General features: G+C 43.5%; 1 protein-coding gene and 3 pseudogenes across 1 annotated transcript; 1 reads left to right on the top strand and 3 right to left on the bottom strand.

The window, feature by feature from the left end:
* Positions 1-44238: 44238 nt before the first annotated feature.
* On the bottom strand, positions 44239-146826 carry LOC116985123. The gene is made up of 6 exons (XM_033039587.1): positions 146612-146826; positions 145009-146524; positions 144585-144795; positions 53247-53442; positions 46469-46531; positions 44239-44440 (listed from the first exon to the last, which is right to left on the bottom strand). The coding sequence occupies exons 1-6, from the start codon at positions 146824-146826 to the stop codon at positions 44239-44241; spliced, it is 2403 nt and encodes an 800-aa protein (XP_032895478.1).
* On the bottom strand, positions 105991-106096 carry LOC116970614 (annotated as a pseudogene).
* LOC116970608 lies at positions 108345-108455 on the bottom strand (annotated as a pseudogene).
* A 46150-nt stretch (positions 146827-192976) lies between the features above and the next one.
* On the top strand, positions 192977-211591 carry LOC116985129 (annotated as a pseudogene).
* The last annotated feature ends 76767 nt before the right edge of the window (positions 211592-288358 follow it).

Here is a 288358-nt window from a genome sequence, read left to right on the forward strand (position 1 = left end):
ATCGCCCAAGGTACAGAATACAAGAAAGTAGATGAGGTGCAAATATCTACCTCATCAGGTTTCACCAGGCATTTTCATCACACAACGAGGGGAAAGGATTCATTTAAATAAAAACTACTTGAAATTTCAATAGAACATCTGGAAGATTATAAGATTATAGCCACAGAGTTAGAATAATGTCCTCTTGCAACATATTTTGTAGTCAGCCATTCCATTTAATTTTTTCACGGTTGTCTAAAAGTTGCTAATAAACTTGTCCCTTGTAAATTCAGCTTGATTGTCAGCTAATGTCTACGTCAATGATTAATGGGTTGTGTGGAAAGTAACTAGACATTACAATGTACTCCTGTGAGAAATAAAGAAAGCAACTCATCCCGTTTATCACAGGGTTTCTTCAGCTCTTGTCAGGACAGTTTGCAAGATACGTTTCATTCATTCACTGGGGATTGTGAGTCACATGCTGTATCCCTTCAATTCATCATAATTTTAAAATGGCTAGTATGACTAAATCTGTAAAATGACTTCTCAGATGAAACGCAAACTGAGTGAGTCCCCAAATAGAGGAAGATCTCAATTGGCGAAAATTTCCCTTGCCAGTAATCAACTTGTATCATCTGTCAATTAAATCATCCATCAATACTAAATATTGTTTGTGTAGAAATGAACTGTAGATTCTAGTGTAAATATACTCTTCTCAAGCTTACCCCCCAGTCTAGTTCAGTAAAAAACACTGAGCCCAGCACTGGAACACCTAAACTTTATTTTTAGATTGAACAGCAATTTCCCATATACGATACCTAAACCACCGCGGGTTCGATTATTGCCTCTACCTGGCCAAGCCCTTCTGCCTTGTGCAATTAGACACACTCCAAAAGGTCACGCAGTCCCAAGCATTCCTTCAGAAGATCGACATCGATCTAAGATGGAGCCACCTTTTATAGGTCCACGAAACTTGAGGGGCCGAACTACATAGGGGTGGTCTCTTTACAGTCCAATAAAATATGAATTACATCAATACATTATTGACAGTTCATCAAACCAATTACAGAGTCTCCCATACATTGTTTCTTGGAGAAACTTCTGGAAGGAAGCTAACTAACTGAATAATGCAACATTTACCCTGGAACTCAAAACAAACCTGCCAGTGCTTTACACTTTTACCAATCAACAAACAGCAGGATAACCGTCTTGCAACATTATTTACATTATTTACAATTATTTTGCAGTAATCCAATCAACTTAATGCATTTACAATACTTTGGAGGTCCTCTGCAAGAATCTCATTCATAATGACAATGGAAGAGATACTCATACATTTCTTATCTGCAACATTGAACTGGGACCTGGACTTCCTGGCACCAGTCAGCAGCTTGTGGCTTTTATATACAGAAACACAGACTTGACCAAAATGGCATTCCAATGCATGAATCCTCTGCTAAATTTTGGTTCTATAACTGCTCCATTTTGGCCAGGATTTACACTGGTATATACCACAGGTAGACACAAAGTGCTGCAGTAATTCAGCAGTTCAGACAACATCCTGGAGAAAAATGATAGAATAAGAATAGAATAGTTTCTTTATTGTCATTGTAACATGAACCATGTACAACGAAATGTAAAAATGTCAGCCAGTCAGTGCACCATTCAAACATTTCTAAAAGCTAACGATACATACAATGTAAAATATTTAAAAAAAGATAAACAACTAAAATAAATATGAAAATAGCACGCACAAACGGTGACGTTTCGGGTGAGGACCCTTCTTCAGCCTATCCACTAAATATTGTTTATTACCTCTTAGTTTTATTAGGCCCCTAGTACTATCTTGTGACAGCAAATTCCACTTCAAAATGTAAAATGGCGGTGCTGTAATGGCTGCGGCCCCTGCAGTTCGTCCGTCCTTTTTAAAAAATTTTGTCCCATTGAGTGTATAGTTTGTTGTGGTTTTTATATTGTTTTTAAATATGTATATGTGGGGGTTGCGGTGGGTGGGGGAAACTTTTGAATCTCTTCCCTGTACGGGAGACCCAACCTTTTCCCTGTCGTTGGGGCCTAGCACCATGAAGCGGCCTCCAGCTGGAGCGACCTGGGGGCTCCAGTCACGGAGCCTGCGGACTTACCATTGTGGCGCTGGCTGGCCTCGGAGCATGGAGAGCTGTGGTGGCGCGCGGCTGTGACCAGACTTTGGAGCTTCAGAGGCTCCAGCCGCAGGTCCGGTCGATGGTAACATCGGGAACTCGCGGGTCCCTGGTGGGAGACTGCTCTTGGGAGCTCCCACGGCGGCAGCTTCTCCCATCCCAGTTGCGGGGCTGAAAACGGCCTGGAGTGGGGCCCGTCATCGCCCGGCATGGCTTTAATGGCTGCTGGGCTCCAACGTTAAGACCCGGAGCAGGGCCCTACATCACGGGATTACCATCGCCCGCCGGGGGCTTTGACATTGGGAGAGGATGGAGAGCAGGTGAGAGACAAGATTTTTCCTTCCATCACAGTGAGGAGGAGATTCACTGTGATGGATGTCGGTGTGAATTGCGTTGGTTGTGTGTCTTGTGGAATTGTTTCTTTTTGTTGTATGGCTGCAAAAACCAAAGTTCTTCACGGAAAAATAAAGTTCATTGAATTGAATTGAAAATGAAGGTTGAGCAACTCAAACTTTTAAGCTATATATAAGTTTGAAGAAAGGTCCCGATACGAAACATCACCTATCCACATTCTTCAGGGATGCTGCCTAACCTGCTGAGTTACTCCAGCATTTTGTATATTTTTTTTGTTTTTTACTTGTTTCATTAGTTGAATTTGCCCCCATTAAAACCAAGCTTCCATTAGACAATGTCTACATTGCGAACATTTTCCATTGTAGGTGTCCATAAACATAAGGCCAAACTTTGTCATCATAATGAATTTATACTTAACTTAAACAAAAATGAAGAGCATTTAGTGCAAAGGAATAATTTCCTCATGACCTTATCCTCAGCATTTTAACGTGTGGAGTGTAAGTAGGCTAGAAATGTTGTACTGTAATAAATACACTTTTTCAACTTTTAAAACTCACACAGAATTTGTTAACAATACAAAATCTATTAAGACGTCAGAAACATTGTTAACATCTGTTAAATAAGTTTTTTTTAATTTCATTAAGTGAATAATATCTGAGGTTAAATTGCAAAATTATTCAAATTATTTCTCGAATGTTGATTCAAAATTCACTTGTTCCATTTTCAGTACCTGCCCACCTTATGTCTGGAACTAGAGGTTTCATATGTCATCTTGATCCAAGATTTCCCACAGCCATTGCAGAATTCCTGCTTATCTCAATATTACATTTAATCAATATATTTAATGGGTAAAACAGACATAAAGCTGTAAATCAGTAAATATTGCTGTTCTTTCCTTTAGTTTTTTCAGACCAAGTAACTGTAAAAATATAAAGCTAAAACTAGTTATCCTATCAACAAAACATACAACATTGTTTACACAAGATTAACAAAAAGGGCAGGCTTCAGAGTTCTTGACTGAAACTTTGCACAACTTTTTAAAATAACCTGTGCTGAAAGTGTAATATAAATTTGAGACTTATAACCTTATAAAAAGGAACAGATGATTACCCCTTACTTTTGTTTTTGCATGTCATGTTGGTGTAATAGCTACAGCAGGGAGAATATCTCAGCTTTTGTGGAGATGCCGTGTCAATGCATCAGGATCTGTCTTATAACCATATAACCATATAACAATTTACAGCACGGAAACAGGCCATCTCGACCCTTCTAGTCCGTGCCGAACACGTATTCTCCCCTAGTCCCATATACCTGCGCTCAGACCATAACCCTCCATTCCTTTCCCGTCCATATAATTACCAAATTTATTTTTAAATGATAAAAACGAACCTGCCTCCACCACCTTCACTGGAAGCTCATTCCACACAGCCACCACTCTCTGAGTAAAGAAGTTCCCCCTCATGTTACCCCTAAACTTCTGTCCCTTAATTCTCAAGTCATGTCCCCTTGTTTGAAACTTCCCTACTCTCAGTGGGAAAAGCTTATCCACGTCAACTCTGTCTATCCCTCTCATCATTTTAAAGACCTCTATCAAGTCCCCCCCTTAACCTTCTGCGCTCCAAAGAATAAAGCCCTAACTTGTTCAACCTTTCTCTGTAACTTAGATGCTGAAACCCAGGCAACATTCTACTAAATCTCCTCTGTACTCTCTCTATTTTGTTGACATCCTTCCTATAATTAGGCGACCAAAATTATACACCATACTCCAGAATTGGCCTCACCAATGCCTTGTACAATTTCAACATTACATCCCAACTTCTATACTCAATGCTCTGATTTATAAAAGCCAGCACACCAAAAGCTTTCTTTACCACCCTATCTACATGAGATTCCACTTTCAGGGAACTGTGCACAGTTATTCCCAGATCCCTCTGTTCACCAGCATTCTTCAATTCCCTACCATTTACCATGTACGCCCTATTTTGAATTGTCCTGCCAAGATGTAGCACCTCACATTTATCAGCATTAAACTCCATCTGCCATCTTTCAGCCCACTCTTCCAACTGGCATACATCTCTCTGTAGACTTTGAAAATCTACTTCATTATCCACAACCCCACCTATCTTAGTATCATCTGCATACTTACTAATCCAATTTACCACACCATCATCCAGATCATTGATGTACATGACAAACAACAGTGGACCCAACACAGATCCCTGTGGCACCCCACTAGTCACTGGCCTCCAACCTGACAAACAACCATCCACCATTACTCTCTGGCATCTCCCATTCAGCCACTGTTGAATCCATCTTGCTACTCCACCATTAATACCCAACAATTGAACCTTCCTAACCAACCTTCCATGAGGAACCTTGTCAAAGGCCTTACTGAAGTCCATATATACAACATCCACTGCTTTACCCTCATCAATTTCCCGAGTAACCTCTTCAAAAAATTCAAGAAGATTAGTCAAACATGACCTTCCAGGCACAAATCCATGTTGACTGTTCCTAATCAGACCCTGTTTATCCAGATGCTTATATATATTATCTCTAAGTATCCATTAATTTGCCCACCACTGACGTCAAACTAACAGGTTTATAATTGCTAGGTTTACTCTTAGACCCCTTTTTAAACAATGGAACAACATGCGCAGTACACCAATCCTCTGGCACTATTCCCGTTTCCAATGACATTTGAAATATTTCTGTCATAGCCCCTGCTATTTCTACACTAACTTCCCTCAATGTCGTAGGGAATATCCTGTCCGGACCTGGAGACTTATCCACTTTTATATTTCTCAAAAGTGTCAGTACTTCCTCTTCTTTGAATCGCATAGTTTCCATAGCGACTCTACTTGTTTCCCTTACCTCACATAATTGAATGTCCTTCTCCTTGGTGAATACCGATGAAAATAAATTGTTCAATATCTCCCCATCTCTTTTGGCTCTGCAGATAGCTGTCCACTCTGACTCTCTAATGGACCAATTTTATCCCTCGTTATCCTTTTGCTATTAATATTGCTGTAGAAACCCTTTGGATTTACTTTCACCTTACTTGCCAAAGCAACCTCGTATCTTCTTTTAGCTTTTCTAATTTATTTCTTAAGATTCTTTTTACATTCTTTATACTCCTCAAGCACCTCATTTACTCCATGCTGCCTATAATTATTGTAGATCTCTCTCTTTTTCCGAACCAAGTGTCCAATTCCCCTCGAAAACCATGGCTCTTTCCAATTTTTACTATTTCCTTTCAACCGAACAGGGGCATAAAGATTCTGTACCCTTAAAATGTCACCTTTAAATGTCCTCCATTTCTCTTCCACATCTTTCCCATAAAACAAACTGTCCCAATTTACTCCTTTTAACTCCTTTTAAATCCTTTCGCATCTCCTCAAAGTTAGCCTTTCTCCAATCAAAAATTTCAACCCTAGGTCCAGTTCTGACCCTCTCCATAATTATATTGAAACTAATGGTATTGTGATCACTGGTCCCGAACTGTTCCCCAACGCATACCTCTGCCACCTGACACGTCCTATTTCCTAACAGGAGGTCCAGCACTGCCTCTTCTCTAGTAGGTACCTCTATGTATTGCTGCAAAAAACTATCCTGCACACATTTTACAAACTCCAACCCATCCAGCCCATTTACAGAATGTGTTTCCCAGTCTATGTGTGGAAAATTGAAATCTCCCACAATCACTACCTTGTGCTTACTACTAATATCTGCAATCTCCTTACATATTTGCTCTTCCAATTCTCGCTCCCCATTTGGCGGTCTATAATACACCCCTATAAGTGTTGCTACCCCTTTCCCATTTCTCAGTTCCACCCAAATAGCCTCCCTAGACGAGCCCTCTAATATATCCTGCCAAAGCACTGCTGTAATATCTTCCCTGATAAGCAATGCAACACCTCCATCTCTTGCCCCTCCAATTCTATCACACCTGAAGCAACGAAATCCTGGAATATTTAGTTTCCAATCACAGCCCTCCTGCAACCATGTTTCACTGATCGCCACAACATCATACTTCCAGGTGTCAATCCAGGCTCTAAGTTCATCCACCTTTCTTACAATGCTCCTAGCATATAAATATACACATTTAAGAAACCCACCCTCTCTTATTCTCTGTTTATTGTCTTTTTCTTCTCTCTCCCCTACATTTTGGGTCAGAGTGCTACCATTCTCTGCCTCCTGCCTCACACACTGACTGCTAGCTTTCCCAATTTGAGTCCCTCCCCCCAACCATACTCGTTTAAAGTCTCCCCAGTAGCCTTTGCAAATCTTCTCGCCAGGATATTGGTCCCCCTCGAGTTCAAGTGCAACCCGTCCTTTCTGTACAGGTCGCACATTCCCCAAAAGAGGTCCCAATGATCCAGAAACTTGAATCCATACCCACTGCACCAGTCCCTCATCCACTCATTTATCCTCCACCTCGCTCCATTCCTACTCTCACTGTCGCATGGCACAGGCAGTAATCCTGATTTTGTTACCTTTGCAGTCCTTCTCCTTAACTCTCTACCTAACTCCCTAAATTCTTCTTTCAGGAACTCTTCTCTTTTTTTACTTATGTCATTGGTACCTATATGTACCACAACCTCAGGCTCCTCTCCCTCCCATTTCAAAATTTCTTGGACACGTTCAGACACATCCCTGACCCTGGCACCAGGGAGGCAAACTACCATCCGGGTCTCCTGTCTGCGTCCACAGAATCGCCTATCCGACCCCCTGACTATAGAGTCCCCTATTACAATTGCCCTCCTCTGCTTTTCCTTACCCTTCTGAGCAACAGGACCGGTCTTTGTGCCAGAGGTCCGGCCGCTGTCGCTGCCCCCAGGTAGGCTGTCTCCCCCACCCTTACTCAAACATGAGTACTTATTTTCAAGGTGTACAGCCACCGGGGTACTCACCAGTCCCTGCCTCTGCCCATTGCCCTTCCTAACTGTGACCCAGTTTTCTGTCTCCCGTGGTCTTGGAGTGACCACCTCCCTGTAACTCCTTTCTATGACCTCCTCACTCGCCCTGAGCAGACAGATGTCATTGAGTTGCTGCTCCAGGTTCCTAACACGGTCCCTTAGGGGCCCCATCTCGACGCACCTGGCGCAGATGTGGATGTCTGGAGGGCACTCAGACTCCATGACCTCCCACATCTGACATCCAGAACAGTAAACTGCCCTGGCCCTCATTCTCCCCCTTATCCGAATATAATAAAGCCTTACCCGGGATACAAGCTAATCAGCTGCTTCCTCTAGTCCGTTCGACCAATCAGAGGCTTCCACCAGCCCCCTTAATTTGAAGTGTGATCTGTGAATGGAACATTGCAGATTTTGGCTCCTCCCTCTGTAACGGCTCCTGGGCCTCTGTTGAAACAAGCCCCGCGCTGTTTTTATACTCACAGCTCCAGGTAACTCCTCCTCCCACCAACGGCTCCCCGGGCCTCTGTAGAAACAAGCCCCGTGCTGTTTTTATACTCACAGCTCCAGGTAACTCCTCCTCACACCAACGGCTCCCCGGGCCTCTGTAGAAGCAAGCCCCGCGCTGTTTTTATACTCACGGCTCCAGGTAACTCCTCCTCACAACAACGTCTCCCCGGGCCTCTGTAGAAACAAGCCCCGCGCTGTTTTTATACTCACAGCTCCAGGTAACTCCTCCTCGCACCAACGGCTCCCCGGGCCTCTGTAGAAGCAAGCCCCGCGCTGCTTTTATACTCACAGCTCCAGGTAACTCCTCCTCGCACCAACGGCTCCCCGGGCCTCTGTAAAAGCAAGCCCCACGCTGTTTTTATACTCACAGCTCCAGGTAGCTCCTCCTCGCACCAACGGCTCCTCTGGCCTCTTGGACAGGTCTCCCCACATTAAAATATGTCATGCACATGGGTCTTGGAGTGGAACCATCATGAGGACATATGATATCCACTGAAGATAATGATATAATACCTTAAAAAAAAATTCAATTCAGCTTCATGTTTCCTACTTTGTAAAATATGTTAGTAGATGTGAAAGGTGTATGTGTGGGGAAGAAAAACAGGTCTCAGATCCACAAGATCCGAATTGAAATGTTCTTTAACAACATATCACATTAACAATACATTAATTTCAGTTTGGTCTATATGAAAAAAAATCAATTTATTAACTGCAGCCAGAGTAAATAATATTATCTTAATCTAACATTCTCTTCAAGTGGACACCAGTCTTTAAGTAAGACTTATGCAGCATGTTAAACTGCACTGGGAGCATGCTTGGATATACAGCCCCTCCACCAGTTCCCTCTCCTCCCAGATAGTTTTTTTGGCTGATCTTGGAGAATATGTGAAGGAGAGACCGTTGATCGTCTGTCTTCTGTGAGTTGAAGGTAGAGACAAAATGCAGCATCTCCGGAGAGATGGTATGTGTAACGTTTCGGGTCGAGACACTTCTTCAGGCTTCTGTGAAGTAGATGTTTATTAACCAAATATCAACAGCTTACCTTGCCAATAGGTGTAATGACAAGATGGGGATTGATCATTTATTAACTAATTTCATGGTAAGAACCATCCCTCTCTTTCAGTCTGAAGAGAGCAAATCTTTTGGTGTCTTTTTTTGTCAAATTTCTGGAATAGGTTCAATGACAATTTTACTGCTCAAGATTTTGAATGTTACTTTGTTTAGAAGCATAAATGTGGTCCAGTAGCCAAGGAGTCTTCATCTTCAAATTCAACTGGATTCCTTGTAACTTGATGGATCCCTGAATCTAATCTTCTGCCACATCATAGAAGGGAGTGTACTCGTATAAGCAAACCACTCACCTCTCTTGGAGAGCTGTGGTTCCATCATGTACCTACTGACCATCTCATTCATTTTCTTTAGCATTATCTAATTTGAACACACCCTTGCTTGACGGTCAATGCATTAGAATGTAGAGTTTCAACCATGATCAGTAACATCGCCTTCATGATTCATATATATGGAACTCAAGACAAAGGCCTTGGAAATAAAATATGCTATGCTCAAAATCACCTCTTCCATCCATATATGGAAATACAGATTATTACCCTCTATCACAAAGTTGGCAAGAAATTATTACACATAATCAATAATACTGTTAAACATGTTAATCCCAGGAACACACTCAAATTCATAGTTTCTATTTTAAAGTCACGACGTCAGTCCATTTAAAAATAGACTACATGCAAACCTAAAAGTTTATAAAGAATTTCTGACTTGGAAATCAACAGAACCGATTAATTGTCCGATACCGGGGTACCGTTCCTTAACTGGGAATTGATCAAATTGCTTGCACAACTGACCAGATGCTATTATCTTTCATACTTAATATGCTATTAAAAACAAATTGGACTTCCGGTGGCGCTATGGAGAGTTAGAACATGCGTGTAAAACCTCCGCACTGAGTCGACTAAACAACTGTAGAAAAAGAACAAAATGGATCGTTAAACATACTCACCGGTGGAGGCTCAGCAGACTGGTAAGCAGACGTCATAATTACGAGACTACCGCGACTACCGTAATTACCGAAAATGTCACCCAAACGGCCGAATAAAACCGAGGAGGAAGGCCGCGGTGAAGCCTCAACCTCACCTGAAGAGCAGTCCCAAGAAGAAACGGCAATTCAAACGCCGGCTCTGCGAGACATTGGAGCGCTTCTACGCCTGGAACTTTCGATAGTGAAGCAAGAGATCTGTGACAAGATAGACTCTCGTATTGAGGAGGTAAATACCAACCTGAAAGGGGAAATTCAAAGGCTGGAATCCGACATCAGCCACAAGCTGGAATCTATTCTGGCTACCTCACTTACACACAGCAAGTCTATCCGGGAGCTGGAAATAGCAGCAGCAACAAACTCCGAAGTTACAGATAAACTGAAAGCCGAAGTAGAACGCATCTCCCGTTTGTTATACAAGGTAGCAGGAAAATGTCTAGATCTGGAGGGGCGCTCCAAGCGTCAGAACATAAGGATTGTCGGAGTAAAAGAAGGCAAGGAACATGGTCAAAATGTCCGCGAAATTACGGTGCAACTATTTAAGGACGTACTTGCCTTAGAAGAAAACCCGTACCCGGCCGGACACACAGAACTCTGAGAACCCGGCCTGACGACAATGCCCCACCGAGACATCTGATCCTGCGGGTGCATCATTGACATGTTCAGGAGGAAATCCTGCATAAAGTGGCTAAGGATAGGAATTTAATATTCAGAATCAGAATCAGAATCACATTTTATTCGCTAAGTATGTTTTGCAACATACGAGGAATTTCATTGGCCAGGTCATACAATAAAAAGCAACAAATCACTCAAAAACACATCTTAACATGAACATCCACCACAGTGACTCTTACTCATTCCTCACTGTGAAGGAAGACGAAATAAAGTTGAAGTCCTTCCTTATGTTCTTCCTCGGTCGGGGGCCTCGAAACCCTCCATTGATGGGATGGTCTTAACTGCCATAGCCGGCGGCGTTCGGTCCCTCCGCACCGAGGCGTTCGGCTCCTGCATCAGGGGAATGTCAGCAACCCCCCCGCCGGGGGATTGAACCTTGCATCGGGGCTGGTGAACCTTCGGCGGCGTTGGAGCTCCCGACTAGCCTCTCCCGAGACTGCGAGCCCTTGATGGTAAGTCCACAGTGGTCAAGGTGGGAGCGATCCCAGGCAAGGGATCCACTCAGATGTTAAGTCCGCGCCCCGCAGTGGGGCTCACGACAGTCCGAGGTGGCTTCCAGCTCCAGCGATGGTAGGCCGCAGAGCCTGGAGAATGTGATACAAAAATTGATCACATCTCTGGGAAGGTAGGAACTTGAAAAAATGTTTCCCCCGATTCCCTCCCCCCTCCCCCCACATAAAACAAACTGAAGAACATTAAAACCAACTTTTAACAAACTTAAAAATAACAAAAAGAAAGAAAAAATGAACAGACTGCCAGCAGGGCTGCCATCTCCCTGGCGCCCCGGTGGGAGGATGGCAAGTCAAGAGCCATTCTGAGGGACTTACCAGGAGTTTGATTTGGACTATTATACCCTGCCAAGCTCCGTGTTACTTATAAAGATGTTGAATCTTTCTTTACCAAACCGAACAAAGCATTACAGTTTGCTCAAGACATTGCCGGAGCCGACAGGGGATAAGTACCTGTCCATAGAGTGTATAAGATATAAGATGTTACACTCGCGATTGGGTAATACGTCAAAATAGTACTGGCTGAAAGTTATCCACTACGCGACGTATGTCAGCTAAAACCATTACTCAGCTACTTATCCATATCTTTGTATGGAACCCTAACTGTATGGGAATGCTGAGTCACTTAAAAAGAATAATAATCCTCACGTTTCTTCTGTTTAGTTTTTCTAACCCGTTCAAAGTGTGGGACTATTTTAATATCTAAAATCTTATATTAATGATAGTATTTACAATATATTGTAAGGAAGTTTACATAAATTCAATCACCGATGTGTGGCACTCATTAGCAACATTCTTGTATGTTGTTTTTTCCTTTGTTTCTCTTTTCTTTTTTTCAAACTTTGTAATAAATATCTTAATATATTGCACTAGAGTACACCTTTATTGGAAATATCTCACCCCCCCCTCCCCCCCGAGAGGGGCAAAGCGCGAGGGGCTCACTCATCCTACACTCGAAAGAAATACTTTAATCATTGTGTTGAATCATTTAATTCATCAGTGAACACATCATTTTTGATATGCAAGATAATGCAACTAGAAAAACGGGGGGAATAATCACGTCAGTTGTTGGAACATTAGGGGTATAAATGATACCAATAAAAAGGGGTAAAATACTAGCCCAGTTAAAATCTCTTAACACTGATATAATATTCCTTCAGGAGACTCACCTCAAGAACGAAGCGCATAACAGACTGAGAAGTAGGTGGATTGGGCAGTTGTATCACTTCACATTTCTTCTAAACCTAGGGGAACTGCAATCCTAATCCGCAAAGGTATTCCGTTTAAACATAAATCCACTATAGCTGACAAGGAAGGTAGGTACACTATAGAATCCGGTGAACTGTACTCAACCTCATTGACATTGGTGAACATCTTCATTTCCAAGAAAGGTTACATCCAAGTCAAGTGAACTTTTGAATACATATAAATAATACAAATATAAGGGACGATTTACATAATACAAATATAAGGGACTGAAGGATAGCCAATCCTCCAGGAAGAGAATATTCCCTCTACACAGGTGTCCATAAAGTATATACAAGAATAGACTATTTCCTGGTTTATTCCAAACTTCTGCCATATACCTACAACCCTAAATATCACAATATCATAATTTCGGATCATTGCCCTCTTACATTCTCTGTAAAACTGGAAGGCAAACCGACAGCCGTGCTGAAGATTTAACCCACAAATAATTGCAGAGGCTAGCTGTCCTAATCTAAGGAAAGACATTCTTGCCATAGAGGGAGTACAGAGAAGTTGCATCAGACTGATTCCTGGGATGGCAGGACTTTCATATGAAGAAAGACTGGATAGACTCGGCTTGTACTCGCTAGAATTTAGAAGATGAGGGGGGATCTTATATAAACTTACATAATTCTTAACGGGTTGGACAGGCTAGATGCAGGAAGATTATTCCCGATGTTGGGGAAGTCCAGAACATGGGGTCACAGTTTAAGGATAAGGGGGAAGTCTTTTAGGACCGTGATGAGAAAATCATTTTTTACACAGAGAGTGGTGAATCTGTGGAATTCTCTGCCACAGAAGGTAGTTGAGGCCAGTTCTTTGGCTATATTTAAGAGGGAGTTAGATGTGCCCTTGTGGCTAAAGGGATCGGGGGTGTGGAGAGAAGGCAGGTACAGGATACTGAGTTGGATGATCAGCCATGATCATATTGAATGGCGGTGCAGGCTCGAAGGGCCGAATGGCCTACTCCTGCACCTATTTTCTATGTTTCTATGTTGTGACTATCTGAAGGTACAGATTTAAATGTTTTTTTGAGATAAACGACACTCCTGTTGTCTCTTTCTTTGCTTTGGGAAACTTTTAAAACCTACCCTAGAGGCTGCTTCATTTCATATCAAGCCTCTCAAAATAAGAGAAATAGAGCAGGACAATTGGAGTTAGAAAAACAAATAAAACAATTAGACTTAGAAAATGCGGCTGACCCACCGACAATAAAACACAATAAGATAGCTGCACTCAAATTCAAATTAAACCAGATACTCTCTGCAAGAATTAGTAGGGCATTTCAATATACTAAACAAAAAAACTTCGAATTCGGAGATAAACCACATAAACGTTTACATGACAACTGCGCAAATTAGAGAACGACCGCACCATAAGTAAAATCAGATCAGAAAAAGGCGAACTGCTCTCACTGCCCAAAGACATCAATGAAAGAATTATACAATTTTATCATACCCTATACTCGTCACAAACATCAGCCGATTCATTGAAGATGAAGAGCTTTCTTGATAAGTGCAACCTCCCATCCCTCAATGAGACAGAACATGAGGAACTAGGTGCAGAGATAACAATAAATGAGACCATTAAATCACTGAAAAATGAAAAAACTCCTGGCCCAGACGGGCTCAATAACGAATTTTATTAAAAATTCAACGACATAATTTCCCCACGTCTACAAAGCCTATACACTCAAGCATTCAAAGAACAGACAATAGACAATAGATAATAGACAATAGATGCAGGAGTAGGCCATTCGGCCCCTCGAGCCAGCACTGCCATTCAATGTGATCATGGCTAATCATCCACAATCAATACCCCGTTCCTACCTTCTCCCCATACCCCCTGATTCCGCTCACGTTAAGAGCTCTCTCGCTCTCTCTTGAAAGCATCCAGAGAACCAGCCTCCACCGCCCTCTGAGGCAGAGAATTCCACAGACTCACAACTCTGTGTGAAAAAGTTCTTCCTCAACTCCGTTGTAAATGGATTACCCATTTAAAAACAGAAAATAAAAGCAGAAAATGCTGAAAAACTCAGCAAGCTCAGGTTGCATCTTTGGAAAGAAAAATTTCCAGTTGCTGCTTTTATTTCAGATTTCCAGAGTATTTAGGAAGAGCAATAGAAGAATCATCTTAAAGGCTTAGTGTGCCAAACTAACCATGTCATCTTGTGCTGCCATGGTAACGGAGAGATGAGTCATGTCTTATCAACAGTTAAGTGGAGGGAGAATCAAATGTTCCTGTAATCCTCCATGTGGTGTGGCATTACGCAATTCAAACTAGAATATGCCAGGTCTCTGCTGAACATGCAGATCTCAGCAGCCTAGGTAACACTGGACCACGTTCTCTGGATTCAGCAAGTACTCTTTAGACTTTAGAAATACAGTGCGGAAGCAGGCCCTTCTGCCCACCCAATCCGCGCCGACTAGCGTTAACCCGTATACTAGCACTATCCTACACACTAGGGACAATTTACAATTTTACCAAAGCCAATTAACCGACAAACCTTCATGTCTTTCGAATATGGCAGGGCACCTGGAGAAAATCCACCCGTCGCATGGAGAATGGACAAACTCAGTACAGACAGCACCCATAGCAGGATTGAACCCGGGACTCTGGCACTGCAAGGTCACAACTCTACCGCTGCACCACTGTGTCACTCCAAGGCATGGTGTCCAAGGAATAAAGTCCAGCTACACTTCACGCTGCCTTGGCTAGTCCACCAGCATAATCAAGGACGAGTCTCACCCCGGTCACTCCCTATTCTCCCCTCTCCCATCAGGCAAGAGGTGCAGAAGTTTGAACACGCACACCTCCTGATTCAGGAATAGTTTCTTCCCAGCTGTTATTAGGCAACTGAACCATCCTATCAACAATTAGTGACCTCCCATCTACTTCAATGGAGACCCTTGGACTCTTTAATCAGACTTTACTCGGCTAAATGTTATTCCCTTTATCCTGTATCCGTTCATCGAGGACGGCTTGATTGTAATCATGTATTGTCTTTTCTTTGGCAACAAAAAGCTTTATGCTGTAACACAGTACACGTGACAATAAACAAACTATCTAACTATAGTCCTAGTCTGCCCAACCTCTCCCTACAGCTCAGGCTTCAAGTCCCCTGCTCCTGGGTTCAGTGTTTTTCCGTCTTGATGCACAATGAGGGATGAAAACCTGATGCCACCTTTGTGCCGGCTGCTGCACTCCGGGTAGCATCTCCAACACAAAACATTCTTGATTCAGGTTTCACTTGAGACACTGGTCGCAATGCAGGGGGGCTGGAGGCACCATTTTTCATTAAACCCAAGTCCCTTCCACTCTGAGGTGGGGATAAACAGTAATAGTGTTAATTATCTTTGTGTCCTGGCCAATACTTAAACATTCAATCATCTGGTCATCATTGTGTTAGCTTGTGAGAGCTTGCTGTGTGGAAAGTGACTGCCATAATTTGAATACAGTAAACCCTGGTTATTACCTCTTTCCAATGGATTTTAGTTTATACATGTTTCACACAGAGAGTGGTGAATCTCTGGAATTCTCTGCCACAGAAGGTAGTTGAGGCCAGTTCATTGGCTATATTTAAGAGGGAGTTAGATGTGGCCCTTGTGGCTAAAGGGATCAGGGGTATGGAGAGAAGGCAGGTACAGGATACTGAGTTGGATGATCAGCCATGATCATATTGAATGGCCGAATGGCCTACTCCTGCACCTAATTTCTATGTTTCTATGTTTCTATAGTGGACTGTCTCCTTAAAAACACAGGCTGCCAGTTAAGGGCCTGTCCCACCTTACCTTACCAGACCTTACCACAGACCCTAGCAGAATCAATTATTATGTTTATTCCCAAAAAAGATAAAAACCTTGTAGAGCCGGGATCCTAGAGAACAATTGCCCTCTTAAATACTGATCAGAAGATCCTAGCCAAGACTTTGGCTCGTAGACTAAGCCTAGTCATTGGCAAACTAGTACACCCAGATCAAGCCGGGTTCATGCCTAAACGACACTCATTTTATAATTTGTGATGCCTGTTTAATATAATTTATTTGCAGAGAATACCAAATGAAGACCTAACAATTATCTCACTGGACGCAGAAAAGGCTTTCGACCAAGTGGAATGGCCTTATCTTTTCACAGTATTGGAAACATTCCAATTGGGCAAAAACTTCACTTCATGGGTGAAGCTTCTATATACAGAAGCTTCCCCCATGAAGCCAGATACCAGAATACTAACAAATGAAATCCTCTCACCTAAATTTCACTTATTCAGGGGTAATAGACAAGGATGCGCTCTCTCCACTATGCTATTTGCATTAGCCATAGAACCCCTTGCCAAGAGTATTAGGTCCCACCCTGGCATATATGGATACAATACTAAACATACTATTAACAAAATGTCCCTATATGCAGACAATGTACCAATGTACCAAGCCCCAAATCAGTATTCCAAATTTATTAACCACTATAGAACAATTTGGTTCCTTTTCTGGCTACAGAATCGATTGGAACAAAAGTGAAATTATGCCAATAAAAGAACAAGACAGCACCCAGCTCCAACAGATTCCCTTTAGAATCGTTACTGAAAAATTCAGATATCTCGGTGTTTACATTACCAGAAAATATTCCCTTCTGTTCAGGACAAATTTCCCTCCATTAATCACTAAACTCCATACGTATATTCAATTTTGGAAAACACTGCCTATTTCTCTTCTCGGTAGACTAAATGCCGTAAAGATGATCTTTCTCCCGCAACTTTTATACCTATTCCAGTCAATACCGATATATCTTCCCAAAATTGTTTTCAAAAAAATTGATTCCATTGTCACTAATTTCATCTGGGATTAGAAAAGCAACCAAATACACAAAATACATCTGTGTAAATCTAAAGAGAATGGAGGACTAGCCTTACCAAACTTCCATTTTTACTATTGGGCAACCAATATTAAAACTATAATTTTCTGGCTGGATGATTCATGCCATCAAGGCAAACTGGTAAAAATGTAAAGAGAAGATTGCTTGCCTTTCTGCATAGGCTCGATTGTCCTGTCTCCAATATCCCTGAACAAATCAACGTATGAGCATAATCCGATAATACATAGTACTGTTCGCGTTTGGAAATAGCTGAAGTCCAATCTCAAATTTAGAGATATGTCTCTCCTTCTTCCCATTGCAAATAATCCCTCCTTTAAACCCTCAAAAGTGTTTTTGTTCAATGGAAGAATCAAGGAATCAAGACAGTGGGAGACTTCTTTCAGAAGGGGACTCTCTCCTCCTTTCAAGAATTGCAGGAGAAATACGATCTGAACAAAAACAACTTTTTTAGATACCTCCAAGTTAGGGACTACGTGAAAACATATAGACAAGCAGACAGGTCCAGACAAACTCGATACATGTTTGAATAGATATGCAGATACCGAGAAGTTGATATCCCACATTTACAATGCCCTCCAGAGGTTGCAGGTGGTGGAAGGTAAGACCTCCCCGGTGGGATAAAACTGGGTGAAAAAAAGGTCTTACCTTCCACTACCCGCAACCTCCGGCAACCACCTTCAATTTGCATCGCAACCGGCTTCGACTAAAAAATTACCGATTTTTAAAAGGGCAACCTCAGAATGTTCTTATATTTGAAAAATATAAGGAATATAGAAACATAGAAACATAGACAATAGGTGCAGGAGTAGGCCATTCGGCCCTTCGAGCCTGCACCGCCATTCAATATGATCATGGCTGATCATCCAACTCAGTATCCTGAACCTGCCTTTTCTCCATACCCCCTGATCACTTTAGCCACAAGGGCCACATCTAACTCTTAAATATAGCCAATGAACTGGCCTCAACTACCTTCTGTGGCAGACAATTCCAGAGATTCACCACTCTCTGTGTGAAAAATGTTTTCCTCATCTCGGTCCTAAATGATTTCCCCCTTATCCTTAAACTGTGATCCCTTGTTCTGGACTTCCCCAACATCGGGAACAATCTTCCTGCATCTAGCCTGTCCAACCCCTTAAGAATTTTGTAAGTTTCTATAAGATCCCCCCCTCAATCTTCTAAATTATAGCGAGTACAAGCCGAGTCTATCCAGTCTTTCTTCATATGAAAGTCCTGACATCCCAGGAATCAGTCTGGTGAACCTTCTCTGTACTCCCTCTATGGCAAGAATGTCTTTCCTCAGATTGGTAGACCAAAATTGTACGCAATACTCCAGGTGTGGTCTCACCAAGACCCTGTACAACTGCAGTAGAACCTCCCTGCTCCTATACTCAAATCCTTTTGCTTGAATGCTAACATACCATTTGCTTTCTTCACTGCCTGCTGCATGCCTACTTTTAATGACTGATGTACCATGACACCCAGGTCTCGTTGCATCTCCCCTTTTCCTAATCGGCCCCCATTCAGATAAGTCTGCTTTCCTGTTTTTGCCGTCAAAGTGGATAACCTCACATTTATCCACATTATACTGCATCTGCCATGCATTTGCCCACTCACCCAGCCTATCCAAGTCACCTTGCAGCCTCCTAGCATCCTCCTCACAGCTAACAGTGCCCCCCAGCTTAGTGTCATCCGCAAACTTGGAGATGTTGCATTCAATTCCCTCGTCCAAATCATTAATATATATTGTAAATAGCAGGGGTCCCAGCACTGAGCCTTGCGGTACCCCACTAGTCACTTCCTGCCATTGTGAAAAGGACCCGTTTACTCCTACTCTTTGCTTCCTGTCTGCCAGTTCTCTATCCACATCAATACTGAACCCTCAATACCGTGTGCTTTAAGTTTGTATACTAATCTCTTATGTGGGACCTTGTCGAAAGCCTTCTGAAAGTCCAGATATAACACATCAAAGGTATCAAAGGTATCAAAGGTATTTGATTAGTCACATACACACTAGGTGTAGTGAAATGCTTATTGCCATTTTGCAGCACATAAAGAAAGAACAGACATAACATTAATAAGAGTTTTAGAACATAAAAAACAGTCCCCCACAATGGTTCCCATTATGAGGGAAGGCACAATGTCCAGTCCCCAACCCCAGTTCACCCATAGTCGGGCCTATTGAGGCCTCCACAGTTGCCTCTACGGAGGCCCGATGTTCCAGGCCGTTCTCGCCGGGTGATGGTGCTCCGGCGTCGGGAGAGTCCTCTCCGCGGCTTGGGAACCCTGGAACGGCCGCTTCCGTACTGGAGGCCGCGGCTTCCGAAGCCGACAAGGCCGCGCCGGTTGGAGTATCACCACTGGCGATCTCATCTAGAGAACCCAGGCTCCTGGTGTAAAGTTCGGCATTGGCCGCCTGCAGCTGGCCGCTCCGCAGACCCGCTGCTCCGCGATATTGTTCCCGGCGGTTCTTCAGCTCACCGGAGCTCCAGCGTGGCGACCCGGGCAAGGCATCGCCCGCTCCACGTTAGCGCTCCAGCGCTGTGCCGCCGCCGAAGCCGAGGTTCTGGGCGCTCTCCGACAGGAAACGCCGCTCCAGGCCCACTGGTAGGCCGCGAGTACAGGTCGAAGCTGCAGCCCGGAGAAAAGCTGCCTCTACGACCAGGTAGGGACCCTGAAAAGTAGTTTCCCCCTTCCCCCCCCCCACTCCCCACATAAAAAAAGTCTAGACCTCCAAATAAAACACTTTAACTAACTAAAAATAAAAATAAAACGATGAAAAGACAGTCAGCTGCTGGCTGGGCAGCCATACACAGGACAGCGCCACCTCTAGCACATCCACTGGTTCTCCCTTATCCACTCTACTAGTTACATCCTTGAAAAATTCTATAAGATTCGTCAGACATGATTTACCTTTCATAAATCCATGCTGACTTTGTCCAATGATTTCACCACTTTCCAAATGTGCTGCTATCCCATCTTTAATAACTGATTCTAGCAGTTTCCCCACTACCGATGTTAGACTAACTGGTCTGTAATTCCTCGTTTTCTCTCTCCCTCCATTTTTAAAAAGTGGGGTTACATTTATCTACCCTCCAATCCTCAGGAACTACTCCAGAATCTAAAGAGTTTTGAAAAATTATCACTAATGCATCCACTATTTCTGCAGCTACTTCCTTAAGTACTGTGGGATGCAGCCTAGCTGGCCCTGGGGATTTATCGGCCTTTAATCCATTCAATTTACCTAACACAACTTCCCGGCTAACCTGGATTTCACTCAGTTCCTCCATCTCATTTGACCCCCGGTCCCCTGCTATTTCCGGCAGATTATTTATGTCTTCCTTAGTGAAGACAGAACCAAAGTAGTTATTCAATTGCTCTGCCATGTCCTTGTTCCCCATGATCAATTCACCTGTTTCTGACTGCAAGGGACCTACATTTGTTTTAACTCATCTTTTTCTCTTCACATATCTATAAAACCTTTTGCAGTCAGTTTTTATGTTCCCTGCCAGTTTTCTTTCATAATCTATTTTCCCTTTCCTAATTAAGCCTTTTGTCCTCCTCTGCTGGACTCTGAATTTCTCCCAGTCCTCTGGTTGGCTGCTTTTTCTGGCTAATTTGTATGCTTCATCTTTTGTTTTGATACTATCCCTGATTTCCCTTGTTATCCATGGATGCACTACCTTCCCTGATTTATTCTTTTGCCAAACTGGAATGAACAATTGTTGCAGCTCATCCATGCAGTCTTTAAATGCCTTCCATTGCATATCCACCGTCAACCCTTTAAGAATCAATTGCCAGTCTATCTTAGCCAATTCACGTCTCATACCTTCAAAGTTACCTTTCTTTAAGTTCAGGACCCTTGTTTCTGAATTAACAATTTCACTCTCCACATCCTCCAAGCTAATGTCCTTCCTTTCTATTGCGTTAATCTCCTCTCTAACCAGAAACCCTACCCCACCTCCTTTTCCTTTCTGTCTATCCCTCCTGAATATTGAATATCCATGGATGTTCAGCTCCCAGCCTTGGTCACCCTGGAGCCATGTCTCCGTGATCCCAACTATATCATAGTCATTAATAGCTATCTGCACATTCAACTCATCCACCTTATTACGAATGCTCCTTGCATTGAGACACAAAGCCTTCAGGCTTGTTTTTACAACACTCTTACCCTTTATCCAATTATGTTGAAAAGTGGCCCTTTTGATTTTTGCCCTGGATTTGTCTGCCTGCCACTTTTACTTTTCACCTTGCTACCTATTGCTTCTACCCTCATTTGACACCCCTCTGTCTCTACACTCATATATTTAAGAAACCCTTTCCCTTTAACTCCATCCTCGAGTATCCCATTTGACACCCCACCCTCCTTATTCAGTTTAAAACCACCCGTGTAGCAGTGGCAAACCTGCCTGCCAGAATGCTGGTCCCCCACCTGTTAAGATGCAATCCGTCCCTTTTGTACAGTTCCCCCTTACTCCAAAACAGATCCCAGTGATCTAAGAATCTAAATCCCTGCCCCGTGCACCAGTTCCTCAGCCACACATTCAGGTCCCGTGTCTCCCTGTTCCTGCTCTCACCAGCACGAGCAAATGGAAGCAAACCGGAGATAACAACCCTGGAGGTCCTGCTTTTCAGCATTTTTCCGAGCTCTCTGAAGTCACGCTGCAGAATATTCATCCCCTTCTTTCCAACATCGTTTGTGCCGACATGCACTACCACTTCCGGCTGTTCACCTTCGCCCTTGAGGATTTTGTGCACTCTGTCCGTGACATCCTGGATCCTGGCACCAGGAAGGCAGCATACCATCCTCGATTCCCGTCTGTTGCCGCAGAAACCCCTGTCCGTACCTCTCACAATGGAGTCTCCCACTACAATGGCGTTGCCTGATGTTGGCCTCTTTGGTTTTGGCTCAACTGCACTTTTTGCTTCACCAGCCAGTCTGCCGCTCGGTGTAATAACGTCTTCTGACCGGACAGCTTCTAAGTGGGTGAACCTGTTCACAAGAGGTACAACACCCGGGGACGTTTGCATTCCATGCTACCCTCCATTTCTCACCGTCACCCACCTTCTCTCTTCCAGTACCTTAGGTGTAACAATCTTACTGTAGGACTTGTCGAGGAACGACTCAGTTTCTCGGACGAACCTGAGGTCATCCACTTGCTTCTCCAGTTCCCCAACACGGTCCTTCAGGAGCTTGAGCTGGATGCACTTCTCACATTTGTAGCAGCCAGAGGCACCAGCAGTGTCCTTGACCTCCCACTTACTGCAAGCATCACACTGAATCAGCTTGCCTGACATCTCCTTCTTTCGTCTCTCCCTCTCCAGCGTTTTGTGTAGCCTCCTCTCCACAGCCTCCTCGCCGAAGACTCTCGAGCCAAAGACCGACTTTTCTCACAGGGCCCTTCCCTCACAAGGCCGCTCCCTCAGAGCCGTCTTGCTTATATTGACTGATAAATTGCTTTATTTACAAACAATTTACAAACTAAATTCCTCAGTTTTCAACTGTTTTCCCCCCTCTGACTCACTTCTCTCATCCCACTTGGGCTAGAGCCAATCAGTGTTTTCTCCTGCTTATCTTTGTTGCTGTTGCTACCAAATCCACAGCAGCTCTAAATATTCAATCATTCTATGTCCATTTCCCTTTGAGGACATAGAAACATAGAAACATAGACAATAGGTGCAGGAGGAGGCCATTTGGCCCTTCGAGCCAGCACCACCATTCATTGTGATCATGGGTGATCATCCACAATCAGTAACCCATACCTGCCTTCTCCCCACACCCCTTGATTCCGCTAGCCCCAAGAGCTCCAGACTCTCCTTTAAATTCACCCAGTTAATTGGCCTCTACTGCATTCCGTGGCAGAGAATTCCACAAATTCACAACTCTCTGGGTGAAAAAGTTTTTTCTCATCAGATTTAAATGTATTAATTATTTAATTTATTCTTAGACTGTGGCCCCTGGTTCTGGACTCCCCCGACATTGGGAACATTTATCCTGCATCTCGCTTGTCCAGTGCTTTTTTAGTTCTAGATTCTCCAATAAGTGGAAACATCCTTTCCATATCCGCCATGTCAAGAGTCCTCTTGTTGTTAACATGTTCACTCAATTCCAATCTAATTCTTCCAGGGTTCAGTAGTCAATCCAATTTTGACTCAGATGATAACACATTTATTCCAGTTATTAGATGTAAATTTTTCTCGGAACTGCCTCCAACTTATTAATGCAATTTCTCAAGTAGGGAGAGCAATGCTGTACCCATTACTTTTGACGTGGTCTCACCAGTGCCTTGTATAAATGAAGCACAACTGCCCAATTTTGTATTCAATTCCCCAAGCAATGAACAAGAACATTATTTTAACTTCCCTAAATGCTCACTGTTCTGGCTAGGTTTATCTCTCACACCAGCTTTCCCTTCCTTATTAATTTGTAATCATTTTTATCTGTTTTTAATGTAAATATTCTATGATCTGCCATCTCTGCTAAGTTAAATTAATTGTCTTTAATTTTAATGATATCCTTAATTTTTATAGTTAACCATATGCCCTTGAAGTTTTGTTCAATAAAATGTATCTTTTCAGTGTCTACCACTCCATCTCAACTGATTGATCTTTTAATTTAATTTCCCAGTTTACTCATGCCTTCATCATTTCCCTTTTTTAATTAATGAAATATTCGACTAATTCTCTCCCACAAACTGAATGTAATCATGTTATGAATGATGTTTTCTTGGGACACCTTGAGCACGAGGTCATTAATTAATCTCATTCTGTTGCATTCCCAGTTCTACTATAGCCTGCACCCACCAGCCCCCTCAACACCCGACACTGGCTCAAACACTATCTCCTGGTCAGACTGACCTGACAACTCCAACCCAGTGCCACCGCCAAGACAACGGACCTTTGTGGCAAAGTTAAGACTTTAAGTTTTTATCAATTTTGGACTTGAATCACACAAAATGGTACTGGAAACATGGTGACTCTTGTGGGCTGTCTCAGTGTATTCCACCATTCCTACATTCTTGTGCTTAAGTATGATTGTGCCTATGTATAATAAGATATTTACTGAATCATATGCAAATAAGGAATTTCACTGTACCTAGGTACATGTTACTATAAAGTACCATTGAACCATAAATGGTGCAAATAATTCCAAAACATATTAATTCCTCATCTAGGCTATCTTACTTTCTCTGATTTTTTTTCAGTCTATGTGCAGACTAAAATCTCCTCTAATTATTACTGCACTTTCTGACACGATCCCTCAATGTCTTTCTTTATGCAGTGTTGTTACTGTAAGAGTACTTACACATAACTCCCACATTTGTTTCCTTCGGTTTTACTACTTGTCTGCATCCATTCCTCCTGAAACCATTTGTGTAACGCTGTAGCATAACATGGTAACATCGGATGTTTATATCTGTCGCAAATAAGCAAAAATATCTTACTATCTGCTCCTATTACATCTACAAACTGTACAATTGGTTTCATAAAAAACTGTATCAACTGGAAATTGGGACAAAAAAAGATAATTACGCCTAGAACGCATCTGTACATGGGTTAGAGAAAAGCTTGATGCATGAGATCATTGGATTTCAGTGAGGAACCCATAACTGAAAAGCAAAATACTATTGATTTTGTAAATTGAAATAATGAAGAGAAAGTGCTGGAAAGTTTGACATGATGAGAATTGTCCAGCTGTGAGTTAAGTTTGTCAAATAAAGGCAGGTTACTTTGTGAATTATTTTTTTGATTTTCCGAAATAAAGGGGATTTTTTTTTCTGATTTTAGAGTTAGTGGAAAGAACTGCTAAAATCCATGCACTTAAGTTGGTAATACTACTACAGAGGTGGCTTAAACCACAAAGGTTTAATTCCCTCCTTTTGTGTTTTTTCCCATGCTATGATTCTATGAAGTCCATTTTCTCACCCATATCATTTAATCCCCTAGTGTGTAAGAACCTGTGAACTCATTTTTGAATATATTTAATGACTGAGCATCACCAAAGCTCTTGAAAGATTTACAACTTTCTGAGGAAAGAAAATCCCTCCTTATTTGAATTTTAAATGACACTCCAACAATTGTGCACTCTCCAGGGAAAAGAGCTTCTCAAATTCCATTTTATCAATCCCTCTCAAAATCTCCAGCACACTAAAGATCAGAAGGTGCAGAGATGAAAACAAATTACTAATGTCCACTCAAGTATCAAGTGTTAGGTTTTGTACAGAATAACATTTTACTACCTAAAGGCACACCCTTTTGTGGGAGAACAAATGAAGACATTATTTGTCCTTCATGATTCATACTATTCCTCTGGTACTCTTATAGTGACATTGTTCATTCAGGTTCATTACTCCTGCTGTGATTCATCTTCATATTCATCATCCCATTGTTAATTCAGTGTATTTTATTCATGTATTGAACAGAAGTTAAAAAGACTGTCTACAGATCTTAGTACATTTGAGAAGTACATCTTTAGTACATTTGTTGTTCGAGAAAAAAATCCTTCTCAAAACGTCTTTAGTACATCTTCGATCACTAAATTGGATTTCATTTTTCAACAAAATATCATGATTCACGTAGAAATATAGAAAATAGGTGCAGAAGGAGGCCATTTGACCCTTCGAGCCTGCACCACCATTCATTGTGATCATGGTTGATCATCCACAATCCGTAACCCGTGCATGCCATCTCCCCATATCACTTGATTCTGCTAGCCCCTAGACATGTCATGGGGTGACACCTATTTGGTCGTGAGTAATCGCCCAAAGATCGTACCTATTTGTGGTCGTCGCTGGATTTTCAACATTTTTTAATTTTTTGCCGACCTGCTGTGACTGTGACGGGTTCTGGCAAGTCGCCTAAAAAATCTTGTAGGTGGGACAGGCCCTATAGTGAGTAAATACAAGATGATTAATGAATACTTTGTTTGGGGTAGTTTAGTTAATTGTCATGTGTACTGAGGTACAGTAAAAAGCTTTTGGTTGCATGCTATCCATTCAATGGAAAGACTATACATGACTACCATCAAGCCATCCTCGGTGTACATATGGAGGATAAAGGGAATAACATTCAGTGCAAGATAAAGTTCAGTAAAGTCCGATTAAAGTTAGTCTGTGAGTATCCAATGTGGTAGATGATAGGTCAAGATGGCTCTCTAGTTAATTATTGGATGGTTCAGTTGCCTGATAACAGCTAGGAAGAAAATGTCCCTGAATCTAGGTGATAGTCATTAAGGAAATCTTACTTTTCTTTGACACCAGAATGATGATGGTCTTCTTGAAGCAGGTGTGTACCTGAGAACTAACCAGGGAGAGATTAAAGATATCCATGAATACTCCCGTTAGTTAGTCTTAAAGATGCAGCAAGGAACTCTGTCTGGGCCAGGGTGGTGGAGAAGGAAGGGTTTGTCCCTTGCAGAGCCTTCTCCCACCTTTGTGTTCACCTCCCAGCTTCTCGGATGGATGACTAATGCAGGAGGTTCAGCAAAAGTTGGGACATAGGCATTTTGGGTCTCTAATATGTAATGTGCCCCATGAAATCATGAACAGCATTCAGAGGCACTCGTAAGAATGTATATATTTTTATAAAAAATAGCAGTCCATTTGATGGTTAAGGTTAAATTCAAACTCAACTTATTTTTGACTTGTCAAATGCTTCATACCATTCCCCTTTTAATGTCTAAGTCAAAGGCTTCCCCCTGCATAAATCTTGAATCAGTCATCTGAGCTATCGTTATGGTCTTTGAAGTTTTTCATAAGAGCATATGAAATAGCAGCAGGTTGAGGCTACATATCCCTACTGATCTGTTCAGTCATTTGACTACACAATGATTGGTATTGAACTTCAAATGCATTCTTCTATCCAAACCTCACGTTCTTTGATGGTCCTGGATTCAAGAATCTGTCAGTGTCTGTCTTGAAAATGAATGGATAACTTAGTTCTATGGGATAGAGACTTCAAAAAATTCACGCACTTTCAAATGAAGACATTATTTCTGGCATTTGTCCTTAATGTCCAGCCTTCATGCTTCATACTATTCTTCTGGTGCTCTCATTGTGAAGCCAATGAATGTTGGCGTCTATTAACATAGTTCAACAAATAGAAGTCCTCTATTTGTGCAAATATATTGCTTCTTGATTAGTACGGGTGTCAGAGGTTATGGGGAGAAGGCAGGAGAATGGGGTTAGGAGGGAGAGATAGATAAGCCATGATCGAATGGTGGAGTAGATTTGACTGTCCGAATGGCCTAATTCTACTCCTATCACTTATGATTTTATGACTTTATGATCACAGTTTAAGGGAAGAACTCATTGAGAATCAAGGGTGTTTAATTATTATATGTATGGACAATGGAACAATGAACTTCTTACTTTCAGCGTAACAGGCCTATAAATACAATACACAGAAATGCTATAAATAAACAAAAAAAATCAATGTATTAATAACCACAATACTAGTGCGAATGAAAAATATGAAGTCCTTAGTGCAATCAAAGATGATCCATAGATGGTCCACAGTAAAGGTTAATGTTGTGTAGTATTCAAGATCCTGATAGGTGTTGGGAAGAAGTTGTTCCTGACCTGGTGGTCACTGTTTTCAGGCTCCTATACCTTCCTCCCGATGGCAGAGGTAAAATGAGAGCATGGCGAGTGTGTTGCTGACTATATTTTTGAAGCAGCCCCTCCTATAGACTCCTTTGATGGTGGACGGTCAGTATGTGGGATGCACCACTAGGTGTTTAATTTAATTAGTTATTGTCATGTGTAGGCAGCAAAAAGCTTTTTGTTACCTGCAATCCAGTCAGTGAAAAGGCTATACATGATCACAATCAGGCTGTCCACAGTGTGCAGATATAAGATAAAAGGTATAGTGCAAGGTAAAGTCTGATTGAAGAAAGTTCAAAGGTTTCCAATAGGGTAGAACTGCTCTCCAGTTGTAGAGAGGACAGTTAATTTGCCTTGATAACAGCAAGAAATTATCTCTGAATCTGGAGGTATGCACTATCAAATCTCTGCACCTCTTACCTGATGGGAGATTGGAGAAGTGGGAATGAACAGGGTGAGACTGGTCTTTGATTATGCTGCTGGCCTTGCTGATGCAATGTCAATCAATCAATCAATCAATCAACCTTTATTGTCATCTTGCAAGCAACAGTTGTACAGTGCAAAATGAAAAGACGTTTCCCAGAGCATCGCACATGAAATTTAAAACATTTCACACATAATAACACAAAAAACAATCCAGTCCCTGATGGAACAGTATAAATAGTTAAAAGCAGGTAAAACAACAACGTTTAAATACAGTAAAACCAATCATAAAAATGTCTGGGGCAGCTGATTTGAGTGGTCAGTGCCAGTTATTAAACTGGCCAGTGTCAGTTATTAAAGTGTCCGTGCCAAGCCGCAGAATCAGGTGACTGTGAGTACAGAGTGACTGTTTAGCAGCCTCACAGCCTGTGGCAGGAAGCTGTTTAGCAGTCTTGTGGTCCGGGCTTTGATGCTGCGATATCTCTTGCCTGATGGCAGGAGATCCAGGTGTATGTGGAGGGGGTGCAGTTTGTCCTTAGCAATTCTCTGAGATTTTTTCAGACAGCGGCTCTGGAACAGTTCTTGTACCGAGGGTAGGGAGACGCCAATGATCCTCGCTGCTCCCCTCACTACCCTCTGCAGAGCCTTCCTGTCCGAGCAGTTGCAGGTGGAGTACCACGTATTTATGCAGTACGTGAGTACGGACTCCACCGTACCCCTGTAGAAAGTCCTGAGGTTGGTGGGGAGTGAGGCCTGTTTTAGTTTCCTCAGGAAGTGCAGTCGTTGATGGGCCCGTTTGACGGTCCTAGTGGTGTTCCTGAACGAGGTGAGGCTGTCTGTAATTTGCACACCGAGGAACTTTATGCTCTCCACTCTCTCCACTGTGGTGCCACTGATGTTGAGGAGTGTATGCTTTGGCTGCGCCCTCCTGAAGTCAACAACCATCTCCTTTGTTTTGTCGACATTTAATTCTAGATTATTTTTGCCGCACCAGTCCACTAGTTGTTTTACTTCCTCCCTGTACATTGTTTCATCATCTCCACTGATGAGTCCCACCACTGTTGTGTCATCCACAAATTTTATGATCTTGTTGTCCCTGAATCTGGTAGCACAGTCATGTGTGAGCAATGTGAACAACAGCGGGCTGAGCACACAGCCTTGAGGGGAGCCGGTGCTCAGCGTGATCGAGCCTGAAGTGTTCTTGCCAACACGGACTGACTGCGGTCACTCTGTCAGAAAGTCCAAGATCCAGTGACACAGGGTGGTGTTGAGGCCCAGCAGGGTTAGTTTCTCCACAAGTCTCTGTGGGATGATGGTGTTAAACGCTGAGCTGAAGTCAATGTACAGGATTCTGGCGTATGTGTTTTTGTTTTCCAGATGCGTGAGTACTGTGTGCAGCGTGGTAGAGATGGCATCCTCTGTAGAACGGTTGGGGCGATAGGCAAACTGGAGGGGGTCTAACGATGAGGGGAGGCTGGTAGTAATGTGGGGTTTCACCAGGCGTTCAAAACACTTCATTATTATTGGGGTTAGGGCGACAGGGCGGTAGTCATTTAGAGCCCATGTGAAGTGTGGATAGTCAATGGAAGGGAGGTTGCTTTGCGTGATGGACAAGGCTGAGTCCAAAACTTCCTGCAATTTCTTGAGGTCTTGGATGGAGCAAACCATGCTGTGATGCATCTGGATAAAAAGCTTTCTACGGCCCATCTATAGCAGTTGATGAGGGTTGCTATGTGCTGCTTGAACTGAATTGAAGGGTTGGTCTGCACTGTGCTGCTTGAACTGAATTGAAGCGTTGGTCTGCACTGTGCTGCTTGAACTGAATAGAACGGTTGGTCTGCACTATGCGGCTTGAACTGAGTGTCATGCACATTCCAGAAGTCCCACTCACTGCGGAAGTCCCACTCAGGGGAGAGGCCAGGCTCAACCGCGTGAGTAGATTCAAGAGAGTTTTACTGTCATATATATGTTGTGTGTGAGTGTGTGAGTTTGTGATGGTATGTGATGGATAGTATGAGTGTGTGTGTGAAGTGGTGTGTGTGTGATATGGAGGGTGTGTGAGTGTGAGATGGAGGGTATGTATGTGAGTGTGTGTGAGATGGAGGGTGTGTGTGTGTGAGATGGAGTGTGTGTGATGGAGTGTGTGTGCCTGTGAAAGGGTGTGTGTGTGTGTGTGATGGCGGGTGTGTGTGTGATGGAGGGTGTGTGTGAGCCCACGTGAGTGAGTCAACTGCCAGCCCACCAATCGTGAGTGAGTCAACTGCCAGCCCACCAGCCATGAATGAGTCAACTGCCAGCCCACCAGCCGTTAGTGAGTCGGCTGCCAGCCCACCAGCCGTGAGTGAGTCAGCTGCCAGCCCACCAGCCGTGAGTGAGTCAGCTGCCAGCCCACCAGCCGTGAGTGAGTCAGCTGCCAGCCCACCATCCATGAGTGAGTCAGCTGCCAGCCCACCAGCCATGAGTGACTGAACTGCCAGCCCACCAGGCCTGAGTAATTGAGCTGCCAGCCCAACAGACCCGAATGACTGAGCTGCCAGCCCACCAGGCCTGAGTGACTGTGCTGCCAGCCCACCAGGCCTGAGTGATTAAGCTGCCAGCCCACCAGGCCCGAGTGACTGAGCTTCCAACCCACCAGGCCCAAGTGACTGAGCCGCCAGCCCACCAGGCCCAAGTGACTGAGCTGCCAGCCCACCAGGCCCGAGTGACAGAGCTGCCAGCCCACCAGGCCCGAGTGACTGATCTGCCAGGCCAAGAATCCATTTGGCCCACAATGTCTGTAAAGGGGTGATAGCTGACACACTGTAACCTTTACTAGGAGTTTAATATAGCACATGGCACACACGTCCCAGCACTGACTGCATCCAGCCTTCAGGCGTACTGGGACCTAGTGGGAGGATCAAAGGGAGGATACTACAGTTATACTAATATGATGGGGCGTGGTTAGTGGTGATGAGGTAGCTACATTATAGGTTGCATGCATAAACCATCTACATCCTTCCCCTTACAATTTAAACAAGTTACAACAATGGCAGGTTTGTTATACAGTGCCTGCAAAGCTAAGCTAACTCTCCATATCGAGCCGGAGGTTTTACAATCCGACCCGAGCGAGTGCGCACAACACCCTCACCCTGCCCACTCGAAAGAAGAGGAGGAAGGACAGGAACAGAAATAGGAGGGGGATAGAAGGTGGGTGGCGAACCCAGCTTGGAGGGGGAACGGAGAGGCACAGGAGAGCCAGGTGAAACAGAAGGGGCAGAATGAGCAGGAGGAAGAGAAGACCTTGCAGGGGACAACAGAGCCTGGGGAGCAAAACCGGGAGGTGCAGGGGGAGGTACCCGAGGCAAACGGACCGACCGGGGCATGCAGGGAGCAGAGGGTAAGTCAGTTGAGGAAGGCTCGACACGCGATGGAGGGGTATACGGAATCGCAGGAGATGGTTTGGGCTCGTTGACCGCCAACAGGTGCTGGCGGCTGCGTCGGTATACAGTCCCCTCAAAATCCACCAGGTAGGACCGTGGCGCGCTGTCGAACCCGACAATGGTGTCAAGTCGAGAATAGCCGGTGGGCGTCTGCAAACGGACGACCTGTCCAGGCATCAGTGGCGATAGGGGGCGGCAGGATTTGTCGTGCGAGCGGCGCTGGATTTCATGCTTCTGGGCAATGCGTTGCTGGACATCAGCAGGCTGCAGGACTTTGGGCATCAGGGACTGCTGGGCGATAGGCATCGGAGGGCGAATAACTCGGGACATGAGTCGCTGGGCAGGGGATCTCATAGTACTGTCTCTGGAAATGTTCCGCAGGTTCAGGAGACCCTGATAGAAATCCCCGTTCGAGAGGCGGGATTGTTCAAGCAAGTGCTTGGCACTGCGGACCGCACGTTCAGCTAGTCCATTGCTCTGCGGGTATTCCGGGCTGCTGGTGAAATGATTAAAGTTCCACTTGGCAGCAAATGCTCGAAATTCGGCGCTAGTAAACTGGCGGCCGTTGTCTGTCTGCAGCCGAACAGGGGAGCCAAACGTGGCAAAGTGACGGCGTAGTTTGCTGATCACCATCTCGGAGGTGATGGCAGGGAGGAGGTCCACCTCGAACCAATTTGAGTAAGAGTCTACTAGCACAAGGTACTGCCTCCCACGCCAGTCGAAAATATCGGCAGCCAGTGAAGACCAGGGCATGTCAGGGGCAGGCTGTTGCAAAGGCGGCTGTCTTTGCTGATGCGGGGCAAGAGAGTTACAGTCCGGACAGGAATCCACCCTGGCCTTGATGTACTTTGCCATGCCCGGCCAGTAGTACTGTTCCTGGGCATGCGAGACAGTGGCATCTGCCCCGGGATGCCCCATGTGGGCGGCGTCGAAGTACTAACCATGCAGTGAGGCAGGGACGACCACTTTGTGTCCCTTGATAATAATGCCGTCCCGGAGGACCAACTCATCGCGGACCAAAAAATAGGGGTGGACGCTGGCAGGCAACGAAGTCCGTTTGGCGGGCCACCCGCGCTTGATGACAGCATCACTTCTGACACCATGTAAAGGATTGCTTGCTGACACACTGTAACCTTTACTAGGAGTTTAATATAGCACATGGCACACACGTCCCAGCACTGACTGCATCCAGCCTTCAGGCGTACTGGGACCTAGTGGGAGGAACAAAGGGAGGATACTACAGTTATACTAATGTGATGGGGCATGGTTAGTGGTGATGAGGTAGCTACATTATAGGTTGCATGCATAAACCATCTACAATGTCCATACTAGCCCTCTTGAAACCAGTCCCTTCAGCCCACAACACCCATACTAGCGCTCCATAACGCCCCCCCCCCCCCACTGGCCACCAATATTGGAATTGGTAGAGAGGTGGGATATTGCGTTGGGGGACCAGCCCTCCCATGTGAACATGGGACCCAACGGGTCCCACTTAGTCTAGTTTATTCTTAAGAACTTGAAGCCAACACCCATCTCTACTTCAGCACCATCAATGTATACCGGTATATGTATGCCACTTCTCTTCCCGAAGTCGATCACTATCTATTTTGCCTTGCTGACATTGAGGAAAAGGTTGTTGTCTTGTGCACCACATTATGAGGTGCTTAATCTCATTCCTGTACACATCACTATTTGATACCCGTCCCACTACACTGGTCTTGTCTGCAAATTTGTAAATTGAGTCGGATTGGTATTTGTCTGCATAGTCATGAGTGTATCAGGGGTATAGAAAGGGTGTGAGAATGCATCCTTGAGGGGCATATGTGTTGAGGATTATCATTGAGGATGATATGTCTCCGATCCTCACCGATCATGATCTGTTGGTCAGGACGTTGAGGATCCAGTTGAAGAGGTTTATTCCAAGATCCATGAGTTTACAGATGAGCTTAAATGAGATAATGGTATCATGAAAGCAGTGCTGTATTCTATGATTAGGAGTCTGACATAGGTGTCTATCTTATCCAGATGTTCCAGGGATGCATGTAGGGTCAAGGAGATGGCATCAGCAAGAGGGGGGGGTGTCTTTAAATCTCCTTGTTTCAGCCTCGCCCTTCCCTAGTTCCCTCACGGGCCGGCAGGTCCACAGGCCCACAAGTCGATTCCCTGGCCTGGTCTTGGCGTTGAACAGGCCAGGAGGTGGGTGGCTGTGTTTTGGTGGGCGACGGGTGCTTTTGAGGGTCAGGTGTCTGTCCAGATTGCCTCCCTATGGCTGGAGTCATCGTCAGTTGCTTCCTCAGATCTCGCCTCTGCCTGGCATTGTCATCGGTCAGTCTGAAAGTTCGGGCCTCTGGCCTGGCTGGCTTCCATCGGTCGATGTCGGTGCTGCACAGTACCGGAGGTCAGGTCTTTGGCCTGGTTGGGCACCGCTGCCGGGTTCCACCATGAGGTGGCTCAGGAGGTGAGGTCCATTGTCTGTGGGGTGTTGAGGTTGGGTGGTGGAGCTGACTGCTGCCTGCAGGATGGGGCATGTTCCCAGTCAGTCTCAGAGGTCCATTCGTGGGGTCTGCAGCACCATCGGGACTTTGGTCCCGTCAGCCGGAGGGTGTAGGAGGTCGATAGGCTGCAGACCTCCTCGGTTGCAATAGGCCAGAGGGGAGATTAAAGGAAGCATTATTAGTAATAAATAATAATAATAATAATAATAAATACTTTATTGATCCCCTCAGGGAAATTCAGATGTCCAGAAGCTCCCAACCAACAAACCCACAGATTCAAAACGAACGCAGACAGAAAATACATAGAATACAATGTGGACACTACCTGAGAGCAATAAATACTTAAAAAGACCAATAATTAACAGTTAAAAATTAGTAATTGCAAAATGCATCCCCCTACAGCCTAGCGGTCCGAATTATAAAATCTAATGGCTGCAGGGGTGAAGGATCTCCTCAACCGCTCCGTTCTACAGGGCAGGGAGAGGAGCCGGTTGTTGTTCCGAGTGCTCTTTTGACTCTCCAGAATTATATGGAGGGGATGCCCAGGGTTTTTCAGGATGACCTGCACCTTGTGCCTCATACGCCTCTCAAGCACCTCCATCCCAGAGTCTACTCTCCCCTCCAGCACTGAGCTAGCTCGATTAACCAGTTTGACCAGCTTCCTATTGTTTTTTGCACTAATGCCCTTAATAGTGTGTGCATGCTACCTGTGGCATGGAGCTTGTTCTTGGTCATGGGGTTGGCATTTCCAGGGAAGCATTGGTAGAGTCGATTGGAGGTTCTGGGAAATTGGTAGCCTGCAGGTCATGACGGTTCTGTTGATCGAGTCCTCACAGCTGCAAGAATCAATCTGGGTGGTATTGGGTGTCGAAGAATTGGCAGATACAGGAGAAGATTCAGACGAGCATAAGCAGGGAAGAAAATGCTATTGTTGAAGTACAGGTCTAAAAGAGTGGAGCAATTATAATGAATTATAGCAGATAATTTCTGGGACCAGCATGTAATGAATCAGCTGGCTGTGGCTCCATCTTGTATCAATCAAAGTCTACCACTCTCTGGAATCTCCTTCATTCCTGACCATTCAGGTTAGTTCTGCTGCTATGTTCCTAAAGTATTGTTGGGTAAGTAGATACATTTTGACAGATTGAGCACAATGGGAAACTGGAACAAAAGAGGGGATAAAGCCTGTGGTAAATGTTCCATGATGGAGCTGAATGGCAAGGCAGGCTTGAGGGGCCAGGTGGCTTATCGTGCTTTTGCTTTCTTGTGAGTTCTGTTGTCTTTACCAAGGAAGATTTCTAAAAAAAATTAAATGATGTGAAATGTGCTGCAGGTTAGCCAATACATGTGGAGAAAGGAAAATAGTTAACATTTCAGATGAAAGGGCATTCATCAAAGCCCTGATAATGTTTTATCATTCCTTCTTGCCTCTTTCCTTGAACTCGGCTAACATTAGTTTTTGTACAGTAAACCGGCATCAGCAGTTCTTTTCCACACATTTACTATTTACCAGTTTGTTTTACACATCTTCCAATATATATGGCCTTGAAGTCAAGCCTTGTAATTCACCATTGTATAAAACAGCTTCCATACCACATTTGCCAATATTGCTCTGACAACGAAGTCTCACATAGGTACAAATGCAGATAAAATCAGTTAAATGAATGCTAAGGTTAAGTGTTAGGGTCTCATAATCTTTAAATGCAAGCCCTTCATTTTACTATCTTTATACTTTGTCAAATTTGCTTACCTCGTCGAATAGAGAGCTCTTGTAATGACATGGAACATCTCAATATATAACATGAATAATATTTATTAGTCGGTTTCTAGCCTTAGAACTTGCATTTTGTAATTTGCATTTTCCATCAATTTGGATACCTGAGTCCTGCTCAAAGCTTAATTCTAAAAATAATTGACCATTATAAAAGCCTCCCATTTACATCATTTCAAATCATGCAGAAAATTACTTTGAGCTTCAAAAAATTAAACCATGTAATCCCATCACCTCTCACTTACGGACAGCAGGGGAACTTTTTTTAAATTTGTAAATAGAACTTTTCACAAAACCAGGAAATGCACAGTTTCTCACTGAAATGCAAAACAGACACAGCTCTCACCTGTGATTATTTCCTACTTAATAAAAGTCCAAAGGTCAAAGGTCTGTTTATTGTCACGTGTACCAATTAAGGTAGCGTGAAACACAAATTACCATACAGCCTTACTAAAAATAAGCAACAAGACACACAACTACATAAAAGTTAACATAAACATCCACCACAGTGGATTTCCCACATTCCTCACTGTGATGGAAGGCAATCAAGTCTAAGCGTCTTCCTCTTTATTTTTCTGTGGTCGGGGCAGTTGAACCATCCGCAGTCGGGGCGATCGAAGCTCCTGCAGCCGACGATCAAAGCCTCCGCGCCGGGGCAATCGAAGCCCCCACGTCGGGGCGATCAAAGCTCCCATGTCAGGGCGGTCGAAGCTCCTGCGGTTTGGAGCTCCCAAAGTCGGTCAATAACTAGGGAATGCGAGCTCCATGATGTTAAATCCACAGGCACCCATGGTTGGAGCTTCCAAGGTCGATCCGCCACAGGGATCGGCAGCTCTCGATGTTAAGTGCGCAGGCTCCCGCGGTTGTAGTTCCAGGAGTTGGTCTCCAGCAGAGGCCGCTGACACCACGATGTTAGGCTGCAACGCGGATGGAGATATGATGCGGGGAAAAATCGCGTCTCCGTCGAGGTAAGAGATTAAATAAGTTTCCCTGAACCACCCCCTCCCCACTTTCGCCTGTCTCATTCAACCTCACAAAGCTAACTGTGTGCTCTTCAACGTGTGCATGTTGCAGTCCAGTGATGTCATCACAACTTGACTGCCATTGTAATAACAGTTTAACATAGACTAAAATACAACAAAGAAGGAAGGGACGAGACAGACTGTTGGCGAGGGTGCCACCCGATAGTTTAATTCTATAACATGTAAAGAATAACTGATTTAAATTAATCAATTTTTCAAGCCGCATATTTACAAGCATCATTGTGATTGATTTTGTAGCCAGCAAACAAAAATAAAACTGTAATAAGTGCAATGAAGCATTCCAACCACTCTTTTATTAATAACAGAGAAAATTGGGTCACTTCCAAAAAGACCAACATGCTACCAAACACGAAATGTAGCTAGCAAAACACAGGCCATATGATCCCTGCATCAAAAAACGATTCGATGCAATGGACTATAGATATTAATCCTATCCACTCCTCAACAGGGAGAAGTGAAACTATTCAAACAAATTACTTAATTATCCAAGGACTGCCAACACCTGATTCTTTGCCACTTTCGCCTGTGTCATACAATCTCACAAAGCCAACTGTCTGCTCCTCAATGTGTGCATGTTGCAGTCCAGTGATGTCATCACAACTTGACTGCCATTGTAATAACAGTCGAAACAAAATGTTCAGTTTGTTTCCAGACAGATCAATGTTACGATGTTGTGGTTGAAGGAGCTTTGACTAATTGATGTAAGATCAGAAAATATCAGAAATATTCAGCAGTGACCATGCAGAAAGAAACATTGTTATTGTTTTAGGGCAATGTTGCATAGCATTTTTTGAATATTTGCAACATTTTCTGTTTCTACCCTGGATTTTCAGCATCCACCATGTTTTGCTTTTGATTATCAGATTCCAGTATGTTTACATTGTTCAGATGCACATTAATATATGATACAACCTGGTTCACCAGGGGCTGAGCTCTCTAAACCATCAAAAGCATTTCTAGGAGGCACTGCCCAACAAGGCAGCATCTATCATCAAGGATCCTCACCATCTGGCCATGCTCATTTCTGACTGCTACCATCATGCAGGAGGTATGGAAGTGAGAATCTGTTTATAAGCAGCTACTTTCTTTGAATTGACCTGAACACCTCTGGCATTACCATGGACTTGTTTTATTATGTGTGTTTTATTTAATTACTTGTGCTTTGCACTAAAGTGTTGAATGTATTTTATTTTTTAATTTTATTGGCTTTTTTAAACTTTATTGCAGAATTGTAATCATCCTTCATGCATAATTTATATTTGTGTATTTGAGTTTATGTGCCAGTGATAATATTGCACCATATGACAAACTCAACTTGACTTGACTTAAGTTACTTTCTCACACTCAATCAATTTTATAATGTGTAGGGGGAGTTTGCCTGCAAGAGGCAAGAGGCAAATACAAAATTTAGTTTAAATAAAAATGTTGTGCCAAGAAATTCTTTCATGCTCTGCATTCTGAATAGAGCTTTGGAGGCAGAATGTTCATGCTATTATGTAACAATCGCATGCCATTTTATAACAACATTTAGCATCTATCTATCTTACTGAAACACTCATCTTGTTTGTTTGTCCGTTTGTTTGCCCGGTTTGCATTTAGCGCTACATCTTTTGGCCCACCTTATTCACCATTGGCCTGTGATGTAACTTAAATGTTTCATTCAGATTGATGGTATATTTTACGTTATTGACGTTTAAAACTTTCAAAAAAATAAAACAGCACCCCACATGCCCCGCCTCCAATTGTCCCACCCCCAATTACCCCGCCCCCACTTGCCCCATCCCCTCTTGTGGTCTTTACTTGACAGGCATCACAAAGGACACCCCACGGGTCTTCAGCGCGGCCTTTGCACAATTTCAGATAGGCATCTTTGTATCCCATCACAATGGTGACTCAACAGCACCATGGGTAAGTTTCCTTCAATTTTAAATTCTGACCTTGGCTTGGGTTGGAGCCAGTATGGGGACCGGGGGCGGGGAGAGGCCATGCCGGGTACCCTCGGCCTCTCCCTCCCGCCTCAAGTACAAATTCACCGCCACCCTGCTGGATCCCCTGCTTACATCAAAATCCTGGGGAGGTGAGGAGAGAGATGGAGGATTGAGGGGGAATGGAGGAGGAGTTAGATGTGGCCCTTGTGGCTAAAGGGATCAGGGGGTATGGAGAGAAGGCAGGTACAGGATACTGAGTTGGATGATCAGCCATGATCATATTGAATGGCGGTGCAGGCTCGAAGGGCCGAATGGCCTACTCCTGCACCTATTTTCTATGTGTCTATGTTTCTATGTTTCTATGAAAGGGGTAGGAAGAGGGATGTCGAGGAACAGTTGTTGGAGTGTTGCCGTGATGGTGAGGCGCACTTGGGGAGGGTTGCAGTGACTCGCGTCACAACAGGGACAACTGGCTTCACAACGGGAACCCCTTAGCAGTGCCTGCGCAGTTGGGGGCTATGGGTGAGTGCTGGAATATTGCGTTGGGGGAACGGGACCCCACTTGATCTTACGCAAAAACAGTACATGATAGTGCTACGATTTTTTGCCACTTACTGACCATCCTCTTGTGCTGCAAGTGCAACAAGTTTTGTTTCAATCGTTGGTATATTTAAAAAGTTATTATGGTTTAAAAAAAAATTAAAAATTGCATGCACAGATTGGTGTCCTCTCCTGTCAGGAACTGCCGGGACGGGGACCCCCCTTCTTGCACCATCGCCACACTGATTGACCGCATCCGCTGTCAGTCGGTCAGCAGTGGCCGGAGATCCCAAGGCCTGTGCGCTGAGCCTTGCTCTGAGGGCACCGATGGCTGATGCTCCTCCGGTGCTCGCAAGGAGGTAGAGGTGTGGCAACCTCGCAATCCTGGGGTAAGGTGGGAGAATGGGCGGATTGAGGGAGAGGAGGGGGTAGGGAGGGAGAGGGGGGAAAGTGGTTGAGGTGAGGAGGGAGACTAGGGGGATTGAGGGAGTGGAGGGGGTAGTGAGGGAGAGGGTGGGGAAAGTGGGGGAGGTGAGGAGAGAGTGAGGGAGGAGCGGGGATAGAGGGATAGGAGGGGGGTAGGGAGTTATGGAGATAGGGAGAGAGTGACTGGGGGCAGGGGTTAGGAGAGGTGAGTGAGGGATTGGGGGATGGGGAGGAGGAGAGAGGAAAGAAGAGGAAGGAGGTGATGAGGGAGAGTGGGGGAGGAGGGGAAATAGAGGGAGAGGAGGGGGAGTTGGGGGGGAGGTAGGGACTATGGAATAGACGAAGAGCAGGGCAGTGGAGGAAGTGAGGAGGAATAGCGGGGGGATAAGGGGAGGTGAGGAGTGGGGGATGTGGGGGATAGAGGGATAGGAAGGGGGTAGTGAGGGGAGAGGAGTTATCGAAGGAGGGAGGGAGTGACTAAGGGTAGGGGGAAGAAGAGGGAGGGATTGGGGGAAGGAAAGAAGAGGGTGGGTGAAGTGGAGGGGGAGAGATTGCTGGGGATGAGGGGAAATGAGCTGCGCCTGCGCAGTTGGGGCTATCGGTGAGTGGTGGAATATTGCGTTGGGGGAACGGGGATAAACTATGGGTGATGTTTCAGATCAGAACCCTTCTAATCAGATACACTTTGTGTATATCTTCGCTATGAACTAGCATCTGTAGTTTTTCCAACACGAGTTTCACTGTCATTTTTTTTTTGTTTATTGTCCTCAAATCAGTCAAAAATGCAAAATTTGTACTTTCCTCAAGAATGAAGGACAGCCTTCTTTTCACCAATCATGAAATCATATTTATTCTTTGTTGACCAAATAATCATCTGGTGATTATTGTGTGATTTCATGAAATGTTTTGAATCTCAACTATTGCACATTCAATTATTAAAGAATGAAGTTCAAGTTCAAGTTCAAGTGAGTTTATTGTCATGTGTCCCTGATAGGACAACACAATTCTTGCTTTGCTCCAGCACACAGAACATAGTACGCATTTACTACAAGATTGTCAAGCTTGAAATTATCCTTGCACAATGTGGGCACTGCTTGAAAAAAATCCAGGATTTTGTTATTTTATGAAAGGTAGGTAGTTATGAGCGTAAGTGTAATGAAGAGGTACAGCTTTCTTTAGCCAATATATTTAAATTGCAGCTTTATTGTTCTTTAAATTACTAGGTATATTAGAAACAATGGTTGAGTTCTTCGTGATGTGACTTTTACAAGACATTTCTAAAACCATTGTAACCTTATCTTACAATTACAGATGATGTTGTAGGCATGTTATTTTGTCACTTTAATGATTTGGCTTGCTACAGTGAAATCAATACAATAAGTTGGTGATCCTCAAACATGCTGACAATTGCTGTTGTTTGTCTTGGTTGGTGTGATCATTTTCAGTACGATGGAATTTTGCTTTGTGTATTGTAGTAGGTGGTTAGATCAGGTAATATCTTAAAATTACTGTCTCTTTGCCAGTAATACAGGTTTAAATTCAAGTGTCAGTTGTGGGCCATGGAGTTAGAAACGTCGACGTGTAATTCCCAATCCAGACAAATGAGCATAAAATCAAAGCTGAACTACTCAGTGATTTTTCTTTTAGAGTTAAACTGAGTCTTTTAGAGTTAAACTTATTAAACTGAGACCTTCTCTATTCTCTCCAGGTGTTGCCTGACTCACTGAGCTAGAGATGCTGACTGGATTTTTGTGCAAGACATCAATGTCACTGCATATTCTTCATTTCTGTCTTCTTTTAATTATGACTGTTTGACATATTATCCCCAATTCATGGTGATAATGGAGCAAATATGCAGAATTCAACTTGCCACTTCATTGGGTGGGTGGATGACGCTGGGAAAGTGCCAGAGATGCTGAGGTGAATAGCAAATATTGGTACCTGTAATCATGTATTTTCTTTCTGCTGACTGGATAGCTTGCAACAAAAGCTTTTCACTGTACCTCGGTACACGTGACAATAAATTAAACTACCCAATCATGGGTAGTTCTGATAAAAATCTGATAAAACCCTATAATTTCACTACATTGTGCAATATACAAATGAAAATGGTCAAGGATGGACTTAATTTTTAGACTTTTACAATATCATATGCGGTGGGCAACTTTGCAAAATATAGTCTAATAATCAAGTTCGGCGGCATGGTGGCACCGCGGTTGAGTTGCTACCTAACAGCGTTTCCAGCATCAGAGACCGGGGTTCGATCCCGACTACCGGTGCAGTCAGTACGGGGTTTGTAAGCTCTCCCTGTGACTGCGTGAGTTTTATCTGGAGATCTTCAGTTTCCTCCCACACTCCAAAGACGTACAGGTATGTAGGTGTAAATTGTCCCTAATGTGTGTAGGGTAATGTTAATGTGTGGGGATTGCTGATCGGTAGAGATTCGGTGGGCCGAAGAGCCTGTTTCCGTGCTGTATCTCTAAATTAAAATAAACTAAAATTGAGCTTATGTAAACCCTGGATGGAGTTTACATTGGGAAATTCTGATGTACAGGCTTGTGCTCAATAGTAATGTTTTTAGACACACTCATCTTGTCGGGGAACAGAAGAGTACCTCATCAGTTTAAGATTACATTTTGAAAAATGTACTGCAGTTATTTATTGCACCACCTCATCCTCTGTCACTGTTGATCTTAAAATACTCCAGGCTCTATGATGACATGATATTTAATGACTAACTATTTAAATATTTCAAAGTGATGATGGGTCAGCCTCTATTTCAAATGTTCAGCTATTGAATTTTCTAATTCAAGAACATTTGCTATGATGTACTGGAAAACTGTGTAATGTCTTTCCAAAGATGTTTGAAGAAACTACAATGTAGGAAGGAGGAGTAGACTATTTAAAATCTTAAGCCTTCTCAGCCATTCAATGATATTATGTTGATTAGTGATATGACTACATAACAGAGCTATACCATGGGAAATTAATTGTGAGAATACCGTAAAAGACTTGGGGGACACAGTAACATATACGGGATGGATTTTGAATCAAACTCTTTCGAACACTGCTGGCGGACAAGAGGTGAGTAGAACTCTTTCTTTGCCTGTTTAGAAATCTCAGTTATAACTTCTATTTGCATCTGGGTAATGTCCATACTGTGAGTTGTTCCATGGCACATTGATCCTGTCAAAGGAGCAGGGGGTGCAGAACCTGGTTTTGGTGGACAGGTTATGGGAAGGAGACAAAAGCAGTTCACATTATAACATCTCATTGATGCCCGAGGGACCACTCATCTCCACAGCTGATGCTTTCATGCACACCTGCATTAAACATAATGATGCACTACAAACAATGCGCATGTAATCTTTGATGATGTGTTGAAATATTAAGAAGAAACTGCTAAATTGAATAAAGATACAAAGGCTTAACAAAAATGTATTTGCAAATGCGTTATTGCCTAAAAGGAACATGCAATTATTTGATACACTATAGGCTTACTTGGTGCCATTGCTCCTCTGTGGCTGATTGTAATTAACAACTTTATCTGCATGATTTCATCTGCACCGATACTGGGATGGAGCACAGACTTGAGCTATTTGTCTCCATTTCCTTAAATTGCCAATAGTTCAGTTTAATCCCACTACAATTCCAGCAGCCTTGAATATGCTCTTTCAGCAGACTGCCTCCCTTGATGTCACAAGGGAAGATTAAGCAGAGATATTTAAGAAGATGAAAAAAAAGTACAACTTCATATTCTCACAATTTCTATTCAGAGGAGCTGAGATTGAGTTGAATTGGCAGAAAATTTGTAAATTATTCCATACCTTTCAAAGCCAGTTGGGGTTAGATAATATCCTAATGGACTGTAGAGTATCACATGAAAATTATGAAGAAGAACAGGAGAAAATCAATTTATTAAACAATGAGAATTATTTTACCTATGTAAATTGCTATGAAATGTGATGCTACATTATGCTTAGTAAACACATTATGATAATTAATCAATAATGTGCATTTAGTTAGCTATAGTAATTGAGGGATGAATATTAGACAGGATTCTGGGATTAGTTATTCTGCCCTTTTCTGAAAGGAAGCCTAATAATCTATGTATCTATGTATCTATGAATCCTTCCGAATACTCACTAATTGGCAAACAACAAAATTTAATCACAGCAATGCTGATCACGGGAGAGCAGTTATAACTGCCTGAGAAAATAAAGGACCCCAGCAGCCCTTCCAGAAGAAGCTGAGGTTCACATTGCAACTCTTCAAACCTTGTCAACTGCATTTGGTGCCCCCACATTTGGTGTGGCCTCATTTACAACGGCGAGACCAAGCTAGACCAAGACAAGGCGATAACTGCACTGAACACTTGTGCTCGGTCATAAGCCTGCTGGATCTCCTGTTTGCTTACTGTTTTAATTCTCCATTCTGTTCCCATCCCAACCATACTGTCCTGGCCCTCCTCCAATGCTGGGATGAGGCCACACTCAAACTGAAGAAATAACACCTCATAGCCCCTGTAAATGATTGATGTGACACAGGTCTAGATGTTGTCATCTTTAATCATAACACATAGTATAGCAGTACAGCAGGTTGTTAGTTCATCACTACCGCTTCCAAGACTACTCAATGTACGAAGTGGGTGTTAATATAAAGTATACAGTAAGGTGGGGTTAATGATGCTACTCTACTATGATTGGTTCACATTCAATGACCAATCTACAACCCAACCCAATGGTAAGAACACAATAATTCTTCAATTTTAACTAATACCCCCCACTACCCTCTCAATGTTTCCTGTACCTGACCCAGTGTGCACCTAGTTCTTTCACTTTCTCCCAAACTTCCCAGACACTCTACTTACTTCTCTTCCATCATACACTCATCTCTCATCCTTGAGTTTTATCATTTCCTTTTTTATCTCCATTATTTTCCCTCCATGTTGCCCCCTTCCACCTGTATTCCTCCCTCTGGTTTTACATTTCACTCCCCTCCTCTTATCTGACAACCTTTTGTCTCATTTTAACCTCTAGGCTTTTTGTCACACACTCTACCCATCTCCCAAGCAAACCCCTTCAACTGTATCAACCAATCAATTCCCAGCATTTGTCCCACCCCTATCTATTTTCCAGCTTTCTTCCCGCTCCTCCCATTACAATTAGTCTGAAGAAGGGTCCTAAAATGAAATGCCACCTGTCCATTGCCTCCACAGCTGCTGCCTGACATGCTGAGTCCCTCCAGCACCTGTCCAAGTCCTTTTGCATACCTCTGGTTTCTCAACACTACCTGACCCTCCCCTCCCCTTAACTTCATATCATCCACAAGTTTGGCCACAAAGCCATCAATTCCATCATCTAGATTATTAAAACGCAATGTGAAAAGTATCGGACCAAACACCGGCCCCTGTGGAACACCACTGCAAGTATTGCAAGTAATGCAGCAATCCCTCATTAAGATGATAGGACTTGATCCAATGACCTTCACAGTCAGAAATAAGAGTGTTTCTATTATATAAACAGATCTGCACATTTATTTTCCTTCAGAAAGTCTGTCCTTTCAGAACATTTGTGAGCATATTAAATTTCTGTCCTCTTGTTGCCAGGCAATTAAAGTGATCTATCACATCTCTAACCATTTATAATCATAAAAACTTCCATCACCCAGCAAATCTCAGCCAATATTTTGCATTTTATATTCCTGCTGCATGTTGTACCATTTGACTAGGATATAGAAGCATCTATAGGATCTAACAGGATATATCAAATTATAGGTAGTTAATGTCATATCATTGAGTAGAGTATCACAGAGTACCCAATGTTCTTCCTTTATATAAAGCCCCTGTCTCACGGTGCGAGTCCAACCACGAGTGATCCCGAGTTTAAAACAAATCAAACTCATGGTAATCACTTAGAATTAACATAGCGGGAACGTCGGAAATCGTGGACCTAACTTAGCGACTCGTAACGCTAACTGCAGGTACTCGGGAAACTTCTTAACTCGTGAAAATCTTTCAACATGATGAAAGATTTCCACGAGTCAAATTTACTTTTGAAGTAAAAATGTTCAACTTTTAAACTCGTTGAAAGAACATAGTAGCCCGTGAGTTTACCGTAGTGACTCGTGAGTCTACCGTGGGCACTCTTTAACTCAGCGGGACAGGCAGCATCTCTGGAGAGAAGGAATGTGTGATGGGATGAAGTTTCCAAAATTATGCTGCGTCTTTGTGTTACTCCAGCACTGAGTGTTCACTTTTTGTCAACCAGCATCTGCCCTTTCTTGTGTATGACATTATTTGTATCCGTGGCAGTTGATTGTCGCTCCCTTCAGTTTCCCAGGAGGTCGGGACGGGACTGGAGTTTGGAGGGAAAGGTTGGGGAGGGGGAGGTGGGGGGGAGGGGATGGGAATGGGCGGGGCTTGGTTGGCGGCACCCCATGGTGTGGCAGAGCCGGTGTGCCCGCTGACTCCTATCCCACCCTCCCCCCCGGTCCGGGACCACGCTGGGAGAGAGCCCCCGAGCACCTGCCCGGGGGCGACTGGCACTGACCTGCTGCCATCGCCAACGTGAAGATCGTGCGAAACCCCCGCGTCCGGTTCAATGGGCGGGGAGCTGGAGAGGGGAGGGAAGGGGTCACACACATGGCACGGAAGCAGAGAGGTGGGGGTGGGGGTGGCGACAGACAGGGCCAACAATGAGATGGAGAAAGACAGAAACGCCAACGTGCAAAGGAGTGCAACAATAGAGCATGATCTCTCTCACGTTATGGCAAGTGATTGTCGCCTGCCCGCTGTTTCTTTTTTTTAATTTAAAAAAAATATATTTTTATTAGAAATAGACATATTATAACGTATAGTTACATATTATAGTAAAAAGGCTTTTCATATACATCAGTCATACATTATTAAAATTTTCAATTATCAATTACTTCTGCTTCTAGTGTTTTTATTTTTTATAGAAAGAGAGAGAAAGAGAGGGTAGAAAGTTACAAATTAAAAAAAACAGAAAAACAGAGGAGGTGGAATGGGTTACCTGTAATACGCCAATGGAGATAGGTTCATAGATTATAAAGTATAGCTTTTCATCTGATCCTGAGTTCAAGTTTCAGTTGGGTCCTCGTGCTGTGCCAATCTATCCCTTCAGATAGTTAATGAATGGAGCCCAGATTTTATCGAAAATATCTTGTTTGTCCATTAAGACAAGTCTAATTCTTTCTAAGTATAGGGTCTCCGACATTTCCGTAATCCACATATTAATTGTGGGGGTTGTAGGGCCTTTCCAAAATTTTAATATTAATTTTTTCCCGATTATTATACTGTAGTCGAGGAAATTTATTTGGTTTGTTGTGAGTGTTAAACTTTGTTCTGATATTCCAAGTATTATTAATTTTGTGTTTGGGTCCAGTTTTGTATTAATAACTTCTGAAGTTATTTCAAAAATATCAGTCCAGAAATGTTTAAGTTTTATACAGTTTGCAAACGTATGTGTTAAATTAGCCTCTAGATGTAGACATTTATCACAAATAGGAGAGATTTGTGGGAAGATTCTATTTAGTTTTATTTTAGAGTAGTCTATGTAAGACCTTGAATTGTATTAAAGTATGTCTGGCATTTAATGAACATTGATGTATTTGTTGTAAACTTTCGTCCCACATATCTTTCGTTATAGGGTGACCTATTTCATTTTCCCATTTGTATCTATATGGTTCGGTCGGTGGGACCTCATTGTTTAGTAGGGTGTTATAAATATAAGCTATTAGTTTTTCAGTATTAGGATGTTTGTTCAAACATTCATCAAGAATTTGTGATTCCCTACTCTTGAAGACTTGTGTATTAGATTTAACATAATCTCTAATTTGTAGATATCTGAAGAAATTATTTGAGTGCAGTCCATAATTCTGTTGTAACTCTTGATATGAAAGAAAAGTGCCTTTTCCATAAAGATGTCCAATATTTTTGATTCCATAATTTTTCCATTGTGTGAAACCTTTGTCCATAAAGGATGATATGAATGAAGGATTATTTACAATAGGAAGGCATAGTGGTATATTATTAAATTTTAAATCTTTTTTAATTTGTTTCCTAATTCGTATTCCACTATGTATTATGGGGTTTTCTTTATAGGTTTTTTTGTGCAGTTTTGTGGGGGCAAATATGATCGGACCTATTTCAAAAGGTAGACAGTCTTCCTTTTCCATCATTAACCAATCTGGTTGTCGATCCATTTCTTCCAGCCAGAAATTCATGTTTTTAATATGGACTGCCCAAAAATAAAATAAGAAATTTGGCAAAGCCAAACCTCCATTTATCTTTGACTTACATAAATGTTTTTTACTTATTCTATGATTCTTATAATCCCAGACAAAACTTGTAACAATGGAGTCGACTTTTTTGAAAAAAGTTTTTGGAATATATATCGGAATTAATTGAAATAGGTACAGCAGTTGCGGTAAAAAAATCATTTTTATAGCATTAATTCTCCCAAGCATAGAAATGGGGAGTGTTTTCCAGTATTGAATATTCTTATGTAGTTTATTCAGTAAGGGTGGGAAATTTAGTTTAGATAAAGAGGTATATGTCTTAGTTACATAGATTACTAAGTATTTAAATTTATCTTTAACTATTTTAAAAGGGGATTGTTGTATTGTATGTAAATTGAATTTTGTTATTGGCATGATTTCACTTTTATTCCAATTAATTCTATATCCCGAAAACTGACCAAATTGAGTTATTAGATTTAATAAGTTTGGAATACTAGTTTCTAACTTTGTAATATATATTAGTACATCATCTGCATATAAGGAAATGTTATTCCTTGTGTCTCTAGTATTGTATCCATATATTCCTGGATGGTTTCTAATGATTTCTGCTAGGGGTTCGATTGCAAGAGCAAATAATAGTGGGGATAGTGAACATCCTTGTCTACAGCCTCTAGAGAGATTACATTTAGTTGATAACATTTTGTTTGTTAATATTCTGGCTGTTGGATTAGAATATAACAATTTAACCCATGTACAGTACTTCTCTCCTAGTTGAAATTTTTCCATCACCGAAAATAAATATGGCCATTCTACCTGGTCAAATGCTTTTTCAGCATCTAACGAAATAATTGCTAGATCTGCATTAGGAATTCTATTGGAGTATATAATATTAAATAATCTTCTCAGATTATAAAATGAATAACGTTTTGGGATAAACCCTGTTTGGTCGGGATGTATTAATTTACTGATCACTAAGCTCAATCTATTAGATAAAATTTTAGTTAATATTTTCTGATCAGTATTTAAGAGGGCTATAGCTCTGTATGAACCTGGGTCTTCAAGATCGTTGTCCGTTTTTGGTATGAGTATGACTGTAGATTCATTTAGAGTTTCTGGGAGTTTCTGTTGAGTGTAGGTGTATTTGTACATTGTCTGTAGGCGTGGGGAAAGCAAATCATAATTTTTTTAATAAAATTCAGAATTTAGACCTGCAGCCTTTCCGTTTTTTAAAGATTTGATTGACTCTTCGATGTCTTTTATCGTAATTTCAGCCCCTAGTAATTCTCTCTCTTTCTGATCTAGACCCGCAAACTTACAATTCTGTAAAAATGTTTCCATTCCCGTTGGTTGTTCTGTTATTTTAGATGAATACAATTTTTGGTAGTATTGTAGAAATCTATCATTAATATCTTTAGGCAGTGTTAATGTTTCTCCCTTGTCTGTTCTAATTTTGTATATTGTTTTTTCCCCATCCAATTTGCGAAGTTGACGCGCTAATAGTTTTTGTGGTTTGTCACCAAATTCAAAATTTAATTGTTTTGTATGTTGATAAAGTTTTATAACTTGGTCTGAATATATCTTGTTTAATTTATATATCAGTACTGCAATTTTATTGTGTTTTATCGTGGATGGTGCTACTGCATTTTCTGTGTCTAATTGCTTTATTTCCATTTCCAGTTTCTGTTGTTTGGCCCTATTCTCTTTATTAAAAAATGATTGGGAAGAAATTAAGGCTCCTCGTAAAAATGCTTTAAATGTTTCCCAAAGAAGGGAAGCAGAGATTTCAAGGCTATCGTTAGCCTCAAAAAACATTTTAATCAGTTTTATTAGGTATTCATTACATAACTTATCTTTTAAGATTTGGGGATTAAATCTCCATTGTGACTGTGTCTCTACCATTCCGTTTAGTTTGATCATAAATGTTAGTGGAGCGTGGTCTGAGATTATGATGTTATGATATTGCGAGTTATAGGTAAATGGGATAAGTTTTGAATCTACTAAAAAATAGTCTATCCTTGAGTAAGTTTTATGTACTGGTGAATAAAATGAATATTCTCGGCCCGATGGATTTTCAATTCTCCAAACGTCCTTAATATTAGTAGTATTAATGTATGAGTTTAAAAATTCACTTGATCGAGATTTTAGTTTTCTTTGAGTTGATGATCTATCCAAACAAGCATCCAATGTACAATTTAAATCTCCACCGATTATTAAGTTTTGTTGTGTACCTTCCGGGATATTGTTAAGAATTCTCTTAAAAAACAGAGAGCTATCAAAATTTGGTCCATACACATTGAGGAGAGTCACCTTTTTTAAGTATAACTCCACTATCATTGCAATATATCTGCCTTCAGTGTCTTCTATCGTTGATATATGTTTAAAGGGTATACCTTTATGAATTAATATTGCAACACCTCTAGATTTATGTGAGAATGAAGAGTGGTACGCTTTAGCAATCCATTTTGCTTTCAATCTGTGTTGTGCTTCCTTTTTAAGATGTGTCTCCTGGAGAAATATTATATCTGTTTTCAATGATTTTAAATGAGCTAACACTTTGCCTCTCTTGATAGGTTCATTAATTCCCTTAACATTCCAACTACAGAATTTAATTCCCTCACCCCCAATTTTTATATTCATGTCTTGCATCTTGTGATTAAGTGGTAGAGCAGATGATTCAGCACACTCAACCCTACCTTATACTCGAACATCAGGTAGATGAATTTTAGGTTACGTCTGTTTTCCATCCGAACATATCTCCTTAAGTAAAATATGCAATTCCATTCCAAATACAAAATATAATATGATATAAAATAAAAAAAGTGATAGCAAATTGGATTAGTAAAGTGTGGAAAGTAAAAAGAAAAAGCAACTACAACTACAATTAGTGCAGTTAGTGATAGCCACCCTAATGTGGCTAAGCATCTATGGACTTCCGTAGCTTTTGGTTAATAAAAATACTAGCTCCGTACTTTCCTTGAAAGGAAAGTTTCCAATTCGATGCAAACAATTTGCGGGGGGGAAAGAAATAATGATTATATTCCATTAATGATATAATTAGTAGTCTCAAATTGAAATGTTAGTTTTGTATAATATAAACATTTATAAAAGAATAATCAAAAACAAAAACATCAGAGAGAGAGCCACCATACATTTTTCATTGTCAAATATCTGAATCACACTTTACTTATGTTTCATACTTTTAGTTAATTCTTAAATAATCTAAATAATCTAATTATCAATAATTAGTGTTAGTTAGTATTCATGATTATTAATAGTTGTTAGAAGTTAGTACTAAAATGTAAGTATTATATATCCGTTGCAGGATATTTACCCAAATCTTATTGCGAATTTTAGGCAACTCTTAAATATAATAGTTTAAAGTTTAGAGTTTAGAGTTCCATATCTTCTCTGCGAGATAGCAGTATCCAGGTAGGTGTTGAATGTTGAATATTTTTCAATCTTCGATCTTGTCCTCGATGTTCTTGGCAAATTCAAATGCTTCTGTGTGCTTGATGAAGAAGTGTTCCTTATTTTCGTAACTAACTCTTAGTGTTTTGGGGTATAACAGTCCATATCTCAAATTCTTTATGTTCTTCAGTATTCTTCTTGTTTCTGTGAACAATGCTCTTTTCTTAGCAACTTCCGCAGGATAATCTCTGAATACGCTAATCTTGTCTCCTTCATATACAAGATTTCTGCTTTTGACAATTTTCCTCATCATGTCATCCAATACACAGTCATATTGGAACTTTACTATCATTATTCATGGAGGGTCGCCCACCTTTGGGGGACGTCTCGGCACTCTGTGCGCTCGGGCATGTAATGGTGCCTGGTCCAGGTTCAAAATTTTCAGTACATCTGCAGCAAATTCACGGGGGTCACGAGTCCCCTCTCTGCCTTTCTGGATGCCCACGATTCTTAAGTTCTGACGCCTCTGTCGTCCCTCCAAGTCTGTACATTTTTCGGTTATTTGACGCAATAAATTTGATAGGCGTTGGTTCTCAGTGATGAGTTGTTTTGTAGTTGCGGTGCTTGTCTCAGCAAATTCCTCAAGTTCTTTTACAATCTTGTGGTGTTGGTTTAATGTCTGGAAGATAGGTTCAAGTTTAGAATCAAATCTGGATTCCATCATATTCAGTTTTTCATTTACTTCTTCAACATTTTGAGTCAAATTTCTTTCCATATCTAATTTCCAGTTTTCAAGGACTTTGTGTACAATCTCTGTAACATCTTCTTTAATTTGTTCTTTAATTTCTTTTTTAAAAGATGTCAGCTCTTCTTTAAAGTTCTGTCTAAGATTTTTAAGTTCCTCCGTAAGGAACGTTTTTAATTCTTCCATCTCGGTCTTTTTCTTCTTCTTTGAGATGTCTTCTCGGGATGCTGTTAAACCTGAGGTCGAGGCTTCAGTTGGGCCTACCTCTTTAGTCTTGCCGGTTTTTGTCTTGTGGGGGGGAGTATCCCAGGGACAGGGAGACACAGCGGCTTTTGAGTGGAGGGCAATCACTACCAAAGAGCGATTGCCCACACAGTCAGCACACCTCTCCTGCACTTGTCTCCCGTACTAAATCACCCCAACCCCCCCCCCCCCCATTCCCCTCCCCTCCCCCCTCCCACCCTGCCCCCCCGCCCATTCCCCTTCCCCCCCTCGCCCATTCCCCTCCCCTCCCATTCCCCTCACCTCCCTCCCACCCCCCCGCCCACCCCCACCCCACCTTTCCCTCCCAACTCCAGTCCTGTCTCGACCCCCTGGGAAACTGAAGGGAGCGACAATCAACTGCCACGGATACAAATAACGTCAAACACAAGAAAGGGCAGATGCTGGTTGACAAAAAGTGAACACACAGTGCTGGAGTAACACAAAGACACAGTAGAATTTTGGAAACATTATCCCGTCACCCATTCCTTCTCTCCAGAGATGCTGCCTGTCCTGCTGAGTGACCATACTGAGGGAATTCCCACGTATATGAAGCAGAGAGAAATGTGAGTTCTACATGGCTCTGCCCGACTTTTGAGAATGGATTTGGTGGTTTGTACCAACTCCCCCTCCCTGCCCACCCACCCACCCACCAAGCCAGCCAGTCGGACCCCTCCTCGTTACAGTGGCGGAAGCGACATTTCCAAGAGAATGGGGCAGAGAGCTGGGGCAGGGCTGGGATGGGAGCAGGACAGATGATGTGCACCAAAGGAACAAACAAGTTGATGGCTGCAAGTGGCTGGTGGCAGAGGTCCTGTGCCCCGGCGAGGTAGACCGCTCTTCCCCCTGCTAATGCACACACAGAAAGAGAGAGATGAGAGCAGAGAATGATCCAAGCCTAACCCAAGAGCCTTGTCACCCCAGACAGATTAATGATGCCTGCGCATATCCCCCCCCCCTCTCCCTCCCCACCCCAACCTCCCTCCACCTCAACTCACGCCTGGACACCAAAGCAGCTCAGGTGGCAAACCCTGAGCTCCGTCTCCCAACAATCTGCTGTGCAACTGATGTGAAAGAACAGTGGTTGCAGCCGGCCGGCACCCGGCATGGACTTCTCACACCCTCACACACAAAAAGTGTGTGCGAATAAGCAAAAACAAGGAATAAAACCAAAGCCCGGCTTGAAAGTCAACTAAAAATATATTCCGCTTAGAACGAGCAGTCGCGGAGACATCCGTCCACATCCAAAGATTTCATCTCCCGTCTCCCCGCAGTGTGTAGACCTGGCAGCAAATGTAATTAAAATATAGCAAACCTCCGCCCGCAGGTCTAACTAGGTGATGCTTGTTTCAAACAAATCATAAGTATAACTGCTGGCACTGAACGGTGCGCATTTTCCCTTTGTAGGTCATGTCAATAGATGCGGCCATGCTGAATTCTATCTTTAACTCAAAGCCGCAGGATGGAGCTGTGTTCTTTAACACTGTTGCTTTGCCGCCACCGCCTCCTTGCTGCATAATGGCAGCGAGTGCGGGGCCGAGATCCTGCCTAGTTTTTTAAAGTTCTGAAATTGAATAACTGTCAATACTGAATCAGATTATACTTACTGTATGAGATGCTGTCCAGCTCCTCTTTTTGATACTTAAAACAGACCTTCATTCACGGTTGGCTCAAGAGTAACTCGGGAGAGGAACTTGGTAACTCGGGAGAGGAACTTAGAACATTACAGAAATGGGAAGTAAACGACAAACTTAGACACACACATGGGAACTCTAAACTCATGAACATAAACTTGGAATCTCGTAGACAACCACGAGTGTGATTTTTTCTTTCACTCGGGATCACTCGTGGGTGGACTCGCACCGTGAGACAGGGCCTTAAGAGTAGATATAATCCAGGGAATGAGAGGCCGGTGAGCCTCATATCAGTGGTAGGGGATCCATTGGAGAGGAGCTTTAGGACAGGATTTACTCCCATTTGGAATGAGTTAAGTAGGAATAGTCAGCATAGCTTTGTACATGGCAGTTCATAAGTGACAGGAGAAGACTTAGGCCATTCGGCCGATCAAGTCTACTCCGCCAATCAATCATCACTGAGCTATCTCTCACTCCTTACCCCATTCACGTGCCTTCTCCCCATAACCCCTGATACCCCTGTCTTATCTTATAACTTGGCTGATTTTCTGTAGGGGATGCCAAAGGTGATTGATGAGGGTAGGGTGCTTGATTTTGGAGAATTTTAGATAGACACATGGATATGCAGGGAATGGATGGATATGTATTATCTGCAGGCAAATAAGAGTTTGTCTTGACCGTATTCAGCATAGAAATTGTGGGCTAAAGGGTCTATGTTCTATATTCTATATTTACCTTGGGCAAGTGAATTTAAATCTTAACAACTACAGCAGAAATTATTCTCTGTGTGCCAAATATTCTTTGCATTTATCTGCATAATCATCCTTTTGGAGTTCATTTTTATTGCAGTAATATTACATGTCATTAAAATTACTTATCTCAGCAAGAAACAGTTTAAGCTTGGTATTTATTTGGTTAATCAGAAATTATTATTTATACATTATCTAATGATATCTCATTATTCATGCACATTCACCAGTTCATACATCTCAGTAGGGTTCTCTGCATCAAACTTTAAATTAATATTTCTGTACTCTCTGGACTTTTTACTTTATTGAGAGGTTACATTGTGCTGCTTGTCATTGCAAACACACACAAAAACTGTGCATAGTTGATGTGTGTTTCAAGTTGAGATGTAATTGGTTCAAATACTTCTGCTTGGGTAGTGAAGTAATTTTTTAAAGACTATTGAATATCAAATACCTCATTATATCCTATTATTTGCAAAACATTTTGAAATTATCTTATGATCTCTGCAAAATGCAAACAAAAGCTTGCTTTCATGCAATACAAAATCTCTCGCACCACACATAAAACATTTCACCCCATTTTGAATGAGCTGAATTGTTGTGAAGGAAAGACAGCTAGAAATATTAGAGCTCATATTGTTCACAGTAAATATTGTTACTTGGATATAAACACCTGAAAAGCATATAATTTTTGTGAAGCCTGTACGGTAAACCCTCATTATAGCGGACCATGGGGAGGGGGGAATGGTGTCCGTTATTGCCTATTGTCCACTATAACTGATTAAGGCATTACTGAGAGATAGTTTAAGTCGTAGAAAGAAGGAACTGCAGATGCTGGTGCTTGTTACACAAAAAGACACAAAGTGCTGGAGTAACTTGGCAGATAAGGCAGCATCGCTGGAGAACATGGATAGGTGCAGGCCGGCAGTTGTGTCAGCAAATCTTCTCTGCACTCTTTCCAGCTTCATTACATCCTTCCAATCACAAGGTGATTACAACTAAATACTCCACCAAGATGAAATACAAACCAGTTCTTAAACTACCCCAAGCATATATAGCACATACTTTTCTTTTGTTAGGATATAAAATTGTAATTAACCAAACTATTTATATATATGAAATTAGACAATATTTTAACCATTTACCCCAATAGATAGTAATGAATTAAATGCATCATGAATTCACTTGATTACTTGGTCTACGAAGACAAAATAAACTGCAGATGGTGGAATCTTGAGCAAAACACAAAGTGCTGGAGCAATTCAGCGGCTTAGGCAATGTCAATGCAGGGAATGGACAGGTGCTGTTTTGCGTCTGGACCCTGCTTCAAACCCAGATGTTGCCCAACCCCTGAGCTTTTCCAAGACTTTAATTTATTTGTCTCTTTGCTCACTGAACACATGAGAAAAAACAGCAGAGTGTCGCTGGCCCTTCAATCTTGAACTACATTCAGTGTGATCATGACTGATCTACACCAGGCTTCAACTATTTGTCTATGCCAGATCATTACTTGCATCATTCAAAAGTAAACCTACTTCCACTTTGAATCCTTCAAATGATCTGGCCTTCACATCCATGAAGGTGAAGAAATCCATATATTCATCACTCACTTTAAGAAAAAAATGTACTTGTATCTCGGTCTCCATATCATGAAAATCTGTCTCTTTGTTTGAGACTATCCCACTGGTGGAAACATCTGTACATCCATCCCGTTCTGTCACACCCCTTAAAATCTTATGTATTTCAATAAAATCATCCCTAATGCCTCTTGATTCCAAAGAATCTCGACTCCAAAGCCTAAAGTACACAGGACAGTCCTTTTGACTCAGGTATTAAGCTGATGAATCAATTTTGGACTGCTTCCAAAGCTAATGCATCCTTTGTTAAGTTAGGGGACCAAAATCATGCACAATATCACCATCACCCTAAACAATTGTAACAAACTGATGTTTAATCTGTAAAGTGCATTTGAAATCTCTGAACTATTCACTCCAGGCAGACCTCGTACACATTTAGCCTCACATCCTGCACTGGAATTATTGTCTCATCTTAATTGGTCTTCTTAACTTTGATGTCGATGGCGCCTTGTACCGATGGAGCCGCCAACACTTGTTGTCTGTGAAGGAACCACGTCCTCCACCAGCCGATCCTTTCGCTCCACCTTTATTGTTCCAGCCGTCTGCTGCCGTGGCCACCACTAGTCCCAGCATGTCCCGTTCTCCACCACGACTGGCAGCTATGACTAACAACAATGCTACCTCTCCTGCATACTCTCCCTATCGGTCACCACAAGTGTCCCCTGCTGCTTTCTCACTTCCGGGTTCACTGCCTCCCTCTCCCACTAACTTTTCTGGCGAGGAGGGAGAGGGGTTGGTCCGTACGTGTTCGGGCCGTATTAGTAGACCGCCTGACAGATACGGCCTGAATGCATACGGTCCAATCCCATCCCACTTCTGACACCATGTAAATAAGCAAGCTGCACAATGTGGAGTTCAAAGTCATCTTTAATCTGTACACATAGTATAGCGGTACAGCAGGTTGTTAGTTGTTCATTCATTGTCACCGCTTCCAAGACTGAGCAGTGTAGGAAGTGGGTGTTAGTATAAAGCATTCAGCAAGGTGGGGTTAGTGATGCTATTTCTACTATGATTGGTTCACATGCAATAACCAATCTACAGCAGGAAAGGGGTACTGATTGGAGATTGAATGGCGGTGCTGGCTCGAAGGGCCGAATGGCCTATTCCTGCACCTATTGTCTATTGTCTATTGTCTATTGTCTTAGAATGAACTCGTACCGTGGGACAGGGCTTTAAGGGGTAGGCCATTTAAGACTGAGATGAGGAAAAACGTTTTTATCCAGAGTTGTGTATCTGTGGAATTATCTGCCACAGAGGGCAGTGGAGGCCAATTCACTGGATGTTTTCAAGATAAATTAGATATACGCTCTTAGAGCAATTGGAATCAAGGGATTTGGGGAGAAAGCAGGATCAGGGTCCTGATTTTGGATGATCAGCATGATCATATTGCAGGCCAAAGGGCCCAATGGCCTACTCCTGCACCTATTTTCTACACGTCTATGTTGCTATGAGACCTGGGACTAATTCACCTTTTGACCAGCATGCAAATGGTGGGCCAAATGTCCTCCATACATTTGTATAATTCTAAGGAAAAAGCCAAAAGGGGAATAACAGCAAATTTCTTCCCCAATAGACAGCTGTAAACCAGATTGAATTTTATTACAGTGCTGCAGTTTTATAATCTACATTATGCATGCTGTTTATTCAAGATTTATTTCATTAACCAAAACCAAATTCCCCAGCTGCTGGGGTGGGATTTGAAGTCCTGTCTCCAGTTTTTGGATAAATAGTTTAATGACAAAGCTACTGGCCTACTGTGTCTAATAAATAATGCAGCAAACATATTAAATTATTGCAAATCTTAATTATACAGAGATTCAACAAAGAAATGTTTACTGTAACTTCCGTTGTATACATAGGCAAAGAGTTTTCACCTAATAAGCTCTGTTGATAAACTAGCAGAGTTACCATACCCAGGAGGCAACCAAAGATGTTCTATTTTGATTGTAGCTGTCAGCTTTCATTCCCCATGTGCACTCAGCTAAGCTGCAAAGCCTGGAAAGTACAGCTTGCATGATTCTTAATTCATCTGTTAATCAGGTCATTAGGCTAAAAGAAAGTTAGTGAATCGAAAAATATGAGGAATTAAATTAATGAATGGAACAAAAGGCCTACCTCTGAACAGTGGGAGCTTTATTGCACTGAGCCTTTAATATGACTGCAGTAACCTTCCAATTTTGTCTCTGTATTTAATCATTTCCATACACAGGAGTTTTTCTGTATTAGGTCTCAGGCTTGATTCAGAGCTATATGGCCTCAAATTATCTCAATATGATGCCTGTTCTTTGGGGGCTTTAGGTGCAGAATTAATTCCTAGAGATTGTATCATTGGGGTGAGTTGTGCTATTTATCCCAAAGGGACAGGAAGTAATGAATGAAATACCTGCACACTATTTGAAGTCTGCAGCTTAGGTGAATTAGAGCATCATTTAGTGTGTAGTATTGATTCGATGCCAATCTGTCAAGCTAGACCTGAGTAATGCAGCTAAATACATATGATGTGCAGATAAATAGGTTTTAGGATTTAGCACAGGAATGACATGATCTAATTTCTCCCAAAAATTATGTTTTTACAGATATTCTGACAAAGTCTGAATCCTTGATGAAGTGGTAGAGTGGAAGGAAGGATTTTACAAATGTATGGCTCCCTGATGTGGGTTATTTGATGAGGACTACATCAAGATAAAGGGGACAAGAATATGAGATAGTGAGCAAGACAACCTGATGGAATGGGGAGAAGAAAGAGGAGAAGAAAGGTGCGCCACACATGAAACGCTGCCACTGTATTTCAGTGAGGACTAACGCAGTGAGAAAATCTTGCTTCAGGTAAAAGGTGTAACTAAAATACTTCTCATTCTGCAGCTACAATTGGTCAGGTCATAGTTGCCATCAGCTTGTACATTGCTGGCTCTTTCATTCCATCAGCAGGAGTCAATTGCAACATTTTGCTGCTGACGGACTATGAAAGTCACACATAGTCTCTGCTCCATAAGTGTGTGTTAACCTCTTTCTCGTTGAGGGAGAGCCCCAGGCGCTGCCAGGGGCGGAGGTGTGCTGCTTGCACATTGCCAGTGGCACATGGTGCCAGTGCGTGTTACCCTTCTGGGAGTAGAGGAAAGTGAGAGATGCAGACCTGCGCCAAGTTCAGCAGTGAGCTGTGGACTGATCATGTGATTGGAGCAGTATTAGACCATTCGGCCCATCAAGTCTACTCCGCCATTCAATCATGGCTGATCTATCTCTCCCTCCTAATACCATTCTCCTGCCTTCTCCCCATATCCTCTGAAACCTGTACTAATCAAGAATCCATCAATTTCTGCCTTAAATATATCCACTGATTTGGCCTCCATAGCTTTCTCTGGAAAATACTTCCACAGATTCATCACTTTCTGACTAAAGAGACATGATTTTGGCTAGTGCCACCAATCAAGAGAAAGACAAGGGAGGTACAATCTGATCTGTGGGAAATTTTAACTAGTACTAACCTCCATAATTTATTTGTTCTGTACCATGTTTCACTCGGATAATATGTAAGCTCTGTGCCTGAATACACGTTTTAAAACACTACTTCTGGACTGTGACCTGGGGAATTATTGAGAATTTGATGATCCAACAAACCTGCTCACAGAACATTTGCTTACCATGTGAATTCACAGACACTATGTTGTATGATGACAAAGTGCACATCCATGGTGCATGGTGCATCTGATGTACAGAGGGCTTAGATCAAAAATATCTGACCTTGTTTCCTATTTTCAAATTATTTTTTATTGTATTCATTTTTTGTATTACTACTAGACAGCATAGTGGTCACGTTACGGCAGTTAGTCAATATATCTTTGAATGTGAAATGTGTTTTTTTCTCCTGAATGAGCTGTAAAGGGCCTGTCCCACGAGCATGCGACCTGCATGCGGCAAGCGCGACTAAACCGGAAGCGGCGGCCGCGCATACGGTGTCAAGACGCTGCATACTGCGTCGAGACGCTGCGCACGCCCGTCGAGGCGGTGCGAACGGCGTCGAGGCGGCTGCAGGCCGGCAGGCCGTTGCCGCGCGGAATTTTTGAACACGGTCAGTTTTTCGGAGCCCAGCGCGATGTCGGGACCAGCTCCGCACAACTCCATACGGCTCCGGCGATCAAAGTGGGACCGGCCCCGTGAGGCCATACGGCTCAAGCGACTACGTTAGGTCGCGCTTGCCGCATGGAGTCGCATGCTCTTGGGACAGGCCCTTTTAAACTTATGCATTATGACTGGCTCTCAATAAAATTCTCAATGCATTGTGCAGTCATTGTGCAGTTGAACCAAGAACTGGATTTCCCAAACGAAATTATATACTAAACAAGACTAAGTGGAACCCGTTGGGTCCTATGTTCACACGGGAGGGCTGGTCCCACGACGCAATATTCCACCTCTCCACCAATTCCAATGTTGGTGGTCAGTGGGGGGCTTTCTGGAGTGCTGGTATGGGTTCTTGGGGTGGCAGCTCAGTCCTTCAAGCCGGATCTGCTGGCAGCTCACTCACGGCTGGTGGGCTGGCAGTTGACTCAAGACTATTCCTTGAAATTCCATTTCAAGCAGGGTGCAAGGCCACCAAATTCAAATCCATGTTCCTACCATTTCAAGCAGGGTGCAAGGCCACCAAATTCAAGTGCAGTTTCTTACCACTTTGAGCAGGGTGCAAGGCCACCAAATTCAAGTGCAGTTTCCAACCACTACAAGCAGGGTGCAAGGTCAACAAATTCAGTGCAGTTTCATACCACTTCAAGCAGGATGCAAGACCGCTAAATTCAAGTGCAGTTTCATTCCACTTCAAGCAGGGTGCAAGGCCACCAAATTCAAACGCAGCTTCATACCATGTCACGCAGGGTGAAACCAACATAAAATCACACAAAACACCAAACCCACAGTTCAGTAGACATTCAGTATGTTCAGTTGATTCACAGCTCAGACAGAGTCATGACCTCTCCCTCCCCAATCATGCAGAGACTGAACCACACCCACACTTCCGGGTGTTATAACCCCTCCCCCTCCCGCCAGAAAAGTTGGCTTTCAGGGCGTGATTGACAGGAGAGAGATTCTCAACAATTTTTAAACACTAATAACACTTTTATTTTTCATTGATGGGAATAATTCTCTGCACCTGCTCAGCGGAGGGGGGACTGAGTAAGATGGCCAAAAATCACAGCCGTAAGTGGTAGCGTTTTATCTAAAATCAATATACAGTGCAAACAGGAAGAAAGTGCATTTGTAGTAAATAGTGCAACTTCAAGCCAAAGCACCCAAGCCACTATTTGCAGTTAGTAGTGCCTTTCAACCTCATGCCAAAGCACCCAAGCCATCATTTGCAGTAAGTAGTGCCTTTCAACTTCAAGCCAAAGCACCCAAGCCACCATTTCAAGACGTGACCCTTGGCTTCATCCACTGAGTGAGGCACACCACTTCCTGGATTTATTATCCCTCCCCCTCCCTCCAGCAGGTGCAGCAGAGAGAATGGTGATTTTTTTAAACGTCAAGACAAAGCTCCCAAACCACCATTTGCAGTAAGTTGTGCCTTTCAACTTCAAGCCAAAGCACGCAAGCCACCATTTGCAGTAAGTAGTGCCTTTCAACCTCAAGCCAAAGCACCCAAACCACCATTTGCAGTAAGTAGTGCCTTTCAACCTCATGCCAAAGCACCCAAGCCACCATTTGCAGTAAGTAGTGCCTTTCAACTCTAAACCAAAACTCCCAAGCCACCCTTTGCAGTAAGTAGTGCCTTTCAACTTCAAGCCAAAGCACCCAAACAACCATTTGCAGGCAGTGCCTTTTTACTTCAAACAAACCATTTTTTAATTTTCAAACCACATTAAGGGTACTCACAGTTGTGTAAACATTTGTTCAATGTTATTCAGAGCTCAGAGAGAATTGACCCTTGGCTTCATCCATCTTGAAGAGACTGAGTGAGGCACACCACTTCCTGGATTTATAATCCCTCCCCCTCCCCCCAGCAGGTGCAGCAGAGAGAATGGTGATTTTTTAAAACTTCAAGCCAAAGCTCCCAAACCACCATTTGCAGTAAATAGTGCCTTTCAACTTTAAACCAAAGCACCCACGCCACCGTTTGCAGTAAGTAGTGCCTTTCAACTTCAAGCCAAAGAACCCAAGCCACAATTTGCAGTAAGTAGTGCCTTTCAACTTCAAGCAAAACACCCAAGCCACCATTTGCAGTTAGTAGTGCCTTTCAACTTCAAGTCAAAGCTCCCAAGCCACCATTTGCAGTAAGTAGTGCCTTTCAACTTTAAACCAAAGCTCCCAAGCCACCATTTGCAGTAAGTAGTGACTTTCAACTTCAAGTCAAAGCTCCCAAGCCACCATTTGCAGTAAGTAGTGCCTTTCATCTTCAAGCCAAAGCACCCAAACAACCATTTGCAGGCAGTGCCTTTTTACTTCAAACAAACCATATTTTCATTTTCAAACCACATTAAGGGTACTCACAGTTGTGTATACATTTGTTCAGTATTATTCAGAGCTCAGAGAGACGTGACCCTTGGTTTCATTCATCTGGCGGACACTGAGTGAGGCACACCACTTCCTGTTTTTATAGTCCCTCCCCCTCCCTCCAGCAGGTGCAGCAGAGAGAATGGTGATTTATTCTAAACTTCAAGCCAAAGCTCCCAAGCCACCATTTGCAGTAAGTAGTGCCTTTCAATTTTAAACCAAAGCTCCCAAGCCACCATTTGCAGTAAATAGTGCATTTCAACTTCAGGCCAAAGCACCCAAGCCACCATTTGCAGTAAGTAGTGCCTTTCAACTTCATGCCACCATTTGCAGTAACTAGTGCCTTTCAACTTCAAGTAAAACACCCCAGCCCCCATTTGCAGTAAGTTGTGCCATTCAACTTCAAGCCAAAGCTCCCAAGCCACCATTTGCAGTAAGTAGTGCCTTTCAACTTCAAACCAACTCACCCAAACAACCATTTGCAGGCAGTGCCTTTTTACTTCAAACAAACCATTTTTATCATTTTCAAACTACATTATGGGTACTCACAGTTGTGTAGACATTTGTTCAGTGTTATTCAGAGCTCAGAGAGACGTGACCCTTGGCTTCATCCATTTTGAAGAGACTGAGTGAGGCACACCACTTCCTGGTTTTATAGTCCCCTTCCCCTTCCTCCAGTAGGTACAGCAGAGAGAATGGTGATTTTTTTAAAACTTCAAGCCAAAGCTCCCAAGCCACCATTTGCAGTAAGTAGTACCTTTCAACTTTAAACCAAAGCTCCCAAGCCACCATTTGCAGTAAATAGTTAATTTCAACTTCAAGCCAAAGCACTCAAGCCACTATTTGCAGTAAGTAGTGCCCTTCAACTTCATGCCACCATTTGCAGTAAGTCGTGCCTTTCAACTTCAAGCCAAAGCACCCAAGCCACCATTTGCAGGAAGAAGTGCCTTTCAACTTCAAGCCAAATAACCCAAGCCATCATTTGCAGTAAGTAGTACCTTTCAACTTCAAACCAAAGCACGCAAGCCACCATTTGCAGTAAGTAGTGCCTTTCAACCTCAAGCCAAATCACCCAAACCACCATTTGCAGTAAGTAGTGCCTTTCAACCTCATGCCAAAGCACCCAATCCACCATTTGCAGTAAGTGGTGCCTTTCAACTTCAAACCAAAGCTCCCAAGCCACCCTTTGCAGTAAGTAGTGCCTTTCAACTTCAAGCCAAAGCAGCCAAACGACCATTTGCAGGCAGTGCCTTTTTACTTCAAACAAACCATTTTTTAATTTTCAAACCACATTAAGGGTACTCACAGTTGTGTAAACATTTGTTCAATGTTATTCAGAGCTCAGAGAGAAGTGACCCTTGGCTTCATCCATCTTGAAGAGACTGAGTGAGGCACACCACTTCCTGGTTTTATAGTGGCTCCCCCTCCCTCCAGCAGGTGAGGCAGAGAGAATGGTGATTTTTTTTAAACTTCAAGCTAAAGCTCCCAACCACCATTTGGAGTAAGTAGTGCCTTTCAACTTCAAACTACCATTTGCAGAAAGTAGTGCCTTTCAACTTTAAGCCAAAGCAACCCAAGCCACCGTTTGCAGTAAATAGTGCCTTTCAACTTCAAGCCAAAGCACCCAAGTCACCATTTGCAGTAAGTAGTGCATTTCAACTTCAAGCCAAAGAACCCAAGCCACCATTCGCAGTAAGTAGTACCTTTCATTGTCATGCCATCATTTGCAGTAAGTAGTGCCTTTCAACTTCAAGCCAAAGCACCCACGCCACCATTTACTGTTAGTGCCTTTCAACTTCAGGCCAAAGCACCCAAGCCACCATGTGCAGTAAGTAATGCCTTTCAACTTCAAGCAAAACACCCAAGCCACGATTTGCAGTAAGTAGTGCCTTTCAACTTCAAGCCAAAGCTCCCAAGCCACCATTTGCAGTAAGTAGTGCCTTTCAACTTTCAACCAAAGCTCCCAAGGCACCATTTGCAGTAAGTAGTGCCTTTCAACTTCAAGCCAAAGAACCCAAGCCACCATTTGCAATTAGTGCCTTTCAACTTCATGCCACCATTTGCAGTAAGTATTGCCTTTCAACTTCAAGCCAAAGCACTCAAGCCACCATTTGCAGTTAGTGCCTTTCAACTTCAAGCCAAAGCACCCAAGCCACCATCTGCAGTAAGTAGTGCCTTTCAACTTCAAGGAAAACACCAAACCACCATTTGCAGTAAGTAGTGCCTTTCAACTTCAAGCCAAAGCTCCCAAGCCACCATTTGCAGTAAGTAGTGCCTTTCAACTTTAAACCAAAACACCCAAGCCACCATTTGCAGTAAGTCGTGCCTTTCAACTTCAAGCCAAAGCACCCAAGCCACCATTTGCAGGAAGAAGTGCCTTTCAACTTCAAGCCAAATAACCCAAGCCATCATTTGCAGTAAGTGGTACCTTTCAACCTCAAACCAAAGCACGCAAGCCACCATTTGCAGTAAGTAGTGCCTTTCAACCTCAAGCCAAAGCACCCAAACCACCATTTGCAGTAAGTAGTGCCTTTCAACCTCATGCCAAAGCACCCAAGCCACCATTTGCAGTAAGTGGTGCCTTTTAACTTCAAACCAAAGCTCCCAAGCCACCCTTTGCAGTAAGTAGTGCCTTTCAACTTCAAGCCAAAGCAGCCAAACAACCATTTGCAGGCAGTGCCTTTTTACTTCAAACAAACCATTTTTTAGTTTTCAAACCACATTAAGGGTACTCACAGTTGTGTAAACATGTGTTCAATGTTATTCAGAGCTCAGAGAGAAGTGACCCTTGGCTTCATCCATCTTGAAGAGACTGAGTGAGGCACACCACTTCCTGGTTTTATAGTCGCACCCCCTCCCTCCAGCAGGTGCAGCAGAGAGAATGGTGATTTTTTTTAAACTTCAAGCTAAAGCTCCCAACCACCATTTGGAGTAAGTAGTGCCTTTCAACTTCAAACCACCATTTGCAGTAAGTTGTGCCTTTCAACTTCAAGCCAAAGCAACCCAAGCCACCGTTTGCAGTAAATAGTGCCTTTCAACTTCAAGCCAAAGCACCCAAGCCACCATTTGCAGTAAGTAGTGCATTTCAACTTCAAGCCAAAGAACCCAAGCCACCATTCGCAGTAAGTAGTACCTTTCATTGTCATGCCACCATTTGCAGTAAGTAGTGCCTTTCAACTTCAAGCCAAAGCACCCAAGCCACCATTTGCTGTTAGTGCCTTTCAACATCAGGCCAAAGCACCCAAGCCACCATGTGCAGTAAGTAATGCCTTTCAACTTTAAGCAAAACACCCAAGCCACGATTTGCAGTAAGTAGTGCCTTTCAACTTCAAGCCAAAGCTCCCAAGCCACCATTTGCATTAAGTAGTGCCTTTCAACTTTAAACCAAAGCTCCATACCACCATTTGCAGTAAGTAGTCCCTTTCAACTTCAAGCCAAAGAACCCAAGCCACCATTTGCATTAAGTAGTGCCTTTCAACTTCATGCCACAATTTGCAGTAAGTATTGCCTTTCAACTTCAAGCCAAAGCACTCAAGCCACCATTTGCAGTTAGTGCCTTTCAACTTCAAGCCAAAGCACCCAAGCCACCATATGCAGTAAGTAGTGCCTTCAACTTCAAGGAAAACACCAAACGACCATTTGCAGTAAGTAGTGCCTTTCAACTTCAAGCCAAAGCTCCCAAGCCACCATTTGCAGTAAGTAGTGCCTTTCAACTTTAAACCAAAGCACCCAAGCCACCATTTGCAGTAAGTAGTGCCTTTCAACTTCAAGTCAAAGCTCCCAAGCCACCATTTGCAGTAAGTAGTGCCTTTCAACTTCAAGCCAAAGCACCCAAATAACCATTTGCAAGCAATGCCTTTTTACTTCAAATAAACCATATTTTCATTTTCAAGCTACATTAAGGGTACTCACAGTTTTGTATACATTTGTTCAGTGTTATTCAGAGCTCAGAGAGACGTGACCCTTGGCTTCAATCATCTGGCAGACACTGAGTGAGGCACACCACTTCTTGGTTTTATAGTCCCTCCCCCTCCCTCCAGCAGGTCCAGCAGAGAGAATGGTGATTTATTTTAAACTTCAAGCCAAAGCTACCAAGCCACCATTTGCAGTAAGTAGTGCCTTTCAACGTTAAACCAAAGCTCCCAATCCACCATTTGCAGTAAATAGTGCATTTCAACTTCAAGCCGAAGAACCCAAGCCACCATTTGCATTAAGTAGTGCCATTCAACCTCATGCCACCATTTGCAGTAAGTAGTGCCTTTCAACTTCAAGTAAAACACCCAAGCCACCATTTGCAGTAAGTAGTGCCTTTCATCTTCAAGCCAAAGCTCCCGAGCTACCATTTGCAGTAAGTAGTGCCTTTCAACTTTAAACCATATCTCCCAAGCCACCATTTGCAGTAAGTAGTGCCTTTCAACTTCAAGCCAAAGCACCCAAACAACCATTTGTAGGCAGTGCCTTTTTACTTCAAACAAACCATATTTTCATTTCCAAACCACATTAAGGGTACTCACAGTTGTGTAGACATTTGTTCAGAGTTATTCAGAGCTTAGAGGGGCGTGTCCCTTGGCTTCATCCATCTTGCAGAGAGTGAGTGAGGCACACCACTTCCTGGTTTTATAGTACCTCCCCCTCCCTCCATCAGGGGCAGCAGAGAGAATGGTGATTTAAAAAAAAACCATTAATATCTCTCTGATTTGTCATCGATAGGGAAATTCCTCTGCACCCCTAAGGCTGAGGGGGGCTCTGAGCGAGGTGGCCAAAAATGACGGCCGTAGGTGGCGGCGTTCTGTCGGAAATCGCAGCACAGTGGGCCAAAAGCGGTCAAGATCAGAGATTTAGTAATATAGATACTCTATGTCCAATTGTTTTAATTGTATAGGGAAGGTTTACAGGTTAAGATGAATACGAGCCAACTTAGATGAGTCATCTTGGTTTGTGAGTTGGGCCGGAGGGGCCGTTTCTGTGCTTTATAACTCTAATTGCTTTAATCCCGTTAACATTCCACTTCAATTATTTCTTAATTTCATTACATCTATTCCTTATCATCTTTGGCATTCAGCTCAAGTGAATGGTGACAGTCATCCAATAGCTCAATTCGGTGGTCTTCATTTGGGAGTCCAGTCACTGGACACTGAAACTGCCATTGCTTGATCTTGTCCTGAACTCATCCATTTGACCACATATAATTTCCACCAGGGGTCACTAGATTGCAACTATCATCAGCAAACCTGTACTGATTTTTCTCCTGTCTCATTCAAGGACACCAAGAATAAGGGAAGTCACGGTGGCGCAGCGGTAGAATTGCTGCCTTACAGTGAATGCAGCTCCGGAGACTCGGATTCGATCCCGATTATGGATGCTGTCTGTACGGAGTTTGTACGTTCTCCCCGTGACCTGCGTTGGTTTTCTCTGAGATCTTCGGTTTCCTCCCACATTCCAAAGACGTACAGGCTTGTAGGCTAATTGGCTTGGTAAATGTAAAAATTGTCCCTAGCGGGTGTAGGATAGTGTTAACGTGCAGGGATCGCTGGTCGGCACGGACCCGATGGGCCGAAGGCCCTGTTTCCATGCTGCACTAAAACTAAAACTAAAACTAATAATTGAACCATTGCCAGATTGGCTTTGATGATATCAGGTAACTCACTACTGACCAGGAGGCTTATACAAGATCCTTCCAATGCTTTTATATACTGACATACAAGGAGAGCATTCCGTTCAATGTCTCCATTTTTGTTGTTTCATTCTTCCTTTTGATTATTCAATGAGTTTTCACCTTAAAGGATACAATGGCATCTTTACTTCTTTCTGAGACTTTTCCTTGACATTTGACATTTCTACTACATCCTATACTTGTATGTTTTTGTTATCACACTGCTCAGTTCTTCAATACATGCTACAGAATCTGACTAATCAAAGGCAGTACATATTGTTGTGAACATGATGTGTGGCAGACTACATCTTACTAAAATAATTTGGAAAAAAGTTACCCTTATGAATGGACAGGGAGTAGAAATTGAAACAATTTAGAGGGTAATTTGAAGGTATCTCCATGTCTTCTGCATGGAACAAAAGTGTCCAGAGCAAAAGCATGATACTGTGTGTGCAGGAAATTGAAACAACATTTGAAAGGCCTTTGGAATAATCAGATTAGTGGAGAGACAGTTAAAGCCCTATCCCAAGGTGCGAGTTCATTCCAAGAGCTCTCCCGAGTTTAAAAAAAATCAAACTCGTGGTAAGCATGGAGAATGAACGTTGCGGGTACGTCGGAGCTCGGGGGCATCGCTTAGCGCTAACGGCAGGTACTCAGGAAGACTCGCTAACGGCAGGTAAGCACGGGAAGACTCGTTAAGATTTTTCAACATGATGAAAAATGTCCACGAGAGCCCCGAGTACCGATGAGTGGCCATTACCGTAAATCTCCGAGTTCGAATCAGGGCAATCTTGGGAGAACTCTTGGAATGAACTCGTACCATGGGACAGGGCTTTTAGTGTTTCAGGCCAAAGTGAGTTCAATTAAACTGCAAAATATCAGAGATGCAATGAATTTAAATAGCTGGAGGAAGGAAAGAACAAGGGAAGGTCTGTGAAAGTGTCAAAATCAGGTGAGATTGGTGGCAAATGCGATGATGGCAAAAATTAAAATAAATGGTAATGAGAACAGAATTCATTGATGGGTCTGGTTGCAACAGTGGAATATAATTGTACTTTGAAATTAATAGCAGTGGTTATGTTCAGAAATCTTTCATCTCAATGTTGAGACCAGAGGTTGGTAAGGTGCCCCTTCACATAATCAAAGGCTGTCCCTCTTTATAAAGTTTTTTTTAACACTCCACAACAGCTCCCTAAATGGTTGAGTATTATCAGAACTCAAGATCATTCAAGGCATTATTTAACATAATAAAGACAAGCCGTAACAAAGATAATAACAATTATGAGGCAAGCATTCCCTTCAACCACATTCTATTTTTCAATGCCCAGATTTAAGAAAAATTGAAGTGTTTTGAAACCAACAAGCTTATAAGCAAGGTTTCTGTTGTGGTCCTAATGTGGTGGAATGATGCAGCCCCAAAGAAATATGGAGCAAGATATTCTCTCCTGCATCAGCTCAAGATATAACTATCATCTGTTTGCATAGGGAACTATTAATTGAGAGTAAACAGATTATAATTTACATTCTATAATTTGTTGAGATAAATAAATCCTTGTTTGTATTCTCTGGATGCATGGAGGCATCTGTATATTATACTTCATTTCCAAAATTTGGTTCTATTGAATTCAATGACACTGAATTTCAGCAGCAAAGTATCATGAGCATGTAGCATTTTTCTATCATGTACTTAGTGCTACTAATCCATGGATCAATCTGAAACTGTGTGGAGAAGCTACACCATTTAACATCCATCCTTTTGGGATGATGTTCTAATTGTTTATTCATGGAGGTATTTGTTTTCCCCACAAGGTCACTAATCAGTGGGTCTCCAAAGACATTAATAATTGCTTATCACAATTCAACAACTTGAAGGTTTGAGAATAAATACACATGATAATGTGCCAATTATTGTTCAGCATAGTATTTTCTGCAATTATTTGTGCACAGGTTGAAAGCTTTGGTTCTATTGTAAATATTTCATATAACAACTCACTATCATTAACACACATGTATCTATTAAATTCCTGCTTTCCTTCATAAAGATTTCTCCTCTCCCCTTGTGGGTAATAGTAAGATTAAACGAGAACTTACCAGTTTGAAGTTTGATCTGTATTTTATGAGGAGTTACGATGAGGGATTACGTGAAGAACCCCGCCACGACGCATGCGTGTCATTCTTCAAAGCAGCGGTGTGAAATCACAGATAACTGTAATGACTAAACATAGTAAGATTAGAGAAGAGATAGCAGTTAAGTATATGATCAAGGGTGGGAGTGGAGGGCACGTAATCCCTCATGGTAACTCCTCATAAAATACAGATCAAACTTCAAACTGGTAAGTTCTCGTTTAATCTTACTATTTTACTTCGGAGTCACGTGAGTGACTACGTGAAGATTTTAAAGCCCTGTGATTTCATGCTGTGGAAACGAGTCCATGCATCACGTCTACCTTGATGACTGTAGGAGGAATTGTGTTAACATAACTTGGACATGAATTCGACATTGAAATCATAAAATTTATAACCCCTTTTTATGGGTTTAAATTAATTTACAGAACTTAAAATTGTTTCTGCAAACGTTCCAGGTTTCATTACTGGTTTATTGTAAAATAATTGGAATGTTTTTCCCCCCCAAACCATCCTGCTGCCTTGAGGATTTGGTCCATTGGGACATCCAACTGTATCGCTGCCGATGTAGCTGCAGCCCTGGTGGAATGAGATTTAAAATATTAATATCCACCCCAGCCTGTGTTAGCACCTGTTTCAGCCATCTTGAGATGGTCTAGACCGTCACTCTTTTGTGTGGTTGCTAGTGGTTGACCAAAAAGTGCCTTCTCATTGCCTCTTAGGATTTTCGTTTTCTGCATGTATAACGACAGATGTCTTACTATACACAGACGGTCATCTGTTGGGTATGACCTAAATTGTATATTGAGGCCTGCTGATCCCTGTCTGTTCTGCTTACTAACTCATAGATATGAAACGTAATATTTTCTGTTGAGGAAGTCATGTTGTCCAGTCTTAGTTTATGCAGTGACTGTACCTTTTGTGCCGTGACCAATGCCATTAGCATGACTGTTTTTAATGTCAGTCTGTGTTGGGACAGAGCTGTTGCTGGAGACCAATTCCTGAGCATCTTCAGGATAATAATTACATCCCATATTTGGGAGTACCTGGTTCTTGGGGGATTAGTATTAAAATTCCCCTCATAAGTTTTGTTACCAGTGGGTGAGTCCCAACAGAGTAACGCTCTGTCCCCTGCCATAGGTAAGTCGATAGGGCATTTCTGGCACAGTTGATGGCACTGTAACTGAGCCCCTCATCATAGTGGAGGCCTGCCAGATATTCCAGAACAGATGGGATGTTCATGTCTCTGTAGGTGATGTTGTTTTTATGGCAGTGCATCGCCCACTTCCTGATATAGACCAGATACTGTTTTTTGGTTGACTGTCTTTGGGCCGCCGAGATCATGTTCACTGTTCGGTTCGTCAGTCCCAGTTGTAGTAGAGGTGTTTTTATAACTCTACAAATTAATAAGTTCAAATGTTTATGGCATGGGTGGCTATCCCTTGTTACGGGATGTAGCAATAAATCTGGTCTATGTGGGTTGGTGATACATGGTTCTAATACCATGTTTAATACCACTGGGAACCATGGATGAGTAGGCCAATCCGGTACTACCAATACCAGACGCAGAGTCTTGTTGTATTTTCCTTAATACCCGATTGATGAGGCAGAAAGGAGGGAATGCGTAAATAAACAATTCCCCCCCCCCCCCAGAAGCGAAAATGCATCTGTCGCCGCTGCCCCAGGGTCTGGTTCCCATGAAACATAATTTGATAACTGGTGGTTAAGTCTGGATGCGAATAGATCGATATCTGGTGTTCCATATTTTGCTGTAATATCAGCAAAAACTTTTTTATTCAACATCCTCGGTGTTTTTATTAAATTTGCGTGACCTGGTGTCTGCCACTAAATTTAGTCTTCCTGGTAGGTAAGTGGCTGATATCCAAATATCTCTCAGGATACACCATTGCCAAATTGTATTAGCCAGATTGTCACATGATGTCGATTTGTTTCCACCCATGTGGTTAATGTATGCTACCACAGTGGTATTGTCTATCTGTAGTCTAACATGCTGGTGATATGACCCAGTACAATATGACTTTAGGCCATGTAATGCACCCAATATTTCCAGGTAGTTTATGCCCAGTGTGAGTAATAATGATGCCTCCTGAGCAGTCCATCTACCTCCACAGCTGCTGATGGTATTGGTGGCTCCCCACCCTAGTGCACTGGCATCAGTTTGTAGTACCATGGAAGGGTTACTGACAATGATTGGATTGGAACAAAGCCAGATGTTATCTATCCACCAAATAGTCCATAGTAGTGGAAGGCGTTAGTTTAGATTTAACTGGATGGATAATAAATCCCAGTTTTTCAAATAACTGTTTTGTGGCTGTCACAGTTTGTTTGGCCAATTCCAAAGTTTTGCCCACAATGAGTATGTCATCAAAATATGCCATGACCATGTGTTTACGTTTCCATAGAGACGCTAGGGCTGGTTTCAAAATTTTTGTGAACAGCCTGGGGCTGATGATAACCCATTTGGCAGTGCTTTATACTGCCAGTGTTGTCCCATCCAGTTGAATTTTAAGTAACATCTGTGGTCACCTCGTATAGGCACTGAATAGTAAGCATCTTTTAAATCAATGCTTGCCATGAAGTAACCTTTGGAAATTAATTGTTTAGCAGTAACTAAGGTATCCATTTTGTCAGATCTATGATGATGCGACAACCACCATCTTTTTTGTTTTTGATAAATATATTGGACACGAATTCTAATGGTTCGTGTTGAGTTTTCTCAATTACACCTTTTATGTAAAGCCGCTCCAGTTCAGCTTGCGCTTTTGATTTTTCTTTATCAGAAGGCACGAACATTCGGTTCAGTATATGTTGAACTGGAGGGCTGTACTTGTGTATAAACTCTATTGTATATCCCTGGATACTGCTTAAGATGTAAGTATTGGTTGTTAACATGCTCCATGCCTTCAGAAAAGAGTGTAATCTCCACCCAACCTTCATGCTCCCTGTATTTTGTAGTGAACCAGACCCACCTACCTCCATAGTTACCAGTGGCAGGTTTACTTCTTTGTAGGTTCTTCGCTGCTGTTGTTGCGCTGGTGTCTGGATTTTCAGTTTGGTTGGCGTTGGAGGTCCCCGCATCTTCCAAGAAGGCCGGCCTGGGCCACGGCCTAAAAAAAAGACTCATGTTTTGAGTACCGGGCCTTCCAGCTTTCACCAGTTCTGCTGGTGGGTGCGTAGGGTGCTGTCTTTGGCTGTAGTGGGTCCCAGTAGTTTCTCTTGTTCCTGCACTACTTGCACATTTGTCTTCCCTTCTGCGGACCCCTCTTCCAGGTCAGCCCAGAACTGACCCGCAGTGCTCCCCTCTGATGAGGTAGAAGCACTGTGCAGCCCTTCAAGAGGTACTGCTGTGGGTTTATCATAGGGCCCACAGTGACCCAACTCCATCTCCCGGAGTCTGTCACGTTGGAGCAAATGCTCCAACACACCGCTCCATCCGGCTCCAGCGTTCTCGGGCGCTGGCCGCCTGCGGTTGTTTCAAAGTCGGACTCCTCTGAGTCCACGACCTTGTTTGTTTTTGTGTCTAGCCTTACCGCCCGGCCGCGTGGATCTGGCCGGTGCGGAGGCAACATCGGGCACAGCTGATCCCACTATCGGTGATCCGAGTGCCGCTGGCTGCTGCTGGCTGCCCGCTGCTCCGCGGTCCTCCTTCACCAACTTTCCTTACTGCCCTTCCGTGGAGTGGATCTGGCCGGTGCGGAGGCGACATCGGGCACAGCTGATCCCATCTAGCCCACCAGCTTTGACGCAGCCCGTTGGTTTCTCCACCTGTAATCAGCATGGTAAAAACACAAAAAGACCGCAGCTCTTACCTGCAGGTCCAAGTTTAAATTGTCGTTACGGGGGAACGTCGTTACACCCCGTCTCCTGCCGTTTTTGACTTGTCCAAAAAGTCGACGGCCCCATTCTGAATAGTCTCCCGCCCGGCCGTGGTGTTCTGGCCGGCGCGGGACCAAAGGTCGGCACAGCTGATCCCTTACGGGGCTTGTGCCTTCAGCTGCTGCTGGCTCCCGCAACTTTGCGGTCCTCCCCAGCCAGCTTCCCTCGCAGCATTTGTGGACACTATTTTGTCCAGCTTCCCCCCCCTGTGAAAAAACAGCGCGGGGAACAAAACTACCGCAGAATAAATTTCTTACCTGCAGGTCGCGGTTTCAAACTTACCACTGCGGGGGACACTCCACCCCGCCTGTCTTTTCGCAAGTGTGAAGCGATATGACACGCATGCGTCGTGGCGGGGTTCTTCACGCAGTCACTCACGTGACTCCGAAGTAAAATTGCATATAATAAGCTCTTATGATATAATACAATTCATTTGTTGTCATTGAGGTTCAAACGAAATTTGATCTTATTTCATTCTAAATGATTCATTGGTTTATTCTTCTCATACTTATCTTGATTTTTTATATTTTTGCAGATCCCTGTTTTATTAACTTTAATTTCCATGGTTCACTTTAGTAGTTTCATCTTTTACTTTGCTGTGTGCCATTTTTTTTAGTTTTAAGTCTAGTTTTAATTGTTTTAATAGCACATGGAATGTTACATGTTGTTAACATTTTTACTTGATGGGAAGTCATCATGTGTTGTATTTAAAGATTCCACTCCTGAACCCTCTACAGGTGCACAACCTTTTATCCGAAAGTCTTGGGACCAGACACTTTTCGTAATTCAGAATTTGTCGGTCTTCGGAATGGAAATTTTTTAGCGTAGATTTTAATGGCTGGCGCAGTGGTAGAGTGCTCGGCTCATATCCGCAAGGTCGCGAGTTTGCGCCTTGATCCTGGCAGTTACTCGATCGCGAGTTTGAGTCTTCAATGTCGTTTTTTCTTGCAGAATAAATGTTTGTATGAAATACAGTGTAGGAGAAGTGTACTGACTGTGTGGGCAGAACTTTGGAAGTGATTGCCCACCAGTCTAAAAAGCCGCTGTGTCTCCCTGTCCCTGGGATAGCAGGGGGCGATCAAACAACACAATACCCCCCTCCCCCTCCAACTCCAGAGGAATCCGCTCCCCGATGGGCCGCTACCAAAGATCATAGAGGAGCTCCTCTATGATCTTTGGCCGCTACAGCGACAAGTGGCAGTTCGCCCACAGCCCGAGCTGCGCCCCCTCATCCGCAACCCCAAGAACAAGACGTACCTTGCACACCATCAGCTTCTGCCCCTACGTGTTCCTCTGGAGTTGGAGCGGGGCTGGGCTGGAGTTGCTGCTGGCTGTGGGTCTCTGGGATCTCCGTGCTTGCAGTGGGCCTGGGGGTCGGTGGGCGGCGGTGGGAGCTGTGGATCTACGGACCTACCTCCGTGGAGCTAGCCAGCTTCGGAGCGTGGAGAGTTGCGGGGGCGAGCTGCTGCGACCCGACTCCGGTGGATGGTGACACCGGGAGCTCGCGGGTCTCCGGTGGGAGACCGGCAGCGGCGACTTCTCCCGCCCGAATTACGGGGTTGAGAGCAAACATCATAGAGGTTGAGAGTGACCTGGAGGGGTGCCTTACAACGCCCGGCGCGGCTGTAAATTGCCGCGGACTTGCTAGCGCCCGCCGGGGGCTCCAACATCAAGACCGGGGCAGGGCCCTACATCTCCCGGCGTGGCTTTGAGTGGCCGCTCCCCGATGGGCCCCTACGACGCCCCGAGCTGCGCCCCGTCATCCGCAACCCAGGTTCCTCTGTAGTTGGAGTGGTGCTGGGCTGGGCTGCTGTTGGCTGTGGGTCTCTGGGATCTCCGTGCTTGCGGTGGGCCTGGTGGTCAGTGTCCAATTGGTCCTGACACGGTCCTGCGAAATCGCCGACGTGAAGACAGTGCAAAGCCCCCGCGCCGGTGCAATGGGCGGGGAGCTGGAGAGGGGAGGGAAGGGGTCACACACATGGCCGGGAAGCAGAGGGGTGGGTGTAGGTGGGGTGATACTGAAGGGAGCGACAATCTGCTGCTGCCTGCCCCGCTGAGTTAAAAAGTTCCCACGCAAGACTCACGAAACACTGTATATCGTGAGTCTACCGTGGGAACTTTTTAATTCAGCGGGCAGGCAGCAGCATATTGTCAATTATTAACCCTCCCGCGCAATATACCCTCATCTTCTCTTTTATGAATGGGGATTTAGTTCCCCTTTCTTCGAGGACCGACCGGAGGTTCCGCTGTCACCTCTGCGGGCCGCCCTCGGTGAACGTTTTCAAGGACCTTTCTTCAAGGACCGAAAAAATGGCCGCTATTCGGAGGTTTTCGTTATTTGGATCTTCGGATAAAAGGTTGTGCACCTGTATTTATTCCAATCAACAATTTTGCGCCAGAATGTTATTTGCCTGCCTGTATTTCAACTCATTGAAGATCACTACCCAAATAATTAGTTCTCTATTATTGAATAGAACCTAATTATTTTGTTAATGTTTCCCAATTGATTCTCTTTTGCAATTGGCTGTCTGCTCCTCTTCATTTCCGCAAAGTAAATTAAGAACTGTTAAATACTTTAATTGACATACTGGCTTAAACAATGGAGACCAAAGAACAGTCTGAGAAAGGGTCTCGATCCTAAAGGCCCTGTCCCACTTATGTGTCCTTGGCATGCAAATTTCGAGACCTCGTCATTGCGTTGAGGCGCACGGGCATCACATGGCCGGTCCCACTGAGAAGCGCGGAGGGGTATGGAGTTTTGCGCAGTATCGCGCGGCGCTGTGGGATTTTGTACCGAACAAAATCTTCGCGCGCCACTGGCCTGTCGCGTAACTGATGGCCAAAGTGGGACAGGCCCAAGACCCTGGCACGACACAACGTCTCATATCCAACAGCAGCAGAAGCAGGCAAGCGATCATTGAACTCAGCCTGGGGCTCACGGCACATTGCGGATCCGGATCCGCCCCCACTCCTACTACCACAGCGGGGCCAAGAAAATTGAAGATAGACACATAATGCTGGAGTAACTCAGCGGGACCGGCAGCATCTCTGGAGAGAAGGAATGGATGACGTTTCGGGTCAAGACCCTTCTTTCAGACTGAAGAAGGGTCTCGACCTGAAACATCATCCACTGCTTCTCTCCAGAGATGCTGCTGGTCCCGCTGAGTTACTCCTGCATTTTGTGTCCATCTTCAAATGACGTCACGCACTCCAGACAGCTGTGCGGGTGCATGAAGATGCGTGCGACCTTCGCGGGACCGTCGCGCCTCAACGCGACCATGAGGTCGCGTAATTAGTGTGCCAAGGACACGTAAGTGGGACAGGGGCTTAAATGTCACATTTCCTTTCTCCGGAAAGTGAAATATTTCCAAATTTATTGACAATGACAAAAGGAGGAGAGATTATGATTTGTGAGAAGGATGCAAAGAGGCTAAGACATGTTGAATGCGTGGGCAAATATTTAACAATGTAGCATAATGAGGATCAATCGTGATGTTATTCACTTCAGAAGGGGAGATGGACAGGTCGAGTATTAATTAAATGGAGATTGATTAGGAAATGTTGACAGATTGTTAAATTCTAATGTGTGCTTATAGTTTGCCTATACACCGGGTACAGAAATCAAATATTTAAGTGCAGCAAGCAGTTAAGAAAACCAATTATATTTTTCCGCTCATTGCAAGAGATTTGAGTACTAAGGATGTCAATCTATAATAATCAAGGCTTTAGTTTAATTAATTTAGAGATACAGCGTGGAATCAGGCCCTTCGGCCCACCGGGTCCGTGCCGACCAGCGACCCCCCGCACATTAACACTATCCTACACCCACTAGGGACAATTTTTACATTTACCAAGCCAATTAACCTACACACCTATACTTCTTTGGAGTGTGGGAGGAAACCGAAGATCACAGAGAAAACCAACGCAGGTCACGGGGAGAACGTACAAACTTTGTGCAGACATTCGGTGTGAGGCAGCAACTCTACCGCTGCACCACCATGGCCGCCCTACTTCATTACTCTTTGATGAGATCACACCCAGAGTGTAGTGTGTCATCTTGCGCTCCTAATCTAAGATTCACAACAGGTGAATGGGAAGGGAAAAACCAGATCTGCCGGTCACCCAATGCAATATTCCACCTCTCCACCAATTCCAATATTGCTGGCCAGTGGGGGGGGGGGGGGGGGCTTTCTGTTGTGCTAGTATGAGTGTTGTGGGCCGAAGGGTCTGGTTTCCAGAGGGCTACTATGGACATTGTGGGCCGAATGGATTCTTGGGCTGGCAATGCGGCCTGGCAGTACAGTCACTCAGACCTGGCAGGCTGGCAGCTGAGAAACTGCCAGAAATTGTGCCCAAAACAGTTGACAGACTCTGTGAGAGAGAAGGGGGAGAGGGTGGACTGAATGGATTATTTGGCTGGCAGTTCAGTCCGTCATGGCTTGTTGGCTGGCAGTTCAGTCCGTCATGGCTTGTTGGCTGGCAGTTCACTTACTCAGGGCTGGTGGGCTGGCAGGCTGGCAGTGTAGTCATCATGGCTGGTGGGCTGGCATTTCAGTCACTTACAGCTGGTGGGCTGGCAGTTCACTCACTCACGGCTGGTGGGCTGGCAGTTGACTTCCTCATGGCTGGTGGCCTGGCAGTGCAGTCACTCACGGCTGGTGGGCTGGCAGTGCAGTCACTCACGGCTGGTGGGCTGGCAGTTCAGTCACTTACAGCAGGTGGGCTGGCAGTTCACTTACTCACAGCTGGTGGGCTGGCAGTGCAGTCACTCATGGCTGCTGGGCTGGCAGTTCAGTCACTTACATCTGGTGGGCTGGCAGTTCACTTACTCAGGGCTGGTGGACTGGCAGGCTGGCAGTGCAGTCACTTACAGCTGGTGGGCTGGCCGTTCACTTAATCACGGCTCGTGGGCTGGCAGTGCAGTCACTCACGCCTGGTACACTGGCAGTTCACTCAGTCACCCCACCTCCCTTTATCCCCCCACTCTGCTCCTTGCCATTCCCCTCTCCCCCCCCCACTCAATCAGTCCATCTCCCCACAGCCTCCCCCCATGCACTCTTAGTGGCTCTCCCACAGAGCAACCAATCGTGCCTATTAGGTTCCCATTGTGATGAAGAACACGCAGGCATGAAAAGTGGAAAAAGGATTCATTAAAATTTAAAATGTGAATGACTCTTAAAATATAAGATGAATTTAAATGTTAAAGATGAGGATTATTAAGTTATTTCTTGTTGTGTCTCTTGTTGTGTTCTGCTGCTCACTGCCTCTTGATGGATATTTGTTGTTGATAAAAAAAGAGACAATTTTATTATAGAGAGATTGGCGGTTGTAATTTGTTGTAATTCTTAATCCTCTGGACTCACTGAAAAATCTGTGCAAAACTTGTTTTTGTGGCGGGGGCTGTCGGGGTGGGGTGGGGGGTGGCAAATGTCCTGCAGCCGAGGGAGGGGGACGGCTTCAGGCGGGGGTTCTCGTGGGCTGATGAGGGAGGTGGTGTCCTGCAGCGGGGGATGGGGTGGCTTCAGGAGGGGGGAAATCCTATACCCAGGCAGAGGGCAGCGTCTTGAGGTGGGGATGCCAGTCGGGGGGGGGTGGGGGGGGGAGTGGTGATCGACCCACTCATGGCCACTGGACTCATTCACTGCCTTGGGACTATCATGGTCTCAGGACTGACTGACTGACTCATTCATGACCTCTGGACTGACAGACTGAATCACGGCTTGTGGACAGACTGACTTATGCCTGACTTCTAGAGTCAGGTCCAACTTTTGTAAACTGAAAACTGTAACATCCACATTGAGGAACAGTTTCTTCCTGACAGCCATCAGGCTATAAAACATAACGAATAAGCTCTGAACTACGAAATACTATATTATTTGTTCTATTTGTTATTTGTTGATCAGACACACACCCTCCACCTCACACAGACACTCACACGCAGACTCTCACACACCCATACACAGACACAGACTCACACACACACACACACGCACACATACACACAGACTCTCAGACACACACACACATACACACACACACAGACTCACACACAGACTCACACACAGACTCACACACACTCACAGACTCACTCACAGACTCACTCACAGACTCATTCACACACACACACTCACACACACACTCACCACGAATACAAAAATGCCAAGTAACTTCAGAACGTGGTAAACATACAATGTGTAAACCGAATGATTCAAATGTTTAAAGCCTCCTGTTGAGGCTGCTGCTGCTGAAACAAAAATGTGCTTTAAATAACGTCCAACAAACACACTCACCATAGACAGAGCAGTCAGCTCTCTTGAATTATTCAACAACGTCTTCACTATGTATTCTTCAGTCTGCGCCATCTTGCCGGAAATGACGTAATCGGCGCCTTCTTACCACTAAGCGGAAGTCACGGAATGAGCACCGATTTTGCAATTAAACACTGTCCTGATCTAATAAAACGTTTATTCACACTTTATCCATCCGAAAACTGTTGCAACGATTTTAAAAGGCAAGGCAAACAATTTGGCAGCCACCTTACAACCAATCCATTTTCTGAACACAAACCTTTTTAAAAGGCAAGGCAAACAATTTGGCAGCCACTTTACAACCAATCCATTTTCTGAAAACAAACCTTTTTAAAAGGCAAGGCAAACAATTTGATAGCCACTTTGCAATCAATCCATTTTCTGAAAACAAACTTTTTAAAAGCCAAGGCAAACAATTCAGCAACCACTTTACAACCACACCGAGGGCTCATCAGCGAGTAGACGTGCGTTCAGTGTTATTGGCAGCTCAGAGAGCCGTGACCCTCTCGCTTCCTCTGTCTTGCAGAGACTGAGTGAAGGACGACATTTCCGGGTTTTATAGTCCCTCCCCCGCTGCCGGCAGCAGGGGCAGCAGAGAGAATGGCGATTATTTTTTTTAAACATAAATAACTATGATTTTTCATTGATGGGAAAAACCCTACGGCCCAGTCCGGCAGAGGGGGACTGAGCGAGGTGGCCAAAAATGACGGCCGTAAGTGGCGGCGTTCTCTCGGAAATCACGTAACAGAAAGTCGAAAGCGGTCAAGATCTTAGTTTAGTAATATATATATACCTCAATTTTAAAATGTTACTGCTTCCCTCTGGGAAGCTGACATGTGAATCATGTGAGCATCACTTTGGGAGGTTAGAAGTTCAAATGTCAGCAGCACATGGTTCTTTGCATACTTGGATATGAAAGCTTCATGCTGAACACATAGGCTAAGGTTAACACACCCAACAGCATACAGCAATAGATCAACGGTCCAATGGTCCAATGGCACTTTATTGTTGCATTCATTTGGGTACAGTTAAATTCATTTTCTTGCATGCAGTTCAGTAAAAATTGTACAATACATTGGCACAACCATACTTAAGTACAATATTAACAATAGTAGATTGCACTGAGACAGTGCCGAAGAGTTCCAGTGCCATTTTGTATGATTCAAGCCAAATGCAGTCTTGCCATAAAACCATGTTGGTCTAGTGGTAGTACTGGGTGGCAGTTGCAGTGGTCAGCTTGTCCAGGTAATGTTGTTGATATCCGCCACTAATGATCCACCACTCTGTGGCACTGTAGGCCGCGTCCGCTCCGCGTTCTGGGCTTCTTGGAGCCGCGACTGATCCAGGTTTCTGCAGGACCTGCAGTAGCTCACTCCACCAACACCTCAATCCAGACACACAACCCACAAGCATGCCATCCCTCACCTCACACGGCCATCGCTTAGCCTCTCTGCCCTCTGAAAGCACTTCCAAGGGCTTGGGATAGAATGCTGAAAATAATTTCCTAGTAAATTTGGAGGATTTTGCAGAAACACATTATTCCCATTTGATGAATGGACTGCCTGCAGATATTTGCTCTCTACTGTAACAATTTCAGCTATCAACCAGAATTGCTGACAAAATGAATGGAAGAAATTAGATAACAAATTTATTGAATAGAACCAATAAGGAATCCGCTGCACAATTGGAAACTGCATTCCAATTACAAATGGAATTTGGCAAATGTGGGAAGGAATTGGCAAATGCAACTTTCTCATGAATTAATGTGAATTCTATACACTAGATCTCTGTGTAAGTCAGGGGACATAATTGATGACATGAGATTACATCAATGACTAGAAGGCGTATGTTTAAGGTGAGAGGTGCAAGTCTTAAAGGAGATGTGTGAGGCAAGTTTTTTTTACTGAGGGTAAAATAACATGCAACCAGGATTAGTGTGAAGGCAGTGGATGTGCTGATTAATGTGATAATGATGTTTAAGAGGCATTAAGATAGACACGCGAAAGGACGGATATGGATCACATGCATGCAAAAGAGATTAGTTTATCTTGGCAGCATGTTGGGCATAGATATAATGGACCAAACAGCATATTCCTGTGCTGCACTGTTCTCTGTTCTTGTTCTGTGGAACTACATTGTACTCCACAAGATATGGCCAAACGCCGAGGCTGATGCAGAAATTCAGAAGCAAATCACATGGACTGTTGGACTGGAGAAACACATAATTCTTCATAACATGGAATTAAGAAGAATTAAAAATAAGAATTTCTTATTCACTGAAACCTTAAACTTTTTTAAAAGTAGTTTAATTTTTTTCTTCAATTTTAAATGTTCCATACAAAGTCTTCCTCTTTCCCACTGAAATCTCTGTATAGCTTTTCTTTACATCTGTGCTTTTCTAATTCTGAATTTATGACTATCCCCGATCGTAATTTGCTGTCAGTGTTTGGCTTCAGCTGGTCGGGTTCCAACATTTAGAACTTCCTCAATTTCTGTCCTTCTTATGAGATGCTCTTTAAAATGCACCCTTTGTTCAGGTTTTGGTCACTTGTCCAAACATCTCCACAAGCAGCTCAGGGTCACATATTTTGAATAACACTCTGAGGATGTTTTGCTATATTAAGCGTGCCAGATAAATGAAACAATTATTACTTAATTGTGGCCGTTAGAATGTTGATATCCTTGAATATTCTAAAACACTGTTATTAACTTTCACAAATTTAAACCACCTTTTCCTTTTTAATTATAATTGACAGGCATTCTAATGTTTTTAATTCTGGCTTAACCCAACTATATTGCAACAGTGTCTTCAGTCTCAGATCTAGAGAATAGCCTTCTCCCTGTTTATCCATGTAAATCCTTCCCCCACTGGTGAAACCATTCTCTCCAAATGACCATTACACACATGTAATTTGTAAGTGGAGGCAGCCTCCAGCTGTGAGATCAATGGATAATGTCAAAGGACAGAAGAGTGTGCAGTGTGGTCTCAGCAGGAGTTTCTGGTGCCATGAGCAGTTATTTTGTTGAGGTCTTTACTGTGAGCTGCTTTGACAAGTTGATAATAATTAATATTTAAGTGGGCAATTAACTGTATGCAAAATACATATAGTTAGCTGACCACTGACATAGTCCCAAGCCTATAGTCCCAATTCAGTTGTGTTATTTACTTGTGCAGAATGATACATTTTTTGCCACAAACTTTTGAAACTTAGTGGAATTTAGCTTTATGTAGATCTTTTGTTAAGGTGCAGTGTTATATCATTGGGGGGAAACAAATTAAAGATAAAACTTAGATGAAAGTTTAATTCTTGTGAGAGTTAGACATTCTTACATATTAGAACTGAATGTGTGCATATCTCATTTAAGCACGCATAGTGCACTGACCTCTTATATGTGCTTAGATCATACAACATTGACCAGTAAAGCATAGGAACAGGCCCTTTGGCCCACAATGTCTGTGCTGAGCATGATGCCAAGCCAAGCTCATAATCTATATCCCTCCATTCCCTGCATATCCATTTGCCTATATAAAAGCCACTTAAATGGCACTTTCATATCGGTCTTCACCACCACTCTTGGCAGTACATTCCAGGTACCCATAAGTATCTATGTAAACAAATTGCCCCACACATCTCCTTTAAACTTTGCCCCGCTAACCTTAAAACTATGCCCTTGAGTTTTTTTTCTATTTCCACCTTGGGTAAATAGGTTTTGACTGTCTACCCTATCATTGTTTCTCATCTATATTACTAAAAGTCTGTTCTTGACCGGTTTTGGCGATCTGTGCTGCGATTTCCGAGATAACGCCGCCACCTATGGCCGTCATTTTTGGCCACCTCACTCAGAGCCCTCCTCCGCTGCATGTGTGCCAAGGATTTTTCCAGTCGATGAAAAATGACAGATATTAATGATTTTACAAAATTCCCCATTCTCTCTGCTGCCCCAGCTGGCGGCAGGGGGATGGACTATAAAACCAGGAAGTGGTGTGCCTCAATTAGTCTGCAAGCTGGAGGAAGGTAAAGTGTCATGTTTCTCTGAGCTGTGAATAACACTGAACACATGTTCACACAACTTTGAGTAAGTGCCCTTAATGTGGTTTGAAAATGAAAATATGGTTAAAGTAAAAAAGCACTGCCTGCAAATGGTTGCTTGGGGGGTTTGGGTTGAAATAAAAAGGCACTCTCTCTCCTCCCCCTCTCCTCTCCCCCCTCTCCTCTCCCCCCCTCTCCTCTCCCTCCCCTCTCCTCTCCCCCCTCTCCTCCCCAACTCTCCTCTCCCCCCCTCTCCTCTCCCCCTCTCCTCTCCCCCCTCTCCTCTCCCCCCTCTCCTCTCCCCCTCTCCTCTCACCCCCCTCTCCTCTCCCCCGCTCTCCCCTCCCCCCCACTCCTCTCCCCCGCTCTCCCCTCCCCCGCTCTCCTCTCCCCCCTCTCCTCCCCCCTCTCCTCCCCCCTCTCCTCTCCCCCTCTCCTCTCCCCCCTCCTCTCCCCCCCTCCTCTCTCCCCCTCTCCTCTCCCCTCCTCCTCTACCCCCTCCTCTCCTCTCCACTCCCCCCCTCTCTCTCTCCCCTCTTTTTCTCCCCCTCCTCCCCTCCATCCCCTCCCCCACCATCCCTCCCCTAAATCCCCCTCCCCTCCACACAACCCTACCCCCTTCCCTCCACCCCCCTCCCCCTCCATGCTCCCCACCTCTTCCCCTCCCCTCACCTCACCCCCTCTCTGCAAACCCCCTCACTCCCCCCTCTCCTCTCTCCCCCACCTCTCCTCTCCCTCTCCTCCCCCCCTCTCCTCCCCCCTCTCCTCTCCCCTCTCCTCTCCCCCCTCCTCTCCCCCCCCCATCTCCTCTCTCCCCCCTCTCCTCTCCCCTCCTCCCCTCACCTCTCCCCTCCGCTCCGCCTCTCCTCTCCCCCTCTCCTTCCCCCTCCTCTCGCCAGTCTCTATCTCCATCCCTCTCCTCCTCTCCTCTCCCCCCTCTCCTCTCGCCCCCTCCTCTCCCCCCTCGCTCTCGCTCTCCACCTTCCCGCCCCCTCTCTTTCTTCTCCCCTCTTTTCCTCCCACCTCCTCCCCGCCATCCCCTCCCCCACCATCCTCCCCTAAACCCCCCTCCCTCCACACGCCCTTACCCCCCCTTCCCTCCACCCGCCCGGCTCCCCACCTCTCCCCTCCCTCACCTCTCCCCCTCCCCTCACCTCTCCCCCCTCTCTCACCCTCTCTCTCTCCTCCCCTCCACCCCCGCCTTTCCCCTCTCACCCACCCTCCCTCTTCTCCTCCTCATCACCCCCTCTCCCTCTTGCCCCTCTCTCTGTGTCTCTGCCCCTTCTCTCTCTGCCCTCACGCCCCCACCCCTCCCCCCTCTCTAGATGTGATTGCAAGTTGGGGGCTATGCATCAGTAGATAGGGTGGTTATGGGGTAAAAGGAGCAAATTAATAATGTTAATATAATATCAAGGGGGGTAATTAGCGGGAGTGCGGGGGGGGGGGGGATAGTTAGTGTGTGTGATGCTGCATGCCACCTCCCCCCCCCACAACCGCACGTTGGGGGAACAGACCCAACGGGTCTGCACTTGGTCTAATTATTTAATATATTTCTATCAAGCCTCCCCTCAGCCTCTGCCTCTCCAGGAAAAAAATAATACAAGCTTGTCCAACCTCTCCTTATAACTAATAGTCTCCAATTCAGTCTCCAACATTGTGGCAAACCTCTTCGCTCCAAAACCTCCACATCCTTCCTATAACAGAATGACCAGGACTGCACATAATACACCAACTCTGGCCTAACCAATGTTCTATAAAGCTACAACATGATTTCCTGACTCTTATACTCAATACACTGACCGATGCACACTGTAAGCCTATTATTCTATCTACTTTTGCTGCTACTTTCAAGGATCAATGGATTTTTACCGAAGATCTTTCTTTATATCAATGGTGTTAAGGGTCTTGCGATTGACTGTATATTTTCTTTTTTAAAGCCCCCAAAGTGCAACACCTAACACTTGCTTAGATTAAACTTCATTTCTTCTTACTTTCTTAGTTTAACAGCATAAATGTGAGCCACTGTGTAACAATGTGTAAATATTTGTACTTGATTCAGAATCTTCTCCTTTGCAACAAAAATCTGATATAATTTTTACAACTTTGTGGATATCTTCTTCGCAGTAGAGAAACTGAGGAGAATCGTAATTGAGGCGTAAAAATATGACAAGAAGCTGGGATCAGTGAACAGGAAGGATCCAATCTTCCGTAGCACAAAATCTAATAAGTAGGTGACATAGATTTAAAGATAATACTATAGGTAGTGATGGTGAAATTAGAGTGGATTTCAACATATAAAATGATACCCAAAATATGGTGGGAGTGTGGTGGAGGCATGAATTCTCCTCACATTTTGAAATGTGTATCAACTGAGTGTGAACTGTAATGTCACAACTAAATGTTGAGACGCAGACTTTAAACCAATCAACTTTTTTTAAATTTGAATGCATCCTGTGCTTCTAACTTATGATTAATTATAACCTATTATTTTATTAAATGCTAATATGTAATTTTTAACTCTCCCACATCCACTCAAATGGAAACATCCTCTCCACAACCACTCTATCCAAACTTTTCACTATTCTGTATGTTTCAATGATATCCCGCCTCATTCTTCTAAACTCCAGAAAATATAGGCCCAGTGTCATCAAACACTCATCATATGTTAACTTACTAATTCCTGGGATCATTCGTGTAAACCTTCTCTGGACCCTGTCCAAAGCCAGCACATAATTTCTCCGATATAGTACCCAAAATTGGTCATAATATTACAAATGCGGCCTGACCAGGTGAAGTATCGCGACAATGGGGCCTCGGCGGTGGTGAAGCCTCGCGCCGGCAATGCCTAGTTGTTTGACCCACGGTCGATGGTCGTTGACAGCATGGAGGACCACCGTGAGGGGGGAGGGGAAGAACAATGGAGGATCGCTGTGGGGGGACCATCATGAGGGGGCAAAAGGAGGAGCCGGCGTGCTTTGTAACTTTGTCAGCGCCATAGGTGGCTGCTATTTGTATACATTTTGTTTGCAAACAAAGAATCTCTCTGTGCCTAGTCACAAGTGACAATAAAGTATTCCTATTCCTAATCCTAGAGTTACATCCCTGTTTTTGTATACCCATCCAGGCTCAGTCAGCGCAAACCTCTGCAACTGGATCCTTGACCTCCTGACCAACAGACCACAATCAGTGAGGATAAGTAACAAATCATCCTCTGCGAAAATCCTCAACAGGTGCTCCACAAGGATGTATTTTCAGCCCCCTTCTTTACTTCTTATACACGCACAACTTTGCTGTGCTGCCAAATACAAATGCAACTCAATTTACAAATTTGCAGACAACGCGCCTGTAGTGGGCTGGATATAAAATAATGACAAGGAAGGAGATTGAGAAGCTTGGAACCTGGTGTCTAGAGAACAACCTTTCCCTCAATGTAAGCAAGGCAAAGGAGATTGTGATCGACTTCAGGAAGAGAACCATACCAGGATCTATATACAGCGCAGAAGTAGAGATGGTTGAAAGCTTCAAGTTCCTAGGAGTAGATATCACCAGCAACTTTCATGGACTAGCCATATTAAAGCAATGGCCAAGAAAGCACATCAATGCCGCTACTTCCTCAGGAGGCTTAGGAGGTTTGACATGTCCCCACCACCTCTCACCAATTTGTAACAGATGCGCTGCAGAAAGCATTTTATTGTCATGCATCACAGCTCCATCCAAGACTGCAGGAAATTGCAGAGAATTGTGGATGTGGCACAGACCATCACAGAAACCAAGCTCCCTTCCATTGACTCTATCTATGCTTTTTTTGTTGCCTCGGCAAGGCCATCAGCATAATCAAGCACAAGCCTCACCCTGGACACTCCATCTACTCCGATCAGGCAAAAGGCACAGAAGTGTGAAAATGCATCACTCCAGATTCAGGGACAGTTTCTTCCCAACTTTAATCAAGCAACTGAACCATCCTTTCACCAAGTAGAGAGCAGTCCTGACAAGCTACCTCATTGGAGACCCTCGTTTACCTTGAATTGGATGTTATTGGACTTTATCTTGCACTGAACATTATTCCCTTTATCCTGTATACGCACACAGTGGATGGCTTGATTTTAATCATGTCTAATCTTTCCGCTACAAGTGGAATCAGTCACAGCCAAAGTTATTTGGTTACTTTGTCCCCCTATGACATATTGATCTGAGTCACAACAATCTTCTGGCATAAGTTATTTTAAGGTTGTTTAACAATATCTTTTGAATTGAATTTTACCTTAAAATAAAATTACCTGAAGATTTATTTAGGCAAGCTTGTAGTTCAGGAACCTATAGCCCAAAAATCTATTTTGGAAGTGTTGATTGAGGAATGTGATTGAAATTATAATTTCTTTTAGCACACTCAACATGGTGTCGGGGTGGGAAATTTCAACCTTTGCGTGGTCCGCCCTGTTTCGACAAATGCAATCAACCTGGTGTGCACAATCAAATCAGATCAAATAGAAGAAGTTGTCCTACAACTTTAGGCTGTGCACGCCATACGCAAGAAGAAGAAGAACATGGTGTTGTGAGATAGTTTGCAATCACCGGAGGCAGGAAACAAGGACTTCTGTTTGGTTTCTCCCTTGAAGGGCGGTTAGAGTGCAGCAGTTACTCAGTTGTGCACTGGAATGACACCCTAATTTTTTGAGTTTGAGTCTCTAATGTGGAACCGGAACTAAGCTTACTGATTCAGAAATCAAAGAGCCACAAACTGACCCTTGACTAACCTAAAAGGATAGTGGTCCTTCTTCAATCAATAAAATATCTGATCAATGTTACAACATTACTTGTGGACACATTAGCTTTCGCATTTCTCAAACACTTACAGTGACTGTAATTCACTATAGCATTGTGGCACCCATAAAAATAAATTAAAGGTGCAATATAAATTCAAGCCTTCCTTTATCTTTAAGGCAACTGAAGTCATAGATAAATAATTTGAAGCACTTTCACAAATTGCTTTGAAGGCATAAGAATGCAACAAGGGAATATGATCTACGGCCCGGGATCCCTCGTGGGGGACCTGGGGGAAGAAGAAGCCATCACTGCCGGCCCGCGGCCAACTTCTACCGCGGGCGCGGTGGCGACTTCCCATCACCCCTGGAGGGAAGCTTCGACCGCCGGCCCTGCGGTCTGCGGTGTTTCTGGCTGCGGCGCGGCGGGAACTTTAAACTTTAAATCTTCGACCGCCGGCCTGCGGCCTACACCAACTTAAAGCCGCGGTCTCTGGTGGGGAAGAGCCAACTCTGGACTTACCTGGACTTGTACCTTGTCCTTTTACCATCTGGACGCCCGCAGCAACGGCTGCGGAGGGTTGAGGTCCCGACCACGGGGGGAAATGGAGGAGGACTGGCCAAATTGTGTGCCTTCCACCACAGTGATGAATGCTGTGTTGAATGTTTGTGTTAAATTTTTATTGTGTTTTTGTGTGTGTTCTTTATCATTGTACCGCTGCTGACATATTCATTTCACTTGCACTTATGTGCAATGTGACAAATAAACCGTATTGTATTGTATTGATCACTGTAAATGACAACAGCTTTCATCGTGTACACACATCGAAGGTCGTAAAAGAGAAAGCGGGTAAGACTGAAGAACGCTATGCAGAGGTGTTCGACGGTAAACTAGGAGAGCTGCCTGGTGAAGCACATCTGCAGATTGACGAGGAAGTGCAACCCACAGTCTTACCGCCACAACGTAGGGTCTCCGTTGTCGTTGGGACCTAGCACCGTGGAGCGGCCTCCAACCTGAACGACCCGGGGGCTCGGGAGACTGCGGAGCTGCGGACTACTCACCATCGTGGGGCTGGCCGGCCTCGGAGCGTGGGGAGCGGTGGTGACTCGCTGCTGCGACTCGACTCCTGGGGCTCGGAGGCTCCAGCAACGCAGCCGCAGGTCCGGTGGACTGGGACATCGGGAGCTCGCGGGTCCGGGGGGAGAGAGAGCGCTTCCCGGAGCTCCCGCAACACGACTTCTCCAGCTCGTGTCGTGGAGTTGGAACGACCCGGAGCGGGGCCATACATCGCCCGGCGCAGCTTCATGGCCGTGGGACATTCCAGCGCCCGCCGGGGGCTCCAACATTGTGACTTTTAGACCGGGAGCGGGGCCGTAAATCGCCCGGCACGGCCTAAAATGGCCGTGGGACTTAGCATCGCCCGCCTGGGGCTTGGATATCGGGAGAGAAATGGAGAACAGGAGAGAGAAAAATACTTTGCCTTCCATCACAGTGGGTTCACTGTGATGGATGTTTGTGTGAATTAAATTGTGTGTATGTCGGTAGGAAATTGTCTTTGTTTGTATGGCTGTGGAAACGGAATTTCGTTTGAGCCTCACTGAGGCTCAAATGACAATAAATGGTATTGTATTGTATTGTATTGTATTGTATTGTATTGTATTGTATTGTATTGTATTGTATTGTATTGTATTGTATTGTATTGTATTGTATTGTATTGTATTGTATTGAAACACACCTGCAGATTGACGAGGAAGTGCAACCCACAGTCTTACCGCCACGACGTTAACGTCATGCGATAAAGCAGAAGGTGAAGACGGAGCTAGGGTGCATGGTAAAGCTTTCTGGCAGGTGAAACTTGATGACGAATCGTGCAATCTGACGATATTCAACACACCTTTCGGGCGTTACCGGTGACGTTGATTGCCATTAAGTGTATCGTCTGAAATCTTCCAGTGAAGATTACATCAAGCGCTCGAAGAGCTACCTGGAGTGATCTGCGTTGCAGGTGACATCCTTATCTATGGTAAGGGAGAGGTGATGGAAGATGTGGCCATCGACCATGACACGAAGCTCGAGCATTTGCTTCAGTGATGTGTACAGCAACACATCAAACTTAACAAGGACAAGTCTGTTTTCAGAGCAACTGAGATACCCTTTTTAGGACATGTGATTACTGGCACAGGAATGCAACCCAACCCAAAAATGATCACAGATGTGGTCAATATGCCGGCACCTTCAGATGTACAGGGTGTGCAGAGGCTAGTTGGATTTGCCAACTACCTGAGCCATTTTTACTCAGTCTTTGAGCCCATCAGACAGCTGACGAGACCAGACATAGCATGGGAGTGGTCTGCTGAGCAGGACAAAGCAATGTCCAAAATCAGACAGATGGTACCTTAGCGTACTACAATCCCAAGGAGGAGCTGACGATTCAGTGTGATGCGAGCATCAAGGGACTGGGGGCAACCTTGCTCCAAAAAGGACGTCCCATCGCATATGCAAGCAGAGCAATAACTGACACCGAATCGTGATATGCCTCGATTGAGAAGGAGATGCTCGCCATGGTATTTGCGTTTCCATCAGAATACATTTGGTCATTTCACCAGTGTGATCAGCTGGTGAAACAACCAAATGATGTGTGTCGCACCTATGAGGTGAACCAGCAAAAAGAGATTAAGATAATGAGAAGGAAATGAAATTTTACTTTAGTAAAACTTTAGTAAAATGTACTCACTTGGATAGATATATACATTGTACAGCTGTACGTTTTTCTCTTTTGGAAAAAGAGGGGATGTTATGATATGTGTAATATGCCATTGATGACTTAATAAAGTTAATAATGTTCCAGGCATGTGCAGGAGTCGTACTTACTGGAAAAGCTTGTCCTTGAACACCCGCCACAAGCCCTCTCCCTACCCTGGCTCCAGGATGCTCGACCCCCCCTGCCCCTCCGACAGCCCCCACCTCAAGTCCTACCCCTCCCCCGGCTCCAGGACGTTCGCCCCCACCCCCTCCTGACTGCCCCCGACAACCCCCGCCTCAAGCCCTCCCCATCCCCCCCTGGCTCCAAGTTGATTGCCCGCCCCCTGACAGCCCCCACCACAAGCCCTCCCTCTCCCCCGGGCTCCAGGACGGTCACCCCCCCCCCCCCCGCCTTCCCCCCGACAACCCCCTCCCCCTCCCCCAGCTCCAGGATAGCTCCCCCCCCCGATTTTCCCCGCCAGCCCCCGCTTCAAGATCTCCCACTCCCCCAGCTCCAGAATGGTCACCCTCTCCCGCCAGCCCCGCCTCAAGCCCCCGCCTCAAGCTCCCCCCCCTCCCCAGCTCCAGGACGCTCGCACCCCCTGACCGGCCGCGACAGCCCCCGCCTTAAGTTCTCCCCCAGCTCCAGGATGGTCGCACCCCCCTCCCCCGACAGCCCTGCCTCAAGCCCTCCCCCTCCCCAGCTCCAGGACACTCGCATCCCCGCCCCTCACTCGACAGACCCCGCCTCAAATACATTTCATTGCCGCCATGCTGGTGAAAACAGGGCTGGAACTGGTTTACATCGAGATCCTGGGGAGGTCAGGAGGGATATGGGGGATTTGAGGGTGAGGAAGGACAGTGGGAGAGGAGGAGGGATAGGGGATAGGGAGAGAGAGGTTGAGGAAAGTGGGGGAGGTGAGGAGGGACAGTGGGAGAGGAGGAGGGATAGAGGGATAGGAGAGGGTAGGGAGGGGAGAGTGGTTATGGAGGGAGGTAGTGGCTAAAGGTAGGGGAAAAGAGAGCAAGGGAGAGGTGAGGGAGGGAGTGGGGTAGGGGAGGAGGACAGGGGAAAGAAGAGGGAGGTTGAAGAGGAGGGAGTGCTGGGGTGTGAGGGAGAATGGAGAAGGCAGGGTAGGAAGAGGGATGGCGAGGCACAGTTGCGGGAGGGTTGTCATGATGGCGAGGCACAGTTGGGGAGGGTTGGTGTAACTCGAGTCACAATGGGGATCTCTGCCGTCACAACGGGAACCCGTCAGTCGCGCCTGCGCAGTTGGGGGCTATGGATGAGTGGTGGAATATTGCATTGGGAGAATAGGACCCAAGGGGTTCCATTTAGTCTAGTGATTGTATAAATTTAAAGGATCACCCATTTAGAAGTGAGGTGAACTTTTTATCTTCTCTCAAGGTCATGAGCTTTTGAAACTCTTCCTCAAATGTTTGGAGAAGCAAGTTATTTGAATCTATTTAAGGCAAAGTTGAAAAGATAATTAAAATGGATAGATCGGAGTCTCCTCTGGATTCATCAGTTACCTAGAGGACACAGGGCTGGGAAGCCGGATGTGTATAAATGGATGCTTAATGATTAGAATTCAATCTTGTACCAAAGCACCTGTTTTAATGTTGCATGAAACTATATATTAGGAACAAGCCATCCCAAGGGTTGGCAGAAGAATAAGATTGAGTGTAGCCCTCCATTAATTGGAAATGTTAGAACATTTTTTTTTGCATGATTACTTACATTCAAGGAAGGACACACTATATCTATGTATTGCACCCTGTACTCTGTATCTTTCCCTTTTCTTTATCTATTGTACAAGTTTGATTTGATTTTCTTTATGTGTGGTATTATCTGATCTGAGTGGATAGCATGCAAAACAAAGCTTTTAATTGTACCTCGGTACAGGTTGCAATAATAAACGTAAACCTAAGTTGAATATAATGCAGGAGTACAATTCAGAACTGGTTAACAAATCCAGAAAACATAATGATTCAGTCAATATGACCTGTATTGAATAGATTTCTATTCAATCCAAAGTCAGTTGACTAATTGGCATTGTGCTGCAAAGTTAGTCAACTGACTTTGGATTTAATTATTGTCAAATAGTATGTCAAGCTTCTCTGCTATTTATTTATTTAATAACAAGATACATTGCACCAATTATTGTGATATAGACTGACTGTGCAGCATCCTTAATGTTAAAGTATTTCTAATTTGGTAATAGGTTTTGCCTTTATCATAGGATCATTCACTTATACATTTGTAATATATTAACACAATTTGATTCTTTGATTAACATGTGCTTAAACTAATCAGTATGTTGAATTTCTCCAGCAAATTCCAGACCTTGTAACTGAATTAAATGCGCTTGTGATTGTGGTATAATATCCTGGTCCTTCAGAATAAATCTATTCCAATGTCCCTTTGTGCAGCTGTTCATTTCACACCCTATTTGATGCTTATCAAGGCTGTAAACTATATATTCTATCCATCATATGGAATGCTTATTTGTACTTCCTCAACATTGCCCAATATAATATTATATTGTTCCCATTGCTGCCATCCCATCATTGATAATTTTATTACTTCAATTTCTATACCAGGCTCTCATTCTCGTCCTACACAAAATCCAATTCACACAAGCCACTGACCCATGTCTTATCTTCATTGAGTACAGCTCTCATATCAGTCTTGTCATTGAAACCAACATTAAATCTTTATCCCTCAATGCACAGTGTAGAAGCTTGATGCCACCTGTAGTGGTTGCAGAAGATAATACATTCAAGTGGAGACAAAATCCATACCAGAGTGTTAAGTAAATGAAATAAAGTAAGCCTTGAATTTACTAGGCACCTTTCAACCCCTTCAGGATGTTCAAAAGTTCGCTAAAGTCAATTGCACTGGAGGAAATACTGCAGTCATTTTTCTGCACAATGGCTGCAATCATTTTCAGATTTCTCACTAAACCAGAATAAAAAAAGAGTTAGTGGTGGAAATCAGAAGATGAGATAACATCTGTGGAAGGAAATCGACAGACAATATTTCAGGTCGGTCCATTCTCGTGTTTAAATAGGGGTCCCAATCTAAAACATCATCCATTTCTCTCTACAGATGCTGCTTGATCCATTGAGATCCTTCAGCAGTTTTGTTTTTGGATCTGCAGTGTCTTGTGTCACTCAGAAGCCAATTATTCAATTTTGAAATATTATTTGAGGGATGTATAATGTTCAGAGACTGGGAATGTCTCTTTGGCTCTTATGTGAAATACTGCCATGGGATCTTTTATCTCAGCTTCAACAGCCTATAGGGGCTTTCCACTGCAGCACCCTAATCCGCTGGTTAAGAAGCGTGTCTTCGACCTTCAAGCTTAAGGGCACTCGCCTGGAAAACATCGAGCTGGATCGACCGCGCACACACACACACACACACACACACACACACACACACACACACACACACACACACACACACACACACACACACACACACACACACACACACACACACACACACACACCGCAAAGTCGAGGGCAAACGTCTAAACTCGCAGATTAGGTCGCCGCAGTGGGACAGCCCCTTAAAGCCCCAGCGTGACCGCGCTTTTGCGGTTGCAGCACCTAAATTGTGGAATAGCATCCCGCTCCTCATCAGAACTGCCCCCAGCATCGACTCCTTTAAGACACGACCCAAAATCTATTTCAACTACCTGGCATTTTTGAGCCCCTCTGAGAGGGCACTGTAAACACTTATGTATGTATTGTTATGTATTTGGATGATCAGCCATGATCATATTGAATGGCGGTGCAGGCTCGAAGGGCCGAATGGCCTACTCGTACACCTAGTTTCTATGTTTCTATGTTAGGTCTGTCTACCGTTGTATGTATCAAATTAGTACCTGCACTGATGTAAAGCACTTTGGGCAATTTGAGTTGTTTTTAAATGTGCTATAAATGTATTATTATTATTATTATTATTATTATTAAAGGGCCTGTCCCACTGCGGCGACCTAATTTGCAGTTTAGAAGAGTTAATACATCCCTCTGAGGTGTAATATTCTAAACATTGACAATGCTGTGAAAGATAATCATCCACCTCAACTGAGTGTCCCTTCATCCTGCGAATATACTCATTAGTTTGAGATTTCCTTCTGGAGAAATATGCTCAAAGCATCTATCTTAAGAATCTACTCAAAATCTTTTCTTTTGGTTAATAGTTAATTTTAGGTCTGGAGATATAGCGTGGAGACAAGGCCTACAGCCGGCAGAATCTGTGGTGATCAATATTCATCCAAACAATAGACAATAGACAATAGACAATAGGTGCAGGAGTAGGCCATCCGGCCCTTCGAGCCAGCACAGCCATTCAATGTGATCATGGCTGTTCACCCACAATCAGTACCCCGTTCCTGCCTTCTCCCCATATCACCTGACTCCACTATCTTCAAGAGCCCTTTCTAGCTCTCTCCTGAAAGTATCCAGAGAACCTGCCTCTACTGCCCTCTGAGGCAGGGAATCCCACAAACTCACAATTCTCTGTGCAAAACAGTGTATCATCATCTCCGTTCTAAATGGCTTACCCCTTATTCTTAAACTGTGGCCCCTGGTTCTGGACTCCCCCAACATCGGAAACATGTTTCCTGCCTCTAACGTGTCCAAACCCTTAATAATCTTATGTTTCAATAAGATCCAGCCTCTTCCTGCTAAATTCCAGAGTATACAAGCCCAGCCGCTCCATTCTCTCAGCATATGACAGTCCCGCCATTCCAGGAACTAACCTTGTGGACCTACGCTGCACTCCCTCAATAGCAAGAATGTCCTTCCTCAAATTTCCTGACCAAAACTACACACAATACTCCAGGTGTGATCTCACAAGGGCCCTGTACCAACTGCAGAAGAACGTCTTTGCTTCTATATTCAACTCCTCTTGTATGAAGGCCAACATGCCATTCGCTTTCTTCACTGCCTGCTGTACCTGCATGCTTACTTTCATTGACTGATGAACAAGGACCCGCAGATCTCATTGTGCTTCCCCTTTTCCAACTTGACACGGTTTAGTTAATAATCTGCCTTCCTGTTTTTGCTACCAAAGTGGATAACCTCACATTTATCCACATTAAACTGCATCTACCATGCATTGCCCACTCACCCAACCTGTCCAAGTCATCCTGCATTCTTATAGCAACCTTCTCACAGTTCACACTGCCACCCAGATTTGTGTCATCTGCAAATTTGCTAATGTTACTTGTAATCCCTTCATCTCAATCATTAATGTAAATTGTAAATAGCTGTGGTCTCAGCACCGAGTCTTGCAGTACCCTACTAGTCACTGCCTGCCATTCTGAAAGGGACCCGCTAATCCCTATTCTTTGTTTCCTGTCTGCCAACCAATCTCCTATGTGGGACCTTATCAAATGCATTCTGAAAGTCCAGATGCACCACATTCACTGGCTCTCCCTTGTCCATTATCCTGGCTACATCCCCAAAAATTTCCAGAAGATTAGTCAAGCATGATTTCCCCTTCGTAAATCCATGCTGACTCGGACCGATCCTGTTACTGCTAACCAAATGTACCGCTATTTCATCTTTTATGATTGAACCTGGCATCTTTCCCACCACCAATGTCAGGGTAACTGGTCTATAATTCCCGGTTTTCTCTCTCCCACCTTTCTTAAAAAGTGGGATAACATTAGCTACCCTGCAATCCATGGGAACTGATCCTGAATCTATAGAACATTGGAAAATAATCACCAATGCATCCCCGATTTCTAGAGCCACTTCCTTAAGTACCCTGGGATGCAGAACATCAGGCCCTATGGATTTATCAGCCTTGAGTCCCATCAGTCTATCCAACACCATTTCCTGCCTAATGTGGATTTCCTTCAGTTCCTCCGTCACCCCAGATCCTCTGGCCACTACTATATCAGGAAGAAGGTTTGTGTCCTCCTTAGTGAAGACGGATCCAAAGTACCTATTCGACTCATCTGCCATTTCCTTGTTCCCCATAATAAATTCACCCTTTTCAGTCTTCAAGGGTCCAACTTTGGTCTTAAAATTAATCCTCCTTTATATTCTTGGCTAGCTTACCTTCGTACCTCATCTTTTCTCCCCGTATTGCCTTTTTAGTTATCTTCTGTTGCTCTTTAAAAGTTACCAAATCCTCTGGCTACCTGCTCATCTTTGCTATGTTGTACTTCTTCTCTTTTATTTTCATACTGTCCCTGACTTCCCTTGTCATCCACGGCCTCCCCTTACACCCCTTGGAATCTTTCTTCCCCTTTGGAAAGAACTGATCCTGCACCTTCTGTATTATTCCCAGAAATGCCTGCCATTGTTTTTCCACTGTTATCCCTGCTAGGGTATCTTTCCAGTCAACTTTGGCCATCTCCACCCTCATGGCTCCATAATCCCCTTTGTTCAACTGTATTACTGACACCTCCGATTTACTCCATATAACCATATAACCATATAACAATTACAGCACGGAAACACCTCCGATTTACCCTTCTCCCTCTCAAATTGTAGATTAAAACTTATCATATTATGGTCACTACCTCCTAATGGCTCCCGAACCTCAAGTTCCCTTATCAAATCCGGTTCATTACACAACACTAATCCAGAATTGCCTTCTCCCTGGTAGGCTCCAGTACAAGCTGCTCTAAGAATCCATTACGGAGGCACTCCACAAACTCCCTTTCTTGGGGTCCAGTACCAACCTGATTTTCCCAATCTACCTGCATGTTGAAATCTCCCATAACAACCGTAGCATTACTTTTACAACATGGCAATTTCAACTCTTGATTCAACGTGCACCCTATATCCAGGCTACTATTTGGGGGCCTGTAGATAAGTCCCATTAGGGTCTTTTGACCCTTACAATTCCTTAGTTCTATCCATACTGACTCCACATCTCCGTTTCAATGACACCCCTTGCAAGGGACTAAATTTCATTCCTCACCAACAGAGCTACACCACCCCCTTTGCCCATCTGTCTGTCTTTTCGATAGGACGTATACCCTTGAATATTCAGTTACCAGCCCTGGCCCTCTTGCAGCCATGCCTCTATAATTCCCACAACATCATACTTGCCAATTTCTAACTGAGCCTCAAGCTAGATCTGTGTTATTTAATTTATGCATCCGACGCACTAGAGATAATTTACAGAAGCCAATTGACCTACAAATCTGTACATCAATGAAATGTGGGATGAAACCGGAACACCTAGAGAAAACCAAAGCCATCACTGGGAGAATGTACAAACTCTATACAGACGACACCCGTAGTCAGGATCGAACCTGGGTCCCTGGTGCTGTTAGGCCTCAACTCTACTGCTGTATCACTGTGCCGTCACTAATCAGCGTGTCATACCTTGCTAACTCATCGAATCTTCAATACTGTACCTTTAAGACAAATATATCCCCTTTAATTAGGAAGAGTTAAACTATAAGTATTTCCTGGGTGCCACACAGGTATGTGATAATACATTTCTGTGCTTAATATTTGAGGGATTAGGGAGCATAAATTTTTTCATGTATATAAAACCACATAAGCAAATAAGAGCAGCATCCTTGGGATGACTTGTTCCTGTCATTCAATATTATTTATGGTTATTACGCTCCAATCCTTAATTCCCTGATGTATCAAACGTTTCTTCATCTCATCTTTGAATAGCTTCAATGGTCTCGCCTTAAACCCTTGGAATTCCAGAGATTCCATATTGACCATATGCACCTAAAGTCAACATATATGGTAAGTGGATCCTCGCTGGGTTGGTGGAGCCTCGTGCGGTTGGTGGAGGCTCCCGGATCAATGAAGCTTGTCTAGGTCAACGGAGCCTTGCGACCGACGGAGCCTCATGAGTCGACCTACAGTCGGCGGTGCGGCGATCGATGAGGCCGGCAGCGGTTGAGGATGGGCCACGTATGATGCCGACTGCAGGACTCATCGCTGGGAACAAAGGAGGATCCGGTGTGTGGGGACTGCTGGGAAGGCGGTGGGGGGAGAACAAAAGTGGACCTGGTGATCGGGAACAGCATGGAGGGAGGGTGGGAGGGGGTGGGGCGAAGAACAAATGAGGACCCGCTGCAGGATACCATGTAACTTTGTCAGCAACCTCTACGTGGTGACTATTTGTTTAGGTATGAAAAACAAAGAATTTCACTGTGACTTGTTACATGTGACAATAAACTATTCATTCATTCATTCATCATTCATGTATTCAAAGTATTGGCTCTTGAGCTATGCCATAAACATTGTCTAATTCTACATAATCTTTTACTTATGATTGCAGCATTCAAATTACATATAATTCCAATAATAGATTTAGTTCAGTGAAACATTCCAATCCCAGAATTACAGGTACATTGAGGAAAGGGAATCAGCGATGTTTATTAAAATACTTGACTTTCAAGGATTTGGGCATGGTACCATCAATCATGATGTAGATACATGTACTGTTCTCAAGTAGACGCTAAAGCCCCTGTCCCACTTTCACGACCTAATTGGCGACCTCTGCCGAGTTTGCCCTTGACTCATACTCGCAGCATGGTCGCCATGAGGTTGTAGGAGGTCGTTGGAGGTCTTCGTAACTCTTCCTCATGCTTGTAAGTGGTCTCCACGTACTTGTGGCCTCTGATAGGTCACAGCGCTTTTTCCAGCCTGATAAAAAATGTCCACGAGTAAAAAAAAGGTCGTCATGGAAAAAATTGATACTTTTTACTCGTAGGTAGGTTGTAGGTCATGATGGTAGTCGTAGGTAGCCGTAGGTCATTAACTGGACCAAGAAACAAAATGCAAACAGCTCATAATTGTATCATGTGATCATTTTCCACTCTTAGCTAGTCGTAGTTGGCCTTAGGTGTGGAAGACTGAGGTCGAGGGTGGTCGTAGGAAGCCATAGACTTCTAAACTCATGGATTAGGTCATCCAAGTGGTACAGGCCATTAATACATATCTCTCTTGGATGAACAAAATGATGATGGTGAAACAAACGGTGCTACCTGCATATCCGAATGAAGGCTGAAAGAAAGGGAAATTCATGCAGAATGCAGCCAAGAGAAAAGAGCACACGGAAGACAAAAATATATATTTAGTGGAAATTGCACTGAATTTATATTTTGTTTGCTAGTAGACAAACAGACTAACTATCAGAAGTAATAGATTGTGATAAAACCTTCCCGAATCAGGAATAATTTGGATAATAGACAAATGCATGTCATAAATGAGCCCCACGTTAATATATGATCAGCATTATGGCAAAGGAAAAGATTATACAATTAATTATTGGATTTGATATTGTTGCGGACATGTGCTGTTGTTGTGCACCATCCACATAAGCAAAAGAATGCGTTATTGCTAAAGATAGATGGGCATCATGCTGAGAAATTCAACTAGCCTTGATTATGGAGGAATGATGAGGAAAATAATGAAAAACAGCAAAGACAATCTATCATCATTAAATCAGTGGGAACAGAAGCTGAAATGAATTACAGAAAGCATAAAAATCATTGTTGATCTATACAATGTTGCATTTCAGTTGTGAACAAAACATAATAGGATGGATTATGAAGAATGAAGAATCATTGGTCACAATAAAAGCAAACATCACTGAAATTCCATTTTGCAACATCAAAGGTTACATTTTCAGCAAGAGAGTTTGTAATGGTAAACCTTGACTTCTGAGAATAGTATAAAATATGTTATTTCAAGTTGACAGACAGTTTTATATCCATCTCATACCTATATCAATTTTAACATTGTTTTATGATACTTATTTTAGATAGTCTAATTGCATTTTAGATAGATTTAGATAGAATCCAACACTTCAGGTTGGAACGTCTGAAGATGAACATTGAAGAATGGTCCTGACCCAAAACATCGCCTATTGGTGTTGCAATCAGTTGTTAACTTTAGGTTTATTATGGTCATGTGAACCAAAGTACAATGAACAACTTTCCTTTGCATGCTATCCTAAAGCCCATGTCCCACTTAGGAAACCTGAATGGAAACCTCTGGTGACCTTGCGCCCCACCCAAGGTTTCCATGAGTCGCCAGAGGTTTTGGTCACTTGCCTGGAAAGCCTCGACAAAAGCGTGAGCTGCATCTACTGACCAAAGATCCTACAGGATCTATGCTACCAACCGCACACACACACGCAAACACATCGTGAAGGTGCGGGCCAGGGACAGCGGAGGAGCGCTGTCTGCACGATGAAGAGGAAGGTAAACGGCTTCCACAGAGCACGGTAAGTCCTTTAGAGAGTGCGGGTCCTCGACAAGTCCTACAGTAAGATTGTTATACCTAAGGTACTGGAAGAGAGAAGGTGGGAGACAGTGAGAAAGGGAGAGAAGCATGGAATGCAAACGTCCCCGGGTGTTGTACCTCTTGTGAACAGGTTCACCCACTTAGAAGTTGTCGGGACAGAAGACGTTTTTACACTGAGCGGCGAACTGGCTTGCGATGCGAATAGGGCTGTTGAGCCAAAACCAAAAAGGCCAAAGTCAGGCAACGCCATTGTAGTGGGAGATTCCATTGTGAGAGGTACGGACAGGGGTTTCTGCGGCAACAGACGGGATTCAAGGATGGTGTGCTGCCTTCCTGGTGCCAGGATCCAGGATGTCACGGACAGAGTGCAGAAAATCCTCAAGGTCGAAGGTGAACAGCCGGAAGTGGTAGTGCATGTCGGCACAAACGATGTCGGAAAGAAGGGGATGAATATTCTGCAGCGTGACTTTAGAGAGTCCAGTTCCTCGTGCTGGCGAGAGCAGGAACAGGGAGATACGGGACCTGAATGTGTGGCTGAGGAACTGGTGCACGGGGCAGGGATTTAGATTCTTAGATCACTGGGATCTGTTTTGGAGTAAGAGGGAACTGTACAAAAGGGACGGATTGCATCTTAACAGGTGGGGGACCAGCATTCTGGCAGGCAGGTTTGCCACTGCTACACGGGTGGTTTTAAACTGAATAAGGGGGGTGGGGTGTCAAATGGGATACTCGAGAATGGAGTTAAAGGGAAAGGGTTTCTTAAATGTGTGAGCGTAGAGACAGAGGGGTGTAAAATGAGGGGAGAAGCAATAAGTAGCAAGGTGAAAAGTAAAAGTGGCAGGCAGATAAATCCAGGGCAAAAATCAAAAAGGGCCAGTTTTCAGCATAATTGTATAAGGCTTTGTGTCTCAATGCAAGGAGCATTCGTAATAAGGTGGATGAGTTGAATGTGCAGATAGCTATTAATGACTATGATATAGTTGGGATCACGGAGACATGGCTCCAGGGTGACCAAGGCTGGGAGCTGAACATCCAGGGATATTCAATATTCAGGAGGGATAGACAGAAAGGGAAAGGAGGTGAGGTAGCGTTGCTGGTTAGAGAGCAGATTAACACAATAGAAAGGAAGGACATTAGCTTGGAGGATGTGGAATCGATATGGGTAGAGCTGCGAAACACTTAGGGGCAGAAAACGCTAGTGGGAGTTGTGTACAGGCCACCTAACGGTAGTAGTGGAGTTAGGGATGGCATCATACAGGAAATTAGAAATGGGTGCAACAAAGGTAAAACAGTTATAATAGTAAGATTAAACGAGAACTTACCAGTTTGAAGTTTGATCTGTATTTTATGAGGAGTTACGATGAGGGATTACGTGAAGAACCCGTCCAGCACGCATGCGCGACATACTTCAAAGCAGCGGTGTGAAATCACAGTAATTGAAATAAATATAGTAAAGAAAAGGAGAGCTTAGATACCAGTTTGATCTCTATTAATGAGGGTGGGAGCGGAGGGCACGTAATCCCTCATCGTTACTCCTCATAAAATACAGATCAAACTTCAAACTGGTAAGTTCTAGTTTAATCTTACTATTTTACTTCGGAGTCACGTGAGTGACTACGTGAAGATTTTAAAGCTCTGTGATTTCAAACCGTGTAACAGTTCATACTTCACTCGCTGCCGCAGTCATTCGAGGGAGGAAGTATGTTATCGTAATCAACCATGAATCTGTTTGTAAAACAATAATGGTGTTATTAACAATAACAAGACCAAAATGCTCCCCCGGGCTTAAATTATATATTTTTTGCAGATTCTAATACTTTTTCTGCAAACGATACAGGTTCTGCCAGCAGCTTGTTATAAAAGTTTGGAACGTATGCTCCCTAGACCACCCCGCTGTAGCCAGGATGTGGTCCATTGGCACGTCCATCCTCTTAGTCACTGATGTGGATGCTGCCCTGGTGGAGTAAGATTTATACACGTTAGTATGTACTCCAGCAACTCCCAGTACCTGCTTGAGCCACTTAAGATAGTTTGGCTCGTCACCCGACCATAAGGTTTCTTGTGGCTGACCCATAAGGCTTTCTCTCTCCCTTGAGGATTACTTATTGTGTTGATGTAGTTCAATAAGTGGGTCATGACACATAACCCTGGTTCAGGTGGGTATGCCCGGAATTCCATGACTAGACCTGATGTTCCTGGTCTGCTCTGTTTGACCAGCCCCTAATGGTAAATGTAACACGGTCTAGTGTTATAACCATATTGTCCAATCGTAGTAGATGGAGGAACTGGACCCTTTGTGCTGAGACAAGGCCATCAGCATGACCGTCTTCAGGGTGGGCTGTTCCAGGGTGAGGGACCTGGCTGGTGACCATCCCCTAAGGTATGTCAGGTCCACACTGACATCCCAGATTTGGGTGTACCTAGGTCTGGGGGATTAGAGTTGAATATGCCTCTCCTGAATTTGATCACCAGCGGGTGGTACCCTATGGCCTGTTGTCCTGGTGCCCGAGTTAAGTAGGCTGACAGAGCACTTCTGGCTGTGTTGATGGTGCAGTAGCTGAGTCCTTCATTGTGGTGAAGACCTGCCAGGAACTCCAGTACAGGTTTTGTTGTAGTTGAATATGTAGTTCCTGTATTTGAATAGTATCTTCCCACTTCTTGATGTTCACCAAGTATACTCCCTAGTGGATATGCGATGGGATGCTATCATCGTGTCGATAGTGCTGTTTGACAATCCAGGCCCAGCAGTGGTCTTCCCAATTCTGCAACCCAGGCCCAGTAATGGTCTTTTCACATCTGCAACCCAGTAGTTTAATTTATCGTGGCATGGGTGGCTTATGTCTGAAACTGGGTGAGTTGATAAGTCTGGGCTATTGGGAAATCATTAGGGTTTTGATGACCATGTCGAGGACCACTGGGAACCATGACTGTGGGTTTGCGTAGTACCCGACTGATGAGGCCGTAGTACCTGACTGATGAGGTAGAAAAAAAGGGGGGAGAACATAGAGATTAGATTCCCCCCCCCCCCCCCCCAGTTCAGCGGGAATGTATTCATTGCCGCTGCCTCAAAGTTTGGTTTCATGCGACATACATTGGTATTTTTTTAGTGGGAGGGTAGACCCCTTTGGGGTGCATGCTGAACTGGTAATATATGGTCCCTAGACAAGGGACGTATCAGATATTAAACTGATAAGAACAGATACTACACTTGATCTGTTCCCTGATTCAATTGAAATACAGGGAAATTGATATCTGTTGTTCGATATTGCTTTGTAATTTCAGCAAATACTTTGGTTTAATATGTCTGTTTACAGTATTTAGCTCACCTGGTAGGTAAGTTTGCTGATGGTCGAATATGTTTGACCACATACGGTTACCAATTATTAAATAAATTGTCACATGATATCGATTTATTCTGCCCAAGTGGTTGGTGTATGCCACCGCTGTGATGTTGTTAATTATAAACAAACATGCAAAATGGTGCACTACTGAATAATATGCTTTTACCAATAGAACGTACTCAATATTTCCAACTAGGTTTTACGCCCAGTGTTAATAGTAGGTATGTTGCAAAGCCTACCTGAAGCGTCGTTGAAAATCTGCCGCTGCGGGTGTGCGCGATTTTGGCGCCGTTTAGAGGGGGCGGGTTTAAAACGCGATTTTCTCTAGGCTGTTCAAATCGAAGATGTTCAGCCTAGTTAATTATTAACGAAAAATCGCTGGAAGACCCCGTCGCAAAAGCTATTATTAGGTTTAAAGGCCTTGAATAATAGTTATAGTAGTTTAAAAATCAATCTCTAAACCCGTGACCGCCAGCAACCGCAGGGTCTCATAAAGCAAACCACAGAAGGTAGGCTGTATATTTTTACATTAAAAAGGGCTTCTAAAGATCCCTTTATACAAAGTTTAATATTGCGAGTAGCTCATTTTGGGCCCATTATATCGCGCAGTATTTTTCTGGGCATTTGGGGGCACAAATCTACCGCAATGTGAACGTTCTAAACCAGCGCGTTCCACAGGGACCCACTGGAAAGCTGATTTAAATGGGCATTTATTTACAGCAATTGAACACTGAATTCCTTCCATTTGGCCTATAAATTAATGTAAATGAGATTTAAAAATCATGTTTTATTGTGAATTATTTATGAATATTATTTGGACATTTAGGCTATTTAAAATTGTTAATCATTTATTAAGAAATGGATAGATGTTTAGATCTAGTAATTGAAGTCTGAAATTAGCTACAATTAGGTAACTAACTAATTTTATGCTTTAATTTCAGGTCATCCAAGTAAGATTATTTTATATTTGTTTCAGAATGCTTCAATCTATGATAACTGAAAATTTCATTCAGTTCTCTTAATTTTTAAGAAAGTTATGGGCTTTTGACTGTTCACGATCACAGCTATTTTGTTATGTCCATAGAAAATCAATAGGGAACAAGATGCTCATTTCCGAGTATGAAAATGGCCATAACTTTTTAAATACTTGAGATATGAAAGTGAATTAGGTGTCAAATTAAACTTATTTTTATGCTTTATCTGATGGGATAAATTACAGACTTGATTTTTAAAATCTCAAAATTTTGTAACATTGCTATTAATAGTGATGACAACTCCAGATTAGTCCATTTGCCACCATGTTCTGGGTATGGGTATTTAGTTTAAACATTAGCACCTTAGCTCTAATGGAAAGGTTCAAGTTAAGTAGCTGGTAATGCTGCTACTAACTCCCAATTACTCTAGCTACTTGTTGAATGGTTGGTTTATTGATAACATTAATTGTTACAGGTTGTGTCATACGCTGACTCTCCTTATGGCAATGTTATAGATGAGTGGGTAGAGTTAATTGAATACCAGATAGTCAATAGTTGTGAATGGTGTCAACGTAGATCTATTTGGATTGTATGACAGGCTCAGGCTAAATAAGTTTTAGTAGCTAATGCTGCTGATTAGCTATTCACATGGATTTGTCTGTCGTTAATATCATAGAGACATGCCATGACGATATGTTCCTTAATAGTGTCAGGGCTGGTTTGAATATCTGGGAACAGTTTTGGCTTATATTAGGCATTGTCAATAATTTATACTGCCATAGTACCCCATCCAGGTAAATTGGTATCTCTGAAATTTTATGAATGGGTACTGAATAGTATGCATCTTTTAATTTGATGTCTACCATAAAGTATCCTCGGATATCCATGGTTAGCAGTTACAATTTTCCATAAGTGTGTAACCTGGTGAAAATACTCAAGTGGTAAAGTCAATGATGGTGCGACATTCACCATTTTTGTTTTTTTGGTACCAAAGGTTCATATTAGGCTTCTTATGACCCCTTATATATCAATGATGGTGCGACATTCACCATCTTGGGTTTGTTGGTACCAAAGGTTCATATTAGGCTTCCTTATGACCCTTAGTATATCTTCTCCAGTTAGCTAGTCCCTCATGTTCTTTTTTCGTGGGAGGGTAGACCCCTTTGGGGTGCATGCTGAACTGGTAATATATGGTCCCTAGACAAGGGATGTATCAGATATTAAACTGAGAACAGATACCGCACTTGATCTTAGCCAAAAGGCCGAGAAGTGATGGGTTTCTTAATTCAAATTTTATCCTTGAATACTTTTGGTATATAACTACCAAGTGTGATAGTTCTTCATGTTCCCAACCCAGGTGTGATTTCCCCCCCCCCCTGTTAGTACAAACCCATCACCTTTAATGTGATGGTAGGAACCATACTTATCTGTCTTCACGGGTGTCACCCCACCCATTTTTCCAACCTGTCCAAAGGTATTGAGTGATCAACAGTGTCGAATGCAGCACTGAGGTCTAATAGCATTAATATTGAAACTTTGCCAGAGTCTGTGTTAAGACGGATGTCGTTTACAACTTTAATAAGGGCGGTCTCGGTGCTATGAAGAGGTCGAAATCCTGACTGGAAGTTGTCGTAGCAGCCAGTTGAAGCCAGGAAGTGATTAAGTTGCTGGAGGACAACTTTCTCAATGATTTTACTTATGAAAGATAGGTTTGATATTGGTCTATAGTTGTTAATAATAGAGGCATCTAGGCTCCGCTTTTTTAAAAGAGGTTTAATAACTGCGGTTTTAAAGGCTTTTGGGAAATTGCCTGATTGAAGAGAGCTGTTAACTATTTGCAGTATGTCTATTGCTAGGCAGTCAAAAACATTCTTAAAGATGTTGGTAGGTAAAGCATCAAGGCAGCAGGTGGATGGCCTTAGTTGTGTCACCGTTTCCACAAGAGTTTTAGAGTCTATGACATTAAAGCAAAATCATTGCCACATTACCTTTGCCTAAATAGGGTGGTGATCCAACATTTTTATTTGAAGCGGTGATATTGATGGCACGTCTGATGCCTTCAATTTTTTCTGTATAAAATAATGCAAACTCATTGCATTTCTGCGTGGAATGGAGTTCAGGTGGTATTTGTGTTGGGGGGTTGGTCAGTCTGTCAACAGTTGCAAATAGGGTTTTTGCCTTATTAGTGTTGTTGTTAATGATATTGGAGAAAAATGTTTCTCTAGCACTTTTTAAGTCTAAATTGTAGGCTCTCTTTATAGATGTCATGGTGAATGTGAACAACAACAATTGTTCATCCCAGTTTGGCAAAAAAATAAATCAGGGAAGGTAGTGCATCCGTGGATAACAAGGGAAATCAGGGATAGTATCAAAACAAAAGATGAAGCGTACAAATTAGCCAGAAAAAGCAGCCTACCAGAGGACTGGGAGAAGGACAAAGGGCTTAATTAGGAAAGGGAAAATAGATTATGAAAGAAAACTGGCAGGGAACATAAAAACTGACTGCAAAAGCTTTTATAGGTATGTGAAGAGAAAAAGATTAGTTAAAACAAATGTAGGTCCCTTGCAGTCAGAAACAGGTGAATTGATCATGGGGAACAAGGACATGGCAGACCAATTGAATAACTACTTTGGTTCTGTCTTCACTAAGGAAGACAGAAATAATATGCTGGAAATAGCAGGGAACCAGGGGTCAAATGAGATGGAGGAACTGAGTGAAATCCAGGTTAGCCGGGAAGTGGTGTTAGGTAAATTGAATGGATTAAAGACCGATAAATCCCAGGGCCAGATAGGCTGCATCCCAGAGTACTTAAGGAAGTAGCCCCAGAAATAGTGGACGCATTAGTGATAATTTTTCAAAACTCTTTAGATTCTGGAGTAGTTCCTGAGGATTGGAGGGTAGCTAATGTAACCCCACTTTTTAAAAAGGGACGGAGAGAGAATACGGGGAATTACAGTTAGTCTAACGTCGGTAGTGGGGAAACTGCTAGAATCAGTTTTTAAAAATGGGATAGGAGCACATTTGGAAAGCGGTGAAATCATTGGACAAAGTCAGCATGGATTTATGAAAGGTAAATCATGTCTGACGAATCTTATAGAATTTTTCGAGGATGTAACTAGTAGAGTGGATAAGGGAGAACCAGTGGAAGTGTTATATCTGGACTTTCAGAAGGCTTTCGACAAGGTCCCACATAAGAGATTAGTATACAAACTTATAGCACACAGTATTGGTGGTTCAGTATTGATGTGGATAGAGAACTGGCTGGCAGACAGGAAGCAAAGAGTAGGAGTAAACGGGTCCTTTTCACAATGGCAGGCAGTGATTAGTGGGGTACCGCAAGGCTCAGTGCTGTGACCCCAGCTATTTACAATATATATTAATGATTTGGACGAGGGAATTGAATGCAACATCTCCAAGTTTGCAGATGACACGAAGCTGTGGGGCAGTGTTAGCTGTGAGGAGGATGCTCGCAGGCTGCAAGGTGACTTCGATAGGCTGGGTGAGTGGGCAAATGCATGGCAGATGCAGTATAATGTGGATAAATGTGAGGTTATCCACTTTGGTGGCAAAAACAGGAAAGTAGGCCATTATCTGAATGTTGGCCGATTAGGAAAAGGGGAGATGCAACAAGACCTGGGTGTCATGGTACACCAGTCATTAAAAGTAGGCATGCAGGTGCAGCAGGCAGTGAAGAAGGCGAATGCTATGTTAGCATTCATAGCAAAAGGATTTGAGTATAGGAGCAGGGAGGTTCTACTGCAGTTGTACAGATGGCACAATGGGCTAAGTGTTCGGCTGGCAACCGGAAGGTAGCTGGTTCGAATCCCGCTTGGAATGCATACTGTCGTTGTGTCCTTGGGCAAGACACTTCACCCACCTTTGGCCTGTGTGTGTCCTTGGGCAAGACACTTCACCCACCTTTGCCTGTGTGTGTGAATGTAATTATGTGAAGCACTTTGGGGTCAATGCAAGTTGACTAAAAATGTGCTATATAAATAAAGACATTTAATTTACAGGGTCTTGGTGAGATCACACCTGGAGTATTGCGTACAGTTTTGGTCTCCTAATCTGAGGAAATACATTCTTGCCATAGAGGGAGTACAGAGAAGGTTCACCAGACTGATTCGCTGGATATCAGGACTTTCATATATGAAGAAAGACTGGATAGACTCGGTTTGTACTCGCTAGAATTTAGAAAATTGAGGGGGGATCTTATAGAAACTTACAAAATTCTTTAGGGGTTGGACAGGCTAGATGCAGGAAGATTGTTCCCGATGTTGGAGAAGTCCAGAACAAGGGGTCACAGTTTAAGGATAAGGGGGAAATCTTTTAGGACCGAGATGAGGAAAACATTTTTCACACAGAGAGTGGTGAATCTCTGGAATTCTCTGCCACAGAAGGTAGTTGAGGTCAGTTCATTGGCTATATTTAAGAGGGAGTTAAATGTGGCCTTTGTGGCTAAAGGGATCGGGGGTATGGAGAGAAGGCAGGTACAGGATACTGAGTTGGATGATCAGCCATGATCATATTGAATGGCAGTGCAGGCTCGAAGGGCCGAATGGCCTACTCCTGCACCTATTTTCTATGTTTCTATGTTTCTATGGGAGGGAGGGAGGGAGAGACGGGGAGAGAAGGACAGAGAAGGACAGAGAAGGGGAGAGAGAAGGGGAGAGAGAAGGGGGGAGAGAAGAGGAGAGAAGGGGAGAGAAGGGGAGAGAAGGGGAAAGAAGGGGTGGGGAGAAGGAATGGAGACAGTTTTAAGAAGTTTAATAAAGTTAGCGGGCTTCCCGCGGATCTTCTAGGTCCTGAAAACCAAACATCCTACAGTATCTTTGCTGAAAACTCCAATGAGCCAATCAAAATGGCTGGTCAGCGAAGGAGATGGCCTTCGACTGCCAGTAAGTAAATAGAAACCCCACTACACTGGCTTCGACCAAACGGCAACCTATTTTTAGTCAAGGCCGGTTTTGGTTTTTTAGAAATGATTGCAGGAACATAGAAGAAGCCTCGACTACGCGGAAACCACTTTCCACCATTAGGGAGAGTGACCAAAACCTCCGGAACCTCCAGGAACCTCACACAAACCTTGGGTGGGGCACAGGGTCACCAGAGGTTTCCGTTCAGGTTTCCTAAGTGGGACAGGGGCATAACAATTCAGATATACCATACATAAATACAATTAAGTCAACCTCAAGTACACTAGAGAGTACAAAGGAAAGATACAGAGAACATATCCGTGTTCTCCAGAAATACTGTCTGACCTGAGTTATTCCAGAATTGCGTGTTTTTTTTTGTAAACCAGTATCCTTATGCCGCCTCTGACTAATTGCAACCTTATGTTTGGCACCTTGATGTTTGGTGGTGAAGTTGAATCAATGTTGATAGTAATTAAAGATCTAACCTTCAAAGATAGTTTAAATATTTAAAAAAAAGATGTGTCATGTAATGCGTATGTGATACATCAGTTGGAGCTGAGTAGTATTCAAGATAGGAACTAGCAGCTTCCCACCATCTGACAGCATCACATATTTTCCTGGCTTATTAACAATCTTATTTTTGATTGATTGCATTGATTGATTGATTGAAAGATATAACATGGAAACAGGCCCTTTGGTCCACTAGGTCCTGCTGACCATTCATCATCTGTTTACACTGGTCCCATTATCCCACTTTCAAATCCACTTCCTCCACACTAGGGGCAAATTGCAGAGGTCAATTAACTAACAAACCAGCACGTCTTTGGTATGTGGGAGGAAACCGGAGCACCCGGAGGAAACACACATGATAAGAAGGGGAATGTCCAAACCCCACACAGGTCAGGATAGGAGCCAGGGCTCTGATGCTGTGAGGCAGCAGCTCCACCACTGGAGCCCCACTGTGTCACATTATTTACTTATTTGTCTGATTTGTTTTATCTTCCATGTTGGAGGAAATTGTGGACTTGATTTATATCCTGAATCTGGCTTTCACGTGGACCCCGGCCACCATCTTAATCATAGTTCAGATCAGGACAACATACAAATAAATCTTCTAGAGCTGTGGTGAATTTCTCAAACATTTTTTTTTTCTGGGCCTTAACAGAACATATTGGAAAATGGATTTTACATTTTTTGAAATAATTTATCAGTGATCAATGTTGGTTTGTAATCTTTTATCCTTGTTTTCATTTTGTTTGGGTTATCTGTATCCTTCTGTTCTTTGTTAATTAGATAACCTGAAAAACAATTCTCCTGTTTCTCTGATAAATGGGTGCAAAAGGATGGGACTGCTGTGCATCTGGTAGGTTTCAATCCTGATCTCAGGTACTGACTCAGTGGAGTTTGCCTGTTCTCCATGTGACCATGTGAGATTTCTATGGGTGCTCTGATTTCCCTCCACAACTCGAAGATGTGCATTTGTACGTTAATTGCCTTGCGTAAATTACCCTAGTGTGCGTCGCAGCGGCCTCTGCAGTCCGTCTGTCTTTTTGTTATTTTTTGTCCCGTTTTAATGTAGTTTTTATTTTTTTTTGATGGCGTATGTGTGTGTGTATGTGTGTGTGGGGGGGGCGGGGGGCGGGGGGTGGGGGGGGGGAAACTTTTAAAATCTTTCCCCTGCACGGAGAACCCGACCTTTTCCCTGTCGGGTCTCCGTTGTCATTGGGGCTGCAACGTGGAGCGGCCTCCAGCAGGAACGACCTGGGGCTCCAGTCGCGGAGCTGCGGACCTACTCACCATCACGGAGCTGGCCGAGTTCGGAGCAGGTGGAGCTGTGGTGGCGCGCTGCTGCGACCCGACCCTCGGAGATTCTGAGGCTCCAACCGCAGGTCTGGTGGACAGTAATATCGGGAGCCCGCGGGTCCCTGCTGGGAGACAGCTTTTCGGGGCTTCCGCAACGGCGACTTCTCCCGCCCGAGTCGCGGGGTCGAGGAGTACCTGGAGCGGGGCCTTGCATCGCCCGGCGCGGCGTTAATGGCCGCGGGACAATTGCCATCGCCCGCCGGGGGCTTTGACTCTGACATCGGGAGGGGAATGGGGAGTGCAGGGGAGAGATAAGTTTTTTTGCCTTCCATCACAGCGAGGAGGAGATGCGCTGTAATGGATGTCTGTGTAAATTGTGTTGTGTCTTGGGTCTTTTTTTCTTGTGTGTATGACTGCAGAAAAAAAATTTCATTTGAGCCTCTATGAGGTTCAAGTGACAAATAAATTGTATTGTATTGTATTGTATTGTATAATCAGTGGATGCATAAATGGAATAACATAGAACGTGTGAACAGGTGATCGCTGGCTGCTGTGGACTCAGTGGGCTCTCTAACCTCTCTTATGCTGCTGCACCCGCTGAGTTTCTCCAGCAATTTTGTGTACCTTCTCTTATCTAATGATCGTTTTATTGCCCTCAACCTGGTTTATAACCTCCCTTGTTTCCCTTTATTCCAGTTAGCTATTTCTTGTTATCTAAACACCTCTGAAATCTTTTTATTGCCTCCCCTAACATGACCTTTGGGATATCTTCAGTATGTTGGCTCCTTTACCCATCACTTATGTAAGGTCTTGGGTTAAATATGCCAGAAACGTGCCCAACTTTCTTAAAGTTTCCAGCATTTCTTACATTATCTCAATTCTGCTCCTAAGCACAATTTGTTTATTTATATCACCTGGCAGTAACAACATCTTTGACAAAAAATATCTGGCTTGAACATTCGAGGTGTTACCAAAGAAAGAAAAAAGTATTCAGCCAGATGACCAAAGGTGTGTCCAAGAGGTGGCTTTAACAGCAAATGTGAATATATACATTACTAGACACAGTGGGACCCATTGGGTCCCAGCCTCACACGGGAGGGCTGGTCACCCAACACAATATTCCACCTCTTCACCAATTCCTATATTGCTGGCCAGTGGGGGAGGGGCTTTATGCTGTGCTAGTATGGGTGTTGTGGGCCGAACGGTCTGGTTTCCAGAGGGCTAGTATGGACATTGTGGGCCAAATGGATTATTGGGCTGACAGCTCAGTCAATGAGGCCTGACAGTACAATCACTCAGATCTGGCAGGCTGGCAGCTGAGAAACTGCCAGAAATTGTGCCCAAAACAGGTGACAGACTCTGAGAGACTCTGAATGGATTACTGGGCTGGCAGTTCAGTGAGTCATGGCTGGTTGGCTGGCAGTTCAATTAGGGCTGGTGGGCTGGCAGGCTGGCAGTGCAGTCAATCACGGTTGGTACGCTGGCAGTGCAGTCACTCACGGCTGGTGGGCTGGCAGCGCAGTCACTCACAGCTGGTGGGCTGGCAGTGCAGTCACTCACGGTTCCGATTGTGATGAAGAACACGCAGGCATGAAATTTTAAAATGTGAATGACTTAAAATATAAGAACAATTTAAAAGTTAAAGATGAGAATTATTAAGTTCTTTCTTGTTGTGTCTCTTGTTGTGTTCTGCTGCTCACTGCCTCTTGATGGCTATTTGCTGTTGATAAAAAAAAGAGACGATTTTAATATAGAGAGATTGAGCGGTTGTAATTTGTTGTAATTCTCAATCCTCTGGGCTCACTGAAGAATTTGTGCAAAACATTGTTTTGTGGCGAGGGCTGTCAGCGTGGGGTCGGGGGTGGCAAATGTCCTGCAGCTGAGGGAGGGGGAAGGCTTCAGGCGGGGGCTCTCATGGGCTGATGAGGGAGGGGTGTCCTGCAGCGGGGGATGGGGGCGGCTTCAGGAGGAGTAGCATCCTATAACCAGGCGGAGGGCAGCGTCTTGAGGTGTGGATGCCATTGGGTGGGGGGGCAGGGGGCGGTGAGCGACCCACTCATGGCCTCTGGACTCACTGCCTTGGGACTAACTCATGGTCTCTGTACAGACTCACTCACTCATGGTCTCTGCACTGACAGACTGAATCACGGCTTGTGGACTGACTGACTTATGCCCGACTTCTGGAGTCACGTCCGACTTTTGTAAACTGAAAACTGTAACATCCAGATTGAGGAACAGCTTCTTCCTGACAGCCATCAGGCTATTAAACATAACGAATAAGCTGTGAACTACGAAATACTACATTATTTGTACTATTTGTTATTTGTTGATCACACACACACCCTCCACTTTACACAGACACTCACACACACAGACGCTCTCACTCTCACACACACACACACACACACACACACACACACACACACACACACACACACACACACACACACACACACACACACACACACACACACACACACACACACACACACACTCACACACTGACTCTCACACACACTCACACACACACTCACACACAACCAATATTTAAAGGCCAATTAACTTCAGAACGTGGTATAAATACAGTGTGTAAACCGAATGATTCAAATGTTTGAAGCTCCTGTAGAGGCTGCTGCTGAAACAAAAATGTGCTTTAAATAACGTCCAACAAACACACTCACAATAGACAGAGCTGTCAGCTCTCTTGAATTATTCAACAACGTCTTCATAGGCCTTCTGCTGTCAGCGCCATCTTGCCACGAACCGGAAATGACGCAGTCAGCGCTATCTTGACACTAATCGGAAATGACGTGATCGGCGCCATCTTGCCACTAAGTGGAAGTCACGGAATGTGCGCCAATTTTGCAATTAAACACAGTCCTGATCTAATAAAATGTTTATTCTCGTTTTATCCATCCGAAAACTGTTGCAACGATTTAAAAAGGCAAGGCAAACAATTTGGCAGCCACTTTACAATCAATCAATTTTCTGAACACAAACGTTTTTAAAAGGCAAGGCAAACAATTTGGCAGCCACTTTACAACCAATCAATTTTCTGAACAAATTTTTTAAAAGGGAAGGTAAACAATTTGGCAGCCACTTTACAACCAATCCATTTTCTGAAAACAAACCTTTTAAAAGGCAAGGCAAACAATTTGGCAACCACTTTACAACCACATCGATGGGACTCACCATCGAGTAGACGTGCGTTTAGTGTTATTTGCAGCTCAGAGAGCTGTGACCCTCTCACTTCCTCCCTCTCGTAGAGTGAGGGACAACACTTCCGTGTTTTGTAGTCCCTCCCCCCAGCCGCCAGTGGGGGCAGCAAATAGAATGGCGAATTTTGTTAAAACATTAATAATGCTCTGATTTTTCATCTATGGGGAAAATCCTGTGGTCCAGTCCAGCGGAGGGGTACTCTGAGCGAGGTGGCCAAAAATGATGGCCGTAAGTGGCGGCGATCTCTCGGAAATCATGAAACAGAAAGTCAAAGGGAAGGGAAAATGGCGCTCCTGAGAGGGCGACGTCGCGGAGCTCTCAGAGTCAACCTGCTTTTTTTTTGTCTGTCTCTTGTTATTTTGTGCCATACTACGGTAACAGCATGGTCAGCAAACGGTGTCTATGACCAGGCGACCCTACTACGGCTGAGAGAGTGCAGTCCTTTTGAACATTTAGACCCGAGCACGTTTAACCCCTACCCTGAGCTAATACGCTACGGCGACTCGACGCTAGGCCGACACCCGGACAACGACAGGCCCACGCGGAGACGCGGCAGACGGGGAGGGGCCGAACGACGACTCCGGCGCTTGGTTAGCAATGGAATGCTAGCCCTCCCGGTCATACTGTTTGCTAACGTCCAGTCTCTGGTAAATAAGATGGATGAGCTCCATGCTCGGATCTCCACGCAGAGGTACTTACAGGACTGCTCCATGCTGTGCTTCTGTGAAACATGGCTGGGGGAAAGGACACCCGATGAGGCGATAACACCAGACGGCTACACGGCCTTCAGGGAGGACCGGAGCGCAGTGGACAGCGGCAAGACCCGCGGCGGAGGAATGGCCGTCCTCGTCAAACAAACCTGGTGTACCGACTGTAAGCTTATTTCTAAATCTTGCTCTGAGAATGTGGAGTATCTAACTGTGAAGCTACGGCCGTTTTACCTACCCAGAGAACTGCAATGTATTATTGTGAGTGTTGTGTATATTCCCCCTTCCGCCAAAGAAGAGGCTGCACTCAGGGAGCTACACGACATGATCAATGAGCATGAAAACAAATATCCTGATGCTGCTATTATTATTCTGGGAGACTTTAATCATTGCAACCTCAAGAAAAACATACCAAAACTGTATCAGTTTGTGACTTTCCCAACTAGAGGAAATAAGGTACTGGACCACTGCTACAGTAATATCAGAAATGCTTTTATAGCTGAACCAATACCCCACTTCGGCAAGTCTGACCACCTGGCAATTCGGCTCAAGCCCACCTACACCAAGAGGCTTAAGGCACAGCCAGTCACAGTCAGAACTGTTAACACCTGGACGGACAGTGCACAGGCTAGCCTGCAGGGATGTTTAGAGGCTACAGACTGGAACATCTTTAAGGTGGCCACAGATGACATTCATGAATACACAGAGGCTGTGAGTGACTACATCAGCTGGTGCACATCTATATGTGCCCCTCCCAGAACTGTGCGTGTGTTTCCAAACCAGAAACCTTGGTTCAATGGAAACATAAAACAGAAGATCAGGAAAAAGCAGGAAGCTTTTAAGTCAGGAGATCAAAGGGAGTACAAGAAAGCCCGGTACGAGCTACAGAAGTCCATCAGAGCTGCAAAGAGGGCTTATTCCCAAAAACTTGAAAGCTTTTACCTAAGTAACAATACACGCAGTATGTGGCAGGGAATCCAAGCAGTCACAAACTACAAGAAAACAGTACCAACCACAGCCCCCCAGGATGTCACCCTCCCAGACAGCCTTAATACCTTCTACACCAGGTTTGACAGACTGAACACAGACACCCCCTCAAAAGCCCCCTGCAACCACACGGACACTGTTTTTCAGGTGACACCCATACAGGTCCTGAAAGCTCTGAGGCAGGTGAACCCCCACAAGGCTGTGGGACCAGATGGTGTCCCTCCTAAAGTTCTGAAGGCCTGTGCAGAACAACTCACTGGAGTGTATGTAGACATCTTCAATCTGTCTTTAAACCAAGCAGTGGTCCCCCGTATTTTTAAATTTTCCACCATTGTACCAGTTCCAAAAAAAACAAACCCATCCACCCTGAATGACTTCAGGCCAGTGGCACTCACGCCAGTTGCCATGAAGTGTCTAGAAAAACTGGTTCTCACACATATCAATCACATGGTCCCGGGCACGATCGACCCCCTCCAGTTCGCCTACCGCCCCAACCGCTCAGTGGACGACGCAGTGGCCATTGCTTTACACCACATCCTGCAACACCTGGACAGCAGAGGAACATACGTCAGAACGCTGTTCCTGGATTACAGCTCGGCTTTTAACACCATTCGCCCGGGCAGGCTGACTGAGAAGCTGACAGACCTCGGCGTCCCGACTCCCACCTGCAACTGGATCTTGGATTTCCTGACTGAAAGACCACAGGTGGTGAGGATGGGAAGGAGGGTGTCTGCAGAGCTCACCGTCAGCACAGGATCACCACAAGGCTGCTGTCTCAGTCCGAAACTTTTCACCCTGTACACACATGACTGTGTCTCCACCCAGGAAAATACCATCATTATTAGGTATGCGGATGATACCACCATCCTGGGCCTCATCAAGGGGGGGGGGGGGGCAATCAGGCTACAGGAGTCTGGTGAACGACATTCTTGCCTATGGTGAGGTGAACGACCTAAGCCTCAACACAGACAAGACAAGAGAAATAATAATGGACTTCAGAAAAAATCCACCCCCCCTGCAGCCCCTTATCATCAAGGGGACTGTGGTGGAGAGGGCTGACAGTTACAGATACCTGGGATTACAAGTAACATCAGATCTGAATTGGACTTTGAACACTGCAGCCACAGTGAAAAAAGCCCAGCAGAGACTGTACTTCATCAGGCTGCTCAGAAAAGCTGGTCTGCACTGTCGCCCTCTCACCCAGGTCTACAAAGGACTGATAGAGAGCATCCTCACCACAGGCATCATGGTGTGGTATGGAAACACCACACAGACAGAGAGGAAGGCTCTGCAAAGAATCATAAAGACTGCAGAAAGGATTATCAGAACGGAACTCCCCTCCATGGACACAATCTACACACAGCGCTGTCAAAAAAGAGCAGAGAGAATCATCAGAGACACACTACATCCAGCTCACTCCCTGCTCAAACACAAAAACTGCACATACAACCTCAGGCACAGACGAGCAGACAGCATCGCCACAAACAGAACACGCTTTTTTAAGAGCTTCTTCCCTGCAACAGTGAGACTCTTGGCCAAAACAAAATGAACTGATGTCCTGATATAGGGTTTGTGCAATTTACAATGCTCGCTCTCACTTTCCCCTTTATATAGGGTTTTAGGCACTTTCTTTTTTTATTTCTAGAGTAGTACATGTTTTTATAGATTATGTGTCTTCTGTGTGTCTTTTTAATTTTTGATTTGACTTGACTTGACTCTCTGAACAACCGCACAAGAGTTCCTATGTGTGTAAGCACAAATGGCAAATAAAGTTTTTGACCTTTGACCAAAAGCGATCAAGATCTTAGTTTTAGTAATATAGATTAAGCCAAGAGGGCGGCACAGTGGTGCAGCGGTATAGTTGCTTCCCCAGAGACCTGTGTTCAATCTGGGTGTCAGGGGTTATGGGAAGAAGACAGGAGAATGGGGTTAGGAGGGAGAGATAGATCAGACATGATTGAATGGTGAAGTAGAGTTAACGGGCCGAATGGCCTAAATCTGTTCCTATGAACTGATGATCCTGACTTTGGGTGCACTCTGTATGGAGTTTGTATATTCTCCCTATGACCGTTTGTTTTTTTTCCGAATGCTCTGGTTTCCTCCCACACTCCAAAGTACAGGTTTGTTGGTTAATTGGTTTTGGTAAGTTGTAAAATTGTCCCTCGTGAATGTAGGTTAGTGTGCAGGGTGATTGCTGGTTGGCTGATCGGTGGGCCGAAGGGCCTGTTTCCATACTGTATCTCTAAAGAGTAAAGATTCACTGGGTTATTTGGTGCAAATTAACTGAAACCATGCATTTCAGCTTCTCCAAATCCTGAGGGTTTTTTTTAATGTAATTTGCTCCATAATTAGCACAGTAAAATTGCTTGTTCCAGTGGTGATCAAAAAATCCTATGTCCATATTAAGCCAAATCTACAGAATTTTTGCACCAGATATGTCCACAATCAGTCATTGTCCCATATCTCAACATGCCATTCGGGTAGCTATGGAACTTTTACTCAATTTTCTAATCTACTGGTTGTGTACTTTGCTAGAATAAATGGCCACACCCGGAGAACCCAGGTGAATCTGATGACAACACACCAGTTCCATTTAAACAAATAGAATCAATTAACAGTGAAGGAAATAAAGATTTTTTAATTGGTTTGAATATTTTAATTAAATAGAATTTTAAGCTTTAAATGTACGATTTTGCCCTCATCTATCCATTTCAAAAATATAATTAGTTTAACAATTAAAATATTGATACACCCTCAGTGATTGCGAAAGTCAAAGACAATTTCAAACATTTTATTTAACTGTAGGCTTTACAGCTGGTGAATCAGGGTTGGGAGTGTGATTCTCACTGGTGTCAACAATGTTCTTGTCACTGAAGCCAGCTACTTGTGCTGGAAAAGGCCCTGATCATCCTTTGACAACTCACCGCTGTGAAAGATTGTTTCAACTGTTCCTAAACCTCATTGGTAATTGGATACATTTAAAAATAGCTTGATAAAAAGTCAAATAATTAATTATACGATCAACTAACTTTAAAGCACATCTAAAAATTATATCATTTCAATGAAGGGAATTGTAGAATAAATACATTTCATAAACAACCAGCAAAAAGTCAAAAATGCTCACATTTTATGACAATACAATGTTCCTTGTCAGCTGGAATTGTTTGAAATAAATCTTAAAAATCATTAAATTATGTAAATATATTTACATCTCCGATAATTAAAGTTAAAGCCAATGCCTGTTTTAACCAGCAAATTTGGGGAGAAATAAGAGAAGTATTACAGTTATTCCCAAGAAGACTTTATTGCATAATATCTAAAGCAGAGAATGTTATCAAAAGAGCTATTGATCTCTACCGATAGAAAACATATGTGGTGTTCTGCTGTACGTTCCACACTAAACTTGGAAAACATTGAAGTGTAATCTTGAAGCCATAAGATAAAGTTGATTAGTTTGAATATCTGATGAAAGGAATTGTCATATCATTGTTTTCTTTGAGCACTTATTCAGAGACTAGCTATACTCAGGACAGTACAATGGCTTCACTTAGAAAAAAAAATTAAAAGCCTTAAACATCTGGTCCTGAGAAAAAGTCTTCAACATGTCAGGATTTGATCATGGAAGTCAGTGATGTGTGCACAATGTTTATCGACTTACCAGCACGGGCATTGTTCCCCTCCTCGATCATTAAGCATTGATATAAATTAATTTATGATATATTTGTTTTGCATGTGTGACTGAATGTTCTGTACACATGTGATGAGTGTCAAGTATTTCCTTTACTGTGTTTTAGTTAGTATCAGAGGATTCCATATATGATAGTGCATGATAGTTGTAGGTACGATATGGTGATTATAGAAAAATAAAATTGGACTCAACGCCAAATATATTTTTAACAATTCAATTTGAAATCTTGGCATGAGTTGTTCATGCCATGTGCATTAAATCCCTCAGATATAATTAAATGCCAAAAATAATTGGAATATCAAAGTTTGAAAAATTGAATGGAATCCAGAATTATCTTTTGAGAAAAGTGCTCCAGGGAAATAGAGCTTCATTTCTATTTCTATGATTTGTACAAGAGACGAATATTCATGATTTTGTAGTTGTTAATGATTGCACTCAACAGAATAATAAAGCACACACAATGGTTGTGTTGTTCAGATGTAACCCAGCACAAAGGATGTAATGACGCTGAAAGTGCTGTTTTACACGTGAAATTGGAAGCCTATTTTTCTTCATTTTGAAACCAATGTCTCCTGGTGATATTAGCAATTCAATTGTGGCCTTTGCAGAGTTCTTGGACAGAATTATCTATCCATCCTTATCCAGATATACATTGACAAGTTGTCTTGCTTTTTCCCCCATGACAGATACGAATGAGAGCTTGTTAACCTTTTTTTTGCTCTGCTGTTTTCTGCTCCTCTATTTGCTCAATGGCTTCACGTAGAAAACTTATATTTTTTAAAAGTCTTAAACATCTGCTCCTGAGAAAAATTATTCAACATGTCAGGATTTGATCAAGGAAGTCAGTGATGTGTGCACAAGGTTTATGGACTTACCAGTAAGGGCATTGTTCCCCTCCTCGATCATTAAGCATTGTTAAAAATTCATTTATGATACATTTGTTTTGCATGCTTGACTAAATCTGCTGTACACATGTGATGAGTGTCAAGTATTTCCTTTACTGTGTTTTAGTTAGTACCAGAGGATTCCATATATGATAGTGCATGATAGTTGTAGGTAGGATATGGTGATTATAGAAAGAAAATTGGTCTCAACGCCAAATATATTTTTAACAATTCAATTTGAAATCTTGGCATGAGTTGTTCATGCCATGTGCATTAAATCCCTCAGATATAATTAAATTCCAAAAATAATTGTAATATCAAAGTTTGAAAAATTGAATTGAATCCAGAATTATCTTTTGTGAAAAGTGCTCCAGGGAAATAGAGCTTCATTTCTATTTCTATGATTTACACAAGAGACGAATATTCGTGATTTTGTAGTTGTTAATAATTGCACTCACAGAATAATAAAGCACACACAATGGTTGTGTTGTTCAGATGAAACCCAGCACAAAGGATGTAATGACGTTGAAAGTGCTGTTTTACAAGTGAAATGGGAAGCCTATTTTTCTTCATTTCAAAGCCAACGTTCTCCTGATGATATTAGCAATTCAATTGTGGCCTTTGCAGAATTGTTGGACAGAATTATCTATCCGTCCTCATCCATATGTACATTGACAAGTTGTCTTGCTTTTTCCCCCATGACAGATAAGAATGGGAGCTTACTGACCTTTTTTTTTGCTCTGCTGTTTTCTGCTCCTCTCTTTCCTGAAGGCATTGATTATTTCCTAAGAAGTCGGTGCACTGACGTTAATGATCTAATACATCATCGTAGCGATCATTTATAGAGGCCCAATTCTAACCAAAAATTTGTCTTCAGGCATTAACACTGATAGTTGCATAGTCGATAAAAGATTCTTACTCCTGCTACCCCCACACCGATGGTTCTAAAATATGCATTGCTTTTAAAGCATTAGTTGATGTGACTTTTTGGCATTTACAGTTTAAGGCAGGATGACCTCTAAACAATCTAAAGTAAAAGTGTGTATGAAAGAACTGCAGATGCTGGTTAAAATTGAAGGTAGACACAAAATGCTGAAATAACTCAGCGAGACAGCAGCACCTTGGGAGAGAAGGAATGGGTGATATTTCGGATCGAGACCCTTCTTCAGTCGGTCAAATTGCCTCTCCCACTGAGTAATGGGCCTGTCCCACTTAGGCGACATTTTAGGCAACTGCGGGAGACTATGCGGTCGCCACATGGTCGCCACATGTTCCTGGTGGTTGCCGGGGAGTTGCCTTCATGGTTGTGAGGAGTTATCGCATTCTCGGAATTAGTTGCAGCCTCATTATGGTCGCCGTGAATTTTTCAACATGTTGAAAAATAAGCGGCGACTAGAATGAAGCCGCCATGGAGAATAACGAGAATTTTCAAGCCGTAGATGAGTCACCAGGAGGTCCTAATGGGTTGCCAGGAGGTTGAAGGTTCTTGGAGGTTGTAGGTTGTAGCCGGTGCGGGCCGGTGAATTTCATTGGCTCATTGGGAAAAAAAAGGTGAGCAGTAGTTTTCAGAACCAAGACTAACCGACTGGTAATGTTAAATGTCCGCCCAGCTTCACAGCGGTGTATCTCTGGCTTCTTAAAAGTTGTCTCCACTCCTTCTCCCCCCTTCTCCCCCCTCTCCCCCGCTCTTTTAAAGGACTTTCCGTACATTGTGCATTAGCCGTCTTTTTACAGCACCAACCTTCCTGTTTGTCGCGGTGTCTGTTTCACCTTGGCTTTGCACCGTGTGAATTATTTAGACAGCTCCCCCTGCTTTCCCTGTCCGCCGCCTGCATAACGGGCAAGTGAAGGAAGCAATGTGTGTGTGTGTGTTCCACTCTGACAGTCACCGTTCCAGTTGCTGGTTTTCAGGCGACTGCCGGCTACTTGACAGTCACCGGCAGTCGCCTGAAAAATCGCCTAAGTGGGACAGGTGCATAACTCCAGCATTTTGTGTCTACTTTCAATGTAAAGCACAACATATCTGCACTCAGCAATTCCCCAGGATGCTCCTTAAACAAGCATTAGGCTCCTCAACATTTGGAATAATATCCGCTGAGGGCAAGCCACACAACTTAACATTTTTAATATTTATAGCACAAGTAAGGGTTTCGACCCGAAACGTTGCCTATTACCTTCGCTCCACAGATGCTGCTGCACCTGCTGAGTTTCTCCAGCATTTTTGTGTACCTTTAAGTTTCATTGAAGCCTCTTCCCATTCATAATTATCTGGGTCATTTTTATTCTATTAATTTAACAACAAGCCCTGCATTCCATCGTACATTTCACATTAATTTTGTAGTATTGTCTTTACACTATAGTAAACACATTTTAATATAATTATTTTTTTGTGGTTTATAATGGTGTCTATTGAGTGTTGTGTTTACATGCCTATTATACTGCTGCAAGGAAGAATGTAATTGTTCCTTTCCAGAACATAGAGCAATAAAACACTCTTGACTTGACTATTAGAATTCCAAGGCACTAGAGTTTGTGGACATTCCACCAAGTCCTAAGGATATGTCAAAGGTGATACTGAAATGAAATGTGTTATATATTGGATCAGCTCATTTCAAAATGTAATTTATTTATGAATGGCTTCAAATAGCAATAGTGTCTTTGTTGTCAGTTTACTGCATTACATTTTCTGTTATTTGAGTCTTGGAAGGAGCCTCTGACAGTCCTTGCTTCAGAGATGCTCAAAATATTGACATGAATTGTCTCTTAGCCTGTGGTACTTTACATTGATTACAGTCTCTCGATCTCATCAGATGGCTCAAAATATTAATTATTGATGCCAGCAGTTAAGCTTTGAGATATAATTTTCGATATTTGATCCATCACTATTTCAAAATGAGTCACTGATTGCATACACTCATGCATTTTAGGAGTAAAAAGATATGAAGAGAAAAGTTGTGTCATTTATTATCTGGCCCTGAAGTACCCTTGACAATTTTTGTTTTACTTTCCAATGCAATCTTGTTGTCAGTACTGACATAGTTCAATTAAAACACCCTTTTTATTTTGCAGAAACCAGTATAAAGAAAGCATGTGCATAGTATTTTAGTGGTTATGTTAATAATCTAGAAGCTTGCATATTGATCTCTGGATACAAATCCTAATCCCATTAAACAAACTGGGGGTTATAAATTAACTTAATTAACCTCTTTAAATTCCACAAATCTATCAGTATTATCAGTGAATTAGACTGTGATTTTGCTGAATGGATGTAAATTAAAACTGATTGTGTTCATTGTTTATGGCATTTGGTGAAAGAGAACCTGTGGTGTTTAACCCAAAGTCTATATCATCCACAAACCAAATAAGTGTGCCTTGGAGACTGTTTTAGAAACAGGAAACTGAGGTAAACAGTTACATAGTGTCCTGAAAGTGGAGACATGGGTAGATAAGGGAGAGAATAAGGCTTTGGCATGCCTACCTTCATCGGCTAGGGTATTCAGTGCAGTAGTGATATCATGATACTACTGTACTAAAAATTTTGGTGAGATTATACGTGTGCAGTTCTGGTTGTCCAGATTTGGGGAGGATATCATTAAGCTAGAAAAGGTGCAAGACATATTCACAAGAATGTTTTTGGAGTTAGAGAACTTCAGTTATATGGAGAGGCAGGATAGGTTGTGACTTTTTACACTGGATGTAGGAAGCTGATGGGTGAATTTATGGAGGTATGTAAAATTATGAGAGACATTAATAAGTTGAATGGTCACAGTCTTTTTCCAAGGTTACAGGAGTCCAGAGCCAAAGGGCATAGGTTTGTGAGAGGGCTTGATTTAAAAAGGAATCTGTGGTAACTTCTTTACACAGAGGGCAGTGATTGCATGGGACACGTTTCCGGAGAAAGCTATAAAGGCGGGTAGAAATTGCAATGTTTTAAATTTAGATAGGTTTAGCGAGAGATGGGCCAAAAATAGACAAATGGGACGAGTTCAGGTAGACAACTTGGTCACCATGGATATATTGGCTGAAAAAACGTAATTCCATGCTGTATATAAATAGCCTTGTAAGCCATTATATTTAAGCACTGCAAGGGATGGGCCTAATGATAACCACATGTTTTACAGTAATATAAAAATAGTTATTGGTATTGGAGTACAACAGTTGTGAATTAATAATCATGGAAACCCAGGATATAGTTTGTGACCTGAGCTTTAATATAGGAAATGTCTATTGAATTCCATTATGGCAGCAAATTTTAATTATTTTCAAATTTAACCTTTATAGATATATCAACGGTTTCATTGATAAAGTGGTTTAAAGACCATTAGAGAAGAAAATGATATTCTTATCTGGTCAGGATGCATGTGATTCTTGCCCTAGGTTTTAGTGTGCTCTAGATAATCTCGAAAGTTGCTCAGTCAAATTAATCAGGCACAAAGGGAAGCTCAGTTGTGGTGGATGCAGGAGAACAATGGTGCCTCTAAGTGGGCCAGGGCATTACCTCCCGCACCCCCAGTGGCACTCCAAGTGTTCCTGGGTCGGCTGTGGGTTGCGCCCAGGGCACGGAGCCTGAACATGGCTGCAGGAGGTTCGGTTCGGTGCGTTCCTGGCTTGATGTGTCCAGATTGAGCCGTTGGTGGAGTAAGGCACTGCAGGACCTGCAGTAGGCTGGGACTTGATTAGATCAGGCACTGCTCAAAATGGCCACGCACATGGATCGGGCCTGGAAAGGCACAGTGCGGCAAAGCAGTGGTGGAGGCCATCAATGCCATCGCCTGGCCAGGCCGACCCTGCAACTCCAACCTAGTGCCGCAGTCAGGTCAACATGAGCTGACTATCAAGTTAAGACTCTACATTTTTAACAACCTTGGACTTGAATCATTCAAAATGGTGCCTGAAATATGGTGACGTGAACTTTCTCAATGTAATCTACTATTTTGAAGAGTGGTCTGGACCTGAAATGTTATCAATCCTTGTTCTCCAGAGATGCTGCCTGACCTGCTGAGCTACTCCAGCACTATGTGTATTTTCCTACTATTCCTACACTCTTGTATGCAAGTAAGTATGATTGTGCCTATGTATTTACTGAACTATAAGCAAAAAATGAATGTTACTGTGTCTAGGTACATGAAATAATAAAGTACCATTGAACCGGTTACAGAAATTGTCTTCCTATTAATTTTTATTCCAATTTGTACATAGATACCTTTGGCAAGAGGAGTATTTGTTGCCCTTGAGAAAATGTTGGTTCTCCTATATGTGCCTAATGGATATGGACCATAAGTGCTGTGTTTTCAATTGGCACCATTTCAAACAAATAAATAGTATTTTGTGCTTACCCTGAGTCTGTTCAGTTGTTGAGTTGCCTTCATTATGTTTCAAAGGAATAAACACAGCTTTACTGCTTCCATTTTCAAAGCAAACATCCCTTTGTGAGCATCTTATTCAACAGAGGCTGAGGGGATGAAAGTCACTTTTGTCCATATGGTAAAAAAAATATATAAATTAAAATGAAAATGCAAGAGACTGCAAGTATTGGAATCTTGATAAAAACACAAAGTACTGGAGGAATTCAGTTGGTCAGGCAGCATGCGTGCAGGAAATGGACATGTGATATTTCGGGATTGGATTCTTCTTTAGATTGCATTAAAATCAAGCAGCTTCAATCCATGTCACAGAGCCTATTGACTGCCAGAACATTACTTCCCTCAGAAAAGATGTGGAAACATAATCTGTCAAAAGCTCTGCATGATAGGATATAATGGACTTTATACGGCCGAGATGAAATAGATAACTGTATTAAAGAGGTTTAAAGAAAAGCTGATGAATGGAATGTGGGTGAAACCACCTTTAAATTGAATGGCAGACCATGTGCAAAATGCGGCTCTTCAGATTGTTTCTTTTGGTTCCTTCATATCTGATTAATGCCATTTGCCAAATTATATTTGAGCAATAAGGTGTTATTGGTGTGCATGACTGTGGATATTATCTCCTGAAGTGGGTTTAATACAGCACTGAACTTGATTCTCTTGCTTTAGACTCAGTCTGTGGATTCAAACACACTCATTTTTTGAGCATAAAGAAATCCAGGCTGATTCTTCTGTTGTCCAGTTCTTGGGGCATGCTACATTGTCAGATGCTTCCTTTTGGACAAAAGATTTTTATTCCTTGTTCAACATTGCTGAAACATATTAACTCTCCATCATTCCAAATGTTTGTGGGAGCTTGCTGTCTACTTACCTCCCACAACAGGACTACATTTCAGAAGAACATCAATTAAAAATTATTTGAAACATTATAAAATTCATGTGAAGGTACAAAGGAACGCAGGACTTGTTGTTAAATTAAATCAATAAAAATGATCCAGATAATTATGAATGAGAAGAGGCGTCAATGAAACTTAGTTGTGCTATCGATATTAAAAATGTTAAGTTGTGTGGCATGCCCTCAGCGATTATTATTCCAAATGTTGACGAGCCTAATGCTTGTTTAAGGAGCATCCTGGGGAATATCTGAGTGCAGATATGCTCTACTTCACATTGTTTAGAGGTCATCCTACCTTAAACTGTGGATGTCAAAAAGTCACAGCAGCTAAGGCTTTAAAAGCAATGCATATTTTACAACCATCAGTGTGAGGCAGCAGGAGTAAGAATAATTTATCAACTGTACAACCCCCCACTGTTGAAAAAACATTCAATTTTAACCACTGTCAGAGAGACAAGTCACTCAGTGCCAATGTTCCTCAAACTATCAGTATTAATGCATGCAAACCAATTTTGGGTTGGAATTGGGCCTTTATATTTGCTCTTTCACCACTGAAATCCATCATTCCTTTTAAGTGCAACACAGGTAGATATGGTGGAAAAGCAGGCATACGTGCCTTTGTCATTGTGTTTAATAGTTGATCATCATCGTTGAAAACATTAGCAACATAGTGGTGCTGGTTTTCGATGGGAATGGTGATGGATGCACCACACATCTCTGTCCTCCAGTTCCTGTGGACTTCCACCACTGGAAGTACATGATTTTGGCGTGTGTGCTTTGTCATCATTCCTTAAAATGCTCTGTTATCGTAAATTCTACTGAAGTGCAGATGGCCGTTGGCTCTCCAGAAGCTCATTCGCCCTTTGACAGGTCTTGTTTTTGGCCTGCTGGGCGTCCACAGCCCCCTCCTCACCTGGCAACCCAGGTGGGGAAGACTGTTCAGTTGATGACTTTCCAACCATGGAGCAAGTAGCATGGGATAACATGATACCCGTGGCGGGGGGAGCTCCCCCCGACCTCAAAGTTGAGAGATCATGTTACCACAGTATAAATCTTTGGATAGCTCATGTTTAGAGTATTACTAGACTAAGTGGGACCCGTTGGGTCCCATGTTCACACGGGAGGGCTGGTCCCCCAACACAATATTCCACCTCTCCACCAATTCCAATATTGATGGCCAGTGGGGGGGGGGGGGGTTTCCTGGAGCACTAGTATGGGTGTGATGGGCTGAAGGGACTGGTTCATAGCCGTAAGTCATAGTGTATTTGCTAAAATCAATATAAAGTGCGAACAGGAAGTGGTCTAGTTTAGACTTTTAATTATATAGATTTGCAAACCAACCACAATTTCATTTTCAAACCAACCATGTTTTTATTTTCAAACCATCCACATTTTCATTTTCAAACCAACCACATTTTCATTTTAAACCAACCACATTTTCAAACCTACCACATTTTCAAATTCCTGGAAATCCTTGCATTGTGGCTTCTTAGCGTAGAGAAGGGGCATTTGGATGAGAACTGAAAAGCTTGAATCCATATTTAAAGAGCATGTGGAAGCTCATAGGAAGTCAAAGGTTTTGGATAGAAGGCAGGAGAATGGGGTTGCATGGGAAATATAGATCAGCCATGATCTAATGGTGGAACAGACTTGATGGGCCAAACGGCCTAATTTTGCTCCTAGGGCAGATGGTCTAACATAAACTGCTTGCCCCATTACAGGAAGGATGTGCAAGCTTTGGTGGGGTACAGGGGAGGTTTACCACAATGATGCCTGGATTTGGGGATATTAGTTACAAGGAGAGTTTGGACTTGGATTGTTTCCTCTGGAATGCCGAACATTGCAGGGAGACCTGTCAGCAGTATATGAAAATATGAAAGGCATAGATAGGGTAGACAGTCAGAACCCTTTTCCCAGAATTGAAACTATCAAATACCAGATGGCATAGCTTTAAGGTGAGGGGGGCAAAGTTGAACAGAGTTGTCCAGGGCGTTTTTACACAGAGGATGGTGAATTCCTGGAGTGCGCTGCCAACGACGTTGGTGGAGGCAGAAACATTAGTGGCATTTAAGAGACTTTTGATAAGGACATGGATATGCAGATAATTGAGAGACATGGATAATGTGCAGATAACAGTTGTGGTGTCAAATGGGATAGTAAAGGACGGAGTTAAAGGTAAAGGGTGTTAATGACCCCAGAATTAACAGGAAAGAAAGCTCACAAAGGGATAGGAGAGTATGGCCAAATGTAATAACAATCAATGTGGAAGGTGAGATGCGTAAGGAATTAAAAGTATTGTATTTGAATGCACGAAGTATAAGAAGTAAAGTAGATGAGCTTGAAGCTCAGTTAGAGGTTGGTAGAGATGACATTGTAGGGACTACTGAGACGTGGCTGCAGGAGGATCGGGCCTGGGAACTTAATATTCAGGGTTATACATCCTATAGAAAGGACAGGCAGGTGGGCAGAGAAAGGGGGGGGGGGTAGCTCTGCTGGTAAGGGATGGAATTCAGTCCCTTGCAAGGGAAGACATAGGGACTGAGGAGGTAGAGTCACTGTGGATTGAGTTGAGGAATTAAAGAGGCAAGAAGACACTAATTGGTGTTATCTACAGACCCCCGAATAGATATAGGGTGTAAGTTGGAGCAGGAGTTAAACCTGGCATGTAACAGGACCCCAAGAAAGAGAGTTTGTAGAGTGCCTCCGAGATGGATTCTTAGAGCAGCTTCTAATGGAACCGACCAGAGAAAAGGCAATTCTGGATTTGGTGTTGTCCAATGAACCAGATTTGATAAGAGAACTCGAGGTAAAGGAACCGCCTGGAGGTAATGATCATAATATGATTAGTTTTAATCTGCAATTTGAGAAGGAGAAGGTTAAATCGGAAGTGGCAGTGATGCAGTTGAACAAAGGGGACTATGAAGGCATGAGAGGGGAGCTGGCCAAGGTAGACTGGAAAGGGATCCTAGCAGGAATGACAGTGGAAAAGTAATGGCAGGTGTTTCTGGGCATAATCCGGAAGAAGCAGGATCATTTCATTCCAAAAAGGAAGAAAGATTCTAAGGGTAGTAGGAGGCAACCGTGGCTGACAAGAGAAGTTAGGGATAGAATAAAACTAAAAGAAAAGATGTATAACACAGAAAGAGTAGCCAGGAACCAGAGGATTGTGAAACTTTCATAGGAAAACAGAAGGAAACAAAATGGGCAATACGGGCTGAAAAGATGAAGTACGAAGGAAAGCTGGCCAGGAATATAAAGAAGGACAGTAAAAGCTTCTTTTGATATGTTAAGGGAAAAAGAGTAGCAAAGTCAAATGTGGGTCACTTGAAGGCAGACACGGGTGAAATTATTATGGGCAACAAGGAAATAGCAGAAGAGTTGAATAGGTACTTCGGATCTGTCTTCACTAAGGAAGACACAAACAATCACCCAGAAGTACTGGAGGACAGAGGATCTAAGGGGGTCGAGGAACTGAAAGTAATTTTCATTAGGTGAGAGATAGTATTGGGTAGGCTAATGGGACTGAAGGATGATAAATATATTTAAGAGGGAGTTAGATGTGGCCCTTGTGGCTAAAGGGATCAGGGGGTATGGAGAGAAGGCAGGTATAGGATACTGAGTTAGATGATCAGCCATGATCATATTGAATGGCGGTGCAGGTTCGAAGGGCCGAATGGCCTACTCCTGCACCTATTTTCTATGTTTCTATGTTTCTAAATCCCCGGGGCACAATGGACTGCATCCCAGGGTCCTCAGGGAGTTGGCTCTAGAAATAGTGGACGCATTGGTGATCATTTTCCAATGTTCAATAGATTCAGGATCAGTTTTTGTGGATTGGAGGCTAGCATATGTTATCCCAGTTTTCATGAAAGGAGCGAGCGAGAAAATGTGGAATTACAGACCCGTTAGCCTGAATTTAGTGGTGGGAAAGATGCTGGAGTTAATTATTAAAGAGGTAATAATTGGGCATTTGGATAGCAGTAAAATGATTAGTCCTAGTCAGCATGGATTTATGACTAATCTTCTGGTATTTTTTTGAGGATGTGACAAGTAAAATGGATGAAGGGGAGCCAGTGGATGTAGTGTATCTAGACTTTTAGAAAACCTTTGATAAGGTCCCGCACGGGAGACTGGTGACTAAAATTAGAGCACATGGTATTGGGGGTAGGGTGTTGACGTGGATAGAAAATTGGTTGGCAGACAGGAAGCAAAGTGTAGGTGTGAATGGGTCCTTTTCAGAATGGCAGGCAGTGGCGAGATGAGTGCCGCAAGGCTCGGTGTTGGGGCCGCAACTGTTTACCATATATATTAATGATTTGGAAGAGGGAATTAGGAGCAACACTAGCAAGTTTCCGGATGACACAAAGCTGGGTGGCTGTGTGAATGGTGAAGAGGATGTTAGGAGGTTGTAGGGTGACCTGGACAGGTTAAGTGAGTGGGCAGTTGCATGGCAGATGCAGTATAATATAGATAAATATGAGGTTATCCACTTTGGTGGCAAAAACAAGGGGCAGATTATTATCTCAATGGGGTTAGGTAATGTAAGGGGGAGGTACAGCGAGACCTGGGTGTCCTTGTACACCGGTCACTGAACATTGGCTTACAGGTACAGCAGGCAGTGAAGAAAGTGAATGGAATGTTGGCCTTCATAACAAGAGGATTTCAGTATAGGAGTAGAGAGGTTCTTCTGCAGTTGTATAGGGCTCTGGAAAGACCACATCTGGAGTATTGCGTACAGTTTTGGTCTCAGAATTGAGGAAGGACATTCTTGTGATTGAGGCAGTGCAGCGTATGTTCACAAGATTGATTCTTGGGATGGCGGGACTGTCATATGAGGAAAGATTGAAAAGACTAGGCTTGTATTCACTGGAGTTTAGAAGGATGAGGGGGAAACATAGAAACATAGAAACATAGAAAGTAGGTGCGAGAGTAGACCACCAGGTCCGTCGAGCCCGCACCGCCATTCGCTCATGGCTGAACACTAAACAGACACACTTACCCACAAACAGTAGACACAAGACACAGAACACAAGACACTACCCTCCCCTTTATACCGCTATCACCCCTCTCCACCCCAAAAACCTCGTGATCTCCTGGGGGAGGCAAAAAACCGGATAAAAACCCAGGTCCAATTCGGGAAAAAAATCCGGGAAATTCCTCTCCGACCCCAATCTAGGCGATCGACACTTGTCCAGGAGATCACTCAGGTCTTACTATACTAACCATACCTAGGTCCATATCCCTGCCCTCTCCCCGTAGCCCCTTATCCCCTTGGCAGCTAAAAAACCATCTATTTTAGTCTTAAATATATTTAAAGTTTCTGCTTCCACTGCTCCCTGGGGCAGTGAATTCCATAAATTAACCACCCTCTGGGTGAAGAAGTTCTTCCTCATCTCAGTTTTAAAAGAGCCCCCCCTTATTCTGCAACTATGTCCCCTAGTTCTAGTTTCCCCGATCATTGGGAACATCCTCGGTGCATCCACCCGATCAAGGCCCCTCACGATCTTATATGTTTCAATGAGATCGCCTCTCATTCTTCTAAACTCCAAAGAGTAGAGTTCCAGCCTACTTAACCTTTCCTCATATGTCAATCCCCTCATTGCAGGAATTAATCTTGTAAACCTTCGCTGCACTGCCTCCAGGGCTAGTACATCCTTTCTTAAGTATGGACCCCAGAACTGTACACAGTATTCCAAATGTGGTCTCACTAATACTGTGTACAGCTGCAGCAAGACCTCCGTGTTTTTATACTCAATCCCCCTAGCAATAAAGGCCAAAACTCCATTGGCCTTCCTGATTGCTTGCTGCACCTGCATACTAACTTTTAGTGATTCTTATAGAAACATATAAAATTATAAAAGGACTGGACAAGCTAGATGCAGGAAAAATGATCCCAATGTTGGGCGAGTCCAGAACCAGGGGCCACATTCTTAAAATAAAGGGGAGGTCATTTAAGACTGAGGTAAGAAAAAACGTTTTCATCCAGAGAGTTGTGAAGTTGTGGAATTCCCTGCCACAGAGGGCACTGGAGGCCAAATCACTGGATGGATTTAAGAGGGAGTTAGATCGAGCTCTAGGGGCTAGTGGAATATGAGGAGAAGGCAGGCATGGGTTATTGATAGGGGACGATCAGCCATGATCACAATGAATGGCTGTGCTGGCTTGAACGGCTGAATGGCCTCCTCCTGCACCTATTTTCTATGTTTCTATGTTTCTATGTTTGGCACAGACATTCTGGGTCGAAGGGTTAGCTCCTGTGCTGTGCTGTTCTATGTTCTATGTTCTACAAATAATGAAGGATCCCACCACTTCATAATTAGCCAGGTGGATGTCCCGCCAAGCACCACCTGCCTCATCTGGGGTGGAGTTTGCAGATCCTATGTTGGCCGCATCAGGACTTAAGGACTGGGGTGAAACTAAGTTATCCTCTATCTTGAGGATTCACCTAAATAGAAGCTGACGAGGAATTCAGCTATAACTCTAAACATCTGAGGTCAGTTTGCCATCTTCTCTGTTCTTTAAATTGGTTCTGTGATCAGTTACAAATGTTATATTCACCAGAGCCTTGGTAAATGCTTAATTACTGCAGGGTTCAAGTTAAGATTTAGGCTAAATAGGTATATGGGAGAAAAGCCTACTATACATACATTATTGTTCTTTAAATGTCTGGCATTGCCTGATACAATTCAAAATATTGCATAGGTTATACTACTCAAAGACCAAATTAAATAAGATTATTCCAACTGTCTCCCCTATCTGTGATAAATGTCACCTCCATGAAGCTACCTTAACCCATTCCTTTGTAGCCTGTATAAAAACACAACATTTCTGGATGGGAATATTCGATATCATCTCTAAAACACTCAAAATTCAATTGGAGTCCGATGCAAAAGTAATAATATTAGGAATGTCAGAGGGTTGCTCTACGTTAACGACATTCCAAAGACGTTTCCTTGACTACGGCTTAATAACCGTAAAAAAACTTATACTTAATTTCTGGAAAAAGACGCCAGTTCGCACAGTGAAGTTGTGGATCACAGAAATGACCGAGACACTACATTTAGAAAAAATAAGGCTTGTTTTGGCTGATAAATCAGACCAATTTTCCAAAACATGGTCTCCTTTCATTGAATTTCTTATAAATAGAATGGTTGAACACAAATTTAAAACCGATGCTTGGGTTGAGTGAGCGGGGGTAGGGAAGGATAGTGGGACATATCTCTGTTTTTCTTTTCTCTTCTTTTTTTTCTCTCACTTTTTTGTCAGTTCAGAGGTTTTTTCTTTTCTCTTGTTTGTATCTTTCTTCTTTTTCTTCATTCTTTCCTTTTTTCCCCCAATTCATTTATCAGTTTATAAAATGTTAAAAATGAAGCTGTACGAAAATTATATAATTGTTATGCCGATTGCTTTGTTCTTGTACAATTGCTTCTAATAAAAATAAACATTAAAAAAAAAGGATTTAGGCAAATTATTATCACATGTGCTGAGCTACAGTGAGACTCTTTGTTTTGCAAACTATTCAATCAAGTCAGATGATCCTATATATAAATACAATCAAGCTATTTACAATAGCTAGAGCAAAGGGGACGATACAGAGTACAGAATATAGTTCTCAGCATTGCAGTGCAACAGTTCCAAAGACAAAGGCCAATGTCCTTAATGGGATAAAGGTGAATCGGACAGTACCCTAACTTATGGAAGGATCATTCAGAAGCTTGGAGGAAGTTGTTCCTGAGTCCGGTTGGTGAGTGAATTCAAGCTTCTGTATCTTCTGCTCAAAGGGAGCATGGAGAAGAAGGAATGGCCAGGTCGAGGCAAGTCTTTACTGAGGCTGCATGAAGTTAGAAGGACTCAGTGGTGGGAGTCTGGTTTGAGCGATAGACTGGACTACAACTATCTGCAATTTATTGTAGTTTTGGGTGGAGCACGCTGTGATGCAACCCAACAGAATACTTTCTGTAGCGCATCAGTAGAAATGTGTAAGAGTTACTGGAGACATTCCGGCATTTCCTGTCTCCTGAGGAACTGCAGGCATGGTGTACCTTCTTAGCTGTCACATCTATGTAGTTGGTCCATGACTGATCGTTGGCAATATTTCTGCCAAGAAACTTGAAGCTCAACCATTGCAGGGAGCAAGTACTAAGTTTTTAAAAGAGATGCTAGCTAAAGCCTCATCTGCCTTCTTAGATAAATGCAATAAGATCTTCACAGACTAGCAAGAAATTTAGTTCTGATCTCCTGCCAATTACACTCTTCAAAAAACTTACAAATACAGATCATCTGGTCATTGTCACACTGTTGCTTGTGGGCAATTGTGTGACTAAATTGTCTCGCATATTTTCTGCATTAAGGGCCTGTCCCACTTATGGGTTTTATTTCAGCGACTGCCGGCAAATGTCATAGTCGTAGCAGGTCGCCGAAAAAAAGGAGAGGGAGGGAGGGAGAGAGGGAGGGAGAGGGAGGGGGAGGGGGAAGAGGGAGGGGAGGGAAGGAGAGAGGGAGGAGGGAGGGAGAGGGGGAGAGGGGGAGAGGGGGAGAGGGGGAGAGGGGGAGAGGGAGAGAGGGGGAGAGGGGGAATTGTCGGGGTAAGCGTGAGAGACATCTATCCTACTTCAGAATTCCAAAAGTGAAGAGAACTGAAGGTAAAGAGAAGCGAGAGCTGAAGGGACAACAACAGCTAAAGTGGTTGGTGAACATTGGCCGCTCAGATATCAAATTGGGAAATATTGGGATTTATTGCGTTTGCTCATAGCATTTCATCAACAGTAAGGCATTATGTATGTTTTTTTTTTAATTCATTTCGTATCTAAAAAGTTTCAGAAGTGATAAATCTGGCTGTAAAATTTTAAAATCGCCCATGGTTCTGAAGTGGGTTTTTACATGCAAAAAGAAAACGCTTCTGAAGCTAAATTTATCATTAAAAAAATCTCTAGACTTACGTGGGGTGTGTGGAAAAGTAAGATTTCTATCATTATGCTATAGAGATGTATATTTTGGCAAATAATAAAATGTTCTGACAGCTTAAACACCCACTCCCTTTCAATAGGATATTGTCAATTTGCTGAGGTTGATTATGTCCAATTAACAGCTAACACTTATGCCATTCATAGAAACATAGAAAATAGGTGCAGGAAGAGGACATTCAGCCCTTTGAGCCAGCATCGCCATTCATTGTGATCGTGGCTGATCGTCCCCTATCAATAACCCGTGCATGCCTTCTCCCCATATCCCTTGACTCCACTAGCCCCTAGACCTCTAACTAACTCTCTCTTAAATCCATTCAGTGACTTAGCCTCCACTGCCCTCTGTGGCAGGGAATTCCATAAATTCACAACTCTCTGGGTGAAAACATTTTTTCTCACCTCAGTCTTAAATGACCTCCCCTTTATTCTAAGACTGTGGCCCCTGGTTCTGGACTTGCCCAACATTGGGAACTTTTTTCCTGTATCTAGCTTGTCCAGTCATTTATAATTTTATATGTTTCTATAAGAACCCCCTCATCCTTCTAAACTCCAGTGAATACAAGCCTAGTCTTTTCAATCTTTCCTCGTATGACAGTCCCACCATCCCAGGGATCAATCTCGTGAACCTACGCTGCACTGCCTCAATCACAAGGATGTCCTTCCTCAAATTTAGAGACCAAAACTGTACACAATACTCCAGATGTGGTCTCACCGGAGCCCTATACAACTGCATAAGAACCTATACTGAAATCCTCTTGTTATGAAGGCCAACATTCCATTAGCTTTCTTCACTGCCTGCTCTACCTGTAAACCAACTTTCAGTGACCAGTGTACAAGGACGCTCAGGTCTCGCTGCAACTCCCCCTTACATAACCTAACCCCATTGAGATAATAATCTGCCCCCTTGTTTTTGTCGCCAAAGTGGATAACCTCACATTTATCTATATTAAACTGCATCTGCTACTCATCTGCCCACTCACTCAAACTGTCAAACCTCATAACATCCTCTTCACAGTTCACACTGCCACCCAGCTTTGTCATGCACAAACTTGCTAGTGTTGCTCCTAATTCCCTCTTCCAAATCATTAATATCTATGGTAAACAGTTGCAGCCCCAACATCGAGCCTTGCGGCACTCCACTCGCCACCACCTGCCATTCTGAAAATAACCCGTTCAATCCTACTCTTTGCTTCCGGTCTGCCAACCAATTTTCTATCCATGTGAACACCCTACCCCCAATACGATGTGCTCTAATTTTAGTCACCAGTCTCCCGTGCGGGACCTTATCAAAGGTTTTATGAACGTTTAGATACACTAAATCCACTGGCACCCCTTCATACATTTTACTTGTCACATCCTCAAAAAATTCCAGAAGATTAGTCAAGCATGATTTCACTTTCATAAATCCATGCTGACTTGGACTAATCCTTTTACTGCTATCCAAATGCCCCATTATTATCCCTTTAATAATTGACTCCAGCATCTTTCCCACCACCGAAGTCAGGCTAACTGATCTGAAATTCCCCGTTTTCTCTCTCGCTCCTTTCTTGAAAAGTGGGATAACATTAGCAATCCTCCAATCCACAGAAACTGATCCTGAATCTATTGAACATTGGAAAATGATCACCAATGCGGCCACTTTTTCTAGAGCCACCTCCCTATGGGCCCTGGGATGCAGACCATCAGGTCCAGGGGATTTATCATCCTTCAGTCCCATTAGCCTACCCAATACTATTTCTCGCCTAATGAAAATTTATTTCAGTTCCTCTACCCCCTTAGATCCTCTGTCCTCCAGTACATCTGGGAGATTGTTTGAGGGATAAAGTAAGAAAAGGAACACAATAGCTGGTGTCAAAAATAATAAGAACTAAAGAGAACTAAACTGGCACTAAGGGAAGAAGAAATTAATTTATTGCGCAGGAGGTACAGGCGTAGGGATAGGAGTCATAGAGCCATTGTAAATATGATCAATAACTGTTATTAAGTTTGTGCCTGCAGGACAGTATAACCTATAATGCCACTATCTGGGCAGTGAGGTAAAGAGTATGTGAACCCTTGAGAATGGGCAGAAGACACACCTCAGGTAGGATGTGTGGTTATTATCTCCATCCAGGTAGCTCCCCATAGACAAAGATCAAAAACAAAGAAGAAATGATACTGTCCTGTCCCTTTAAGATACATCTGGGAGAGGCCAACAAATAAAGAAGGCTGCTCCTCGGTATTCCTTCTCCTTTGAAACTAACATGGAGAAAGAAGTAGAAGAAGATACCTACCCTAGTGCCCAACTTTAACATACCATATAGTTGACACCAGTGAAGGGAAAAGAAAAAAAAACACCAAGATTTTCTAAAAAATACAGACAACCTCTGAAGACCATTGGGGTATGCTCCAATTTGAAGAATTTAATTTAGAAATTTGAAAATGAGTAATCCTCTGTGGTTCAGGGGCAAAATACTCATTTTGCGCCTAATTTTAGTTATAAAAAATAAATTGATTTGAAAAGGACTTATGGGATATAGTCTTTGGAGAATTGATTGTTGACTTGGCATTCTTCTCTTGTCTCACCCATAGGAGGATAATCAAAGATGGGACGAGACTATTCAGTGGCTATCAAGAAAGGGACATACTCTAGCGGATATCAGAAGGGAAGAAATACCCTGGGAACATAAGGTGGTGGTATAGAATGGTGAGGTAGACTGGAAATTTATATAATGAGTTCCCCTCGAAAGGTCAATACTAACCATCCAGAAAGAGTTACTTAGTGGTAAGAAGAAACTAGTTATAAGAAAGAACCCCTATTGACTGAGAGCCTATTCAAAATACTAAGGAAGAGGTACTGGAGGAGAAGTCTTATTGCATTAGAAGGCGGAAGAAGGGAATGGGTATATGTATCAGAGTCGATGTTTTTGACCGGTGGATCTAAATTTGTCTAACCCTTGATAGTAAAGTGGCTTTTATTATCAAGGTGGAAAGAAATTGTCCCTAGATTCGGCATTCTTAATTGGCTTTATAATAAAATTGACAACATATGGACTTGATTGATTAAATTTGAACAGCTGAGAATTCCACAGGAATTGGATGATATTGTGTTATCGACCACAAGCTGTGGAATGAGAAGGATGAGACGGACCCTGAAACTCAAAATATTAAATTGAAGGATGAGACTGAATTTGGTTGAATTTAAACATTTTTCGTGGTTTGCTTTAAATAAGAGTCACGCCTGTGGGGAAATCTGGACTGAACCCAGCTGACATTTATATGAGAAGCCATCATCAGATATATATTGAAGAGCTCTCTCCAACGCGCTCTTGATAACATCCAGAGAATTAACCTCCACTGCCTTCTGAGGCAGAGAATTCCACAGATTCACAACTCTCTGGGTGAAAACGTTTTTCCTCATTATTCTTATTACTTTCCCCTTATTCTTAAATTATGGCCCTTGGTTCTGGACTCCCTCAACATCGGGAACATGTTTCCTGCATCTAGCGTGTCCAATCCCATAATAATCTTACATGTTTCAATAAGATTCCCTCTCATCCTTCAAAATTTGTGTAAACAAGCCCAGTCACTCCTTTCTTTCAGCATATGATAGTCCCACCATCCTGGGAATTAACCCCAATAGCAAGAATGTCCTTCCTCAAATTTGGAGACCAAAACTGCACACAATAGTCCAGTTGCGGTCTCACTAGGGCCCTATACAATGGCAGAAGGACCTCTTTGCTCCTATACTCAACTCCTCTTTTTATGAAGGCCAACATGCCATTAGGTTTATTCACTGCCTGCTGTACCTGCATGCTTACTTTCATGGGTATGGAAAATGGCATAGAGGCAAATCAAATCTGCCATGATCTTACTAAAAGGTGGTGCTGGAATAAAGGAATAAATTACCTTATCTGTGTCTATTTTTTGTCTTTTTGCTGCATTTAAGTCGCACTGTTGATTGTATTTTCAGAGTTAATGACTGAGGAGAGATTCTTTGTCAACGAGAGTGAATTAGCAAGCACGCAACTCACTTAAAATTGCTGAATTAGCACCTCGTTCTACTGATGTGGAATTGACTATGCCAGAGTAATGAGCATCTGTAACACCTTGCAAGCAATTTCCTTCATCATTGCACCACCATTTCTTTTAAATCAATATAATGGACATCACAAGAAATGGCTTGGTTTAAATGTAATTGGGTTAATTTTAATTGTATTTTAACAAGCTAATTAGAAAAAAATAAATGAGGTACTCTTTCTCATTAATGCAAGTGTTGTCCATCAACTTATCAAAAACATCTTCGATCATTCAATAAATTAACTGGGCATTTCAAAGGTTATTAAAGTTAAACATTTTGCCAGCATAAAAGACAGAGGTGATAGCGAGAATAGACTTATTCTGTAGCATTGATATCCCAGGCTTTGATTCTAAGATACATAGACTGAAGATGCTCAGTTTTTAAATGCATGGTGGACAATCATTTGATTTTATTGTAGTGGCCTGGTCAAGGTCAGGAAAAGGCCAGACGCCAGGCGGATTCAAAAGAAGCTTTTTATTCCAACTGTCAGAGTACACACACAACACCCTCGAGAGAACCCCTGACAGCATAGTCGGGAAACCCCGTGGCAGACCAACGCCCCTGTCCCTCAATCGGCGAGGGGATGATCCAAGGAGTGGCCTACCCCCCAGGGGCCGCCACAGGACCCCCCGAAGTACCCGAGGTACGAAACGGACAGGAGGGCGTACACGGCAGCCAGCCCGGGTGCACACAACGCTCGGCCCCGGAACAGGTGACTGATCAACAAGTGCGGGGGACGAAGTAGCCAGAGGAGGAGGTACCCTAGACAGAGGCCGCCCTCGCTTACGGGGCCACGCTACCAGCGCCGGCCGATCAATATCAATACGTGCTGGCTTCAACCGCGCAACTGAAACGGTCTCACGCCGACCCCCCATGTCCAGGACGAAAGTCGATGAGCCATGTTCCAAGACCCGGAAGGGACCTTCGTACGGCCGCTGTAGAGGAGTTCGATGTGCATCCCTGCGCAGAAAAACAAACTGGCAGTCCTCCAGAGCAGAGGGAACATGCGGACGGAAGGACCCATGACAAGACGTGGGCACCGGCGCCAGCTTGCCCACCGTCTGCCGCAGACGTTGCAGAGCGTCCGAAGGTTGCTCCACCTGGCCACGTGCCGGCGGGATGAACTCCCCAGGCACCGTTAACGGAGACCCATACACCAACTCGGCGGAGGAGGCGGCCAAGTCCTCCTTGGGTGCAGTGCTTATCCCCAGCAAAACCCACGGTAGAGTGTTTACCCAGTCTGGGTCAGTGAGCCAAGCCCTCAGGGCACCCTTAAGCTGTCGGTGAAACCGCTCCACTAGGTCGTTCGACTGCGGGTGGTACGCCATCGTGTGGTGCAGACGAACACCAGGAGGCGTGCCATGGCCGACCACAGCTCTGACATGAACTGAGGCCCCCGGTCGGAAGTTATGTCCAGTGGAACAATGAACCGGGCGATCCAGTGCGCCAACAATGCTCGAGAACAGGGGGTTGTTGCAGAATTCTGTAGCGGAATGGCTTCAGGCCACCGCGTGAAGCGGTCCACAACGGTGAATAGATACGTCATGCCCTGGGATGACGGCAGCGGCCCCAGGATGTCCACGTGAATGTGGTCGAAACGTTTGTGAGGAATGGGGAACTCCTGCAACGGCACGTGTACGTTTCGTTGCACCTTGGCGGTCTGGCACAGGATGCAAGTGCGCGCCCAATGTCCAACCTCCTTCCGCAGCCCGTGCCACATAAAGCGGGAGGCTACCAGGGCCGTTGTCGCCCTGACGGAGGGATGCGCAAGTCCATGGAGCATCTCAAACACCCTGCTCCGCCAGGCGATGGGGACGATGGGTCACAGAACTCCAGAGGAGACATCGCACAGCAGCGTGGTACCCCCAGGACCACAGACATCGTCCTCCAACTGCAGGCCCGAAACCGACGTACGATAGGCGACCATCTCCTTGTCGACAAGCTGAGCGGCTGCCAGGGCGAAATAATTGATCCCCTCACCGACTTGGAGAACCATGTGGACTGCAGGTCTTGATAAGGCATCGGCCACCCTGTTGAATTTGCCCTCAACAAACCGGATGGAGGTGGTGTACTCGGACACATACGCCAACTGCCTCTGCTGCCGGGCAGACCACGGGTCTGATACCTTGGCAAACGCGAAGGTTAGCGGCTTGTGGTCCGTGAATGCAGTAAATGGTCTCCCCTCCAGAAAATAGCGGAAATGACGTACGGCGAGATACAGGACAGTGAGCTCACGGTCGAAGGCGCTGTAATGACTCTGAGGACCACTGAGATGCCTGCTGAAGAAGGCAAGTGGCCGCCAGCAACCCTCAACGAGCTGCTCCAACACTGCCCCAACCGCAACCTCAGAAGCATCCACCGTCAAGGCGGTCGTGGCGTCCTCTCGTGGGTGGACGAGCATTGTGGCCTCAGCCAGTGCCTGCTTAGCCCTCTCGAATGCCGCTGTTGCTTCCATGGACCAATCAACCTCCCTGCGATGACCAGCAATCAGGTGGAAAAGCGGACGCATGATTGCAGCCGCTGACGGCAGGAAGCGGTGATAGAAGGTGACCATCCCCACAAATTCCTGCAGGCCCCTAACTGTGGTCGGACGGGGGAACCTGCGGATAGCGTCCACCCTGGTCGGCAGAGGCACCACCCCTTGTGCAGTCACGCGGTGGCCGAGGGAGTCGATAGCCGTCACCCCGAAACGGCACTTGGACGCGTTGATGGCCAAACCGAAATCGCTGAGGCGCTGACACAGTTGACGGAGGTGGATGCAGTGCTCCTGTCGCGAGCGACTGTCCACCAGACTGTCGTCCAGGTACACAAAGACAAAGTCCAATCCGCGGCACACGCAGTCCATAAGCCGCTGAAAGGCCTGCGCGGCGTTCTTCAACCCAAACGGCATCCTCACAAATTTGAATAGACCAAATGGTGTAATAATGGCCGTCTTCGGCATGTCGTCGGGGCGGACCGGAATTTGATTGTACCCTCGCACGAGGTCCACCTTGGAGAATACGGATGCTCCGGCCAGATGGGCATTGAAGTCATGAATGTGCGGGACCGGATACCTGTCGGCGACGGTCGCATCATTCAGGCGACGGTAATCCCCACACGGGCGCCAGCCCCCGTTCTTCTTAGGGACCATGTGGAGCGGTGAGGCCCATGGGCTATCGGAAGGACGCACGATGCCCATCGCCTCCATCTGGCGGAACTCCTCCCGAACTAGACGGAGCTTGTCTGGGGCGAGACGACATGCCCGGGCGTGCACAGGCGGGCCAGTAGTGGGGATATGGTGCTCCACCCCGTGCTTGGGGGTGGAGGAGCGGAAGTGGGGTTCGAGAATGCCGGGAAAATCTGCCAGGGGGCCATCAGGGCGTGCTACAGGATCACCAGTACGGAGGAAGACCGGCTCCAGCGTGACAGAGTGCATCAGGCGCCACCGCTTGACATCCACGAGCAGTGAATGGGCTCGAAGGAAGTCGGCGCCCAGCAGCGGCTGGGAAACGTCTGCAATGACGAACCTCCACGAAAACGAGTTGCGGCCAAAGTTGAGGGGGATGGTGCGAAACCCGTAGGTTCGAATAGCACTCCCGTTCGCCGCGGTGAGGAGGGGGCCTTGTTTGCCTGCACGGATGTCGGCGATGGAGGGAGGCAGAACACTCAATTCCACACCAGTGTCGACGAGGAAACGTCCCCCACTGCGGCGATCCCAAGCGAAAACGCGATGAATTGTGCCGGCCGCCAAAGGAATCACTGACGACCGGCCCTTTAGTTTCCCGAGAACGAACAGGGTGGGCGACAAAGCCTGGCTGCAGTTCCCCAGCGGCGATGGTAATAGCACCAACCAGCTTTGCTGGCGTCTGGATGAACTGCAGGCGAATTAGGCTGGTTTGAGCGCCAGCGACCTCTACTGGCATTGGTTCGAACTGCAGGCTGGCCGTGCTGGAAGGACGTGCCTGCTGTGTAATGCGCAACGGCCGCCAGATTTTGCCGCGGGGGCCGACTGGGAGCAGCGGAGGCGGTGGATAGCGGTCCCGACCTGCTCCAAGTCTCCAAACGCCTCTGGATGGACGTCCACTGCTTCCAGGTTGTGATGGTGAGAATTCCACAGCTCATCGGCATGTTCACCCAGCGCCTGCATGTCGGTAAACGGATCCCTGGCGAGCTGCATGCGAATGTAGTTCCCCCTCCTCCATCTGTGGATGAGGAAGTCGAGGATCCAATTGGAGAGGGATGCGCTGAGACCCAGTTCGGTGAGCTTGGTAAACAGTTTTTAAAAAAATCAAAAATAAATTATTTAATTACGATCATGATACAAAACCAAACGGTGGTAACACACCCACCACTATAGTGCAAAACCACCAAATTATCTAGACACTTCATTTTCCAACAACTATGTTACACTCCTTACACTATGTTACACTCCTATATTAAATAACTATTATACAACCTTCCTGTTCATTGCGGTGTGTGTCTGTATTACATTGACATTGTACCATGTGAATTTCACTCAGACAGCGCTCCCCCCGCTTGCCCTGTCCCCCGCCTGCATAATGGGCTGGTGAAGGAAGCGATGTGTGTGAGTGTGTGTGTTCCACTCTGACAGTCGACGTTCCAGTTGCCGGTTTTTCAGGTGACTGCCGGCAACTTGACAGTCACCAGTAATCGCCTGAACAATCGCCGAAGTGGGCAGGCCCATTGGTGCTCGAGACTCCCACCCCACTGTGCGGCGGTTGCCTCTGCCCCTCCCATTGGTGTCTCCTCCACCTCAGTCCGAACCCTGGGGCCAGTGGCAGAGGGGCCTTCCCCAGATGTACCCAGAGAGTCAACACCATTGATGGAGGAGGCGTCTATCCCTCCACCAGTTGGGCTCAGAGGGGACTCTGGTGCCCAAACTCAGGGAGTCCCTCTGAAGCCAGGTCTTGAGGGAGAGAACGGCTGGTTTCCCCTACCCCCTCCACACCTACAGTCTCTAACTCCAGAGATGTGCTTTACACCTAGTCGTGGGTGGGTTGCTCCTGGGCTTCCTTGGATGCATGATGCGGGACTCCCTCCCAAACAGGAATCTCCCTCTGCTCCATATCACCCGAGTGGTCCACATCGCCACCCTCCCCAGAATTCCCTCCAGAGCATGGGACCAGGGCCCGAACCAGAGGGCGGGAGTCTTCCTTCACCACAGTACTCCCCTCCCCACTGGAGGATTCCCGTTTGTCCCCCTTCCGCTCCTCCCCAAAGAGAATCCCCCTTCACTTTTTTAAAGGGGGAGAGCTCACTCTCTGGGGTCACCTGAGCAACCTTCATCTGCGGGTTCCCCCTCCTCCAGCCCAATCCCCTCTGCCCTCGGTTGGAATATGGGGCTTGCGGACTCTCTAATGGGAGGTGACGGGATGGGTGGAACGTTCTTCGGCTCTGCGGGTATTATTCCCCAGGTGTTTCATTTTCTTTGCCGTCTTGCCCCTCTTCTTCTGATCCTCCCCACCCCCACCAGCGCTCTGCGCAACCCCAGGGTTCCCTGACACAACTACAGGGAGGATGGGAGCAGTGGGGGGAGGATGGTTAGTGGCACCGGAGGCAAAGGCCTCTGCCCGGGATTTGGGGCAATTCCTCCGAATATGCCCCACTTTCTTACAGGCATGGCACCTTGGGCGCTCCGTTATCCAGAAGACGGCAAAATCACGCCCATCCTGCTGGACACAGAAGAGCCTGTTGACTTCCTCCTCGCAGTCCAGCAACATTGTCAGCTGGCGCTGGAGGGAAAGAATGTGCCGCAGCTCCTTCCTGCGGATCCCCTGGGATATCGGGGTAATGTCTGTGAGGACTTTCCCCAGGGTGTGAAGGTGGGGACAGGAGGGCCTCATTTGTGATGCAGGGCGGACGTTGGACAGGACCACCCGCTGCGGGGTGGTCGCCAAGGGCTCGACCTGCAGGAATGTTCCCCCCACTGAGATCCCTTTACTCATGGCCCGCATTCACGCCCTCAACGGACTTGAGGAAGAACACGGCTTCCCAAACAACCTGCCCATGTTCAGGTCACCTGCGGGCTTGGCCACCACAGCCACAGCAGTTGCGCAGTCCTCCATGTTCATCTGGGGGGACAAGTAGTACCTTATAACATGCTCGAAAAGCAGGTTCCTGATGGGGAACGGGGCCCTAAGAGGAGCAACCGATGCAGCTGAAGCAGCCACCTTTGCATAGCTCCCAGAAGGCCCTGATCCCCCAGAACACTGACCCTGCATGGTATCAGGTGCTACAATTTAAACGTAACACTTAAGGGTCTGTCCCACTGTACGAGGTAATTTAAGAGTTCTCCCAAGTTTTCCCCTGATTCAAACTCGGAGAATGTCCGTAGCGGGTCTGTAGGAGTTTGTGGATGTCTTGTAGCAGCTCGTATGAGTAAAAAGTAACAACACAGTGTTTAAAAAATGTCACACGTTTTCCGGATTTCCCGAGTACCTACCGTTACTCGTACGAGCCGCTACGAGACATCCAGGAACTCCTACGGACCCGCTACGGACATTCTCCGAGTTTGAATCAGGAGAAAACTCAGGAGAACTCTTGAATTACCTCATACAGTGGGACAGGCCCTTTACACATGCCAGACGGACACACATTCCTAATGGCACAAGGCCAAGTCAACACACAAAACAATATGCAACAGTTCGAGGGAGGGGGGCAAGTAGTGTTGCCTCGAAAGTCGATAATGGCGGCTCCCAATAGAAAATAGACAATAGGCTTGGAGTAGGGCATTCGGCCCCTCGAGCCAGCACTGCCATTCAATGTGATCATGGCTGATCATCCACAATCAGTAACCTGTTCCTGCCTTCTCCCCATATCCCTTGACTCTGCTATCTTTGAGCTCTGTCTAGCTCTCTCTTGAAAGCATGGAGAACCAGCTTCCACCGCCCTCTGAGGCAGAGAATTCCACACTCACAACTATGTGAAAACGTTTTTCCTCATCTCCGTTCTAAGTGGCTTACCCCTTATTCTTACACGGTTCCCATGAAAAACTGATGCATCACCACCTCTTTGCCCGGCTTCCCTGGTGAGCTGGTGAGCTGCTGAATTTTGCAGGCAATCCCATCTGGTCTTCGCTGCTCCTGCAGCAACAAAAGGGATTTGCTTGCATTCTTCGTTGTTGGAGGCCTATCTCCGCTGGTCTTGCTGAGAGAAAGGTGGCTTCATCAGCTCCAGGTTCCAATTATGCAGAAGGGTGTTGAGAAGGTGCAGAAAAAACTCCCACACCGTACGAAAGTCAGACCGGCCCTATCAGCATTGACAAGGCAGTAAGGGACGTTGTTCCGGACGCAGGTGTAAAGGTCCAGAAACTCCCCCTTTTGGTGTGCCACAGTTTCCTGGCAAGTTGCCACCCACAGTAGTGGGAGCTGCTCAGTTTGTTGATAATACTGCTCGGAGCCCCAAAACACGCAGAAACTTTTAAAACAGATTTCTGCAGCGTCGCAGTGATATTTAATGTACCACTGTACCCCCTCCAAATTCCAAAAAGAGATAATTAAGCTCACTAGTTTTTGTGTGTGGACAGGATCGGCACAACACTGCACCTCCTCGAGTACCCAGCTTGGTATTGAACGCCAAGCTGTAGTCTAATAATTGCGTTATCATCAAGATTATAGGCATGTTTTTTTTGTGTATTGATTCATAAGATATAGACATTACGGATGAGGTCTGTGATTATTGGCAACCCATAATTGTCCTTGTGCTGAAAGATCTCTTAGTTATTTTCAAGGGCAACCATGTGATGTGAATCTGGAGTCACATGTAAACCGGAATGAGTAAGGATACCCACTTATTTTGCTGGAGGGTAAACATGAATCAGTTCCTTTTATACAAGCCCAACCATTTTAAGACATAATTTCAAATGTTAGCTTTTTATTGCATTTTATTTATTAGCTGCATGTAAATTCCCCTGTTATCATAGTATCATTTTAAATTCAAGTATTTTATATGAAGCTAATGAAGTAACCATTGTCTTATTTTCTACATAAATATGACAGACTAAATATTCAAGAAGATCTCTTAATCCTTTTGGACTCAATTAGAAGTCTTTGGGCTCAATTAGAAGTCTTTGGGTTGAAGTCCCACTTTCAAGTATAAGCAGTCACATCAGTGCAATGCAGAAGGATAATTTATTATTGAAGATACTAGCTTGTGGACAACATATTTCATCAATAGACTTTTGCAAATGTATATAAATAAATCCTTTCACAATGTTTTAATCAAGAGCAGAGGCATTCATTCATGCATACTGGCCAATATTTCAGTCTTAGCTAACATTACTAAAACATATCTTGCCAGGCTACTGTTTGTGAAAGTTGTGTGCAAGTTAGCTGCTGTGTTTCATAATTTAAAACTGTGATTAAACTTTAGAAAAAATGGCTGCATGTTAAAAAATAATGTACTTGGTAGGTTGTAAAATGCTTTGGGGAAATCCTGAGGGATTAGAACTGTTATTTAAAATCAAATCTCTCATATTTCTTGCTTCAGCAAAATTCAATAGCTAAATGGATATAAGCAACTTTAACAATGAGGGATTAGCAATGATGTGTACTCAATATCTGTCACTGAAGCCTAGAAGCGAAAGTTGGTTACACTCCAGGATATAGCTGTGCAAACTGCCCATTATTTTAGTGAGAGTGTTAAAATTAAATAAGATGAAGTTGCATTGATACATCTGTTTTTTTTTTAATAGTGCATATGTTCCATCTTTATTTTTACTTTAAGAGTAAGAAATAAATTAGAACTGAGAGGATTTAGAGGAAGAGTGCATCAAAAATGTAATAAATTAGTACATGTGTTTTTCAAAATTTGTATTTGAAAGACATGCCTTTCGTGAGACCTGCTGAAGCAAGAGTGGACACAGCAGAGGTCAATATTAATGATGACAGATGCAAAATCATTACTACTGGAAGGAAAGCCAGTGATGCAAGACCAATGATGCATTAACTATCCACAGTGGGAGATCCTTTTAAATGGTTTGATTCTGTATTTGAGTCCCAAGTGTTTTTTTTTAGTTTGTTTACACTTTGAGTATTGCCAACATGGTTGTAATTGTCTTTCCACTTGAGTCAGTTACACAAAAGCTCCTCAGAACCACTTGCTGATCACCATTTAATGATCCTCTAAAAGAAACACTAGAGGGTTGCTCTGCTTCTTCTGCCAGCTTACTTCAATTTCAGAGGCTCAAGTCCTCGAAGTGCTTGCAGGATTTTGGGGAAGCAACAGGGAACAAAAATATTGGATTGATAATTGTCTCGGGGACATTTCCTCGAAAAACAAATAAATTTCCCAATTTGTTTAAGAAGGAACTGCAGATGCTGGAAAATTCGAAGGTACACAGAAATGCTGGAGAAACTCAGCGGGTGCAGCAGCATCTATGGAGCAAAGGATATCGCCTTTGTGTTTGTTTGTGTTTTTTGTAAATTTACTCTTAAGCAATGCTCTTTCTGAGAGATTCTGTATACATATTTTAAGGTAGAGGAAAATTGAGTCTGAAATGAGTTTTGTTGAGGTTGACGTTGTTTTTTTATGTTAAGACGTTAGATAAATGAACATTTACACCACGCTTTAATAGATTTGTTCAAGTCCACTGGGTTCATGGAACGATTGATCTGCTGTGCCCTTTTTGTTTTTGCCAACCTGTGGTGAATATCCTTCTCACAGATTCTGCAGCTATTCTTTTATTACCTGGCTTATCATCTCAAGACCCACTGATCAAAAGAATGATTCTGCCACTTCCTATACTCTACATTGGAACAATTATCATGCTGGGAAATATCAGCATTTTGCTCACTGGTTCAATTTCAGTGCTTTAATGGGCTATTTGGTATTGTTTTAAGTAAGTGCCCGACAAAAATCATTGATTTATCTGTTGACTTATTGTTGTCTTATGCACATGATATAAATGGAATTTCACAAATGTGGATGTTAACAAAAAACACCAATGAGAGATTTTGGTTAACATTTCACTATTGCATGCAGATTGATTGTCAAGAACCAACAAAATTGCAACATGTTGTAAATCAGAACCTTTATGTGATGTAATCAATGTATACAATAATTTTCAACAAACTGAGTTTAATATAAATAATTGTCCAAATAGTAAGATCTAGAAAATAATAAATGACAAGGTGTTGATCGTTTGGGGGGATTTTCTCGTAAAAAAATGTTCAAGGGTACGAGCATTGGTAATGAAAAACCTTAATGGGCATTCTTAGATTGAAATGGAAGACAAGAAATTCTGCTTTTACCCTGACATCTATATTGCAAATAATATAAGAAAGAAAACAATGGCAGGTGATGCAGATTCAGATTCAGATCCAGATTCAGATTCAACTTTAATTGTCATTGTCCGTGTACAGTACAGAGACAACGAAATGCATTTAGCATCTCCCTGGAAGAGCGACATAGCATATGATTTGAATAAATATTTACATAAGCATATATACGGATATAGTGTTTTTCCTGTGGGAGGAGTGTCCGGGGGGGTGATTGGCAGTCACCGAGGTACGTTGTTGAGTAGAGTGACAGCCGCCGGGAAGAAGCTGTTCCTGGACCTGCTGGTCCGGCAACGGAGAGACCTGTAGCGCCTCCCGGATGGTAGGAGGGTAAACAGTCCATGGTTGGGGTGAGAGCAGTCCTTGGCGATGCTGAGCGCCATCCGCAGACAACGCTTGCTTTGGACAGACTCAATGGAGGGGAGCGAGGAACCGGTGATGCATTGGGCAATTTTCACCACCCTCTGCAATGCCTTCCGGTCGGAGACAGAGCAGTTGCCATATCATACTGTGATACAGTTGGTAAGGATGCTCTCGATGGTGCAGCGGTTGAAGTTCACCAGGATCTGAGGAGACAGATGGACCTTCTTCAGTCTCCTCAGGAAGAAGAGACGCTGGTGAGCCTTCTTGATCAGAGTTGAGGTATTGTGGGTCCAAGAGAGGTCATCGGAGATGTTAACCCCCAGAAACCTGAAGCTAGAAACACGTTCCACCTCCGTCCCGTTAATGTGGATGGGGGTGTGCGTGCCGCCCCTGGACTTCCTGAAGTCTACAATGAGCTCCTTGGTCTTCTTGGAGTTAAGGGCCAGGTTGTTGTCAGCGCACCATGCTGCTAAGTGCTGGACCTCCTCCCTGTAGGCCGACTCATCGTTGTTGCTGATGAGGCCAATCACCGTTGTATCATCTGCATACTTGATGATGGTGTTAGTACCATGTACAGGTGTGCAGTCATAGGTGAAGAGGGAGTGGAGGAGGGGGCTCAGCACCCAGCCCTGTGGAACACCGGTGTTCAGGGTGAGGGTTGAAGAGGTGTGCTTGTCTAACCTAACAGACTGTGGTCTGTTGGTTAGAAAGTCCAGTATCCAGTTGCAGAGGGAGGGATCGATGCCCAGGTTACCGAGTTTGGTGATCAGTTTAGAGGGTATAATGGTGTTGAATGCTGAGCTGTAATCGATGACAGCATTCTTACGTAAGTGTCTCTGTTGTCGAGGTGGGAGAGGGCGGAGTGAAGTGCCGTTGAGATGGCATCCTCCGTACTCCTGTTCTTGCGGTAGGCAAACTGATAGGGATCCAGTGTGGGGGATAGGCAGCTTTTTAGGTGTGCCAGGACCAGCCTCTCGAAGCACTTGGTGATGATGGGGGTAAGTGCAACTGGGCGGAAGTCATTGAGGCTTGCCGCAGTGGGGTGTTTTGGCACTGGCACGATGGAGGTGGTTTTAAGGCACGTGGGGACAACTGCTTGGGCAAGTGACAGGTTGAAGATGTCAGTCCAGACGTCTGTCAGCTGCGCAGCACAGGCCCTGAGCACGCGCCCGGGAATGCCGTCAGGGCCAGCAGCCTTACGTGCATTAGTCCTACTCAGTGCCACGTATACGTCGTAGGGGGTGAGTGTGAGGGGTTGGTGATCAGCAGGTAGCACAGCCTTGATGGTTGTCTCTAGATTGTCCCTGTCGAAGCGGCCATAGAAGTGATTAAGCTCCTCAAGGAAGGAGGCGTCGCTGGGTGTGGGGGTGGTGTTGGAGGGTCTGTAGTCCGTGATGGCCTGGATGCCTTGCCACATGCGTCGGGGGTCGGAGTTGTTGTTGAAGTGCTCCTCAATCCTGAGCTTATGGCAGTGCTTGGCCTTCTTGATGCCCCTCTTCAGGTTAGCCCTGGATGAGCTGTAGGCTCGAGCATCGCCTGACCTGAAAGCGGTGCCCCGTGCGTTCAGCAGTAGCCTGACCTCGCTGTTCATCCATGGCTTCTGATTCGGGAATATGGTCGCCTGTTTGAGGGAGGTGACACTATTGATGGTGGAGTTTATAAAGTCCAGAATAGAGGATGTGTAGGAATCAATGTCCGTGTGAGAGTCAAGGGTGGCCTGGGCTGCAAACGCCTTCCAGTCAGTGTTTCCATAACACTGCTCAAGTGTGAAGTCCGCTTCCTCTGACCAGACTTTAACTGTCCTCACAGTTGGTTTAACCCGTCTGATGAGTGGGGAGTACTTAGGGAGCAGGAACAATTCCACATGCCATATTTAACATAACTTTCAAGAGGCAAACACAGTTTTGCAACGGTGCCATGGCATGTGTTAACCATGAGTGTTTTTAATAGTTGACCCACTTTTCAATTAATTGCAGTTGAGAGATATTACTGACACACAGTCCAATTAGTTAAATGGTCTCGGATTGTCAGCAGTTTTAGAAAATACGATTTTATATCTTTCAACATTGGGAATCTGTGAACACTGTGAGATGTGACTCTTAAAATGTTCCATGCTCTCTTGATGTATTTATAATCTGGTCTCCACTGCTCACTCAAATGCTATAAAATGTTCTCATTGTTTTTCTACAGGTGTCAATCTGTACATCATGTTCTCATCACTTTTGACACTGTTATTATTTACTTTTTCCCAAGTGTAAGGGATGTTGATTTGACTGCAATTTGTGGATAAATAGTATAGTTACTGAAGGTGTAACGGAGTCATTATCAGGCAGTTCTTCCGCTGAAACACTTGCTATTCCTGGAGAAAGCATTACGCAAAGGTTCGACATTCCTGCCAGCATCAACAAGATGCCTTCACCAGTCACATTTTTTCCTCCCCACCTCTTTTTCTTTCTGCAGAGATCACTTCTTCTGTTGCTCCTTTGCTATTCATCCCACTCCCCCACCTCCCAAAACGCCTTCCCCTGCAACTGCAGCAGGTGCGCACATGTCCCCAGACCTCACCCTCACTTCCATTCAGGAACTCCAACTGCTCTTCCATGTGAGATACAGATTTACAAGCACCTTGGCATGTCATAAATACAATGCTAGGGTTGTTATGGAAGATTTCAACATGCCGGTAGACTGGGAAAATCATGTTGGTACTGGACCCCAAGAAAGGGAGTTTGTGGAGTGCCTCTGTGATGGATTCTTAGAGCAGCTTGTACTGGAGCCTACCAGGGAGAAGGCAATTCTGAATTTAATGTTGTGTAATGAATCGGATTTGATAAAGGAATGAGCTTAAGGAGCCATTAGGATGTAGTGACCATAATATGGTAAGTTTTAATCTACAGTTGGAGAGGGAGAATGGTAAATCTGAGGTGTCAGTGTTACAGTTGAACAAAGGGGCATATGGAGCAATGAGGGAGGAGCTGGCCAAAGTTGACTGGAAAGATACCCTAGCAAGGATGACAGGGGAACAACAACGGCACGTATTTCTGGGAATAATACAGAAGGTGCAGGGTCAGTTCATTCCAAAGAGGAAGACAGATTCCAAGGGGAGTAAGGGGCGACCGTGGCTGACAAAGGACGACGGGAGCAGTATAAAAATAAAAGGGAAGTACAACGCAGCAAAGATGAGCAGGAAGCAAGAGGATTGGGTAATGTTTAAAGAGCAACAGAAGATAACTAAAAAGGCAATACAGGGCGAAAAGATGAGGAACAAAGGCAAGCTAGCCAAGAATATAAAGCAGGATAGTAAAAGCTTCTTTAAGTATGTGAAGAGGAAAAAAATTGGCAAGACCAAAGTTGGACACTTGAAGACTGAAAAAGGTGAATTTATAATGGGGGAACAAGGAAATGGCAGATGAGTTGAACAGGTACTTTGGATCCATCTTCACTAAGGAGGACACAAACAATCTTCCTGATGAACTAGTGGCCAGCGGATCTGGGGTGACGGAGGAACTGAAGGAAATCCACATTAGGCAGGAAATGGTGCTGGGAGGACTGATGGGACTGAAGGCTGATAAATTCCCAGGGCCTGATGGTCTGCATCCCAGGGTACTTAAGGAAGTGGCTCTAGAAATCGTGGATGCATTGGTGGTCATTTCAAATGTTCTATATATCAGGATCAGTTCCTGTGAATTGGAGGGTAGCAAATGTTATCCCACTTTTTAAGAAAGGCGGGAGAGAGAAAACAGGGAATTATCGACCAGTCAGCCTGACATCGATGGTGGGGAAGATGCTGGATTCAATTATAAAAGATGAAATAGCGGCACATTTGGATAGCAGTAACAGGATCAGTCCGAATCAGCATGGATTTACAATGGGGAAATCATACTTGACTAATCTTCTGGAATTTTTTGAGGATGTAACTAGAAAAATGGACAAGGGAGAGCCAGTGGATGTCGTGTACCTGGAGTTTCAGAAAGCATTTGATAAGTTCCCACATAGGAGATTAGTGGGCAAAATTTGGGCACATGGTATTGGGGGTAGAAATGGATGGACATGGATAGAAAATTGGTTGGCAGACTGGAAACAAAGGGTAGGGATTAATGGTTCCCTTTTTAGAATGGCAGTCAGTGACAAGTGGGGTACCGCAAGGCTCGGTGCTGGGACCGCAGCTATTTACAATATACATCATTGATTTAGATGAAGGGATTCAAAGTAACATTAGCAAATTAGCAGATGACACAAAGCTGGGTGGCAGTGTGAGGAGGGTGCTATGAGAATGCAGGGTGACTTGGACAGGTTGGGGGAGTGGGCAGATGCATGGTAGATGCAGTTTAATGTGGATACATTTGAGGTTATCCACTTTGGTAGCAAAAACAGGAAGGCAGAGTATTATCTAAATGGTGTCAAATTGGGAAAGGGGGAAGTACAACAGGGTCTGGGGTCCTTGTTCATCAGTCAATGAAAGTAAGCATGCAGGTACAGCTTGCAGGGAAGAAAGCGAATGGCATGTTGGCCTTCACAACACGAGGAGTTGAGTATAGGAGCAAAGAGGTCCTTCTGCAGTTGTACAAGGCCCTAGTGAGACCATACCTGGAGTATTGTGAGCAGTTTTGGTCCCCTAATTTGAAGAAGGACATTCTTGCTATTGAGTAAACCTATTAGGTTTACAAGGTTAATTCCCGGGATTGCAGGACTGTCATATGCTGAGAAAATGGAGCGGCTGGGCTTGTATAGTTGGGAATTCAGAAGGACGAGAGGGGATCTTATTGCAATAAAATTATTAAGGGTTTGGACACGCTAGAGGCAGGAAACATGTTCCCGATATTGGGGGAGTCCAGAACCAGGGGGCCACAGTTTAAGAATATGGGTAAACCATTTACAACGGAGATGAGAAAACACTTTTTCTCCCAGAGAGTTGTGAGTCTGTGGAATTCTCTGCCTCTGAGGGCGGTGGAGGCCGGTTCTGTGCATAATTTCAAGAGAGAGCTAGATGGGGCTCTTAAAGTTAGCGGAGTCAGGGGATATGGGGAGAAGGCAGGAATGGGGAACTGATTGGGTATGATCAGCCATGATCACATTGAATGGTGGTGCTGGCTCGAAGGGCCAAATGGCCTACTCATGCACCTATTGTCTATTGTCCCCTGTATCTAATGCACTTGTTGCACTCAGTGTCAGTGAGACCAAGCATAGGCTAGGTGACTGGTCCACTGACCTTTTGTTTTGTTGAGGCTTACAGTTGCAAATCACTTCAATTCCACTCCTTATTTCCACACAGACATGTATGTCATCAGCCTTCTCAATGGCCCGAATGAGGCTGTATACAAGCTAGAAGAGCAACTCATGTTGCCCTTGCGTAGCCTACAACCCTATGGCATAATCATTGGACTCCCCATTTACGGGTTAAACTCTCACCCACTTTCCTTCTGACCTATGCAGGGTCTCTCATGTGCAGCTTTCCCCCACTCCCCCATCACAAACTTCATTTTCCCCACTTCCACCTACCGATCACCCCAACCCTCCCTAATCTGGTCCCATATTTCCCCCCCCCGGTCGGTTTCCATCTGCCACCATTCCTCCCTCTGATTCTACATTTCATTCCCCATCTTTCTTTTATATCAGATTCCACCATCTACAGCCCTTTATATTCTTCACATGACCTCCACCCTAGGTTAATATCTCTATCCATCACTGCCCCACCTGACTTATCTGCGACTATCTCACCTATCATTTATTATCTTTGGCAAGCTGGTGATGGTTATTCTCATGAAATGCAGCTACCCATTTGTGGGAGTTACAGGATTTAGTCCCAGCGGTATTGAAGGTAGGACAATATATTTCTAAATTTGTATAGTGTGTGTCATGAAGAGAGATGGAAATAATCATCTCCGGCAGCAGAAAGTTACTTAGGCATTTTTAATCCTCGGTGCCATCTATTTCTGCTCCAGAGCTTGGTTTGGGAACGGCACTACCCAAGATGGCAACAAATTGCAGAATTGTAGATGTGTGTATGTAGCCCTGTCCGTCACACAGACCAGACTCTGCACATCAACTCCACTAACACTTCAGAGTGCTTTTGGAAAGCAGCCAACAGAATTAAGGACCTTTTTCACCCCAGTCATTCTCTCTTCTCTCACATTGGGCGGAAGATACCAAAGCTCGAAAGTATGTACCACCTGACTAAGGAACAGTTTATTTCGCTCTGTTATCAGATTAATCATAATCATAATTATAATCATACTTTATTAGCCAAGTATGCCATGTAACATACGAGAAATTTGATATGCCATACAGTCATAATAATAAAAAGCAACAAAACGCACAAAATACATTTTTAACATAAACATCCACCACAGTGACTCCTCCACATTCCTCAACCGTGTACGGGTTGGCGGCGCGACCGACGTCGCAGCGGCCTCTGCAGTCCGTCTGTCTCTTTTTATTTTATTGTCCTGTTGAGTGTACAGTTTGTGGTGGGTTTTTGACTGTGTATGTGTGGGGGTGGGGGGGTGGGTGGGGGAAACTTTTAGATCTCTTCCCTGTACGGGGACCCGACCTTTTCCCTGTCGGGTCTCCATTGCCGTTGGGGCCTAGCACCGTGGAGCGGCCTCCAACCGGAACGACAGCTCAAGTTACTGAGCCTGCGGAGCTGCGGACCTACCATTGTGGAGCTGGCCGGCTTAGGAGCTTGGAGAGCTGCGGTGGTGCGCGGCTGCGACCCGACTCCAGTGGATGGCGACACCGGGAGCTCGCGGGTCCCCGGTGGGAGACCGCTTTGTGGGGCACCGGCAACGGCGACTTCTCCCGCTCGAATTGCGGGGTTGAGAGTGACCTGGAGCGGGGCCTTACATCGCCCGGCGCGGCTTTAAATGGCCACGGACTTGCTAGCACCCGCCGGGGGCTCCGACATCGGGACCCGGAGCAGGGCTTTGCATCGCCCAGCGTGGCTTTAAGTGGCCGTGGGACTTGCTAGCGCCCGCCGGGGGCTTTGACTTTGACTTTGGGAGAGGAATGGAGAGCAGGGGAGAGACAAGACTTTGCCTTCCATCACAGTGAGGAGGAGATTCACTGTGATGGATGTTTGTGTAAATTGTGTTGGTGTGTGTCTTGGTTCTTTTCTTGTATGTCTGCAGAAACCAAATTTCGTTTGAACTTCATGTGAGGTTCAAATGACAAATAAACGGTATTGTATTGTATTGATGAAGGTGCAAAAAAGCAAAATCTCTTCCCATCTTTGCCCTCCGATGGTCGGGGGCCTCTAACCTTCCGTTTTTTGGGACGATCTTACTCTTGTAGCCGGCGGCGGTCCTCCTCGTCGGGGCGATCAAGCTCCTGCTTCAGGGGGGAATCTCAGCTCCCCGCCGCGGGGCGATCTAACTCGGGTCGGGGCTAGTGGAACGTCGAGCGGTTTTGGAGCTTCCCGACTCGGTCTCTCCCGAGACTGCAAGCTCCTCGATGTTAAAGTCCACAGGCTGCAGTTGGAACATCGATACCAGACAAGGAATCAGCTCCAATGGTAAGTCCACGCCCCGCAGTGAGGCTCATAGTTAGTCTCAAGCAAGGTCTCCAGCTTCACGATGTTAGGCCGCAGAGCGACCGGAGATATGACCCGGAAAACAATCACATCTCCGGCAAGGTAAGAGATTGAAAAAAGTTTCCTTCGACCCTCCCGTTCACCTCCCACGTAAAACAAACCGGAGAACATTAACACAATTTTTTTAAATACACTTATAATAACAAATAAAAGACGAAAAGTTCAGACAGACTGTAGGCGAGGCTGCCATCGAAGCGCCACCCGGTGGTAATCGGTCTTGAATGGTCTTCTCATACAGAATGGTCTCCCATAAATTAGAGTGCAGACCCAATCTTCCAACTAATCCAATTGCGCACATTGACATTTTCTCTGTAACTGTAATGTTACAATGCTGCAAAACTATATTCTGCATCCTAGTACTTTTCTCTTTGCACTACCTGTTTTATTTGTGTATGGCTTGATTCTATTTATGTCGTATTATGTGAATTAATTGAATAGCTTCGAAAAAATTGTTTTTAACTGCATCTCAGCACACATGACGATAATAAACTAATACTAATACTTAAACATAGTAAAGTTCTGATGGTACACCTGAATTCATTGAACAAAAAGAGTATAATCAATTGATTGAGAACCTGGGTTCTTTACTTAAGAGCTATATTAGGCTTTTGCATTTCTTGATTAGTACAGATGTCAGAGGTTATGGGGAGAAGGCAGGAGAAGGGCGTTCGGAGGGAGAGATAGATCAGCCATGATAGAATGGCCGACTTGATGGGCCGAGTGGCCTAATTCTAGTCCTATCCCTTATGCCTCCTGTATTCTCCATCTCGGCTGTTCACATTGACTGGTCATCAAGGTAAATATTTCTGTCCCATCTGTAATGCTTTCTAAGCTGCGAATAGACGGACAGAATGGTTTCAGAGCCTGCAAAATAGCTGAACCAAATATCTGAACAAACTAGACAAAAATATATTGATCATGTCACAGATTGTTGTGGGAACAGATCAAATATATAATGCCAGGTTTTGGAATGAATGAGATGCCAAATCCTAATTGCATCATCTTCTTCTCAAGGGCAAATATAACATGGAACATAGAACAGTAAAGTACAGGAGCTGACCCTTCAGCCCACAATGTCCATGATGACCTTAATGCTGATTTTACGTAAACCCACCTAGCTGTGCGTGATCCATATCCCTCTATCCCATGTCTATTAAATGTTGCTTTTATATGGTTCCACCACCTCGGGTTGCAGTGAGTTTAGGCATCTACTATTCTCTGTATTCTTGGTTTTTGCTTGTGTATTTTTTTGTTAAAATTCTTGTGTAAAAGCAAAAATTTGCCTCATAAATCTTCTTAAAACTTTTCTCCTCCCCCATAAATCTATACCCTTTAGTATTTATCATTTCCACTCTTGGAAAAATACTTTGGCTGCCTACTTATCTGTGCCTCTCAGAATTTTATATACTTTTATCAGGTCCCCTTTTAACCTCTGATGTTCTAGAGAAAACAGTCCAAGTTTCTGCAACCTCTCATAGCTAATACTCTCTAATCCACATAACATCCTGGGTAATCCTTTAACAGCCTTCCCAAAGAATCCACTTTGTTTCTGTAATGTGCCAACCACAACTGCAATAAATGGGCAACAAATGAGGGATCTTGTGAGTGATGTAAAAATCCAGATTTGTTTTCCCCCTTAAATTTGTTGTCCCTTAAGTATGTGATTAAAAAAAAAGAGAACCAACCACTCACTCACCTAATAAACATTGCATATATTTGCAACTGGAAGGAACACCAGATGTTACTTGGTTGTTTCTGAAATGTGGTTCCATTCTGTTAAGTAGAACAGTATTTTGAAACCGGAGGAGATGTTATAGTCCAGGCTACATACAGTGCTTGGTGGTAATGAGTGGCATTGGATTTCAAGACAAATTTATTTCTTAAGTATCGAGGGGCAAATCAAAAGCTCATGATGTCAAACATCATGAAACATGTCCTGAACTTGATCATCAAAGGATGAGCCGAAGTCTTCTGGATGCCCATTATTGTGGTTAAACTGTGACACTCTAACTGAAATCTTCATTTAGAGTGATCAATTTTCCAGGGTAGCCTGCATAGAGTACTGCAGTGTGTGATACTAAAATCATATGCAAGAGGGGAAATCACTGTCTTTGTTTTCCAGAGGTTTATAATGATCTGACATATTGAGTACAAAATTCAGTAAAATTAATTCAAATTTAATTCAGTTAATTGAATACTAAAATCGAACTGGTTTGCGAAAGTAAAACGGGCATTAGTAATTTCAAGGTGGATATTGGCTTTTCCTTGCTTCGTGTAGTCATCAAATCATGGAGGTATACAGAATGAAAATAGGTCCTTTGGCCAAATTTGACCATGCAACCAAGTTGCCTGAGAGCTAGTCACACTTGCCTGTCACCTATTTCACTCTGAACTGTTCCTATATATGTTTCTATCTCTGTATTTTTAAATGTCATACATGTACCCGCCTCTACTACTTCCTCTGGCAGCTCATTCTGTGTATGCACCACCCTCTGTGGGGGAGAAAGTTACTCTTTGAGTCCATTTTAAATCTTTCACCTCTAACCTTAAATTTGCATTCTCTAGTTTTACATTTCTGCAAGATGGAGACTGTATAGCCTCTATATGACACTCATGGTTTGACTTACCTCTGTAAGGTCACCCTCTGCTTCCTATGCTCAAGAGAATAAAGACACAGCCTATCCAGCCTCTCTTTATAATTATCTTAGTGCATACTTGTAAATCATTTTTTTACTCTTTCGAGTTTAATGACTGGAACTGCATGCAGTACTCCAAAGGCTCGACCAGCCCCGACGCGAGGTTTGATCGCCCGGTGCGGGGGAGGTGACATCCCCCCGATGCGGGAGCTGAATGCCTCGACATGGAGGGCCCGAACGCCGCCGGCTATGGGAATCAAGACTGTCCCGTCAACGGAGAGACTTGAACTTTATTTCACCTTCCAGTACAGTGAGGAATGTGTAGGAGTCACTGTGGTGAATGTTCATGTTAAAATGTGTTTTAGAGTCTGTTGCTTTCAATTGTATGACTGACCTGGCCAGTGAAATTCCTCGTATGTTGCAAAACATACTTGGCGAATAAAATCTGATTCTGATTCTGATATGATGTCCCAACACCTGCAGTCAATATCCTGATCAACAAAGACAAGTGCTCTAAACACCTTCTTCACCACCCTTTTAGCCTGTGTCATCATCTTCATGGAAGTATGAACCTGCACTCCTTGGTATCTCTGTTCTACAACACGTCCCAGGGCCCTACTAATTATAGTGCAAGTCCCGTGCCAGTTTGTCCTACGAAATGCAACACTTCATATTTATCTGATTAAGATCCCATTGATATCATAGATAACCAGCTTCACTGTCCACAATGTCACCAATTTCAGTGTGAACTCCATACTAACTAATAGCCCTGTCCCATGGTACGAGTTCATTCCAAGAGCTCTCCCGAGTTTAAAAAAAATCAAACTCGTGGTAAGCATGGAGAATGAATGTAGCGGGTACGTCGGAGCTCAGGGACGTCTCTTAGCGGCTTGTAACGCTAACGGCAGGTACTCGGGAAGACTCGCTAATGGCAGGTAAGCACGGGAAGACTCATGAAGATTTTTCAACGTTGAAAAATGTCCACGAGAGCCCCGAGTACCGACGAGTGGCCATTACCATAAATCTCCGAGTTCGAATCAGGGCAAACTCAGGAGAGCTCTTGGAATGAACTCGTACCATGGGACAGGGCTTTAACCATGTAATTTCCATTTGCATCCAAATAGATAATGAAGAACAATGGACCCAACACCAATTCCTGTATTGTATACTACCTGTTTCAATCTTCCAGTCTGAAAAACTATCCTCTGCCACCATCCACTGTTTCTATCTTCAATTCAATGTTGTAAGCAATTGGCTAGCTTGCGCTGGATCCCACACGATCTAACCTTGCACAGTCTACCATGCAGTATTTTGTCAAAGGACTCCAAATCCATATAAATGTAACTGACTCTGAAATGGTCCAACAAGCTACAATTCAAGAGGATTCAAGTGTGCCCACTGGTGCCCACCAGAACAACATTCTCCCTGACTCTCTCCACACATACCCATATCCTGTGAATTGATGCATTCTTAAAAAGCAAAAAGCAAATCTCACGGCAACTCATGCAGAATAGGCCTAAATTAATTTCAATTTGGAAACAGACTTTATTGCAATGCTCCCTTTTTTGTTGACAATGTGTAAAGGAATACAGCAAAGTGGACACTCCTGCTAATAGATATCATGGCATGCACAGTAAAAATGAATTAATTTAGAATTGTTCCACTTTATTTTGAAAAAGCATGTTATTCTTCTTTAAGCGTGGCTAATAGGTCTCCTGATAGTACAGCTCTCTCAGATAAGAGGGTTATTATCATTTATTCTGACCTACAATAACAAAGTTATCTTTGAAATTCCTGACTGATGTGAAAATCGATACAGATTGCTGGTTACCAATAATTCAGGGTATGTAGAAAAGCTGCCATGTAAACAGGATAGTCTTAATTCAATAGGCCAGCATTAATGATCATTGATGATAGACAAATTGCGAGCTCCCCATATAGTTAATCTGATCATCTAAAAAAAATTGTATTTACAGCTTGGTTAGACACAAACATATTTTGTAGCTGTGTATAGTTGCCAAATCTTTTAAGTGTGAATGCCAAACTGTGGATCAGTGATGAAGAATCACAATCAAGGTTAACTGCAAATACATTTGCCAAAAAAAAGAACAAAAATAAAATCTTTCAATGCACTGCTTAAAAAAAAAGAATACAGCGGCATTTATTTATGGTACAGTATAATTCAATTGTGCTTGCACCGTGTGGATTTTTATTATAGCTATCGATTGGATTTGTAATTTTAGCAGAAGTAATGTTATAATATTGTGATTAATAAATACTTGAAGCTTAGTTAATCTATGCATTAACATTGAAGCAAAGTCAGCATGTTGCAGACTGTCTGTTAATTTTGGAAACAGATGCGAAGGATGAGACCGTAAGTCATTGTTGTCTGATCAAGACAACATAACAATATCATTTACCACGTGGATAGGCCACATGGGCATGACTTGTCAGCTCTTTTATTGATTGCTATTCACGCAGTAGCCATCCCCTGGTAGGGCACACATTCGAATTGCAACTCAGATTTAAAGTTTTAGGACAGCAACATTTTAAAAAGGTTTTACATGCAAAAACATTGGGATGCATTCTGATGTACGAATCATCTTGACCCGAGGACAGGGGAAGCAGCTGAATCTTTAAACACATGGTGTTCCTTCAATTTATAATAACCTCCAAAATCATAAATGACTAATTTCTGCTCTCGATTCCTATAAATTGTTTGTCAAAATTCCCCCTGTTTCATATTTGCATTTATACCTCTGCTCTTACATCTTGCTATAAAATAGTATTACACTAACATATTCCATGTTCTATCAGCAATATTTGCTGCATTTTCTTTAGGATGCACATGGGACAATCTCTTTGAATTCAAAAGATTTAGGTTAGAGATGGGTGGGGAGAAATCACATAAGATCTTCCTGTTAAATGTTTGTGCATATGAATATTAAGTAATAAATATGCTGAGACTGCACAACTGGGTAACATTATGAATGAATGACTATATCCTGTTATTATGAATGCTGCATTGCTATTCTCTGGAGCACTCACTGTAGAGTCAGGCCAACTATCTCCTGCAACAGCCATTCCACTCCACCAACTATTAATCGCAAACATAGAAACATAGAAATTAGGTGCAGGAGTAGGCCATTCGGCCCTTCGAGCCTGCACCGCCATTCAATATGATCATGGCTGATCATCCAACTCAGTATCCCGTACCTGCCTTCTCTCCATACCCTCTGATCCCCTTAGCCACAAGGGCCACATCTAACTCCCTCTTAAATATAGCCAATGCTGTGACCCCTTGTCCTGGACTTCCCCAACATCGGGAGCAATCTTCCTGCATCTAGCCTGTCCAACCCCTTAAGAATTTTATAAGTTTCTATAAGATCCCCTCACAATCTCATAAATTCTAGAGAGTATAAACCAAGTCTATCCAGTCTTTCTTCATAAGACAGTCCTGACATCCCAGGAATCAGTCTGGTGAACCTTCTCTGTACTCCCTCTAGGGCAATAATGCCCTTCCTCAGATTTGGAGACCAAAACTGTACGCAATACTCCAGGTGTGGTCTCACCAAGACCCTGTACAACTGCAATAGAACCTTCCTGCTCCTATACTCAAATCCTTTTGCTATGAAAGCTAACATACCATTCGCTTTCTTCACTGCCTGCTGCACCTGCATGCCTACTTTCAATGACTGGTGTACCATGACACCCAGGTCTCGCTGCATCTCCCCTTTTCCTAGTCGGCCACCATTTAGATAATAGACTGCTTTCCTGTTTTTGCCACCAAAATGGATAACCTCTTATTTATCCACATTATACTGCATCTGCCAAACATTTGCCCACTCACCCAGCCTATCCAAGTCACCTTGCAGTCTCCTAGCATCCTCCTCACAGCTAACACTGCCCCCCAGCTTAGTGTCATCCGCAATCTTGGAGATATTGCCTTCAATTCCCTCATCCAGATCATTAATATATATTGTAAATAGCTGGGGTCCCAGCACTGAGCCTTGCGGTACCCCACTAGTCACTGCCTGCCATTGTGAAAAGGACCCGTTTACTCCTACTCTTTGCTTCCTGTTTGCCAGTCAGTTCTCTATCCACATCAATACTGAACCCCCAATGCCGTGTGCTTTAAGTTTGTATACTAATCTCTTATGTGGGACCTTGTCGAAAGCCTTCTGGAAGTCCAGATACACCACATCCACTGGTTCTCCCCTATCCACGCTACTAGTTACATCCTCGAAAAATTCTATAAGATTTGTCAGACATGATTTACCTTTTGTAAATCCATGCTGACTTTGTCCAATGATTTCACCACTTTCCAAATGTGCTGCTATCCCATCTTTAATAACTGACTCTAGTAGTTTCCCCACTACCGATGTTAGACTAAGTGGTCTGTAATTCCCCGTTTTCTCTCTCCCTCCCTTCTTAAAAAGTGGGGTTACGTTTGCTATCTGCCAATCCTCAGGAACTACTCCAGAATCTAAAGAGTTTTGAAAGATTATTACTAATGCATCCACTATTTCTGGAGCTACTTCCTTAAGTACTCTGGGATGCAGCCTATCTGGCCCTTGGGATTTATCGGCCTTTAATCCATTCAATTTACCCAACACCACTTCCCGGCTAACCTGGATTTCACTCAATTCCTCCAACTCCTTTGACCCGCGGTCCCCTGCTATTTCCGGCAGATTATTTATGTCTCCCTTAGTGAAGACGGAACCAAAGTAGTTATTCAATTGGTCCGCCATATCCTTGTTCCCCATGATCAACACCTGTTTCTGACTGCAAGGGACCTACATTTGTTTTAACTAATCTCTTTCTTTTCACATATCTATAAAAACTTTTGCAGTCAGTTTTTATGTTCCCTGCCAGTTTTCTTTCATAATCTATTTTTCCTTTCCTAATTAAGCGCTTTGTCCTCCTCTGCTGGTCTCTGAATTTCTCCCAGTCCTCCGGTATGCTGCTTTTTCTGGCTAATTTGTACGCATCATCCTTCACTGATACTATCCCTGATTTCCCATGTTATCCACGGATGTATTACCTTCCCTGATTTATTCTTTTGCCAAACTGGGATGAACAATTTTTGTAGTTCATCCATGCAGTCTTTAAATGTCTTCCATTGCATATCCACCGTCAAGCCTTTTAGAATTAATTGCCAGTCAATCTTGGCCAATTCACGTCTTATACCCTCAAAGTTACCTTTCTTTAAGCTCAGAACCATTGTTTCTGAATTAACAATGTCACTCTCCATCCTAATGAACTCAACCATATTATGGTCACTCTTGCCCAAGGGGGCACGTACAACAAGACTGCTAACTAACCCTTCCTCATTACTCAATACCCAGTCTAAAATAGCCTGCTCTCTCGTTGGTTCCTCTACATGTTGATTTAGATAACTATCCCGCATACATTCCAAGAAATCCTCTTCCTCAGCACCCCTGCCAATTTGATTCACCCAATCTATATGTAGATTGAAGTCACCCTTTATAACGGTTTTGCCTTTGTCGCACGCATTTCTAATTTCCTGTTTGATACCATCTCCAACTTCACTACTACTGTTAGGTGGCCTGTACACAACACCCACCAGGGTTTTCTGCCCCTTAGTGTTTCGCAGCTCTACCCATACCGATTCCACATCCTCCAAACTAATGTCCTTCCTTTCCATTGCGTTAATCTCCTCTCTAATCAGCAATGCTACCGCACCTCCTTTTCCTTTCTCTCTATCCCGCCTGAATATTGAATATCCCTGGATGTTCAGCTCCCAGCCTTGGTCACCCTGGAGCCATGTCTCTGTGATCCCAACTATATCATAGTCATAAATAGCTATCTGCACATTCAACTCATCCACCTTATTACGAATGCTCCTTGCATTGAGACACAAAGCCTTCAGGCTTGTTTTTACAACACTCTTACCCGTTATACTATTATGCTGAAAAGTGGCCCTTTTTGATTTTTGCCCTGGATTTGCCGGCCTGCCACTTTTACTTTTCAACTTGCTACCTATTGCTTCTACCCTCATTTTACACCCCTCTGTCTCTACGCTCACACATTTAAGAAACCCTTTCCCTTTAACTCCATCCTCCACTATCCCATTCGACACCCCACCCCCCTTATTCTGTTTAAAACCACCCGTGTAGCAGTGGCAAACCTGCCTGCCAGAATGCTGGTCCCCCACCTGTTAAGATGCAATCCGTCCCTTTTGTACAATTCCCCCTTACCCCAAAACAGATCCCAGTGATCTAAGAATCTAAAACCCTGCCCCGTGCACCAGTTCCTCACCCACACGTTCAGGTCCCATATCTCTCTGTTCCTGCTCTCGCCAGCACGAGGAACTGGAAGCAAACCGGAGATAACAACCCTGGAGGTCCTGCTTTTCAGCATTTTTCCAAGCTCTCTAAAGCCACGCTGCAGAATATTCATCCCCTTTTTTCCGACATCGTTTGTGCCGACATGCACTACCACTTCCGGATGTTCACCTTCGCCCTTGAGGATTTTCTGCACTCTGTCCGTGACATCCTGGATCCAGGCACCAGGAAGGCAGCACACCATCCTCGCATCCCGTCTGTTGCCGCAGAAACCCCTGTCCGTACCTCTCACAATGGAGTCTCCCACTACAATGTCGTTGCCTGCCTTAGGCCTTTTTGGTTTTGGTTCAACAGCCCTATTTGCATCACAAGCCAGTCCGCCGCCCAGTGTAAACACCTCTTCTGTCCCGACAGCTTCTAAATGGGTGAACCTGTTCACAAGAGGTACAACACCCGGGGTCATTGGCATTCCATGCTTCCCTCCCGTTCTCACTGTCTCCCACCTTCTCTCTTCCAGTACCTTAGGTGTAACAATCGTACTGTAGGACTTGTCGAGGAACAACTCTGTTTCTCGGACGAACCGGAGGTCATCCACTTGCTTCTCCAGTTCCCCAACACGGCCCTTCAGGAGCTCTACCTGGATGCACTTCTCACATTTGTAGCAGCCAGAGGCACCAGCAGTGTCCTTGACCTCCCACATACTGCAAGCATCGCACTGAATCAGCTTACCTGACATCTCCTTCTTTCGTCTCTCCCTCTGCAGTGTTTTGCGTAGTCTCCTCTCCTCAGCCTCCTCGAAGACTCTCGAGCCAAAGACTCACATTTTACTCACAGGGCACTTCCCTCGCAAGGCCGCTCACTCACTGCCACTCGCTAAGAGCCGTCTTGCTTAAATTGACTTATAAATTGACTGATTTACCAATTTACAAATCAAATTGCTCAGTTTTCAACTGTTTTCCCAGCACTGACTCACTTCTCTCCTCCCACTTTGGCTAGAGCCAATCAGTCGTATCTCTTGCTAAACTCCTGCTGCTGTTGCTCCCAAATCTACAGCAGTTCTGAGCAAAGTCTGCCTGCCTGTCCTTGGCCTCTACTTTAACTGTTTTTCACTTCTCTCCTCCCACTTGGGCTAGAGCCAATCAGTCGTATCTCTTGCTAACTCCTGCTGCTGTTGCTCCCAAATCTACAGCAGTTCTGAGCAAAGTCTGCCTGTCCTTGGCCTCTACTTTAACTGTTTTTCACTTCTCTCCTCCCACTTGGGCTAGAGCCAATCAGTCGTATCTCTTGCTAAACTCCTGCTGCTGTTGCTCCCAAATCTACAGCAGTTCTGAGCCAATTAGACCAAACATATGTTGAAATTGAGACAGTAGGGTCTTCTTGTGTGTGTTCATCCATCAGTAAGGTTACAAAGGCATGGATGTTATATTCAAAGAAAATGTCATTTCTGAAAGTTTAGTAGATTCTAACTACAGACATTACATACAATTATTTTATCCTAGTTCAGTTAGGCACCAGAGCCTGCATTATATTTTGATTAGACCGTAATGGATCTGTATCAAGGTGGATAGTGATTAGGGGGCAGCATAGTGGCACAGCAGTAGATTTGTTTCCTTACAGCGCAAGAGACCTGGGTTTGACCCTGCCGATGGCTGCTGTCTGTGACCAGCATGGGATTTCCCCCACACTCCAAAGAAGTACAGGTTGGCAGTCTAATTGGCTTGGTAAAATTGCAAATTGTCTCTAGTATGTGTAGGATAGTGTTAGTGTGCGGGGATCGCTGGTTAGCGTGGACACGGTGGTCTGAAATGTCTGTTTCCATGTTGTGTCTCTACACCAAACTAAACTAAACTAAAGTGCTAGAGTAACTCATTAGGTCAGGCAGGATTCTGGAGGACAGGGATAGGCAGAGATAGTTTTGGGTCAGGACCTTTTCCAGTCCTGACCTGAAATTTCACCTATCTACATCCTCCAGAGATGCTCCCTGACCTGCTGAGGTACGTTAGCAGTTTGTGTCTTTTTTGTTGTAAACCAGCATCTGCAAGTCCTTGCGCCTAATTGTAGTGACAGGGAATTAAAAGCTTAAGATTGGAAGCAATTAGAATATACAGATTTCTAAAACATGCAAATATTAATGTCATATTTTGTATTGATATTGCTTGATTGCGCTGAAACTCAGTTGCAGCAAATTCTTTTGATGTGTTGAAATGTCTGAATAATACAGTAACCTAGACCAGGTGTGTACCCGTTGGGCCCAGTCCCCCATGACAATATTCCACCACTGACCCATAGCCCACAACTACACAGGCACGGCTGAGGGGTTGCCATTGTGTTGCCATAGAACCCCGTTGTGACACGAGCCACGGCAACCCTCCCCCAACTGCACCTCGCCTTTCCTCTTCCTACCCCTATGCTCCTCCATTCCCCCTCATCCCAGTCACTCCTTCCCTTCCTCTTCACCCCCTCTTCTTTCCCCTCTCATCCTCCCCTCCCCAACTCCCTCCCTCACCTCTCCTTTCCTGTACTCTCAGTCAGTCCCTCCCTCCCTCCATACCCCCATCTCCCTCTATCTTCCTACTCTCCCAGTCCCCCTCCACTGCCCTCCTTCCCCTCTCCCCCACTGCCCTCTGATCCTCTATCCCCACTCTCTGCCTACTCCACTCCCCCCTCCTAACCTCCATCTCCCTGCTCATAACTCCTCACCTCCCCCCTATTCCATACCCCCATCCTCCACTTCCTTTCTGGGTCCTCTCCCTCTTCCCTCCCTCCCTACTTTCACCTATCTACTCCTCCTCAGATGCCTCCCTTACCTGCTGAGTACGTTAGCAGTTTGTGTCTTTTTGTTGTAAACCAGCATCTGCAAGTCCTTGCGCCTAATTGTAGTGACAGGGAATTAAAAGCTTAAGATTGGAAGCAATTAGAATATACAGATTTCTAAAACATGCAAATATTAATGTCATATTTTGTATTGATATTGCTTGATTGCGCTGAAACTCAGTTGCAGCAAATTCTTTTGATGTGTTGAAATGTCTGAATAATACAGTAACCTAGACCAGGTGTGGACCCGTTGGGCCCAGTCCCCCATGACAATATTCCACCACTGACCCATAGCCCACAACTACACAGGCACGGCTGAGGGGTTGCCATTGTGTTGCCAGAGAACCCCGTTGTGACACGAGCCACGGCAACCCTCCCCAACTGCACCTCGCCTTTCCTCTTCCTACCCCTATGCTCCTCCATTCCCCCTCATCCCAGTCACTCCTTCCCTTCGTCTTCACCCCCTCTTCTTTCCCCTCTCATCCTCCCCTCCCCAACTCCCTCCCTCACCTCTCCTTTCCTGTACTCTCAGTCAGTCCCTCCCTCCCTCCATACCCCCATCTCCCTCTATCTCCCTACACTCCCACTCCTCACCTCCCCTATCCCACTCCCCCACTCTCCCTCCACTGCCCTCCTCATCCTCTATCCCCCACTCTCTACCTACCCCACTCCCCCCTCCTCTCCCTCCATCTCCCTGCTCATAACTCCTCACCTCCCCCCTATCCCATACCCCCACTCCTCACCTTCCCTACTGTCCTCCTCTCCCTCTATCCCCCACTCCCTATCTCTCCCACTCCCCCCCCTTCTCTCCCTCTATCCTCTCCTTGCTCACTCTTCCTCCTCTTACCTCACTTGCCTCTCCCTCTCCACACCTTATCTCCTCCTCTCCCTCTATCCCCCTGCTCCCCCAATCCTCAGCTCCCCACTATCCCACCCTCCACAATTAAAAAAATAATGATGTTTTTTTGAGAGAGAGAGAGAGAGAGAGAGAGAGAGAGAGAGAGAGAGAGAGAGAGAGAGAGAGAGAGAGGAGAGAGAGAGAGAGCAGAGAGAGCAGAGCAGCTGCTCGAGACGAGATAGCTATCGAGATATATCTCGCTCTCTCTCTCTCGCTCTCTCTCTCTCTCTCGTCGCTCTCTCTCTCTCTCTCTTACTCTCTCTCTCTCTCTCTCGCTCTCTCTCTCTCTCTCTCTCTCTCTCCCTCTCTCTCTCTCTCTCTCTCTCTCTCTCTCTCTCTCTCTCTCTCTCTCTCTCTCTCTCTCTCTCTCTCTCTCTCTCTCTCTCTCGCTCTCTCTCGCTCTCTCTCTCTCTCTCTCTCTCTCTCTCTCTCTCTCTCTCTCTCTCTCTCTCTCTCTCTCTCTCTCTCTTCTCTCTCTCTCTCTCTCTCTCTCTCTCTCTCTCTCTCCTCTAGCTCGAGAGAGAGATAAATACACATCCAAGATCAGTTTTTATGCATAGAGATATGATTTGATATGATAATATAGATAACAAGATTGATCATTTAGTCTGCCATGTGAACTTGAGTTCAGCTTGTGTTAATGATGTGATGGTCTCTAGTGAGCCACAAGCCTCATATAAAATGGCTCTAGGTAGTCAATTCAATTTGAAATAGAAGCAAGGCTAGGGCACAAAAGTGACCTTGGTTCAATATATCAATACCAAGTTGGCAACTTTGCTCACAGAAGATACAAAAACCACATAGGTTGCATGAGCAAAAATAACTCTCATTAATATTGCTCATACAATGCCCTCGAGATATTTTAAAGTACTACCTAGCCAGGAAATTACTTCATTGAAGAATTATGTCTAAACCAGCTGCCAGAGGCTAGCTGTCCATGCGTGCTTCTGACCTAAATAATGCATTGAAACTTGCCTCCATGAAGCACCCATTAACTTGCTCATGAGTTCCATCATAGTCCTTAATGGTGAGATCCTGAGTAAAATAAAACTAACATTAGGGAATGGAAACTGATGAGGGGTTAGGAGGACATGCTCAACTTGTCTAGTGTTTAAAATATTTATGGATGTCCTCTATTCATAAACATTCAAACATGTTCTAAGACTATAAACATTTGATGGAATAAAGTTTCAAAATATATAAATAATAAAAATTTACACAACTGCCAGAGGAAGTGGTAGAGGTGCAATAACAAGTAGAAGGCTTTTGTACAGGCACATGGATAGAAAATGCTTAGAGGAACATGAGCCAGGAGAAGGCAAATGGCAGTAGCATGGAATGGGCATCTTGGTTGGCATGGACAAGTTGGGTCAAACAGCCTACTTCTATGTACTTCAAGTACAGTATTACTATGACTATGACTCATGCATTCTAGAAAATGTAGTTAAACCAATACCATGATCTCTCATATTTGTTTTGCATTGAAATGAAGGAATTGGCTGTTCCAATGTGATGCAATTCCATTCCAGTACAGCTTCAAAGGGCAGATTTCCTAGTAGAGTTATCAGGTAAATGCAGCACACAATTATTAACCATAGAACATCACAGCACTGGAATGGGCCCTCCAGCCACAATGTTTGTGCCATGGCAGGATGCCAAGTTAAACTGATACTATGTGCCTGTACATGATCCACGTCCCTCTATTCCTTGCACTTCCACCTTCCTATCTAAAATACTTTTAAACTCCACTCTCATGTCTGCCCACAACACCACTCCTGGCAATGCTTTACACTATTCTCTGTGTAAAGAACTTGCCCCACACATCATCACTATCTATCTATCTATCTATCTATCTATCTATCTATCTATCTATCTATCTATCTATCTATCTATCTATCTATCTATCTATCTATCTATCTATCTGTCTGTCTGTCTGTCTGTCTGTCTGTCTGTCTGTCTGTCTGTCTGTCTGTCTGTCTGTCTGTCTGTCTATCTATCTATCTATCTATCTATCTATCTATCTATCTATCATTTATTTGGCACCTTACTCGCCATTCTCCTGTCCTGCAAGTGCACCAAGATTTGTACCGATCGGTGAAATATAACAAAACTTATTGGTCTTCTCTCCTGACATTCGCCAGGATGTCAACACCCCTTCCGGCACCCGCTGTCAATTACCGGCGGCGAGGAGAATAAAGCTGAAGGAGCAGAGTGTGGGCAGGGGCTGTGTTCCACGGATGAGGGCTGTGTTCCACGAGCGGGGGCTGTGTGCCACGAGCGGGGGCTGTGTTCCACGAGCGGGGGCTGTGTGCCACGAGCGGGGGCTGTGTTTCTCGGGCGGTGTCTGTGTCCTGCAAGCAGCGGCGGTGGCGACCACCACCACGATGAGCCAGGAGGAACTGGTGCACGGGGCAGGGATTTAGATTCTTAGATCATTGGGATCTGTTTTGGAGTAAGGGGAACTGTAGAAAAGGGACGGATTGCATCTTAACAGGTGGGGCACCAGCATTCTGGCAGGCAGGTTTGCCACTGCTACACGGGTGGTTTTAAACTGAATAAGTGGGGTGTGGTGTCAAATGGGATAGACAAGGATGGAGTTAAAGGGAAAGGGTTTCTTAAATGTGTGAGCAGAGAGACAGAGGGGTGTAAAATGAGGGTAGAAGCAATAGGTAGCAAGGTGAAAAGTAAAAGTGGCAGGCAGACAAATCCAGGGCTAAAATCAAAAAAGGCCACTTTTCAACATAATTGTATAAGGGGTTATGCCCCTGTCCCGCTTAGGAAACCTGAACGGAAACCTCTGGTTACTTTGTGCCTCACCCAAAGTTTCCGTGCGGTTCCCGGAGGTTGCAGGTGGTTGCCGGAGGTTGCAGGTAGTGGCAGCAGGTAGGGAGACTGACAAAAATCTCCGGAAGCCTCCGCAATATAAAAGAAGGACATTAGCTTGGAGGATGTGGAATCAATATGGGTAGAGCTGCGAAACACTAAGGGGCAGAAAACGCTAGTGGGAGTTGTTTACAGGCCACCTAACAGTAGTAGTGGAGTTGGGGATGGCATCAAACAGGAAATTAGAAATGCGTGCAACAAAGGTAAAACAGTTATAATGGGTGACTTCAATCTACATATAGTTTGGGTGAATCAAATTGGCAGGGGTGCTGAGGAAGATTTCTTGGAATGTATGCGGGATAGTTTTCTAAACCAACATGTAGAGGAACCAATGAGAGAGCAGGCTATTCTAGACTGGGTATTGAGTAATGAGGAAGGGTTAGTAAGCAGTCTTGTTGTGCGTGGCCCATTGGGCAAGAGTGACCATAATATGGTTGAATTCTTCATTAGGATGGAGAGTGACATAATTAATTCAGAAACAAGGGTTCTGAACTTAAAGAAAGGTAACTTTGAGTATGAAACGTGAATTGGCCAAGATAGACTGGCAATTGATTTTTAAAGAGTTGACGGTGGATATGCAATGGAAGGCATTTAAAGACTGCATGGATGAACTACAACAATTGTTCATCCCAGTTTGGCAAAATAATACATCAGGGAAGGTAGTGCATCTGTGGATAACAAGGGAAATCAAGGATAGTATCAAAACAAAAGATGAAGCATAAAAATTAGCCAGTAAAAGCAGCCTACCAGAGGAATTGGGAGAAATTCAGTGTCCAGCAGAGGAGGACAAAGGGCTTAATTAGGAAAGGGAAAATAGATTATGAAAGAAAACTGGCAGGGAACATAAAAACTGACTGCAAAAGTTTTTATAGATATGTGAAAAGAAAGAGATTAGTTAAAACAAATGTAGGTCCCTTGCAGTCAGAAACAGGTGAGTTGATCATGGGGAACAAGGATATGGCGGACCAATTGAATAACTACTTTGGTTCCGTCTTCACTAAGGAAGACATAAATAATCTGCCGGAAATAGCAGGGGACCAGGGATCAAATGAGATGGAGGAACTGAGTGAAATCCAGGTTAGCCAGGAAGTGGTTTTAGGTAAATTGAATGGATTAAAGGCCGATAAATCCCCAGGGCCAGATAGGCTGCATCCCAGAGTACATAAGGAAGTATCCCCAGAAATAGTGTTTTCATTAGTGATAATTTTTGAAAACTCTTTAGATTCTGGAGTAGTTCCTGAGGATTGGAGGGGAGCTAATGTAACCCCACTTTTTAAAAAAGGAGGGAGATTGAAAACGGGGAATTACAGACCAGTTAGTCTAACATCGGTAGTGTGGAAACTGCTAGAGTCAGTTATTAAAGATGGGATAGCAGCACATTTGGAAAGTGGTGAAATTATTGGACAAAGTCAGCATGCATTTATGAAAGGTAAATCATTTCTGACGAATCTTATAGAATTTTTCGAGGATGTAACTAGTAGAGTGGATAAGGGAGAACCAGTGGATGTGTTATATCTGGACTTTCAAAAGGCTTTCGACAAGGTCCCACATAAGAGATTAGTATACAAACTTAAAGCACATGGTATTGGGGGTTCAGTATTGATGTGGATAGAGAACTGGCTGGCAGACAGGAAGCAAAGAGTAGGAGTAAACGGGTCCATTTCCAATGGCAGGCAGTGACTAGTGAAGTACCGCAAGGCTCAGTGCTGGGACCCCAGCTATTTAAAATATATATTAAAGATTTGGACGAGGGAATTCAATGCAACATCTCCAAGTTTGCGGATGACACGAAGCTGGGGGGCAGAGTTAGCTGTGAGGAGGATGCTAGGAGGCTGCAAGGTGACTTGGATAGGCTGGATGAGTGGGTAAATGCATGGCAGATGCAGTATAATGTGGATAAATGTGAGGTTATCCACTTTGGGGGCAAAAACAGGAAAGTAGACTGTTATCTGAATGGTGGCCGATTAGTAAAAGGGGAGATGCAAAGAGTCCTGGGTGTCATGGTACACCAGTCATTGAAAGTAGGCATGCAGGTGAAGCAGGCACAGAAGAAAGCGAATGATACGTTAGCATTAATAGCAAAAGGATTTGAGTATAGGAGCAGGGAGGTTCTACTGCAGTTGTACAGGGTCTTTGTGAGACCACACCTGGAGTATTGCATACAGTTTTGGTCCCCTAATCTGAGGAAAGACATTCGTGCCATAGAGGGAGTACAGAGGTTCACCGGACTGATTCCTGGGGTGTCAGGACTTTCATATGAATAAAGACTGGATAGACTCGGCTAGTACTCGCTAGAATTTAAAATATTGAGGGGGGATCTTATAGAAACTTGCAAAATTCTTAAGGTGTTGGACAGGCTAGATGCAGGAAGATTGTTCCCGATGTTGGGGAAGTCCAGAACAAGGGGTCACAGTTTAAGGATAAGGGGGAAATCTTTTAGGACCGAGATGAGAAAAACATTTTTCACACAGAGAGTGGTGAATCTCTGGAATTCTCTGCCACAGAAGGTAGTTGAGGTCAGTTCATTGGCTATATTTAAGAGGATGTTAGATGTGGCCCTTGTGGCTAAAGGAATCAGGGGGTATGGAGATAAGGCAGGTACAGGATACTGTGTTGGATGATCAGCCATGATCATATTGAAAGGTGGTGCAGGCTCGAAGGGCCAAATGGCCTACTCCTGCACCTATTTTCTATGTTTCTATGTTTTTATGGGCCATGGAGTGGGGTGAGAGGCGAGTCCGGGAGCCATTGAATGTGTCCGGACCCGGGGCCAGGAGCCGCAGAGTGTGGTAGTAGCTGGGAACGGGAGCCGCTGAGTGAACACACCACCCCACCAACATACCACTCCCTCCCACTGTGCCCAACCCCCCCCCCCCCAAATCCTCCCACCCCACATCCACAGAGCTAGGCCACGCCAGCAGCAGTGACAGGGGTTGGCAGGGGTATGCCACGGCAGTGGTATGCCACGGGCAGCACTCCCCCCCTTCCGGCCCATCTCAGTCCCCGCCTAAAGTCGTCCCCCTCCCCTGGCTACAGAATGCTCCCTGCTGGCCCCCACCTGAAGTTGTCCCCTTACCCAGCTGCAGTCCATTCGACCCTCAACACACATACTAGCCCAGCAAGTCCAATCTGCCAACTTCTTACTAGCCCTCCGTAAACCATCACTCTGGCCCACAACTCCTGTGCTAGCCAAAGAAAAGTCCCTTTGGCCCACAAAGTCCAACTAGCCTTTCAAAAGCCGCACCCCTCCCCCCTCCCCCGTCCGCCATCCCCGGCTGTAGGATGCTGCCCCCCCCACGGCCCTCGACAGCCCCCATCTGAAGCCATCCCCCTCTCCCGCTGCAGGACGCTCTCCCTCAACCCCCGGCTCGAGCCGTCCCACTCCCCCGGCTGCAGGATGCTCTCTCCCTCACTGGACCCTGACAGCCCACGCCTGAAGCCGTCCCCCGCCCCGGCTGCTGGAAGCACCTCCTCCCACTGGCCCTCACCTGAAGCCGGTAGGGAGTGTCAGCGGTAAGCCATGGCAGCGATAGGCAGTGGCAGGCTGCGGCAGGCAGCAGTAGGAAGTGGCAGCGCTAGGTGATGGCAGTGGCAGTGGCAGTGGTAGGCCCCCATCATGCATCACCTGAAGCCATCCCTCTCCTCCGGCCGCAGGACGCTTCCCCCCTCCTTCCAGCAGCCCCCGGCTGAACCCATCCCCATCCCCCGGCTGTAGGGCTCTACCCCCCACCGGCCCTCGACAGCCCCCGTCTGAAGTTGCTCCCCTCCGCCGGCTGCAGGACACTCCCCCCCCCCCCACCTTCACCAGGCCTCGACAGCCCCCGCCAGAAACCGTCTCCCTTCCCCGGCTGCAGGGCACTCTCTATAAAGTTCTATAAAGTTCAGTTTTGCTGTGTAATTTGGATATCATCAAGGAGGAGTGGCTACCAAGTTGGGGAATTGCTCATTTGTGGATCCAACTATAATTTGGTAGTACCTACATGTTTGTAGTAAACTCCGGTCACTGTTAATTCCCGCACAACATCCCCAAAATAGGAATGAGATGAAAAAAGAACTGTAATGGATATTTGTTTTTATATTTGCTTCATTTATATTGTGCCTTTCACCACAGCCAAAGAGATTTTATAGAGAAGGATTATATTTTGAAAATAGTTACTATTGTTGTCTGTGAAAGTGACAAACCATATGTACGCAGCACATAGTAATGGAATGATGAGAAGGCCATCTTTTATTTAGATAAAGAATTGAGGGATATATGTTGGCAAGGTCACTGGGAATTATTAGTGGTGCTTCTTCATATTGTGAAGCAGAATGGTTTTTATCTGTCCAAACTGGTAGCTAGGCAACATAATTAAACATTGTAAGATGGCGTTGTATACAATACGCTGCTCACTCTGTACTTTTTCAGATGTACACAAGTTCAAATGTCAGTTTTGGGCTTGGTGATTGTTACGGCCGCCAAAATCAAATACCTCAAAGGCCAATAACATAATACAAAACCAGGTTCAAATGGAAAAATTATTTATTTTTCACTAACAAAAAGAACTAAACCTGGATCAAACAAACAAAGAGGGGTCGGATGGGCTAGCAAACAAAGGATAAAGGGTGTTCTGGCCGGCCACTCAATGGGCCGTCAGACCAGAGACTCTAAACCTGCCTCAGTGTGAAAATAAACCTGAAACAAAACCACAAAAACAATAATGCCAGTCCCATCCTTCCCAAGCAAAATAAGTTAATACAGAATGAAGAGTTACATAAAGAACGCTATGCAATCAAACAAACTAAACCAACACCAGACTGCTGCCACCAGTCTGAGGGGGGAGAGAGAGACAGAGAGAGAGACTGCCAGTGCACATGGTCTTTTTAAGCCGAGGCTCCGTCATCAGGCTCACGTGATGCAGCTTGGGCCAGGAGCCTCCAATCAGGTACAGGAGCAGCCAGGCAGCAGGAGGTACTAATGGAAATCAGAGAAACAGGTTAGTACATAATTAACACCAGCAGAGGGAGCGCATAACAGTGTTCATAACCTTTTAAGATCCTTACATTTTTTACTTTGTACCTTAAAGTTAAAAATCTGTAGATTTATTTTCCTCTTTCCTTTTTTTGTCTCTAAATTTCTCCATCCATAAAATCTCTCAGTCCAGCCTTCTCATTTGAACTCTTACTTTTCTCGTAGCTATCTCTTGTGAGAGCGATAACTGACCAGGGCCCCTGTCTCTGGATGATCTTCACCAAGTTCCACTGTAAATGTGGTGGATAAATGGTGACTGCATGATTAGTTATACTGATCAGAGATACAGCCTGAGGACAGAAACTTCAGCCCACTTAGACCATACCAACCATTGATCACCCGTTAACAGAATTCTACATTATTTCGCTTTCACATCCACTCCTCAAACATTAGGGGAGATGTACAGATTCCAAATAATCTACAGAACATCTTTGGCATGTGGTAGGAAACCAGAGTTCGCTGAGGAAACCCACAGTCACAAGGAGAACATGCAAACTCCACAGAGACAGGATCAAGCCTCGGTATCTGGAGCTGTGAGGCAGCAGCTCTACCAGTCATGCCATTCTGCCACCCTATTGATTGTATTTATGTACAGTATTATCTGATCTGTGAGCTTAAAAAAACAAAGCTTTTCACTCTCCCTCGGTGTACATGACAATAATAAATGTAAACCTAAACTGTGTGTTGACAATTGTCAAGGAGGATGTTTCATCATTTATCCTTAGTGATTGTGGTCTATGGGTCAGGAAGTCAAGAATTTAGTTGCAGATGGGTTTGCCGAGTCATACATCCATAAATTTGGAGATGAGTTTGGGTGCAATTATGGCGTGAAATGCAGAGCTATAGTTAATAAATGGGAGTCTGATGTTGGTGACCTTGTTATCCAAATGCTCCAGGAATGAGTGCAGAGCCAAGAATTATGAACAAATACACAAGTGTAGTTTATACAAATAGTCTGAAAGATTAGGTTAAAGGGCCTGTCCCACTTGGCGATTTTTTTAGGCAACTGTCATAGATGTAGCAGGTCACCGAAAAACCGTCGACAGGACTAATGAGCCAATCGCACTTAGGCGATTTATATGCAACTATGACAATGGAATTCACCGAATTCACCGAAGTCAGCACCAGCGACAAACTACGTCACCTGGCAACAACCTATGTGACCTGGCGACAACTTGCGTCATCCTGGTGACAACTTACGTAATCCTGGCGACATGACAAACTACGACAGCACCTACGTCAGGAGAAGGCAAGCTACGATAAGCCCACGGGCGCCGACTGTCGCCGAAAAGTTTTGAACATTTCAAAATCCAGCGGCGACCAGAAAAACGCTCCGACTCTTTGGGCGAATGAGGAGAGTACTCACAACTATACAGGCAACACCCCGGCGACACCCCGGCGACCGTGTGGTGACAGCCTAGTCGCCTGCAGTCGCTTAAAAAATCACCTAAGTGGGACAGGCCTTTTACATCAAGAAAGGAAAGATTCAATTGGTAAATAATTATTGTGCTCTCTTGTGAAAGCCCTTTACATCTATTGATGTATATTTGCTTTGCCTCAATGTGTTCTGAGGACATTGACAAGTGTTAGATGAGGTTTAAGGGAAATATGGAATTCATATCCAAGAAGAGTGTTTGACGCTAATTATCTGTTGACTGAGGTGAATTGTAGTTAATAGTGGAGGTCCCTACTCTACCTAATAGATGAATGGTACAGAAAAAAAAAAGTTTCAATACTGCATGTTCTCTGTAAAAAAAAATGATTACAAAAAATGGTTGCGAAAAGTTGCAGCAGGATCTTGATCGATAGGCCAGATGGACTGAGGAATGGTTGATGGTATTTAATTCAGAGAAATGTGAGGTGTTGCATTTTGGGATGTCTAATATGGGCAGGACCTACACAGTGAATGGTAGGGCTCTGGCTGGTGTTGTAGAGCACACAGATCTAGGAGTACAGGTGCTTGGTTCCTGGAAGGTCAAGTTGCAGGTAGATAAGGTGGTCAAAAATGCTATTGGGCCATTGGCCTTCAATAGTCAGAGTATTGAGTGTAGAAGGTAGACAAAAGTGCTGGAGAAACTCAGCGGGTGCGGCAGCATCTATGGAGCGAAGGAAATAGGCAACGTTTCGGGCCGAAACCCTTCTTCAGACCCGAAACGTTGCCTATTTCCTTCGCTCCTTAGATGCTGCCGCACCCGCTGAGTTTCTCCAGCACCTTTGTCTACCTTCGATTTGCCAGCATTTGCAGTTACTTCTTGAATATTGAGTATAGAAGTTGGGAGGTCATGTTGCGGTAGTATAAGATGGCGGTGAGACTGCATTTAGTGTATTGTGTTCAGTCTGGGCACCATGTTATAGGGAATATGTTGTCAAGCTGGAAAGGGTACAGAGAAGATATACGAGGATGTAGCCAGGATTATAGGGTCTGAGCTATGGGGGGAGGTTGAGTAGGCTGAGACTCTATTCCCCAGAGTGCAGGAGAATGAAAGGTAATGTTATGGAGGTGTATAAAATCATGAGAGGAATAGATCAGGTAGATGCACAGAGTCTCTTGCCCAGAGTAGATGAATCGAGGACCAAGGTTTAAGGTGACTTACTTACTTACTTACAGCTTATTATGCCTCCTGGCATGTAGGGCAGCAATGAAGGTCCTCCACCTAGTGTTGATTCCTTCAGTTGCTGTTTCCGTAACATTTTTTTTTAACGAGACAGCAACCCCCAACCTGGAGGACCAGTGGATCGCTCTTCTTCTCGACTCTACCCTTCGACCTTTCCAGCATGGGAAACCCCAACAGGAGACGAATCTCCCGCTGGCATTGCGCTAGGGGTCACTGAGACACACAAGCTCCCCAACCATGACAAGGTTGCAATCCAACGGGGAGGTTTAAGGTGATGGGGAAAAGATTTAATAGGAATCTGAGGGGTAACTTTTTTACACAAAGGTTGGTGAATGTATGGAACAAGCTGCCAGAGGAGATAGTTGCAGCTGGGACTATCCCAATGTTTATGAAATAGTTAGACAGGTACTTTGTTAGGGAAGGTTTGGAGAGAAATGGACCAAATGCAGGCAGGTGGGACTAGTGTAGATGGAACATATTGGCCAGTGTGGGCAAGTGGGAAGTAGGGCCTGTTTCCACACTATGACCCTTTGACTCTAAATGTTTATGCCAACAACTAATTGTGTTCAGAAACTTTTTACTATCTTTGTTAACATACTTTGTGGCTAAATTTGCAGATATGTCAGTAAGTAATTTGTGTTGGTTGAGAATATTAACATTTATTCTATCTGCACAGCTATTTCATAAATAACTGTGCTGCTACAGTATCTATTACTGTGGATGATCTATATTACATGAATTCAAAGAAAAGCTTAATGCGAAGGCTTGTTACCAAATCAGTGGGCAGATTAGAATTTTCATTTTTTTACTTGCTGAGTGTACACTTTGTCATCATGAAGCCTAACAGACCTTATTATGTTTCAAAAAAGAAGGAGCCTATAAAGCTATTAGTTCTTTACATTATTCATGCTCAGAAAATTAAACAATTTCCTTTTGGCAGAATTTATACTGGGGCCTCTGACTAAAGACCTAAGCAATGAAATGTCACATAAAAGTATCTTTATGTATCAGCAACTTGCAGCCATAATCATCTGCAGATTTCATGTTTCATAAGGTCAAGGGCTACACATGTATTACTGCTGTTCAAATTAAAGTCTGTGAACAAAGAGGTCACCTTGTTATTCCACTTACATGTACTCTGATACATATCCGGGAGGTTGTTCATTAGATTAGATTATTTGTTGTTGACAATTTATGTTAACTCTTCAGATTTCAGATTGCCATGGGTTCACCCTTCCCAATATTTGTAACGTCAACCAACCTTCTAAAACACTGCAATCTTTTAATTCTGCTAATTTTTCAACATATTGAAAAATTAGCGCGACCAGAATGCCATTACGACTTGATGCGAGTCTGAGGGCACTACTTCTGTTCCTTGCACACACGTTTTGAACTAGCACACAAAGAAAATTTATGTGTGCGCAAAAGGATTTCCACGGGTTTAGAAATTCGGGAAATAAAATCTCCGCTATAAAATTTCTCCGCTATGAATGCTAGCAGAGAAATTTTAAAGCGGATAATTTTTTTCCGAATTTCTAAATCCGCGGCCTGATCCAACACGGGGGACAGCTGCTGCCCGCTCTGGCATCAGGGAAATCCGGTCTGTGTCATCCAGTCCGTGGGCGCCGAATATGCCCCAGCACTTTATCTGGGGGATGGCCAGGGCCACGCTCCTCAAAGATGGTGATGCTGCTGGCAGGAACCCAACGGTAAATGGATGAGCAGGGAGAGGGAGATGGGGAGGGAGGGGATGAGGAAAGGGAGAGAGGGGTGGAGAGAGAATGGGGAAAAGGAAGGAGAGAGGGGGAGGAGAGAGGGGGAGGAGAGAGGAGGTGGGGAAGGAGAGAGGGAGGAGGAGAGAGGGAGGAGGAGAGAGGGAGGAGGAGAGAGGAGGGGGAGGAGAGAGGGGGAGAAGAGAGGGGAGGATAGGGGAGGATAGGGGGAGGGGAGAGAGGTGGAGGGGGAGGACTTCGTACAGTGTTAAAATAAATAATTGTTTCATTTGAAAAACAAAAACATTCAAGAGTCATATGTCAAAGACACAACAGTCTATCTATATAATTAAAACTCAGATCTTGACCACTTATTGTTTGCACTGCATATTGATTTTAGAAATAACGCTATGACTTATGGCTGTGATTTTTGGCCAACTTACTCAGAGTCCCCCTCCGATGCACACGACAAAAGGATTTTTCCCATCGAAAAATAAAAGACTTATTAATGTTTTAAAAATATTGAGATTCTCTCTCCTGTCAATTATGCCATGAAGTCCATGCCCCTTCCGGTGGGAGTGGGGAGGAACTATAAAACCCGGAAGTGTGGACTGCCGCAGTCTCTGCAAGATGGGGGAAGCGAGAGGTCAAAACACTCAGACTGAGCTGTGAACAACACTGGACATATGTCTACTAAATTGTTAGTCATCTTACTGACCTGTGAGTGCCCGTAATGTAGTTTGAAAATGTAGTTTGAAAATGCAAAAGTGGTTTGGTTTAGAAATGCAAACATGGTTTGGTTTGAAAATGCAAACGTGGGTTGTTTTGAAAATGCAAAAGTGGGTTGTTTTGAAAATGCAAAGGTGGTGTAGGCTTGAAAATGCAAGTGGTGTTGCCTTGAAATTGCAAAAGTGGTGTTGGTTTGAAAATGCAAATGTGGTGTTGCATAGAAAATGCATAAGTGGTGTTGCCTTGAAATGCAAAAGTGGTGTTGCCTTGAAAATGCAAAAGTGGTGTTGCCTTGAAAATGCAAAAGTGGTGTTGCCTTGAAAATGCAAAAGTGGTGTTGCCTTGAAAATACAAAAGTGGTGTTGCCTTTGCCTTATTGAAAAGAGGTGCTGCCTTTGCCTTATTGAAAAGTGGTGTTGTCTTTGCCTTATTGAAAAGTGGTGTTGTTTTCTATATAATTAATAGTCTGATCTTAACCACTTCCTGTTTGTTATTCGTGTTTAATAAATGTTGAGATTTTCTCTCGTCAATCACCACATGAAGGCCACACCCCTTCTGGTGGGATGGGGAGGGGCCATAAACCCAGAAGTGTGGGGCGTGGCTCAGTCTCTGCAAATGGGGGAGGGAGAGGTCACGACTCTCTGTCTTTGGTGGCCTTGCACCCTGCATGAAATCGTATGAAACTGCACTTGAATTTGGTGGCCTTGAACCCTACCTGAAATGGTAGGAAATTGCATTTGAATTTGGTGGCCTTGCACCCTGCTTGACATGGTAGGAAACTGCACTTGAATTTGGTGGCCTTGCACCCTGCTTGAAAAGGTAGGAAAATGCACATGAGTTGGGTGGCCTTGCATCCTGCTTGAAATGGTAAGAAACTGCACTTGAGTTTGGTGGCCTTGCACCCTGCATGAAACAGCATGAAACTGCACTTGAATTTGGTGGCCTCGCACCCAGCTTGTAGTGGCATGAAACTGCATTTGAATTTGGTGGGCTTGCACCCTCCTTGAAGTGGCATGAAACTGCACTTGAATTTGGCGGCCTTGCACCCTGCTTGAAGTGGAATGAAACTGCACTTGAATTTGGTGGCCTTGCACCCTGCTTGTAGTGGCATGAAACTGCATTTGAATTTGGTGGGCTTGCACCCTCCTTGAAGTGGCATGAAACTGCACTTGAATTTGGCGGCCTTGCACCCTGCTTGAAGTGGAATGAAACTGCACTTGAATTTGGTGGCCTTGCACCCTGCTTGAAGTGGCAGGAAACTGCACTTGAATTTGGTGGCCTTGCACCCTGCTTGAAGTGGCAGGAAACTGCACTTGAATTTGGTGGCCCTTCACCCTGCTGGAAATGGTATGAAACTGCACTTGAATTTGGTGGCCTTGTACCCTGCTTGAAGTGGCATGAAACTGCAATTGATTTTGGTGGCCTTGCACCCTGCGTGAACTGGCATGAAAATGGACTTGAATTTGGTGGCCTTGCACCCTGCTTGATGTGGAATAAAACTGCACTTGAATTTGGTGGCCTTGCACCATGCTTGAAGTGGCATGAAACTGCACTTGAATTTTGTGGCCTTGCACCCAGCTTGAACTGGCATGAAACTGCACTTGAATTTGGTGGCCTTGCACCCTGCTTGGAGTGTCATGAAACTGCACTTGAATTTGGTGGCCTTGCAACCTGCTTGTAGTGGAAGGAACTGCATTTGAATTTGGTGGCCTTGCACCTTGCTTGAAGTGGCAGGAAAATACACTTGAATTTGGTGGTCTTGAACCCTGGTTGAAGTGGTAGGAAACTGCACTTGAATTTGGTGGCCTTGCACCCTGCTTGAAGTAGTAGGAAACTGCACTTGAATTTGGTTCCCTTGCACCCTACTTGAAATGGAATTTCAAGGAATAGCCGTGTCAACTGCCAGCCCACCAGCTGTGAGTGAGTGAGCTGCCAACAAAACAGGCTTGAGTGACTGAGCCACCAGCCCAATAATCCATTTGTCCCACAATGTCCATACAAGCCCTCTGGAAACCAGTCCCTTCAGCCCCCAACACCCATACTAGCGCTCCAGAAAGCCCCCCCGTCTCCCACTGGCCACCAATATTGGAATTGGTGGTGAGGTGGAATATTGTATTGGGGGACCAGCCCTCCCGTGTGAAGCTGGGACCCAACGGGTCATACTTAGTCAAGTACATAACTGAAATTCTGATCTTGTGCTCTTCCGGTTTGTGTGGTTTTTCTATTTGCACAAAAATGGTACGCGATAGCACTACAATTTTTTGTCATCTCACTCACTGTTCTCACTCAAGTTTTATTCCGATTGGCAGTATGTTGTAAAAGTTAATGAGGTTTAAAAATCATAAAATCTGCGCGTGCGCATATTGGTCTCCTCTCCTGCCTGTCAATACCACGTGGATTGGTCTTTTCCCCTGTCACTCACTGGGATGGTCTGCCCCTTCCTGTGCGGTTGTGTCTTTACTGGAGCTGAGGATGGCCTGCGGAGGTTTCCATATGGACACAATTTTCGGAGGGACCGGAAGTTGCCCGGCCCGGCGCGGATTCGGAGATGTCGTCAAACGGAAGGCAGAGAGTCTCATCCCGGCGGAGCAGAGCGTTCAGATCCCACTGTGAGTCCCAAATGCACTGCCATCGCAACACACCGCAGATACTGCCCCTTCCTCTCTGGTCCCCCTCGCTGGCTCCTGCCCCCCCGCCTCGGTGATACCCCCTTCTCCCCTGCAGGGGGTATCACCCCATCTTTTCTCTGACCTCTCCCCCCCCCCCCCACACGCCAGTGCGGCCATACCTGCTGGTGCTTCCGGGCCGATCCGGGGCCTGGCTCTAAGGGTGCCGACGGCCGATGCTCCTCCGGAGCACGTTTACAAAGATCCATTTCAAATTCTGTAGCTGGCTTATAGAGTTTTTATTTTGTTTTACGATGTCAAATTCAAAGGATGCAAAGGGTGTAAAGCGCAAAAGAACTGCAGGCTGGTTTAAAGTTGAATGGCTCAAGAAAATAGTATAAACTAGCCGTGGGCATGGCGTCCAGCCTGGGATCTCTCGTTGGGGATCCTTGGAGGAGAAGAGCTTCGACCGCCGGCCCGCGGCCTACAACATCTTGAAACCGCGGTCTGCACTGCCATGGACCGGGCGCGCCATGGACCATGGTGTGGTGGATGTTTGTGTTACATTTTTTATTGTGTATTGTGTGTTCTTTTTGTTTATACCTCTGCTGGCAAGTAAATTTCACTGCACTCTATTGTGTATGTGATGAATAAATCTGATTGATATGATTGATTTCATTGATTGATTGATTGATTGATTGATTGATTGATTGATTGATTGATTGATTGATTGATTGATCATGTGGCAACCGCATAGTCGCCTGTATTCACCTAAAAAGTCACCTAAGTGGTACAGGCCCATTAAGCTGCTTTTTGTAAGCTGTTGCTTTAAACAAAGAAAACACAAAGCACTGGAGGTCAGCGGGGGAGCAACTTTCTGACCTGCTCTCCAACATTTTGTGTCTTGCACAAGAGACTAACATGCACAGTTTATATTGTCTCCACTTTAAACAGGCGGCTTTTAATCTCTATATTTATAAAACTCTGATCTTGGTTACGTATTTATTTGTGTGATGGTCGTGTGCGTTTCACATCTCTTTGAAAACACAATGCGCTAGCTGTGACATTTTTACATATTCCAATAGAGATTTACGCCATGATGTCAAAAATCGCCTTATCTGAAAATTTCATGCATTAATTCTCGAGTTATAAATGTTCACAAATCTCAAATAACAGAAAATAAACGAGATGGTCTTGCTGATGACGTCACAATACATATGACTGTATTTATGGATATGGCTATATTTAAGAGGGAGTTGGATGTGGCCCTTGCGGCTAAAGGTATCAGGGGGTATGGAGAGAAGGCAGGTACAGGATACTGAGTTGGATGATCAGCCATGATCATATTGAATCTGCCAGATTCAGGGACAATAAGATCATAACATTCGCGGATGACACAACAGTGGTGGGACTCATCAGCGGGGATGACGAATCAATGTACAGGGAGGAAGTAAAACAACTAGTGGACTGGTGCGGCAAAAATAATCTAGAATTAAATGTCGACAAAACGAAGGAGATGGTTGTCGACTTCAGGAGGGCGCAGCCAAAGCATACACCCCTCAACATCAGTGGCACCACAGTGGAGAGAGTGGAGAGCATAAAGTTCCTCGGTGTGCAAATTACAAACGGCCTCACCTGGTCCAGGAACACCACTGGGACCGTCAAATGGGCCCATCAGCGACTGCACTTCCTGAGGAAACTAAAACAGGCCTCACTCCCCACCAACATCCTCAGGACTTTCTGCAGGGGTACGGTGGATTCTGTACTCACGTACTGCATAAATACGTGGTACTCCACCTGCAACTGCTCGGACAGGAAGGCTCTGCAGAGGGTAGTGAGGGGAGCAGAGAGGATCATTGGCGTCTCCCTACCCTCGGTACAAGAACTGTTCCAGACCTGCTGTCTGAAAAAAGCTCAGAGAATTGCTAAGGACAAACTGCACCCCCTCCACATACACCTGGATCTCCTGCCATCAGGCAAGAGATATCGCAGTATCAAAGCCCGGAATACAAGACTGCTAAACAGCTTCCTGCCACAGGCTGTGAGGCTGCTAAACAGTCACTCTGTACTCAGTCACTTGATTCTGCGGCTGGCACGGACACTTTAATAACTGGCACTGGCCACTCAAATCAGCTGCCCCGGACATTTATATGATTGGTTTATTGTATTTTAACGTTGTGTTTTACCTGCTTTTAACTATTTATACTGTTCCATCAGGGACTGGATTGTTTTTAGTGTTATTATGTGTGAAATGTTTTAAATTTCATGTGCGATGCTCCGCTATTCCCTGGGAAACGTCTTTTCATTTTGCACTGTACAACTGCTGCTTGCAAGATGACAATAAAGGTTGATTGATTGATTGATTGATTGATTGATTGATTGAATGGCGGTGCAGGCTTGAAGGGCCGAATGACCTACTCCTGCTCCTATTTTCTATGTTTCTATGACTGCCTGCCTCGGCTCGCGATTGTGAGTAACGTCACCCCTGTTATGTCAGCTGTACTTCTTGGCTTCTTAACTTTCATTTCTTTAAATTTGTCACCGCGTTTTTAAACTGCTGCTCAGGTCATGCTGCCCACTCCGCTGGGCTCCTTGAAGTTCTTGAACATGGCAGCAGCGGTCGTTATCGCCTCGCGGGTGCGGGGCAGCTCGGTGGGAAGGTAGGCCATGGCGGCCATTACGCCCTCTGGGAGAGGCCGTCTATGGAGACCTGTGATTCCTCCGTCAATTGCAGGGACTCAGGGAATCGTGACGCCTTTCCTTCGCTGGTGATCCCGGTCCCACCTGGCGATCTCTGGCCATCACAGGGACGACCTCCTCTCCGTTCTATCCGCCCGATCATCAGTCAGGTGGGTGAGCTTCCCCTTGCGGACGCTACGATCGGCCGGCCCTCCGCTGCTTTTGACCGTCCTCAGATCACTCCGAGCTTTCTTCTTTTTCAGTCCGCAGTCACTCATTCTTCTTCTTCTTCTTGCATGGAGAGTGGTCCCGCCCGTTCAGCGTCCGCGCCTGTCCACATCCACCCACAGCCTCCCTCAGGTCGACGATCGCCTGCCACCTCGCTCAGGGTCCTTGGCTCGATGCCTGCCCATGGCCTCGCTCAGATCCATGCCCGCCCGCAACCTCGCTCGGGCCCGGCGCATGGTCGGGAGGCTGCTGTCTAAGACGTGGGTAAGTGCTGCCTCTAACCCCTTCCCCTCCCTCTCTACCCCCTCCACCTCCCTCTCTACCCCCTCACCCTCCCTCTCTACCCCTACCTCTATACCCCTCTGTAATGTTCTCTGTAAGGCCCCGTTGTGACTAGCACAATGAATACACGTCTGCCATCTTGTAAGTAAGATTTAATCTGCAATGACTGAAACTTCCAGAAGGTCACTTGACCTCAGTCACGAGGCACAGGTACATTTGCCAGCTTCTGTTTTGGCCTCAAGGGGCACTGGCATTTACATTATATATTACATTACATATACATCACACATTTGATTCTGATACATTCAATGATAGTACATTACAAACACTTCACATCTCCCCCTTCACTTTAATTACATCACATCTCCTCCTTCACTTTAATTACATCACATCTCCCCCTAATATCCACATCAGGATTTACACTAGACTCAATTAAGAGTGCTGCTGTTTTTCACTTTAACCTCAAACTCTAGAAACTCTAACAAAGGGCCTGTCTCGTTGCCTTTTGCTGCGACTGGGAGACTGGCTCCTGCTTCTCACTGCATCTAGGCACATCGTGTCTTCTGGGGACTTGCCCCTTCTTGGAGACTATTTCTGGCTGACCGTCGTCCTTGAACTGCACCAGCAGTCGCTGAATTTCTTCCCTCATTGTCAAATGCTGGAAGAGCCAGAGGCGCCGCTCCCTCTCCCGGTCGTCCGCGTGGAGACGCTTCCTCGGCTGAACATCGCGGCGACTCTCGGCTCTTCCAACATTTGACAATGAAGGAAGAAATTCAGCGACTGCTGGTGCAGTTCAAGGATGAGGGTGGGGCGGTCCTGGGGTCACCTTTCGATGTCCCCATTGACATAACACCAGACAAACTGCAGCTTGTGTGCAATGTTCTGCTGCCCAAGGATGATCCATTGCCTTTGGCTTTTTACGTGAATGAGTCTGAAATAGCCACCTCGCTGGAGAAGAAACTGCAAGATCACCAAGTGGAGGCAGAAAAGATTATTGACATAATTTATCAGCCCCTAGCAGTGTTTCGAGTCCGGGTAGTGATACGATGCACACGTTCTTTGGAAGGACATACTGAAGCTGTCATTTCTGTGGCTTTTAGACCCTCCATAAGGTATCCAGCAAGTGGATCAGGAGACACCACGCTGTGGTTCTGGGATCTGACGACAGAAACTCCACATTTTGCAGCCAAAGATTACAAGCACTGGTTATTGAGCATAGCTTGGTCTCCTGATGGCAAGAAGCTGGCATCTGTGTGCAAGAACAGTCAGATATTCATATGGGATCCCAGAACAGGGAAACAAATCGGGAAGGTTTTGACTGGACATTCCAAGTGGATCACGTATCTCTGCTGGAAGCCACTACATGTGAATCCGCAGTGTCATTACCTGGCTGGTGCATAAATGGATGGCAGTATTCGGATATGGGGCACACTGCTGGGACGTTGTGATTAAATCCTGACTAGCCATACTCAGTCAGTAACCTGTGTAAAATGGGGGTGGTGACAGTCTCCTCTACTCTTCATCACAAGCCAGGACCATAAAGGTGTGGCGGGTCATGTGTAGAACGCTGCAGAGCCATGCACATTGGGTAAATACAATGGCACTCAGTACAGACTATGTCCTGCGAACTGAAGCTTTTGAACCAGCTGAAGCAACCATCGTTCACCGGGACAGGAATGACACTTTGGAAGAACTGAAGCACAAAGCTTTACAAAGATACGAGCAAACAAGGGGGCAGGGGCAGGAGCGGCTGGTTTCAGGCTCTCTACTCCCTCCCCTCCCTTTCTGTCCCCCTCACCCTCTCCCTCTCTATCCGGCCCTCTTCTCTAGCTGCACCTGTGCAGTTGGGGGTTATGCATGAGTGGATAGGACAGGGAATAGGGTAAATGATTGAATTAATAATTGTGTGTGTGGGGGGTCTGGTTACTGTGTGTGTGATGCCGAAGGCCCCCCCCCTCTCCTCCCTCCCCCGCAACCGCGTGATGAGGGGACGGGACCCAACAGGTCCCACTTGGTCTAGTCAATTATAAAATGTTCTTAATAGGTTAGTTAGCTTTCAATATTCCAGTATAACTCTTTAGGATATCCTACCATGTTAAATTAGTCATGATAGATTACTCTCATAGTAAATCGTGTTAACATTGCACCAATGCATCCTATCACCTAAACATCCAACTCTTTTCTTTTATCTCTGCTTTAAACAAGCAGTTTGTTATCAATTCTAAAATGGTCTTAATAGCATAGTTAGCTTTTTAACATTCAGGTATGTTAAAATACCCATCTTAGAATTCCATCATAGTAGATTGTACACTCTATATATACTCTATATATACTCTATACATCATATCACTTATACATCTCACTCCCACATCCTTCACACTGAATGGTAAGAGAAGGTGGCACTACAGGTAGGTAGGGTGTGAAGAAAGCTTTTGGCATGCCTGCCTTCATCAATTAAGGCTTTGAGGATAGAGGTTGAGATGTTATGTTTATGTCACAATACATGGGTGAGGCTGCACTTAGGGTATTGTGTTCAGTTTTGGGCATCATGCCATAGGCAAAAATGCTACTAAGCTGCAAAGGGTGCAGAGAAGATTTACAAGGACGCTGCCATGACTCCAGGTCCTGGGCTATAAGAAGAGGTTGGGCAGGTTAGGCATTTATCCCCTGGAGCATAGGAGGCTAAATGGGTAATCTTATGGAGGTGTATAAATCATGAGGGGAATAAATAGAGTTAATAAACAAAGGTTTTTTTTCCCCTGGGCAGGAGAATCACAAATTAAAGGGCATAGGTTTAAGGGGTGAGGGAAAAGATTCACTAGAAATCTGTGGAGCAACTTTTTAATTCAGAGGTTGGTGGGTATATGGGAAAAGCTGCTAGGGGAAGTAATTGAGGCAGACACAATAGTAATATTTAAAAGATATTTGGACAGATACTTGGCCAAGAAAGATTTTAAGAGATACAGGCCAAGTTCAGGCAATTGGGACCAACTTAGATTGGTCAGGTTGGTCAGCATGAACAAGTTGGGCTGAAGGGCCTGTTTCTATGCTGTATGACTAGGAATCTCTATGATTCTCGAGGAATGAAATACCAAACAGGACAATGCTTTACATGTCAGGCAACAGATAATGTTCCAAACTGCCAATCAAACCACAAGAAGAGGCCCTCCAAAGATGGCTTCTTCCACTGTAGGGCCGAATGGCCTACTCCTGCAAATATTTTCTATGTTTCTATGTTTTTATGTAGTTATTTATTTTTACATTTACATCATTACATAAATGGTTCAGAAATGTCCACGGTATTATTTAATGCTGAAGTCAGGAAGTTGTTGATGGAGCTGCCCAGCTCTGCTATTAGGATCAAGAACAAATAAATTGCATGTAATTACTGTAATTTTGAATTGATTGAATAATGTTCTATCAATCAAGCCTTTGAACCACAATACTTTGAGTAAATAAAACTGATATTCTGCATTTCATTAATGTGTAACTAACCTCCACTCACTGCAATCTCCTGCAATTATTTATTACATTTTTATCTGAGGGAATTGTTACATTTTTGGTTTACTTTAGTTTAGAGAAATAGCATGGAAACAGACTCTTTACCCCACCAAAGATAGATTAAAAAATAAACTGGAATAACTCAGTAGGACAGGCAGCATCTCGAGAGAAGGGATGGGTGACGTTTCAGGATGAGATCCTTCTTGAGACTGGGAACAGAACAATAATCCAATCACACTAGTTCAATGGTATCCTACATCCGCATGCCCTCCCTGGACAATCGAGGCAATTTTACAAAGGACAATTAACCTACAAACCCAAGAAATTTATTGTAATTTCTATCATGTTCTGCCAGTCTTTAAGTAGACTGTTTACTGAGTAAAATTAATTTATTAGTTGTGCATTAGCTTGAAAATCTGAGCCCTGATCTCAAAACCGCTATGGTCATGTTCCTTCATATTTATATGTAATCTCTTCCGCCATTTCTCCTGATATCTCTTAATTTGGACATAGCACTCCACTTCTTGAACATATTGAATATCATTGCCTTAAATTTAACTCATGGCTTTATATTCAGCTGTTTAGTTTAGTTATAAAGGATCGAAACAGGGCCTTTGGCCCATCGAATCCATGCTGAGCCTCAATCACCCGCTCACACTGGTTATTTGTTATCCCACTTGCTCATACACTCCATAAACACTGGGGGAAATTTACAAAGGGCCAATTAACCTAAAAACCCACATGTCTTTGGGATGGGGGAGGAAAGCAGAGCACTCAGAGGAAACTCAAATAGTCAGAGGGAGACCGTGCAAATTTCACACAGACACCACCCGAGGTCAGGATTGAACCCGTCACTGGTGGTGCGAGGCAGAGGCTCTACTATTGCTCTACTAGCTGTGCCATTGTGCTGCCCGCAAACAGATATCTTTACAACAGAGTATCGGAAGGATATAATAATAGCAAAATATTTTTTGCAGAAAGAATAGGATAGAAAGATTCAAACCTAAGTCACTGAGTCAGCATAGTTTTGTGAAGGGAAGATCTTGCCTGACGAATCTGCTGGAGTTCTTGAGGAAGTTAATAGCAGAACAGACAGAGGGGGGGCTGTAGATGTTGTTTAGCTAGATTTTTAGAAAGCCTTTGATAAGTTGTTGCACGTCAGGCTGCGAGGGAAAATGAAAGGCTATGGTATTAAAGGGAAGATACTAGCATGGATAGTGGGATGGCTGAATGGCAGAAGGCAAAGAGTTGCAATAAAAGGCACTTTTGCAAATCCATTGCACGTGATCCCAACCCCTCCATTCCCTGCATGTTCATGTGCCTATCTAAAAGTTTCTTAAACAGCACAATCGTATCTGCTTCCAACATCACCTCTGGCAGTGTTTCCATGTATCTACAACCTCAGTGTAAAAAACTTGCCCCACACATCTCCTTTCAAATTTTCTCCCTTTCACCTTAAAGGTATATTATTTAGTATTTGATCTGGGAAAAATATTATTATAAATATAAATAGTCTACCCTATTTAAGCCTTTCATAATATTATATACTATTAGGTCTCCCCTCAACATAAATATGAGGTTATCCACTTTGGTGACAAGAACAGGAAGGCTGATTATTATCTGAATGGTGTCAGATTAGGATGGCAGGACTGACATATGACGAAAGAATGGGTCGACTGGGCTTGTAATCCCTGGAATTTAGAAGGACGAGAGGGGATCTTATAGAAACATATAAAATTCTTAGAGGATTGGACAGGGTAGATGCAGGAAAAATGTTCCCGATGTTGGGGGAGTCCAGAAACTGGGGTCAAAGTTTACGAATAAGGGGTTAAGAGGTAGGCCATTTTGGACTCCGATGAGGAAAAACGTTTTCACCCAGACAGTTGTGAATCTGTGGAATTCTCTGCCACAGAAGACAGTGGAGGCCAATTCACTGGATGGTTTCAAGAGAGAGTTAGATTTAACTCTTAGGGCTAAGGGAATCACGGGATATGGGGCAAAAGCCGGAACGGGGTATTGATTTTGTATGATCAGCCATGATCATATTGAATGGCGGTGCTGGCTTGAAGAGTCGAATGGCATACTCCTGCACCTATTTTCTATGTTTCTAACTCCTGGCACAAATTAAAAAACAATCTAATTTTGTCTAATCTCTCTTTATAGCTAATATTCTCTAATCCAGGCAGTTATCTGGTTTGCGCCTTTTGCAAAGAACAGGCATCTTCCTGTAATGGTGTGGCCAGAGACGCACACATTACTTCTAATACAGCACAACGAAGGATTTTAAAATCTGCATATGACTTCCTAATTTTTATACTCAATGTCCAGATGGATAAAAGCAAGCATAACGTACACCTTATTTAGCAAGCATACCATACACCTTATCCATATGATTAAAACTCAAATCTTGACCACTTCCTGTTTGCACTGCATATTGATTTTGAAAAGAATGCCACCACTTACGGCTGTGATTTTTGCCCATTTACTCAGAAGGGCAAGAGGTTTACTCAGAAGGGCAAGACCATTACTGCGCAGGACAAGAGGTTTTTTCCTTTCGATCAAAAATAAAAGACTTATTAATGTTTTTTAAATATTGTGATTCTCTCTCCTGTCAATCACGCCATGAAGGCCAAGCCCCTTCCGGTGGGTGAGGAGGGACTATAAAACTCGGAAGTGTGGACAGCCTCGGTCTCTGCAAGATGGGGGAGCGAGAGGTCACATCCTCTACATGTCTACTAAACTGTGAGTGGTTTTACTGACCTGTGAGTGCCCTTAATGTAGTTTCAAAATGTAGTTTGAAAATGCAAAAGTGGTTTGGTTTGAAAATGCAAAAGTGGTTTGGTTTGAAAATGCAAAAGTGGGTTGGATTGAAAATGCAAAAGTGGGTTGGATTGAAAATGCAAAAGTGGTGTTGGTTTGAAAATGCAAAAGTGGTGTTGGTTTGAAAATGCAAGTGGTGTTGCATTGAAAATGCAAAGGTGGTGTGGCCTTGAAAATGCAAAAGTGGTGTTGCCTTGAAAATGCAAAAGTGGTGTTGCCTATGCCTTATTGAAAAGTGGTGTTGCCTTTGCCTTATTGAAAAGTAGTGTTGCCTTTGCCTTATTGAAAAGTGGTGTTGCCTTTGCCTTATTGAAAAGTGGTGTTGCCTTCTATATAATTAAAAGTCTAATCTTGACCACTTATTGTTTGCGCTCTATATTGATTTTAGAAAAAAAACGCTACTATGTACGAGTGTGATTTTTGGCCATCTTACTCAGAGTCCCCCTCCGCTCATGAGTTGCCGAGGATTTTTCCTATCAATGAAAATAAAAGAGTTATTAGTGTTTAAAATATTTGGTATTCTCTCTCCTGTCAATCTTGACATGAAGGCCATGCCCCTTCCGGTGGGAGGGGACAGGGACTATAAAACCTGGAAGTGTGGGCGTGGCTCAGTCTCTGCAAGATGGGGGAGGGAGAGGTCATGACTCTCTGTCTTTGGTGGCCTTCCCCCCAGTTTGAAATGGTAGGAAACTGCATTTGAATTTGTTGACCTTGCACCCTGCCATGAAATGGTAGGAAACTGCACTTGAATTTGGTGGCCTTGCACTCTGCTTGAAATGGTAGGAAACTGCACTTGAATTTGGTGGCCTCGCATCCTACTTGAAATGGTATGAAACTGCACTTGAATTTGGTGGCCTTGTACCCTGCTTGAAGTGGTATGAAACTGCACTTGAATTTGGTGGCCTTACACCTTGCTTGAAGTGGTATGAAACTGCACTTGAATTTGGCGGCCTTGCACCCTGCTTGAAGTGGTAGGAAACTGCACTTGAATTTGGTGTCCTGGCACCCTGCTTGAAATGGAATTTCAAGGAATAGCCGTGAGTCAACTGCCAGCCACCAGCCATGAGTGAGTGAGCTGCCGGTACAACAGGCTTGAGTGACTGAGCCGCCAGCCCAAGAATCCATTTGTCGCACAATGTCCATACTAGCCTCCCCCCCTCCCCCCGCACTGGCCACCAATATTGGAATTGGTGGAGAGGAGGAATATTGCGTTATTACGTTGGGGGACCAGCCCTCCGGTGTGAAGCTGCTAGTCTATCTACTAAATTTAGTCTAGTCTATTTACTAAAATTACTGCTTTCAGGATGCATTGGATTTGTATCCCTCGGTACATCAATGCTGTTGAGGGCGCTGCCATTAATTGTATACTTTCCCCCTACACTTGCCCTCCAAAATTGTAACAACTCTTACTTGCTGGGATATAAAATCATCTCCCATTTCTCTGCCCCTATGTGTTACTGATCTATATCCTGGTTTATCCTGTGACAACCATCTTCACTGTGTATGACTCCACCACTTTGTGTCAGCACATTAATTAATTAATTAATTTATTGTCATTATTATGTCATGGTTCCTACTGGAAACAGCTCATTTTAAAACCATAAAGTTAAAATCAGAGAGCACAAACACCTTCTTGGCAGGCACTTTGTCTCATAATAATGCAGTTAATCAAGAATATTTGAGCCAAGAGTGTTTCATTGTCACATGTCCTAAACAAATGAAAAACAAAGTCCCACAGAGTCACAGAGTCATACAGTGTGGAAACAGACTCATCAGCCCAAATTCCCCATGCCAACCAACATGTCCCATCTACACTAGCCCCACCTGCCTGTGTTTGGCCCATATCCCTCTAAACCTGTCCAATATTAGTTCAAAACAAAACAAGTGTACACAACATTTGACGGTCTTCAGTTTTTAGTAACAAGGCCTAACTGCTGAATGCATAGCTGATTTTGTTTCCATGGCCCTTGCAAATTATTGAGATTTGCATACACTCTACGAAAAGGAATATAATTGTATATTGTTGGCTTGTGATTATCAGTACAATGCCTGAGTGATTCTCGCCACATGTCAAAACCTACAGAAATCAGTTCTGGCATGATTCCTGCTAGTTAGCTCCTCCCTTGTACTGCCACAGTACTCCTTAAGAGTCAAGGGTGCTTAATTGTCATATGCACTGATAATGGAACAAAAACATTCTTGAAGATTCTTACTCCTGAAGAACATTATGGCGAAGCAAAGGAGAACTGCCATCAGGATCTCAACTCCTTCATTTCTCAACTTGAGTGTTACACCCAATTCATGGTATCACTTCATTGGTTTGCCTTCAAGTTTGGAAGAAGATAATTCATACCTGTTTAATAGCTCACAAAAATATTAAACAATGTTCAGTCGACCCTCCAAAAAATCATTCAGATTCAGGATTTATTACTTCGCTCAAAATTAGTCTGTGTTTTGGAAGGTCACTTTACATATTATCAGATTGAAGGGACATCAAGATAATAGATGATGAGGAGGTCCTGTCATCTCTCCCAGAGGATGCACAAAATCCTAGGACTGTGGCGTCAGCCTATACACGGGCCACTTATGCTCAAACCCTCATCAGGAGGTATGAGGGCGGGCACGTGACGTCATGGGCTAGAGGGAGTGTCCTGGTACTTTAGGTCATCTCACCTCGAGACCTTAAGGTAGTCAACAGGTAGCTGAGCCCGAGTGAACAACCTCGCTCAGCTACAGCAACATTGTTATTATAGTTAGTGCACCAACCTAACGTGTCACCACTGAATAAACGACTCTTTGAACCAGCCTGATGTCTCACCTTTATTCACCAAGTTTGGTGCCGCTACAGGACACTATTTTGAAAGGGAGAGGGGAGTTATACTGGCAAATGGGTGAATACTCATCACTTGCTCAGTACTGATTAATTTTAACCACCAATTGGCTAAATTGTGGCATAGTGGCACAGTTGTATATTTGCTGCATTACAGCGCCAGAGACCTGGGTTCGATACTGACTATGGATGCTATCTGTACATTTGTGACCGCATGGCTTTTCCCCAAAGACGTACAGGTTTGCAGGTTATTTGGCTTGATATCAATGTAAATTGTCCCAAGTGTGTAGGACAGTGTTTGTATATTGGGTGATCGCTGGTCAGCATGGACTCAGTGGGCCGAAGGCCTTTTTCCCAACTGTCTCTAAAATCTAAGGTCTAAACCTAAATCATCTTCACTTTCCAGTTCATCAGAGATCTTTGTGTCTGCATGTCAAAACTTAGCAGTGAGATACAAGCTACAGGGTCAGATAGCAGCACTTTAAGGTAACCAGTTACTCTTTAAGCCTTTATTCTGCTTATTTAAATCTATTTTGGGTTTGACTTTTTTTAAATGTTTTTATCAGGGACATGAAAAAGAATAGTTCAAACATTTCACGGCAGATAGGAAGTAGAACTCGCAGTGCACCACACGAGACCCAATTGCTTAGCTAAGGGCCTGTGCCACTGAGGTGACATTTTAGGTGAGTGCAGGAGGCTCTGTGCTCACTTCATGAGCGCTACATTGTCGCCACATGTTCGCTGGTGGTCTCCGGTGAGTCTACCTTCATGGTTGCGAGGAGTTCCCGCATTCTGGGAATTAGTCGCGGCCTCAGTATGGTCGCAGCTAATTTTTCAACATGTTGAAAAATTTTCTGCATCCAAAAATTGGTCGCCATGGAGAAAATCAATACTTTTGTAGTCGTACATGCAGTGGTAGTGGGGTCGCCATGGAGTTGTAGATAGTCGATGTAGCCATTGGTAGTTTTAGTTAATCTCCTTTGCTGACTGGGCATTTTCATTGGCTTACTGGGGTAAAAAAAACATAAGCACGAGTTTTCAGAACCAAGGAAAACCGACCAGTAATGATAAAAAACTTCACAGCTGTGTATCTCTGACTTATTAAATATAACATATAACATATAACAATTACAGCACGGAAACAGGCCATCTCGGCCCTACAAGTCCGTGCCGAACAACTTTTTTCCCTTAGTCCCACCTGCCTGCACTCATACCATAACCCTCCATTCCCTTCTCATCCATATGCCTATCCAATTTATTTTTAAATCATACCAACGAACCTGCCGCCACCACTTCCACTGGAAGCTCATTCCACACTGCTACCACTCTCTGAATAAAGAAGTTCCCCCTCATGTTACCCCTAAACTTTTGTCCCTTAATTCTGAAGTCATGTCCTCTTGTTTGAATCTTCCCTATTCTCAAAGGGAAAAGCTTGTCCACATCAACTCTGTCTATCCATCTCATCATTTTAAAGACCTCTATCAAGTCCCCCCTTAACCTTCTGCGCTCCAGAGAATAAAGACCTAACTTATTCAACCTATCTCTGTAACTTAGTTGTTGAAACCCAGGCAACATTCTAGTAAATCTCCTCTGTACTCTCTCTATTTTGTTGACATCCTTCCTAAAATTGGGCGACCAAAAATGTACACCATACTCCAGATTTGGTCTCACCAATGCCTTGTACAATTTTAACATTACATCCCAGCTTCTATACTCAATGCTCTGATTTATAAAGGCTAGCATACCAAAAGCTTTCTTTACCACCCTATCTATATGAGATTCCACCTTCAAGGAACTATGCACGGTTATTCCCAGATCCCTCTGTTCAAATGTATTCTTCAATTCCCTACCATTTACCATGTACGTCCTATTTTGATTTGTCCTGCCAAGGTGTAGCACCTCACATTTATCAGCATTAAACTCCATCTGCCATCTTTCAGCACATATTTCCAAATGGCCTATATCACTCTGTAGACTTTGGAAATCCTCTTCATTATCCACAACACCCCCTATCTTGGTATCATCTGCATACTTACTAATCCAATTTACCACCCCTTCATTCAGATCATTGATGTACATGACAAACAACAAAGGACCCAACACAGATCCCTGAGGCACCCCACTAGTCACCTGCCTCCAACCCGACAAACAACCATCCACCATTACCCTCTGGCTTCTCCCATTCAGCCACTGTTGAATCCATCTTGCTTTTCCTGCATTTATACCCAACAGTTGAACCTTCTTAACCAACCTTCCATGAGGAACCTTGTCAAAGGCCTTACTAAAGTCCATATAGACAACATCCACTGCTTTACCCTCGTCAATTTCCCTAGTAACCTCTTCAAAAAATTCAAGAAGATTAGTCAAACCTGGCCCTCATCTTTGCGATGTGTTTGTGTGTGTTCCACTCTTGACACTCGTCGTTCCACTTCCCGGTTTTTCAGCGAATGCCACGAGCGTGACTCTCGCCGGCAGTCCGCTGAAAAATCGCCTAAGTGGGGCTGGCCCTTTAATCTTCCAGATCAGAACAAGTTTGTACTTGGTAAAAATAGTTTAGTTTAGTTTAGTTTAGCGATACAGCAAGGAAACAGGCCTTTCCACCCACAGATTTAGCACCGACCAGCGATCCCTGCACACTTACACTATTCTACACACACTAGAGACAATTTACGATTAAACCCAGCCAATTAACCTACAAACCTGTATCTTTGGAGTGTGGGAGGAAACCATAGATTCCGGAGAAAACCCATGCAAGTCACGGAGGGAACGTACAAACTCTATAGAGACTTGCACCACTGGTCAGGATCGAACCTGGGTCTCTGGCGCTGTAAGGCAGCAACTCTACAACTGCGCCACAGTGCCACCCTAGTACTAGAACAGGTTGGTACAAAGGCAGCATGCTCAGGCAGAGGGCAAGATCCAGTACAATCATTCCATCGACATTTGTGGGACCTTTCTGTCTACTTATTGACTGCCATGTTTTCTATAATATTTATTGTGTGGAAATGTCTCAAAAGTGTTTGACTGCAAAGCTTTTTGGGGCATCGTGAAGAAAACATAAAACATTCAACAGAATAGTAAAATTGTTATTATTTTAAATAGAGGCAATATCAAAAACCTTTTTAAAAAGCAGTTTGCAAAAAGAGCATCCTAAAGTAGGTAGAGAAGGAGAGAATTTGAGAGGTTTAGCCCTTAAGGCAGCAGCGAGAGGTATGGTTGGGAACACAGAAATGATTCAAATCAAGGATATTTAGGGGGTCAGACAGGAGGGGCACTGATATCCTCAAAAGTTGTTAGTCTGAAGGGCGTTGTAGAGGGACATGGAAGGTGGGCGGATCATGGACAGATTTGCATTGAAGTGTGAACATTTGTAATCAGTGTGTTGCTAAATTGAAAGGGACTACAGATCAAAAGCTCTGGGATATAGTGGGGCCTAGGATTTAATATGAGCAGCAGAATTTTGGATCAGCTCGAGTGATGGAAGATGGGAAGATGGTCAGGAATGTGTGGGACTAATCAAGTCCAAGGCAAGTAAGGAAAGGATGAGGCTTTTTAGCAGCATAGTTAGATAACATTACAGAGGTGGAAACGTTGTTTGTGATAATACAGATATGAGCCTGCATGCTGAACATTTGGTGTCAAATACTCCACCAAAATTACAAACAATGTTTCTATCTCACACATTAAAAGCTGTAGTAACTCAGCGGGACAGGCAGCAACTCTGGAGAGAAGGAATGGGTGACATTTTGTGTCGAGAATCTTCTTCACCCATTCGGACTCGACCTGAAATGTCACCCATTCCTTCTCTACAGAGATGCTGCCAGTCTCGCTGAGTTACTTCAGCTTTTTATGTCCATCTTCAGTATAACCCAGCATCTGCAGTTCCTTCCTACATATTTCTATCTCAGACCTTTACTTCTTTACATAGAAAGTTTCCCGATACCAGTCCCCAAGCCACATTTTGTTAGTTTGAGGATGTCGTGTGTCAGATCAAAGCGGGGAGAAGCTTCCCTTTCTTGATACGGGATACTGAGTTGGATGATCAGCCATGATCATATTGAATGGCGGTGCAGGCTCGAAGGGCCGAATGGCCTACTCCTGCACCTAATTTCTATGTTTCTATGTTGATAATCAGTGGACCTACACATTGTCCTTCCCTTTCAACTCACTGGCAAAAATCTTAAAACACTAATTCTCATTTTCATTCTCATTTTCACGAGAGGTTTTATTTTCTTTATCTTGAGGTCCTTATTTACAAATACATGCATATTAATAGGCTTAGTAGAAGGCTGCTTTGAATATAAGCATCATTCCTTGCCACTTAATATAGAGGAACTAAAGTTAAATTTGACCAAATAACATATTGATTATTAACCCTTGCTTATGTTTTGTCTTCACAAATCTTATCTGATCAATGTGTCATTCTACGAGCTAGGATGGAATATTTGCGAACTTCCAAAATCAGTTCTTTCATCACTGCTATGCATATACAGTGCACTATTTGTCTCACAACATGAATCCCTTCATCCATTTATTGAAAGAAAAAACTTGCATTTAAATAGCATATTAAATAGCATTATGTCCGTTTTTAGATATTTCAGCACCTTTGGAAACATTAGTGTAATTTTGAAATGCATTGAATGTTGTGATTTAGAAAACGTGAGGGACAATTCATGTACATAAAAAATCTACTTACAGTGATGTGATAATGATGCAATAATCTGTCATATAAATAATAATTGAGATTAAAAACATTGGTAAGGATGTTGGGAATGGTCTTGATCGTTAAAATGTTGACAGAAGGAAACAGAAGGGGTCTTGGGTATCTAACTGCATCTGAAAAAACACCACCTCTGACAGTGCCTTGTTTGTTCAGTACTAAAACTGAGCATCAGAATCAATTTGTTTGTGAACCTGCAGACTTCCAACTCAGGCACAAGTTTCATAAAAGGTATTCTCTTTGTTGTGGAACCCTATGCCAGATTTGTGACAGTGTAAATGTACATTTATCATCCTTCCCATACATTTCTTCTTTTCAATACACTTGAGAAAATTGTTTCTTACTTTCCAAGTGGAATTTTCTGCAACATCTTAGGCCGTACCTCAGGGCTAAGAATTCTACTTTATTATTGTGGATATTGAGGTTAATGTGGAACCTAGAGGCATTCCCAGACGAGGCACTCGTCTTAGAATTCCCAGCTCTCCCACAGAATTAGAATTCCCAGCTCTCCAACAGCCTTCTGTCTCCACCTTCTTCCCCCATCCCCCCACCCCTACATCAGTCTGAAGAAGGGTCTCGACCCGAAACGTCACCTATTCCATCGCTCCATAGATGCTGCCTCTCCTGATGAGTTTCTCCAGCATTTCTGTTTACCCCAGATGAGGCACTGACAGGCACATCATTTTTGAGATAGCACCACCTTTACAGCATTTGTGCTGGCCTTCTGCGTACCGCTGATGAAGAAATTCTTGATTAGTACTGGTGTCAGGGGTTATGGGGAGAAGGCAGGAGAATGGGGCTAAGAGGAAAAGATAGTTCAGCCATGATTGAATGGGGGAGTACAATTAATGGGTCAAATGGCTTAATTCAGCTCTATAACTTATGAATTTATGAATGGGATTGCCAATACAATTCTGATGCTCGTTCTCTATCTTGTGCAGTCATGGGCCAGAGATTCTCATGAGTCAGATGGGATATTACATTTATTTCAGTGGATTCCTCTGTGCTGGTAATCTCATGACATGATGGAGCTTGGAATATTCTTCAGGAGTCTGATGGTAGGGATGTGAAGGATGTGGCCTGCCCATCTGAATTAATTGGGTGTAATTAGAATTTCAATGAGGGGTTGTTTATCCTGCATTTGGGAGATTTTGCAGAGATTATATTGGTGTAGTCCATGTCTTAGAAGTGTGTAGGAGGGCGAGTATTACTGCTACTTGTTAGACAATGAACCATCATGGGAATACAACCACTGTAATAAAATTTTACTGAGAGTTTTCCATTTACACTTTGATTAATATCTAGCCTACTTTATAATCAATTGCTGCACACGTTGTAAAACAAAATCCACTAGGTTGTGGGACTCTCCATCAATTATTTTAGAATGCAGGTATGTTAAAATATTCTTCAAAAAAGATCATTTAGAATTAGGAAGGAAATGAATTATCTATTCGCATATTGAAAATAAAACTGTATAAGAGAGCAATTACCTTCTGGCTGTAACTCTCTTGGTGTCACTTGCTTCACTTGCTGAATGATCAGCCATCCATGCACTGCCTTCCATCTGACATGGAATTACTTGTCACTTTCTACCTGATGTATGGCTGCAATTGTCTGCAGGACGGCCCTCCTAATTTCTGAAGCTAATATTCATTCACAATTCGTTCAATTCATAACATTGAAATTGCTCATTCCATTCTGGTTCAGTTTCATCTTCACAGAGCTGACCAGACATGCCCTGAATGAGTGGGTGTACTCCCTTTGTGTGCATGGATGTTTTAATGGACAAATAAAGATAGGGTGGCACAATGTTATCCTCCTGCATTAGTAATTTTAAAGTGTACATTAATGATCTACGGACAAAGCGGCATAGTGGCGCAGCGGTAGAGTTGCTGCCTTACAATGCCAGAAACCCGGGTTTGATCCTGGCTATGGGTGCTGTCCGTATGGAGTTTGTTTGTTCTCCCTGTGAGAGCATGGGTTTCCTCTGGGTGATCTGGTTTACTCCCATATTCCAAAGACGTGCTTGTTTGCAGGTTAATTGGCTACTATAAATTGTCCCTCGTGTGTAGTCAAAACTGGAATTAGTGTACGGGTGAACTTTGGTCAGCTCAGACTCAGTGGAATGGAGGACTTGTTTTCATGATGTATCTCTAAACTAAAGATTAGTTTGAATACCATCCATTATGACAGTGGGTAATTTAATATAGTTCCAGTTAATTAAAAGACAATTCCAAACTTAATACTTGTAATGATTGCTATGTAATAATGACATTAAAAAAAAAAAGTTTTACTAACTCATGTCTCAAACTCCGTCCACATGGGTACCAAGGGTTGGAATGTAGTGATGATGCAAGACCCGTAGTTAAACAGTGAACTGGACCAGTCTCTACTAACAGACTAAAGAAGGTTCCTGACCAAAGCATTGCCTGTCCTTGTTCTCCAGGAACGTTGACTGATCTGCTGAGTTAACCCAGCACTTGTGGATTATTTTTCTATTCACAGTTTTCAGAAGAGTGAGGTGGTTTCATTTGAAGCATAAGTTGCCATTATAGGGATAGATGCTGAGGGGTAGTTAATCCCCGTATTGGAAAATCTAGGACCAAGGACCATAGTCACAGGACAATGTTTAGGATGGAGATGAGGTTCATCACTCAGCAGTGAAACGTTGAAATTATTTACCCCCTGAGGGTGATGTATTATCAAGTCTTAGACATATATGTCAGGTCAGGAAAGGGGAAATATGGGGTAAGCAGATAGGATGGGAAAGTGCGCTGGTCAAGATTCAACCTTAATCTTATTGAATGTCAGGGAAGATTTGAGGAACCATTTTCCCTACTTCTTATCCCTTTTATAAAAAGCTTCTTATGCTTTTATGTGGTAGCTTGTGCCCTCATACAGCAAGAACAGGATGATATTTAATGCAGAAATGATACCTAAATGTCCTCGGGACAGATGATGTTCTTCTCCAACAAGAGGCACACTCATAACCCTTCTTTGATATTCAGTTCCATTACCATTGCCCCATCAACATCCTGAGGGTCACCAATGACCAAAAATTAATCGAACCAGCTCCATAAATACTTGGCCTAAAAGAACGTCGGAATTTGGGATCATACAGTGAATACCTCACCTCTTGTCCTGACTGAGTTGTTTTTCTCCATAATCTATAAGACAGAAATAGGAAGTGCCAGAATATTTCTGGTTGCCTGGAAGACTCTTAGCACAAACATTGATTAAACTTGACACTATCCAGATGAAAGCAGCCTATCGATTGGCACCCCACACACCACATTAAGGCTCAGAAATTGCTTTATTAATTTTAATTTTAATAACATTATTTTACATCACTGTCTGTTGTGCTAATGTTTTAGAAGTCTCATGAATGGAACAATTTATAAGTCTGTGGTTCCCTAAATAGCATTGTAGGTTTCTCTGCTTAACATTGCACAGTGCTGATTTCACTTTCATTGCTGCCGGCATTAAGCCAACAAGCTGCTACCATGCCAGCCAGACATTAAAGGGATATATCACGAGATAAGCTGGGCTTGTCTACTAACTAAGAGTTGCTCCTTAATGAATGAATGAAAGTGCAATTGTAAATGTTGAACAAAGTATGTTTTCATGTGGTCAACAGATCCCGGACAGAGTGATTAATAGCAGTCGCATAGGAACATTTTTTTTGTTTGAAGGTCCCATGAAGATTCTCCATGGTGTTCTTTCAAACCATTCAACATTCAGTGTTGGAAATGTATTTTGTTATTTCATTGTCACACGATTAAAACTGCCAAATGTAGTAATCCACGCATCGTGAAAGAACAATCTTTAATGGCAAATACAGTCTTTAAACACAGGCGCTTAAATGAGAGTTCAAGCAAAGTCCCTGCTGTTGCTGTGGGACACACCCGTTGACTGATGACGTTCTTCACACCCAACTCCCGCCAAACTCAGCCACGTGACTGTCCCTACTCTACTGACGAGGGTTTGCTGTATCAACCACCAGATGGCGCCACACAAATAATATTATTGGAGTCACATCACATGAACTGGAGTAGCTTAAGATGGCAATGGTCTTCTCCAGAACTACTGGGAGTTGGCATTAACAGCTGCTCTTGCGCATGACACCACAAAGACAAATAATAGCCAGAAGCTTCGCAACAGGGAGAAAAGCAAGGAAAATTGCATGACAATCAAAGTCAATATAACTGCATATTTTGAGCAGAGCAATATGTAAAACTTTTATTTTAACACAGTCAACAAGTCTTCCTGATATTACAACATGCAATTTAATATTAACATACATTCCCTGTCAAATAAATACGTATGAATGAGGAATAAGCCTCTTGAGAATATTTATTTTATTGGGAAGGACCCTAGCTCTTGACAGCTCTTGAAAATTGCAGTGAAAAACTAAAAGCAACACTTAGTTATTACATATCACCTAGCTTTTAGCATCTTCCCACTTACATTACTTCACCCCAAACTGTAACTCACAGAAATCTTGTTGATTCCTTTGGTCAATGACCATCATTGTTTCCTGATCAAATACATTCGAACTTGCCTCCCTTGACCTTTGGAGGCTAAGATCTCAGTGCTCCATTAATTCATGCCTCTGAAGGATACTAATTCTAACCACTCCCTTACTGCCATCCTTTGCCTTTAGCAGTTTATATCCTAAACTCTGAAACTTTTACTCCAAGTCTCTCTTCCTTTAAGGTATTATTTAAAACTTACAGTAGCTTTTTGTTCAAGGTGACCTGAGATCTTGGTGGTTTCATTTGATAACTATTCTGGGAAGCAGCTTGCAATTTTTGTTTTACTTCATTAAAGGCACTATGTAAATATAGGGAAATGTTTTTGTAAACCATGTGGATCATAAAGCAGGTCATAGATTAATGGAATTTATGATTCAGGTCCATTCGAGGTACTTTTGCATAACCTGCCATAGCTTTGCAATTGGCTTGATACTCACCTTGTCCCTGTCAGCAGTGAGGATCTCAGAATCAGAATCAGAATCAGAATACATTTATTAGCCAAGTATGTATGCAAGGAATTTGACGGTGCATATTCCACCGCCTCTTGATTTCCCCACTGCCTCCGCTTTGCTCTGTGTAGTTGAGAGCTAGCCAGTTGCAGTGCATTGTCCGGGGTCGACTCACACAGCCATGTCTCAGTGAACACAGGGCAGCAGATCAAGATAAGTCATTTTTGTTTGGCACAGGAGTTGCAGTTCGTCCACTGCGAGGAATATACTTGGGAGTGCTGTGCGTAATCCCCGTTGCCGGAGTTGACGAGTGCCCCAGAGCGCTCTCCCAGGGTCCTCCCATGTCTCACAGCCTTGGACATAACCACAGCCCCGTCGACAAGTATATCCAAATAATCCAGCGAGTGAGAGAAATCCGGAACAATGTTTGGAGAAACTGAATGTTTGATGTTAATGAGATTCTCTCTCATGAAAGTAATCTTTGTGGGATTTCCATAGATGACACAAATGAACAAACACAGAACAAACAGTAAGGAGCATTACACCATGGCAGCCATCCTCAGTGGCATCTTAGTTCTAATCTCATGGGTTGCTATGGTCTAAAGATATTTGTTAGAAGCATCATCTTTCCTGGTTCAGTGACCCCAATACTCCAGCATTTCCTCTTTTGCTTTTGTGATAACAGCAATATGGGCCCCACCCTAGTGTACCACTCATGGTTCTAGTGCCTAAAAGGTGAGAAACTGTTTCCCTGACAACTTATTAAGAGAGCAGACTTTAGCAACACTGAAACAGGGGATGAATGGAGGATGGAAAAAAAAACTGATGAAAGTGCCGTGAATGCTTGAAGAGCAACAAAACTTTTCAATGTAGAATGGATCAAAATGTATTGAGGACACACTAAAGAATTAAATATGCAGATAAAGACAGCAAGGGACAGATTGCTCTCAGCAGGATGTTATTATTCCATTTTTTATACCTATTTCATCATTTAATATTGATGTGAAATGACCGATACGTTCCATTATCTGGTTGGGTTTAATCATTAGTTGACATTTTGCCAACGTCAAATAACATTTGCATTTATTGATGTGTGTAACTTAATTCGATCAAAGTTATAAATTCATGCTCCTGGCATGGAATTTTACACCCTTGATCAGAATATTTGAAATTTGGATAGAGGATGCTCTGTTCATTAGCAGCAGATTCTGTAGGGTGTGCTGAGCATTGTGGCTGAAATAAAACAGCATGTTCTGAAAGTGCAACTCTCTGTCCAGCCTTGTGAATTCATAAAATCCATTATAGTTCAAATAGGATGTGGCACGTGCGAAATTTGGAAGATGATTGTGCCTACTTTGGAGCAACTTTGGTCACTGATGGGCAAAATCAGCAAGGGAATGGTAACAAGATTGCCGTATCTGTCTGATCATGAGTTGCTTTGTCTCTCTCGATGTATACTTTAGCATTCTTCCCATGCATAGCGATGGTATGAATCAATTTCTCGGTCTATAACTTCTAATTTGTGAAGCTCTTCGATATCAAACTGAACAGATGCCTTCTGCTCCCTGCTGCGTGATCATTGCTTAAAATTGCTGTTTGAGCAAAGAAGAACTGTTGCAGAGTACTGGGAAAAATGCCGTAATGTGCATGCATGCCGTTAGAGGCATTAGGGCATAGTGCCATAGGGATTAGATTTTAAGCAAAGATGCCCCGAGAGCTGTTATTGCATTCAGATAAGACATTTATTGGAGACATGGTGAAGAATATAAGAAGCCACACTGACCTTGTATTTTTAGCAGTCGTTCGATTGACCATTTACAGAAAATCGCCGACCATCTGCATTCTGAAGGAATGGGAACAGTAGATGTCTGCCATCCGACTAACAGGCAGACAGTGCTTGCATCTCATTCTGAGTACAATCAACCCACAATCAGTAGTCAAAGGGAGTGTCAATGCCAGGGGGTTGCATGAACAGCTGTTTCTCAGCTCTGACAAACTTGCCAGATTTCTGAATTTGTATATCACTTGCGATCTGGCAGGTAAAGTGAGCAGGCAAGAAAAATTAGCAGATGGGGTATAACGTTGGAAATATGAAAACAACCAATTTGAACGAAGATGAGAGAATCATTTTCGTACATGAAGATGCGATGAATAAATAGTACAAAGCAGGATTTGTATGTCCTAATACATTTATCAGATAGAGTTTGTATCCAAAGGTGGCTGAATATGATTCTGTCAAATTATAGGAATGAGGACATATTTTTTGTGCGCAAATCAGATTTGCAATGTTTTAGAACAAAGAACATTGAAAAGTTCAGTGCAGAAATTGGCCCTTTGGCCGACAATTCCTGTGTTGACTTGATGCCAAGATGCTTTTCTGACCATTTGCAGCTCAAGTGCAGGCCATTGGATATTTGGAATTGACATTTGCTGATGCAAAACACTTTCTTGCACATAAAGAAAGACACAATATGTTGGAGCAACTCGGCGGGTCAATTGCCCCAGCATTTGTGTGTCTATCATTGGTGTGAACCATCAACTGCAGTTCCTTCCTACGCACTTACCTGCACATGTCATTTTTCCAACAATGTTCACACAGGTGATGATACCATCATCATATGTAATGCTGAAATCAGCCTTGTGGTTGGATTTCCCACAGCATGTTGTGAAGTAAAGGTGAATTAAAATTTCCTGAGTTATGTCCCATTCATCTTGGTGCAGATCTGCTTTCACAGGTGTAAACTCTTGGTAAACCATCAGACCCTGAACATGTTCTGAAATTGTGAGCAATTCAACTGGCCACAGTCTTCACCAGCATCTTCAACCTCTCATCTCCACATTATTCTGCCCCATCTGTTTCAAATAAACCTTCATCATTCTGGTCCCCCAGAAAAATAAAGTGACCTGTCTCAATGACGGGTGCCCAGTAGCTCTGACATCGACCATAATGAAGTGCATTCAAAGACTGGTATGGCCCAGGATGCCATTCATAGATTACTTCTCAGCCTTCAGCACCATAACATCAAATCAGTTCCTCCCTAAATGCCTGGATGAGGCTGCATGCTCAGCCCCCACTCTTTACCCATGACTATATAGTCGGACACAGTTCTAACTCCATCTTCAAATTCGCTGACGACATCACCATCGTTAGACAAATTACAGAGAGCGATGAGTCAGAATATAGGAGGGAGATCCATCGAAGTGTGCTAGAATAACAACCGTGCTATCAATGTCAGAGAAACTGATTCTTTGCTAAGGAAGAGGAAGTCTGAGGATCCACAAACCTGTCTTCATCGATGGGACAGTGGTGGAGAGAGACAAAAACTTCAAATTCCTGGGCGTGCGTAGCTCTGAAGAGCTGTCCTGGACCATGCACTTTGATGCAATCATCAAGAAAGCCCAACAACGCATCCACTTCCACAGAAGGCTGAGGAGATTTGGTATGTCAACGAATACTTTTGCACTCCTACAGGTGTACAATAGAGAGCATATTGACTGGTTGCGAAATGGCCTGATTTGGAACAAAGAAGATTGCAAAAGTGGTGAATGCTGCCCAGTCCATCACGTATACTGATCTCACCACCATTGAAGGGATCTACAGGAGTCGCTGCCTCAAAAAGACAGTCAGCATCATCAGAGACCCACAGCACCCTGGCCAAACTCCCATTTTACTCCTGCTATTGGGAAGAAGATATAGACGCCTGAAAACAGTAACATACAGGTTCAGGAGCAGTTTATTCCCTACAAACATCAGGCCATTAAACACCTCCAAATAAAGCCTGCACTACATAGATTTGAGGCATTGTTTTTGTCTTTGGACTATTTAGCTAATATATATTAATACTGAATTTTTTGTTGTTTATTATGGTACCAACGGATTACTATGTTTACATATCCGTTGTATTGCTGCAAGTAAAGGGACTGTCCCACTGCGGCGACCTAATCTGCGAGTTTAGAAGAGTTTGCCCTCGACTCAAACTCGCAGCATAGTTGACACGTGGTACTAGGAGGTCCTGAGGTCACTGGAACTCTCCTTCATGCTCGAGGGAAGTTCCCACATACTCGCAGCCTCAGTTTGCTCGAGGAACATTTTTCAGCACGTTGAAAAACTTTCCGTGAGAAAAATTGGCCGGCATGTTTCTTTTGAACTCGTAGTGCAGTGGAGTGACGTCGCTATCTAGTTGCAGGCAGTCGAGGGCAGCCATAGGCAATCTCCTTCACTGACCGGGCATTTTAATTGGCTCATTGGAGTTTTCAGAACCAAGGAAAACCGACCGGTAAAGTTAAATGCCCTCTAAACTTTATTAAAAGTTGTCTGGCTTCTTAAAAGTGTCTCCACTCCTTCCCCCCCCCCTCTTCCCCCCCCCTCTTCCCCCCCCCCCCTTTTCCCCCCCTCTTTTCCCCCCCTCTTTTCCCCCCCCTCTTTTCCCCCCCTCTTTTCCCCCCCTCTTTTCCCCCCCTCTTTCCCCCCCCCTCTTCCCCCCCTCTTCCCCCCCCTCTTCCCCCCCCTCTCCCCCCCCCCTCTTCTCCCCCCCCTCTTCTCCCCCCCCCTCTTCCCCCCCCCCTCTCCCCCCCCCCTCTTCCCCCCCCCTCTTCCCCCCCCCTCTTCCCCCCCCCTCTTCCCCCCCCCTCTTCCCCCCCCTCTTCCCCCCCCTCTTCCCCCCCCTCTCCCCCCCCTCTTTCCCCCCCCTCTTCCCCCCCTCTTCCCCCCCCCTCTTCCCCCCCCTCTTCCCCCCCCTCTTCCCCCCCCTCTTCCCCCCCCCTCTTCCCCCCCCCTCTTCCCCCCCCCTCTTCCCCCCCCCTCTTCCCCCCCCCTCTTCCCCCCCCCTCTTCCCCCCCCCTCTTCCCCCCCCCTCTTCCCCCCCCCTCTTCCCCCCCCCTCTTCCCCCCCCCTCTTCCCCCCCCTTTTCCCCCCCTCTTCCCCCCCCTCTTCCCCCCCCCCTTTTCCCCCCCCTCTTTCCCCCCCCCTCTTCCCCCCCCTCTTCTTCCCCCCCCCCCTCTTCCCCCCCCCCCTCTTCCCCCCCCCCTCTTCCCCCCCCTCTTTCCCCCCCCCTCTTCCCCCCCCCTCTTCCCCCCCCTCTTCCCCCCCCCTCTTCCCCCCCCTCTTCCCCCCCCCTCTTCCCCCCCCCCTCTTCCCCCCCCCCCTCTTCCCCCCCTCCTCCCCCCCTTCTTCCGTACACTGTGCAGCCGTATTTTATCTTTCTGTTCATCGCGGGTGTGAATTTCAGACAGCGCTCCCCCGCTTTCCCTGGCCCCCGTCTTTGCGATGTATTTGTGTGTGTGTGTGTGTGCGGTCGGTCGATCCAGCTCGCGGTTTCATCGCTGACAGTCGATGCAGCTCGCGGATTTTCAGGCTAGTGCATTCGAGCTTGAAGGTTGAAGACAGTCGCTGAAAGGTCGTGTCAGTGGGACAGGCCTTAAGAATGTCATTGTCCTGTTTTGGGACATATGACATTGAAACTCTCTTGACACTCTTGACTTGGGGGCCTTAATTTGCAATTGGTCCTTGGAATTCTTGACCAGCAGACTTCAATCAATTTAGAATAGGTCATAATATTTCCTATACCCTGACCCTCATCAATGGTGCTCCACATGGCTGTGCCTCAGCCCCTTGTTCTGTTCCCTATACTGCATGACTGAGTGGCCAAGTACAGTGCCAATTTAATCTTTAAAGTGGGTGATGATACCATGTTTGTTGCTTGCATCTCCAACTGATGAGACAAAGCACAGGAAAGGGATGGGAAACCTTACATCACGGTGGCAGAACAATAATCCTTCCCTTAATATCAACAAGATGAAAGAGTTGGTTGTTTACCTAGGGAAGTGAAGGGGTGAACACAAGTCTCTGCTCAACAATGCAGCTACTGGAAAGATGGTGGACAGTTTCAGGTTTCCAGGCATCCATATCTCCAGCAAACTAATCTGGTCCATTCACCCTGATGTGACGAGCAAGAAAGCGCATCAGCACCTTTAATTTATAAGGTTTCAGAGAAGATTCAACATATCCACAAGGATTTTCTCAAACTTCTACAGATAGCTATTGGGAATGTTCTGAAGGGATGCATCTTGGCCTCAAATGACAGCTGCTCCACCCTTTAACTCTTTAATCTGCAGAGAATATTGAACACAAGGCACTCCATCATGTGCTCGTCACTTCCTTCCATCCAATCCATCTTCACGGTGTATTGTAACAGGAAGGCTGCAAGTTGTGTCAAGGATGCCTGTCACCCTGCTCATTCTCTTTCCGCTCTTCTACTGCAGGAAGATACAGAAGCTTGATTGCTTGGATAGCTTCTTTGTCAATGCTATCTGACATCTGAACCAGTCAACTCTTTCATACCTGCTTCACAGATGTGCTGTCACGTACTCTCATTCAAAAATAATTCTTGTTTGATTTTTTTCTGTTATTATACTTTAATATTCTTTTGCAGCATGGTCGACACGAGGTCCTAGGATGTCTTTTGAACTCTCCTTCATGCCCGAGAGCAGTCCCCACATACTCGAGGCCTCAGCTAGGTTGCGCCGTATTTTTCAACATGCTGAAAAATGCCTGCGAGTAAAAAAAGGTCGCCATGGAAAAAAATTGATATTATTTTTACTCGTAAGTTTAGTCGAGGTAGGTTGTAATGGGTCGGCATGTTATTCGTAGGTAATCGAGGGTAGTCGAAGGTAATCAAAGGTGGTCGAAGGTAGTCATAGATAGTCTTCAACATAGTCGAAGGGAGGTCGAAGGGGATCGAAGGAGGTCGTCTTCACTCTTTTCCTGAAGCTAGTCGAAGCTAGTCGAAGCTAGTATTCAACATAGTCGAAGGAGGTAGAAGGAGGTCTTCCACATTGTCGAAGGAGGTCTTCAGTATGACACTTTTTCAAACTCTCCTAAACTCTTCTAAATTCACCAATTAGGTCGCTGCAATGGGACAGGCCCTTTAGGTCGCGGTGTATTTTTCAGGAAACTGAAAAATGCCTGCGGGTAAAAAAAGGTCGCCATGGAAAAAAATCGATATTTTTTTCCTCATAGGTTTAGTCGAGGTAGGTCGTAGTAGGTCTTAATGCTATCATAGATAATCAAAGGCAATCAAAGGTAATCGAAGGTAGTCGAAGGTAATGCCCGTTGAGAAAAAAAATGTAAGTAAACCAACCGGTAATGTTAAATGCCCGCTAAACTTTATTAAAAGTTGTCTGGCTTCTTAAAAGTGTCTCCACTCCTTTCCCCCCCTTCTCTCCCCTTCTCTCCCCTTCTCTCCCCTTCTTTCCCCTTCTCTTCCTTCTCTCCCCTTCTCTCCCACTCTCTCCCCTTCTCTTCCCCCCCCCACCTCCGTGCTCTCTAAAGGACTTACCGTAACTGTGCCAGCCGTCTTTTACCTTCCTGTTCAACGCGGGTGTGAATTTCAGACAGCACTCCCCGCTTTCCATAGCCCCCGCCTTTGCAATGTGTATGTGTATTTGTATGTGTGTGTGCAGATGGTCGATCCAGCTTGCAGTTTCATCGCTGACGGTCGATCCAACTCGAAGTTTTTCAGGCGAGTGCCCTCGAGCTTGAAGGTCGAAGACAGTCGCTGAAAAGTTTCGTTAATGGGACAGGCCCTTCAGTGTTTAATAGATGCAATCACAGCACACATATATTCTCCTGATTCTAAAGAGCCAATAACCCATTTCTCATACTGGCAGGAGGTCATTTGCTGCATGGCACTTGATCAGCTGAGTAGACACTTTATTTATCTTCCATGAAGAGAGTACTGAAGTCACCGACTCATTTCTCAGTATAATTTGTCTTCTAGAAATATCCAAGGCAATCTTTCAACGGATAAGAAGGGATCTAAACAATGCCAATGATTCTTTTAAATCTGTTTTAACAATTAAGCAGTTTTTATAGACCTCCCATTTAAAAATCAGACATTAAAAAGAGCATCCATTTAGTCCATCAAAATAAAAAAACAACAATCTCCAGCAATGGAAAAGTATCTATTGATGTGTAGATGTACTAATGGGCCTGTCCCACTTAGGCAATTTTTCAGCGGACTTCTGGCGACTGTCAAGTTGCCGGCAGTCGCCTGTAAAACCGCCAACTGGAACGGCGACTGTCAGAGTGGAACACACACACACACTCAAACACATCACTTCCTTCATCAACCCATTATGTAGGCGGGGGACACGGCAAGCGGGGGGAGCGCTGTCTAAAAAATTCACATGGTGCAAAGCCAACGTGAAACAGACACACACCACGATGAACAGGAAGGTTGCCGCTGTAAAAAGACGGCTAAAGCACGGTGTACGGTAAGTCCTTTAAAAGAGGGGGGAGAGGGGGGGAGATGGGGGGAGAGGGGGGAGAGGGGGAGAGGGGGGAGAGGGGGAGAGGGGGAGAAGGGGGGAGAAGAGGGGAGAAGGAGTGGAGACAACGTTTATGAAGCTAGATATACACGGCTGTGAAGCTCGGCGGACATTTTATTTCGGAGTCACGTGAGTGACTACGTGAAGAACCCCGCCAGGACGCATGCGTGTCATATCGCTACATGCATTGCAACAAGTCACAGCAAGGGGGAACGACGTTCCCCTAGCGGCAAAATTTGAAAGCCGGGAACAGCAGGTAAGGAGACTCTGCGTTCCAGAATTTGAAAGTCGGGAACAGCAGGTAAGAAGACTCTGCGTTCCTTCCACTTACCTTTTAGGTGGAGACATGGACCGGATCCATGAAGGCTGCGGGAGAGCTGGCGGGGGAGAACCGCGGAGTTGCGGACAGCCAGCAGAAACAGCAGCAGCCGACGGCACGGGAATCTTCTCAATTGGAGTCAGCTGTGCCCGACTTCGCTCCCACTACGGCGAAATCCACTTCTCGGCCGGGCGGGAAAGCGAAGAGAAAGACCACACAAAGGCCGGACTCAGATGAGTCGGACTTTGAGGAGCCGCGAGCGGCCAGTGCCCGTGAGCACCGGGGCCGGTTTGAGCGGACGGGGCAGTACGAGCAGCCGGAAGCGGCTAGTGCCCGAGAGCACTGGAGCCGGTTTGACCGGCTGCATGACGAGGAGCAGCCGCGAGCGGCCAGTGCCCATGAACACGGGGGCCGGTTAGAGCGGTTGCTCCAGGAGATCCTCCAAAGTGGCAAACTCCGGGAGAGGGAGGCTAGCCACAGTGGGCACCCAATAAGCCCCACAGCGGTACCCCTTGCGGGGCTGCATAGTGTCTCCTCCTCGTCAGAAGAGAACACGGAGGATCTGTTCTGGGTAGACTCTGAACGGGTCACAGAAGCACATACCCCCAGTAGCCCTGGGGTGAAATAAGGCATGCTGGATATGGTGAACCAATTCTTCCAGCCAGACCTAACCGGGGAAGACCTGGAGCCCAAAATTGCAGCTAGTGTGGACTATTTGTCTAGTAACAAACTACAGACACAGGCTATGTCTGAAGCCATTGCACGGCATTTACCCCCAGGTAACTGCAAGGCATTGCAAGTGCCTAGTGTTAACCAGTGTATCTGGAGACATATGGGGACAGGTATCCGCAATACTGATCTCAAAATCCAAAACGTGCTCAAGGTATTGACGGCGGGAAGTCAATAACGGCAGCAGACGGGGTGGTGCGACGTTCACCCATAGCGACAATTTTAACCTGGACCTGCAGGTAAGAGCTGCGGTCTTTTTATGTTTTTACCATGCTGATTGCAGGTGGAGAAACCAATGGGCTGCGACAAAGCTGGTGGGCTAGATGGGATCAGCTGTGCCCGATGTCGCCTCCACACCGGCCATATCCACTCCACGGAAGGGCAGTAAGGACCGCAGAGCAGCGGGCAGCCAGCAGCAGCCAGCGGCACTTGGATCACCGATAGTGGGATCAGCTGTGCCCGATGTCGCCTCCGCACCGGCCAGATCCACGCGGCCGGGCGGTAAGGCTAGACACAAAACAAACAAGGTCGTGGACTCAGAGGAGTCCGACTTTGAACAACCGCGGGCGGCCAGCGCCCGAGAGCGCTGGAGCGGGATGGAACGGTGTATGGAGCTTTGCTCCAACGTGACAGACTCGGGGAGATGGAGTCGGGTCACTGTGGGCCCTATGATCAACTCACAGCAGTACCTCTTGAAGGGCTGCACAGTGCTTCTACCTCATCAGAGGGGAGCACTGCGGGTCAGTTCTGGGCTGACCTGGAAGAGGGGTCCGCAGAAGGAAAGACAAGTGTGCAGGGGGTGCAGGAACAAGAGAACCTGTGGGGACCTCCAACGCCAACGCCAACCAAACCGAAAACCCAGACCCAGCGCGACAACAGCAGCGAAGAACCTACAAAAAGTAAACCTGCCACTGGTAACTATGGAGGTAGGTGGGTCTGGTTCCCTACAATATACAGGGAGCATGGAGATTGGGTGGAGATTACACTCTTTTCTGAATGCATGGAGCATGATAACAACCGATACTTACATCTAAAGCAGTATCCAGGGATATACAATAGAGTTTATACACAAGTACAGCCCTCCAGTTCAACATATACTGAACCGAATGTTTGTGCCTTCTGATAAAGGAAAATCAAAAGTGCAAGCTGAACTGAAGCGGCTTTACATAAAAGGTGTAATTGAGAAAACTCAACACGAACCATTAGAATTCGTGTCCAATATATTTATCAAAAACAAAAAAGATGATGGTTATCGCATCATCATAGACCTGACAAAATAGATACCTTTGTTACTGCTTAACAATTAATTTCCAAAGGTTACTTCAATGGCCAGCATCGATTTAAAAGATGCTTACTATTCAGTCCCTATATGAGGTGACCACAGATGTTACTTAAAATTCAACTGGATGGGCAACCTTGGCAGTATAAAGCACTGCCAAATGGGTTCTCATCAGCCCCAGGCTGTTTCACAAAAATTTTGAAACCAGCCCTAGCGTTTCTACAGAAACGTACACACATGGTCATGGCATATTTTGATGACATACTCACTGTGGGCAAAACTTTGGAATTGGCCAAACAAACTGTCACAGCCACAAAAAAGTTATTTGGAAAACTGGGATTCATTTTTCATCCAGTTAAATCTAAACTAACGCCTTTCCACTACTATGGACTATCTGGGGTTTCACCATTGACTCAGTTCACACGCCAGTGACTCTGCCTAAGGGAAAGGCTAGAGATTTAATAGAGGCTTGCAATAACATCACTGACATCAGCAAACCATCCATCAGATTGGTTGCAAAAGTAATTGGCATAATGATGGCTGCCTTTCCAGCCACACAATTTGGACCTCTACATTACCAAAACTTACAGAGAGCAAAATACAAGCACTCTAAATTATGCAGGTCACTTTGACAGATATGTGAAACTACCAATCAAGCTAAAATGGAACTAAAATGGTGGATAGATAACATCTGGCTTTATTCCAATCCAATCATTGTCAGTAACCCTTCCATGGTACTACAAACTGATGCCAGTGCACTTGGGTGGGGAGCCACCAATACCAATACCACCGTGGTAGCATACATTGACCACAGGGTGGTAACAAATCGACATCATGTGACAATCTGGCTATACAATTTGGCAATGGTGTATCCAGAGAGATATTTGGATATCAGCCACTTACCTACCAGGAAGACTAAATTCAGTGGCAGACACCAGGTCAGGCAAATTTAATGAAAACACCAAATGGATGTTGAATAAAATAGTATTTGCTGATATCACAGCAAATATGGAACACCAGATATCGATTTATTTGCATCCAGACATAACCACCAGTTATCAAATTATGTTTCATGGGAACCAGACCCTGGGGCAGCGGCGACAGATGCATTTTCGCTGCATTGGGGGGGGGGGGGGGGGGGGGGAATTGTTTATTTACGCATTCCCTCCTTTTTCCTGCCTCATCAGTCGGGTATTAAGGAAATACAACAAGACTCTGCATCTGATATTGGTAGTACCCAATTGGCCTACACAACCATGGTTCCCAGTGGTATCAAACATGGTATCAGAGACATGAACATCCCGTCTGTTCGGGAATATCTGGCAGGCCTCCACTATGATGAGGGGCTCAGTTACAGTGCCATCAACTGCGCCAGAAGTCCCCTATCGACTTACCTATGGCAGGGGACAGAGCATTACACAGTTGGGACTCACCCACTGTTACAAAACTTATGAGGGGAATTTTTAATACTATCCCCAAGAACCAGATACTCCCTAATATGGGATGTAAGAATAATCCTGAAGATGCTCAGGAATTGGTCTCCAGCAACAGTTCTGTCCCTACACAGACTGACATTAAAACAGTCATGCTAATGGTATTGGTCACAGCACAGAGGATACAGTCACTGCAAAAACTAGACTGGACAACATGACTTCCTCAACAGAAAATATTACGTTTCATATTTATGAGTTAGTAAGCAGAACGGAAAGGGATCAGCAGGCCTCAATACACAATCAGGTCATACCCAACAGATGACCGTCTGTGTATAGTAAGACATCTGTCGTTATACATGGAGAAAACGAATATCCTAAGAGGCAATGAAAGGCACATTTTGGTCAGCCACTAGCAACCACACCAAGAGTGACGGTCCAGACCATCTCAAGATGGCTGAAACAGGTGCTAACACAGGCTGGGGTGGATACTATTATTTTAAAATCTCTTTCCCCCAGGGCTGCAGCTACATCGGCAGCAATACAGTTGGATGTACCAATGGACCAAATCCTCAAGGCAGCAGGATGGTCTGGAGGGGAAAACATTCCAATTATTTTATAATAAACCAGTAATGAAACCTGGAACGTTTGCAGAAACAATTTTAAGTTCTGTAAATTAATTTAAACCCATGAAAAGGGGTTATAAATTTGTGTTAACAAATTTTATGATTTCAACGTCGAATTCATGTCCAAATTATGTTAACACAATTCCTCCCACAGTCAAGGCAGACGTGATGCATGGACTTGTTTCCATGGCATGAAATCACAGAGCTTTAAAATCTTCACGTAGTCACTCACGTGACTCCGAAATAAAATAGTAAGATTAAACGAGAACTTACCAGTTTGAAGTTTGATCTGTATTTTATGAGGAGTTACGATGAGGGATTATGTGCCCTCCGCTCCCACCCTGATCATATACTTAACTGGTATCTCTTCTCTAATCTTACTATGTTTAGTCATTACAGTTACCTGTGATTTCACACCGCTGCTTTGAAGAATGACATGCATGCGTCCTGGCGGGGTTCTTCATGTATTCCCTCATCGTAACTCCTCATAAAATACAGATCAAACTTCAAACTGGTAAGTTCTCGTTTAATCTTACTATTAAACATTACCGGTCGGTTATCCTTAGTTCTGAAAACTACTGCTTACCTTTTTTTACCTCAATGAGCCAATGAAATTCACTGGTCAGCACCGGCTACAATCAACGAGAACCTCCAAGAACCATCAACCTTCTTGCAACCCATTAGGACCTCCTGGAGACTCACCTATGGCTCGAGAATTCTATCTATACTCCATGGCGGCTTCATTCTAGTCACCGCTAATTTTTCAATATGTTGAAAAATTCACGGAGACCATAAAGGCGACTCCCCAGCAAACACCCGCGAACATGTGGCGAACATGTGGCAACTGCAAAGTCTCCTGCAGTCACCTAAACAGTCACCTAAGTGGGACAGGCCCATTAGGGCCTCAGTTTAATTGCACAAGTCCTTTCTCATGATTCCTTCTCATTCTTCCCTGCCTTGTGATCTTTTGTCACTTGAGTTTTGTTACCGCCTCCCCCCTTCACCATTGCTGCCACACACCCTCCACTCCACCCTAGTGCTCATAAAATTCATCTCTTCTAAGAACCTACCCATACCACTGTTACTTTCTTTATTTACTGATAATGCCAGACACTCTCTCCATTTTACAATCCTTCAAACCATAGTCAGCCCTTGGTTCCCTTTCTGCTTTCTAACTACTGCCTTAACTTCATAAAGAACAATAACTTCTATTTATCTTCCACTATTAACACAGCAAAACATCAGAAGACGCTTCACAGGAGATATTAGGCCAGATGATGAAAGCTTTTAAGGAGTACTTTAAGGAAGGTATTTGATCAAGAGGCAGACAATATAGCAAGGGGCACATACATTGTGCTGAGATCTTTTGAATGCATTGTTGCCATCATATCCGATACCCCTTTGGCTCTTTGGAATATTAGTCACGTACTCTCATTCACCCAGAGTTTTTATTTCCTTACTGCTGTCTCATCTTCTAACATCTATTCTCCCCAAATCAGATTTTTCTTCGGCTCACTATTGACCATTCTTCATAATTGAATTCTCTAAAGTATAATAAATAAGAAAAATAAATATCAGAATATAACCTGCAAAGTTAACTGCATTTATTTCTTGTCACAGACAATGAGTACTTCCAATATTTTCTATTCTCATCTTGCAACAAATTATGATAGGGTAGGAACTTGAGTTTAATCTAGAATCGTTTTGCTCAAGGGTCCAGCATCTGCAGTTGCTTGTGTATTTTTTTTTATCAATCTGCACATATACGTTCCAAGAAACAATAATATAACTGATAGAAGAATATGTGTCAGATGTTTGGTTGAGGCATAAATAATGGTTGGAATATTGCCCATCCAAACTTTTCTTTGGAATTCATTCACTCAGAATGTTGTGCAGATTATTTGTATATGAGTACATTTAAAGCTGATAGATAAATTGATTGATAGATTTTTAGGCAATGAAGCAATCAAGGGGTTTATGGTTCTGTGGGTAAATCAGTTATGCAGAAAATTCCTATAGCAACGATACAATCATAATTACAATGCAGATTTTCAAGAAATTCTAGTCGAAAGTTCTGGTGGGATCTCTGAGTCCGTAACAATGTCATACGTTACTTGGGAAGTAACTGCATATGCTGGTTTACACCGAAGGTAGACACAGAAATGCTGGAGTAACGTGACACAAAACGTCACCTATTCCTATTTTCCAGAGATGCTGCCTTAATAGGTGAGTTACTCCAGCTTTTTGTGCCTATCATACATTGCTTATACTGTATATGTTTTAGCAACAATAAATCTGCAGCAAAGACAGCAATGGGTTATGTGAAAGCAAAATTGAATGTGGAAACAAAGCAGAAATTTATTGAATAGAGGAATGGCCGACAGTCTGAAGTAACCCACCCCTGCTCTTGTTTCTTCTGTTCTTATATTGTATTTCATTGTCCCAATTGAATAAGCACGTTGAAACCAGGAAAGTCAATGGAAAATCTCAGTTTGAACAAATGAGAAGAAAAATATTGTCACTTCCTTTATCTTCCCACAACTAGAATTGGGGGGGAATTCCAAGATATTTGTTGGATAAGCCAAAATAGGGACCATTTATCAGAAAGGAATGGTTTGGAAGCATTTTGGAATAGACTGAGTGATTTTTCTTAACCAAATCAATAAATGTGTCTTTAATTAAAAGATTGCAGTTCCAACCAATGAGCAATTAAATTATCTATTTTTGGATTATATTAATTCTTGCCAGTGGAATGAGAGATGTCAAGTGTTAGAATGTACAAATCTTTAAACAAAGTTATAGTTTGTAAAGTCATACAGAATTTTTGGATGCACATTCAATGAGACTAGAGGGCAGATCCACAGAATAAAAGGACGAACCCTTAGAATGGAGATGATGAGGAATTTGTTTAACCAGAGGGTGGTGAATCTGTGGACTTCATTGCCACAGAAAGCTGTGGAGGCCGAGTCAATGGGTATTTTTAAAGCTGAGATTGACGGGTTCTTGATTAGTAGGGGTGTCAAGGGTTACTGGGAGAAGGCAGGAGAATGGGTTTGAGAGGGAAAAATAGATCAGCCATGATTGGCCAAATGGCCAAATTCTGCTCCTATGCCTTATGCTTTTATGGAGACTCACTTGCTGCTGTGACAGGAATTGTCAAGCAATTATTCTTTTGCTTCTATCATTGGAATCATAATCTTAAAGTACTTCATCTTGGATTAACTGAACTCATTCTTTGATATCACATACCCAGTAGTCTTTTGTTCGTTTGAATGATTTATGCATTGCCAAGCAGAAATACATAACTTATAATGGCACTAATACAAACTCACGCAGAGCCTATGGCCTAGCATTTCTTGAAAATGTACAATGTAATTATGATTGCCCTTGTGCTTGAGAAATTTCCTGCGTAGTTGATATATTCCAGGATTTATGCAGCAACAGTACTATGTGTGAATTTCTTCAGTTTCTTCAAAGAGATAATGGACTAAACCTTTAGCAAGATCTGTACAAGATTTAGAACAATTGCTATAAGGTTTGGTTTCAGAAGTTATTGGCTGTTTAATTGTGGATAGTGCTGGAGTCTGGGCTCCTTTGTCAATTAACTGACTTTCCCAGAGAGGCAGGCAAAGAAAGATTTTGCAATGGTCTTGTGATAATGACAAAATATTGATTAGACAAAAAAAGCACTTCTGAAATGTTTAAGAAAGAACTGCAAGTGCTGGAAAAATCAAAGGTAGACAAAAATGCTGGAGGAACTCAACGGGTGAGGCAGCATCTATGGAGAGAAGAAATAGGTGACGTTTCGGGTCTAACACCCTTCTTCAGACTGAGGAAGGGTCTTGATCCGAAACATCGCCTATTTCTTCTCTCCATAGATGCTGCCTCACCCGCTGAGTTCCTCCAGCATTTTTGTCTACTTCTGAAATGTTGGTCAATGGTAATACTGAAGGAAATACTCACAGCCTGACATCAGGCTGCAAAGACTGGGCCCTTCTACACCCACTCCTCCCCATTCACCACTTCACACATTTAAAGCAAGACTCCAGTCTGGAAAGATGGGACCCTTTCCCACCCACCCCTCTCCAATCACCACTTCACACCCAATTACCCACACCCTCTGTGCTGAACAACATCACTTCTACATCATCAACAATAAAAATAGAGGAGGTGGAGATGCTTTTCAGATGAAAGAAATGCCAGAAATCTCCAGGACCGGACAATGTTTCCCCCTCTACTCTCAAGCTCTGTGCCGAACAACTGGCACCGGTCTACACAGACATTTTTAACCAGTCCCTGCCTGCTTCAGATTCTCCACTATTGTCCCTGTACCCAAAAAGGCAAGGATTACTGGTCTAAATGACTACAAGCCTGTCGCACTGACCTCTGTACTCATGAAGACCCTTGAAAGGCTTGTGCTGGCCAAGCTGAAAAATAGCACAAACCCCCTGCTGGACCCTCTGCAGTTTGCATATCGGGTCAATAGATCTGTGGATGAAGCAGTCAACCTGGGCCTGCACATCATCCTCCAGCACCTAGACCACCAGGGGACCTATGCGAGGATTTTGTATGGTGATATTAGCTCTGCATTCATCACCATTTTGCCAGAGCTACTACACTACAAACTTTCTGAGTTGACTGTGCCTGAACCCTCTATCAGTGGATCACCAGTTTCCTGATAGACAGAAAGCAGCATGTGAGGCTGGGAAAGCAAATCTCTGACCCGCAAACCATCAGCATAGGAGCACCGCAAGGCTGCGTACTCTCCCCTCTCCTCTACTCTCTCTACACCAACGACTGCACCTCCACAGACACCTCTGTCAAGCTTCTCTAGTCTGCGGACGACACAACCCTGATTGGACTGATCCAGGATGGGGAGCAATCTGCCTACAGACAGGAAGTGTCACAGCTGGTGTCCTGGTGCCATCGCAACAACCTGGAGCTCAATGCTCTTAAGACAGTGGAATTGATTGTAGACTTTAGGAGAGCTCCCCCTCCCCTTAACAACAACACAGTCACATCCGTGGCGTCACTTAAGTTCCTGTGAACCATCACCTCCAAGGACCTTAAGTTGGGGGCTACCATCGACTCCACAGTCAAAAAGGCACAACAGAGGATGTACTTCCTACGGCAGCTGAGAAAGCACAATCTGCCACAGGCAATGACGGTCTAATTCTATACAGTCATCACAGAGTCTGTCCTCACCTTCTCCATCATGGTCTGGTTTGGCTCAGCCATCAAGCATAACACCCGGAGGCTGCAGCAAATCGTCCGATCAGCTGAGAAGGTTATTGGCTGCAACCTGCCCTCCATTGACGAACTGTACACTGCTAGGGCCAGGAAGTGAGTGGGCAAGATCATCTCTGACCCTGGCCACAAACTCTTTGAATTACTTCCCTCTGGAAGGCGACTCCAGACTGTCAAAGCTGCCACAGCCAGACATAAAAACAGCTTTTTTCCATGAATAGTAGCTCTACTCAATAGCCAAAAATTTGCTCTGGTATTTTGTTTGATTCACATGTTTGACCAATGGTGTTTTATTATTAATGATTAGTGTTTTATGTGTCATTCGTAACTGTCACTGTTTGTCATATTGTCACTTGAGGGCGGAGCACTAAGGCAAATTCCTTGTATGTGAATACTTGGTCAATACATGTATTCATTCATTCATTCATTCATTCATTCATTCACTCATTCAAATACTATAGTCTGTTAACCTGTGCTCCACAGGTCCTATAGGCAGAACAGAAGTAAATGACTTGATAATCTGCTCAATGACTTGCCTAACATTTAAAAAAATATATAAACAAGAAACCAGGCAATTATTTTGTCTGAAGAAGGGTTTCGGCCCGAAACTTTGCCTATTTCCTTCGCTCCATAGATGCTGCACCCGCTAAGTTTCTCCAGCATTTTTGTGTACCAGGCAATTATTTTGCTCTCTTCAGGTAGTGGCATTAGTTAAGGGCCTATTATTTACTCAAGGGTCTTCAATTTATTGGATAAGCCAAAAATAGAGACTTCAACGGTCTTCGATTTTCATTTGAAAGCTGCAGACTGAAATGTCAGCAGAGATGAAAAACTCAAGTTAAATGGTCTGAGATCTGAAGTCAAGACATGCTGAAGAGGAAAAAATATTGCCAGACCTGAAACTATAAAATATAAATTGCAATAAATAAACATATATCATTTGGAAATTAATGCAGATTAAAAGATTATACTGGAATATCCTGCTATGTGTCAGTAAAATTAAGATATGCGAACAGTGAATTTTATTACAATGAATGTGGTCAATATTTGTGTGATTTATTTATTGATAACCAAAACCCCCAAAATTGCTAGAAATCTGAAATAAAAACAGAAAGTACTGGAAGTAGTGGCAACTAAAGGTTAATCTGTGGAGTGATAAACAATGTTAACATTTCAGGTCAATAACACCTTCTTCAGAAATGGTGGTTAAAATAAAGGAAATGTGCTTTAAGTGCTATGTTTTCACTTGTTTACACTGAGATGAAATTGTAGACATGGCCTTAACCATTTAATGAGCAGTAGTCAGCAAACAAAACCTCTGCCTTCAATTTCATAGCCCCAGCCTGCACTAAGGGCAAGGTTGAATGGTTTTCTGGGTTTGCAGGCATGTCTACATCAAAACATTTTGATTCTATCAATGTCTAGCAATGTCTTTCAGGGCGGGACAGTGGCGCAGCGGTAGAGTTGCTGACTTACAGCGCCAGAGACACAAATTCGATCCCAACTACATGTGCTGTCTGTACCATGTTTTACGTTCTCCCCGTGACCATTTTTTTTTTTTTGTTTCCTTCCACACTCCAGACATGCAGATTTGTAGGTTAATTGGCTTGGTAAAAGTGTAAATTGCCCGGATTGTGTATTGGATAGGGTTAATGTGTGGAGATCACTGGTTGGTACGGACTCGGTGGGCCGAAGAAACTGTTTCCATGCTGTATCTCTAAACTAAACCTAAGACACTGGAGATTTAACGTAACAATTCTTTACAAAGCATGATATTTTGGGTGCAGCCTGGGTGAGGGTGTCTGATGTTGAAAGACCCGAAACACCCAATGACCCCAGTTTACATCACTGATGATGTGTTCAGGAGCATCTATCGATGTATTTGTATCAAAATACAAAGCATGATATTTTGCCAATCTTTATTTATCACACTTTCTAACCGAAGGCAGTATTATACTGTATTAAAGTGCTGGGCAACATCAACACATCCAAAGTCTTTCCAACTCACCATGTACGAAAGGGCTAAGGAGCTAGAAGGTCTGTTACAAAGAACCAACTCTAATGCTTTACAGGGAAACAAAAGGGTCAAAGGCTGAGACACCAGGTCATGAGATTGTGATCAGTAATTATGAGTTTTATGCCAGTTATTACACTGATAGCAAGTAAGTACCTCAGATATGTTGGCGCACATTCCCTTTGGCACATAAACCACTGCAAAGTTTGGATAAATTTATATGCAATTGTGATTTAAGAAATTTGCTATCAATTTAATATTAGTTGAATAATATAAGGTGATTTAGTTTAGTTTAGTTTAGAGATACAGCACGGAAACAGGCCCTCAGCCCACCGAATCCCCACCGACCAGTGATCCTCGCACATTACTACCCTACACATATTAGGGACAATTTATATTTATACTGAGCCAATTTACCTACAAACCTGCACAACTTTGGAGTGTGGGAGGAAACCGAAGATCTCAGAGAAAACCCACAGGGTCACGGGGAGAACGTAGAACTCCGTACAGACAGCACCCGTAGTCGGGATCGAACCTGTGTTTGAAAGTGCTGTAAGGCAGCAAATCTATCACTGTGCCACCCAGTAGTTAGAATATTAATAACTGTGTTGAAAGATTAAATTCTTACATAGAGTTTCAGTCTTTCAGTCAAAAACCTTCAGCACTTGTATGTAGGAGGGAAGCCAACAAAATCTCGCCTCGGGCTGTTAGATTCAACAGTGACAGTTTTGCAAATAAAACAGTATCTGGAGATACAATTATCCAGAGAAAGTTTGGCCTTACAGGCATTCTAACCTAATATCCTTGATAGTATTACATTTTCCTTGTTAGATGTAAGCCGTCTGGATTAATATACATCCATGTGCTTAAATCTAAGAGAGCAGTAAATTAAAATGCAGACACCTCATACAATTTATTTAGTGAAATGCAAGAACATACAGATGAGTTGGATATGTGAAAGCTAAATCTGTTATTTGCTGTAAGTGGATTTGGGATTAAACTTTGCCCTATGATTACAATACGAGCAGCATGTCAACCATGCCATTGTATTCAATGATGCAAGGTTAAAAGAGGGCATTGACTGTGTTAAATACTGATGTTGGGGCCTCATTAGACTGCACTGCAGCACCAGATAATCACAGCACCCATGCTAACACCCTCATCAAAATGGAACCTATTCAATTCACCTATCAAAATGTGCATGCATGTAGTAGTCTCTGTTTTAGACAGAATTATTGCAATACAATGGGACATTTGCCACATCAAGTCCCTGGTGTCTGCTTGTAGAGCAGTTTCATTCAGCAGCAACTGTTGCTTTTTGCCCGATAATCCCACAAACTAAAAATAGATACAAAAAGCTGGAATCACTCAGTGGGTCAGATAGCATCTCTGGAGAAAATAAATACGTGACATTTTGGGTCGAGACCCTTCTTCTCCACCTGAAACTTCACCTATTCCTTTATTCCAGAGATGCTTTCTAACCCGCTGAGGTACTCCAGCTTTTTGTATCTATTTTCTGTTTAACCCAGCAAATGCAGTTCCTTTCTACACAAATCCCACAAACTAATTTCCCTCAAATCAATCACCTTTTAATATTTCTGATTGATAACTTGTTTCCATCACCCTTTCAAGCAATGGATTTTAGATCATACGCACTCTTTCAATAAAATGAAAAAAACATATTTCTTCAGCCACTAAATATTTAGCCCATCACTTTGAATGTAGTTCCTTTGGCCATTTACTAGTAGGCCAAGCTTACTATTTACTCAGATAACAAGTCAACACTGATCCACTGATCAACAAGTCACCTCTTTAGGTTCAATACATTCTTATCCTATAGACTGTAGTGGGTCTTGGTGGTTCAGTGATGGGAGCAGATTCAATAAAAGTCATGAATATTAATGTTGTAGAATTTGGGGTGGGGGGGGGGGGGAAGGTTTGTAGGGACTCAAGTAAATAGAACATTAATTTTGCAGAATTTCAGAGGTATGGTTTGGCATTAAGGAAATAGAGGGGAAAGAAATAAGAATTATATTCCAAAACAAGACAGTGTCTCTGGAGATTCTGATTCAAAGCGATACATGCAACTGGGCTCACAGTAATGCCTGACTGACTTTTTTTATCTGTCAGTTGTTGGATCTCTTTTAAACCTTTATGGAAATCTTAAATTCAGATACATTTTTCTCTCCAATTAGTACTGCTTGAAGAGCTTGACTCCACCACCAAATCAATTGAACTGCTGCAGCAACTCCAGAAGTATAACTGCTGCAGTTATTAATTTATAACTCTTGAGAGTTTCCGGATTTTCCATGAAGTAGAAAAGTTAAAAATCAAAAACTTAATACTGAGAACTAATAAGACGGATTTATAATGCTACTTCATTTATGATTTGATGCTGAAATATTTTCAAGGAATTATTCTTTGGTATGATTATAATGTCTTTGCAATGAAGTAATACAGCAGGCATTGAAAAAAAAGTAATCTATGCCTCTTATAGTCTTGTGCTTGTTTTATTTTCAATCTTTCAGCAAATAGGCTGAAAACATCCGTTATTCATTTATATATTCTGATCTCTCATGAAAGCATGAGGAACCTATCTCCTGACATTTACTCCTGAATGCTTTGAATAAATTGAAACCTTGAGGGTTACAAACAGCTGGATGACTATATTGTTCCGTTGGATGACTATATTGTTCCCCTCTCTTTCTCTCCCGTGCCCCACTTCCCCACCATGCTGTGTTCCCATTTCTCCCACCATCTCCCAAAGCATTTCTTCCATTCACCCTGCCCCTTTCCCCTCCTTTGTACACTCATCACTAGAGCCAGGATTTTGCCATGAATGCCATAAGTGCCTTTTCATGCCTTTTTTGATGATTTCACCAGGATAATGCCTTTTTCACGATCGAGTGCTTAAATCAGCCTTTTTTTCCCGTTTTGCTCAAAGGTCGTGCTATTTTCTCTAGTTGTACCGTGATTTCTTGGATCTTGGAAACTTTATTATCATTCAGACCTTTCGGTCAGAATGAAAATTTTTTGCCTCGCAGTCATACATATAATAAAGTAACAAAACACACAATAAACACAAATTTAACATCCACCACAGTGAGTTCACCAGACACCGTGCTTCGCGAATGGGCCCGGTTCAATCTCCGCGTCCGGGGTGGTCAAAGCTGCCGCCTTCCAGTCCAGTGGAAGAAGCTGTTGCCACGGGAGCTCCAGAAAAACAGGTCACCTGCGAGCTGCGAGCTCCCGATGATGTCGTCTACTGGGCCCGCGACCGAACCTCCGAAGACGGGTTGCGGCCGCCGTCAATTTCAATGATGTTTTCTATGTTAACACATTAATATTAATGTTATTATTAACGTGTTAACATAGTATAACTTACAAGAAAATTTCCACCACCGGGGCAAAACCGAGGGCGCCACCGTTGGTCATTCATTCGTTCATGCCGCTGCCCGCTGGTTCAGCCTTCCCCAAGATCTATTTAAGAAAGAACTGCAGATACTGGAAAAATCGTAGGTAGACAAAAAATGCTGCAGAAACTCAGCAGGTCAGGCAGCATCTATGGAGAGAAGGAATAGGCGACATGTCTGGTTGAGACCCTTCTTCAGACTTCAAAAAGAAAGGAAGAGGCAGAGACAGTAAGACAAGAAGGAGAGCTGGAAAGGATGAGGGGGAGGAGGGAGAAGACAAGGGCTATCTAAAATTAGAGAAGTCAATGTTGATATCGCTGGGTTTTGCAGACTGCACAAGTGAAATACCAATGCTTGTCTCCTCACTACATTTACTGCTGGCTCCAGTCGCAAATCTGAGTTTGAGTGGTCTGTGCAAGGCATTCATTGATGCTGGAATTCCATTTGGAAATTGGAAAACAAATCTCTCAGAGTTTTTTTAGAGAAATACACAGAGGAACATATACCAAGCGTCATAATTACGGAAAAATTATGTTGACATCAACTTCAACATTGTTGTGCAGAAAATTAGATTTGAAATTGCATGCAACATAATATGGATCACAATAGACGAAACAACCGATGTTGTGAGGAGATATGTTGCCAATGTGGTCATCGGTACACTGGAGGCAGGTCAACCATCAAAGGAGTATTTGTTGACATTGGAAGTATTGGAGAAGTCAAACAGCTCAACTATTACTCAGTTGTTTACATCTTCACTTGCTGATCTTTGGCCAGAAGATATAAAACACGAGAATGTTCTTCTGTTTGTGACTGATGCAGCTCCGAACATGAAATAAGCTGCTCGTGCTCTTAAAGTTTTATTCCCCCAAAATGTTACATTTGACATGCTTGGCTCAAGGACTTCATAGAATTGTCAAGCACATACATAGTTTGTTTCCAAATGTCGATCGCCTAGTTTCCAATGTCAAGAAAATCTTCCTCAAAGCATGTTCAAGGAAATGGCACCCGAGATTCCGCTACCTCCTCAGCCCGTTTTGGCGAGGTGGGGTACATGGCTCTCTGCTGTACTCTATTATGCTGCAAATTTCGAAAAAATAAAATAATTTGTCAACTGTTTTGAAGAAGAATTTGCTGCAGTTAGGATCGTCAGTGAAATCATGCAGAAAAAGTTCCTCCACCGCGATCTTGTGTTTATTGCTTCCAATTTTGCAAACTTCCCACAAGCTATCACTTCCCTTGAGAAATGTGGCAAAACATTAGTGAATAACTTGCAGGTTTTCAACAAAGTAACTGACGATATCTGTATAATTCCTGACGATGTATGTAAAGATATACAAGGAAAATGTGAGAGAGTGATTTTAGCTAACAAAGATCTTGAAGAAATACAAAACATAGCTAATGTTCTCAAAGGTAGTTGTAATGCACAAGATATCGACATGAATATAGAGTCTGTAGCTTGTTTTGGGTATGCACCAGTGATCTCAGCTGAGGTAGAAATACGTTTTTCACAACTGAAGCATATTCTGTCTGAGAGGCAGCATAATTTAACATCAGATAATTTGAAAAAATTGCTTGTAATTATGTGCAACCAGGCAACTTTGGTCATTTAATGTAGAATACCTTTCTATTATCATTATAAACCATATTTTGGGGGTGGAAATACATGCCTTTTTATGTCAATAAGTGCCTTTTTCATGCCTTTTTTGCAATTTTATTATGCCTTTATGCCTGCCTATTTCAGAGTTTTTTAGCGCCTAAACATCCTGGCTCTACTCATCACCCATCCCTTTCCCCATTTCAATTTTCTCCCCCATTTCCCTTCCCCCTATTTTCTTCCACCACATCCCTCCTTCAGCTTTGCAATTTGCCCCTCCTCTCCTCTCCTCATCTGACACCCTTTTGACACCTCTTCATCTCCAACCTTTGTCACTTATTCCACCCATTTATCAATCAATCACCTGAATCCCCCTATCACTTGCCAGGCTTTGTCATGCCCCCACCTCTCTTTTCCAGCGTTCTCCTCTATACTCCGATCAGTCTGATGAAGGATCCCAACCCAAAACGTTGTCTGTTCATTCCCTCCCCAGATACTGTCTGATGCTGAGTTCTCTCAGCACTTTATGTCATGTATTCTGACAAGTGGATGCTTATTCATTACCTAAATAACTCCTAATATTGGTAAATGTGATAGATTTGGTTACATTTCTTTGCATCAAAGGTAGCATGTGCTCGTTCCTTATTAATGGTAGGTCAACGATTTGGGGGTACAAAGTAGTATTACAAATATTGTCCTGCATGTTATAAAGCTTCACATTCGTAAATTCCTTTTCATATTCTCAGAATACCACAATGTTTCAAAAGTCAGAAAATACTTCAGAAATGTATTACACCGTGTAAGAAAAGTAGTTGATTTGCAAATAGCAAGATCCCTCAGCAGCAACATAAGTATAGGCAGACAATCTGTTTTCCTGAGGTTGGCTGAATGATAACCTGATGGTTAAGATACCAGGGAGAGGTCCTAGCTCTATTTAATATTGCCACCAGAGGGGGCTCGCTGTTTAGTTCATTGATTGAAAGTCTCACTTGAAAGACAACACTGAAGCATTTGAAATGCCAGCCTGAATCTTGTGTTCAAGTCATTGAAATGGCCCAGATTATTTGTGCCCCATTATCAATTACCAACACCCTCTACTTGAAATGGTGAGGAGATCTCTTAATACTTTGCCAATATACAGATAACATGGGTTTCAACATCCACATCCCTAACATCTTCCAGATATAGACTTTCATAGTTCCAACATGGCATATAAATCCTGTGAATATTCTGAATAAAAAAGTAAGAAACCTAATGAGGAAATGCAACAAAATCAATGTGAAATGGCTTCATTGTCAATATGACCCAAACAAAGAAAAAATGAGGATTATAATTAGATTAACCTTCCTTCTCAAAAGGTCTGGTGTATTGACAGAATTTTGTCAAGGGAAAACAAACATGTTAAAACATGAAACAATTATGAGCTTATGAACATGCTTCAAATAACTAAATGACACAGGAAACTAACATATCATTGGATTTCTGTTATTAATTAATGCAAAGTGATTTTTGTATTCTTTTATGGTGCTGAATTGTGAAAAAAATATCATACCATTTTGTTTCTAGTGAGAAGGTCGAAAATGGTAGCAGAATCCCATGCTATCATCCATAATTGTCACTTTGACTTGCTTTTGACTATTGAATTGTTAGCCCAACCAACATCGGATCCCAATGTTTTTCCAAATTAAGTTTATTCTAATGACTTCAGTCACTCATATTCTTCCATCCAAACCTTAAGATAATATTTGATTTAACCGTTGACTGTTAATTCAATTATAACAATCTTGCTGCCAGTTAGGAGGTTTGGATTTCAACTTCCATTCCTTAAACTTCATCCCAAACGTTTATTCCCTCACACCTGTGTTGCACCATCACAGTGTCACTTTTCAAGCCACATTAAACTGAGGACTGTTTACTCTCTTGGGTGGATTCTGAGGATCTGATTGCTCTGCTTCAAAGGACAGGGAAGTTATTTGTCCAGATGCTTCTATTTTATCTTTCAAACAACATCAGTATAACAGATAATATGACATCATATTTGTTTGAGGGAAATTGCTCTGTGCAAATTGCCTCTTGCAGTGATTACTTTTCATACATTCCTGGTTTTGCTTGAGATATTTTAATATACTTGGTCTGCAAAGAATGTTCATTCTTATATTTAGAATTATGAATCAAACTAACAACTTATGCAAGAAAATCACCTTTCTATGACTTTTGTAAAAGGGAAGTTTACCTTTCATCTTTTGAATGTTCTCATGTTGAATTTATGGACAGTTAAATATCTGAAATAACATTTACATCTTAGTTATGATATGGGCTGAATGGATTGGATGGATCTTGTATGAAGCAAACTAATATGATGTTGTTGGTGTAAATGGTGGTGGAGAAGCAAATGGGAAAACATATGATTTTTTTTGACTAAAAATTGCTGAATTATTCAATCATTTAATTTTTGGAATTGCGGAAGGTCTAAAATCATACTGGCTAATTGACAAGAGTATCATTTTCTAGTACATGTGAAATTATAAAGTTGAGTGCAATGCCATTGATGAATAACATAAATATCAAATAAGGAGACAAATGAAAAGACTTAATCAATTGTACAGGAAGAAATTGACAGGCTCAGACAAACCACTTAGATGAAGGACGTTTCATGACAGACATTATAATCGAGCATTTACAGCAAACACACAATCTTAATAAAATTGTTTCAAGTTCAGCAATGAACATCATCTACACTGAGATAAAAGAAACATTTTTATTTGTACAGCCCTTCCATGACTGCAGGATGTTTCAAATTGCTTTACAACCAAAGTACTTTTAAAGTATTCCCACTATTATAATATAGAAAAAATGACAGGCAATTTGTGTTCAGCAATCTCCCGATAATGATCAGTTGATTTATTTTTATGATGTTGATGGAGAGATAAATACTGACCATTAGGATATCCTGCTCCTATTGAAATATTTAATGGTCACCGAGAGGTTAGATAGGAGCTTGGAATTACATCCAACAGCACAGCAATGCATTAGTAAAAACAATGTATAGAGATGCCACACGCTGTTACAAGTATGTGCTTGAATAATGTGTCCTACCTAGTATCGTGATCAAGAAGAGAGGCACCAAGAAAAGTAAATTGAGTTTTACGGAGATGATATCAGGATTGAAAGGTAATACCCAACAGGAACGAACGGAACTCTTTTTTTAAAATATTTTATTTTATTAGAAGTAAGTACAATCATATGGCACCAAAGTGCCTAATATATATTTTCATAATACATTTTATGTACAGCTTCTTATTTTTTTTGTTATATTAAAGAAAGATTAGAATAAGAAAAATAAATTAGATAGTAAAGGATAGAAAAGCGTGAGATATATAGTGTGTGAAGAAAAAGAAAAAAGACGAATGAGTGAAGAAAGTTGAGAAAAAGAAAATAGAAAAAAGAGAATAAGACATAAAAAAGAAAGAAAAAAAAGGTAAGGAGATCATTGTTTATAATCTTGACCAACCCTTGTCCAGTCCTAAAACCGTTAGTTTTTACAATTGTGTTGCACCATATGATTCCAAAAAGACGACAAATGGAGACCAACTCGTTATGAATTGGTCTGATTTATCCATTAGGAGGAATCGCATTTCCTCAAGATGTGCGGTGTCCAACATACTTGCAATCCGCATTTTAAGCGTTGGTATTGATGTATTTTTCCAAAGTTTAAGTATTATTTTTTTTGCTATTATTAAACCATAGTTACAAAATAAATTTTGAGATGTGTTCAATTTATTCCCATCATCCATTACTCCAAATATAATCATTTCAGTATTAGGTTCCATTCTTATCTTGAATAATTTTGTAAATATTTCGAAAATATCACTGCAAAATCTATAAAGTTTTATGCAGGAAACTAAGGAGTGTGTTATAGTTGCGTTTTGGGATAGACATTTATCACAAATGGGGGCTATATTTGGATAAAATTTGTTCAATCTTGTTTTTGAATAATATAATCTATGTGAAATTTTAAATTGAATTAGATTATGTCTTACATTAATCGAACATTTGTGAATATATATCAAGTACTTTTCCCATGTAACCTTCGTAATTTTTATCATTAGTTTCCCGTTCCCACTCTTCTCTAAGTACCTCTGTCGATGGTAGGTCTATATTTAGAATACTATTATATAAATATGATATTAATTTTTGTGAGTCAACTTCAATATTTATTGCTTCTTCCAATAATTCAGGAGTTATTTTTTGATATCCTTGCATATATTTTTTCATAAAATCGCAATTCTGAAGATATTTAACATATTGGTTGTTTTTCAGTTTAAATTTTATTTGTAATTGTTGGAATGATAGTAGGTTTCCCATTTCGTACATATCCCCGATCCTTCTAATTCCGAGACTTTCCCATTGGTTATATGTTTTATCAATAAGAGATGGTTTAAATAAAGGGTTATTCGCCATTGGCATTAACAATGATAAATTTCTTAATTTTAAAGATAATTTTATTTGTTTCCAAATTCTTATTGTACCATATATAATTGGGTTCTTCTTATATATTGTGTTATTCAGTTTTTTCGGGGAGAAGAGGATCGTTTCTATATTACAAGGATGACAATCCTCTTTCTCCATTTTTATCCATTCTGTCTGTTGGGTAGAACTATCCAGCCAATAAATTATATTCTTAATATGCACTGCCCAGTAATAATGCATAAAATTCGGAAGTGAAAGTCCCCCGGCCTCTTTTGGTTTACATAAGTGTTTTTTTGTAATTCTATGTGATCTATAGTCCCAAATAAAATTAGTAATATTAGAGTCTAATTATTTAAAAAAATATTTTGGTATATATACCGGTATAGACTGAAATAGGTATAGTAATTGTGGTAGGAAGATCATTTTTATTGCATTTATTCTACCATAATGATAAAGGAAGTGTTTTCCAAAATTTAATCAGCGTATTAAGTTTATTTAATAAAGGTATAAAATTAGCGTTTAATAATGCTTTATATTTTCTAGTAATCTGAATACCCAAGTATTTAAATTTTTATGTTGCGATTTTAAAGGGGAACTTCAATAAGTGTGTAGGTTCTTGAGGTTTTAATGTCATGATTTCACTTTTATTCCAGCTTATTCTATATCCAGAAAAAGACCCGAATTCCTCTATTAAATTTAATACATTTGGTACGCTCGTTTGTGACTTTGTAATATATAAAAGTATATCGTCTGCATATAATGAGATTTTATTCTTTGATTCCCTAGTATTATAGCCCTGAATATTCGGATGAATTCTTATACTTTCAGCCAGAGGTTCTATCATAAGGGCAAATAGCACATCCCTGCCTATTACCCCTTGATAGTTGAAATTTTTGAGATAACATGTTGTTAGTTAAAATTCTTGCCATCAGTTTATCATACAATAATTTTACCCATGTTATAAAATTCTCTCCCATATTAAATTTTTGCAGTACTTTATATGTATTGCCACTCTACCTGATCAAATGCTTTCTCTGCATCCAAATAAATAATTGATATATCTTCTTCCTCTACTTTATGCGAGTACATTATATTAAACAGGCGTCTCAAATTATTAAATGAGTATCTTTTGGGTATAAACCCCGTTTGATCAGGGTTTATCAATTTACTAATATATTTGCTTAATCTTCTTGCTAAAGTCTTTGCTAAGATTTTCTGGTGTGTATTTAAAAGTGATATAGCTCTGTATGAGCCCGGATCTTCTAAATCTTTATCTTTTTTTGGAATAAGCGTAATAGTTGATTCTGTTAGTGTTTCAGGTAGTTTGTTTTCTTTAAAAGCGTGGGAGTATAAATTAAATAAATAACGGGTCGTTATCTCATGGAACTCTTACTATTAAAAAAATGAAAGACTAGGATGAAATGAAAAGGATATTTTATTTATCAAGAAGCTCAATATAAGAAACTTAAAGAATATGATTTTGGTACTATTGTTCACTAGGGTGGTGAATTAAAGATTCCTTATAAATCTAATCAGAATGCAAGGAAAAGTTTGTGAACTGCAAATCCTTTAGTATGTGGAACTCACTGCAACATTAAAACATTAATACAATTCGGATCAATACTTTAAAGAAGTACGAGAATGTATGACGAAGAAAGGAATTGAACAATCTATCTCTAGATTAAATGAGGTAGGATGAAAGGATGTCTCATGTGAGATTGAACATTGGCTTTGCCCAATTGAGCTGAAAGGCCTGCATCTGTAAATGCTATGCAATGGGTATCTGTCAAAAACATTTAGAAAGGCAGAAAATGCATAGCTACAATTTAGCACCTTCGTGATAAAACTATTATCAACATTCGAAACAAAAACATGGTGAGTCCAAGATAAATATGGTTTTATTTTTGAGGCACGTGGCAACATTGCAATCATTCAACTAAATTATATAACTGGACAACAATGTTGTATTCGGTTTATCCCTGCATCCACCCCTACACTCTGAAACACACCAACACTCTGAAACATCCCAACACTCTGAAACACACTAAAGTCTGAACCATCCCTACACTCTGAAACACCTCTACACTCTAACGCACCCCTACACTCTGAAATACCCCGACACTCTTTCAAACTACATTTTCAAACCACATTAAGGGCACTGACAGGTCAGTAAAACCACTCACAGTTTAGTAGACATGTGTTCAGTGTTATTCACTGCTCAGACTGAGAATTGCGACCTCTCGCTCCCCCATCTTGCAGAGAACTGAGGGACCTCCACACTTTCGGGTTTTATAATTCCTCTGGAAGGGGCGTGGCCTTCAGGAGAGAGAATCTTAACATTTTTTAAACACTAATAAATCTTTTATTTTTAATCGATGGGAAAAATCCTTGTCCTGCTCAGCGGAGGGGGCCTCTTAGTAAGATGGCCAAAAATTACAGCCGTAAGTGGCAGTGTTTTTTTCTAAAATCAATATACAGAGCACCAGGAAGTGGTCAAGATGAGACTTTTAATAATATAGATGTACAAGATAAGACTGTCATTTTCAGATCGCTATTTTGATCTAATACTTTTGTGTGTAAATGATTGACGTCACAACGGGGACCCAATGGGTCCATGGGTCATCTGGTAATAAATAAAATGAGTCCAAAAATCAGATTTTTGTGTGAGGCCAGAGTAAGGCACAGGTATCCAAACTATCACAGAGCTATGTTTTCCCAAGATGCCACCACACTCGAGTTACTCCAGCTCTTTTTTGTCTGCTGCAGTTCATTTTTTCATTATCTGAACTCTCATTCTTTTCAACAGCAACCTGAATTCAGTGACATGATGTTAGCAAATACAAGTACAAACCTAGTGTCCAGCCATCCCAGCATGAGTCAGGTAAGGTTCTGATGGGAGCATTACCTGGACAGGCAATAATTGTCTGTCTTCAAAAGCTGTTTCTTTTTAAAATTATACCAAAAAAAACATAAACTGACCAGAAGAGTCCCCAGTGAACTCTTCCTTAAACACACATGCACAATATTAATGACAGGACAGCTGAATTTCCTCCAGTATGCTTCGGAGAAAAGATTTTTATTTTGTGGCACTTTATTATAAAGAAATATTAACATTTGTTTTGGAAATAATATTTTGTCATAGTCATACACCAATCCCACATGCCTGTGATTGCCCATATCCCTCTAAACCCATCCTATCCATGTACTGTTCAAAAGTTTCTTAACATTGCGATAGTACCTACATCAACTACCTCCTCCATGCACCCATCACCCTTTATGTAAAAATTACCCCTCAGGTAACTATTGAATAAAAGTGACAGGCAGACAAATCCAAAGCAAAAATCAAAAAGGGCCACTTTTCAACATAATTGTATAAGGGGTAAGAGTGTTGTTAGAAAACAAGCCTGAAGGCTTTGTGTCTCAATGCAAGGAGCATTCGTAATAAGGTGGATGAGTTGAATGTGCAGATAGTTATTAATGAATATGATATAGTTGGGATCACGGAGACATGGCTCCAGGGTGACCAAGCCTGGGAGCTGAACATCCAGGGATATTCAATATTCAGGAGGGATAGACAGAAAGGAAAAGGAGGTGGGGTAGCGTTGCAGGTTAGAGAGGAGATTAACGCAATAGAAAGGAAGGACATTAGCTTGGAGGATGTGGAATCGATATGGGTAGAGCAGCGAAACACTAAGGGGCAGAAAATGCTAGTGGGAGTTGTGTACAGGCCACCAAACAATAGTAGTGGAGTTGGGGATTGCATCAAACAGGAAATTAGAAATACGTGCAACGAAGGTAAAACAGTTATAATGGGTGACTTCAATCTCCATGTAGATTGGGGGGATCAAATTGGCTGGGGTGCTGAGGAAGAGGATTTCTTGGAATGTATGCGGGATAGTTTTCTAAACCAACATGTAGAGGAACCAACGAGAGAGCAGGCTATTCTAGACTGGGTATTGAGTAATGAGGAAGGGTTAGTTAGCAATCTTGTTGTGCGTGGCCCCTTGGGCAAGAATGACCATAATATGGTTGAGTTCTTCATTAGGATGGAGAGTGACATTATTAATTCAGAAACAAGGGTCCTGAATTTAAAGAAAGGTGACTTTGAGGGTATGAGATGTGAATTGGCCAAGATAGACTGGCAATTGATTCTTAAAGGGTTGATGGTGGATATGCAATGGAAGGCATTTAAAGACTGCATGGATGAACTACAACAATTGTTCATCCCAGTTTGGCAAAATAATAAATCAGGGAAGGTAGTGCATCAGTGGATAACAAGGGAAATCAGGGATAGTATCAAAACAAAAGATGAAGCATACAAATTAGCCAGAAAAAGCAGCCTACCAGGGGACTGGGAGAAATTCAGTCCAGCAGAGGAGGACAAAGGGCTTAATTAGGAAAGGGAAAATAGATTATGAAAGAAAACTGGCAGGGAACATAAAAACTGACTGCAAAAGTGATTCTAGATATGTGAAGAGGAAAAGATTAGTTAAAACAAATGTAGGTCCTTTGCAGTCAAAAACAGGCGAATTGATCATGGGGAACAAGGACATGGCAGACCAATTGAATAACTACTTTGGTTCTGTCTTCACTAAGGAAGACATAAATAATCTGCCGGAAATAGCAAGGGACCGGGGGTCAAATGAGAGGGAGGAACTCAGTGAAATCCAGGTTAGCCGGGAAGTGGTGTTAGGCAAATTGAATGGATTAAAGGCCGATAAATCCGCAGGGCCAGATAAGTTGCATCCCAGAATACTTAAGGTAGTAGCCCCAGAAATAGTGAATGCATTAGTGATAATTTTTCAAAACTCTTTAGATTCTGGAGTAGTTCCTGAGGATTGGAGGGTAGCTAATGTAACCCCACTTTTTAAAAAGGGAGTGAGAGAGAAAATGGGGAATTACAGACCAGTTAGTCTAACATCGGTAGTGGGGAAAATGCTGGAGTCAGTTATTAAGGATGGGATAGCAGCACATTTGGAAAGTGGTGAATTCATTGGTCAAAGTCAGCATGGATTTATGAAAGGTAAATCATGTCTGACGAATCTTATAGAATTTTTCGAGGATGTAACTAGTAGAGTGGATAAGGGAGAACCAGTGGATGTGTTATATCTGGACTTTCAGAAGGCTTTCAACAAGGTCCCACATAAGAGATTAGTGTGCAAACTTAATGCACACTGTATTGGGGGTTCAGTATTGATGTGGACAGAGAACTGGCTGGCAGACAGGAAGCAAAAAGTAGGAGTAAACGGGTCCTTTTCAGAATGGCAGGCAGTGACTAGTGGGGTACCGCAAGGCTCAGTGCTGGGACCCCAGCTCTTTACAATATATATTTATGATCTGGATGAGGGAATTGAATGTAACATCTCCAAGTTTGCGATGACACGAAGCTGGGTGGCAGTGTTAGCTGTGAGTAGGATGCTAGGAGGCTGCAAGGTGACTTTGATAGGTTGGGTGAGTGGGAAAATGCATGGCAGATGCAGTATAATGTGGATAAATGAGAGGTTATCCATCTGGTGGCAAAAACAGGAAAGTAGACTATTATCTGAATGGTGGCCGATTAGGAAAAGGGGAGATGCAACGAGACCTGGGTGTCATGGTACACCAGTCATTGAAAGTAAGCATGCAGGTGCAGCAGGCAGTGAAGAAAGCGAATGGTATGTTAGCATTCATAGCAAAAGGATTTGAGTATAGGAGCAGGGAGGTTCTACTGCAATTGTACAGGGTCTTGGTGAGACCACACCTGGAGTATTGCATACAGTTTTGGTCTCCTAATCTGAGGAAAGACATTCTTGCCATAGAGGGAGTACAGAGAAGGTTCACCAGACTGATTACTGGGATGTCAGGACTTTCATATGAAGAAAGACTGGATAGTCTCGGCTTGTACTCGCTAGAATTTAGAAGATTGAGGGGGGATCTTATAGAGACTTACAAAATTCTTAAGGGGTTGGACAGGCTAGATGCAGGAAGATTATTCCCGATGTTGGGGAAGTCCAGATCAAGGGGTCACGGTTTAAGGATAAGAGGGAAGTCTTTTAGGACCGAGATGAGAAAATCATTTTTTGACACAGAGAGTGGTGAATCTCTGGAATTCTCTGCCACAGAAGGTAGTTGAGGCCAGTCCATTGGCTGTATTTAAGAGGGAGATAGATGTGGCCCTTGTGGCTAAAGGGATCTGGGGTATGGAGAGAAGGCAGGTATGGGATACTGAGTTGGATGATCAGCCATGATCATATTGAATGGCAGTGCAGGCTCGAAGGGCCAAATGGCCTACTCCTGCACCTATTTTCTATGTTTCTATGTTTCAATGAAGGCAAATGTGCGGAAAGCCATTTTGACCACCCTATCTATATGTGATGCCACTTTCAAGGAACTATTTACCTGCACTCCTCGAGCCATCTGCTCTCCAACAATCCCCAGATCCCTGTCATTCACTGTGCAGGTTCTGCTCATGTTAGACTTCCCAAAATGCAACACCTCATATTTCTCTGTATTAAGTTCCATCAACCATTGCTCAGCCCACCTGGCCAACTGATCAAGATCCTGCTGCAATTTTTGACAACCATCTTCACTATCTACAATACCACCCACTTTTATGTCATCTGAAATCTTGCTAATCCTGCTTTATACGCTCTCATTCAAATCATTGATGTAGATGACAAACAGCAATAGGCACAACACCAAACCACAAGGCACAGACCTCCAGTCCAAAAGGCAACCTGCCACAATCACCATCTGCTTCTTTCCATTAAGCCAATTTTCTATTAATTCAGCTATCTCTCTTAGGATCCTTTGGTAGGTTTAAATAATTTGTGGAAATTCTGAGAGATACGGTATTTGCAATTAGCCCATGAATAAAATATAATGGTGGCCATAGCAATTGATTAACATGCTATTATATTTATGGATAGAACACATTTGGAAAAACATGCAAATGAAAGATTTGCAAAGATTAGAAATCAGGTGAACTGAATGCCTTGGAGCAAAGTGACTTCCACTTGATATACAGAGCGTTCACTCATATGGTTGAAATATTGATCTATTTCCTATATGCCAAGCAAATAATTATGTCATATATAATGATATATGAATACAATGCAGAATACTACAGAGGGAACACTGTTACTCACTAGACTGACAATGTTATGTTTGATACATGATCCTAGAGGATAACCTTGTAGCACCATGATTTCCGGTGCACTTTGAGAAATAGCCTTTGTGGTCTCAATGCCATCACCAGGATATTGGATTTACTGAAGTAAAGGAAACTGTGCCATGATACTGACTATATGAGAAAAAGAAAGCAATCTAGGCTTTTTTTCCACTGGGATTTTATTTTTAACTTCTATTTCACATTTAACTCATTGTTACTTTCTGTATGATACTTTATTTTACTTCCACCTAATATGATACAGCAAGATATGTACCATTTAAAGAGATAGCATTTCCAAATGTTGGATTTAAAATTTAATGAGGGCCTATTTCTAAAGAAGCTTTTAAAATACCTTCACTATAAAATATGAGCATAGAGTTCATGACTGAAGTATTGTCATGGACAATTTGTTGACTATTTGAAAACAGCCTACCATTTTTGTTTTTTAAGAATGACAATTTTGATTTGTCAGTAGTTTAGTTTATCTGTTGGACTAATTTTCCTTTTATTCACCATGAAAAAAAATGTAGAATATATTTGCCCAACTAATAGCTGCAGAACATTGAGCATAATGTAAAGTCTGACAATCCAATGTTCTAAACGTACATTGCATTGTTGGAGAAGCCATCTTTCAGATGCAACATTACACTGAATACCTCTTACCATATAACCATATAACCATATAACAATTACAGCACGGAAACAGGCCATCTCGGCCCTTCTAGTCCGTGCCAAACACTTACTCTCACCTAGTCCCATCTACCTGCACTCAGACCGTAACCCTCCATTCCTTTCCCGTCCATATACCTATCCAATTTATTGTTAAATGATAAAATCGAACCTGCCTCCATCACTTCCACTGGAAGCTCATTCCACACAGCTACCACTCTCTGAGTAAAGAAGTTCCCCCTTATGTTACCCCTAAAATGTTGTCCCTCAATTCTCAAATCATGTCCTCTTGTTTGACTCTTCCCTACTCTCAATGGAAAAAAGCTTATCCAACTCTGTATATACTGTGCCTCTCATAATTTTAAAGACGATAGAGGTCTTTATTGATAAAGTCCCCCCTTAACCTTCTGCACTCCAAAGAATAAAGACCTATCTTGTTCAACCTTTCTCTGTAACTTAGGTGCTGAAACCCAGGCAACATTCTAGTAAATCTCCTCTGTACTCTCTCTATTTTGTTGACATCTTTCCTATAATTTAGCGACCAAAATTGTACACCATACTCCAGAATTGGCCTCACCAATGCCTTGTACAATTTTAACATTACATCCCAACTTCTATACTCAATGCTCTGATTTATAAAGGCCAGCACACCAAAAGCTTCCTTTACCACCCTATCCACACCATCTACCTTCAGGGAACTATGCAGTTATTCCTAGATCCCTCTGTTCAACTGCATTCCTCAATTCGCTACCATTTACCATGTACGTCCTATTTTGATTTGTCCTGCCAAGATGTAGCACCTCACACTTATCAGCATTAACCTCCATCTGCCATCTTTCAGCCCACTCTTCCAAAGGGCCCAAATCTCTGTAGATTTTGACAATCTACTTCATTATCCACAACACCACCTATCTTAGTATCATCTGCATACTTACTAATCCAATTTACCACACCATCATCCAGATCATTGATGTATATGACAAAGAACAGTGGACCCAACACAGATCCCTGAGGCGCCCCACTAGTCACCGGCCTCTAACCTGACAAAGAGTTATCTCCCATTCAGCCACTGTTGAATCCATCCTGCTACACCACTATTAATACTCAACAATTGAACCTTCTTAACCAACCATCCATGTGGAACCTTGTCAAAGGCCTTACTGAAGTCCATATAGACAACATCCACCACTTTACCCTCATCAATTTCCCTTGTAACCTCTTCAAAAAATTCAAGAAGATCAGTCAACATGACCTTCCAGGCACAAATCCATGTTGACTGTTCCTAATCAGACCCTGTTTATCCAGATGATTATATATATTATCTCTAATAGCGCTTTCTCACGGGGCGACTTGACGCAAGAGTTAACCAGAGTTGAACATCGTGGGAACCCCGTGCGATAACCGTATGGCATTCGTGGACCACCGTGGACCACCGTGGCGCTAACGGCAGGTACTCGTGTAACTTGGTGACTCGGGAGAAAATTCAAGCAAGTTTGAATTTCTCCAAGAGTGACTTGTACACTTGTGGTTGAAGATTGCAACATTATATGCACGTAGTGGCCAGTGCGATATCCGTATTAACTCTTGCGTTTACCGTGGGAACTCCTGCGAACGGTGAACCCGGAAGCTGGACAGAGGGGACAGAAGGCGAGATGATCTTAGTGCGGGAGACAAGTGTAGGAGAGGTGTACTGACTGTGTGGGCAGAACTTTGGAAGTGATTGCCCACCATTCTCAAAAACCGCTGTGTCTCCCTGTCCCCCCAACTCCAGAGGAATCCGCGCCCCCTCATCCGCAACCCGGGTTCCTCTGGAGTTGGAGCGGGGCTGGGCTAGAGTTGCTGCTGGCTGTGAGTCTCTGGGATCTCCGTGCTTGCAGTTGGTGTCCCGTTGGTCCTAACGTCTCCAGCCACCCCCCTGGACAGGAGCTGAGACTGTGAACTGTACCGCCCTTGCCCCCTCCCTCTGCAACTGCAAACAACCCCACAGTTCCCAGTCTCAGCTCCTGTACGGGGGGGTGGCCAGAGACGTCACAGCCCGAGCTGCGCCCCCTCATCCGCAACCCCTAGAACAAGACGTACCTTGCACACCATCAGCTTCTGTCCCTACGGGGAGCGTGTTCCTCTGGAGTTGGAACGGGGCTGCGCTGCTGCTGGCTGTGGGTCTCTGGGAGCTCAGTGCTTGCAGTGGGCCTGGGGGTCGGTGTCCCGTAGGTCCTGACGTCTCCGGTGACTGGCACTGACCTGCTGGCATCGCCGACGTGAAGACAGTGCAAAGCCCCCGCACCGGTGCAATGGGCGGGGAGCTGAAGAGGGGAGGGAAGGGGTCACACAGATGGCCGGGAAGCAGAGGGGTGTAGGTGGGGTGAAACTGAAGGGAGTTAAAAAGTTCCCACGCAAGACTCACGATACACTGTATATCGTGACCGTGGGAACTTTTTAACTCAGTGGGCAGGCAACAGCAGATTGTCAATTATAACCCTCCCGCGCAATTACCTTCTCTTTTATGAATGGGGATTCACAATGTTCATTCAAGATTTAACGGGAAAGCTCGGGAGACGGACAAGTCACTCGCACAAATAACAGAAATGTTGAGTACCCGTGGGAACTCTTTATCTACCCCCCGTTATATCATGTGATATCGTGCTAGACCACGACCACTTCACTCTGGTTACATCTTGCGTCAAGTCGCCCCGTGAGAAAGCGCTTTAAGTATCCTTTCCATTAATTTGCCCACCACTGAAGTCAAACTAACAGGTCTATAATTGCTAGGTTTACTCTTAGAACCCTTTTTAAACAATGGAACAGGTAGGCTTACCCTCAGGTAGGCATAGAATTATCCTACATCACTCTTTTAAAGAAGAGGAAAATCATACAGTTTAACCAAATAACATCATCAAATTAATTTATTTGATATTTATTACACTGCTGCTCCCTTGCTTTGTTGAAATTGGCTGCCATATTTTTTTATGTTTAAACCAATTAACATGCAGTCAATGAAGCGTTTCTGAAGTGTCTTAAGAGGCTTTGATGTCATCAGAGAAGTTACACAAATGCACATCTTTATTTATATCTTTATTTATATCCTCAGCAAAACCAACAGATATTGCATCTGAAAAAAAAATTAAGTGTTTTGTTTTGGAGATACAGCGTACAGGCGTACAGTTTTGTTTTGGAGATATAGCGTACAGAAGAAACAGTCCCTTCGATCCACCGAGTCTGCATCGACCAGCGATCCCCCACACTTGCACTATCCTGCGCACAATATTTTACGTTAATGCCAAGCCAAGTAACCTACAAACTTGTGCACCTTTCGAGTGTGGGAAGAAACCAAAGATCTCGGAGAAAACCCATGTGGTCATGGGGAGAACGTCCAAACTCCGTACAGACAAGCACCTGTAGTCAGGATCGAACCCTGGGCTACTGGCGCTGTAAGCACTGTAAGACAGCAACCCTACTGCTGCGCCCTAAGAGGTATTTAGACAGATATTTAAATAGGCTTGGCATAGGATGATACAGTCCACATGCAGCCAAATGAGATGGGTCTAGATGGACATAAAGGTCTACATAAACACGTTGGATCAAAGGACCTAATTCTCTGCTGTATTATCGTCCGATTCCAAAAAGCACAGACTTCCTGCTGCTATGCAGGGTTTCATCACTTCAGCTATTTTAACTTTCCCCTTCAATTTGTCCTTTCATATAAGCCAGTCCAACTGTGGTAATTGGGATTCATGTTCAAGCATCCAAAGGTCAAATTTGTGGTACAATGAACATTAAGCTTCTGTAGGTAGATTTGAGGCAATTACTATAAGGTCACAGCTTCCAGTGTTTAGCTCCATTGGGGGTTAACATACCGCTGCTGTAGTCCAAGTGGTTTGATCAGAGGGGAATGGAACATTTCAAGCCTTCAGTTCACCAAATGGAAAAGTCAGTTGACAATTACTTGCCGATAGCATTAATTTTATGAAGCCATTAGACTTGTAGGAAACCTAGAATGAGAATGAAACTTCTTTGGGAATGTATTACATGAAGTAATAGATTAATTCCAAGCTGGAATATCTAGACTTGCTGCTTCACCAACTGATTCCTGAGTAACACTGTCAGTTAAATTTAAAATGCCACATCATTCCCTGGTTCGGTTCTCCAGGGCCTTATACTTGTCTGTAATCTCCTCAAGTCCTAGTCTTTTAGACATTCTTGCACCATTAATTGTTTCCCGAAACTCTGGAATTACCTCCCTAAACCTCTCCAAATAGTTCATAATTGATAGGATCAGAATTAGGCCATTCAGCCCATCAATGTTCTACATTGCCATTCAATCATGGCTGATCTATCTCTCCCTCTCAACCCCAATCTCCTGCCTTCTCACCGTAACTCTTGACACCCATACTAATGAAGAATCTATCTATCTCTGCCATAAAAAATATCCACTGACCTGCCCTCCACAGCCTTCAGTGGCAATTAATTCCACAGATTCACCACCCTCTGACAAAATAAATTCCTCCTCAATTCCTTTCTAAAGAAACATCCTTTTATTCTGCGGCTATGACCTCTGGTCCTAGACTCTCCTACTATTTGAAACCTCCTCTATACATCCATTTTATCCAAGCCTTCTCCTTTAAGAATATTCCTTTTCCTTTAAGAATTTCCATAAAGTCATTTTTTTCTGTCATTTGGTACATAATCTCCTTGTGCAGCGAAGCATTGAATGTTGTTTGTCTACGATCCCATGAGGGATCTTGTGACCTTTAACTCTATTTGCTTTGCTCCAGAAGCAAAAGTTGTTGTTGAGCGGCTTTGCATTAATAGGCCTAGAAATGCTTAGTGTGGTGGATCATTTGCATAATTTTCAAAGAATTGGCATTTTGCAAGCATTGAGGCGATTCCTATTTTGATTATTTATTCAAATCTATCATGTTCCGAAAATCTCATTGTGCCTAATTATCTCTACGTTGTGCTTCCGTGAAACTCCCTGCAAGGGAAAGTTTATGTTCACCTGATCAGAGACATGATTTTAGTCCCTGTAGAATCCACTCACTTCAGACCAGGGTTACAATGTAAATTAACCACAAATACTTTACCCTTCAGATGGTAGACAGCATTAATCAACACAAGATATTGTTGTTGGGAAGTTTGTTAAAAGTTTTGTTTTAAAGTTCTTCGGTCTGTTTTATGTGGAGGGAAGGGGGAGGGGATTGGGGGATTTTTTTTTCAAGACCTTACCTTCCTGGAGATGTGATTATTTTTCGGATCACATTCTCCGGGCTCTGCGGCCTACCATCCGTGGAGCTGAAAGCCTCCTCGGACTGTCGTGAGCCCCACCATGGGGCGTGGACTTAACATCGGAGCTGATCCCTTGCCTGGGATCGCTCCCACCGCGATCACCGCGGAATTAACATCAAGGACTCGCAGTCTCGGGTGAGGCCGAGTCGGGAGCTCCAACGTCGCGGAAGGTTCACCAGTCCCGACGCGAGGTTCGATCGACCGGCGTGGGGGAGCTGACATCCCCCCCAATGCGGGAGAAGATCGCCTCGAACACCGCCGGCTACGGGAGTTACTATCATCCCGTCAACGGGGGCTCGACGCCTATGAATGAGGAAGAACTAAGGGAAGGACTTGAACATTATTTCGCCTTCCATCACAGTGAGGAATGTGTAGGAGTCACTGTGGTGGAAGTTCATGTTAAAATGTGTATTTGAAGTCATCTGTTACTTTTAATTGTATGACTGACCTGGCCAATGAAATTCCTCGTATGTTGCAAAACATACTTGGCGAATAAAGTGTGATTCTGATTCTGATTCTGATAACATAATGGAATCAATATAATGTTTAACACAAAATAATTAACCAAATATTATTCATGAACATAAGAATCAGAAGCAGGGGAAGGCCACTTGTTCTCTTGAACTTGCTCCAACATTTAATAAGATAGTGGCTGATCTGATTGCAACCTCTTTCACACAGGCATATGTGGTATACCTGTACATATATGTAAATAACTTATGCAGGCATGTGTTGCAATGACATAATGATCTGTTTAACAAGAGTGTATGTGGTTACTTTTCTCAGACTTCAATAAGGAGTTTGCACATGACCTGAATCTCCTGATGTCTCCCACTGTTTGTTTATGCAGTTGTTAGCAACTCTGCAAGAGTGGTTCACAGACCACTGCACTTTTTTCTCCTCACACCTCATAGGTGGAGGGGCAGGTAGTGTGGCGAAAACTGGGACTCTGCAGAATGACGTGAACAGGTAGCGAGAGTGGGCAGAGAAGTGGCAGATGGAATATAGTGTAGCAAAATATGGAGTCATGCATTTTGGTAGTAGAAATAAAGGCATAGATTATTTTCTAATTGGAGAGAGAATTCAGATATTAGTGGTGCAAATGGACTTGGGAGCGCTAGTGCAGGATTCCCAAAAAGTTAATTTGCAAGTCAAATTGATAGTAACGAAGGCAAATGCAATGCTAGCATTTATTTTGAGAATTCATAAACAGGGATGTAATGCTTAGGATTCATAAGGCATTGGTCAGACCGCATTGGGGGTACTGTGAGCAATTTTGGGCTCCATATCTGAAGAAGGATGTGCTGGCGCTAGAAAGCGTCCAGAGAAAGTTTACAAGAATGATCCTAGGAATGATTATGTTAACATATAATGTGTGTTTGATGGCGCTGGGCCTCTACTCTCTGGAGTTTGGAAGAATGAGGGGGGACCTCATTGAAACTTACCGAATAGTGAAAGGCCTGGATAGAGTGGATGTGGAATGGATGTTTTCACTATTAGAAAAGTCTAGGACAAAAGGTCATAGCCGCAGAATAAAATTTCCTTTCTTTCGGAAGGAAATGAGGAGGAATTTCTTTAGTCAGAGGGTGGTGAATCTGTGGAATTAATTGCCACAGAAGACTATGGAGGCCAAGTCAATTGATACTTTTAAGGCAGAGATAGATAGATTCGTGATTAAGTCAGGTGCCAGGGGTTATGGGGAGAAGGCAGGAGAATGGGGTTAAGAGGGAAAGGTAGAACAGCCATGATTGAATGGTGGTGTAGACGATGGGCCAAGTGGCATAATTCTGCTCCTATGAACTTATGAACCTCACCCCACTCATCTCTAACACACCAGAATTCTAAAGTGGATAGCAAAGAGAAACATATCACATATCATAAAACATTGCAATTCTCTTTGAAAGGGTGGCAAAGTGGTGCAGTGGTGGAGTTGCTGCATTATAGCGCCAGAGACCCGGGTTCAATCATAACTCTGGATGCTGTCTGTATGGTGTTTGCACATTCTCCCTGTGACTGCATGGGATATCTCTGGGTGCTCCGCAAATCCATCACCATTTGAAATAACAAAGTAATGCTAAGATTCAGAGTAATGGTCAGAATGTATGTTGTTGCATTGAAATGATTTATTGAGACATGCAACTATTGTGAATTCCCAAACTCTGCAGTGTGAAGTCGTTTGTTTCTTGGCTGAAACAAATGAGTCAGTTCAAGTCGTTAATCACACAGCTTGATATGGCATGCAAAATTGGAACTCCCCTGGAAATGGCAGCAAAAATTGTCAAGGTATTTTAGCCATCCCCAGCATAAATATGCTTGTAGCTTTTGATATAAATCAGCCATTATTTCCGTCCCAATCCCCCATCCGCCAAAAATTCAGCATTACCTGTGTATAAGTGCGATGTTTTTTTTGTTACACAGACAATGATAGCCATTCACTGTAGACTACAGAGCCTTGTATATACAGTGCATTCAGAAAATATTCAGACCCATTCACTTTTTCCCACATTTTGTTACGTTACAGCTTTATTTTAAAATGTATTAAATTTGTTCGTTTTATCATTTACACACAATATCCCAGAATGAAGAAGCAAAAACAGGTGTTTAGAAATATTTGCAAAGTAATTAAAAATAAATAACTGAAATATAACTTTTACATAAGTATCAGACCCTTTCCCATGACACTCAAAATTGAGCTTAGGTTCATCCTGTTTCCATTGATTATCCTTGAGAAGTTTCTCCAACTTGATCGGAGTCCACCAGTGGTAAATTAAATTTATTGGACATGATTTGAACAGACACACACCTGGCTGTATAAGGTCCCACAGTTGAAAGTGCATGTCAGAGCAAAAACCAAGCCATGAAGATGAAGGAATTGTGCGTAGACCTCCGAGACAGGATTGTGTCGAGACACAGATCTGGGGATGGGTATAAAACAATTTCTGCAGCATTGCAGTTCCCGAAGAGCACAGTGGCCTCCGTCATTCTTAAATGGAAGAACTTTGGAACGACCAGGACTCTTCATAGTGCTGACCGCCTGGCCAAACTGAGCAATCGGGGGAGAAGGGCCTTGGTCAGGGAGGTGACCCAGAAATCGATGGTCACTCTGACAGAGCTCCAGAATTCCTCTGTGGAGATGGGAGAACCTTCCAGAAGGACAACTATATCGGCAGCACTCCATCAATCAGGCCTTTATTGTAGAGTGGCCAAACGGAAGCCACTCCTTAGTAAAAGGCACATGACAGCCCGCTTGGAAAGGCATGAGAAACAAGATCCTCTGGTCTGATGAAATCAAGATTGAACTCTTTGGCCTGAATGCAAAGCATCATGTCTGGAGAAAACCAGGCATTGCTCATCACCTGGCCAATACCATCCCTAAAGTGAAGCATGGTGGTGGCAACATCATGCTGTGGGGATATTTTTCAGCGGCACGAACTGGGAGACTAGTCAGGATTGAGGGAAACATGAATGGAGCAAAGTACAGAGAGATCCTTGTTGAGAACCTGCACCAGAGTGTTCTGGACCTCAGACTGGGTTGGAGGTTCACCTTCCAACAGGACAACGACCCAAAGCACACAGCCAAGACAATGCAGGAGTGGCTTTGTGACAAGTCTGTGAATGTCCTTGAGTGGCCCAGCTAGAGCCCAGACATGAACCCAATCAAACATCTCTGGAGGGACATGAAAATAGCTGTGCATCGATGCTCCCCATCCAACCTAACAGAGCTTGAGAGGATCTGCAGAGAAGAATAGGAGAAATTACCCAAATACAGGTGAGCCAAGCTTGTAGCACCATACCAAAGAAGACTTGAGGCTGTAACCGTTGCCAAAGGTGCCTCAACAAAGTATTAAGTAAAGGGTTTGAATACTTAGGTAAATGTGATATTTCATTTATTTTTTTTAATTACTTTGCAAAAATTTCTAAATACTGTTTTTGCTTTTTTTATTATGTGTAGATTGATGATAAAAAAAAATGAATTTAATCAATTTTAAAATAAGGCGTAACAAAATTTGGAAAAAGTGAAGGGGTCTGAATGCACTGTATGTCAGCAGTAATGGCATGCGTTGTGCCAGCATGAAAATCCAATCCTAAAATAACTGGCCAAAGATTTCAAGAAGACGATTGTAAAACAGAAAAATACAGAGACTGTTGAAGACTGAAGTCAATTTACATAGAGCAGCAACATGGTTATGTAGCATCCAATTTACTGTTGGATGTTATAATTTTGTATTTTTATCACAATTTCTGTTTTGCGATTTTTATAGTTCAGGGCACTACAAGATTTATCAACTGCTTTAAACTGTCACTTTCAATGATTTGCAGACCCCTGAAGCACAGACTGAAATCCCTCTATTTAAGGACGTTTAAAACCACACAGTTTTTCCTTTGTTCTTCCAGTAGACAGGATTTGAAGACAAAATCCACATCTAATTATTGCTACTATAATCACCTTGTACAGACAAACATTGGTTGAAGGATAAAAATTGAAATTACATGAGTGTGATTTTATGTATGATGTATGGAAATATTTAAGGAACGTGAAATGACCACCCAGATTACTCCGAATGACTGGACACTATTGCATATCATGGATCAGAAGTTAAGCACTTCTCAGGATTAAGCTTTATGGATGGTACAAATGGTTAGTTTGCAAGCTATACCACTGAGCCAACAACTATACCAAAGAGGATTCCTGTTGTCGATATGAATAAGTTGATTGGTTAGTAATAATATCCAATCTTGGATCATGGACAACAACTATGATGTTATATTACTACAGGTTATACTCTACAACTTGATCTATACTCAACGAAGACCCACTCAAAAATGTGCTCTTGTTCCATGTTCACTACCATATTCCACATCCAATTTTGAACCTCTGAAGTGACTTCAACTTTCCAAAGATCCTGATTACATAAGGACATTATTGGGGTGGGAGTGAGCTACTGAGTGCCACTTAATGTGGAGCAGTTTGCATCTTAGGTATGAGTGAAGCTGAAACATGACCATATGCTATTGCAAAGTGCAACTCTGTCAATTATATTGATAGGACTGGAGTCACCTGTGGTCCAATTAATCATGCTAAACTTACTGATCTATTAAGACGTCATTTATTAGGAATGAAGAAATATATCCACCAGGAAAATAATAGATTGGGTAGATGCACAGAGTTTCTTGTCCTGAGCAGGGGAATCGAGAACCAGAGGACATTGGTTTAATATGAGGGGGGAAAGATTTAATAGAAACCTGATGGGTAACTTTTTCACACAGAGGGTGGTGAGTGTATGGAACGAGCTGCTGGAGGAGGAAGTTGAGGCAAAAATGAAACATTTGGATGGGTGGGACATGTGCAAATGGGACATGTTGGTCGGTGTGGGCAAGTTGGGCCGATGGGCCTGTTTCTACACTGTATGACACCATGACTCTATGTGAACATACACAATACGTAAATGTGACAAATTATTGAAATGAACTTGCTCCAACTTCATTGTGTGGTTTGGGAGTTGCATTGACTTTGCATTATGCTGCAGATCATCTGAATTGAGTGATCCATTATTTATCTCAATCTATTGATTTCCATGGGAATTGTTTTCACCAGCAATGTATGATGGGCAGCTAATTAGCTATCCTCTCATAGTTCTGAAGCCATGTATCCATTATGTCTTCTGAAGTTAAGAAGCTTCCTTGTAATACCTAAATTAAACAGGACATCGATCACTGATGGCACATACTATATATATGCTTGAGAGTTTGGGAAATGCCAGCCACAAAGGAAACTACAATACTTTGAGGAAATAAAGGCAATCATTCTACTCTTTTAATATGGGTTCTAGGTTTTATTATGAATTTTACTTCGGAGTCACGTTAGTGACTACATGAAGAACCCCGCCAGGACGCATGCGTGGATATCGCTTTCACGCTTGTGAAACTACAGGCGGGGTGGAGCGTTCCCCCCCTACTCTGCGGTAGTTTTTTTGTTCCCCGCGCTGTTTTTACACAGGGGGGGGGGAAGCTGGACAAAATAGTGTCCACAAGTGCTGCGAGTGAAGCTGGCTGGGGAGGACCGTGAAGTTGCGGGAGCCAGCAGCAGCTGAAGGCACAAGCCCCGTAAGTGGGATCAGCTGGGCCGACTTTTGGTCCCGTGTCGGCCAGAACACCACGGCCGGGCGGGAGACTATTCAAAATGGGGCCGTCGACTTTGACAAGTCGAAACGGCAGGAGGAGGGATGGAACGACGTTCCCCCGTAGCGACAGTTTAAACCTGGGCCTGCAGGTAAGTGAAACTGCGGTCTTTATTCTTCCTATACTGTTTCACAGGTGGGGAAACATGGAGAGCTGTGCAAACAACGGCAGGCGGCACAGGAATCACCCATAAGGGAAAAGCTGTGCCCGACTTCGCGCCCGCACCGGCCAGATTAAACACTATGGCTGGGCGGGAGACTATACAGAACGGAGCCGTTGGCTTTGACAAGTCAAAACGGCAGGAGGAGTGGTGGAAGGACGTTCCCCCATAACGGCAATTTTTAAGCCTGGACCTGCAGGTAAGTGATACTGCAGTCTTTATTCTTCCCATACTGTTCTACAGGTGGGGAAACATGCACAAGGCAAAGAAGTCGACCAGAGCTGCGACAAAGCTGGCGGGGGAAGACCGCGGAGTTGCGGACGCCAGCAGCGGCCAGCGGCACAAGAATCACCCGTAAGGGAACAGCTGTACCCAACTTCGCCCCCGCACCGGCCAGATTAAACACTGCGTCTGGGCGGGAAGGCAAGAAGAAAACCAAAAGAGTCGTTGACTGATGGGTCCGACTTTGAGCAGCCGCGAGCGGCCAGCGACTATGAGCGCTGGAGCCGGTTGGAGCGGCTTATGGAGCAAAGCTCCAACATGACAGACTCCGGGAGATGGAGTCTAGTCACCGTGGGGATATAAAAAACACCCACAGCAGCACCTTATGTAGGGCTGAACAGTGCATCTCCCTCGTCAGAGGGGAGTACTGGGGGGTCAATTCTGGGCTGACCCTGAAGAGGGGTTTTGACGAACAAAACTACAAGTTTTGTCATGTACATCAATGATCTGGATGAAGGGGTGGTAAATTGGATTAGTAAGTATGCAGATGATACCAAGATAGGGGGTGTTGTGGATAATGAAGAGGATTTCCAAAGTCTACAGAGTGATTTAGGCCATTTGGAAAAATGGGCTGAAAGATGGCAGATGGAGTTTAATGCTGATAAATGTGAGGTGTTACACCTTGGCAGGACAAATCAAAATAGGACGTACATGATAAATGGTAGGGAATTGAAGAATACAGTTGAACAGAGGGATCTGGGAATAACCGTGCATAGTTCCTTGAAGGTGGAATCTCATATAGATAGGGTGGTAAAGAAAGCTTTTGGTATGCTAGCCTTTATAAATCAGAGCATTGAGTATAGAAGTTGGGATGTAATGTTAAAATTGTACAAGGCATTGGTGAGACCAAATCTGGAGTATGGTGTACAATTTTGGTCGCCCAATTATAGGAAGGATGTCAACAAAATAGAGAGAGTACAGAGGAGATTTACTAGAATGTTGCCTGGGTTTCAACAACTAAGTTACAGAGATAGGTTGAATAAGTTAGGTCTTTATTCTCTGGAGCGCAGAAGGTTAAGGGGGGACTTGATAGAGGTCTTTAAAATGATGAGAGGGATAGACAGAGTTGATGTGATCAAGCTTTTCCCTTTGAGAATAGGGAAGATTCAAACAAGAGGACATGACTTCAGAATTAAGGGACAGAAGTTTAGGGGTAACATGAGGGGGAACTTCTTTATTCAGAGAGTGGTAGCAGTGTGGAATGAGCTTCCAGTGGAAGTGGTGGCGGCAGGTTCGTTGGTATCATTTAAGAATAAATTGGATAGGCATATGGATGAGAAGGGAATGGAGGGTTATGGTATGAGTGCAGGCAGGTGGGACTAAGGGGAAAAAAATTGTTCGGCGCGGACTTGTAGGGCCGAGATGGCCTGTTTCCGTGCTGTAATTGTTATATGGTTACAAGTGTGCAGGGGGTGCAGGAAGGCAAAATCTACTGGTCATGGTGTCCGAATACATACAGCCAGACCACGATGGACACCACTGCAAAAATACTTGGGACCAGGAAACTGCGTATCCCTGAATGTTCCAGTCGTGGAAATAGCATCTGGAAACATGTTGGAGCAGGACTTAGAAAAGCCCTGGGGCTCATATAGACGACAACATTAAGGATCTCCTACAGCCAAGGACAGCACCCTTATGCACCCACCAGCATATCAAGAGAAGCTGGTGAAAGCTCAAAGGCCGGGCATACAAGACAGCGGTCTTTTAGACCATAGCCCAGACCGGCCTTCCTGGAAGATGCACAAACCCCCAACCCAAAACCAAACCCAGATACCGGCGCCTCAACCTCCACGAAGACCACACAGAAGAAGCAAACTTCCACTGGTAACAATGAAGGTAGGTGGGTCTGGTTCCTTACAAATTATAGGAAGAGTGGATAATACACACATTGGTGGGAGATTACACTCTTTTGGATACTGTAAAATGACTTGCTTGTCACACAAAGTCTTTTACTAGATAACTTTATTATAAGCACTACACACACTATGCACTAGCTGTCCGTGGTCATCACTGGAGCTAGGGAGCGAGCTGGAGGTGGGGAAGCTACAATTATACAAGAGACAATGGGGAGTGGTTAGTAGTGGTGAGGTCACTATGTTAAAGGAGCATGCACTGATCTACAGATACATGGTGTATATCAACTACAGACACTTATATCCTAAGCAGTATCCAGGGATATACCATTGAATTGTGCAAAAGGGGTAATGGGTAAACCCAACACGATTGGCTGGAATTTGTGTCTTATATCTTTACCAAAAACAAAATAGATGGTGACAGTCGCATCATCATCGAATTGACCAAATTGTATACATTGTACTATATATTCAGTACAAAATGGGAACTGGTAACTGCTAAAGAACTGATTTCCAAAGGCTACTCCATGGCTAGCATCGACCTAAAAGATGCTTACTATTCAGGGACTGATCACAAACGTTATTTTAAAAAATTCAACTGGATGGGGCAGCTCTGGCAGTATAGAGCTCTATCAAATACATAATCATATGATCATACTAATTGTGGGCATACCTTTGGAGTTGGCCAAACTAGCTGTAACAGCCACCATAGAATTGGGTGAAAACTGGGGTTATCATCCATCCAGTTAAATCTAAACTAACGCCTACCAACATAATGGATTATTTGGGGTTCACTATTGACAGCTCACATGTCGGTGACTTTACCAAAGGACAAGGCTACAGTCTTAACTGAGGCCTGCAACAACCCCACTGACATCAGTGAACCGTCTATCAGATTGGTAGCAAGGGTAATTGGCATATAGTGTCTGCCTTTCCAGCCACACAATTTGGACCTTTGTATTACCAAAAATCTACAAAGGGCAAAAATACAAGCACTCAAAGTTAATACTGGTCATTTCGACAGACCAATAAGCCACCAATCAAAGCTTATGGAACTAAAATGGTGGGGGGATAACATTCGGCATTGTTCCAACCCTATCGTTATCAGCAAACCCTTAGCGGAGCTACAAACTGATGCCAGTGCGCTTGGTTGGGGTACTACCAATTTCCATCTCCATCTGTGGAGGTAGATAAAAGGCACAGGAGGCATCATTATCACAGACACTGGGCATAAACTGCCTGGAAATGTGGGGTGCGTTCTATGGCCTAAAGTCATACTGCTCTGGGATAAATCACCAGCATGTTAGACTACAGAGTGACAATCTGACTAATACAATTTGGTAATGGTGGATCCAGAGAAATATTTGAATATCAGCTACTTACCTATCAGGTAACCCAAAATTCAGTGACAGACATCATGTCACGCAGATTCAATAAAATAAGACTTAATCACCAGTTACCAAACTGTGTTTCTTGGGAACCAGACCCTGGGACAGCAGGGACAGATGCTTTTCACTGCATTGAGGGGGCAATTGTTTAACTATGCATTCTCTCCTTTTCTGCATCATCAGTCGGGTATTACGAAAAATACAACAAGACTCAGCGTCTGTTAATTGGTAGTGCCGATTGGCCTACTTAACCATGGTTCCCTGTGATACTCGACATGGGTTTTAACCATGTATCACCATCCTGAAACAACCAGATTATTGGTTCATCCCGTAACAGGGGAACCCATCCATGTCAAATACAACAGACCTATCAATTTGTAGAGTCTAAAGAAACCTCTACTGCAACTGGGACTGGCGGACCGAACATTGAACATTATCTCAGCGGGCCACAGACAGTCCACCAAAAACTATATCTGGTATACATCAGGAAATGGGAGATATATTGTCACAGAAACAACATCACCTACAGTTCGATGAACATAACGTTTGTTCTAAAATTCCTGGCAGGCCTCCATTATGATGAGGGGCTCAGTTACAGTGCCATTAACTGCGCCAGAAGTGCCCTTTCAACATATCTATGGTGAGGATCAGAGCATCATTCTGTTGGGACTCACCCCTGGTAACCAAACTTATGAGGGGAATTTTTAATATCAATCCCCCAAGAACCAGGTACTCTCTAAAATGGGATATGAATATTGCCCTAACGTTGCTAAGGAATTGGTCTCCAGCAACAGCTCTGTCCCTGCAAAGACTGACACACAAAACAGTCATGCTGATGGCTTTGGTCACGGCACTAAGGGTACAGTCGTACATAAGTTAAGGCTGGACTATATGACTTCTTCAAGAGGAATATAACGTTTCATATTACGAATTAGTCAAACAGAACAGACTGGGATCATCAGGCCTCAAAATAGAATTTAGGGATTACCCTACAGATATCGTCTCTGTATAATAAGACAATTATTGTTATATATGGAGAACACCAAAAACATCTGAGGCTATGAGATGGCACTACTAATCAGCCACAAACAACCCACAAAAAAGTGTCGGTTCAAACTATTTCCAGATGGCTGAAACAGGTTTTAACAACAGCTGGGGTGGATACTAACATATTCAAACCTTATTCCACCAGGGCTGCAGCTACATCGGCAGCTATGGAGTTGGATGTACCAATGAACCAAATCCTTGAGACAGCAGGATGGATGAGGGGAAAATGTTCCAACAATTCTACCACAAACCAGTAGTTAAATCTGGAACTTTGCAGAGTCAATTTTAAGTTCTGTAATATAATTTCACCCCATAAATAGGGGCTATAATTGTTGTTAACAATTTATCATGGATTTCAATGTTGGATTCATGTCTAAACATGTTAACACAATTCCTCCCACAGTCAATTAAGGCAGATGTGACACATGGACTCGTTTCCACGGCATGAAATCACAGAGCTTTGAAATCTTCACGTAGTCACTCACGTGACTCTGAAATAAAATAGTAAGATTAAATGAGAACTTACCAGTTCGAAGTTTGATCGTTATTTTAAGAGAAGTACGTTGAGGTAATACGTGCCCTCCGCTCCCACCCTTGATCATATACTCAAATGGTATTTTCTTCTCTAATCTTACTATGTTCAGTCATTACAGTTATCTGTGATTTCACACCACTGCTTTGAAGAATGACACGCATGCATCCTGGCGGGGTTCTTCACGTATTCCCTCAACGTACTCCTCATAAAATAACGATCAAACTTCGAACTGGTAAGTTCTCGTTTAATCTTACTATTGTTTGAAATTCATGTTGTGCACTAAAATTATTAGTTAAAATCAAAAAGAATTACTGAAGGATTGTTTTGTAGTATTGTTATTTTCATTATGAAAATATCAGTAAGGAGTAATTTTAATTGCTCATTTTCTACATTGTAGTTAGGTGAATGAATGCAATGAAAACATCAGCAAATAGTCCTTTATTGAAATGCTATTTCATCAAGATTGTACTTTTCTGACTGCTGTCATTATGTTTACTCAAAGATAAATCTTGGATGATGAGCATTTAAATTCTTCACTGAAACAACGATTAAAAAAGCATTATCATCAATTTAAAACCTCACATCAAGTTCAAGTTACATTTATCGTCACATGCACCAATTGGTACAGTGAGATTTGAGTTACCATACAGCCATACGAATAAAGAAAGAACCCAATAAGCGATAGAGTTCACATGAACATCCCCACACAGCATCCCCACATCAACGTTCCCACAGTGAGGGAAGGCACTAAAGTTCAGTCATCTTCCTCTATGTTCACCTGTGGTCGGGGCCTTTTGAGCACTTTGCAGTCGCCGCCACGGGGGCCCGATGTTTCAGGCCCTCTCGCTGGGATGATCGAAGCACCGGTGTCGGAACGGAAGAACACTCTCAGCGGCTTAGAGTTCCGAATCGGTCACTTCTTACCAGAAACCGCGGCTTCCGAAGTCCACAGGCCGAGCTGGGCGGAGCTCCAACACTGATGACCTCCGGCAAGGGATCGCCTCGCTACGCGATGTTAAAGTCAGCATCGCCCGCGGCTAGAAGCTCCGCAAACCACAGCTCCATGATGTTAAACAGCAGGCCCAACACTCCGGATCTCCGCACAGCGTTCCCCGGTAAGGCATCGCCCGCTCCGCGATGGATTTCACTGCTGCACCACTGCTGAAGCTCTGGCCGGTCTCCGGCAGGAAAGGCCGCGCCAATCCAGATGGTAGGCCACGAGGAGGGGGCGAAAATGCGACTCGGAGAATAAACGCATCCTCGACCAGGCAGTGACTGGGAAACAGTTTCCCCCTTCCCCCCCACCCCCCACATAAAAAGACTAAGAAACCTCCGGGAACTTAGACAGACTAAAAATAACAAGGAGGATGAAAGGACGGACAGCTGCTGGCGAGGCTGCCGCGTGCGGTGCCACCCAATAACGTACCACAAAAAGTGGAGTTTGTGACCGAATGCACCTTGTTCTTTTTTTATATATCTCTCTGGAATGAAGGATGAAGGGATACTTCCTTGAAACTTATCGAATAGTGTAAAGCCTGGATAGTGCTTGTGGAGAGAATGCTTCCACTAGGGGGAAAGTTTAGGACCAGAGCCCATTGCCTCAGAATAAAAGAATGTTCCTTTAGAAAGGAGATGCGGAGGAATGTCTTTAGACAGAGGGTGGTGAATCTGTGGAATTCTTTGCTACGGAAGGCTGTGGAGGCCGAGTCAAGGTGGAGAACAACAGATTCATGATCAGTAAAGGTGGCAGGGTTATGGGGAGAAGGTAGGAGAATGGGGTTGAGAGGGAAAGATAGGTCAGCCATGATTGAATGGCAGAGTAGACTTGATGGGCCAAATAGCCTAATTCTGCTCCTAGAACTTATGCACATGAATCCAGTGAATGGTTGCACAACCAGGCATCACCGGTCATACACTTGAAAATAACTTAAATAAAGACCTTGTAGAAAGAATCATTAATTCTTTCAAAAAAGTGGAAAACTATTTACTTTTGTGTGCAGTACGAATGTGTGAAAATACGATTATCTCTGGCAGGCATTGAAGAAAAAGTAGGCTTTTAAAATCCTTTATCAGAAAAATTATTTCAATTTTTTCCTTTAGCTCTGTGCTCTGGAGATCATGTTATTTCTTCACAAACTGTGTGGTAAACATCCCTACAAACTTAATGTCAACTGCTGACATTAAACAGAGCCAATGTAGGCGGTGGTGACTTTGTGATCTCAACCTGGGAAATGATTTGACTCAGATTATCCTCAGTGGTTCTATGCTAGTGAATGTCAAAATGAACAGCTGGGAATCTGCTCTCTGTTCTATGACTATTTCTGAAAGGTGCATTTGAACAAACATCAGAAAGGATGCCCTTGACAGATTCTAATAAACTATGTCCTCCTCACAGGAAAAGAGTGTGTGTTTGCTTCTCACGGGTTGCAAATATTGAGAAAACAGCTCTATTAGTTATGCTTGCATGGAATGCATGTTTTTCATTGAGATACTAGAATTTGAATATATTTGAATTTGTATAAAAGAAACACTTACCATAAAGAAAAAATAAACAATTACTGAAAAAGAAAAAGAAACACTTACTGAACATTACGCTGCGTTATAGCACTCAACTTACAAGCAGCATCTCTGAAGGCTGACAATATGTGACATTTTGGGCTGAATTCCTTCTCCAGACTGATTGTAATGGGAAAAGATGGAAAAGGGCAGAACACAAAGTGCTAGAGGGACACGGTGGGACACGCAGATATCTGGAAAATATGGATAGGTGACATTTTCCTTTGGGAAATGCAGACTCAAGGTGAGTAGTGGAAATAATATTTGAATAGGGAATGCAGGGACATCTTGTTTTTAAATGCACATGCATTCAATAGGCTGCCAGGCATTTAATGTTAGGAACCAAATGCAGACCCCAGAATTAACCCATATAATTTCCCATCATATTTTCTTAAATTACTCATTGTCAGCTTGAAGCCACAGCAGAACATAATGGACTACTGGATAATGACTATTGGAATATTCCATAAACAAAATGAGCTTCATTAGATTGAAGCAGTCGTTGTATCAGCTTCTGGCACATCACAAGGACACATAATGGAATGCATGTTCCTGTGTGATAACATCTCAGATGTCATGTGCTGCATCCAAAACTGTGATGTAATCATGAAGAAGGTGCACCACACCTCTACTTCCTTAGAAGTTTTAAAAGTGTTTGCAATATCACCAAATACGCTAACATACTTTCATGGATGTTCTGTAGAAAGCATCCTGACTGGCTGCATCATAGCCTGGTATGGTAATTCCAACACGTAGAAATGCAAGTGAGAGGTAGATTCAGTCTGGTTCATTATGGACACAACTCTCCCCACCATCAAAAATATCTGCATGAGGCGCTGCCTCAAGAACGCCGTATCTATCATCAATGATCCCCACCAAATGGGCCATGCTTCTTTCTCATTGCAACCATTGGGCAAGAGGTACAGAAGCCTGATGTCCCCCACCATCAGATTCAAGAACAGTTACTTTCCTAAAACTAACAGGTTCTTGAACCAACCTGCACAACCCAACTCCTACCTTGGCAATGAAATACTACGGACCACTCCTTGCATACCATGGACTTGTTTTCCAATTGTGTTTTGCACTTATGTCTTATTTATTGCACATAAAATTATGTGTACAATGTATAAATGGTGTTATTTTTGTTTGTTGCCTGAACCTCTGTGCCAATGACTTCAGTATTTGTTTTAGGGATACAAGGGAAACAGGCCCTTAGGCCCACCGATTCCCCATGAACCAGTGATCAACCGGCACATAAGTTAATTTACACTCATAACAATTTACACTTTTTACCAAAGCCAATTAACCTACAAACCTGTACGTCTTTGGAGTGTAGGAAGAAACTGGTGCACCAGGAGAAAACCCATGTGGTCACAGGGAGAATGTACAAACTCTGTACAAATAGCACCCCTAGTCAGGATCGAACCAAGGTCTCTGCTGCTGTAAGGCAGCAGCTTTACCGCTACACCACTGTCGCCCCATGCTACTGTAGGTTTTTAATGTACCTATACCTCACCGTCCCTGTGCATATTATAATAAACACCTCGACTCGATGCTTGGCATCAATTATATATGTCATGTTTGTTAAGAATGGGTGGCTTTGTGGCTATGTACCAGCACAGAAGGCTCCTAAAATTATGCTGGGGAAATTGATTAATAGGCTCTCCTGAGACAGATGCCCATTGTGGGTAGAACGGATATGTTCATTGGAAATATACGTTTACCAAGTGGAATGTGGCAATATAACTGGCATGCAGAGTAGAACTGCTTTGGAAGTGTGTTTAATAATCGAGTGTTGATTGATTAATGTCTTGCTATTATTGGATAATAACCAAAGCCTGTGGCCTCCGGGGAATGTGTTTAAAACAGCCATGCTTTATACAATTGGAGAAAGTGAATTGACTGTATAAGGTGTCAACCATTTCTCCCTCCAACATGTAATGATTGGTTGATTTGAGACTGTACTTAAGTATATTTCTTTGCTCCGTAACAAGAATCATAACTTGTGAACTTTGTAAATAACTCACGGTAAAATAGAGAAATACAGCATGCTGAAAAGAGCTTATTTAACGCGGAACCTCGAAGATTTTGTCTTTATGTTCAGTGAAACCTTCCATAATAAAAAATAAAGGAGAAGGGCAAAACAGAACAGTAAAATAAAATTAATGGCTTCAATATTATGTCAGATATTAAAATATGTGGGAAAGAAAGCTTGGATTAACTGAGAGCAAATGAAAACACAGAGGAATAGAAAAACAATGTAATATATATATATTGTTTTATATAATCTCCAACAACAATTCACAATCTGAGGTAATGGAACTTCACACATTGTTCATTGCTGACACCAGATAGCCCTTTGGCAGTCATTTGTAATTATTATGTTATTAAAAAACAAACACATGTACCTTTTCACAAAAAGCTGGAGAAACTCGGCAGGTCAAGCATCATCTCTGGAAAAAAGAAATAGGTGATATATTTCGGGTCGAGACCCTTCTTCACACTGACATTGGTGGATTGAACTTCCTGTGCCAAGTTTAAAATACAATTTTGGCCAATACAATTTCATAAAAATCATAATTATATGATTTTTCGAGTGTCACCCTTACTCCCAATTCCTCCGTCTACGCCGCATCTGCAACCAGGATGAGGTGTTCCAAACCAGGGCATCGGAGATGTCCTGATTCTTTAGGGAACGGGATTTCCCCTCTTCGAATATAGATGAGGCTTTCACTCCTCTATATCCCAGAGCTCCGTTCTCACTCCCCATCCCCCTACTCGTAACAAGGACAGAGTCCCCCTTGTCCTCACCTTCAACCCTGCCAGCCGTCGCATACAACATATAATCCTCCGATATTTTCGTCACCTCCAACAGGATCCCACCACTGGCCACATCTTCCAATCTCCACCCCTTTCTGCTTTCCGCAGAGACTGTTCCCTCCTTACCTCCCTGGTCAATTCGTCCCTTCCCACCCCCTCCCCGGTACTTTACTTTGCAACCGCAGGAAATGCTACATTTGTCGCTTTACCTCCCCCCTCAACCATCCAAGGACCCAAGCAGTCTTTCCAGGTGAGGCAGAGGTTCACCTGCACCTCCTCCAACCTCATCTATTGCATCCGCTGTTCCAGGTGTCAACTGCTCTACATCGGTGAGACCAAGCGCAGTCTTGGCGATCGCTTCGCCCAACACCTCCACTCAGTTCGCAATAGCCAACCTGATATCCCGTTGGCTCAGCATTTCAACTCCCCCTCCCATTCCGAATCCGACCTTTCTGTCCTGGGCCTCCTCCATGGCCAGAGTGAGTCCACCGCAAATTGGAGGAACTGCACTTCATATTTCGCTTGGGTAGTTCACACCCCAGCGGTATGAACATTGACATCTCTAATTTCAGATCGTCCTTGCTTTCTCCCTCCTTCCCCTCCCCTTCCCAGTTCTCCCACAGCCTGCTGTCTCCGCCTCTTCCTTTTTTTTCCTGACCCCCTCCCCGACATCAGTCTGAAGAAGGGTCTTGACCTGAAATGTCGCCTATTCCATGTACGTTCCTGTTGACTTGCCCGAGATGTGTATTGCAAACACATTGAAAGCTTGTGGAGATGTTTTGCAAGAATGTTTGAAGGTTTTGATGAGATATAAACTATCACCATGATCAGCATTCTGATGAGCACTCAGTAAGGGCTGGCACAGTGGCACAGCTGGTAGAGCTGCTGCCACACAGCTCCAGAAACCTGGGTTTGATCCTGACCTCCGGTGCTGTCCATGTGGAGTTTGCATGTTCTTCCTGTGAATATGTGGGTTCCTCCTGGTGCTCCGGTTTCATCCTGCATCCCAAAGATGTGCAGGTTTGGGAAATGTGTAAGTAGGTGATCAATAGTTGCAGACTCAGTGGGGCGATTCTTGTTCATCAGTGAGGAGCAGAATTAGGCCATTTGTCCCATTAAGTCTACTCCGCCATTCAATCAAGGCTCGTCTTTCTTTCCCTCTCTCATCACTGATTCTTAATTGCGGAGTACATTCTTAGATCAATAACATTATTAGTATGCTTAACAAAGTAATGCAGTTGGCAAAAATAGACCTGGAACTGAATTAAATCAACCTATAAAACTCTGAAAAAAGTCCCAATCAGAAACTTCCCATATCCATGTTCTCCAGAGATGCTGCTGATCCGCCGAGTTATTCCAGCACTTTGTATCCTAACCTTATAAAACTTGTGGGGTCCTACTCCTCAACATTTATATATGTCTTAACCCAAAGAAAAATTGACATTATAAACATTAATATAATTACAGGTGAAATTTAACAATTTTTTCTGTACCTCTGAAATGCACAGTGCAAATATGTTAAAAAATTCAGTCCTTATCTTTTGATATCGGATTCAAATCATAATTGTAAACTACTTGCTTGCTTGTGCATTTATTACATAATTTGAAATACTTTGAATGATTGGTTCCTTTCAATTATTCTGTACTGTAATTATTAAACCTGCCAATAAATTAAATCAATTAGTAAAATGTCTCTTTCCTTACAGATGATTCATTATAGAATTTGAATTGATATAATATGCACTAAATATGATACATAAATACATTGTTTGCTGCTTCTGCCGCTGGGAACAACTGTTGAAAACAAATACATTCTAAACAGCTGCTCCTTTCAATTTTAGTTTGAAAGTTGACAATTCTCAAGCAACCTGGTATAGCAGTGATGCAATTGCCTGAATACCTTTTCAGCTTTTGTTTCGATTAAGTGCACAAATTTCATTGTTTTCCTGTTTTATGTTTATGATGTGCCTTTCATTTAAAACATTTATATAATCAACTAATAATATAATTAGCCTCAAAGGAATCAACCCTGTATAAACTAACATTTAGTAACAGTTATTGGATAAAATATACCTCTTCTCCTTCAAGATCAAGTTCACATTTATTGCCACAAGCACCAATTAAGGTATAGTGGAATTTGACTTACCATGCAGCCATACAAACAAAAGAGCACAATACGCAATAGAATATAACATGAACATCCACCACAGTGGAATCAACATTCTTCACTGTGGTGGAAGGCAATAGCTTTGTCAGTCCTCCTCCTTTGTTCATCCTTAGTCGGGGCCATGAACCCTCCACAGTCGCTGCTACGGATAGCCTGATATACAGGCCCTGTCGTCGGGATGCTCGAAACTCCGATGTTACCGAATCGGCCGCTTCCTACCGGAGACCGGGTCTTCCAGATGTTATTGGCCGCAGGCCGGAGCACTTAAAGTCCATGCCGCACCCGCGGCTAGAAGCTCCGCAGACCGCGGCTTCAGTATGGTATAGGCCGCAGGCCGACAGTAGGAGCACTTCTTCCAGCGACAGCTGGCAAGGGATCCACTGTAAAATAAATCAACCAGAAGAGCATTACAATCTTCCTCTTCTGCCTACCTCTCACTTTAAAATGTAAAGAAGAATTCAAGGTCTGTATGTCACTCATTCAATTATTTAATAATGTGAGTATTTTCAATGCAAGTATACCATGATGCATCAATATGAAGTTTAAATAATTTAGCAAAATTATAGCTATGAACCCAAATCAGAAGGGATATTATTTATAATCTTCCATTCAAATCAGGAATTACATGACACCTGGTTTATTGTAAAAAGTGTGTAAATGGAAAATTCTTGATATTCATTTAAATATATGAATATGAAAATACTAATTGGTCCCTTGAGACTGTTCTGTTATTTAATTAGAGCACAACATTCTACTTCCAACCACCTATCAACCTTGCATCCATGTTAATTACTATTCTTAGATAAAGGGGAAAAGATGCTAGGTGAAGTCTAATATCTCTCAGTGTCCCAGTATGAAGCTCCAATAATACCTTCCAGCATCTCACTATTGCCTCCATAATATCCTACAGTATAGCATGATCTCCATAATCATCTAAATCCCATTGATCCCAATAATATTTCTCAGTATCTAATATTAAACCTAATAATAATCCACAATACCACACTATTGACCCCAATAATATTTACATACTCCCATTATTCACTTTAATAATGCTTCAAGGTATTGAACCCCATGCACACAGTTTGCATTGACTGACTCCAATACCTCCCAGAACCCATTTTGTTTTACCCAAATAATATCACACAATATCCCATGGTGCCCCAATCTTAATATTATCTCCCAGATTATCACTATTAAACCCAATAATACTTCCCAGTATCCCAGTATCGGTCTAATTATACATCACACTGCTCACCATTGACTTAATTGGACCTTCCCATTATTCGACAATTGACCACAATAATAACTCCCAGTGTCCCTCTACTGACTTCAATCAGACTTCACAGTATTCCACTTTGGAATCCAAAACTTCAGTAACCAAATTATTAACCATTGTAATTCCTCCCAGTTGGTTGACTACAATTATACCTCACAGTTTCCCAAGAAGGGCGCCGGAAATAGCTCATGATTTCCCACTACTGACTCAAAAATGATTTCATATTGTCTTGCTACAGACACAACAATACATCAGGGTATCCTGCTTTTAAGCCACAGAAATGCAGTGCATTAGCTGTATTGACCACATTATAACTTCTCAGGTTCCTGCAAATGACTCCTGTCATACTAATTAGTATTCCACTATTGAACATAATAACATCTCAGAGCATCCTGCTATTGATCACAATGCTTCATCCTAGGCATCGATATTTATTCTAAAATCATCTAAATAGCTTAAATGTATGTTGGGCATAGGTGTACATGTAGTCTAATTGTGATAATTTCAATAATTTAAAAATGGGAAAGTAACTAATATTTTGGGATAATTTGTGTGAATCAGGAAAATAACAGAATTCCATCCAGAAAGGGAGGGTTGCAAATCCAATTAATTTTCCTTCCATTTAGATCAGCAGAAGTACAATTGGTATTCATAGCAAAAGGATTTGAGTATAGGAGCAGGGAGGTTCTACTGCAGTTGTACAGGGTCTTGGTGAGACCACACCTGGAGTATTGCGTATAGTTTTGGTCTCCTAATCTGAGGAAATACATTCTTGCCATTGAGGGAGTACAGAGAAGGTTCACCAGACTGATTTCTGGGATGTCAGGACTTTCATATGAAGAAAGACTGGATAGACTCAGCTTGTACTCGCTAGAATGTAGAAGATTGAGGGGGGGTCTTATAGAAACTTACAAAATTCTTAAGGGGTTGGACAGGCTAGATGCAGGAAGATTGTTCCCGATGTTGGGGAAGTCCAAACAAGGGGTCACAGTTTAAGGATAAGGGGGAAATCTTTTAGGACCGAGATGAGGAAAACATTTTTCACACAGAGAGTGGTGAATCTCTGAAATTCTCTGCCACAGAAGGTAGGCGAGGCAAGTTCATTGGCTATATTTAAGAGGGAGTTAGATGAGGCCCTTGTGGATAAAGGTATCAGGGGATATGGAGAGAAGGCAGGTACACGATACTGAGGGATGATCAGCCATGATCATATTGAATGGTGGTGCAGGCTCGAAGGGCCGAATGGCCTACTCCTGCACCTATTTTCTATTTTTCTATGTTTCTATGTATATCACTTTTCTAAGCTTTCTTTCTCTTCTCCCATTATTTTATTTATACCCAGGACAATCTCCATGGATTGTCACCTTGTCATGGTGGAGAAACTTGTGTGGACCCGAGATCCTGAGAGCGATGCCGTCTGGAGCTATGCTCCTGGAAGGGCCACCCATGGCGGTAAGGTTGAGGGGGAGGTCTCTGACAAAGAGCAATCCAACCAAGACCTCAACAGTGGAACAAGCGGAGGACGATGGCTGACCTTAGTGGAGCGCACAACCGCTTGGAAGGCGGATGAAGGCTGCAGCAGAAAAGGGTCTCCGGTCGGCTTGGACTCCATGCCACTGGATCCTGACCCAGATCCGTTAAGGACCATGAGGAGGCTGTCTGTGCACCAGTCTCCCCACGTTAAACAAAGTCACGCACAGGCGTCCTCCATATGGGGAATAGCACCCTGGAGACACCTATGGTCAGCCATGACTGAAGGGGGCCAAAGAAGAAGAAGACCCAAGACATTCAAATTATTTAATTGAGAACATATTGATAGTGTTTGAGTTTCATTACTTTGTGAACATTTGTTATTTCATCATTCCATTTACCCAGCTTCTGAGATGAAAACTTGCCTTGTTGATAGTTTTACGGTTTCTTGTTCTAATTTATTTCCAATATTCTGAAAAGTAGCATCTTTCAAAACTAAACATAAAATAATTTTATTGGCATATAAATTACCCTGAAGAATGTTGCTAACTATTCACATATTTAAAAAATGTACATTCCAGTGACTTCCTTCATATATGCCGATTAATCCAGACCTTAATCCTCCCTAGTTTAAGACAAAAGCAAAATGTTTGCAATAATTTTATGACATCAAATTATTAAAAAATAATGCATTGGCCTGAACAGTAAACCTCCTATGGTGAGGCAATTAAAATACTTGAAAATTCATTTTTATGAAAGCCTTTGACTGAATCCATATATTTCTCCTAAAACCCAGCAGTTAATTAAATTCCCATGTCCAGAAGGAAATATATTTTGATGTTTGAATAAATAATTGTTGATCGATATTCTGCAAGATTAATAGAATAAAATACAATGCCTTGTCAAGTAGGTGAACAAACAACAAAAAAATTCTAAGTTCTGAAGAAATGTTGAAGCAATGGAACTATTGCTTCATGTCACAAAACAAGAGGCCATGTTATCTATTGTGGCTGCACAGGCTCCTTGCTAAAGTAATCCAGCACCAATTATATTCTCCCATTGTAACCACATGTCTCTCTGCCTCAAATTAATTACCTAATTTTCAGTTACTGCTAGACTATGTGGGACCCGCTGGGACCCATGTTCACATGGGAGGGCTGGTCCCCCAATGCAATATTCCACCTATCCACCAATTCGAATATTGGTGGCCAGTGGGGGGGGGGGGGGGGGGGCTTTCTGGAGTGCTAGTATGGGTGTTGTGGGCTGAAGGGAATGGTTTCCAGAGGGCTTGTATGGACATTGTGGGCTAAATGGATTCTTGGGGTGGCAGCTCAGTCACTCAAGCCTGATGTGCTGGCAGCTCACTCAGGGCTGGTGGGCTGGCAGTTGACTCACAACCATTCTTTGAAATTTCATTTCAAGCAGAGTGCAAGGCCATCAAATTCAAATGCAGTTTCCTACCATTTCAAGCAGGGTGCAAGGCCAGCAAATTCAAGTGCAGTTGCTCACCACTTCAAGCAGGGTGTAAGGCCACCATATTCAAGTGCAGTTTCATACCACTTCAAGCCGGGTGCAAGGCCACCAAATACAGGTGCAGTTTCCTACCACTTCAAACAGGGTGCAAAGCCATCAAATTCAAGTGCAGTTTCATGCCATTTCAAGCAGGGTGCAAGGCCACCAAATTCAAGTACAGTTTCATGCCACTTCAAGCAGGGTGCAAGGCCACCAAATTCAAGTGCAGTTTCATGCTACTTCAAGCAGGGTCCTAGTCCACCAAACTCAAGTGCAGTTTCATAACACTTCAAGCAGGGTGCAAAGCCATCAAATTCAAGTGCAGTTTCATGCCATTTGAAGCAGGGTGCAAGGCCACCAAATTCAAGTGCAGTTTCATACCATTTCATGCAGGGTGTAAGGCCAACACATTCAAATGCAGTTTCATACCATTTCAAGCATAAAACCACCATACAACTCCACAAAACACCACATAAACACCACACTCACAGTTCAGTAGACATTCAGTGTGTTCAGTTGATTCACAGCTCAGACAGAGTAAGATGGCCAAAAATCACAGCCGTAAGTGGCAGCGTTTTTTCTAATCAATATTCAGAACACCAGGAAGTGGTCAAGATCACTTTTAGTTATATAGATAGCATGAATGCAATTAAACAAGAGGGATTTTAGAAAAAATTTCAGAAGGACTTTGCTGGGACTGGAGAGCTTTAGTTATGAGGAAAGAATAGATGGGCAAGAACTATTTTCCCTGAAGAAGTTGTCTATTGTCTATTGAAGGAGGCTAAAGAATTACCTTATGGAGGTGTATTAAATCACTAGATTAAGTGGAACCCGTTGGGTCCCTTGTTCACATTGGAGGGCTAGTCCAATGTGAACATGTATGGGTGTTGTGGACCAAAGGGACTGGTTTCCAGAGGGCTAGTATGGACATTGTGGGCCGAATGGATACTTTGGCTGGCAGCTCAGTCACTGACGCCTGGTGGGCTGGCAGCTCGGAAACTGCCAGATATTCTGCCCAAAACGGGTGAGAGACTTGGTGAGAGAAGGGGGAGCGGGTGGAGAATCAATTTTAGACATTTTTCATCTTATTCTGCAGATCACAGCAATGAAGGGTGAAAGTCTATCCTTGCCTGGATCTCAAAGAGAGCCAATGAAAGGAGGGAGAAAAATACTGGGGTGAGGTTTAATACTTGCAGGGGGAATACTTACTGATGGGCTGATGGGACTCCTCCTGGGCTAGTACAGGCCTGATGTGCCGAAGGGGCTCTTAAAAAAAAAAAAGTGAAATCTTAGTGAAAGACACTTTTTCTGGACTTTTCCTGGCTTGGCATGGGCCTATTGGGCCAAAATGCTCCTCCTTGGCTAATACGGGCATTTTGGCAAAAGGGATTCGTTTCTCAGCTAATAGGCGCCTTGTGGGCCGAAATTAGTGGTTTCATGCAGGCCAAACAACACATTTCACTTCCATTTCCATTGCAGTTTCCAGCACAGGGCAGGCCGAACAGCTCATTGCATTTTCATTTCACTTCCATTGCCGTTGCAGTTTAAAGCACAGGGCAGGATGAACAGCTGATTGCATTTTCATTTCACTTCCATTGCCATTGCAGTTTCAAGCACAGTGCAGGCCAAACAGCTCATTGCATTTTCATTTCATTTTCATTACCATGGCAGTTTCAAGCACAGGGCAGGCCAACAGTTCATTGCATTTTCATTTCATTTCCATTGCCATTGCAGTTTCAAGCACAGGGTAGGCCAAACAACTCATTTCATTTCCATTAAGGGCTAACAAGTCATTTATTGCAAGTACATTGCTGACTCACAGTTCAGTTGATTCACAGCTTAGAATGAGAGTCGTGGCCTCTCCCTCGCGATCTTGCAGAGTGACTGAGTCACGTCCAGGCATCCGGAGTGTTATAGTCCTCCCACCCCCACTCCCCCCTCCCGGAAGGGGCATTACCTTCATTGCAGTGATCAACAGGCGAGAGGATCTAAAGGTTTTTTTAAACACTCATAATTTTTTTATTATTCATCGATGGGAAAAATCCTCGGGGCCTGCTCAGCGGAGGAGGACTATGAGTAAGATGGCCAAAGATCATAGCGATATATGGTAGCGTTTTTCTAAAATTAATATACAGTGCAGACAGGAAGTAGACAAGATGAGACTTTTAATTATATAGAGAAGGGGCATGACTGACTTGTATGGTCACAGTCTTTGGCCCAGGGTCAAAGACACTAAAAATAGAGAGCTTAGGTTTAAGGTGAGAGAGAGGAAGCATATAAAGGAAACAAGGGGCAAGAGTTGATGGGTATATGAAATGAACTGTCAAAGGAATTGGAAGAGGCAGGAACAATTGCAATATTTAAAATACATTTTGATAGGTACCGGGATAGGAAAATGTTTAAAAGAATATGGGTAATTTGTGGGCAAATGGAATTAGCTCAGGGTGGCACCTTGATTGGCATGTACAAGTTGTGCTGGTGGGTGCTGTATAACTCAGTGACTTATGTTAACTAATGTACTAACTGGAATTGTGAAAACAAACATCATCATTTTCATAGTTGAAAACATCAATGGGCACGGTGCCTTACAATGCTCTGTACGACAGTGATCACAACTTCTACTGAAGTGTGGATGGCTGTTGGCTCGCTCTGAGCTCATCCGCCCTTTGACAGATCTCGTTTTTAGTCCTGCTGGGGGTCCACAGCCCCCTCCTCACCTGGCAAACCAAGTGGGGGAGACGCTTTAGTCGCCGACTATCCGACCATGGAGCAGGTAGCACGGGATTACATTGTACCCATGCCGGGGGAGAACTCCTCCTGACCTGACCTTAAAACAAACACAAAAACAAACACTATTTCTAATTTTACTAGGGAAGGTATCATGAGATGCATTGCCCCGTTGTTAACAATTTTCTATTTTAGTCTAATTTACTTAATTCTGATATTGTACTGACCATTGTGCTGCCATTTTGTTCAAATTCTATCGAATCCCATTTCAGTTAATTTGAGTTTATTGTCATATGCACAGAGATACAGGCACAACAAAGATCTTGCTTGCAGCAGCATCACCAGCTTATGGACTCAGATAATATACAAAGACATAAATCACGCACAAATGACACGTAAATTACCCTAATTCTACAAGACACTGAAAAGAAAAAGAAACTCGATGAAAAAAAGATATTAGTGCAAAAATACATGATTGGAAAACAAGTCAATGGTAGTGCGAGAGGTGGTCTTTGGTGTTCCATGGCCGAAGTCAGATTAGTGCAAGAACCCAAAAGTTGTAGAAATAACATTGTTCCATAACCTGGTGGTATAACGCTTTTGCCTTTTATACTTCCTTTCTGACAGTAGCAGCAAGAAGAAAGCCCAGATGATGGGAATTGTTGTTCGTAGATGCTGCCTTCATATGGGAACTCCTCATGCAAATTATTTTAATGGTGGGGAGGGATATGCACATGTTGGATTGGGCCGAGTCCACCACTCTCTGCAGCCTCTTGTGTTCCTGTGCATTAGAATTACTGAACCTGGCCAAGGTGCAACCAGTCAGGACACTTTGTAGAGATTTGTTAAGAGTACTCAGTGACATGCCAAATCTTTTTAAACTTCTAAGAATGCAGATGTGCTGGCTTGCCTTTTTCATAATTACATCTCACTTGCTGGGCACAAGACAGGTCATCTGAGATGTTAATGTCCAAGAATTTGAAGTAGCTAATTCTCCACCACCAACTCATCAATGAAAATGGTCTCTCAGGTTCTCTTAGTTGAAGCCAAAAATTAGTTCCTTTATTTTGGTTTAGTTTAGTTTCGAGATACAGTGTGAAAGTAGGTCCTTCGTTACACCAAGTGCATGCCAACCAACAGTCGCCCAGCACGCTAGTTCTATCTACATTAGAGGGATAATTTACCAAAGCCAATTAGCCTACAAACTCGCACATCTTTGGGATGTGGGAGGAAACTGGATCACCCAGAGAAAACCAACACAGTCACAGGGAGGATGTGCAAACTCCCTACAGACAGCATCCATAGTTAGGATCAACCCTGAGTCTCCAGTACTGTAAGGCAGCAACTCTACCATTACGCCACCCGTCTGGTTGATATTGAATGTGACATTGATATTGCAGCAGCACTCAACCAGGTGTTCTGTGTCCCTCCTGTTGATTGACTCATCCCCACCCGTGATTCGGCCAACCACAGCGGTATAATCGGTGAATTTGTAAATGGCATTGGAGCTGTTCTTACCCACATATTCATGGGTGTTAAGAGAGTAGAGCAGGGAACTAAGTACGCAGTCTTAAAGTGCACCTCTGTTGATGGTCAATGAGGAGGAGATGTTGCTACCAATCCACACTGATTGAGGTTTGCCGATGAGGAAGTCAAAGACCAAGTTACAAAGGGAGGCACAGAGGCAAGGCCCACATCTTAGAGCTCTAGACAGCGAGGAACAGTTGCCTGACATATGTGTTCCTGTTGTCCAGATGATCCAGAGAAGAATGGAGAGCAAATGAGACAGCATCTGCTGCCGACCTGTTGTGTCTCTCCACATTGAATTGGTCCAAGTAATTTCTAAGGCAGAGTTGATTTGGTCAATAACAAGTAAGTTACAATTAAAACACAAAGTACATGTTATCACACCAGGATAAGCACTCAACTAAGAAAACCAAGCCCAAAGTATTATCTAACTAAATATACCAACATGCTAAGGACAATAAATAACTCTGTATACAAAAACCAGCTACCTACATGTTAACTAGCTCTTAAAAAAACAACTAATCATATAGATGTGAGTATATCATTGGGCTTATCAAGTGGGCATCTCCCTTTACTGGTGTGTCATTGAGTTATGCCCACAACACGTCAGGAGGGCTCACCAGTTGGTTCTGGCATCCCAGAACAACTCCCCTCAATACCTGCTCTCACCACCTATGCCACCAGTGTCCACTAAATAAAGGAAGATGCAGCCAATTAGCTAACTCTAACAAATGTTAAACACCTGCATCCTCTCTTCCACTAATCATAGCCCATCATTAAACTTGTATCACTACAAATATCACCTTTGCATAAGACTGGCACACACTTACACAGACAACAATTATATAGAAATACACATACTGCATGTCATACGTTTTCTTTCTGCCCCCAACTGACACTATTTCTTCTCCAGCAAATCCACCTACTGCCTTGCTCTTCTGTTTCTGACATCTGCTTTATGCCCTGACATGAAATCTGTCCACACATTTCTAGCTCTTCAAATAGTGACGCGTTTGATCTCGCTATGAAACCTCTACAACCCACCTCTACCAGATGTACTCTTGCTCTCCATCCTCGCTGCTCAATTTCTGCAGCCGTCTACATATCTAAGCGTTTTCCTTTCATAAGCCGCATACACTAAGATCTCCCAAGGCACCGTCAGTTCCATAAAATAAACTATCCGCTGACTAACTTACCATAACACAAGTTCAGGCCTCAAACTAGTACTAATTATTTCCAGCGGAACAACAAGCTTTCCTCCCAAATTTACCTGCATCACCCAATCATTGGCTCCCTGTAACTGGCCTGACTCATACCTGTCTGAAAACATCCCCCCTCTACCTTTCTCTCCCTCACAAGATGAGTCACTACACTACCATTCCTGATGCCTACTGAATTCAGTTGTGCTCTCTTCCTCTCAATTGCTGCAGCTATGCACTTCAAAACCTGGTTAGGCCGCCAAGCATACCGACCCTGAGAAAGATTAGTTCTACATCCTGACAGAATATACTTCAACGTTGCCATGAACACAAGGGACACGCCGGGTCCACACCTACTCATTGTTTGAGGTTCTGTGGTGATGGCAGCACATCATAAATAGCCCTTATAAGGAAATCATAAGACCCGCCTCCATGCACCACAGGTCCCTCCAGCTAAACCTCCTCCTTTCTACACCTTCCCAGTTCATTCACTGTCCCTGCTTAACCTGACCTACTGCCCTTATGCATCTCACTGTTTCCTCCTGACAACGTACCAGATCTACAACCAATTTCCTCCCCTCTGTTGGACGTGCCTTACTTCACATTGGTTTCCCTGTGCTAAGCCCTAAACATCCTTTCCCTTGCTGCACCCTACCAACAATGCCTGTATGCCTCAGCGCTGTTTGTGCTTCTTCTACTGCCTGCTTTGAGTTCCACTTCCTCCCTCTAGTTACACTAAATTCCAGATTACTAACTAAGATATCCTTGCCCCCTGATAATTGCAACTCTAACCTCACCTTAGCACACTTAAACTCCTCTGTTAGGCTGGACAATGGTAAATGGAGAATACCTTTTCCATATAAAGCCACATTACTGAGATACTGTGGAACTCCTAACCATTTCCTAATATATGAACTAACCAATCTCTCTAACCTTCCCACCTTAGAATTTGGCACCTCATACGATACTGTCAATGGCCACATCAACCTAGGGAATAGCCCAAACTGCAAACAATTCATTACGATGCATGTCAGTGCTGCACTTCCCACAATTCACAGCAACTCTCTCATCTTCCCCCAGATTCTGCCATTCACTTAGACATAAGAGACAATTCACAGTGGCCAACTAACCTAACAAACTACATGTCTTTGAGGGGAAACTGGAGCACTGGGTGGAAAGCAACATGGTCACACGAAGTGTAGGAAGGAACTGCAAATGCTGGTTTGCATCGAAGCTAGACACAAAATGCTGGAGTAACTCAGCGGGTCAGGCAGCATCTCTGGAAAAAAGGAATAGGTGATATTTTGGGTCGAGAGTCTGAAGAAGAGTGCTCACAGGAAGAATGTGCAAACTTCACTCAGACAGCGCTGCAGATCAAGATTGAACCATGTCTCTGGAGCTAGAAAGCAGCAGTTCTGCCAACCTGCAAGTTTATTTTTTCACATATGTCCCTGGCCATTTTAATATATCCTTGGGTCTTGTGCAACATAATTTAGATTTGTCGGAACTAAAAAAGTAATATGAATCTTAAGGGACAAAAAATAGCCTGAAGTTGTTTATTTGTTGGTAATCAAAAACTGGGAGACTGGTGATTGGCAACATTCTCAAACACTTTTTACAGATTAGACTGGGAAAGTGCTGCTGACCAACAAATGTGTTCAACCAAGACCCATGAATAGCACAATTTCTTTTTAAAAAAATCATATGTACACAAGGGAATGACATAATTAATGATCATTCCATGGAAAATGCATGGTGCAGCTAGTTTAACAACTTCTGCAATGTTTTGGACTCCATCATTAGGAATGGACTGTGGACAGTCTCTGCAAATGTAACTGTTCGTAATTCATTTCCCTTCCAGCTTGCTTCTGTTCAGCATGCAAGCCATGGTGCTAACCGATGGGCTGCAACAGAATCATTTTCAGTGAGGATTAGGTTCAACTAAGGGTGCATCATTATCCCAAGTCTTTCCCCTATCCATTTTGCTGCAATGTTCCATCTCACTTCCAACCAACCTTTGCACATCAGTGAAGCTATTTTTCAGAACTGTAGGGAAAAATCTCAACCTCCAGCAACCACATCCTAGATCCAATATCCCCAAGACCTCAGTAGTCAAGCTGCAAAGTGCAGATGATGCTTGCAATCGGGCCTGCACAGACGCCGAGCTCCAAACTCTAATTGCACCAAAGCATGCAACAGAAGATGCGAGCTTATGTTCAACATCTGCACCTCTAAGGCCGACCTGCACTTGTCACACTACACTACTCTCTGACAATAAATGTCTATGGCAACACTCTAAAAGAATATGGACCACTTTCTATATCTCAGCAGCCTCCTCGCAATGGAGGTAGAATCTAGGATGAAATTCACCACAATCTTCAACATGACATCATGCCTTAAGGGGCGGCACAGTGGCGCAGCAGTAGAGATGTTGCCTTACAGTACCAAAGACCCAGGTTTGAACCTGACCTTGGGTGCTGTCTATACGGAATTTGTACTTTCTCCCTGTGACTGAGCAGGTTTTCTCCGGGTGCTCCAGTTTCCCTCTTTCCAAAGACGTGCAGGTTTGTAGGTTAATTGTCTTCTGTAAAATGTCCCTAGTGTGTAGGATTGAACTAGTGTGAACGGGTTATCGCTAGTCAACGGGAACTCGGTGGGCCAAAGGGCCTGTTTCCACAATGTATCTCTAAAACAAAATAAAACTAATGAATTGAAGAAAGATATATTTGATGATCATACATCAAACCTGCAAGCACCTCATGGAAATGGGAAAATATCATCAATATTTTGTCCAGAAAATTCTTCAAATTCACTGAAAGTACAAGTGAGCCAAATTAGTGTTGTCGTCCAGCCCAACAATCAATTTGCTTTGTTGGGCAGGCCACCTTGTTCATACTTCCAGTATCACAGTCCCAAAGCAGACATTCTATTTTGAGATCTGTTGTGGGAGGAGGTAACCGAAACAAACAGAGAGACTCAAGGATGTATACATTCCTTGTGCAATGTTCCCTACTGACACCAGGAAACCTCTGTCCAATACTGCCCAAAGTAGAAAAGTAGTTTTTGGGATGGGAATGAGATGGTTGACTCCACACATCAGGATCACGTAGAGACCATGTGTCTGCCGGAGTCAAAGCATTTATAAACTACCCATTTGCTCACCTTGTCAGCCACCACCTACCCAATCTGCGGAAGAATCCATTGGTCCTCCAATGGCCTCATTAGCCAACTCAGAAGCTGCAAACTGGAGTGGATGTAAGTCATCCTCGATCCCAATGGATTGCCTAAAAAGAACAGTCTTCCTTCACAGTACGCTAGGCATTATAATCAGTAGTGGAGATTAAAATCAGGAATCCATCCTTTTGAGCTCGGTGGGATCAAGTATGTGGCATTTAGTGTATTGGTCGGCTGAATTTTCTCAATCTTCAACAACCTCCAGCCAGGCATCATTTCACCAGGGTTTTTTGTTTGTTACAGTTTGCAGTTAGGACAACAATACTATTTGTAGGGGGCGCTCCTCTGTGTGCAGCCATGTCAGCAGCGCGTTAGTTTTTCCAGCTTTTTTTTATTTTTTAGTATGTTTTAAAGTGTGTATTTTGTGTTTCTCGGTGTGTTTTGTGTGGGGGGTGGTGTGGGGGGGTGAGGGGGAAACCGCTTCGGTCGCCTCCTCCATGGAGAGGCGACTTTTTCCAGGTCGCCTCCCCGTGGCCTAACATCAAGGATCGACGCGGCCTTTCCCGGAGACACGCCTGGGGCTTCTGCGGCGGGCGCAGCGTGGACTCTTGGCGTGGAGCGGGCGACCCTCGCTGGGGCTCGCTGGAGGGGAGCACTCCGTTTCGCTGGCCCGGGGCAGCCGGCAGCCTGAAGCCGCGGTCTGCAGAGCTCCAGCTGGTGTGGCGTCTACAGCCCGGCATCCCTCGTGGGGGACCCGGGGGAAGACGAAGCCATCACTGCCGGCCCGTGGCCAACTTCTACCGCGGGTGCGGCATGGACTTACCATCACCCCTGGAGGGGAGCTTCGACCGCCGGCCCTGCAGTCTACGGTGCTTCTGGCTGCGGCGGGGACTTTAAATCTCGACCGCCGGCCTGCGGCCTACAACAATCTAAAGCCGCGGTCTCCGGTGAGGAAGAGCCGATCCTGGACTGACTGGACTCTGGTCCTGTACACGGGGGGGGGAAATGGAGGAGGACTGGCCAAATTTTTGTGCCTTCCACCACAGTGATGAATGCTGTGGTGGATGTTTGTGGTACAGTTTTATTGTGTGTTCTTTATTATTGTACTGCTGCTGACAACCCAAATTTCCACCAACCCTGGTTGTGTGGCAATAAATTATCTATCTATCTATCTATCTATCTATCTATCTATCTATCTATCTATCTATCTATCTATCTATCTATCTATCTATCTATCTATCTATCTATCTATCTATCTATCTATCTATCTATCTATCTATCTATCTATCTATCTATCTATCTATCTATCTATCTATCTATCTATCTATCTATCTATCTATCTATCTATCTATCTATTTCTACCAGTATTCTGTGTTATTAGAACCTGGTGCTGGTTCATAATGGAAGCACAAAGGAAAGAAGAATCAGAAGGTTGAAAACGTTTGTAGTTATTTTTTTATAAGGGATTTTTATCATTTGTCTTGAGCTTTTGAAATAAAAACCTTTGGTCCACTCCTCCCAAAGTGTCCCTCATATTGCCTCTGTTACTATTAACATCCTTGTGCTCTTCCTGCATTTACTGATGCTCGGGAACTTAACATGCACATCTCCGGTGATTAGATCATTTCCACTTCTGCTCATGGACTGAGACCATCCTCAAATTTGTCCTTCAACCTGACTAGCTTTGGGTTTTTACTTACAATGAAGAAATATTGGTCAAATCATAATAAATGGATCTAGTCACTTGGCATTAAAAGAACAGAGTGCTATTAAGATTTGGTATGTCTTTCCACCTCATGTGATGTGTCCAACAGTTTGCAGGCTCTCTTAGTTTACATATTGATAAGACTGCTTACAAATTTGTGAGCATTGAGATAATAACCATACCTAATTATACCTTTTGAGTTTCTTGATTTGAAGTAGAATTCTGTAATAACCATAATTACCAATTTGAATCATTTTCTTTCTTTCCGTTTCAACAACAATTTAGCAGATCTGGAGAAGGCAACAGCAATTTTCTCGTCACCAGAGTGTCTGTCTGTTGTCAGCAGGTTGGGGCATTCAATGAGCTGTAGAAGTCATTTAAATACAAAAAATACATCTATCACATTGAAGGCACAATAAACATATCAGAAATAAATTATCATCACCATTTTTCCTCATAAAGCAGCAAATTTAAAAGTAAACAGTGTCCAAATGTCAACATAAGTGATGCCTGCAGTCTAATTCTAAATTTAAATCAATATATTTGTCTTAATAGTACTTAATTTACGTAATATTATTTTCAATTGCTGTAACCTTGCAGTTTAGAGTTAATGATTATTGAGTGAAGGATAAACTGAGAATGCTCAGTAAGCATCCAGAGAATATGGGGGCGAATTCAGAAGCAACAAGGTCTTATAAAGTAGGTCTGAAGAAATCATTATACAGGGTAGCATAGTGGCACAGCTGATAGAACTGTTGCCTCAACAAACCAGAGACCAGCGGTCGATCTTGGTATTGACTGCATGGGTTTCCTCTAGGTGGTCCACTTCCCTTCCACACCCTAAAGGGCCTGTCCCACTAACACAACTTTTCAGCAACTGTCTTCGACCTGGATCGAGCTGGATCAACCGTCAGCAATGAAACCGCGAGCTGGATCGACCGTCAGCACACACACACACACACTCAAACAAATTGCAAAGGCGGGGGCTAGGGAAAGCGGGGGAGTGCTGGCTCAAATTCACACCTGTGATGAACAGGAAGGTAAAAGGCGGCTGGCACAGTGTACGGTAATT

Source organism: Amblyraja radiata, chromosome 2, assembly GCF_010909765.2.
Source record: "Amblyraja radiata isolate CabotCenter1 chromosome 2, sAmbRad1.1.pri, whole genome shotgun sequence".
Lineage (NCBI taxonomy): Eukaryota > Metazoa > Chordata > Chondrichthyes > Rajiformes > Rajidae > Amblyraja > Amblyraja radiata.

Bases quoted from the DNA above. Each gene is read 5' to 3' on its own strand.
- LOC116985123 (XM_033039587.1), bottom strand. From the start codon at position 146,826: ATGCAGCTCGCCAGGGATCCGTTTACCGACATGCAGGCGCTGGGTGAA. The intron at 144,796-145,008 runs GTTGGGGCAGTG...GCGTTTGCCAAG, and splicing joins TGGATGCTTCTGAGGTTGCG to GTATCAGACCCGTGGTCTGC. The intron at 53,443-144,584 runs GTACGTCGGTTT...TGTGTGCATTAG, and splicing joins CAAGGAGATGGTCGCCTATC to CAGGGGGAAGAGCGGTCTAC.